This window comes from Anolis carolinensis, chromosome 5 (assembly GCF_035594765.1).
Source record: "Anolis carolinensis isolate JA03-04 chromosome 5, rAnoCar3.1.pri, whole genome shotgun sequence".
Classification (NCBI taxonomy): Eukaryota; Metazoa; Chordata; class Lepidosauria; order Squamata; family Dactyloidae; genus Anolis; species Anolis carolinensis.
The window spans coordinates 174,793,869-175,082,226 of record NC_085845.1 but is presented as its reverse complement, the minus strand read 5'-3'; the positions used below and the strand labels follow the sequence as shown (position 1 = coordinate 175,082,226).

General features: G+C 41.1%; 9 protein-coding genes across 16 annotated transcripts in view; 4 read left to right on the top strand and 5 right to left on the bottom strand.

Moving 5' to 3' along the window:
* Positions 1–17,408, bottom strand: part of cacng2 (calcium voltage-gated channel auxiliary subunit gamma 2) — a 177,615-nt gene extending 160,207 nt beyond the window's left edge. For both annotated transcript variants that reach the window (XM_003220936.3, XM_008110653.2), the window contains exon 1: positions 15,683–17,408. In XM_003220936.3, the coding sequence (XP_003220984.1) occupies positions 15,683–15,893 (211 nt within the window). In that variant the 5' untranslated portion in view covers positions 15,894–17,408. The remainder of the gene's footprint in view (positions 1–15,682) is intronic.
* Positions 17,409–57,384: 39,976 nt separating this feature from the next.
* On the bottom strand, positions 57,385–67,748 carry ift27 (intraflagellar transport 27). Of its 2 annotated transcripts, none has more exons than XM_003220937.4 (7): positions 67,450–67,748; positions 60,767–60,846; positions 60,034–60,093; positions 59,278–59,337; positions 58,211–58,328; positions 57,811–57,920; positions 57,385–57,649 (listed from the first exon to the last, which is right to left on the bottom strand). In XM_003220937.4, exons 1-7 carry the CDS (start codon positions 67,481–67,483, stop codon positions 57,551–57,553), a joined length of 561 nt encoding a protein of 186 aa, XP_003220985.1. In that variant the 5' UTR covers positions 67,484–67,748; the 3' UTR covers positions 57,385–57,550. The 2 variants fall into 2 exon arrangements, with proteins under 2 accessions (XP_003220985.1, XP_062839055.1); XM_062982985.1 differs by having other exon boundaries at positions 58,211–58,349; positions 67,450–67,728.
* A 99-nt stretch (positions 67,749–67,847) lies between these two features.
* ncf4 (neutrophil cytosolic factor 4) lies at positions 67,848–186,032 on the top strand. 3 transcript variants are annotated; one of them, XM_062982983.1, is made up of 11 exons: positions 67,848–68,103; positions 168,404–169,378; positions 170,574–170,658; positions 173,471–173,624; positions 174,689–174,759; positions 176,394–176,521; positions 176,645–176,702; positions 177,589–177,687; positions 178,313–178,443; positions 180,108–180,173; positions 183,739–186,032. In XM_062982983.1, the coding sequence occupies exons 2-11, from the start codon at positions 169,347–169,349 to the stop codon at positions 183,965–183,967; spliced, it is 1,053 nt and encodes a 350-aa protein (XP_062839053.1). In that variant the 5' UTR covers positions 67,848–68,103; positions 168,404–169,346; the 3' UTR covers positions 183,968–186,032. The 3 variants fall into 3 exon arrangements, with proteins under 3 accessions (XP_062839053.1, XP_062839052.1, XP_062839054.1); XM_062982982.1 differs by lacking the exons at positions 67,848–68,103; positions 168,404–169,378 and adding an exon at positions 151,618–153,187; XM_062982984.1 differs by lacking the exons at positions 67,848–68,103; positions 168,404–169,378 and adding an exon at positions 171,686–171,843.
* Positions 94,536–127,847, bottom strand: pvalb (parvalbumin). The gene is made up of 5 exons (XM_008110654.3): positions 127,740–127,847; positions 114,996–115,064; positions 105,651–105,783; positions 98,984–99,093; positions 94,536–94,753 (listed from the first exon to the last, which is right to left on the bottom strand). The coding sequence occupies exons 2-5, from the start codon at positions 115,054–115,056 to the stop codon at positions 94,725–94,727; spliced, it is 333 nt and encodes a 110-aa protein (XP_008108861.1). The 5' UTR covers positions 115,057–115,064; positions 127,740–127,847; the 3' UTR covers positions 94,536–94,724.
* Positions 186,033–187,582: 1,550 nt separating the features above from the next.
* Positions 187,583–226,912, top strand: csf2rb (colony stimulating factor 2 receptor subunit beta). Its single transcript, XM_016993673.2, has 15 exons — positions 187,583–187,849; positions 192,748–192,985; positions 203,575–203,760; positions 207,696–207,843; positions 210,524–210,687; positions 212,114–212,271; positions 213,735–213,900; positions 214,815–214,953; positions 215,051–215,226; positions 216,078–216,220; positions 216,403–216,568; positions 219,002–219,092; positions 219,789–219,858; positions 223,635–223,723; positions 224,350–226,912. Exons 3-15 carry the CDS (start codon positions 203,700–203,702, stop codon positions 225,425–225,427), a joined length of 2,649 nt encoding a protein of 882 aa, XP_016849162.2. The 5' UTR covers positions 187,583–187,849; positions 192,748–192,985; positions 203,575–203,699; the 3' UTR covers positions 225,428–226,912.
* Positions 226,913–230,769: 3,857 nt separating this feature from the next.
* On the bottom strand, positions 230,770–239,371 carry cimip4 (ciliary microtubule inner protein 4). Of its 2 annotated transcripts, none has more exons than XM_008110660.3 (6): positions 239,227–239,371; positions 237,064–237,136; positions 235,404–236,017; positions 234,913–235,063; positions 231,514–231,624; positions 230,770–230,943 (listed from the first exon to the last, which is right to left on the bottom strand). In XM_008110660.3, exons 1-6 carry the CDS (start codon positions 239,233–239,235, stop codon positions 230,852–230,854), a joined length of 1,050 nt encoding a protein of 349 aa, XP_008108867.1. In that variant the 5' UTR covers positions 239,236–239,371; the 3' UTR covers positions 230,770–230,851. The 2 variants fall into 2 exon arrangements, with proteins under 2 accessions (XP_008108867.1, XP_003220987.1); XM_003220939.4 differs by lacking the exon at positions 239,227–239,371 and adding an exon at positions 238,493–239,153.
* Positions 239,372–241,483: 2,112 nt separating this feature from the next.
* tst (thiosulfate sulfurtransferase) lies at positions 241,484–252,462 on the bottom strand. Its single transcript, XM_003220942.4, has 2 exons — positions 251,828–252,462; positions 241,484–241,981 (listed from the first exon to the last, which is right to left on the bottom strand). The coding sequence occupies exons 1-2, from the start codon at positions 252,420–252,422 to the stop codon at positions 241,683–241,685; spliced, it is 894 nt and encodes a 297-aa protein (XP_003220990.2). The 5' UTR covers positions 252,423–252,462; the 3' UTR covers positions 241,484–241,682.
* Positions 247,837–263,040, top strand: mpst (mercaptopyruvate sulfurtransferase). Of its 3 annotated transcripts, XM_003220941.4 has the most exons (4): positions 247,837–247,930; positions 252,726–252,834; positions 260,854–261,506; positions 262,176–263,040. In XM_003220941.4, the coding sequence occupies exons 2-4, from the start codon at positions 252,818–252,820 to the stop codon at positions 262,472–262,474; spliced, it is 969 nt and encodes a 322-aa protein (XP_003220989.1). In that variant the 5' UTR covers positions 247,837–247,930; positions 252,726–252,817; the 3' UTR covers positions 262,475–263,040. The 3 variants fall into 3 exon arrangements, with proteins under 3 accessions (XP_003220989.1, XP_003220988.1, XP_062839051.1); XM_003220940.4 differs by lacking the exons at positions 247,837–247,930; positions 252,726–252,834 and adding an exon at positions 256,392–256,547; XM_062982981.1 differs by lacking the exons at positions 247,837–247,930; positions 252,726–252,834 and adding an exon at positions 257,293–260,009.
* A 5,462-nt stretch (positions 263,041–268,502) lies between these two features.
* kctd17 (potassium channel tetramerization domain containing 17) lies at positions 268,503–287,585 on the top strand. Its single transcript, XM_008110663.3, has 6 exons — positions 268,503–268,890; positions 274,011–274,119; positions 280,895–280,986; positions 281,534–281,629; positions 283,395–283,520; positions 284,738–287,585. The coding sequence occupies exons 1-6, from the start codon at positions 268,645–268,647 to the stop codon at positions 284,861–284,863; spliced, it is 795 nt and encodes a 264-aa protein (XP_008108870.1). The 5' UTR covers positions 268,503–268,644; the 3' UTR covers positions 284,864–287,585.
* Positions 287,586–288,358: the final 773 nt, after the last annotated feature.

Below are 288,358 nucleotides of genomic sequence, written 5' to 3'. Positions count from 1 at the left end.
GCATCACTCTTGGCCGATCGTTCGCCCTGCCCTCCACTCCATAGATAGGCCTTCAAGACCGATCTTCCTCTGATAGTAATGGTGTGACAAAGCCAATAACCATGCAGCAAAAGAAAATCAAATTCATTCCCAATTTGTTTTACAAGGCCAGAGCAAGCCAATCTCTTTCAGTTCCTGGGTTTCGGTAAAAAGAAGGCCAAATGAGTCCCTAGTTAGAGAGACTACAACCAGAGCTTGAAAAATAACATTCATCAAAATTAATAGGTAGAAGCTAAGAAGGAAATGGCTATCCAAGAAAAAGCTTGTGCAGGCAGGACTAATATGAGTTTGCCATTTGACATACAAATGAGCAATTAACAAACCTTTCCCCCTTTAATTGTGCAACCCAGAAAACTAGTAATTCCTGCAGCAAGCAGATTACCAGTATGTACAGAACAAAACTTCACAATGTTTAGTGGTACTTCCTTTTCATTGTTAACGACCTAGACAGGGATGGGGATTGTTTGAGTCTAACTTGGGAAAGTTACTTTTTCAAATTACAGCTTTCAGCATCACCCAGTGAGTGGCGATTCTGACAGTTGTACTAAAAAAAAGCCCATTGGCAAGATCTAGCCCCCAAAAATGTGGCTGAAGAGGACTAAATGGGAAGTTCATGCTATGAGATGGAGTGCTACTATCAAGATGGATTCAAACCAGTGATGTCCAGGGACTCTGATATCAATGGGGTGTTGAATCCACTCAATTTTTTAGTCCAAACATTATAGATGCTGCTCAAATTGCTGAACCTATGGCAAGCATTCAACACCTTGGAGAGCTCCACTAAAGTCCAGACTAAAATTGAACTCCACCAATATGGAAGCCAATGTGGAACACTGAGTGTTTTCTTTGTTTAGATGGGAAAGATTATATATGCTTGAACATTAATGTAGAAATGAAGCTGAGATAATAAATCCCCACTCAGTTCAGACCAAAGGACAAGGTCTTTTGGAAGGTTCATGTTTTTAGTATTCCTGAAACATGTGCTGGACTTCAAACCATTATAGCCATTGGCCATGCTGAGTTGAGATGATGAGAGTTGGAATTCAACTCATATGAAGGGATGGGGAAGATGGAATGTGGTGCCAATGGAGAAAAGAGATTAAAACCTTATTTTGTCAGGATATGCTTCCAGATAATTAAATCAAGGGATGTACATACCTATTTCCCCACCCTACTTCCACTTTCCCCTTCAGCTGTTTTTTCCCTGTGATTAAACCTTCACATGTTATTTGAATTTCCTGTTAGGTAAAATTTTGCAGGTAATACTAATTGTGAGGAGATGGGACGCAAGCTAATATTGCTTTATTAGTTTCTTTTTAAATTATTTTTTCAATTTACACAGTACTGAAATCTCTAAAGGATATTGTCAAGGACAATCTAAGACACTGGTAAGACAATCTAAAACAATCTTAGATAGAATGGTGCTGAAGTACTGTGCTATTTTATCCTAGCTGAAGGTAGGAGGCTAGTTGCTTTATTTCTGGAAAAACGCACATCTATTGCAAAGATTCTTTGATCCTCCAGATCAGGGGTCCCCAAACTAAGACCCGTGGGCCAGATGTGGCCCTCCAAGGTCATTTACTTGGCCCCTGTCCTAAACTTTAGACTTAGGGTTGACCTAAGTCTGAAACGACTTGAAGGCACACAACAACAACAATCCTAATTTTGCATGATTTCATCCTAGTCCGGGACTCCAACAGTCTGAGGGACCGTGAACTGGCCCTCCACTTAAAAAGTTTGAGGACCCCTGCTCCAGATCTTTTGGACGACCATATTCTCTTTCCATAGACCCTTTTGAAAGACAAGCCTACAGGGAACTAAAACAGATTTGAAAGTTCAAATATTCCCCGATCCTTCTTCTAGGCATAAATCTCAGCAGCTCCTTCCTCAGCACACTCCAACTCTGTTTATTTGTAATAACATTATATATAGCAATTCTATTATACATGTTAACTGTTTGGAGCATTTCATATACATCAGCTCAGTAATCAGTAATCATAATTACCTCAGTAATTTTTAGGATATTTCCCTCCCGCATACACCTATTTTCATCAGGAGCCCTGATTAAACCAATCTCTTGAGGATCAAAGTAACTCTCCTTGAAATAATTCCTAGCAGAAACTCAACACATTATCAGCCATTTCCTCAACTGCCTTCTAAATCAGGGATGGCTAATTTCTCGAGCCGGGTGGGTGGATGGGGGAATAATTCTATTCCCCAGTGTGAGGCAAAGAGCACTTTGTCACACAATCATAACCACTACCTTTAAATGGTGAGACCCTACTGTCAGGTTATCCATATCTAGTGGAAGCCTTCACAGTTTTCCTGGGAAACACATGCACATTTTGCCCCCATGAACTATTTTTAATGTATGGGGATTTCGATACAGACAGGCAGGTTGCTATTAATTTTGTCTACCTGTAGGTTCTTGCAAGGAGAATAGCAGATTATTTTCCAATTCATTGTCATTCAAGCATCCATAAATATGAAGATTCTTACAAGCACAGTGTGTATTTAGAAGTGCCCTCCATGGGTTCAATGGAATGTATTCCCAAATAAGTGTGCCTCAGATAGATTGCAGAAGCCTTTGTTATTCCTGGGAGGACTCAAGAACAACAAGAATGTCTTAATATTACTTAGCACCTGATGATTTCGTTCAGGTTGAGCATTCCTCATTCAGAAGTCCAAAATAATCCAAAATTGTCCACATGGATGGATGAGATCATAACATCTTTTCTTTCTGATGGTTCAATGTACACAAACTTCATTTCATGCACAAATTATTTAAAAGTATTATGTATGAAATTACTTTCAGGCTGTGTATATAAGATGTATATGAAACATCAATATAATTCATTTTTAGATAGATCATATTGTATATCTATGCAAGTATGGGTATTCCAAAATCTGGAAAAATCAAAAGCATGTCTGGTCTCAAGCATTTTGGATAAGGCCTACTCAACTTGTATACTTGAGAATGTTAGGGGAATCTAACTACATAGGAGTCAGTTTTGCCAGGTCATTTCAGGGAGACCCACAGTCCCCACAGACTAGTTTTGGAGGGGGGCATGAACCCCTCTGATTCTGTTATGTTAAAGTGCAAAAACAAATAGGGAAGTGGTGGTTTAGAGAAGTCTTGAGCAGGAAAAGTATAAAATAAGCCTTTGCCAACTTGTCATCTTTCAGGTATTTTGAACTACAGCTTCCAACAATCCAGTTTATATGGCTCATGGTGAACAGGGAATGGGAAATGATGTTCAAAACATCTGGAGGCTATGGGCTGGAGAAGTCTGGGATAACTGCTTCCAACACCTGCAGATTCTTCACTCCAAATTGTCCCTTTCTGGTGAGTATTTTCCCTGCTAAGTAAGCAGTTGCTCAGTATTGTTTACACATCTACAAAGGATATGTGTAGCTCCATCTCTGTGGAACACATACACTTTAACTGCGTATTACATGAACACAGGTATGTACTTCAGACAAAGCCCCCAAGGGTGATGTAAACTGTATAGGGTAGAATACAATCCCATTTCCTCAAATGTGTATCCTGCTTCATGATAAAGATGAGCAAGGCTTTAAATATATATTGATTCAAATATTATAAAATTGCAGCAGGTGTTAGATCAAACCTGCATCAGAGCTGGGATGTGTGTGCCACCTCAGCTCTGACTGAAGCCACTATCCTGAAGAAATAAGCATTGAGTCCAGTGGCACTTTCTAAGAGAAAAAATAGAATGGGGCATAAGATTTCTTAGATGCCTCAAAGAATAGTGTAGTAGTCTGAGTGTTAAACTATTACTTTGGAGACCAGGTTTGAATTCGCACTTGGTCACAGAAACCCACAGGATGACCTTGGGCAAGTCACACACTCCCAGACTCAATGGAAGGCAACAACAAGCCTATTTTGTACAAATCTGGCCAAGAACTCCCTGTAATAGATTGGCCCTAGGGTTGCCATTAGCTGGAAAGAATTTGGTGCACACAACAATAATTCACGATACGCGTTGTTTATTTGGACAATGCTATAGGACTTAGCTATTCTTGCTGCTACGAATGGTTACAACAAAAAAGAATCTAATACATCTGTCCATATAGACCTGATTTGGAAGATGAATCAAATCTTGAACTAACACTTAGCTTCTGCTCAACTGCCCCCAACAGTCCCAGTTTCAAGGAAACTGCAGTGTGAGTGTCACATAAGGTGACACATAATGTGGGTAGGGACAGACATCCTGCTGCTCACTTTTTAAAGATTAGAAAAACACAGGAAATAGGGAAGTTGTGAACACATTGAAGAATCTTGTGGCACCTTCAAGACCTTTTATTTGACACAACGTTTTGTGGAGTGTAGCTTACTTCAACAGGTGCACCTACGGTATAATGAGGACTACCATCCACACCACCTTATGCCCAATGAAATGTTTTAGCTTTGATGACATCACAAGATTCTTGGTTGTTTTGCTGCAACACACAAATGCGGCTCCCTATTCCTGCCCAACTAAAAAAAAATCTTTACAAGGGAAGATGCAAATTAGTATAATGCTGTGGAGGAAACATGTATAACCTTTCCAGAAACAATGCAAGTGAGCAGGACATTTTTTAAAAATGAACAGAGGGAGGCTGATGACACATATTTACTGCTATGTAAAAACTAAAACTGTGCTAACTGATCCCAAATTGTAGAGGTATAACAGAGATTTTTCAGCCTCTAAAAAATACACGCCGAGAAGCCTACATTCAATTGTTACACTTAACTGAAGTACACCCACAGAATCAATAGAAACTTGGTAAATCACCACTTATGTAAGTCCCACTGACTCAATATGTTGACTTTAGTTGGAGAACTGACAATTGGATTTAGCCCACCATCTCACCCAGGTTTTCTTGAATCCTTGTGTTAAGTAGGGTTTAATTCCACAGGGCAGCAGTTGTAAAAGGTCACAAAAATGCTGGGACAGCAGGTATGGAATTGTATTACCCCCTTATCAGTCTATCCTCTTTTTCATTCCTTCTAGAAAAAACAACTGATGGGCTGGAGGTCACCTTGGCCTATAGAGCATGTTTCCTGGAACTTATGTAACTGGCTACCCTTTGACATCCAAACACCAAACACTCTTTACTTGGACCAGGCTAAAGACCCTTCCCACGGGCATCAGCTCCACAGGGATACAATAAGAACATGTGTGTTTTGCATAGTGCTCTTAGTGTCTCTAGCTATAAAGACCATGCTTTCAAGGTATGGGTCCCCTTTGGGGGAAATAAAGCAGGGTAATAATAATAATAATAATAATAATAATAATAATAATAATAATAATAATAGGTGAGTGGAATTTAATCACATTTTCCTGAGAGTAATCTGCTCCTATTACATGCTAAGGAGAGATGTCATTCCCAAAACACAAACATAAGGCAGGACATGAGTTATTATACTTAACAAATGAGCGACGCAAATACAATTTTTAGTGGATTGCATTCTTGTGAAAATAATAAAGAAAGACTAGATGTTTTCCATACACAGGTGGAACTTTCTATACAACTACAAAATATATCCTGTTTCATCACACAATTCAAGGAGCAAGGTCAGATTTAGAGGAGGGAGGGAGGTTTAGGATAGAGAGACTTCTGTATGAAATCCATATGCTCTGCTGACTCTATTCATCTACAACTCAGTCAAATCATGATGCTCACAGCATTTTAAAAAATATTAGCTAAGGGGACCAGCATAAAAGGCAGGAGGATACCCTCTTCCCACCATTAAGAAAGGTGTGATATAGGAACAAACCTATTCCTGGCAACATTTTGGCACATGAGCCCTAAACCCCCACATTTTAAAAGGGGATGAAGTGGGAATTTAATCCAGGGGGTGGCAAATTTCAATCTTGCATGAATTACTTTGTGTTTTCCAAGAACCTTTAGATCCATTAAGCACCATGGAGTCAAGGGCTCAGAAGAGTTACTGTTTTTGGACCACAGCTATGCTGGTAGGAAGGGAAGTCTGAGAGTTGTGGTTCAGAAAAGAATAAAAATTTTTTGCTCTATTAATGATATACTAATGCACTTCAAATGGAAGAATGTGGTGTTTCTGAGCTGCTGTATTTGTTTGTTTGCGGTAACAGGATGGATTTGGGCTCATAGTTCCTTCACATATACATTTCTTTCTGGTTCTGTCAAGCTTTCTTTGAACAGTTTCCCCCCAATGTGTGGTAGGAAGTTGCATTGCTGTTCTTGTTCAGCAGTTGGGATGGAGACCCTTTCACACTGCAGTTTATAGTTGTATGATTCTATTTTATCTGTCCTCGCTGCATCCTACAAATGAGACCGTGTGTGTAGAGTATTAGTTTGAGTGTTAAACTATGATTCCTGAGACCAAGGTTCAATCCCCCACTCAGCTATGGAGACCCACTGAGTGACCAGGTAAATAACACACACTCAGCCCCAGAAAGCCCTGTGATAAATCACAAATGACTTGAAGGCACCACCAACAACAGACCACAAACCCCAGAATTCCATAGGATGCAGCCATGGCAGTTAAAGATAAATAATTGTGCTCTAAGTGTGAGGTGAAAGGGCCCTTAGAAATTTTGCCAATTGACAGCAAATAACTCAGAAATCCACCTATATGGTATCCACACTATTAACTTATATGACAGTTTGGTACTATGGAATGGCTATGGAATTAGAGGACTCGTTTGTGATAGAGAACATATGAATAACAATCCTGATTCCATAGTCAGTAGAAGCAGTACCAAAGTGTTATATTTGTATGGTGTGAATGAGATCCAGAATGACCTATCTACCCTTGATTCTAACTGAATACCATCTTCCCCATGAGGATGAGCACCAGTAGAAGAAGAGACTTTATTTAGAAAGAAATAACCCATCGAAAATATTTCCAAAAGCAAAGCCTGTTATGTTTTTTTAAAATTCCCAACTTTTAAGGTTATGTCTGGAAAGAGTTGAAGTGGGAGAACACCAGTCTTTACTGCCTTTGTGGGCTTTCAGGTTGAGCCAGATGACCTTTTCAAGACTGCCTTTTCTCTTTAGAAGGGAAATAGTTTTAGAAGTGAGGAAAGCTGCTCTTTAAAACAAATCAAAAATATCTTGCCCAGGCACCCTAACCCACTTCACTGTAGCAAGTTTTATTTCTGTAGTTTACTAGAACTCACTTAGAACCACCAAATGGAACATGGGAGACTACAGCCCAGAACATTTCCTTTTTAAAAGACCACAACTCTCAGAATCTAGCCAACCAGCCATCCCAGCTGAGGAGGATTTTGGGATATACAATCTCCAAAAAGGAACTTTTCCAAACTCTGGAAATCCAAAACAAAACATCTCAAGAGGTCAACTTTCCCTTAAAAAGAGAGAGGAGAGAGAGGGGAGGGAAATGAGTAGATCAAAAACGCTACTACGACTTTTTTTCATTTGGAGCCATTAATAGCAGTTCGACCTGATTTCTCTGAAACCTGTGATGTGAGGTTTTATTCTTCTAGCGACTGGGTGGGGGTGAAGGAAAAAGAAGGCTTCTCTCCCTTTTCCTCTGGGAATTAAAGGGCTATCAGAGCCAGATTTTGTGGGGACAGTGTGCTTAGGACTGGGGCAAGTGATTTTGTTCATTGTCATGGTTTCCTCCTTTCTGTTGAAATTGTCCACATGCTTGTGGATTTCAATGGCTTCACTGAACCAACCTAGAAATAACATATTATTTGAGAACACAAAAATGCTGGACCACTCGAAAAACCACCATGTCAGATTGCACAGAATCAGCCAGGCTTTCAAGCCACAAGGCTTTTCAATGGCAATCAAAGTGATTACTTGTAACATTCACACTTGCCTCCAACAGACAAAAATTCTTTGTCCCACCCTGGACCTTCCACAGATATATAAACCTCACTTGCTTAGTTTCCAACAGACCCCACTACCTCCGAGTATGTCTGCCATAGATGTGGGCGAAACGTCAGGAGAGAATGCTTCTGGAACATGGCCATATAACCCAGAAAACTCATAGCAACCCACTCAAGTGGAGCTTTTTAAATTACTGCAAGGCTAGTAACTGACTGAAAGAGGGGTTTAAAAGAGCATTTTAGAAGGGCAGAAGTTTTATGGAGAGGGGGCAACTCTCTCATTTTGCCCCTCTGTGGTTGCCCCCTTTCCTTAGGTCCACACACTGAGGGATGAATGCAGCTTGATGCCACATGGACTGCCATAGATACCGTGTTTCCCCAAAAATAAGACAGTGTTTTATATTAATTTTTGCTCCGAAAGATGTGCTAGGTCTTATTTTCAGGGGATGTCTTATTTTTCCATGAAGAAGAATTCACTTTTATTGTTGAACAAAAAAAATTGGAAATTTATTATATACTGTACAGTAGATATCATCACAAACCAGCATAACCAGACAAACTGTAAATCCTATCAAGAATTTCTTGTTACTACCATTATTTTCATGTACAGCAATTTATGGTACGTACATTTACCAATCCTGCATGTTCTGGTGTTCTGTTTGGCGGAACTGTGCTAGGTCTTACTTTTGGGGGAGGCCTTATATTTAGCAATTCAGCAAAATCTCTACTAGGTCTTATTTTCTGGGGATGTCTTATTTTTGGGGAAACAGGGTAGATTATAGCTTTAGAAGGCCTTTGGTGTTCTTCCTGAAATAGTGCCGGTGACTCACTAAACTGCAACTCCCATGATTCCTTAGCCTGGAACTTTGGAAGTTCACTAGGTATCAAACCACATTAATTCTACAGTGTGGATGCGCATTCGTCTGGTTTGCAGGCCTAAGGAGGGGGGCTACTGGGCGTTTTTAATTACTGAGGCCTGGCCCTTTTAGTGGGCAAGAGCTTCCCTGGGAGGGAGAAAGGGAGGGCGAGAGAGACTCGTGCAAAAGGGGAGCGAAGAGGCCAGCTTCTCCTCCCCTCTCGCCTTTCCGCGCCAAATGCCTCGCAGCCGCCAGAGAGACGTGTCTGTACGGATCCACCGGAGCACAGCCGGCCTCAGACTGCCTCCCTGCTTCTCTCCCTCCGCCAGCAGCTCCCCCATCTGCCTAGCAGCTCCCAAGCACCCCACCCCCAGCAAGGAAGGAAATATAGGCCCATCCAGGCTGGCCATAGAACGCAGTTCGAAGCTGGCTTGCACTGCCTTTCATGTCCCTTGATTCGTGTCTGGGCAATGCTGCGTTTGGGGGTCCCTATGTAGCCTTGTCCACAGTTGCATGGTATAGGGTAGACTCCTGCAGAGGAGAGAGGATTCCTCATGTCCTTTGCTGAACGTAGCATTTGTCGGGTTTTCTTAATGGGTCTGTTGATAGTTTTTAGGCTGTGTTTTCAAACTCTGAGTCAAGGAACAGGAAAGGCACTGCAGACTAACACAACCAGAGAAGTCGCCCATAGCAGAGCACTTGATGGACCCATATGGACACAGCATATTATTTGAGAACACAGAAATGCTGGACCACTCTAACAACCACCATGTCAGGCTACACAGAGAAGCCATTCAAATCCACAAGCACGAGAAAAATATGAAAATGAACAAAATCTGGATACCAGTATTTTAAAAAAACCTCTTAAATCAGGACAGTAAATAAATAAACATCACTCTGAAAACAGGGGATTCCAGACATGAAACAATCAGGGCCAGCTAACACCTCCCAACAAAGGATCCCCCCAGGCAGGAAGCTGCAAGGCCATTAAAATCTAATGAAGGTGATAAATTGCATTATTCATACTTGCCTCCAACAGACAAGAGTTCTATCTCCCACTCTGGACCTTCCACAGATATATAAATTGCTTAGTTTCCAATATACCTCCCAACCTCAGAGGATGCCTGCCGTAGATATGGGCGAAATGTCCGGAGAGAATGCTTATGGAACATGGCCATACAGCCCAGAAAACTCACAGCAACCCAGGGCTCTTCCGCACAGTCCTATATTCCAGAATATCAAGGCAGAAAATCCCACATTATCGGAGTGTGGACTCAGATAACCCAGTTCAAAGCAGGTATTGTGGAATTTTCTGCCTTGATATTCTGGGACATAGGGCTGTGTGGAAGGGCCCCCAAGGAAGTAAATGTAGGCCCATCCAGGCTGGTCATTGAATGCAGTTCAAAGCTAGAGTCCAGACAGCAAACTGCCACAAAAGGGCAGGAAAGAAAGCCCTTCATAAGTGCTGGGAGGTTTGTGTCATCACCACCCAGGCGCCAACCTGGTTTCAGGATTTCCTATGTAATCAACCACTTTTTTCAACACCGGTTTGAAACTACATTAAATGGTCAGTGTAGATGGGGGCTGTAGTTTCTCCTTCTTTCTCTCCTCCAGCCTCTCACACACAAGCCTCCTTCTCTGTTTGCTTTTTGGAAGCCTCCCCCAATCCACTGGGGGTGGGGGTGCATTTATATTGTAGAATGAATGCAGCTGGACTCCACTTGAACCGCCTTGCTTCAGTGCTATGGAATCATAGTGAAGGGGACAAGGAACGAGGGCCTGATTTAGTTTGATTAATAAACAGCAATAGTGTGGAGGGTGAGTTTGATCAAATAAATAGCCTTAGTCTTTTGTATTAGAAGAAATCAATTGAAGAATCTGCCTTAGTCTTAGCGTTAGAAGAATTTAGCCATGAGAAGAACACACAAAACAAAGAAAACATGCAACAATTGGCAGTTGAAAGGAGAGAAGCAGGCAATAAACAGCCCATCACGTCCTTAGATATGCCAAAGGGAATCAATTGAATGTTTGGAATGTCAAGCCAAGACAGTGGACAAGGCAATAAACCCAAAAAAGCAAGTCTTAGATGTAGGCAGTTCAAACAAAATAGTGTTTGATGGACTGGACCAAAACTGATGCCTCAAAAGGGAGGGGAAAGGCCCAGGTGGTATATTGATATATTGAATGACTGTAATGGGGAAATTGTGCTTTCCTGAACTGTTTTGATAAGCATCTAATCAAAGGTACCATGGGAGGATTATAGGGGAATGGAAAGGAAAAAGAGCTTGGGAAAAAGGATTTTGGAAGGTGTGAAATGTCCTTGGAGATCCTATAAAGCCCCAACTGAGCTGCATCTCCTGGTGGCACTTCCTTTTCATGCTGCCCGTAGGTCTCTATTTTGCCAAAAAAGTCTGTTGTATCTTTCATCTCCTCACTTGCCTCTGAACCTCATTTGGGAAACGGCTTTGGAGGTTTAAAAGGGGCCAAGCCTCTTTAATAGGCGTTTGTAGTTAGCAGCACTCTTGGGCAAAGGAAGGCTTGTCAAAACTACAACACCCAGGATTCCCTAGCGCTGAGCCATGGCAGTTGAAAGTGGTGCCCAACTGCATTCGTTGAGTGCGTCCCGTGTGAATGAACAGCTCGGGGGAGAGACGGGGCTCTTGGGCGGGCTCGGGGCTTCTCTCTTCCCCTCGGGTTGGGAAAGAGATGCTTCCCTCTCTCTCCCACCCCCTCCCCTTCTTCTCTCTCCCTCTCTCGCTCCCCAATCCTCTTGCTGGCCTAGTGCCTCCCCATCCTGGAGCTGCTCTGCAGAATCCGAAAGGCAGCGGCTTGGAGCTCGAAAGGGCACCAGATGCAGTATGCGTCAAAAGAGACCATCGCTCAATGAAGTCACTTAGCGATTCCAAACATGTTCAGCCATCACTCAGCCGCTTGCACCAAGAAGAGGCACGGGTGCGGGGGGAGGAGAGAGGGAAGGAGGGAAGGAAGGAAGGAGGGAGGGAGGGAGGAGGAGAGCAACGCCGCTCTGCTTCCCCGCCACAGAGGCGCACTTGGACCTCTCTTCCTCCCCTCTCATTCTCGGGGAAGGAGCCCATTGAGGCAAAGGGGGAGCTTATTAGTCTCCCCTCCCTCCTCCCCGGATCCCCTTTTGCAGGTTCCGCTCCTCCTCGCCCGTCTCCCAGCCATCGCCTTTTGAGGCGGGGACCCGACAAGCCAAGCGTGGGACATGCGTGACGGAGGATCACCCATCATCCCACGGCCATTTCCTTGTTCTCCCTCCCCGTGCCGTGCGCCCAACTTCCAGCTTCTGAGCTTGGGAACAGGCGCTCCGCGGTGGAGCATCCGCCTTGTCGGCCTCTTCTTCCTCCTGCCTTCCTTTCCACGGTCGGAAGAGTCCCTCTCTTCTCTACACCTCCCTCCCCCCAGCCATCTCAAAAACGGGGAGGGGAGGTGTTTTGGAGGGAGGAGAGCTACAGCCTTGTCTCTGCCCCAAAAGTGGGCTGCACCAGGAATCCTCAGCCATCTTTTGGGTCTCTTTCTAGTCCACTTTCCCATCCAAGATGAGGGAGGAGAAGAAGAGGAGGCTCCTCCCTCTCTTCCTCCCTCCCTCATTTCTTCCTTCCTTCCTTCCCCTTCCCCCTCCCTTGCCCATCACTTGCAACTTGCGCCAGCTAACACCTCCCAACAAATAATTCCGCCAAGCAGGAATCAGCCAGGGCTTGAAGCTGCAAGGCTTTTCAATGCTAATCATGGTGATTAATTGCAACATTCACACTTCCAACTGATAAGAGTTATTTTTCCCACCCTGGACCTTTCACAGATATATAAACCTCACTTGCTTAGTTTCCAACACACCTCACAACCTCAGGTGATGCCTGCCATAGATGTGGGTGAAACATCAGGAGAGAATGCTTCTGGAATATGGCCATACAGCCTGGAAAACTCACAGCAACCCAGTGATTCCAACCGTGAAAGCCTTCAACAACACATTACTCTTTTTACTTGGCCACGGTTGTCCACACTCTTGTTACATCTTGAATAGACTACTGCAACGCGCTCTACCTTGGGTTGCCTATGAAGACTGTTTGGAAGCTTCAAGTGGTCCAAGGGGCAGCAGCCAGATTTCTCACCGAAGAGGCGTACAGGGAGCACACAACCTCACTCTTACGTCAGCTCCACTGGCTGCTAGTCTGCTACTGATCACAATTTAAAGTGCTGGCTGTAGCATATAAATCCCTAAAGAGTTCTGGCCCAGCTTACCTGTCTGAATGCATCTCCCCCTGTTAACCATCTCAGATGTTAAGATCTTTTGGGGAGGCCCTGCTCTCAGGCCCACCTATCTCGCTAATGCGGTTGGTGTTGAGAAGAGACAGGGCCTTATCAGTGGTGGCTCCTTGGCTCTGGAACTTCCTCCCGAGTGAGATTAGAACAGTGCCCTCCCTCTTGGCCTTCAGAAAGAAGTCCAAGACATGGCTGTGGGACCAAGCTTTTGGCTAATAAACTAATGCAGTGTAATAAAATAAACAGGGAATACAGGTATGTGTAATTGACAATTGGAACAGCCTGGCCCTGGTCTAGGATTTGGATCATGTGATTTTAATGTTTAGTTTAGGTGTTTTCATCTTGTCTTAATGTCTCAATGTTGTTTATATGCCATGTTTAATGGTCTTATTGATTTGAATCCATAGTTATATGTTTACTGTTTTTCATGTATGATTTGGTTTTATATGTATGTTAAGCATTGAATTTTGCCATTACTGTCTTGTAAACTACTTTGATTCCCCCCAGGGGTGAGAAAAGAGGTGTATAAATAAAGTAAATATTTACAGGCTTTCATGGCCAGAATCACTGGGTTGCTGTGAGTTTTCCATGCTATAAGGCCATGTTCCAGAAGCATTCTCTCCTGACATTTTGCCCACATCTATGGCAGGCATCCTCAGAGGTTGTGAGATATTGTGGAAATTAAGGAAGGGTGGTTTATATAACTGTGGAAGGTTCAGAGTGGGAGAAAGAACTCTTGTTTGTTGGAGGCAAGTGTAAATGTTGTAATTAATCTCCTTGGTTATCAGCTTCAAGGCCTGGCTGATGCCTCGAGGAATCCTCTGTTGGCAGGTGTTAGCTGGCCCTGATTGTTTCATGCCCCGAATTTGCCTGTTTTCAGAGTAGTGTTCTTTATTTACTGTCCTGATTTTGGAGTTTTAAAAAAATATTGAACAAAATATGGCTACCAGTATTAAAAAAAAATCAGGACAGTAAATAAAAAAACAGTAATCTGAAAACAGGGGCATTCCAGGCATGAAACAATCAGGGCCAGCTAACACCTTCCAACATTCTAACATTCCCCTAGGCGGGAATCAGCTGCAATTAATCACCTTGATTAGCACTGAAAAGCCTTGCAACTTTCAGGCCTGGCTGATTCCCGCCACTTGCCTCCACCAGACAAGAGTTCTTTCTCCCGCCCTGGACCTTTCACAGATAGATCAACCTACCTCACCTAGTTTCTAATATATCTCACAACCTCTGAGAATCCCTGCCATAGAAGTGGGCAAAACGTCAGGAGACAATGCTTCTGGAACCTGGCCATATAGGCCGGAAAACTCTCAGCAAATACATACATTTACCACCTCCCCTCCGATTCCACTTTGAAGCCAACCATCAACAAGACCACAGCTCGTCCCACGTTCGAACTGTTGGGGGAGACCCTGACCAAACTGTAATATATGTTTTTTTTTTGTGGGGCAAGAGAGAGTTGACACATTCAGGCAGCCTCCCGAGTGAAACACACAAGTGGCAGTGATGAGGGAAACCAAGCACAAGGGAAGAAGTTCCTCTTCCCGCCTCCCCCTCCCAGTCCCGCCGCCACCAAGCCGAGGAGAGCCACGACCTCCCCCCTCTGCCCACGACAGGCGCACCCCAGGCAGGAGAAGCCAACACGGCGCAGGCCAAGAACATTACATTTCGCGCGCGTTCCAAAGAGAAAAGGGGAGGTAGGGTGGGTGGGAGTAAAGCCGGAAAGAGGCGGATCGAAGGCGCTACTTTTGGGCGTTGCGGCCCCACGGAGATGAGTCGGGTTAGCGAGGTTTTCGGGGAGGGGGAGTAGACTGGAGAAAGAGGAGGCCTGGAGAAGAGGAGGAAGTTTCCTGCGCGCCCCCAGAAACTAAGCCAAGCTTTCCGGCTTGAGAAGGATGTGTTGTGGAACGCTTTCAGAGCCGGAATCACTGGGTTGCTGTGTTTTTCCCGGGATATATGGCCATGTTCCAGAAGCATTCTCTCCTGACGTTTCGCCCATATCGATAGCAGGCATCCTCTGAGGTTGTGAGGTCTGTTGAAAACTAAACAAGCGAGGTTTATATATCTATGGAAGGTCCAGGGTGCGAGAAAGAACTCTTGTCTGTTGGATGTTGCAATTAATCACCTTGATTAGAATCGAAAAGTCTTTCAGCTTCAAAGCTTGGCTGATTCCTACCTGGGGGAATCCTTTTTTTGGGAGATGTTAATTGGCCCTGATTATTTCGAAACAGGGGAATTCCAGACATGAAACAATCAGGGCCAGCTAACACCTCCCAACAAAGGATTCCGCCAGGGAGGAATCAGCCAGGGCTTGAAGCTGCAAGGCTTTTCAATGCGAATGAATGTGATTAATTGCAACATCCAACAGACTAGAGTTCTTTCTCCCACCCTGGACCTTCCACAGATATATAAACTAAACCCCAATTTGCCTAGTTTCCAACAGACCTCACAAACTCAGAGGATGCCTGCTATAGATGTGGGCGAAACGTCAGGAGAGAATGCTTCTTGAACATGGCCATAGGGCCCGGAAAACTCACAGCAACCCAGTAAGAAGGATAATTTTGGGGGAGAGGGTGCAGATGGGAGTGGATGTGGAGAGGGGAGGGCAGAAGGAGGAGGGAGGGGAAACGAGGAAGATCCAGAATGCAATACCTTCCAGGCAGCAGGTTCTCCATAATCCAGAATGGGTCATGACTTCTTCGTTCTTTTTGCTGGTCTCGTTCTCTCCGGTCCCTTTCATCTTGCAAACCCCTCTGGAGTAAAGCCAGTAATCGGTCCCCACAGCTATGGTCATGAGGCTGAAGGCAGCGAAAGCACCAACGGTGGTTAAAAGCATCTGAACACCTCGGTCAAACAGCCCCATAATTCTTCATTCTACAAAGACCCCCACCGCCTTCTGATTCTTGGGCCGTGTGTGTGGTGTGTAGGTTAAGAATAAGAATAATAATAAAATAAAATAATAATATTATTAATAATAATATTTTCCTCTAATAATATTAATAAGAGTAGTAATAAATAAATAAATAAATAATGGTATCTATTCGAGAGAAATCTAGATCTCTATATCTATATCTATAGATATAGATATATCTGTATGTATATATATATATATGTATATATATAAAAAAGGAGGTAAGAAAGCCCACGGAATCAGTGTAAATGGGAGGGGGAAAAATCACACGGGGAAAGAAAGAGGCTGGCCTTTGAAAAGAGAAACGTTCTGGCGGTTATCTTAGAAGATAAGATAAATATATATATATTTGTATATATATATGTATGTATATATATCTTATATATATATTATTCTTAAAAAATAAAACAAAGGGAAAAAATAGAGAACACCCCCCTCCCAAAATGAGATGCCTTAATCCCTTTTCCTAAAATTCTGGTCTCCAGTTTCCATATGTAATGGCTAATTTGGAGATGGCTTCCACAGTGAAGAGGGGAACAGCAGCAGCAGCAGCAGCGGCAATAGAAGCAGCATCCTCAACACACTCGCTCATTCTCTGGACCTAGACAGTTAGAGACCGTAAGAGCAGAGATGCCACCTTCAGCCTTCTTGCTTAGCTCTGCAGCCTGCGCCATGAAAAAATCCTTTCCTTCCCAGTTATCTTCTTCGGATTCTTATTCGTATTTTTGTTTTGTTTTTGGAAGGGGGGTTTGTTTTGTCGGCTCGCTTCCCTTCCGATCCCTTTCCCCCCTTCCTTCTTTTCTTCTGTCTCTCCTGGCTTTATCTCTTCGCCTTCTTCCTACCACCGAACCAGCTTGGCCAGTATATTGTAAGCCCTTGATTTCAGCTGAACAGGTGCGGAGGTTTTGCCTTCCATGGCTCTTCTTCTCGTGGGCTCCGGTCTTTCTCCCCCCTCCTCAAGGCAGAGAGGCAGAGCGGCAGAGCAGCAGTTGTTATTGGAGGCGCCAAGGTTGGGTGGTGAAACAGAGAAAGATATTTCTCTAGGTTAGGCAGAGGAGGGGGGGAGAAGGAAGACGGATTTCCTCCCCCTTCCCTGGGAGATCTTCGGGAGAGGAGGGAAAGCAGGAAGCAGGCAGGCGGGCTTGCTGCAGGAGAGGCTGCCGGCGCCTGGCGCTCCAGATCTCGTCTCGGGAGCTACTGCATTGGGGCCGGGTGGTGCTGAAATGGACAGCTCCCCCGCATCGCGGTGCTGAAGAACAGCTCCGTTACCTCTTGGCTGCTGGGAAAAATTGGCAGGACCGGGTCTTGGGGGTGGGGTGGAACGAAGGGGGTTTTCTCCCACTTCCGCGGTCCTCCTCCCCTTCCTCAGTGCCTGCAAGCGATAGTAAGTAAGCCTCCTCGGCTCTCTCCGAAGCAGCGAGGGCGGGGGCGCAGCGAGGAGCCTTCCTGCTCGTCCTTTTCCGTTCGTGCCCCTCTTCTTCCCGATCCCGAAAGGATGACTCCCATAGGCTTCAGAAGCTCAGAGAAAGACGTCGCTGGGCCCCTCCTCCCTTTCCCCTCCTCCTCTCCTCCTCCTCCCCGCTCCATCCCAGCTATACGTGCCCAGAGCTCCAACCACAATCCTCGGATCACAATTAGAACAGCACAAAACTTCAAGCAGGCGTTTCTCTCTTCCTAGGAGGCAGGGGGAAGGCAACGTGGAAGGGTAATTTGGAAGATCTGTCTATCGCTGCATCTGGGCTTTGACTGTAATGTGTGTTGGCAAAAAAGTCCTCATTATTCTTGCCTCTGCGCCGAAAAGAAAACCTTTGGGAGGGAGAGCTGCCGGTTTCTATCGAGGACTTTGCTCCTCTGTTAATCAGGGTGAGGATCTGTGTTGTGTCTGACTTTTTCTCCTGGGAGAGACCAGATTGTGCCCTATGGGTGGCCCCATCAAGTTGAGGGATCAAAGGTACAGGGAGGGCAAAATGATGTGGGAAAAGGAAGCTGGAGCATATTCAGAATCCGCTCTCTTAAATGACCTTAAAATGTGTCTCTGTGCGTATTGGTAGCTAGATATCAAAAAGCATTAAAGGGATAAGAAAGGCCTTACTGGAACAAAAGGAAGGCACATCTAATTGTATCCTGTTCCCTCCAGTGGGCAATCTGACGCTTATAGGAACCCTACAAGTAGGACAGGAAGGCAATAATACCTATCCTCAGTAGGTATTGGTATTATAAGCGAACCAAGGGTACAGTTGTAATGTATTTAAAAACACAAAGTTGAAGACTTGGCATTATACTAAATGTCCTTTGACCAGTAGCTGGCCACTTGGAGTGCCTCTGGTGTTGCTATAAGAAGGTCCTCCATTGTGCATGTGGCAGGGCTCAGGCTGCATTGTAGTAGGTGGCCTGTGGCTTGCTCTTCTCCACACTAGTAGACTCCACTTCTTGATATTGGTTCTGCATCTTGTGGTGCCAGAGTGCAGTCTGTTCAGCACCTTCCAAGTGACCCAGTCTTCTGTTTGCTCAGGAGGGAATCTCTCATTCAGGATCAGCCATGGCTTGATGTTATGGGTTTTAGCCTTCCACTTTTGGACTCTCACTTGCTGAAGTTTTCCTGCGAGTATCTCTGTAGATCTTAGAAAACTGTTTCTTGATTGAAGGCATTGTTGTGCTGACTGACATCCAAACAGAGGATGGGCCGGAGATGTTACTCTTGGTCCTTTCATTATTGGTTGCTACTTCCCAACAGATGTCAGGTGGTGCAATATTGGCTAAACAGTATAATTTCTCCAGTGGTGTGGTGTATAGACATCCTGTGATAGTGTAGCATGTCTCATTAAGAACCACATCCACTGTTTTAACGTGGTGAGATGTGTTCCACGCTGGGCATGTGTATTCAGCAGCAGAGTAGCAAGGCACAAGGGCAGATGTTTCACTGTGTCTGGTTGTGATCCCCACGTTGTTCCAGTCAGCTTTTGTATGATATTGTTCCTAGCACCCACTTTTTGCTTGCTAGTCAAGCAGTGTTTCTTGTAGATCAGAGCATGATAATGGTTGAGAACATGGTACTTCCGATCCTGGAAGCAATATATAGGCACGTTAAATAGTCTTATCCTGGGTGAGTATGTCTGTTCTTCTTTCGAATCCTTCACAATGGATGGCCATCACAGTATCAGATGGAAATTATTCCAAATTTTACTATGCATGGTATATAAATGTACACTTTTCTGGTCTTTTTATATGGAGTAAATTTTCTATGATTCAGTGTAACTGGCTGATCCTGGGTATTATGAAGTCTCTCTTCATTTTCTCCACCCAATACACTGTTTAACAAATGTCATATCATGGGCTAAGCACTACGGATAGTCCCTGCTAGAGTCAGCACACTGAACCTATGTGTAGACATACATTGCTTCATCATTTAAAAATAATTGGGTTTACTAAGGTTGAGAGTAACCATATGATTCAGGCCCAATTTGCATTTTTTGCTGCCTTTCCTTGCAAGCACAAAAAACATCACAACATTTTCTTGCTCCAAAACCCTCATCATTTGGTTTCCATTTCTTGCCTCTTACCAAGATCGATAATATCTGTTCTGAGATGTCGTGTTTTAATCTGCAAGGCAGGGGGAAGCTGATCAGGGCTACTACATTAAAACTATTTGAAAAATCTTATCTCGCTAGAGTCCTACCTGAATGTTAAACTTTTTTGAGAAGGGCTTTTTCTTAGTCCCACTGTCATTGCAGGCATGGTTAATGCAGACATGGAAGAGAGCATCTTCAGTGGCTGCTTCCAGGTGATGAAAATCCTTTTCACAGGATGGTCTGTTGGTCCTCTTTCTGCCCTTTTTCACTAGCAAGCAAAGATCAAGCAGGCCTTTGGCTTTAAACTGATGTGGTACATGTGTGTTGTAGTTTATTTTATTGTTCTTTTAATGTTTTTTTAAAACTGTTCAAATGAGTCTTTTAAATTGAATAATAACTCCAATAGCCATCCACCCCATTCCCCCTTGCACCATGCGAGAACTCATAAGTAAATCATACTTGTAAAATGGCCATCCAATCTCTGTTTTAAGGCTCCCAAAGAAGGAAAGTCCACCAACCTCGAAAACCATTTAGTCTACTCTTGAACAGTTCTAATGGTAAAGAAGTTCTTCCTAATGTTTGGGTGGAATCTCTTATCTTATAATTGTCTATTTCAATTAGCCCTGTATACTAGAGGCAAGCCAAAGGTATGGATAAAAATAGGGGGTTTTAGTGATACCCAAAATAGACAAAGGTAAAAACCTTTTTCAATAAGGAGCAACCATGGTTTTTCTAGGCTATGCTGAGAGACAGTGACAAGGTTCTCAAGTGCTCAAAGGAAAGTGTGTTATCCTCTCATCTTATTTATGTTGTTAGGAATGCTTCTCAGGCTCTCTGCCTGGCATTCTTAACTATACAGCATTACAAAGCTGGAGTGAGCTATGTCATTATGTTCTGTAAACCGTACAATTCTCTCTGGTGACAAGTATCATGTTCACCAGAAGAAATGATGAAAACGGTACACCATATCCCAAGTGTGATTATCCCATAGAATGGTATACAAGCAATCCCCAAGTTACAAACATAGAACTAACAAACAACTCACAGTTAAGAATGGGGGTGAGACAACAGAAAGCAAGAGAAATTTTCCCCTCAGAAGGGAAATTCAATCCTGAAAGATTTATCATGGGGAAAAGGTGTCTCCAGTGACGCTGCATCACCAATCCATGTTTCTACAACAAGCCAAATTTTTCAAAATCCATTGTTCACCGGGACAGAAAATGAGGTACCCATCTTCTGAAGATGGGTACAGAGAGCAAAACAAACATCATAGGGGTGTTAACCCTTCCGTGTGCTATCCAAAGCTATTCATCCATCCATCTATTTTTGGCTGGAGGTACACTTAAAATATATCTGTTCCAATTTACATATAAATTCAATTTAAAGACAAATTTACATAATCTGTCTTGTTTGTAACTTGGGGACTGCCTGTATAAGCATGATGACATTGGATTTTTAAAATTTTTAATCTCTCTCCCAATTGTCTCAACATTGCAGTTGTTTTTTTCATAGTTACCACACATGTAGAGTTGATGCTTTTGCCAAGCTTTTGTCAAGCTATCCACCACAACTCCAAGATGACTGTGTTGACTGGTTTTATTGACTGCTTCCTGATTTGATAGCAAGATCCTTTTGGATCTCTTCCTAATCCCTTTATGGCTTTTATACCCTGATTGATTTGTGTCTGTGAATTTAGTGATGCCACCTCTCATTCTAGATTATTAAATGACAAGGTAAAAAGCACTGGTGCAATACAAATCTTTGTTGAGTCATCACATACACAGAAACTGACATGTTGTTGTTGTTGTTGTTGTCGTCACTATTGTAATGGACCTTCAAGTTAACTCCAACGTATGGTAGCACTTTCTTGGGGTTTGTCAGCAAGGTTTATTCAGAGGGGTGTTGCTATGGACTGAAAGAGAATGACTTGCTCAAGGTCACCTTGTTGGATTGAAATGGTTGAATGGGGATTTGAATCCTTACAGACCTAGTCCCACTATACCATGCTGAATGTCTTATTTCATTTCCCAAAAGTATAGAGCCTTTAGTATAGTACTTACTAAAATGTCTTTCCAGTTGTAACCTGCTTGCAATGGCCTCAGTGATCTTGGGACAGTGGTATGTCATAATCCTCCCCCTCCCTTCATTCTCAGCAGTTTCATTTTATGAGGTTAATTACATCAGTCACCTCATCGTTCTTAACATGTAACTGCTCATTTATGTAAGAACAGTAAAGGATATAAAATGATTTTCATCTAATTCTTGATCCAACTGATTTCATTTATCTTTGAGCAGTTTCATAGATCAGAGAACAACAGGGGCATGAAGGGATATTTGAGGTTACCTGTGGTTTTGCTGAAAAGGTGTGTGAAGGAAGATGAATCTCTGGAAGGGTTTGAAATGAGTTTCAATTTCATCTTCTTTTCTTTTTGGCCAAGCTGGTTCTTTTCTTCTTCTTCTTCTTCTTTTTTTTTTGAAAGAAAAATAGCAGTCACTCAAAAGCTTGACAAACGTCAAAAAGTTTTCAGAAGACAAATGGTTTAACTGTCAAACTCACTCACAAATGAGAGAAAATAGTGATAGAGTTCTTGGGAGTGCATCTACATACAGTATAGAATAAGCAACAGTATAGATGGACAACACATTAACTTTAATGGCTCAATGTTATGGAATCCTGGGAGTTTTAGTTTTTGAAGGATTTTGTAAAGCTACAACTCCTATGCTTCCATAACATTGAAGCATGAAAGATAAAATAATGTCAAACAGCATTATTGCCATGGCATGTATGCACTATGATTGTTTTTAAGTTTCCTAAGTGTATTAGATTTAGAGGAAAACAGATGATCAGAAGGTTTATAATGATGACCAAATATCCAAGGTTATAAATGTTATTTTTTTTAACAACTCCCAAAATCCTATAGCTAACATGATCAGAAAGCGATATACATGAGTTAGTTGCCATCAGTCCTTCCAACAATTTCCCCATCTACTGCTGATGTAGCCCCAAATCTGCCACTAGCTACCTTTTTTTTTTTTTTTTGCTTTAACAACCTGGAAAAATGTCACCGCCTAGAAGAATACTCCATCATGTATGACTGTGGGGCAGAACAAACAACATCTGTATGCTTGCCCACAATGCTCTGCCTCATGTACAGAGGAAGAATTGTTGAAAGCTACAGACAATGCAGTTGCTGTTGCCTGTTTTTGGTCAAAAAATATTTAGCCACTTGTGTTCCCTCTATTTTTTATCAGTTTTACACTTATTTATGCAATACTTTTTATAAGAAATAAATAAATCAGGAACAATTAGTTTGGAAAAGAGTTGAGAGGAAGTGGAGCAGTTGTTCTTTTTTGAACAGTGTAACCTTAGGCCTCACCACATACTTTCCAAGAGTACATATATATCATCCGGGGAGGCCCTGTTATCACCATTGCCTATATCCCAGGCTCGCCTTGTAAGTACAAGGGAGAGGGCCTTCTCTGCTGTGGCCCCCCGACTGTGGGACTCACTACCTACTGAAATAAGGCAAGCTCCCACTCTGTTAGCTTTTAGGAGAGAATTGAAAACATGGTTCTTCCGTTGTGCTTTCGGTGAGTAATTTCTGTCATATATCTCCGTATTACTCCCCTCCGAACATCTATCCTCTAGATTACCCCTTCCAAATGTCCCTGCCCATAGTGGAGTACTCCTCTGTCCCTCTCACTCCGGGTTTTATCTCTGTGTTCAAGCGGCCTGCCCTTGCTTTATTGTTTTTTTGATTTCTTGATGTTTTGTTTATTATTATTTATTGTATTTTAAATGGTGTTATGATATGTTGTTTCTATATTTTATTATGTTGTATTGCTCTGGGCATGGCCCCATGTTAGCCACCCCGAGTCCCCATTGGGGAGATGGTGGCGGGGTATAAATAAAGTTTTATTATTATTATTAAGAGCAAACACAGGTTTGAAATTCTCAAGGAGGAAGAATACTGGGTTCAACATAGTTTAGAAGAGAGAAACAGCACACTGAAAAGGGGTTTAACTGGGAACTTAGCAGCCTGAGTTTGATTTATGTATGTGTATGTATGTATGTATGTATGTATGTATATCCTCATTTGGGGCCCCTTGTGGCACAGTGTGTTAAAGCGCTGAGCTGCTGAACTTGCAGACTGAAAGGTGCCAGGTTCAAATCCCGGGAGCGGAATGAGTGCCCGCTGTTAGCTCCAGCACCTGCCAACCTAGTAGTGCGAAAACATGCCAATGTGAGTAGATCAATAGGTACCGCTCCGGAGGGAAGGTAACAGTGCTCCATGCAGTCATGCCGGCCACATGACCTTGGAGGTGTCTGGACAATGCCGGCACTTCGTCTTAGAAATGGAGATGAGCACCAACCCTCAGAGTCGGTCACGACTGGACTTAACGTTAGGGGAAACCTTTGCCTTCTATATCCTCATTTATTGGATTCATACACCACCTTTCTCTCAGAATGGGATTCAAGGGAAATTACAATAATTTAAAAAGATACCAAGTGGTGAAACTCAAGATTCGAATTTCTCACTTAATGATTATGAGTTCCCATCTTCATAATCAACTGTTTTTCATCATGGTTACATGTGTTTGGAAGGGCTGCCACACGGCATCTATAAAAAGGCACCAGGTTTGTTTGTTTTAGAGAAGCTGTAATTTTCCAATTGTTGGACTACAACTTTCATTATCTCTCATCGTTGGCTGTGCTTGCCAGGACTGGTGAAAGTTGCAATGCAACACCTGGAGAACCACATCTACCATTTACCTTGATATTTGTTGATTGATACTAGCTAGTTGCGGTTACATCAAGGTCAATATCAACTTTTGCTTAGCATCTTTGAGGCCTACTTGAACTCTAGAGTGTCACACATCCATTGTAGAATTCTAAGTTCATTTTGTTGTGTAAATAAATTTGAAATTTGTGATGAACTAGGTACTGAAAGGCCACCATACCATCTATTACTCCACATCTTGCCTCTTTGCTTGCCAAAGAGAGCTACCAAGAAATGGAGCCCATCTGAATAAAATGGCAGCCATGGCAATCAGAAAGATTTGTTTGTCAACGAAGGCATGCTAGTGTCTGGCACCGTTGGCGACAAGAGCAATAGCAGCATCTGCTCTCTTCCATAGCAGACGTTCCTTTCCTTCTGTGTGGAGCGAGGCTTTGAGAAGAAAGAGGGTGCCTGGTCTTGTAACAGTTTAATCCATTTCAGTTCTATCCTTTCTTGTTCTAATGGGCCTTTTTCTTGCTCTTTCTCCTTGAGGTCAGGTCCATCTTGAGGGAAATTTCTTGTAAGTAAGCATCACAAAGAGAAAGCTGTTTCTGAAACTCTGTGTTAATGTTTCTCAAATTGGTGTTTTAGGTGTTTTGGACTTCTCAGAATCCCTCTTTATTGACCAAGACAACTCAGAATATGGAGTATTAGTTATGGGACACCTTTCCATTGGAGGCACAATAGGTGAGGATTATTAAAAAGACTTTCTTCAGGACTACATCTTAGCACTTGGATTCTTTTCCTTTCCATCTGGTATAGTTTTCTATTCTAATGAAAAGAAATTGAGGAATGGTAGATGCCTGGGGTGGCCAGAAAAAGCCAATGAACACATGTCTTTGGTGTTCTGGTTTGGGGTTCTCTCATTCCAGGTTTAAGAGCAGAATCTAAGTGTACATGTCCACTATACAATTATATCATTCTAATACCACTTTAGCCTCCACATCTCCCTCCTATAGGAACCTGGGATTTATAATATTCTGCCATAATCAGAATTCTCTGCTAGAGAACTCTGATGCTCTGATTAAGGGGGAGGAGACTGGGGTCTCCAGCAGATGATTCTAGGTACTCCACCAAACTACAAAGCCAGTGATTCTGTAGGATGGAGCATGGCAATTAAAAGTGGAATCAAACTGCTATAATTGAGTATTGTGAATAGGTACTGAGTCTTGCTTATCTCCCGGTGATACGGAATAAGATGGATCTGACCTTTTCTTTACTCTTTGTTCAAATTCTGGAAAAGTTACTTTTTGGATGACTTTTTTTTGGATGAATCTCTGATTTGTTATTTTAAAAAAATGTCTCTTTCAAAGTTTAGACCTGACAGCTTCCCAGGATTAAAGCCACATCTTCTGGTTAGATGTTTGCTATCAAGGCAAGATACTTGGAGAGAATCCCATATATTTTGACAGGTGAAAATGTGATGCCATAGTTGGTCATTCATCCTGAGAGACTCCTGTAAGGAGTAAGCAATGCCTCAGTCCTTCTGGTCTGTTGTTCCTGAAAAAAATCCATACGGCTGTTCAGTAAGTCAGCCTAATCTTTTTCCGAGTGTATGACTCCACAGGAACCATTCCAAAAGCACTCACTTGGAAGAAAGCTGTCCTTTGGAACTGGCCCTCTATTTGCACACAAAATTAATGCCAAATCCATGTTTGGGTTCCCCTGATTTCCCTTCTCACTTTGCTTCCTGCTTTTCATAGGGTTTGCATTAGAAGGCGGCAAGTTATTGACTAATTGGCTCTGCGGGGCGGCTCATTGTTGAACTCCGCACGTGGAGAAGGGAGCAGAGGGAACAAAGAGGGTGAAAGGGGGAATTAGCAATGTCCCATGCCCTTGCCTTGCTTTGTTCACACTTCTTCACTGCTCTTCAAGGATCTACACAGTCCCTTTCTCTTTGCTTCCAGCTTATTGCTCACCGCAACTTCCTTCTTTAACTGTTTGTTTTTAATTACTCTCTCTTTCTAAAATACACTGGCAGGGTGAAGGAAATGGTAAGAGGGATAGAGAAAAAGCCTTTGAACTCAGCCTATAACCCAATGCTACTATTTTGTGTGTGCATGTGCTTTCAAATGACTTGATATATGGCAATCCTATGAATTTCATATGGTTTTCTTAAACAAGGAATACTCAGAGATGGTTTTGCTAGTTATTCCTTTGAAATACAGCAGCCTACTATACCTGGCAGTTTCCTAGCCAAGTGTTAGCCAGGGCTGACCCTCTTTAGTTCTGATATGATCTGGTATCTTCAGAGTATTTAGGCTCCAAAACTTGTTGCATAATTATAAAAGCAAAGACATATGCGTAATTGCATATATATGAGTGGAAATGTCACTAATCTATCAGAGAGAAAGAATGAAAAAATAGTAGCATAGCTCCAAGGTCCTAAAACATAAGCACTTATTGTCTTGGATACTAATGAAAGCATTAGTGCATCATAATAATAATAATAATAATAATAATAATAATAATAATAATAATAATAATACTTTATTCTTATATCTCACCACTATATCCCAAATGGGACTCAGGGAAGCTTACATATGGGACAAAATACCCATAGACACAAATACAAATAATTCACCAAAGCAAAAGACATACATTTTAGGATTATTTGCTTTAGAATGGTTTACCCATTTTCCCACATTATAATCTGTCTGCAGCCTGCGGTACAATCACTAACTGACTATTTATTATTTATTTATTTACAATATTTATATTCCGCCCTTCTCACCCCGAAGGGGACTCAGGGCAGATCACATTACACATATAAGGCAAACATTCAATGCCTGTCAAGAGTCAGACGCCAGTTAACATACAAAACAGAGTTTATTCCGAAGATAAGCCAGAAAATAACATAAACACAGGAAATATCCTTGAAACACTTCACTTTTCAGTGTTTCGAGAGTAGATTGGACAATAATAACTCAAAAACGAGCCACGCTAATTTCCCATGCTGGCATTCAATAAAAAACTAAATAACGCTTCAATTCAGCTTTGGAAAACAAATAGAGTTAATTGCTGGAAAATAAACAAACTAGAAAAGCAATAAAGCTGCTTCCACGGTGCAGATAAGCCGAAAGCCTCAAAGGGATGATGAATAGCCGTCATCAGAGTAATCCAAGGTCAGGTCAGGAGGCAGCAGAAATTCCGAAAGACAAACCAATAGTCAGAAGCCGGGAGTAGCCGTCAGTCAGAGGGTGTAGACAGAAGCCAGGTCAAATTCAATCCAAAGTCCGAAGAGGGTGCAGTCATCCAAAACAGGTCCACGATAAGACACAGCGAGAGCCAAGCTAGGTGATATCAGCAGATTCAAATCATAGTCCAAGTCCAGTCTTCATGGAAACACAGAGATCCCAATGGCGCCTCAGCAACACCTTGCCACACGCAAAGTGCAGTGGCCAAACATTCCCATTTTATTCCCCTTCCTCCTGGGTGACCAAACACTCACACCCAAACACCAGGTGTCCCAAATCTACTCAGAGTCTGAACTCCACACAGCTAGAGCTCGTGGATCTGGAGTACCTAGCAATTCGTCGGAGTCCCAATCATCCTGCCCACACTTAGCCCCATGAACACTTAAAGAACCATCCTCCCTTCTCCAAGCATCCCAATTGGGATCAGCTCCTGCAGAAACCCCAGGTTCAGAAGTATCCATAGGCCCCAAATCCCCAGACATCTCCGGTGGCTGTGCCCATTCAGTGCCCGCTTCCCCAGCCACCACCTGTTCCTCAGCATCCATCTCCCCATCTGAATCTTCCTCAGAAGATCCCCCATATAGCTCTCTAAGTCGCTTCCTGTGCAACTCCTCCAGTGAACCCTCATCACGAGGGTTTTTTCTTCCTCTTCGAATTCCATCACCATCAACCATAATCCCCAAAGGCGCAGTCACAACAATGCCTTAACATAGAACAAAGACAAGACAAACGCGGGGCTCTGAGCTGGCCTCGAACTCATGACCTCTTGGTCAGAGTGATTTGTTGCAGCTGGCTGCAGCTGGTTGCTCAACAGCCTGCACCGCAGCCTGGCTCCGACTACCTTTATGTATTGTTTTTATGTGCCTTTAAGTCATTTCTCACTTAGGGCGACCCTAAGGTGACCTTATGTCAGGGTTTTCCTGGAAAGATTTGTCCAGAGGAGGAATGCCTTTGTTTTTCTTTGGGCTGAGAGATTATGACTTGCCCAAGGTCACCCAGTGGCCTTCAGTGGCCAAAGTGTGAATCTGAACCTTAGTCTCCAGAGTTGTAGTTCAACACACAAAACACTACACTATGTTGGCTCTCATGTAACCAACTGTCAAAAAGAAACAGTTAGAGGGCGTATAGGCAGTTTCATTGATTATTCTTTTGCAGGATTCTTAGATTTTTCAAATAATGTAAGTTCAGAGGTGGCACATAAGGTAGGAGTGTGCAGAAAAAGAAAGATAAGTGTCCCACCGGGTGGAGGCTACAGGGTTTCTAACACTTGCGGATATTTCAACTCGTGAATGATAAAGCAGTAGGAAGGATTATGAACAACTCTTAGAAAGACCTCAGAATATTAAGAGAGGACTTTGATGCCACATTTTCTGTTGCTTTACATTTCCCCCTTTATTAGTGTTTAAAAAGAAAGTTCCCAGTCAAAGAAACATAGGAAATAAAAGAGGGCTCCTAGCAGACAAAACTGTTTGAATAGCAGGAGCACAGTCCAGGCATTTGGCAATAGTTGGTGAGAAATATTAGCCTGCTTGGATGCTCCCATAGAGATGTTATCAAACACTAAAAGATAAGGAAAAAGTGGGTGCATATCTCCTTCCAAGAGCATATGGTACTGATATGGGATAGGAGGACACAAACTAGGGTATAGACTGGGAATGCTTCTTGCTAGTCTACAACTACTAGGATCCTACAACCATGTTGCCTGGGGGATCCTGGGAACTGTACCAAGAAGTGATTTCCCCAAGCTTTGGTTTGTAGGAATGCCAGAAAGAACACTAGCCAACAGTGATGTCGATCTTAAGTTCTGCTTGACCATAAAACAGATGGGTTTCTCATCAGCTTTCAAAGGGGAACAGTAATTCCCTAGATAATGTAGCCTCACAGCAAAAATGCTGTGCATAAATGCATCTATTTAAACAGCTTTCCTTGGTTTCAGCTTAATTCTGTTCACAATTTGCACACAACCTCAAGCTAGTAAGGCATGAGACTTCAATGTGCAAATCTCTCAAAACTAGATTTCCAGTTTTGTGTGTACTGTCCTTTTGCTAGTAGTGATTGCATGAAATCCTCACAAACCCAAGACAGATTTATCAGGATGTGTCCAATGTGAAGATAAAAGACAGAACCAGAGTGAAAGGAGTTGCTTCTACAATTTTTAAGGTCAAAGTAATAATGACTGGAGGGAATCAGATAGAACAAATGAAGGCTGAGCCGAAGAATCTGATAAAATCAAGGTTCTTTCTATCTTACATTTTCCATTACTTAATCACCATCCAGTACGTTTGATGCTCAGATTTTAGTAGGACATTTTAGACTCTGTTGCGCCCCACCTCCTGCAGCAACAGAACTGATGGGAGTAAAAAGTCTGCCCAGGACTTGATCTAACATCGCCTACGGTTTGCTTTGCAAATATCAGCCAATACACCAAACCCATGGTTGTAAAAATTAATTTGAAACTATTAACTGAGCCTCTTTGAAGAAAAGAGATAAGAGATGGCTTTTCTAGCGCTGTTGCTTTTTCAGTGACAATTTACATAGATGTAATCCCACTAATATCAGCATGAGTAGAGGAATGTAAGGGATTCATGATATTCTACTTAACACAGAGGTCAGCAAATTGCAGTCCATAAATTTCATGTACTCTGTGGATCCCATTTTTGACCCCTAAAGCTCCCCATCTTTCTTTGTTAAATTAAAATATCAATGTACTATTGAGGCCATTTGGTCCTCAAAGCAAACAAATACTTCTCAAACACATGATAACACTAAAATTCCATCTACACTGGCCATTTAACACAGTTTAGCTTTAAACTGCGTAGCTATACAACATACTCCCATAAAAGTGCAAGAAAGAAAGCCCTTAATGTATATCAGTGCCCTATGGTTTGTGTAATCATCATCCAGGCCTCAAACTGGCTCCAAGATTTCCTATGTAATAATTTGCACAGCAAAATGACTTTCTTCAATATCTATTTATTTATTTACAGTATTTATACCCTTCTCACCCTGAAGCGGATTCAGAGTTGCTTACAGAACACATTCAATGCAGTTTATACAATTAACAAGGACAGACAACACAAACAGAGGTAAAGGCAGTTTTTTCCATCTTATTTCCAGCATCTTGGGGGCTGTGCTCAACTCCAGCCATGGGGGCAGGGGTCCGTTTCCTCCATCTTCCATGCCGAGGAGCTTTTCCTCCTAATTGATGTCCTTAAGGGTGCCTTTATTACCTCCCAGCTAAAAGCGGTACCTATTTATCTACTTGCATTTCTGCTTTCGACCTGCTAGATGGGCAGGTGAGCTGGGGCTGATGGCTGGTACTCACCCCGACCCAGGCTTGAACTACCGACCTTTTGATTGGCAAGTTTTTTCTGTGCTAAGCCCGGCCCCTAAATACTGGTTTGAAACTGCATTAAATGGTCAGAGTAGATGGGACCTGAGATTTACTCCTACCCACAAGCACCCCAGATCCCATACTACTCTCAAATAACTAGGTTTTCCTCTGCAGTCTTCCTCAAAATTGTGGCAAGAAATGATGTGACATTAATATTTCCTTGCTCAGTTTCTTCTCATTAGATTCTAAGGCACTGAAATATTAGATCATCAGTTTCTTATTAGATTCTATGGCACTTGTAGTTTAGGGAATTCCCTTTAGAATTCTCTGCCTCTTTTGGGCCCCATTTGAACTACAAAGCCCTTAATTCCATAGGAGGCAGCCTTAGCAATTAAAGTGGAACAACAGCACTATAACAAGGCAGTATGATGTTGACCAATACCTAACACCACAGACTTCAATTTCCACTTTTTTTGTATACTTCTTTACAGATGTACCCTGTCTTTCTCCCAAGCACATAGTTCATGCCTCCTGATTGATTTTGGCTGCATTCCTGAAGACATTTGTTAACCTGTCGGTCACATTGACTACAATAGGATTTATGGGTCTACAAATTGTTTCATAGTAATAGCCCTTGTCTCTCTGCACTCCCTGGTTTCTTCCTGTCTTTTCCCTAATATTTCTCTTTCCTCCTTCTCATTACAAATTTATAACTTCATAAATTTATTATTTATTAACAGTTACTATTTTATGTGGGTTTCTTTCTTTCTTTTTTCTTCCTTGGGTCTTTCAGATGTCTCACACTGATCTTACACATTCTTCCATTCAATTGGAAGGCAATGTAAGAAAAAATCTTATCCGCTTCCTACTCCCTTCCTTTGCCTGTTATACTTCATTGCAATCCTATCCACCAGTAAGACATACTATGAAAATCCTCAGAAATTCATGGGCTCACCATAAGTCAGCAAGCCACAAGTCAACAGGCAACTTAAAGGCATACATACATGCATACGCATACACATACACACCCAAATGGGTAAAAACAGATTAACCATACCTTAATCTGACGCAGTGTGTTAAAGCGCTGAGCTGCTGAACTTGCAGACTGAAAGGTTGCAGGTTTGAATCCAGGGAGTGGAGTGAATGCCCTCTGTTAGCCCCAGCTTCTGCAGTTTGAAAACATGCAAATGTGAGTAGATTAATAGGTATCGCTCTGGCAGGAAAGTAACGGCACTCCATACAGTCATGGCAGCCACATGACCTTGGAGGTGTCTATGGACAATGCCGGCTCTTCGGCTTAGAAATTGAGATGAGCACCAACCCCCAGAGTCGGACACGACTGGACTTAATGTCAGGAGAAAACCTTTACCTTTACTAAAACATAAATAGAAATCCAAAAGATAAGAAAATCCAGCACCTTTCTGCCACATGATTTCAGAATCAAAGGCAGAATCTACACAGCCTCTAACGAAAAAAGAGAAACAGGAGCATACTAACTACTAGGCTGATTAAACCATTCCCCTGTTAAAGAAAGAGCTGAATCTCTTTTATTGTAGCCCTTGGGTGGCTTGGAAAAGAAGGTTTAACTGCAAAAGAATGTTCCAAGACTGGACTGAATACATTTTATTATCTGTGCTGCATTACTCTGTGAAAGCTGCAGCAACCATATTTGCACACTAAGAACGTAAATCCTTGGCTATTTCATTCTTGCATGCAACGACAAATAATTAAAATCATTCTCTACCTGCTGCAGGGGACAATGAATGTCCCTAAGCAGAATTCTTTCCATATTCCAAAACCCTGGTGTTGTGCAGAAATTATTCTGTGAGGATGAATATGGTATTTTGGGGCACAGTATTTTCTGTGCAGAAACCCATTTTCTGTGCAGAATATAGGATTCATACAAAAAAGAGACTGATTCCTGTACAACACTTTAAGATGGTATATCCAAGAAGAAAATAACATAAAATTTGGCCATCTTGAGAGCTGCAAAATCCCAGGACAAAGCAGAAAGTGTGGACAACAGAGGCAGAAATCCCGGGACCTACAGGTCTATATGTGGACTTCTTCTCAGGTCCCGGGATTTCTGCCTCTGTTGTCCACACTTTCTGCTTTGTCCTGGGATTTTGCAGCTCTCAAGATGGCCACCGCAGGACATCCACTGGAAATTTCAGCAGAAACTTAAGATGCGAATATGCAAATCATTGTATAAGGTCTGTTCCTGTAGGAACATACAGAGATTTGAATATCCACATTTTCCAGTGATATTCCAGCACTTGTGGATTTGAAAAAACACATCTTGTGTTTTTTGCTATTTGTAGCAATTCCTCTCATGTTTTCAGGGGATGGTGTTTGGCCTCCCTCCATTTTGATGTGGGAGTTCCTGGAATAAAGGTATTGGCTAGTCGAGCCTATAGCGTACGTGGTTTAAATTGTTTTGATATTTGTAACTTACCCTGAGATCTTTTCATATGGTAATGATATAAGAACATTAAGAAAGAAAGTGGTCATACCTTTCCTGACACAGTTTCTACATAGCACTGGGTTTCTAAGATGTGAGGGGTTTTTTTTTATACCTCTGTTCCCTTTGCATGTTTTGGTGAGGTTTGTACGTCCAGCGAGCTGGCTGATCGATAGGGATAGGAAAGAAATCAATGGATGCAAGCCATTAGCTCCAAACAGCAGGCAGCCTGTTAACAAGGCACGCCAGCTGGAATAAACATTTTGGGGTAAAATATTCTTGGGAAGATAGGTCGACTTTGCGTAGAGGGCCAGGTCAGAGGAAAGGAAGAGGTCTGTGTTGAGCCAGACACAGGACCCTCAGGATGTTATACAAGAAACAGCGTATTTTCTCCTCATCTGTAGTCCCACAGAGGAGACAGAGCTGTGGAGTAAAAATACATTTCCCCTGCTGCACATCAAAATAAGTACAAGAAGTACAACAAGTCCTTGTTCTGTAGTGGAGGCATTTGAACATCTTCCTCTTGCTCTCTCAAAACGGGGAGCTGAATATATGAGCATTTTTCTCTCCCATGCCAGCTGGAAAGCTGAAGTTAGATATACAAAGAGTATAAAGACTTTCATAGGGCCGAAACACCACAAAGACAACAGATTCCCTCTTATCTTGGAAGCTAAGCAGGCACAGCCTTGGTTAATGCTTGGGTGAGACATCACCAACAGATATCTGGTATTGTAAACTACATTTCAGATAAGAGAACTGGTAAAAACTACCTTTGAATAGAGAAAGCTCTGTGAAAATTATGAGGTAGTCTTTGAGAATAAGGATGCATCTACAGAATCATTGCATCTTGACTCCGCTTTAACTGCCAGGGCTCAATGCTACGAAGTCATGGGAGTTGCTGTTATACAAGGCTTGTAGCCTTTTCTGACAACATGTGCTGTAGCTTCACCAAACTGCAACTCTCGGAATTTCATAGTCTTGAGCCACGTCAGTTAAAGTGGTGTCAAACTGCATTAGTTCTACAGTATAGATGCCCCCTCAGCCTGACAAGCCTCACAGTGCTGTTGTGTGGGTAAAGTAAAGTGGAGGAGAGACATGTATGCTCTCTTGAGCTTGCTGGAGGAAAGACCAGTGACTAATAAACATAATGAATAAATAACTGGTGACGGCTACCTTTCTAACCGAAGAGGTTTAAAAAAGGCTTAGAGCAATCAACAAAAGACATTCTGCGGGGCTGTTGATTCTCCAGAGTGAAAGAGATAATCAAACAAAGGCTTTGAGATGTAGCTTTTCGGGATGATAAGGCATGCATTTTGAGCTACCCTGAAGCAGGGCTTAATAATAAAAGTTTTGTCCCTCCCAATTATCTTTATACCATATAACAGTGCTTCTCAGGCTATCTGATGTGGGGAGCTGGCAATTATTTTCTCCCATGTGTCAGGGGCATGCACTAAATTTGTGCCCATTGGATACAATTGTTTCTTCCTTTCCCAGAAAGTCTCCAGGGATTGGCACTGACCACCATTTTGAGCTGCTCTGCCTTAGAAATCCTTAAACCCATGTGTTGTTTCTTTTGCATCCTTTTTAACATTTACCATCAGCCCCTTTAAAGGGGAAATGAATGTTTTTCTACTACGTATGCCTTTTATTTGTTACTCCAACTTTTCCAGGTCTAAGTAATAATGTCTCATTGCACCTTTCTTCTTTCAGATTTTATTAATGAGATTACTCTTAAGATGGCAAAATGTTATGCTCACCTTGGAACTAGCTAGTTAAACCGCTTACTAATTTTATCAATAGTAGTAGACTCCAGTAGATAACTTATGGAAGGCATGTATATTCCTGCCATTTTATGTGCATGTGTTGAATTTTTCTGGTGTTGGCCCCAGCTTCTGCCAAATTAGCATCGAAAACATGCAGATGTGAGTAGATCAATAGGTGCTGCTCTGGCAGGAAGGTAACTCCATGCAGTCATGCCAGCCACATGACCTTGGAGGCGTCTATGGGCAACGCCGGCTCTTCAGCTTATAAATGGAGATGACCACCAACCCCCAGAGTCGGACACAACTAGACTTCATGTCAGGGGAAAACCTTTACCTTTACTAATCTGTGCCTGTCTGTTTTGTACTTGTTTATTTTCTAATGGTAAAGGCTGGTCTATGGCCACAATCAAATTGTGTACCTATATATAGGATCTTCTGAATTCAGACCTTTAATAGATATGGGTAAGTTGTGCCATTTGCCACTCCTATGAAGTTCAAGGCTTTTGTATACATATTGTTGGGTTTATATTGCAGAAAATAAAGTTAAGTACAGTAAAACTTCTGCGTATTATTTATTTATTTATTTATTACATGCATTTATACCCCGCCCTTCTCCCCAAGGGGACTCAGAGCGGCTTACATTCTGCCACGAGGGCATACTCCTGGCCGGACCCTAGTTACCTGAAACATAGATGTGACCATAAACCTGACTTCTAGTCCCAGCACATCATAGAGTTGCACAGGATAACCTAGAGGTATCCAATCTAGGAATATGCTAGGTCCTCCAGTGTAAACCCATGGTAACTTTTGGGGAAGTGTATCATAGAATTGCACTAGAGGGCTTAACAAAGTCCTAGAGAGACCATTTCCCCCCAGTTGCAGGTAATTGCAGATATAGGTTCTGCAGTTACGAGGGTATTATCATGTATGAGTATAATGTGAAATCAAGTAAGTGATCTATTAAGGGTGAAAGCATTGGCTGTTGGAAATGACTGGTGATTAATTGAGTATTTGGTGGGGTTTTTAAAAATAAAAGCCTGGTTTATATGGCAGTTAGAGATGAATTACTTATGGTCAGCTTGTCAGCAATTGTTTCAGTAAGTTTGAGCAGGGATCACAATCAGAGCAGTCAGGGGTCACTTGATTAAAACATGGAGTCTGTGTGGTGTATTTGAGGAAGGTTAATTAGAATATGTCTATAGGCATGTAAGTAAGAACTAGGCTAAAACACTGTCTTGGGTCCATGTGTGTTGCAAGAACAAGTAATTGTGGGTTCTTCATTTTGCTCTCTTGTTAACTAAATTATTTTGTTTCTACATACTGACTCTTTGGGGTCACTATGCTGAGATTAAGTGATCTCTAAGTCAGGCACAGCCGTGTCTGTAGTGGTAGCCATTTAGATAATCAGAAAAGGATAATTACAAGTGATGGCAGCAATGGGACCATTGAGGGTCATCACAGCTTCCTTTGAGCTTTGGGCTTCTCACTGGAGGTTTGCTGGTATTATTTTATCCAGGCTTTTGACTATCAGCCTATGCTGCATGCCTAGAAAAGACAATGATGCAGTAGGAAAAGAAGAAGACCAGATGGATTAATTCAATCAAGGAAAACACCGCCTTGGGTCTCCAAGGCCTGAGCTGGGCTTTTGATGGAAAGGCAACTTGGAGGTCTCTCATTCATTGGGTTCACCATAAGTTCAAGATGAATTAATGGCAGTTAACAACTATGCTGCAGATCAATGCTGAAATGATGCATTTCTTTTTGAAAGGACAAGGGAGTTACCCACAGCTACTAGCAAGGATGTTCATGGCAGCCACCCCAACTGTAAAGATTTCCCCTTATGAAGCTATCACTTAAGAGGTGGGAGAGGCTGCGGGAAGAATGTAGAGTCAGGGTGGAAAAGAGTGCAGGGAGGCCGGGAGAAAAGAAAACATTGTTTCTGCATTTACACATTTGAAATCTTCTTAGCAGCCTTAAGGAATACAAGAAAAATCCAAAAACCATTAAGCCCCGGAGTGGAGATTATTCACTTTGATGCTTATCGGTATGGAAGTGGTAATGGTCTGCTTTCTATGTGAAGGTGTAGAGACAGAAACAAGAATGCTTCAAATCTCTCCCCTCCCTGCTCAAGCCACACACTGCCATTGACTTAGGCTGCCTGGCTGGCCTGCAGCATCCAGAAATGCATGTGTTCATGTGCCATGCACTTTCTTGCATACACACAAAACCCCTTCTTGAAAACATCATTACCTGAAAGATGGAACAGTCTGGCTTGCCTAGGGCAGCTGTTAGGGAGTGATCATAAAAAAACATAAGAACTGCCAGAGTGGATCAGTCCATGGAGCTCTGCTTAGCATCCCCATCTCAGAGAGTGGCTACTGTTGGATAGCATAAGGAAAGCTGCAGGGCAAAGAGAGGACTAAGCTGAATTTATTCATTCCCAGGCTCTGGATTTTCAAGCTTTAGGGACACCTTGAATCTCCAGTGTGCTTTCCTGGAGCATCTAGGGACTGTGATGCTTTTGGAATTCTAAATGGCATAACTGAGATATAATTGGAATTCCATTCTGCCATGCAGGAATACACAGTCAAAGCATTCCTGCCAAATAGGTACTCAGCCTCTGTCTAAGAACCTCCAGGCAAGGAACCCTACCATACTCCAAGACACACTATTTCACTCTCAAACATCTCTTATCATCAGGAAGTTCTTTCTAATATTCACACTGAATCTACTTTCTTGTAGTTTGAATCAATTGTTCCATGTCCTAGTGGGCACTGACAATGTAGAATTAATGCAGTTTCAGCCTAGGTAGTTGGTTCTCAACCTGGGGTCCCCGGGTGTTTTGACCTACAACTTCCTGAAATCCCAGTCAGTTTACCAGCTTGTTAGGATTTTTGGGAGTTGAAGGCCAAAAACATCTGGGGACCTCAGGTTGAGAACCACTGGCCTAGGTTCAGCTGGGGTTGGATGGGAGAACACTAATGAATACAGGTGATGTGGTCTATTTCAGAGAAAGGGATTGGTAAAAACCACTTCTTGGATATTCCTTGCCTAAAAGGCTCTTTAAAATTCATGGGCTTGCCATAATGCTAAAGGCAATTTAAAAGCAAGGATATTGCAAGGAGGGTGGGAAGAAAGGGCAGGTTCCATTGAGTTGTGTGATTGCCACCACAGAAAAACAGTCAAATTGAAGTACTCGAGCACTTTATTGAGGACTGTGGTAATAGAAATTAACAACTTAGCACTTTAACCTGAGTACATCACCGCTCCCAATTGTAATTCTATCATAATCCCTCCACCCTAGGCCCCCTCCCAGGTGGTGGAACAATATCTATCTACCTCAGCACAAGTGCACTTTAGATCTATGTGATAAGGCTGAGAGCTACTGAGGTTCTGCTAGTTGTAATACTTGGAGAATCTCCCAGGCGGGGAGAGGGAAGGAGGGAAAGACTTAGGCTTATACCTAAGGAGGTGGGGCAGGAGGTAGTGGCAAGAAAACCCGCATGTGGAAAAGTGAACTTGCCATCATGGTAGACCATGTGGGGAGAGAGTGTGTATCTAACAGCCGGGGGGGCCCATCGAAGTAATTCAGGGGAGGGGGAGATACGGAAAAGGGAGGCATAATTTAATTCGGCCTAGGGCTAGGAAGAGTGTTCTTGTAGATTTAAAATGGCCTCCCGACATAGTAAATTTGGGTGCCCAGGTTGGTGGGCCCTCCGATCTGAAGGTGGTGCTGCTGAATGCCAGATCTGCCAACTGTAAAACTGCGATCATCCAGGACGAGGCTGGGGGTGACAATCTCACCCAGCTTTGTCTACCAGGCCATACCGTGCAGCACCAACCAAGATCTAGAGGACGGGGAGGAGGGGTCGCAGTGGTCTATAAGGACTCCATCCCCCTGATCAGGTGCTCCATCCCGCAGTCATCCCTGTTCGAATGTGTTCATCTGAGGGTAGGGGGTCGGGACACTTTAGGGATTCTGCTAGTGTACCGACCACCCCACTGCACTACAGTCTCCCTGCCTGAGCTAGCAGGGGTGGTCTCAGGCCTGGCAGTAGAGTCTCAATGGCTTATTGTGCTGGGGGACTTCAATGTCCATGCCGAGACCACTCTCTCCGGGGCGGCTCAGGACTTGTCCAGCTCTGTCATTCCTTCCCACCTGTCACTAAGGAGGCTGTTCAGGTCCTGAACCGGTGTCTGGCCACTGTGTCGGACTGGATGAGGGCGAACAGATTGAAACTGAATCCAGACAAGACAGAGGTCCTCCTGGTCAGTCATAAGGCTGAACAGGGTATAGGGTTACAGCCTGTGTTAGACAGGGTTGCACTCCCCCTGAAGACGCAGGTTTGCAGTCTGGGTGTTCTGGACTCATCGCTGAGCTTGGAACCCTAGGTCTCGGCGGTGGCCAGGGGAGCATTTGCACAACTAAGACTTGTGCTCCAGCTGCGCCCATACCTTGGGAAGTCTGACTTGGCCACAGTGGTCCACACTCTGGTTACATCCCGTTTGGACTACTGAAATGCCCTCTACGTGGGATTGCCTTTGAAGACGGCCCAGAAGCTCCAACTAGTACAACAGGCGGCAGCCAGATTAAGAACTGGGGCCACTTACAGGGAGCGTACCACTCCCCTGTTAAGCCAGCTCACTGGCTGCCGATATGTTACCGAGCCCAATTCAAAGTGCTGGTTTTGACCTATAAAGCCCTAAACAGTTCTGGCCCAATCTACTTGTCTGAACGTATCTCCTCCTATGAGCCAGCAAAATCCCTGAGATCATCTGGAGAGGCCCTGCTCTCAGTCCCATCTACCTCGGAGGCATGGCTGGTGGGAACGAGGGACAGGGACTTCTCGGTGGTGGCTCCCTGGCTGTGGAACACCCTCCCCAGAGATATGCGACAAATTCCAACCTTTTTGGGCTTCAGAAAAGCCCTAAAAACATGGCTGTGTGCCCAGGCTTTTAATCAATAAATGGCAAAGATGACACGGGCTGAACTACGGACAAAGCATAAGGTTTCTCTAGGATGAACGGATCTGATTTTATGTTTTAAATTTATATATTGTAATTCATATTGTATTTTTAATAGTTTTAATTGTCTTATGCATTGTTTTGATACTGATTTTGTACGGGCATCGAATTGCTGCCATTACTGTTAGCCGCTCTGAGTCCCTTCAGGTGAGAAGGGTGGGATATAAATGTTATAAATAAATAAATAAATAAATAAATAAATAAATAAATAATTTCAGGTTCCTGAAGAGGTGAGCAAATCTGTGCTGTTTATGGGTTGGCTTTGTCTTGTTTTGAGCTAATTATTTAGGACATTTTTTATGATGGGACTTTGGAGGGTTCTGGAAAACCCGAGAAGGGTTTTGGGGGAGTATCAAAGTTAGCTTCAGGGGCTACATGTGGCCACAAGCTAGGTTTTTCTCCCCTCTGCTATAGGATCACAAAATCTAGAGTTCTTTCCTCACTGAGGCTGGCTCTACACTGTAGAATTAATGCAGTTTGACACCATTTTTAACGGTTATATAAGATGGACAAGACACCCACTATTACAAGTGTTGCTGTTTTATGTATGTTTCCCCATGTCTCTCATCTCTCTCCTAAAAGCAAAAAAGGCTTTGCTGTTTTCAAGAGCCCCCATAGGGTCTTATTTGTCATTGACCTATATTCATCTCAAGATCTATTTGTTCAGGCCTACACTCCCCCTTCACACTCAAGTACAGACAACCCTTCCCCTCTCCTTGAACAAACACCTCTTCACATCCAGGGACAAAGTAAAAATGAAATGATCACAACTTGGCCCTTTGGGAATTGCAGTTTTGCAACTTGTCCCCTTTATGATGCTGATAGAGCTCATAGTTTAGTTTGAGAGAGAGAAGGAGGGAAGGAGCAGATGAGTAGAAAGAGGAAGAAAGAGTGTAAAGCAGAATAGAGATGAACTTAAAGGTGAGCTTAAGGAGGGGAAAATAACCTCACATCACTGAAAGGATGGCAAAGACGGTGGGTATAAATATAATTGGGAAGAAATTAAACTGAAACACTGGGGAGAGGAACAGATTGGGAAGATGTTCCGTATCAAAATCAAGAGAGCAGTGAAATGAACATGTTTCTTAAAAAGTTGCTTTGAACATTGCTAGAAAAGTCAGAACGAGTACAGGGGCATCTGGCATCCCAATTAATACGATACAAGTTTATAGAACTAAATAAAAGCTCTCATTTATTAGAGAGATAATAAGGTGAAACACCTTATTAGAGTAAAAGTTTTTCAAACTGACATGATTTCACCGGAATGCTGTGAATATTCCGGGCTGTATGGCCATGTTCTAGAAGCATTCTTTCCTGACTTTTCACCCACATCTATGGTAGGCATCCTCAGGGGCTTGTGAAGTCTGGATGAAACATCAGGAGAGAATGCTTCTGGAACATGGCCATACAACCTGGAAAACTGACAAATTCTTTAGCACATTATTTTGCGATTCTTATCCCAAATAGATGAGAGATCACACATACTGGGCTGAAGCTTTTGTGAAACCCTGTGTTTCTGTCCATGAAAGCTTTCGACAACACGTAGATGTGATTTCAGTTGGTGACGATTGAGCAAGAAAGGGATCTTGAGGTGGTTGTGGTGGATAGCATTTTCTAGGCCCTCCCTTACTTTTGAAAATCAAACTGTTGAACAATACAAATAAATAATGAGAAGTTGGGATTGTTTTCTTTTCTCTTCTCAATCCAGTTAATGGAGAGAGTGCAACTGCAACTCCAGTCATTTCTGTTGTTGATTCCATTTATGATATGTATGTAATTGAATTAAACTAGTATTGATAAATATAACATTTCTATTTATGTGCTGTCCTTCTGTAAAAGAGTGAAATTAATATATTTTAATGTAGCCCCCTGAAGAAGGTCAGACTATTTATGGACAGGACAAACCTATTGGGTTTTTTAAATTCAGACATCTATAAGCACACAGAGCTCGGTTTCCTTTTTCTTCACAGTATGTGCTTTTCCTTATCTATTCTAGTTCCTTCATTGAAATATTTTATTTGTTTATTTATTTACTATATTTATACCCCACTCTTCTCACCCCAAAGGGGACTCAGAGCAGTTTACAGATTATGACAAAATGTAATGCCGCGTTGTACATACAGATACACAAATATAACATTTCGAATTATAAAACAGATTGAAACATATAGATACAGTATTAGTGAGAATGTACACCCCAAACACCACAGGCATTTTTGAGCAGGTCTGAAATATTCCAAGGAACAGGACTACAATCCAAGATACGGCCAGTGATGGGGTGAACTCCCCAATATGGGAACATGGAGCATGAGGTAGATTAACTCAAGTCCAGGCACATGAATGGTACAACATGGTATTTCAATATCTTAAATATAATTGACTGAGGGTGGTGAGTAGGAGAGGAAATTCCACTCTATGGGTTCATATACCAATGTTTCCCAAACTTTGGTCTTCCAGGTGTTTTGGCCTTCAGTGCCCAGAATCCCTGACATTGGCCAAAGCAGGTGAGAATTCTGAAAGTCAACGTCTCAAATACTAGGAAGACTAGCATTTGGGAAACATTGATCCATACTATCAAATTAATACAGTTTGACACCACTTTAACTGCTATGGTACAAACTTGTGGAATCATGGAAGCTGTACTATGGTGGGGCACCATCACTCTTTGACTCAGAAAACTGAAGACCTTGTAAACTACAACTTTCATTATTCCATAGCATAGACCCATGGCAGTTAAAGGGGTGATAAACTGCATTCATTCTACAGTGTAGATGCACCCTCAGATGCAAACTGTCTTGGGTTGGCATTGAATAAAACCACCAAGATAGCATTTATGATACCAGAATAGCATCATTTGCCATGCCACCACTGTGAAACCACCTGCTATAGAGCCTACTGTGAGCACAGTGCCCACCTAGACTAAGTCTTGCCTAAATACATACACACAAATATACGAGAAAAAAAAGCAGACAGATAATCTTTAAAGCACTTCAGACAAATCTGCTCCAGATCCCTGAAGGATGCAGTTAATCACTTGAGTATATATTTATTACAATGTCTGACAAAAAAAGAGATATGAAAATATTGCAAGACATTTGGGTTTTTTAAAACTTTTTTCAATTGCTCTGAAAACAGCAGGTTTTTTTCCAGAGCATCTGAAGAAAATAGAAGCTGAAACATCTTGCCATAGCAGTCAAATATGTTGTTTGTCAGGCACTTTTATAAATATACATATATGTGTAAGATTTTATGAAATGCAGAAACATAGAACAGAGGACAGACAATCTAGATTTGATGGAAATACTGATTCATTAAATCATCACAACCAGTTGATTACTTTCTATATACAAATGTCTATTTCTGTATAAAACCATGAGTGTTCAAAATTGTGATAATTCATTTCTTGCTGTTAGAATAAGGTCCATATGCCTTACCTCAAGAGTTCTGAAACATCACTACAATTCCCAGAAAACATAACTACTGATCATATTGGCTGTGGGATTCTGGGAGTTGTTGTTCATAAAGTAATTTTTCCAAAGCTTTGCTTCTCACTACCCTTGACCATCCTAGTGTGATACACTAGCAATAAAAGCAACTTTCAGCAACCGGGGCCATAACATTTGGATTTCCAAAGGCAAACAGAATTGCTTTGTCAAAAGATATTTAATAGTTCACTACACATATATACTATGTTTGGAGAAAATAAACAAAATGCTCCATGTGTTTATATAATATAACCCTAGCTAGACGTTAGCCACTAAGGGAGTTAGCAAAAGCTCGCTTAGCTGCATTACAAACAGCATCAGTTAAAACATGCTCCCTGAGTCAGAGATCAATGTTTATTCCCAAGAAACAAAGATGAGAACTGCATACTGTATTTTCAAAGCCAACATGGGCTTGTTTTAGATAATTTCCTACCACTGGATGGATATGAAAAATAATTAATTATCATGAGATCTAAATGTTGTCAGCAAATACTTTTTACCTAAGCACATCTTACTTGCCACATGAATGTGTTTAACTTCTTAGACTATGAAGGTTGAATGAGATGTTATGGGGAATGCATAGTCCCTGCAGTTAGCATATTTTCACTTGCTGAATCTACTTTTGGGAATACGTTCAGCACTTTAGAAAGCTCCTTTAAAATTCTGGCTAAGATCTGGAATGGATTAACCACTCCATTGATATGGGAGATATCAACCACCATGGATACTTTCCCCAACATCAGCTGGGTTCCTAACGGCTTCATGTCTCTCTCCCTAGAGCTCAACTGTACTTGTATATTTGAAATTGCCACCTTGAACACTGCTTTTTCTCTGGTGGCCATTATATCTATCCGACAGATTTCAAGGCTGGATTCTGTTTCACCTGACCCTCGTCTGCATGCTTTCCATCAAGACAAAGTCAGAAGAAGAAGAAAGAGTACTATGTGAATTATCAGGAAGGAAGGGAAAGAGACAGGTAAAAAACATAAATCAGAGGGGAGAGAAACTGAAATACCAGTGGAGATAATAGATTGACAAGATATTGTTGATATCAAAATAAAGAAATGGAGGCTGTCAGAGGAGCATATCTCCTAAGAATGCTGCTTCAGGAGACATAGAGGCCACCTTAATGTATTGAAATCTCTCTATCAGCAACACAATGCCCAATTATTTTGTGACAAGCCACAAAATCTCTCCACTTCCACTGTAAGATATCTTACACTAAAGGATACAAGTGCTGAATGTCTTGAATAACCCAGACTGCAGGAACTCCAAGACTCTCCATCCATCCAAAATTTCAGCTCCACTAGCTGCCAATCTGCTACCAAGCACCATTCAAAGTGCTGGCTTTAGCCTATAAAGCCCTAAACAGCTCAGCTTACCTGTCCGAACATATCTCCCTCTATGAACTATTGTGGAGTTTAAGATCTTCTGGGGAGGCCCTGCTTTTGGTCCCACCTCCTTCGCAGGTGTGTTTCGGTGGGGACGAGAGACAGGGCCTTCTCAGTGGTGGCCTCTCGGCTGTGGAACTCCCTCCCCAGTGATATTCAACCAGCTCCTTCCCTTTTAGCCTTCAGAAAGAAATTAAAACATAGCTATGGGACCAAGCTTTTGGAGAATAACTTCAGTGCAATAAATGAACGTAGAATCTGTGCAATGACAAATGTAATGATTTTAATAATTGTTGTAATTGTTTTTAGATGTTTTAATTTTCTGGTTTTAATGTAGGTGTTTACCAACTGTATGCTATGCTAAGGAATTGAATTGTTGACAATATGTGAGGCTGCTCTAAGTCCCCTCGGGGTTGAGAAGGGTGGGGTACAAATATGGTAAATACATAAATAAATTTATTGCATGGTCTATTTTTTCATGCTTTGGTCCCCAAATTTGTAGGCTCTACAAACATTCTCACATGCTTTATTGAATTAATCATATTATTACATATCCCATTTGAGTAGTCTATTTGGCTTAGCTGCTACAACTTAGCTGCTTAACCAGACATTTCATTGAATGAGTACTACCTGGATATTACTGAAGATCCCATTTGAAAAGCCTGTTTGGTTTAGCCACTATAAAATAACAGAGGAGGCCAAGCCTTGAGTGAGATAGAGGTTCCAGCTGTTTCCTGGAGCTTTGACACGAGTTGGGAACCAAAGGTATCTCAATCACTGTGGAGCTTTCAAAATCATTTCCACTCCTAATTCCGGAATACTTTGGATGTTGTGACCATGGGGCACAACAGGAATGGGCCACATCATTGAGCTCTTAGTGTATCTCTGACTCAGTTTCCTTTAGATGGTCTCTTGCTATGAATCTGTCCATGACGTATTGACTAGCATAGGTCCACTGTTGGAAAGTCAGAGCAACATGGAAAGGATTATAAATGGACTCTTCATGCAGAACCTTGTACCTTTTCCATCATCCAATCCAGTGCAACATGATTATCAATAGCAAGTACTTCTTGGTCTAAGACAGAATCTCAAACGACTTTCCTTTTAGGGTTACCCAGGCTTTGACAAACAGGCATGGCAATTGATTATCTGGTTGTGAGATTATTCTAGGAAGTGTCTTAATCTCATTTTATGTTTTTTCTGGTTTCTGATTGACCAGTGTGCTTGCAACAAATGATTCCTGAAGTGGGCAACTCAACCCAGTAGATCAGTGACCATTAAGTTGGGAACTCTGAATGCCATTTTTGGAATTTCTTAGTAAAGCTGGACATTGCACCCAGAATAACCATAGTTCCTGTTGAATTAGTATCAGGAGTCTTGAAGGAGCGGTAAATGGGTAACGATTTTAGTCTGCTGAAACAAAAATATGAAGTTTGTGGCACCTTAAAATGACAAGTTTCATTCAGCACAATGTATTCAAGCTGCAGCTTACTTCAGTTCACCCCATGTAAAATTTGTGAGCCTTTAAGGCAGGGGTCCCCAAACTAAGGCCCGGGGGCCGAATGCGGCCCTCCGAAGTCATTTACCTGGCCCCCGCCCTCAGTTTTATAATATAATATATTGTATATACATATAATATTGATAATATTATAATGTAATACAATATAACACTAATAATAATACCACATAATAATATTAATTATATATTCTATATTACATATAATATTACTAATAATATTATAGTATAGTGGTATAGTTCAATATAGTAATATATAATGCTAATATTGTGCTGTGCTAATAATATAATATATTGTATGTACATATAATTTGTAAGCCACTCTGAGTCCCCTTTGGGGTGAGAAGGGTGTGATACAAATGTAGTAAATAAATGCAGTAAATAAATAAATAAATAGATTTTAGACTTAGGCTCGCCCAAAGTCTGAAATGACTTGAAGGCACACAACAACAACAACAACAACCCTAATTAACTTGACTATCTCATTGGCCAGAAGCAGGACCACACTTCCCATTGAAATCCTGATAAATGTTGGTTAAAATTGTTTTTATTTTTAAATATTGTATTGTTCTTTCATTGTTGTTGTTGCTGCTGCTGTTGTTTTTGCACTACAAATAAGACATATTCAGTGTGCATCGGAATTTGTTTGTATTTTTTTCCAAATGACAATCCGGCCCCTCAACAGTCTGAAGGATTGTGGACCGGCCCTTGGCTTAAAAAGTTTGAGAACCCCTGCTTTAAGGTGTCCAGAGAACCTTTCTTATTCTATCTGTAGGCTGACCTTACTGGCAGACTCAACCTAGAACATGAACTGCAACTTCTGAAGGTCCCTGCTGTGAGGTCATGACCTAGCCACCAAGATCTTGGTCAGGACACTCTTGAAGTGAAGCACACTGAATAGGCCCACCTACCTTAGATTTTACTTTTGCATGCTGTGCTTTCATCAAAAGCATTCTGAATTGATGTGTATCTGGAACAATTCACAGATCATCTGTGTTCCGCAATGCTCCTCACATCTTTCTCAAAATCATAAAATAAGATGTTTGGGAAGTGTCAGGGGAATAATGGTCTAAGTATCCTTGAGGATCAACTGTCCTGTTTTAAAGCTCAGGAAAAGAGGATTGCAATAGACATACTACATGGTTGGTCTTGGTCACTCTTGAAAACTAAGGCACCTTCCACACTGCCTCTATATCCCAGGATCTGATCCCAGATTATCTTCTTATCACAAATTATCTGGCAGTGGAGACTCATATAATCCATATAATTATGAAAGGAGGTCAGTCTGCATCAGTGCCATCCCTTTCTGAGGAGCTGCAACAGCCCTTAAGGGGTCATTGCATTATTATAAAGTCCCTATAGTATAGATCTTCTACCTCTGTGAAATCTAGCTGGGTAATAGTTCCTAGCCTGGAAGATCCTCAAGTATGGCAGGTGGTTGGACTGGATGGTCCTTGTGAGCAAGGAGGAAATACTATTATCAAAAAAAGGACTTGGTGTCATAGTGGATGAAGTGACAGTTCCCCCTGTGGCTGGAATAGAGCATAACCTCCAGAAGCCAAAGTTGGAAAATGTTGAATTACCTCTGTCTGTCTGTATGTGTTGTATGTCTAAACACAGCATTGAATGTTTGCTGTGTATATGTGCATTGTGATCCGCCCTGAGTCCCCTTCAGGGTGAGAAGGGTGGAATATAAATACTGTGAATAAATAAATAAATAGCCCCCTATGCTAATCCCACCTCCAATCACAATCTTTCGCAGACTCTGATGATATAACATAGAACACTAGTTGATAAATCCTAGCTTAGACGTTGTGGGGGATGACAGTGGAAACTTAGGTTCCTAGTTCTTTTCCTTCCATCATCTCCATCCTCTGCAACACTCATTTCCTGTCTGAGAGAGTGAAGTACTATGAGCCTCTGGGCAGGCATATGAAGGCTTTGGGAAAGAAGAGTCAGTCAATGAGCTATGAGAAGAGATAAAAGAAAGAAACCTATGTTCCCTTCCTGTAGGTCAATCTGTCTTTTGAGTGGGAGTGGAACCCTTTATGCCTTTTATGGGATTTCATGGTTGGATCCCCTAAATAAGGAATTCTGCTGCTGCTCTTACACTATTTGAGATGCAGATCTCTTGAGTAATAAATACTTTAGCTTCAAGAGAGGAACTTGGTCTAGCCTATGCATGAAGATCTGAGAGCAACAGTGAAGCTGCTGCAATTCTCAGACTGACTAATCCTCTTGTCACCATAAATGACCGAGCATGCTTATGACTGCTCTACGATTGCAACAAAGTTGATTGATGATGCGTTTGGGATTAATGAGCAGAAGCTTCTTCATTTGCTGGTTCTACCTCTGCTGATTTCTTTGGTCAGTTTGCAATCTGGTGCATCTAGAACATTTAGAATAGGAATCATGTGGCATTCTTGATGTTGTTGGACTGGAAATTCCAGCCGCTATAGGCAACATAGTGTCCAGTGCCTGGAGTTGCAGTTGTACAACATATGATGATCAAACCTTTCCCAACATCTATTGAAAAAGTCAGACTTGGTATTAGTTTTACTTAAACACTGGAACCTATGGAAGCCAGGACAGAACACCATGTCAGTGGGATTGCTTCTTGGCCTTTTGGCTAAGATCAAGTATAGAACACCATGTCTCTAGGGCATTTTTCATGCGTTGACTATAACTGTTGGACTGAACTGAAGGGGAAATGACTGGCCAAACAGTCCTCTCTGAGCACTGCCTGGTGTTTGTTCTATCAACTGGGTGACCATTTTGAGTACCATATACTGACCAACTTGGAGGAAGCAGTACTCTCTCTTATAACATAATAACATTAAAAATTAGTTATAATTCTCTATGAATCACAGTGCTGGCTTTCTCACTTGCTTTTCAGAACACTTTCCCTGTTACAAACATTTAGGAATGGTCACTCTCCAGGTGCAGGAATGAGCCTTTCTAGTGGAGGAGATGAATAGATCCCTGAACCTAATTCCACATTGTTGAGTGGTCTTCAGAAGATCTAGGAAAACCTTGATAGATCTATATTTCTAACAACTAAAAAACCATCTCTTTCATCTTTAGTGTATTTTGGGAATAAAAAATAGTTTCTGACCCCAAATGTGCTAGTACATCTTCCACATTCTAATAAATCCTATAAAACACCTTAGCCCACATTTAGTCCAAATCTTTTTACCATTCATCTCCCTTCATGTTCTTTGCCATACTGTTCTATATCCCACCCCTTTTCACAGTCACTTCTTTCTTCTCAAGAGCTTGAAAAGTTTATGTTTTGGACAATAGCTCCCATAACCTGCTCACCAGCATGGCCATGAATGAAGGATTCTGGGAACTGTTTTCTAAAAGGTAACATTTATATTCCTTTCTTTAATGGAAGCACATTCTAGCCACCGTAACAGATGCACACTATTTTTTGGCTATGGGTGCATATACACTGTAGAATTAATGCAGTTTGAGACCATTTAACTGCCATGGCTAAATCGTGGGGGTTGGCATCATGGGGGTTGGAATTTTCCAGGGTCTTTGGTCTTCTCTGTCAAACAGTGCTAACGTCTCACCAAATGACAACTCTCATAATTCCACATCATTGAGCCATGGCAGTTAAGGTATTGTTAAACTGCATTTATTCTACAGTGTAGAATCACCCAAAACCTATGCACCTGTTGTTGAAAGGATTAAAGGACATTGCCCCATCCTTCTTCCTTTCATGTTATCTACGTCTATCAGCTCTGGTTTTTCTTTTTTCCTGCCTTCCCGTTCCCGTTATTTCAGCTGTTCCGTAACTTTTATAACTGCTGGGTTGGTATGTTCCTTCTACCACATGTCCCGCCTGTCTTCTCCCCCACCCTCCCTGAATCTCAGATGATTTCATCTCCCTCTCACAGCCCATCCTTCTGCTTCTCCAACACTTCCAGGCCCTCACTCAGTGTCTCCCATACTGAGAGGAGGCAGCAGCAAAGAATTTGCTGCTGACCGCTGCATTGCTAGGAGGCAAACACATGCCCGGCCTTGTGCAGGCCAGTTTCCGCCTGAGTGCCCCAAGTCACATATCCCCAGCATCATCTCCAGCGCCGAGAAAACAGATGGTATAATAAATGAGTGCAGTCTGATAGGGGGATGAAGGGGATGCTTTCCTAGGATAACCCTCCCCCTCCCAAAAATAAACATATACATACAAGTTTGAGTAATACTCAGATGAGCTTGTTTCAGACCAGGTTTCTTCTTGTACTGTGGAGTGAAACAATGGCTTCATTCTGACTTAAGCATCAAGTGCAACATACCGGAGTGCATACCAGGAGAAAGGAGGGGAGGGGTAGATTCAGGATTGGACTTAAGGGCTGACATTAAAATGTGCTTGGTAAGCTAGAGACAGAAAGATGCTGAGAAGAGATCTGTAACTGGCTTTGCAGAAGAGAGAAGATGCATGTGAAGGGGCTCATATAAGTTCTCTTTCCCAATCTTCACTAATGAAAAGTCCTAGGCACAAAAAGAATTGGCAGGGCATAACACAACTCATTTTGGCTTAGGGAGAAGAGGTACATGCGCTTAGTTGCCTGCCGCCCAGCAGCCTCCTCTTTGGCTATGCACTCCCTCTACCCCATCTCTCCTGCAAGCCCCTGTCACTTCCGTTTAGTCGTGTCTCCCATCTGTGAGAACAAGTGAAAGCCACACCACTGGGCTGACTTCAGCGACAGGGCTATCGGCAGCAGAAGTAGCAGCAGCTGTGACTCAATCCTTGCCCAAGAGAAACGTCCCCAGGCTTTCCGACATGAGAACACAGAGGATGGAAAGAGCTTTGGTTTGGAGGCTCGGCTTTTGACACAGACAGACAACACTCTCTCCCACTAAACCCAAGTCTAATCTAGAATGTTGACCATGGACACAAACCATTTTTTTAAGAATTCCCTGCTCAGCTTCAACCTCCATCTTGTTTTTCAGATTTTTTCTCTCTGAAAGCTTAGAAATCATCAACACCAGATCCCCTGTATGGATGCTGGATTCAGGATCAAAGAAGATTAAGGATTGTTCAGTTTGTGTTCAGTTGACCTGCATTTCGCTATGAATCTTGGCTATGGAGGTCCTTCACTCTGCAAAACTATAATTTCGATTCCACTAACCACAGTGCTTCCATACTACAGAATCTTGAGATTGGCAGGTCAGAGAGGGGCATTTAGAATTTCCAACCAGAGAGCTATAGTGCAGTGGTTCTCAACCTGTGGGTCCCCAGGTGTTTTGGCCCACAACTCCCAGAAATCCCAGCCAGTTTACCAGCTGTTAAGATTTCTGGGACTTGAAGATCCAAAACATCTGGGGACCCACAGATTGAGATCCACTGCTAGTGCCTCACAAAATTGCAATTCCCAGGATTCCATAAAAGGCAACCATAACAATGTGAAATTGTAATCTTACAACTGGTCTGCTAATGAACAAATGATAAGTATTGGTGTGTGGTCTTACTAATTTCTCCTGCAGATATTTCTAAAGCCTAAAATCATTCCAGATTTGCCTTTGTCTTCTTCCTCCAAGGACACATATTGGGTTTCAATGGCTAAGTATGAATTCAAGCCCTGGTCTCCGGAGTTGAAGTTTCCCGTTCAAACCACTACACTACTTTTGGCTCTCTGTGTCATCCATATATCCACTTAATTGCCTTTGATTTATTCCTTTTTCCCTTTAAGTAGGCAGTTCTCATATACAAGCACATGTATGAAAGATACAGGATGTTTTGTAGACTACAGAAACACACATTACTGTGTTTTTGATGGATTTTAACTGATTTTTTTTTAGTGCTGTTTGTGTTTAATTCTGTTTCAGTGTTTGTATATTTTAAATTGTATACTAATGCTTTTATGTCGAGATGCTTTGAGTCCTCATTGGGGAGATAAAGCGGGGTATAAATAAATATAATAATAATAATAATAATAATAATAATAATAATAACAACAACAACAACAACAACAACAACAACTCACAACATGCCCAATAGAAGAACAGTATCGTCAAGAGATAGACACAGAACTGGCAGTCTGTGTCTATACTCTGACTCCATTGGGCATGTTGTGATTTTACTAGAAATACAAGTTGAAACTTTATACAAAAATGGGAAAGAAAAAGCAGAGGAGCTCCAGATGCTATTTGAAGGTTAACTATAACTTTAAAAAGCCCAATCCATTTCAGCCTACACTTAGAGCCTATGTCCTTTTTGTTTCCTTATATATACATGTTTTCTTTCAGTACTCTCTATATTAAAATAAATGTGGTCATACAATTGCAGATTCTTCTTAGAATCTTTTGTGCCTTTATTTCCAGGTTTGCCCAACAGCTTTCAGCTTTGATTTTATCAGCAATATCTCTGCCCAGTATTTGTTATAGAACTGAATGCTGGCAATTGTCTTGTGGGTATAAAATGGCTGACTTCTTTATAGAATTACCTGATTTCTTTGCCAGTGGTTTCTATTTACCACGCACATGGACAATACTATATTTCCTATAAATCTAAAGAAAATGCCCTGATGTGGTGTTTCCATTAATAGGTACAATGCTATATGTCTTTTGAAATGTCTTGAAAGCTCCTACTTGATTACATCTCTTTTTTGAAGATTTTTTTTTAAAAAAGGTGGGGTAGTATTCTTGCATTATTACAAACTGGTGTATGTATCTTCAAGTTGGTTATCAATGTGTGGCGACCCAAACATTTCATAGCGTTTTCTTAGGCAAGGAATACTCAGAGATCGTTTTGCCAGTTTCTTCCTCTGAAACACAGCTTAAAGCACCCAGTATTCATTGGCAGTCTCCAATTCAAGTAGTAATCCAGGGCTAAACATGCTGTTTCCAAGATCAGTGATAATCTGATGTCTTATTGTGTTTGTATTGTCTTATTGTATTATTATTATTATTATTATTATTATTATTATTATTATTATTATTTTGACATTTAAAAATATCCAACAACCTACATAAACATATGCATTTTAAACAAGATGTAAGTATAAGGATGAAACTTGGTTTAATTAAAATCTTAACTTCTATAGAAAAATAAACCCTAGCCAGAATTGTCTGTGGCTTGTTATATCTCAATCCAAACCAAGCATATTTGAATTAGGGCTGTGAAATTGCAGATTCTGCTCAGAGTTAATAAGTCAGATGACCTTTTGCCAAGAGCAAGGAGCAGCTTAACAAGCTGCAAGAACAAAAAAAAAAAAGCTGTCTCCAGAAGAGTATCCATTCTAGAAATCTACTTTACACCTTAGCAGAATTACAGACAAACTACTTGAGGGATCCACTCTGTGTATAACTGAAGGTAATCATCTTAACTAGAGGATTTGGGATTAAGCCCCATTTGCTACCATCAGTTTTGGTGAGACAAAAGGTATGTTAGATCCAAGTACCCAATTAGTTTGTAGTGTGTCCCAAAGAGTTGCCCTAAATTATCTCAGGGTATCTGAATTTAAATTCTGTTGGAAGCACACAATTTGAATGTCATTGTCAGCTTCTGCACCTCTTACAGGAGTAAGACTGACAAATAAGCTAGCTAGAAGCATGCAATAAAAATTACATAGCCCATTGTATATTCAGAATGCTACCTATCAGCACCAACATTCATTATCTTGTACCTGGGCAACTATTTGGGCCCAAAGCACTATACAGTCAGAATGCTACTATTTTGCATTTACTTTACACAGCAGAAAATAAATGCACAAAATGCTGGGTACAGAGGAATGGAACCTTTGATGTTTTGAGACCAAAGCAATTGAGGAACACTGGGGTTTTAAAAATTATATAGTATGCAAGCCATAAACAGGGAAGTCTGGAAATCATCACAAGTATCTGTCTTTCATATAATTCTATAAAGCCCAACAAGCACTCTGCTTTGTAGTTTTTGCAAGCCTTAGGTTGTGCTCTATCAATAATCTAGGTATCTATGCATTGTCTAGAAACAATCAACAATGCAGAAAGCCAGTGCAGTGTAGCAGTTTAAGTGTTGGACTCTGGGAGAAAGGATTCAAATCCTGCTCAGTTATGGAAGTCCATGGGCAAAACACATACTTTTACCCCTAAAAGAAGGCGGTGTAGTAACCATTAGTCGGAAATGAATTGAAAGCACATAGGGTTGAATTTGAAAAGAACAGAAACAAAATCTGGGAGCTTTCAATCAGCCTGGATGCAACCATCCTCTAAGATTGTGTCACCTACTTCATATTGCCCCATTCATATTTCAAGCATTGAAAGAGACTCATGGTATTGACCCCCTTCTCAACTCCTGGCAAACATACAAGGGACCTCATCACATTGAGGTCCTGAAACCGGGAAACAGTGGGGGCATTCATTGGGCAATGGGGCAAATCCAGCTAGCGTGGAAACTCGTCGCCCCGCATTGCCCCCTTTCCCATCCCACAGGGGGAGCGTTGCCACCCAGCTTCTCCCCGTGCTTTCCCCATTCTACCTTATGAGAACAAGGGAAGCCTCCTGTGTATCAGACATCATAGGAGCAAGGACGGAGCCCCAACAGAAGTAGCCCTGCATCATGTGATGGGCTCTATCTGGCACCACACTGAAAGGAGGGAAGCTGTTAGGAATTGTGTGAGTTAAAGTCCAAAACACCTGGAGGGCCAAAGTTTGCCTGTGCTTGATCTAGTATATTTGCCCCATCAACACTGGGAAATTCTGACTCATTCTTAGAGACCAAGCAAAAGGGCAATCCTAAATTTCATTTTGAAGAAAGGGAGAATACAGCTCCAAGGGAGGAGATACACAATGCTGTGACACAAGAATGAAGTTGGCATTATGGATGGAAAAAGATGAGCCTCTTAAATCAAAACAGAAACAGCTAGTGCTAAGCAACAGCCACTATAGCAAAGCCTGGAAATAGCCCCACAACACACAATCAGAGGCCATCATCTGAGGAAACCAATTTAGCCTCACATATATGTGGCAGCTTCTTCAAAGCATATTAAATAGGAGAAGAGGCAAGATTCCATAATTCTTCACAGTAAGTGCTGCTAGGCCTCAGAACCTGAAAACGTTTGGGGTCAGAAGAATTATAGCCAAGATGACAAGAGGAAAGTGACTTTGGTTTCTTCCGCACTGCTGTAGCACACTAGTGAGATTGTTCATTTTTGGTGTTTCTGTTTTAATTGTTATGTAATGAATTCTGTCCTGAAATTCTGTTACTGAAGGGCAATATATAAATATTTAAAATCAAATGAAGTGCTTACTTTATGATATAAGTGATTATATCTTCTATAGGCAAACAGATGCTACATCAAAGGCACTACCAGCTTCTGGAGGGGAAGGGAGCCATAAATGAGATGAAAGCAAGGAACGTCTGTCTCTATGTATGTAGGTGCAAGCAACAAAAGGTAGTAAGAGCTGCATAAAATAATAGAAATGAAGCGTTTCCCCTTCTGTCAGTATCAGCAACAGAAGTCAGCTCTTCCTAAGGTGGTTTATGACTGGGATTTATCACAATTTTCTAACAGAAGTCTTACAGATTCTTCCCTTAATTGATGCCTTTTAGACACAATTCAGATCTGGTCAAATACTGCACCATCTTCACACTTACCCATTCATTCAGAATGAGTTCATTTGATACATTTTCTTTTGCTTTAAAGGGCATGTTCTAAACAAGCTGATGAATCAATGAAAAAAATCCTTTTTAAAAGTAAATATATATCAATGTTAAGTAGAAGTTCAATCAATAAAACTGCCTTCATCAATAGCAAGTTGCACACCATTTGCCATGAATATGTGTTACTGAAACCAATGGTCCCTTGGAAGAACTTCATTAACATGTGCAGAAATTCCTGGAAGCCTGTGCCTCCTGTATCTGTAAATGGTGTACTGAAATTTCAACTGGCTTCTCGTAAGTGCATTAAACTTGCATATGTTGGGATGTGTTAATATTGTGTAGGTTTTATAACGGGATATTTTTAGACTTTTATTTTATGTGCTGCATGTTATGACCTGCCCTGAGCCCTTGGGATAAAGATTTAAAAAATCAGAACAGATAAATACGTTATGACAAGTCTTTCCAGTATACTCTCTCAATTTAGAAGGAGCAAGAGTATTTTCTAGCATTCCCACAAGAAATTCTTTATATATTACAGTTCAGAAATCAGAAGACCATAAGCATGTACAACATGACAATCACTAGTATCATGGGAATACATTATTTGACAAAAGCAACTTTTTAACTTACATATTTTGTAAACCAATATGGTATCCAAGTGGATGTTAGGCAAACCATTGAAGGCAGTTTTTACCCTCATCCCTTCCTTAAGTGATATCTGTACCAGCAGAGGGCAGTACATTCCCAAGTAATAAAAGGCAGAAAGCATACACCTTGATAGTTACATAGCTTCCAGAAGATGAGGAGAAAAAAAGAGCCAAATCCAAAGATCTGTGAATTCAGGAACAGAGATGAGTGTTGCAGTGACATTACAGAGTTCCAAACAGTGGTAACAACCTAATATACCAGAGGCAGGAGTCACTTGGTCCTCCAGCAACCCACAGCTATGTTGTTTAAAGCTGCTGGGAGCTGTAGTCCAACAATGTCTGAAGTGAAGCATGATTCCAACCTCTTCACAGACTTCAGTCCTAAAAGGCTTTATAACAGTTCCATTTTTACTTTGATCTCTGGTTTCTTCTAGAAGAGTATGTAATGTTATCTATTCCTAATAATTTATCTGAACCCGGATAGCCGGGCTGTTATTTGGTTTGTACATGCTGCCTGTCAATTTTCTAGAATAGATTTTATTTCTGGAAATTTCTCACAGTAACTAGTCTGTATTTGCTGTCACAATATTTAAACAGCAAAATCATTCAAAACCCACAAACAACAACATCCTGTTAAAATTGTATGCCACGAGGCAGGCAACAAACTAAGATTTGGAATGACAGCTGAAGAAAAACACCTTTAATGGGTTGTTTGCCTTAGAATTGCCAGAAAGAAACAGAACATAAGGTCTAATTTCCATTCTCTTAGGTCATTATCGATGATAATTAAACATATGATTATTTTCAGGCTCAAATAAAAAAAGTCAATATGCATAAACTTCAGATCCGCCTCAAACCAGTGAACGAAAGGTTTCCACCTTCTCTTTGTACAGTTGGTGGAAGGAATTTGCTAAAATGCGGAAAGGTGCTTCATAGTTTTCCATTTCTTTCTGTAAAGACAAAAAAAATAGATGGGGAAATGAGAAGGAAACGGTCTGGGTTATTTATTTCATCAAAAAACTATTGCTGGAGACAACCCAAGCCAACAAGATTTAAGAAATAGTGGGCTTCTTGGGTTGTGGATGCAACACAAGTGTATAAAGACACTTACAACTGAAATCTCACAGTACTCCAAGCCATTGGTTTCTGCCCATTCTTGTGCTTGATTTCGCTCTACAACTCGTCTATCAATCAAATCAGTCTTATTGCCCACTAATACACCTAGAAAGGCAAAAAAAAAAGAATAAGAATGAAATCAAAACATTATTACCAACAAATACCACAACACCTAGCAAGTTAGCATGTTACAAAAAAGACAGGAAAATAGATTGTTATATACCAGTTAATAAATGACAAAATTCACAAATGATATTTACTTTCCATATTTGTTAGAATATAACTGAATAAACTCAAGAAAGCCATATCTACCACTTGGAATTAAGATGCAGTGGTCTGTCATAACTCATTTGCAAGAGATACAGTTCAAAATATAAAGATCTTCAGTTTATTACCTGGTATGTGCATTCCAGAGGTCTGGGCCCTCAGCTTCTCTAGCCACTTAGTACAATTATTGAAAGATTCTTCACTGGTGACATCATATACAATGCATAGTGCATTTGGCTGTTCCCACTGTGTAGCAAAGGGAAAATACTGTAAATCATATGGAAATAGATGTGGTCAATAGAAAATAAAGGCCCAGGAACTTCACAAAGACAGTTATTTTGGCAGATATAAGGAACAGAATAAAGGAAACCAATAAAAAGGATTTTGTCATCCTATGGAAATAATCTTCATATTCAGAAGAAAAGATCTATTTCTGTTTCAATTACCCACTACTCTAAAACACATCAAAGACTAAATAATAATAATAATAATAATAATAATAATAATAATAATAATAATTTAATTACCGTCCTCTCCTTATGACATTGAAGAATTGTAAATAGGTTGAAAGGGAATTAATGGTGCAGAAGTAGCTTGTCCATACTGCAGTAAAATGCTATTTATAAAACCTTTATGGGATAGCAGTCTCACATACACTGACCTCAGTGAAATTACTCCTGCATAGATATATAGAAATCTACCCTGTAAAGTTAAATAAAAAGGAATCTAAAACTGTCCCAAAAAGGTATGTTTTTTCCACACTCTCTTTATTTGTTTTGCAGAGAGCTAGCAAATGTTTTAGATGAGGCCACGCTAACTGAAGGCTTTGAAATTTACAATGTGAAGACGTGCATGCAGGTTCTCCAAATAAATAGGGCACAACTAAACTGTATGAAATGACACAAAACACACATTATTGCTAGATCAGACCAAGGCCTGCAAAAGTCAATAGTTTTCACAAGGACCTCAGCAACTACAAACTGGCCGATGTAAGACAACTTTTGTTTACTTTCCCTAAGAAACATTTGTTGGGAATCCCACTATTCCTACCCCATTATTCGGATACTATCAAGGAGAAAAGAAGTTGAAAATGATTACTCTTTCTTCTCATGAGTGTTTCAGTTAAGATGGGAGGATCAGGGTCCCCCTCCCCACACATTGAATCTCTTGAAAGAAGACTTCATGTTATACTAACCAGTCTGTCAAGTATCTCAGCAAAGAGTTCCTTGCCTCCCGAATCAAAGAGGAAGAGTTCCTAAAAGCAGGAGCAAAAACAAGAATCTTCCACACAAAGCACAAATATTTAAATACCAAATTCCTTCATATCTGGGAGTAGTCACAAAAAAAGAAGTAACTGCCATCCCAGATCATTAAAAATGCTCTTCCCAAGAGACTACTCACCCTGCAAAATAGTGTCTGTGTAATTTTATATACACAACACAAGTTCACTGTTTTATTTTTCAACAAAGCACACCCTATTACCTGGAATACTCTTGGAGGCCATAGTTATATTACAATATTGTTCCTCATCTCCAAAACTAGCCTATGAATGAATGGTGGTAGAATAGAGCCATATCAGAGGGATGTTTTGTTATATTTACAGCGTGCATTGACTTTGAATGCTTTCTCATTGCCATTAAGTGTCCAGGTCCAGCTTATGCTCTCAATATAAGCTCACTGTGTACACAAAAGGGCACCTGGGATTTTAACACAGCTACATATTTGCTAACCAAATAGACAGGAGAACTCAATCACTACAAAATTATTTAAATAAATCCAGTAACTTTAAATAAATCTAGAGCATTGTCCATGTTCTGCATTAATACAAACAAAGATGATTAGTTGAACAGAAAAAAACTAATTCCAATGAAATAACTGGAAAAAACTATCTCTAGGTAGTACTTAAATGTACATACATAAACACTTTAATTTAAATGTTAACTGGGCTCACCACACTATCACTTGTCTCTGGAATAGGTACTGTCTTCATTAGCAGTTCTACTCCTGTTGTCTGTCAATCAGAATAAGGAAAACACATCAAAAAGATTCAGAGAAAGCCAAAAATTATCTTCATACCAAACCTGCCTGAGCCAACAGAATTCTTTGGAGCTTTCAGATCACCTCCAAAATACGTTTAAATAACAACTTCTCTTCAGTTGGAGAAACACTCAAAAATCTCAAAGGTGGATGTTTGGGTTCAGGTTGAAAATGAAACTATGCTGAGGAATTATCTGTTCACTGTAAAGTTTATTTTTCACACAAACTGAAGACTTGCTCATACATTTATTTCAGCAACGATTTTTGAAGCGAGGTAATGTAGCCTCCCTCTCTTACTTACAAAGCAGATAGATGTCAGTTGGGAAACTGTAAATCTATGTGCCTGACATGCACAATTCTCTTTCAAACTGAACTTCTACAAATAGAGACCTGCACAGAGAGTATGTTCCATATTTCTTTAAGTAAGCAGTGCAAAATGAAATAGGAGATGTTCCTGCATTTCAAGATGATTGGTTGCATAGGTCTATGAAGTAGCTTGACACTTTTCTGAAAGTTTGCTCTAAAACATCTTCAGGATAGTTGGAAAAGATCATAATAGCACATAACACAAGATTAACATCTAGATTTGCAAAGAGCACGTCACCTTCTGTTTTCTACAGTTTCCATCATTCAACTACATGGCTCACCAGTGTATAGTTTTTTTGGAAATGAGCCCCATCATTGCAGAACATCTGGATCATGGCACTCTTCCCCACGGCTGAATCACCTGTTCAACAAGGAGACAGGAAGAAGTCCATTTCACTAGATACAATGTCTTCTTGCCTTTAAAAACTCGCAGTATAAAAATGTACTGGTTTTCTTAAACTTGCATTTTTCGATAAAATAAAAAAATAGCTTAATTCCATGTTTTCCATCCTTGTTCATTTGAATGTGAATACAGCTAAGAGTATCTGCCATAAGCCTGTCAGCATCAAGTATTATGAAAAATGCGGTTCAAGCAAATTGAAGCAACATGCAATTCCTTTTCAAACTATATGTTTTTTGAAAATATATTGTCAAAGCAAGCAAATTTTAAATCTTGCTCTCTGGTTTTGATACAATCAGCATTGTAGGCATACTGTACGCTCTTTGGTTTTTGTGATCACTTCCACTCTCATCAGTTCTTAATCCACTGGCAAAGGTATGGACTTGGCAGTAGTTGTGCCATATAGAATACAACTGTGTCCATATATATTATGCATTCACTGAACTATTTCCTTAAAGCTGTCTGCTGTTCTGACTCTTGTACCGACAGTAGCATTCCATCAGCTAGATTCCCTTTAGAATAAACTGAAATATGAATTGGATAAGCTTTAGGTTTTGAATGCAAATTAGGGACTCCTCAGATTCAGCTAAATTCACTTGGGACACATTCCAGGGCCCTGGTACTATAATGTTGAATGGTTCCCTTCCGTTTGAAGCTGGAATGTAATATAACACTGGGACAATGGCCTATTGCAACATATTCTAGCATTCCAGTCCTATACCTCAACAGTACAGCTGGCCCTCCGAATCCAATCACTCACAGCTTGAAAAAAAAATACCCAAAGCAAACTTTGATTTTACCATTTTACTACCTCATTATATATAACAGAACTTGAGTATCCCTGGGTTTTGTTATCTGTGAGGGTTCTTGGAAGCAAACCCTAGTGGCTACCAAGGGCCCACTGTATGTCTTTTCTCCTTTTGCTGACTATATAATCACAGCTGCTATATTCTTTTTATTTTTGTTCTTTATCTTGAGCGTCTAAAGGGCCTCCTTGGTGTAGAATGGTTATTAACAGGATTTAGCTACATCTGATACCACATGTTGACAGAGCTGACATGTTCAAGAGCTTTGTTTTAGCTAAGTCCATACAAAGCTGTGGCATCTTGACAAAATCCTCCAGCTGGGTGGAAACTCATTCTTTCTACTATAGTTGCCACAGCCCCAACAAATGTCTCCTTTCCAAAGCTGCTATATACCCATGTTTCACTCTATGCCCACTGGAAATCAAAAATGAATAGTCCCTCTTCCCTTGCTTTTTTTCTTCCTAGTTTACAAATTTGAAGGCAGGAGTCTGTTTCAAAGGAACACAGTTTTGTTAGTCAGCGTAGTCATCAGTTTTATTTATATTGTCTTCTCATTCAGGGCAGTTTGCATAAGCAGCAAACGTAAAACCATCGTAAAAACAATCTGGGGAGTTTATATTTGGCAGTGGAAGATTACCTTTGCCTCTGACTGCACCTTCCTGACCTGTTTCTGTGTGTTGCTTTTATAGATCACGAAAATTAACCTGAAGTGTCTGCTTTATTCTAGCTGAATCCTAACCATTTTAACCCAGAAAGTCATTCCAACAGATTTCAGTGAAATTATTGCAAAGTAAGTGCTGCTTATAGTTCCAGTCTCAGATGGCAAGACTTTGGAGGCTAAGTTCTCTTCTTTACCATTTTCTCTCCCTATTCGGCAGTGGAACTCTCTGCCCCGGAGTGTGGTAGAGGCTCTTGCTTTGGAGGCTTTTAAGCTGAGGCTGGATGGCAAACTGTCAGGGGTGCTTTGAATGTGATTTTCCTGCTTCTTGGCAGGGGGTTGGACTGGATGGCCCGTGAAGTCTCTTCCAACTCTATGATTCTTTCAGAGCATGTTAATGCTGATATTTATCTGGAGAGGCCCTTTTCTCTGCTCCACCACCTTCTCAGATATCTTCAGAGAGAGGGCCTTTTGGTGGTTGCTCCCAGACTTTGGACGTCTCTTCCAAATGTAGGTAGAAGGGCTCCATCCTCCTCTCTCCCCCTCCTCAAATTAAGACATTTCTATGCCATCAGAGGGTGCATCTAGACACTGTATAATTAATGCAGTTTGATACCACTTTAATTGCCAAGACTCAATGCTAAGGCCTCTTGGGAGTCATTGTTTGGTCAGACTCCAGCACTCTTTGTCAGGGAAGGCTCAAGACCTGGTAAAACTACAAATCCAAAGCTTCCATACTCAGACTACATTAATTCTACAATGTAGAAGATGCACCCAGGCTTTTGGAAATGGACTGGATTGGGCTTCTAATGCTCTGCAATGCTGCTTTAAAGTTTGTATGTTATCTTGCAATGAATTTTAATGTTTTAACTTTATTAATTGTGTTTTAAAATATATATTTATATCTTTACTGAAGCTTTTATATAGTTATAATCTGTATTGTTTTGAAATATGTTATTTGCTACCTTGCATCTCATTATTGGGAGGAAGCTGGATATAAAGGAACAAAAATGATGGTAATACAGGTTGGATACCCCTTATATAGAATTCCAAAGTCCAAAAATACCCATGTGAGTAGCTGAGATAATAACACCTTTGCTTTCTGATACCTTGACGTACACGATATTTGTTTCTGGCACAAAATTATTCAAAATATTAGGTATAACATTACCTTCAGGCTCTGTATAGAAGGTTTATATGAAACATAAATGCATAACATCCAAGAGATGTTATTATGTACAATATGTAAATACAAATATTCCAAAATCAATTTAAAAAAAAATCCAAAATCCAAAACATTTCTGGTCCATACAATTTCAGACAAGAGATATGTAACCTGTAATAATAATGATAATGCTGCAGTGGGATATTATAATAATAATTAGCGTATATACTTAGCATTGCCTGGGTGTTGGAGGGGCTGCTGCTCACCTGCTTTCTCCCTTCTCCAGCTCTGAGAAAGTCTGCCTCACTATGTCTCCATGGCAATACTTAGGCAAAGGTGGGCAGGCTCTCTCTGTAGCTCTTTCTTCATTTCATTAATAACAATAGTAACTTTATTTATATCCCGCCCCATCTCCTAAAAGAGACTCGGGCGGCTTACAAGGCAACAAGAGTGCAACAAAAACACATCAAATACAACAAAAAATAACCAAAATCAATAAAACAACACCAATAACATAAAATAACAACATACAAGGATCAATATAAGACACCTCAGACACCTCATTCCCCTCATCTGCCTTCTTCCTATATCTTTTCTTCCTTTCTTTCCTTTGCTTTACTTCATACATCTTTCCCCTCTTCTTTCTTTCTCAGGGGAGTGTGCTTGCTCCATCAGTGTTTAACATTCATACAAATGATCAGCCACTGCCAGAAGGGACAGAGAGTTTTATCTATGCTGACGATCGTGCCATCACCACTCAAGCAGGGAGCTTTGAAATGGTTGAACAGAAGCTCTCTGAAGCTTTAGATAATTTTACAGTCTATTAAAGGGAAAAACAGCTGATTCCTAATCCATCTAAAATACAGACGTGCTTTTCATCTTAAGGACAAGAATCTCAAGCTCTGAGGATTACCGGAGAAGGAATCCCACTGGAGCACTGCTGCACACCAACATACATGGGAGTTACTCTGGACCGTGCTCTGACTTATAAGGAGTACTGCTTGAATATCAAGCAAAAAGTAGGTGCTAGAAATAATATCATACGGAAGTTGATTAGCACAACCTGAGGATCACAATCAGATCCCCTTGAACTTTGCTACTCTGCTACTGAATACACGTGACCAGTGTGAAATATATCTCACCATGTTAAAACAGTGGATGTGGCCTTTAATGAGACATACCACATTATCACAAGCTGTCTACGCCCTACACCATTGGAGAAATTATACTATTTAGTCAGTATTGCACCACCTGACATCCGTCGGGAAGTAGCAGCCAATAATGAAAGGACCAAGGCAGTGACATCTCTGCCCCATTCTCTGTTCGGATATCAGCCAGCAAGCCAACACCTTAAATCAAAAAATAGCTTTCTAAGATCTACAGAAATACTCGCAGGAACACCTCAGCAAGCGACCGTCCAAAAGTGGCAGGTCAAAACCTGGAACCTCAACCCATGGCTGATATCGAATGAGAGACTCCCTCCTGGGCACACAGAAGACAAGGGCGACTTGGAAGGCGTTGAATAGACTTCATTCTGGCACCACGAGATGCAGAGCCAATCTTAGAAAATGGGGCTACAAAACGGAGTCCACAACATGCGAGTGTGGAGAAGAGCAAACCACAGACCACTTCCTACAATGCAACCTGGGCCCTGCCACATGCACAATGGAGGGCCTTCTCACAGTGACACCAGAGGCACTCTAAATGGCAAGCTTCTGGTCAAAGGAAATCTAGTATAATGCCAAGTTTTTTAACTTTGTGTTTTTCAATACATTACGACTGAAACCTCAAATCGCTTCAAACATGATAAATAAAAAATTATCTCCCTTTGCTCTGGGCCTGAAAAGAGTGGAGGTTTTTTTTTTTAAGTTCATACCCTTCAATTCTTTTAATTTAGATAATGAAGGGTATGTGTTCCAGGGTATGTGGTCTAGATCCATCAAGCCATATAGGAGCCTTTGTGGTACAATTTATTTATTTACTTACAGTACTTCATTTATATCCCGCCCTTCTCACTCCAAAAAGAGGACTTAGAGCAGCCTTACAGAAAGGTAGCAATTTGATGCCATGAACATGGTAAAGGTAAAAGGTTTTCCCCTGACATTATGTCTAACTCTGGGGTTGGTGCTCATCTCCATTTCTAAGCCAAAGAGCCGGTGTTGTCTGTAGATGCCTCCAAGGTCATGTGGCCGTCATAACTGCATGGAGTGCCATTTCCTTCCTGCCAGAGCGGAACCTATTGATCTATTCACATTTGCATGCTTTTGAACTGCTAGATTGGCAGAAGATGGGGCTAACAGCGGAAGCTCACCCCGCTCCCTGGATTCGAACCACCAACCTTTCGGTCAGCAACTTCAGCAGCTCAGTGGTTTAATCCGCTGCGCCACGGGAGGCCCTAATGAACATACATACATACATACATACAGTAAAACTAACAAATACATTAAAACAAAAAAACCATTATTAAAACAATTATTAAAATCACATCATCCGGAATCAAAACCCAAGGCCGTTCCATCAGTCATTTCACTATTCCATGTACCCATATTGCACTTACTTGCTAGCCAAAACCTTGGTCCCATAACCAGGTTTTTACTTTCTTCGTGAAGGACAGAAAGCTGCTCTGATTTCACTGGGCAGGGAGTTCCATAGCTGAGGGGTCACCACTGAGAAGGCCCTGTCTCTCATTTCCACCAGTTGCGCCTGCGAGGATCCCTAGAAGATCTTAATCTCCAAGGTGGATCATAGAGGGAGATACGTTCAGACAGGTAAGCTGGGCTGGAACAGTTTAGGGCATGGGTCCCCAAACTAAGGCCTGGGGGCCACATGCGGCCCATTGAAGCCATTTATCCGGCCCCCATGGCACAAAAGGGGGTTGGGCTAAGTGACCCAAGGATTCTCTTCTTCTCTTCCTATTATTATTATTATTATTATTATTATTATTATTATTATTTTATTGTATGACACAGCAAACAAACATGCTGGATTTCGTATCACAAAATCACAAGTTGAACACTTCCCAAGTGTCTAGGACTTTGTGATGTATTTTCGGATGATGCGCGCAGATCCCAGTAGGGTGGCCTTTATTATTATTATTATTATTATTATTATTATTATTATTATTATTATTATAATCTTTGAGGCTGGGATGCCATCTGTCAGGGGTGCTTTGCTTGTGCTTTTGGTGCCCAAAGGCAGAAGGGGATTGGACTCAATGGCCCAAAGGGTCTCTTCCAACCCTCTTTATTATTATTATTATTGTTGTTGTTGTTATTATTGCTCAGTGGTCAACTATAGTCCGGCCCTCCAATGGTCCGAAGGATCGTGAACTGGCCCCCTGTTTAAAAAGTTTGGGGACCCCTGGTTTAGGGCTTTATAGGCTAAAGCCAGAACTTTGAATTGTGCTCGGTAGCAGACTGGCAGCCAGTGTAGCTGGCGCAACAGGGGGATCGTCTGCTCACTGTACACTGCTCCCGTGAGGAATCTGGCTGCTGCCTGATGGAACATTTATAGCTTCCGAACAGTCTTCAAAGGCAATCCCACCTAGAGTGCGTTGCAGTAGTCTTTTCGGCATGTAACAAACCAACCAACATACAGACATACTTTGACTTTTGTATATCTAGATCAGGTATGGGCAAACGTTGGCCCTCCAGGTATTTTGGACTACAACTCCCACAATTCCTAACAGTTGGCTGTTAGGAATTGTGGGAGTTGTAGTCCAAAACACCTGGAGGGCCGAAGTTTGCCCATGCCTGATCTAGATCACAACTATCAGAGATATCACTGGGTTATCACAACTACCTGAATCCCTCATCTATGGTGGTAGTCAAGCAGGCTGTGGGACCCTGGGAGTTAGTTCACAAAGTACCATTTCCAAAGCATTGCAGAGTTGACTACAGTCCACGTTGAGAAAGTGAGCCACTTTAAGAACTCACCTGCCACGATGCATTTGGCAGCCAGCTTCACCATGGCCTACAGGCCCCTTCACCAATGAAGCCCTTCTTGTAAGTTCTGGATTCTAGACTTCAACTCCTAGAAGCCTCAGACACCTTGGCCAATGGTGAAGGATTCTGGGAGATGAAGTCCAAAACTACACTTTGGTCACTACTGCATTATGGTATGGTGGAGGATAAAGCGGTCAGGCCTTTTTCAACGGGAGCCACGAACGAAGGAGGAAAGATCTCCCTCAGATCTCCTAGCAACGCTACACTACGCTCTCATGTGCCTCCCCCTGGCACTGGCATCGGAGTTAAATCTCCAGCTCCAATTGGGTACATTTCGTCCCCTCCTCTATTCCCATTGGCTTTTGCTCTCCCTTTTCCCGTCTCTATTTTCATTTTCATCGTCTCATTGGTTATCAACCTACGCCAGTCTTATGAACGGAAACATGTGATTGGTAAACTTTACTGTCAATCCTGCTCAAAAGCGTCCCGGCTCTCCACCCCCCGGGCAAGCGATGAAGTCATACGAAGCTAGCTACAGTTTAGGCGGCGAGAACCAGCGTCTTTTCTACCTAGTAACGTATGATACATCACGAGTTGTATTTTGTGATTGGTTATGGTGAAGAGGACCGTACCACTTGGGGCCGGGTGAGCTTTTGGAATATTCTCTCGGGGAAGAAAAGCTTGCTTTTTATGATGAAATGTTGGAATAATGTCCTAATTCAGTGGCGGTTTTCCCTGTATGAGTCTAAGAGTCTACAACAATTCAGCGGAGGGAATATATTTTGCCCCCTCTTACCCATTTAGCAATGGATTGCTCCATCTCTTTATGCATTTCCTATATGCTCGCTTGTCTCCCTCGTGGTTTAACGCAAGGTTATCTGAGTCTTTTGCGCATGCGCATTTTAACTTTCACACACTCCACTCCCACCCTCTTCTGGGGCTATAGCCACACTGCAGATTTGTAGCAGTTTCATGCCGCTATATCTGCCTTGGCTCATCGAATTGTAGGGCTTGTAATTTGTGTGAGTGTGTGTATGTGTTTTAAAGTTCTTATTAAATTGCTATGATGCTTGAACTCTTAAAGTATTGAGCCATGGCAGTTAAAGTGGTGTCAAACTGCTATAATTCTGCAATCTAGATACAGAGTTGTGCTCAGAGTATTATTTTCCAACAGGTCTTGGCTTCATGCACGCTTTGTTACATTTATTATTATTATTATTTGCTTTTTCTGTCTTTTAAAAAACGTTAAAGTGGCAAACTGCGAAAAACAATACAATATACAGTGGTTGCTGTGAGTTTTCCAGGCTGTATGGCCATGTCCTAGAAGCATTCTCTCCTGATGTTTCACCCACATCTATGGCAGGCATCCTCAGAGGTTGTGAGGTCTGTTGGAAACTAGGCAATCCTGGACTGTCCACAGATATATAAACCCAACTTGCCTAATTTCCAACAGACCTCACAACCTCTGATGATGCCTGTTATAGATGTGGGTGAAATGTCAGGGGAGAATGCTTCTGGAACATGGCCATACAGCCTGGAAAGCTCACAGCAATCCAGTGATTCCGGCCATGAAAGCCTTTGACAACACAATACAATATACAATTTAAATACTACCGTGTTTCCCCGAAAATAAGACAGTGTCTTATATTAATTTTTGCTCCCAAAGATGCTCTAGGTCTTATTTTCAGGGGATGTCTTATTTTTCCATGAAGAAGAATTCACATTTATTGTTGAACAAAAAAATGAACATTTATTATATACTGTACAGTAGTTGTCATCACAAACCAGCATAATCAGACAAACTGTGAATCCTATCAAGAATTTCTTGTTACTACCATTATTTCCATGTACATCAATCTATGGTACGTACATTTACCAATCCTGCATGCTCTGGTGTTCTGTTCAGTGGGCATGCTTCCAAACACAAACTATGCTAGGTCTTATTTTCGGGGGAGGCCTTATATTTAGCAATTCAGCAAAACCTCTACTAGGTCTTATTTTCTGAGGATGTCTTATTTTAGGGGAAACAGGGTATAAACACTAAAATAGAATTAAACCTACAGCTATCTGAAATGAATAAATAAAAATAAATACAAAACATTTAAACCTGGTTGTATACTGGATATTACCATTTAGCAGTTTGAAGCTACTGTGGACTCATAAAAAGATCAATCTATGAGTCCTAGAGAAAAATAAGCCTGATCTCTATTTAGAAGCCAAGATGACTAAAGTGAGACTATCATATTTGGAACATATTGTAATACATGACTCACTAGAAAATATGTTGCTTGATAAGATAGAAGGCAGTTGGGGTAAGGCTAAGAATTAGTGGAATATGAGATACAATAAATATTGGAGACCAACCTTATCCTTAATGGGATTATTGAATAAACAGACTATATCTAAATATATATCTATACCTATATCTATATATATATGAATGTTCAAATATTCAATGATTCAAACAGCATGAATATGCTCAAAATGTTCTCAGGTATTTGGATAGTGCAATATGAAATCGGAACAATACTAAGGATGGTGGCAGGACTATGCATATCTTATGTTTTAATTTTTTATTATATTTATATGTTCCATTTGTTTTATTGCTTGTATTTTGTTTTGATATATATTGTTGAACTGTGGCATCAAATTGTGCCAAATTATGTAAGCCACCCTGAGTCCCCCTCGAGGTGAGAAGGGCAGGGTATAAATAGAGTAAATAAATAAATAAATAAAATAAAATATCAGAAATAGACAAACTATCATGTTTGATAAAAGGGAATGACCGGGCGTACATCTACACTGTAGAATTGATGCAGTTTGACACAGCTCAATGCTATGGAATCCTGGGGGTTGTCCTTTGCTGAGGCACCCAGCATCTTTTGGCAAAGAAGATGACATGGTTTCATAGCACTGAGCCATTCAGGGCCAAACTGCATTAATTCCTACCAAATTAATGCAGTTTGGTAAGAATAGAAATAAGTGGGTACATTTTCCCACTTGTCTAGCCATTGAAAAATACTCTTTTGTTTTAACCTGAAACTGGGGGCAGCCAGATGTTGCTGTGTACCTTCATGTCATTTCTGATTTATGGTGTCATGTCATTTCTGATTTATGGCAAGATTTCAGAAGGGCTTTGGTTTTGCTGTCCCCAGAGGCTGAGAGGATGTGACTTGCTAAAGGCCACTCAATGGGTCTCCATGGCTGAGGCCCCTTCTATAAGGTAAAGGTAAAGGTTTCCCCTGGCTACTAACCTGGCTACTAACCACCCTGTGTAGCCAGCTGCAATAAATCACTATGACCAAGAGGTCATGATTCAAGGCCAGCCCGTGTTGGAATGAGCACCCGACAATTAAAATAAAAAATAGCCCTGCTCGTTCTTGACCTAAGCAACCCGAAAGACAGTTGCATCTGTCAATTAGGAAAATATAGGGACCGCTTATGCGGGGAGGCTAATTTTACTGATTTACAACACCGGATGAGGAAGTACTCAATCAAAAAAGGACTCGTCGTCACAGTGGATGATGAAGCAGGAGCTCCTCCTGTGGCCGGAATCAAGCATACCCTCACAAAGCCAGAAGCTGGGAAGTTAAATAGCCTCTGTGTCTGTCTGTCTCTGTGTTGTTGGTCTAATGGCATTGAATGTTTGCCATATATATGTACACTGTGATCGCCCTGAGTCTCCTTCGGGATGAGAAGGGCGGAATATAAATACTGTAAATAAACAAGTAAATAAATAAATAAAGCCTAGTCGTGTCTGACTCTGGGGGTTGGTGCTCATCTCAATTTCTAAGCCGAAGAGCCAGCGTTGTCTATAGATGCCTAACCATTGAAAAATGCTCTTTTGTTTTAAGGTGATACTGGGTTGCCAGATGTTGCTGTGTACCTTCATGACATTTTTGATTGATGGTGTCCCTATCATGTGGCTGGCATGACTGCATGGAGCGCCGTTACCTTCCCACTGGAGCGCTACCTATTGATCTACTCACATTTGCATGTTTTCAGACTGCTAGATTGGCAGAAGCTGGGGCTAACAGTGGGAGCTCCCTGGATTTGAATCGCCGACCTTTCAGTCAGTATGTTCAGCAGCTTAGCAGTTTAACCCACTGCGCCATTGGGGTCTTGGCCCCTTCTATACTAGTACCGGTATATAATCTGCTTTAACTGGATTATATGAATCTACACTGCCATATAACTCAGTTCAAAGCAGATAATCTGGGATCAGATACTAGATTATATAGTGGGCACTTCTATACTACTATATAATCCAGTATCTGATCCCAGATAATCTGCTTTGAACTGAGTTATATGACAGTTTAGACTCATATAATCCAGTTAAAAATGGATAATATGGGATCAGATTTTGGATTATATGGCAGTGTAGATCCAGCCTGAGGATCTAAACTGTGGTCTCCAAAGCTGTATTGAATGCTGAAACCATTACACCATGTTGCCTTCTCTGGGTTGCCATGCTACCTGGTTAGTCTGGTTCCTCCAAATTCTGGACACATTTATGTGGTATGACTTCCCACCCATTTTCACAGTCAACGGACCCGAAACAATTTCTGGACCAGCCAATGTGCCCCATTTCTGTGACACTGAAAGAACCGATTTCTTTGACTTCACATGGAGCTGTTCCCTAGTCATTACATGAAATCAAGATCTAGGGTTATCTGACATACTATAACATCAAGGTGGCAAATGAAAAACAAAACAACACACCACAAGTAAAAATAGCAGGGGAGGAAATCCAACTGATAAAATGAATGTTGATTCTCCAACAAATAAAATGAATAAACTGCAAAACTGGTGAAGACCACAAATTCTCACTCTTGCACCTGAGCATACGAAACTCTCATTTGTAGACAGTGCTGTAAACAGTGCTGCACAAGGGAAAACTTAAAAAAATACACCTATCCTTTATGACTACCTGAGGGACTCAGGATAACAATTTTTAAATAAGATAGCAGAGAAGGCAAGGGGTTTGCTCTTGACATAAGTGTGAAGAAGGTTGCTCAGGATATTCACTCGAGACTTACACGTTGTCGGTTCAGTTCCCTGTTGTATTCCTTTTCTTAAGATTCAATTCACACTATGCTTGAGCTTTCTATCTGCAAAGGTTATCCCTCTCATACACATACACTTACATGCACACACACACATATATACTAGCTTAGGTACCCAGCGATGCCCAGGTTAGGTCATTTGTAGTGCTATTTATTAGAAAAAAATAATCCTTTGTTTTTGAATTTATGAATGGTTCGATTAGAAAATATGTAAGGACATGGGTAAACTACCACTCCCATAATCCTCTTTCATTGCCCCTCAAACCCCACCAGTATTTAAAGTTGGCCATGTTGAGTATGTGTGCCAGGTTTGATCCAGATCTGTCCTTGGTGGCGTTCACAGTGCTTTCTGGATCCAGGATGAACTGCAGCACCCATGATCCCAGGTCCATTCCACCTATACTCCACCAGTATTTAACATTGGTCATGATGGGTTTGTGTGCCAAGTTTAATCCTGATCTATCATTGAGGGGGTTCACAGTGCTCTCTGGATGTGGAGTGAACTGCAATTCCCATCATCATGGGTCAATGGTGGTGGTAGCCTGTGTGCAAGTTTCATCCAGATCTGTTATTGGCAGGTGTCACAGGGCTTTCTGGAAGTGGGGGGCATCTTGAAAATCTCATACAAATATAAATGGTTCAATGCAGTGATTGGTCTGGACATACTGTAAATCAGGGTTCTCATAGAGTGAACTAATTCATCCTATATCAAATCATGGGCAGAGATGCAAAATAAAAGTAGGGACAAGAAGAAACTCAAAGAAATTCTGGAAACGTGAAATTAAAGGAAGAAAAACTGGATCTGATGAAGAAACTTTCCATGACTAATCGCACAACACCAAATACCAAAGACTTCTTTCTGACGCTATAGAATTTGCTAGTTAATTGGTTGTTAGAATCCTACCTACAACATTATGTATCTGAAACGTCTGCTCCTTGAGTTTGAAATGCATGACACACAAGAGAAACATAAACAAACTGGGTATGGTTGACTTACAGAATACAAAATCAGGGGAGACATTCTGACAGTTTCCAGGTAACTTACAGACTGCTGTATAACAATAGGAACAACAGCTGTATATGGCTAGAAAGCAAAAGATGAAAGTAAAGTTGTTGGAGAGCATGTAGAGCAGTGTTTCTCAACCTGGTAGGGGGGTCTCGAGGAGGTGTCAGAGAGGTCGCCTAAACCATCAGAAAGGCAGAGAAGGCTGAAGATCTCTTCTCGTGTCCTTCCTTTTTGGAAACAGATGGTGAATCCTCCCAAATTTGTGCCAAATTTGGTCCAGATCCATTGTTGTTTGGGTTCACAGTGCTCTCCAGATGTAGGTGAACTACATATCCCCTAAATCCCTTCAGTATTTTCTGTTGGTCATAGGGGTTCTGTGTGGGAAGCTTGCCCCAATTCTATCAATGGAGTTCAAGGAGCTCTTTGATTGTAGGTGAACTATAAATCCCAGCAACTACAAATCCCAGATATCAAGGTCTATTTCCCCCAAACTCCCCCAGTGTTCACATTTGGGCATATTGAGTATTCGTGTCAGGTTTGGACCAGATCCATCATTGTTTTGAGTCCACAGTGGTCTCTGGATGTAGCTGAACTACAATTCCAATACTCAAGGTCAATTCCTACCAAACCTTTCCAGTATTTTCTGTTGGACATGGGATTTCTGTGTGCCCAGAATGGTTCAATTCCATCATTGGTGGAGTTCAGAATGCTCTTTGATTGTAGGTGAACGATAAATCCCAGCAACTACAACTCCCAAATGACAAAACCAATCCCCCCTCAACCCAGCAGTATTCAACTTTGGGCGTATCAGGTATTTGTGCCAAATTTGATCCAACGAATGAAAATACATCCTGCATATCAGATATTTATAAATATTTAATATTGATAATAATATAATATTGATAATAATATTATAATGGAATATAATATTATACTAGTAATAATACAATATAATAATATTATTTATATATAATATATTAAATATAATATTACTAATAATATTACCATATAATGATATAGTACAATATAGTAATTTAATGCTTATATTGTGCTATGCTAATAATATATTGTATGTTCATTTGATTTGTAAGCAACTCTTGAGTCCCCTTCAGGGTGAGAAGAGCGGGATATAAATGTAGTAAATAAATAAATAAATATTTACATTTCGATTCATAACAGTAGCAAAATTACAGTTATGAAGTAGAAAGTAAAATAATTTTATGGTTGGGGGTCACCACAACATGAGGAACTGTAATAAGGGGTCGTGGCATTAGGAAGGTTGAGAATCACTGATATAAAGGGTATGTAGTTTGGGAAAACATTGCAAACCACTTCTAAATGTAAGAATACTAGGGCAAAGCAGGAGGATCTCCTTGGTGGCTCAACAGACTTTAAAGGGCATTCATTACAGAATGGTTTGGAGGCTTACACAACACATATTTACTCCGATTTAATTTATTATAATCTAAACATTTCTAGGTAGATGCAGATGATTGAAGGCCTACTGAATTCTGAGTACATTAAAATACCAAACTTTTAGAAAAAAAGGGGGGGAATATGCAATTTCTCCATTAACAGAGTATTTCTAGCCCTCCAAAGGGAGAAGTTTCAGGGGCAGTAGTACCCAGGGTTTGTTTCCTGAAAATGAGTGAGCCCTGGAGAATATGGCACTTGTGTAATATTAGCTGTAGACACAAGAAGTATACTCTCAGAACAATTATATAGCCAGAGGCAACAAATGCAAGCTTGTCCCTAATTCCCCAGAGAAAGTAGGTGGGTGCCTTCTCCTCTTTGGAAAATGCTACCTCCCAACTACTTTGTAACCATTAACTCTCATCAATTGAGCTGGACTCCTAACCAGACCTCTACTTAATAAAGGAATTGCCTTATCAGTGCCCATTACGGAAGACATGGGAAACAATTGAGCCAATTTGTGACTCAGGTGGACAGGTTATAATGGGCTCCACATATGAGGCAAATCAGTTTATTGAGCAAAAGAGCTGATGGAGAAGAAATTGGGAAGAGGGGAATGGAAAGTTAAGAGGAGCAATTAAAGGAGGAGAAAACCTTGCTTCGTAAATCTACTTTGTTTTCAGTCTGAGCTTTGATTTTGCATCATCATCATCTCCAGTGGTTGTCATCTTTGGGTCCCCAGATGTTTTTGGCTTTCAACTCCCAGAAATCCTAACAGCTGGTAAACTGGCTGGGATTTCTGGGAGTTGTAGGCCAAAAACATATGGGGAGCCCAGGTTGAGAACCATTGACCTACTACACACTTTTAAACTTGCTTCCACTGATTTGAGGACTAGAACTTTTTACCAATTTTTAAAAATAAAAGTTGAGATTCCCTATACTATTAATACTGTGCTCAGTTGTTCCTTTCCACATTCATTTCATGTTTATCTGTTGTGATTGCAGAAAAACCAGCTTAGCTTTGGTTGTGTTTGTTTAAAGCCTTCAAGCTAACAATAGCTTGGGATGTTTGAAATGGTGATCAGGGGAATTGTGTTGTTGAAGGTTTTCATGGCCAAAATCACAGGGTTGTTGTGTTTTTTACAGGCTGTATTGCCATGTTCCAGAAGTATTATCTCCTGACATTTCGCCCACATCTGTGGCAGGCATCCTTAGAGGTTGTGAGGTATATTGGAAAAAACTAAGCAAGGAAGGGTTATATATCTGTGGAAGGTCCAGGGTGGGAGAAAGAACTCTTGTCTGTTGGAGGCCAGTGTGAATGTTGCAATTAATCACCTGATTAGCATTAATGGCCTTGCAAGCTCCATGTCCTGGCTTCTTCTTGCCTGGGAGAAATCCTTTGTTCGCCGGTGTTAGCTGCCCCTGATTGATTCATGTTTGGAATCCCCCTGTTTTCAGAATGTTGTTCCTTATTTACTGTTCTGATTTAGAGTTTTTAAATACTGGTGGCTAGATTTTGTTCATTTTCATGGTTTCCTCCATTCTGTTGAAATTGAGAGGCCGGAAATGTCTATTCTTTGTAGTACTTTGTAATGTTTTTGTGTCTAAAACCATCCTTAGGTTGGGGAATTTTTAATAAAATGGAAACTGCATGGTGAAATGGTAGTTCAGATGGCCCTCCAAATATGTGGGTTTGTCTTTCGCAGACTTGATTATTTGTGGATTGGATTTAAATGTTTTCTCTAGCAATATCTAGGTCCTACTGTGTGATTCAATAACCATCTAGCATGGAGTCATGTAGGATGATATAGGAGAGATGCTCTTTTAGATAAAAAACAATAGCATTTTTTTATTTGTGGGTATTCACTTCTGCCAACCGAGCAATTCAAAAACATGCCAATGTGAGTAGATCAATAGGTACTGCTCCAGCGGGAAGGTAAGAGTGCTCCATGCAGTCATGCCGGCCACATGACTTTGGAGGTGTCTATGGACAACGCCAGCTCTTTGGCTTAGAAATTGAGGTGATCACCAACCCCCAGAGTCGAGCACGACTGGACTTAATGTCAGGGAAAATCTTAACCTTTACCCTATTCATTTTTGTGGGGGTTCTGTGTCCCTAATTCTAGTGAATGTGGAGGGCTGACTGCATTTTGCTAATTACCAGTATTGCTTTTTGATTATTTTGAGTAATTTGTGAGTAAGGTCAAAAGGACAATTCTGATACTGCAAAGAATTTGGAATATTTCCTCTAGACTGCTGCATGATCAGAATTTTTGATACCTGATGGCTTTGAGGGGCAAAGGAATGGAAACCCTGTGTAAATTCTGGTCACATTTCTACCCAGAAATGCTTTCCCTTAATAAGAAAGCTGTCCAACGTGAACTCTGAAGTTAGTGAGTGTTCAGGGCTTTAGTAAATGGTGAATGCTATGGAACGCAACCAAGTGTAAAAAGCAGCAAAGCAGAAAGAGGCTTGGATAACAATGACACAAAATCTTTCTTTCCCTTCATCTCTGATTCATGTTCTGCAACTTAGAACAGGGGCAAGGAGACAGGTCAGTTGAAACACACCTTGGCAGCTGTACAAGTAGTCATGCTATATCCTGCAGAATTCAGGGTTAATTTAAAGGTGAGAAGTCAACATATATTGCTTGGGATATGGATTGTTTTTCTCAACTGTCGGAGAAATTTCTCCACTGGAGCAGAAATCTAAATGGGCATCCAGATAAGTGTTATTATACTGCTACAGTCAGGGCCAGCTCTATCATTAGGCTGTTGCTCTACCCAGCAGACTTTGAAGATCACAAGGCGACAGCAAAGGATTTGTCATTTGATTTATCATATATATTACTGCTAGACATGAAGAGAGTCACTTTGAGAGATTTTCTGTTTCCTTTGCCAAAATAACTTGGCTGGCTTAGAGTTCGATGCATCTTAATTAGGGTGTGTGTAGACTGCAACATATCATTTGTTACCATGGGTGCATCTACACTGCAGAATTAGTGCAGGGTTGTTGTGTGTTTTCTGGTTTGTATGGCCATGTTCCAGAAGTATTCTTTCCTGACATTTTGCACACATCTATGGCAGGCATCCTCAGAGGTTGTGAGGTATTACTGCAGTTTAACTGCTATGCTTCAATGCTGTGGCATCCTGGAAATTGTAGTTTTACAAGGTCTTTAGCTTTCTCTATCAAAGAGTGCTAGTGCCTCACCAAACTGCAAATCTCAAGATTCTCTAGCATTGAGCCATATCATTTAAAGTGATGACAAACTTCATTAATTCTACATCTACCCCATGCTTCAGGAAATAAAATGCCTTGGATCTCTATATGTTTCAGTTATAGTTCTTCTTTTCTTTTCCATGTTATCTTCAAGGCAGCCTCATATGCTGTGCCTTACAGTAGTCTAATTAGGAGATTATCTCAAGAGCATGAACCATTGTATCCAGTTGTCCCACTGTTTACCGAATGCCACACTCCATTTATATAGTGTTTTTTTAAAGAAAAATACAGTACAGCCTCATTATTCAGAGTGAATATCTATACTTTCACATATCCATGCTCCAAAATATTTCCCCCTCACCCAGAAGTGCTTGTGAGCTTTTTGAGATTTTCAGGTGGGATGCTAGGGTAGTCTATGGTCAGGATGTAGGGTTTGCCATGGTTTTAGTATCCATGGGGACCTTGAAATGCTTCCTTGAAGTTAGGAAGGTTGTCCTGTATCTCAAGTTGACTGTCTAAACACCTTTTTTCATAGAGTGTGATTTTAGGACTGAGAGTGATGCATGCTGAGCTAACTCTGCTATTAGATGGTGTGAAGGGGCTGCTCTACCCATTGGATGTTGGGGCCCAGAAAACTATCAACAGAATGACATGTTTGTGCCGCAGGGTCTTCCCTGTTCTACTTAAACTAACCTGATGACACCAGACATGGTCCCTTTAATAGTACAAAAGTAGAATCCAATAGTTCATCTGGGTATTTTATTAGTAAAGTGAGCAGGCACAATTTTGTTCTTCATCTTAAAATATATCAGGTTGTCCCTGATACTGGTCAGAACTGTCCCAGGTGCTCTTGCCATCTGAGGGAGCATGTGTTGCTCCATATCTCTGCCCCTGTTTTTGCTGCTGTTTTTTCACTGTCTCACTCTGTGTTTTGGATGGCTAGCTTTGAAGAGTTGTGCCAGTCATTTCAGAGAACAGCCAGCAATGTTCTCTGGAGTAGGAAGAAATTCAGGTGTGTGTGTGTGTGTATTTGTGCAAATGGCTCACACTCCTCATGCTCTACCATGGGGACGACCTTTCACTCAACTTGATGATAGAAACACCCATGACTACAACAAGTTCCTGGACCACCTCAACAGCACCCACCCAAACATCCAATTCACCATGGAAAAAGAAAACAAAGGGAAACTGCTATTTCTAGATGTTCTAGTCATCCACAGACCCAATCGACAATTGGGCCACACAGTTAAAAAAAATCCTACACACATGGATAGATACCTACATAAAAAATCCAACCATCACCCAATTCAAAAACGAAGCACAATTAAAGCCCTGGCAGATTGTGCAAAAAGAATTTGTGAACCTCACTTCCTCCAAGGTGAACTGAACCACCTAAACTGGGCTCTACAGGCCAATGGAGACGCCACCAGAGACATCAGAAGAGCTGCAAGGCCAAGAACAAGCCATGAGAGTAAAAACAAAGATCCACCCAGAGGAAGAGTGTTCTTACCATACATCAAAGGAACCACTGGCCGCAAATGCTACATTCAGCAAAGGACAAGAGGGATCCTCTCACCTCTGCAGGAATCTACCATATACCATGCAGTTGTGGATAAGGGACCAACAAACACAGCATTGCCTAAACACGCATCAAAGAACATAAAAGGCACTGCAGACTAACTCAACCAGAGAAGTCAGCCATAGCAGAGCACTTGATGAACCAACTTGGACACAGCATATTATTTGAAAACACAAAAATGCTGGACCATTCTAACAACCACCATGTTAGGCTACAAAGAGATGCCATTGAAATCCACAAACATGTGGACAATTTCAACAAAAAGGAGGAAACCATGAAAATGAACAAAATCTGGCTACCAGTATTTTTTTTTAAAAAAAACTCTAAAATTAGAACACTAAATAAAGAACAACACTCTGAAAACAGCGGAATTCCAGACATGAAAAAATCAGGGCCAGCTAACACCTCCCAACAAAGGGTTCCCCTAGGCAGGCATCAGCCAGGCCTTGAAGCTGGCAAGGCCATTAAATGCTAATCAAGGTGATTAAATACAACATTCACACTTGCCTCCAACAGACAATTGTTCTTTCTCCCACCCTGTACCTTCCACAGATATATAAACCTCCCTTGCTTAGTTTCCAATATACCTCACAGCCTCCAGGGAGGCCTGCCATAGATGTGGGCAAAATGTCAAGAGAGAATGCTTCTGGAACATGGCCATACAGCAACCTTACAACATTGTTTTTTCCATTTTTAAATTCAATAAGCATACTGTGTAGAATTGGACAGTGAAGATGTGGGAACTAATAGAGATGGACACGTTAGCAATTTTGTTGAGGGATACGTCATTGGACACATTCTTAAAAGAATGGAAACCTTTTTAGAACTACAATATTGATTCCAAACTGGGGCTCCAGTGTGATGCGAAGGCACCTGGGATAGAAAGACTTAATTCCATTCACATATTATGTTGTGAAAATATGCTTTGAAGAAAAGGATCTTTTCAGCCTTGAAAATGAACCTACGTGCTTCCCTATACAAATTCTCCATGCTTAAAAGCTCTTGAAAAGTGTTTAGTGTACACATGGGGTTTTTCCAATGTTTAATTATTGGCATCAGGAAAACCAAGGGAGAAGCAAAACAAACTGCTATGTTTTGTAATGGGTGTGCATCTGTGTTACCAGAAGCAAATGTGGTTGTGGCAGCCAGCTCTTGGAGTGAGCTTATAAAAGTATTTGGTTGACTGGGCAGTATGTATTTTCTGAATCTTCTCCCTCTTTGGTTCTGCTGTATTAAATTCTGTTTGTCACAGCTGGAAGACTATTGAAAACAGTATTCAGGGAGAAGCTCCAGATTCTACACACCCAGCAATTTGCAATTTCACTAAGGTTCTCAAGCCAAGCTTAACTCGTGCTCTTTGCAGAAGCACACAGCGGTAGGTTCTTTCAATAAATAATCACACAACATCAAATCCTGTGCCTAATTTATGTGTATAACAGTCGCCACATAATTAAGGTCCCGAGTAAGTGACTGCAAGATTGACCTAAATTCTCCAGGAAACTTCCTGCATTCTCCAAGACAGATGATTAGGGATTCTGCTATCGCCTGAGATGCATTTTACAAATTGGGGATTGAAATGAATTAAACATACGGCCAAATGATGGAGGTATGACATCACCTTCTATTATTTAATCAGAAACAAGATTTTACAGTATCCTCAAATGCAATTTTTCCTATGCTGCTGATATTTTATGGAAAATTCAGGACATGGATACAATATCAAGAGCCAGCCAATTTCTTTGCCAGATGTAGAGAAAAATATATTAATATCTTGAAAAATATGGATAGAACTTGGATATGTGTTTACGATGCGGGCTATGTTGCAGTTGGCAGTGCGTACAAACAATCTGCTACTTATATTTCATATACAGTCCTGGAATCTGTCACTGTTTGTGCTTTGTTTTTATGCACATATGTTTATCCACATGAAGTCTTATTTGTTACTAAAGAAAAATGTTAGCTTCTATTAGTCATTTGGGTTGAAGCCTTTTTTCTTCCTGCTTTTGTTGAATTGATGCATTGTCTCATCTTTATCAGAATCTTTCATTCTTCCCGCCTGCCTGTTTCTTTCTTACTTTATTTCCCCCTTTAATATACAATAAACTTTGAGTGTTAAACCTTTCTTCTCCATCATAAAGACACCTTGTTAATATGCTCTTCTGTTTTCTTTTTAGCCAAAGATAAGTATGACTATTGCCTGACTTTTTCCCCATTGCTTGTACTTTTCATTATGCTGGATTAAATTTATCAGTGCTAAGCAGGTGCTTTGGTATATGGATATGACAGGTTGACCTTGGCCTCTGTTGACAGCAACGGAGTAGCATTTGTTTAAAATGATGCCATCCAAAGGCCACCTCAAAACTTGAAAAAGTATTTTTCTCATTTCTTGTTAAGTTCATGCAACACACTTAAACACTGAAGCCGTCACACTAATATGTCATGGCCCACAGTTTGGAAATATCTGACCTAAAAAGTGGAGGTCCAACATTTTTCATCATTGCTTCATAGTAACCTCATCACATAGACAGTATATGCTTGGATCAATGAGTTGTATGGATTAAATGGTGCTATATGCCCCATTCACTTCCCAGCCCACCTCTGAAGGTTATTTGAAACAAAGGGCAACATCTGGGCATGAGGTATAGATTGAAGGCCCCCTTTCCTCCCTCTCAAACAGCTGATGGGCAGAATTGCCCATTTACATTTATTGATTTATTTTTTTGCAATAGGAACTGATCCCAATAACAAAAGAGATAGAACATTCTCAGCATTGATTTGGGAAACCAGAAGGATGCAGCAGATTTTATGCCAGTCTCTATGTCCAGTTTAGGAGATTTTTTGGAACACCATTTCCTTCTGTGATGGAATCAGAGTCATGTCCTCTGTCGCACCAGAGGCAAAAGGTCCAGTTTCAGGGACTTAGGGCTGGTTGTCCAGCAAGCAGAACTCTGTTCTCCAAGAAAGAGGAATAATTGACATATCAACTAGAAGTCTGCTGCTATTATCCTCTAATTCAGTGGTGCTCAACCTGTGGGTCCCCAGACAGCTTGGCCTTCAACTCCCAGAAATCCTAAAAGCTGGTAAACTGGCTGGGATTTCTGGAAGTTGTTGGTCAAAACACCTGGGGACCCACAGGTTGAGAACCACTGCTCTAATTCCTTATAACAGGGATTCTCAAAGTTTTTGAGCAACGAAGCCCTTTTTGAAGCAAGAGTTTCTCGTGGAGCCCCAATAAATGTTTATATATTATATTATACTAGCTGTGCCCGGCCACGCGTTGCTGTGGCAAAGTATGGTGGTATGGGAAATAAAGTATTGAGGAATTGGTGGTAGTTAAGGTCAAGGGTAAAGGTTTTCCCCAGACATTAAGTCCAGTCGTGTCTGATTCTGGAGGTTGGTGCTCATCTCCATTTCTAAGCCGAAGAGCCGGCGTTGTCCGTAGACTCCTCCAAGGTCATGTGGGATGACTACATGGAGCGGCGTTACCTTCCCGCCGGAGCAGTACCTATTGATGCACTCACATTTGCATGTTTTCGAACTTCTGGGTTGGCAGAAGCTGGGGCTAACAGTGGGGGCTCTCTCCGCTCCCCCAATTCAAACCTGTGGCCTTTTGGTCCAGAAGTTCAGCAGCTCAGCGCTTTAACACGCTGCGCCATCAGGGGATATTATTTCCTAAAGGTTGTGAATATACAATATTTCTGATTGGTTTTTTTTGTTTGTTGGAGGCAAGTATGAATGCTGCAATTAGGAAAAATGATTCGGATGTAATGGCCTTGCAGCTTTAAAGCCTGGCTGTTTCCTCCCTGAGTGAATTTTTTGTTGGGAGGTGTTAGCTGGCCCTGATTGTTTCCTGTCTGGAATTCCCTTGTTTTCAGAGTGGTGTTGTTTGCGATATTTTATGTGCTTCTACTGTCTGTGGCCCTGAGAAAACAGAGGATTTTCCAGACTTTGATGATGGGAATACTTTGTTGGGAGGTGTTAGCTGGCCCTGATTGTTTCCTGTCTGGAATTCCCTTGTTTTCAGAGTGGTGTTGTTTGCGATATTTTATGTGCTTCTACTGTCTGTGGCCCTGAGAAAACAGGATTTGCCAGACTTTGATGATGGGAATACTTTGTTGGGAGGTGATAGCTGGCCCCGATTGTTTCCTGTGTGGAATTCCCCTGTTTATTTACTGTCCTGGTTTTAGAGATTATATTGATCTGCATTATTCTATCCCAGTAATTATTTCATATTAAAGAAGAATCTCACTTATCCAACATTCGCTTATACAATGTTCTGGATTATCCAACGCAGTCTGCCTTTTCATAATCAATGTTTTTGTAGTCAGTGTTTTAAATTCATTGTGATATTTTAGTGGTAAATTTGTAAATACAGTACAGTAGAGTCTCACTTATCCAACATAAACGGGTCGGCAGAACGTTGGATAAGCGCATATGTTGGATAATGAGGAATTAAGGATAACCCTATTAAACATCAAATTAAGTTATGATTTTACAAATTAAGCACCAAAACATCATGTTAGACAACAAATTTGTCAGAAAAGTAGTTCAGTACACAGTAATGCTATATAGTAATTACTGTATTTATGAATTTAGCACCAAAATATCACGATATATTGAAAGCATTGACTACAAAAATGCGTTGGATAATCCAGAACGTTGGATAAGCGAGTGTTGGATAAGTGAGACTCTACTGTAAATACTACATAGCATTACTGCGCATGGAACTACTTCTTCTGTCAAATTTGTTGTATAATATGATGTTTTGGTGCTTAATTTGTATAACGATTACCTAATTTGATGTTTAATTGGCTTTTCCTAAATCCCTTCTTATTATCCAACATATCCACTTATCCTGCCGGCCTGTTTACGTTGGATAAGTGAGACTCTACTGTATATTGATAATCTTAAATTATCTGCTTAGAACTGGATTATATGAGGCCCCTTCTTCACAGCTGTATAAAATGCACACTGAAGTGGATTAAATGGCAGTGTGGAGTCAAGATAATCCAGTGCAAAGCAGATAATATAAGATTATAAATGGGTTATATAGCTGTGTTGAAGGGCCTTGAGTCTACACTGCCATATAATCCAGTGCAAATTAGATAATCTGTGCAAGAAGTCTAAGTGAGGCCTAAATCTGCCTGTCCCCTAACTGAAACCTGGCTGTCCCTTGGTTGCTAGGCAACCAAGTGGGCAGAGATTAGCCTTCTAAACTGGCAGCAATTGGATAAAAAAAATTATTGCTCTCCCTCTAATTAGGACTTTATTTTTCTTTTCTTTTTGTTGTATCAACCTTGAGGCATGGATGATGGGTTGTGTTGTCAAATTTTGAGGTTGGGGGGCCTGTACTTTTGTTGTTTTGTGAATTGCCGTGATGCCATCACTCTTTTATATATATAGATATAATGTATAGATATCAGGAATAGGCAAACTTTTTGACTCATTGTGTTTTAAAATTTGCAGATGGGACGGCCAGTGGTAGATAAATTGAGAGTGTCCTTGGGAACTACAGTAGAGTCTCGCTTATCCAACGTAAACTGGCCGGCAGAACGTTGGATAAGCGAATATGTTGGATAATAAGGAGAGACTAAGGAAAAGCCTATTAAACATCAAATTAGGTTACGATTTTACAAATTAAGCACCAAATCATTATGTTATACAACAAATTTGACAGAAAAAGTAGTTCAATACACAGTAATGCTATGTAGTAATTACTGTATTTACGAATTTAGCACCAAAATATCATGATGTATTGAAAACATTGACTACAGAAATGCGTTGGATAAGCCAGAACGTTGGATAAGTGAGACTCTACTGTAATCGAAAAAACATGGACAAATTCCTATGCACACTGCACATATCTTGTTTGTAGTGCAAAAAAGAAAGCAAGAAAAATACAACATTTACAATGGAAAACAATTTTAACCAACATAAACTTAACAGAATTTCAGTGGAAAACCCCAGGGGCCATCCAGTCCAGCCTCCTTCTGTCAGACAGGAAATGCACAATCAAAGCACTCCCTGAGCAGTGGAAGGGAAATAGGGTTTTGGAAGGAAACAAGATGAGGGAGAAATGATCTGGATGGCAAGGAAAAAGGGCTTTCAGTGGCAAGGAAGGCAGGGGGAAGGGGAGGAACAGGAAAGAGGAAGAAAAGCTTGGAGGTGGAGGAGGAGGAAAATGAGTGGGTTAAAGCCTTGTGACTTGAAGGTTGGGCTGCTGATCTGCAAAGCTGCCAGGTTCGAATCCCACCTGGGGAGAGTGCGGATGAGCTCCCTCTATCAGCTCCAGCTCCATGCGGGGACATGAGAGAAGCCTCCCACAAGGATGGTAAAACATCAAACATCTGGGCGTCCCCTGGGCAACGTCCTTGCAGATGGCCAATTCTCTCACTCCAGAAGCAACTTGCAGTTTCTCATGTCGCTCCTGACACGAAAAACAAAACAGCCGCAAGGGAGGCAGGGGGAAGGGGAGGAACAGGAAAGAGGAAGAAAAGCTTGGAGGGGGAGGAGGAGGAAAATGTAGAGCCCCTCAGTATGCTCTCCGTGTAGCACACTTTGAGAACTACTGCCTTATAGCAACACTTTCGTTTCTTTGCCACATTTTCCCTGAGACGTAGGATCCAGGCAGCTTACAATAAGCTGAAAACAAAAAGAAGCTAAGAATCAGAGAATAAAAAGGTAAAAACAATCAAATTATTATATTAAGATGCCATTAATTTTAGAAAGTGTAAAATCATTGACAGAAAATAATAAAGATTAAAAGACAGCACGCAGAGACCCTGAAAAATATTCCCCGCAGCCAATGACTCTGGACCATCCTGCAGTTCTAATGAACCTGGAACCTGAAAATTAGGAAGAACTCCCTAACTGTAAGAGCTGTTCAACAGTGGAACTCACTGCCTTGGAGACTGGTGGAAGCTCCTTCTTTGGAGGCTTTTAAACAGAGGCGGGGTGGTGATCTGTCGGGATACTTTGGTTGTGCTGTTCCTGCATGGCAGGAGGTTGGACTGGATGGGCCATGAGGGACCTTCCAACTCTACGATTCCATGAGAGGTGTGAGAGTGTCAATCCAAATAATGAGGTACACCAAAAAGAAATATTTTTGGTGTTTTGTTTTCTTTTTTAAAAGTGGGGTGGTGGTGGTGAAAACTGTGCAGTGGTACAGATGGTGCTGGATGACAGATTCCAGCATCCTTCATGATTGGCTGTTCTGGGTAGGGCTGATGTGAGTTGTTGTCCAACATTATATGGAGGGGAGCACAATTTCCATCAGTGTCTCATTTGTTGCACATAGCTATCATGGTATAATGGCTTTATCATTAGACTACAACTCTGGAATCCTGCGTTCAAATTCTGACTATGGAAACCCATTGGGTGATCTTGGACTGGTCACACTCTCTCAGCCTCAGAGGAAGGCAAAGGCAAACACCTTCTGAACAAATCTTGCCAGGAAATTGCCATGATTGGTTTGCCTTAGGGTTGCCGTAGGGCACAAACAGCCTGAAGGCATACAATAACGACAACACAATTATGTTTTAGTCACAGGTAACAAAACAGGGAAAGCATCCTCCTCCTTTCCGCCCCTGCTCAAAACTCACTGCTTGTTCTGATTGATGATGCTGGACTTAGAACAACATTGATATGATGACTCAGTAGAAGTCAGCTCTTTTCAACACCTTCAGGGCAGAATAGGAAAGACAAAGGTAAGCACTAGTGTGCTGTTGTGGAGCTGAAAGCAGGCTGCTCAACTGGGCTTCACTCAGAAAGAAGCTCTTTATTTCTGTGAAGGAGAGAGAGAGGATGGCTGTGTACAGAACTGTCGGAAGCTGGTTAAATAAAAAAGAAACAGCAGCAACACCTTGTCTAAGAATAAAGCAGTTGCCTGTCTTCCCATAGGCCTGGTTATAAAAAGTGTAATTATGCCTTGTTGCCACAGGAGGTCAGTGGCTGCTGAGGAAAAAATGTGGCTAGGAAATAACTATTTGAGACTGCACTCCTATTCACAGTTATGTGACCTGAAGTTCATTAAGTTGCATTAGACTTGGTTCCATACATGGGATATAATACCACCATATTTCATCTTTGACAGTTACTAGTGCATGAACTATGGTTCAATACCTGCTCATCAATGGAAATCCTTTGGGTGATTTTAGGCAAGTCGCATTCAGAAGAAGGAAAAGACATGCTTACTCTGAACACATAATTCCAAGATAAATCTGTAACAGTGTACCTCTTTCATGGTTTCATAAAGCCAATTATAATTGGGTATTGCAAACACATTCACAACTTAAGTCAAAATATATTGTAGTGGAGGTGGCCCCGGTGGTGCAGCATGTTAATGCGCTGAGCTGCTGAATTTGCAGACTGAAAGGTTTCAGGTTTGAATCCGAGGAGCGCGGTCATTGTTAGCCCCAGCTTCTGACAACCTTGCAGTTCAAAAACATGCAAATGTGAGTAGATCAATAGGTACTGCTCCGGTGGGAAAGTAACAGCGCTCTATGCAGTCATGCCGGCCACATGACCTTTGAGGTGTCTACGGACAATGCCAGCTCTTTGGCTTAGAAATAGAGATGAGCACCAACCCCCAGAGTTGGACATGACTGGACTTAATGTCAGGGAAAAACCTTCACCTTATATTGTAGTGGTTTAAGTGTTGGACTACAACTCTGGAGACCAGGGTTTGAATCCTGGCTCAGCCATGCAAATTTATTGGGCAAGTCACACTCTCTCATCCTCTGATGATACTGTGGTAGATTTGCCAAAGGCTGGATGTGAGTTGAAGTGCCCAACAGTAACAACTATTTGTGTGTGTGTGTGTGTGTGCTGTACCCAAAACTGTGTGCATTCAATGAGGTGTCATTGCAAGTCTTGATTGCAAGACTTTTCTTCCTGTGCTGCTCAGCAGTATTGCAACATTTGGGTATAATCATAAAGCCCTCAATAAACCATGCAGCAAAGGTGCAGATGCAAAACAGAATTTCCACTATAAAAGACTTATTAACCTTTTGTCACCTCCTAAATACCCAGTTAAAACCTTATTCAAAGTGAAAAGGGCCTAACTGTTCACGTTGGCAAGTATAGTTCTTTCCAGCCCCTTCTCTTTCTGAACTCACCTAATAAGTACAGCCCTTTCATTTTGATTTTTTGATCAAATCAATAATTTTCAATGATCATAACAAGTTCACCTTAAGATTGCCATATGTTAGAAATGACAAACTAAAGCAATAACCAAATTTCAGTGGGTGGGATTGATGCACATTTATCTTTTGCTTGTACTGCTTGAGGACCTCATTTCGTTAGTAAATAATCAGTTTCTATTAGTATGCCTGAAGCCACAGACTTCATCCAGGAAATCAGAAGAGGTTTACTTCTTGGGGGGAGAGCAGTGACCAGATCAGATAGTGAAGAGTAGAGACATTTCACTGGCAATGAAAGTCCACATAGTTAAAGCGATGGTATTCCCCGTAGTAACCTATGGATGCGAGAGCTGGACCATAAGGAAGGCTGAGCGAAGGAAGATAGACGCTTTTGAACTGTGGTGTTGAAGGAAAATTCTGAGAGTGCCTTGGATCGCAAGAAGATCAAACCAATCCATACTCCAAGAAATAATGCCCGGCTGTTCACTGGAGGGAAGAATATTAGAGGCAAAGATCAAGTTTGGCCACATAATGAGAAGGCAGGAAAGCTTGGAGAAGATGATGCTGGGGAAAACTGAAGGAAAAAGGACCAAGGGCAAGATGGATGGATGTTATCCTTGAAGTGACTAGCTTAACCTTGAAGGAGCTGGAGGTGTCCACGGCCGACAGGGAGCTCTGTTGTGGACTGGTCCATGAGGTCACGAAGAGTTGGAAGCGACTGAATGAATAAACAACAAATCTGTATGCATCTTGTAAGCTTTTTTTTTATTGAATGCATACTGACCCCATCACACCCAATACTATCACTCTTACATTCAGAAAATACTGCTATTTGTCCCATCACACCATGGGAGGTTGGCTTGTCCCAATCAGTTCGGAAGATCCCCTACATTACTCCGTGACATTCACATTTTTTTCTAAATCTGCACAGTGATGTAGCCTTGTAATATTTGAAAATGTACTCGCACCTGCACTGTAAACGCATTTGCTGATTGCTACATTTTGGTGCGAAATAGGAAGATCTACAATACAGAGTTCTGAAGAATCTAATCTTATAAGTTTTCTAAATCGTAGATGACCAATTCATTCAATATGTCTTCTTTGCTGCATCTACTGATGCTTCTGTGGTTACTACTTCGTATCTATGAGGCTGAACTTGAGGTGATGCAGAGGCAACAACAGCATCTGACAGCGCTGCTTCTCCTTCTGAGGAGGTGTAATAGTTAAAGTAAAAATCTATTGTTTCAATACAGATCCAACAGAGGAAGAAATTGTGTTTAAAAATGAGGTAAAGTGGCAGTTCCTAATTTCCTTATTCCTGGAGATTCCCAGAGATTCTGGTTAGTGTGTGTGTGTGTGTGTGTGTGTGTGTATGAGGTAAAGTGACAATTCCCAATTTCCTTATAACCAGAGGTCATTCTCCTTTGACATCCCAAACAGAAATGGTAGCTGCTTCTGTCATGAACAGTCTGGGGTCACAAGACTCTGCTCACCGGACATGCTCCCTGGTGACAAATCATATTGTTGCTGCTGGGATGCATACTAATTTCCCGATCCCAGGCAAAAACAGTGCTTCAGTAATGGAAAACTCTGTAGCATTTTAAATACTATGATTAGAATATTGTCTAGAAATACTTAGTTTCTGCGATGTTTTGCAGATGGATTTCGATGGATTACTGACAGGATGGGGCAAAGGCCATGTGATGGGACCCATTGCAAATTGTCCTCAATCAGTCTCAGTATTTCCTAATGTGTTGAGGTCCCAAGTCTTTGCTGTATATCCAAGGCTATGGGGCTGGACCTAAATTTGTCTGAAGCAAAAACCAAGATGGAGCCTACAGAAACTGACTGGACTTGAATTTTGTTTTAATTCAGGCAATGATATCACATCCTTTACTACACTTGAAGGCAGTGGGCCAGTTTTGAAGGTTAGAACAGGCCATGAAAAGGCTGAAATGCAGATGACTGGGGGTCTTGGAGATAACAATGGTTGTTCCAGGGGATCTACTGCCTGAAGCAGTTACCTCACTTTCCCAATTTGACAATGCTTATAATAATCTGCCAAATTATTTCTTGCATGTGGGGGTGAAAAAACTAAAGGTTTTCTTATCCCTATGTCCTTGTGGATTGGCTGATAAAGTTTGCCAAGAGAAGTACCTGCGCTTCCAAATTCATCACAAGTTCACGGTGTATGTTGAGATTATTTTTAAAACAATTTGCCCATGAAGTAATAGTGAAGCACGCCATGCAGATACTTGCTGAGGATGAGTCTGCAGTAGCAGAAGTCTGAGAGTCATTTCCTCATGGAAATGCGCAATCAGTATTACAAAGGCATTCTGCTTGTGTTTGCATCAGAATCAGGAGTAATGTGCCTTGGGTTAGTCTCAAAATGACATATTTTCTCCAGAATAAGAATATGATGACATACAAGGGTTTCTGTTGAAACAGGATGATATCATCTTTGGAGGCCTTCCTTCTGAGATCCCCTTCTGTCCAATGGTATAGAAATAAAATTTAAGATATGGGCCCTTATAATGGCAATTTCTAAAGCAACACAGCAACCAAGGTAAGTCCAAAAATGTACCAGGAGCCGGTCTTTTATGAAACTAATAGGTCAAGGCCAAGCTATCCTCATATACTTCCAATCATGAGAGCAATAGCTCATAATACATTATTGATAGCAAAATCCATAGCTCATAACAATACATTGTTTCTGGCAAAATCCATTACTCCTTCAGTTAACGCAGTTAAACCCAGAGGCACAAGAGAGTTGAAATGGGGATGATAGATGATGTCACAGTAGGTGCCTATCAAGTGCTATAACTACATACCAAGTGCTATAATTACATAGTTACACTTGATCCACTTTAGCTGTGATGACTCCATTTTATGGAGTCTTGGGATTAGTAGTTTAGAGTAATTTTCAAAGAAACTGTATCAATCCCTTGCAGCATAAAAAGGGGAGAGGAAGGAAATAAAAAGAAATGTGGCAATACCTTTAAGAATAACTAGTTTTTACTTTCTCATGAGCTTCCATGGATATAAACCTACTGCATCCAAAGAAGTAAAAACCAGTTAATCTTAAAGGTGTTGCCACATTTATTTGGTTTTTTCATACCTTTCCCTTTCTCCTTTTTGTGCAGTTGTGGATAGTACTTAGAATTATCTGACATTGAGTTCTAATGGTCCAAAGTAGTACACAAAAGCTCTCTGACAGAGGATTTTAACTGTCTCACCCAAATTACAAATCCCATGATTCATAGGAAGAATCCTCAACATTTGGAGTGACATCACATTGCTATAACTGAGCAACATAGATATATTCATAGTCTCTTTTAATAATAATGGGGTATGTGTGTGTGTGTATATATTTTTTATTTTATTTTAGATTTGGCCTTCTTTTGTATAACATACAAAACGGTGTTTCATTTACACATGAACTCCATGTTCTATTTATTCAAGTCAAAATAGTTTATTGTACGGGCCCAAGGCCATGACAAAAAGCAACGCATGCGCACAATAGTACCCTCGGAGCAATAGACTCCAATGATACTGAGCAGAAGCCATAATCGTGCTCCCGCAAGGAGTTAAAACAATGCCATTTAACAGTAATTTTTAAAAAAATTGCGAAAGAGTTCACATATAGATGCATATTGTGAGTCCACTTAATCCTTTGAATCTCCTCGGCAGTTGATGGCAATTTTATCAAATTCTCTCTTTCTGATCTTTTTTGCAGATAGAGCAAACAGGGCTACTTTGTGAGTTACATAGTTGTTTGTGTCACTCAGCAGAAAATGCACAGTTTCTGCTAAGCAATATAGTATAGTATATAAATCTGGGACATGGGGTCCATCTACACTGACCATTTAATGCAGTTTCAAACTAGCATTGAGGAAAGTGGTTTTCGCTGTGCAGATGATTGCATGGGAAATCCTGGAACCAATCTGATGTTTGGACACCAACCACAGGACACTGATGTGTACTCAGGGCTTTTTTGTGCACGCTTTTATGGTGGGTTGTTGTCTGTCCACTGCAGTTTGAAACTAGCTTTGAACTGCATTTAGTGGTTAGTAGAGATGGGGTTATAGATTCAGTTTTTGTTACACAATATTGTTCTCCTGTTTATCTAAGAGAAACCAGATCTTCCTGGGACCCAGCTGAGGCTTCTCAAAAATGGATGGGAGGCTTTCTCCATGGAGGCTTATCTGGCATCTCATAGCAGTCTCCTGGTGTCACACAAGAGCGAATTGAGGGAGCCATTTGGGGTAGTTAACTCTTTAACATTAAGAGATTAATTTTTGCTATAACAAATGTTGATGCACCCAAATCCAAAAAGTGAGGTCGGAGGGAAATAAATTATTAGGAAAGAAAACCATGGTCCATGGGGGTAAAAAAAATCATATGATTGCAGGATTGCTGGACATGGGTTGCTATCCTTGGATGCAGTTGTGTGTATTCCAAGACGGATAGATACAAATGCAACCTTCTGCACAGGAGGCAACTCCATCCTGTTTTGTCCTTGAAACCTTCTGCAGAATATGCAATGATTTGCTTTTCGAACTGGCCAGACTGCCAGCAACACAAACTACCCTGAAGCTATGTGTAAGCCTTTTATTCCAGTGTCATCTTATGATAGAAGAGGGGCCACCATATTTTCAGTATGACCACAGATGCAAAATAGGTTCAAAGTGCAAAAAGTAGTTGGCACTCACATAACTCTGTGGGAAAGAGGTCAGCAGGGGCAAAATCCTGTTCTTTGCTATAAATTCAGGCAAAAGCAAATTGCTGCAGTCTTTCAGTTTTTGTGTCCTTTCTCATTAAAAATGCTTGCCATTTTGACAACACTCTGATCTAGCTTGGCTACACATGTCCCAGTTATCATCTGTGAAATGCTGATAAAATAACATTAGAAACTTAGTTTTTAGAATTTGAAGTTTGTCAAATATTAAAAGAACACTGCAATGTATTCCACAAGGCAGGGGCATGGAAAAATTGCATCAGAGTCTATGAAGCTATTTCCTTTTAAATCATTTCTTCAAGCTAATGCAAGTCAGTGCATTGCCTTTCCTTAACTACTGGCAAGCACTGGACATGAGATATTGTCCGCCTGAGATCTGACTGCATTACAGCTATTTCTAAACTGATCTTTGAGTCTGATTAACATGCGGTAATGTTGTTATACAAGCATTTGTTCAAATAACTCCCTGCGTTTGGAAAATGTAACTCAGTAATTTATAGGGAGAAAGATTTTTCCAAAAAGATTTCAGCAGAAAATAAATGTGGGGTTAGATGTTAAGATGCTATGCAGCTCCATATAACAGTTAAATCAAAGGACTGCTAAATGAAGTTGGGCAAAGGAGAGATGTATTGTATGTCTCAGTGTGTGTTTGCGCATATGTTTCCATTAATCCAGAAGACTTTTAGGACAACGAAATCAGTCTTGCCACAAAGCAGCAAGATGAGATTAAATTATTTACCATTCACATATTCCTGTTGAAGTCATTTTGTTAAATGCTTCTGTCCTTAAAATGACCTGTGCTGCAGCAGGAGAGGGAACCAAACAGGCCAAAGGAATAGACCCCCAAACCCCACCCTGGCTTTCCCTTCCTTTCCAAATCAAATGAGCCATACACGAAAGCCAGAAAGAGTGGAGCCCAGATTGATGTGACCTTTATTATTTTAACAGCATCTTTCAGCGCAATTACAGAGTTGCAGAGCTGCAGAGAGCAGAGTTGGAGTATAAAACAACATAAATAAATAGAAGAGGAACCAAGGAGGTCAGCAGAGAACAGTTGGAATCAGGCGGTGAAGGGTGAACGAAGGGTTTGGATTGGTCGACGCCTTTATGATTCAGCCACCAAGGTTGTGAATTCTGGAGAAGAGGTAGAAAGATGGGAATAAAAAGCAGGAATAGATAAGGGAGGAAAAATAGCAACAAGGCAACACCTTTAAGACTAACTTGTGTTTATTTTAGCATGAGCTTTGGTTCTTCAGAGCTTCTTCAGAGGCGGTACTGACCGATATCAGGTACAAATAATATTTCTACATTTGGAGAAGTGGGATAGTATGTAGTAGTATTTCCACATTTGTGCGGGTCAGGGCCACAAGGTCCCCATGAAAGTGGAAAAAGCTTGAATATACATAAAAATCACAAATCTTATATTTTAAACTTAGAGAACACTTATTTACGCATTTGTAGATTTTGCAGTGTGACTCTTTGATCCACTTCTACAGAAGCTCATGATAGAAACAAACTGAAGGACTTACAAATGCCTACAGGGAACATATTTTTTTCCAGTCATGTGTAGGGCAGCACTGGAGATTACAGTAAATACAGCAATCCGTTAATTATTAAATCCGCAAATGCTTCATCCTGAAATATGGAGGGACAACTGTAGTAGGATCCAAAAAGATGGAAATCATGTCCCTTGATCTCAATTTTCAAAGCGCTGACCACAGTGATAAGGTTTTTCAAATGGTCTGTTTCTGTTGATGTGGGAAAGCAATACATCTCTTTAACAAAAGTCAATTCCCTAAATTCAAAACTCTCTGAGGAGACTGCATATGACCTCAGGAGCAAGAACTCTTTTATTAATATATGTAATCCAAGGCAAAGTCATTGTCTTTGTTTGTTCCTTTGCCAATAGATTGGAATTTGTGAATATAATGAGGAATATAATGAGAGTAAAGATCAGTGAAGAAACGATGTGCACTGTGTGCAAAGCAGGCTGTGCTGTTAGGCAGCATGAGCCAACTGCCCCGGGTGACATATCAGACAAGAGAAATATTATTTATTGGACTATAATTTCCAGAATGGCCACTGGGAGTTGTAATCCAAAGCTGGGGAAACCTTTCCAAGCTCTGCAGCAGTTGCTCAGGGAGAAAGCGGGTGAGTCAAGGGCTGGAAGATAGAGACGTGAGTGTTGTGTAGCTTTTCCGGTATTATCTTCATTACTGCACTTATGTTTCATGAAATACAGTATCAGCTCATAGATTTACTGGAGTCAGCAGAATACTAGAAGTGGACAGCTGAGAACATGCAGATTTTTTTAAAAAATGGTTCCACAATATCTATAAACTTAAATCAACTGATATAGGATTTGCAATACAAAACATTAATGTGGTCAGTTTCCTACACTAGTTGATACAGTTGATATGGCTGTCATCACAGAGGCTGTTTTTAAAAATGAGTAAAGGCAGAGTTGGTATCCTGAGATCACCCAATTTACACATGAGTAGGACACCTCTCTCTCCTATCCCCCAATTTTGGGTCTACAAATCTCATATACTCCAGTCTACAGTCAAAGATTTGAAGGTCTTGCCTTGTTTTACTGGAAAATTGGTACTACTGGAAGCTTAAAGGAATAGAAAAACACTTTTTTTGCCATAGTTTTGGTGTAGGGAAGCATTGGAAGTAGGATGGGTGAACGGAGTTATGAAGGTCTGCAAAATATCCTTGGGGCCATGTGTGATCCACGGGTTGCACTTTGGCCACTTTGATATAACACTCAGTGACATATATATATGAAACTTCTGCCTGCATTGATATCTCTTGAGACCATCTTAACTGACAACTGAAGAAATGCCCGAGACAAAATGTAGGCCTGTGACTCTAATATCGTCACATTTCTTCTCCTGTATGATTTTCAATTTCTTTGCCTGATGAGGAAGACAGTGAAGCTTCAAAAGCTTACATGCTTGTTTTCTGCATTTTCATTGGTCAATAAAGGAAACACCCTGTTGTGGATTTTGGATTTTGTTATATATGAAACAAGATGATCTGACCACAAGACTTTTTAAAGGAACATGTAAAACACCAGAATGATTTTGAATACTCACACACCTGGGACTTTTAGAAAAGTCATATAATCCGCTTAGAAATAAACACTTGAAAGAATAAGCTTGCATTAGCCTCATATAATACTGTATGTGTTAATAGAAATCCAATAGAAACATGAGCATGTATTGTTAAAAGTGACATTTGTTTCTCGTTCAAGAAACATCTGTGTGGAGTTTATTGGATTTAGTTGCTGGAGCAATTTTAACAAGAAAGCAGTGCATGGGACCATAGCTTTTTTTTTTTTTTACTTACAGAGATCTTTGGCAACTCAGTGTCTAAGCAATCTGAGAAGGGTTACAAATGTTGATTTCCAACAGAGGTATTTAATAAGGACTCTTACTGTTCGTTTTAGATTAGATTGTACACCGTGATAAGGTTGTCTACATTATTGCTTTATTTATATACATATTTGATGGCACTATATAAGTTAAATAAATACAGTTTTATACTGTAAATCTACAAGCCATCTAGACTTCTATGGACTTGCTTAATATTTCTTTTGAAGAGCCACCTTGGTGGATGTTAGAGCTCTTCTTTGACTAGTTTCAGTCCTTATGTCTTCAAAAGTTCCCCAATCAATTCATGGCAAGCCTCTCCTGGTCCCCATGGGCAAAAGCACAACATATGCCAGCAAGTCCAATTTCTAGTATGGCATGGTGGCCTACATGCATGAATCATGAAAGGAGGACATCGTACCAGAGAAAGAATAAAACATCTGACCGAAATGCTGCCGGCTCAAAGACTGTTGCAGAAATACAGCTTCTTTTGAAGATGGGCCGTTCTTTGCAGGGAGAAGACCTGACTTTTAGATACATCCAGTGACAGCCAGAATGACCTTCCTCTTGTCAAAGGCCCCTGGAAGCTGATGCTGAGAAATACAACAAGCAGCCCACTCGGATGGAATGGCTTGGTCTAACTAAAGCCTGTGCATGTTTGTTTGTTTAATAACTTATTAAAATATTTATATTCTATCCTGTGTCTAAAGATGAAGGCACCGGATCCCATCTAATCATGGAAGCTAAGCAAGATCAGACCTTGTTCGTATTTGAAGGGGAACCAGCAAAGAATATCAGATACTACAGATTAAGGCAATGGCAAACCATATTGAGTACAACTTGCCTAAGAAAATGCTATGAAGTCCATGGGGCCACCATAAATCCCGAGGGATATAATTTCTTCACAATATTTAATTTTGAAAGAATCAACAAGTATTTTAGCCATTTTCCTCAAACTTCAAGAAAATTTGAAGATGAGACTGTTTTTGATGCTTATTCACAAATTGAGTCTTAATCCATGAAAAATTCACTCATGCTTGCTTTGCTTAGAAAACATCATTACAGTAGAGTCTCACTTATCCAACATAAACGGGCCGGCAGAATGTTGGATAAGTGAATATGTTGGATAATAAGGAGGAATTAAGGAAAAGCCTATTAAACATCAAATTAGGTTATGATTTTACAAATGAAGCACCAAAACATCATGTTAGACAACAAATTTGGCAGAAAAAGTAGTTCAATACGCAGTAATGTTATGTTGTAGTTACTGTATTTACGAATTTAGCACCAAAATATTACGATATATTGCAAACATTGACTACAAAAATGCGTTGGATAATCCAGAACGTTGGATAAGCGAGTGTTGGATAAGTGAGACTCTACTGTATCCGCAAAGTAGATGATACCCAGAATCCTACAACAGCTATGATAAATGTATTTAATAAAGTGTCTTATGCATGATTCTGACCAGTTAAGTCTACACAGAAATATTATTTTCTGTGCAGAAAAGGTTGTATCTGCAGAGAAAATGTGGTTTTCTGTGCTAATCAATTATGTGTATATTTTGTGCAAAAATGTCCCTATTACAATTTTGTCGCAGGATACAGCTTTTCCTGTGCATAAAATAAAAATTACGTGTAAAATTTATTATTTTTCTGTGCAGAAAATGTTGTTTCATGTGCAGAAAAGACTGCTTCCTCTGTCAAGCAGCCACATAAAAAGTTGTGCAGAATAAGTACTGAACTGTGGAGCTTCTGATCAATCGGAAATTCTTCTTATCAAAGATTTTTCAACTGCTTGAATATTTTAAAAATACTCCATCGATCCTTTAAATGCCCTCACATAAACACACACTCTTCTACTATAGTTCCTAATATGTGACATTTTGGGGGAACATCACATTTAATGCATAGTCATGCTTTCTATGGTATACTTTTAATCTTAGTACTTTGAACCCCATTTGAATTCTTCAAGATAGAGTACTTACCATCAACACCAATTTTGCCGTCTCCATCTTTATCTCCAGCAGCCAAGAATGCCTTAGTTTCTTTATCAGAGAGGTCCCTGCCTTCAGCGGTAAAACCCTTCAATACGAACCTGTGAAGAGAGAAAGAGGTAAACTGCACTTAAAACGCCATAAAACATAATGTTATTGAGCTTTAAAAATAAAGAATCACATCAAAAGCATTTGCTACAGTACTGGCATAGTGGTTAGAGCAGGTATCTCCAAACTAAGGCCCACAGGCCAGATACCACTCTCCAAGGTCATTTATCTGGCCCCTGGCCTAAATGTTAGACTTAGGATCACTCTAGGTCTGAAATGTCTTGAAGGCTCACAATAAGAACAATCCTAACTAACTCATCAGCCAAAAGCAGGCCCACACTTCCCATTATCCAATGGTGTGGAATATTGGGAGTTGTAGTTTGGTGAGGCACAAGCACTATATGGCAGGGAAGGCTACAGAGATTGTAAAACTCCAGCTGTCATGATCACATAGCATTGAGTCATGGCAGTTAAAATTGTATCAAACTGCATTCATTCCACAGTGTAGATGAACCCCTTAGTCTTTCTAACGCAGTCTAAGAAGTGCATATATAGTTTCTTGAGTTCATTTGGGGAGGAGGTATGTTATGTATACCTGTACCTAAAAATTAATTCAGAAAATCTGTTAAAAATAAAAAGCAAATTTGAAATTTAGTCTAGGAGATTGTCTATTGTTTGAGAGAGCAGAAGGACTATATATAAGACATTATCACATTTCTGATGGCAGATAGCTTCACTTTTGATGGTGCTGGCAAGGGGAGTGACATCTATACTAAAGTTCTCACTTTTTGTGAAGAGAAGGAAGCATAGCTTGGAAGCATCACTCCCAGAATCTTCCAAACAATATAGCCATTGACTGTACTGGCTGAGGGATTCTGGAGGTTATAACTATCAAAGCATTTCAAAACCTTGTAGTAGTTTACCTCTGGACAATGTGGTTCGTAAGGTATTCCAGATCCAATTTGCATATGACTCTAATAAACCTATCATCAAACTAATAAAACAGTGGAGGATTCAAAGGTCCAGTGATTTGATTATTGGTCTAGAACTGGAAGATCATGGCTTGAATCCCCATTGAGCCATGGAAGCCCAGTGAATGATCTTGGGCAAGCCATCCTTTTTCAGTCAAAAGGGAAGCTAGTGGCAAGCTCACCTCTGAATAAATCCTGTCAAGAAAACACCATGACAGTGTTTCCTTAGGATTACCATAAGCTGGAATGACTTGAAGGCACACAACAACAGCAACAGAAGATGGCCATAAATGAGGACACTTATCACTGACAGTTTCTCAGGGAGCTCAGGTCAACCACACAGAAATCTTGGTGGTTCAGATCCTTGGTGCCTGATTATTTCATTAGGAGCTTCATCTTGCCTCCACTGAAGTTCATTTGATTGACTCTCCTCTAGCACATTACTGAGCATAGGCACAGGAGGCTATCATGGAAAGAAACCTTTGCTTCCTGTTCTTTCTGGTAAGGTGACCTTCTTAATGTCACCGAAAGAGTGAAAATTGTCACATGAAGCTACTTCAGGTAGGAGCGAGTCTCACTAGGGAACGCTCAGTTTCAGATGCTTCAGCAGTTATTTCAAGACACGTTACGGATTCCTTCCATCCATGTCTCCCTTTTGAGAATTCTCCTTTTAAAATGTTTTTGTTCTGCGCCCAACTCATGGAAATAGGGAGGGGAGGCACAAAGGTACAGCTATGGATCATGTTCCTTAAGTTCGGACCCACTCCTTGAATTTTTTAAAAAATTAAAATGAATATGCAGGCAATATTCAACCCAGTGACTCAATAAGAGGAATTTGTGTTTCCCATTCTCTGAGGCTGAGAGTGTGATTCACCCAAGTTCACCCATATTTCCATGATTGAGTGAGGAGTCAACCCTGTTCTCTAGAGTCATGGGGTGCATCTACATTGTAGAATTACTACAGTTTTATACCACTACAACTGCCATGGTTAACTGCAATGGGAGTTGCAGTTTTGTGAAATATCAGCGCAATTTGGCAGAGAAGGTTGAAAAATTACCATGGCTGCATAGCACTGAGCTGCCCCACCCTGCCAGTATGCCATTCTGTTTTTAGCCTGATATAGCTTGAGATCTGGCATCTTTTCCACTCTGGTTTCTTCCCAATCCTACCTCTAGACTTTCTTTTTTACCCATCAATTAGTAATGCTTCTTTAGACACTAATCACTTCACAAAATCTCAATAATGACAGAAGGATTCAGTGGGAAAAATCCTTCTAGTTCTAAGGAATAGATTTTCTTCTTACATAAAGAAGCCACACTTTGTTCTAGGAGAGAATCATTACTCTGAAAGGCATTCTAGCACAACAATTCTTATTCTAAGCAAAAAGAAGAAGAAGGGGGGGGGGAGAAGATGGAACAGGTAGGATCTGCATAAATGACTCTTAAGGCTTTCTCCAGTCCATGAGCCACATTAATCCATAACTATTATAGAATTATTGGACTATAGTGCCCAAAAGCCACCAGAACTGTGTGATCCTAGTGACTGAATTCTAAAATGCAATATTACACAGAGAACTGGATAGGGGGAGTGTGTCCCTGTTGGTTCTCCTGGACCTCTCAGTGGTTTTTGATACCATTGACCATGGTATTCTTCTAAGCCAGCTCTCCGAAATGGAATTAGGAAGCACTGCACTGCTGTGGCTCCAGTCCTTCTTGGAGGGTCAATTTCAGATGGTGGTGCTGGGGGACACATGCTTAACTCCCTGGCTGGTGGCCTGTGGGGTCCATCAGGGTTCAGTTCTGTCCTCCATGTTGTTTAACACTTACATGAAACCTCTGGGAGAAATCACCTGGGGTTTTGAAGTATGGTGTCAAATTTATGCCATTGACACCCAACTCGATTATTCCTTTCTACCTAAAGCCAAGGATGCCGTCCTGTTCCTAAGCTGATGCCTTTCATCAGTAATGGACTGGATGAAGGCAATCAATTAAATCCAGACAAGACAGAGGTACAGTGTTCCCTCACTACTTCGCGGTTCACTTTTTGCGGATTCGCTGTTTTGTAGTTTTTCAATAAACTCTAAAAGAATATTATAAATCATAAAAAATTACAATTTACAGCCTAAGGAAGGGAGGAAGGAGAAACCAAAGGGAAAGAAAAGGAGCCCAAGTGGCAACAGGAGGAGAAGGAGGCTATTTATCAACACACGATTGGTTGATAAAGGCTTAAAATAGTGTATAAATGTTAAAATAAATATAGTTTCCCTACTTTGCGGATTTTCACTTATTGCGGGTGGTCCTGGAATGTAACCCCTGTGATAAGTGAGGGAACACTGTACTCGTGGTCAGTTGGAAGGCAGATCAGGGTATAGGGTTACAACCTGTGTTGGATGGGATTGCACTCCCCCTGAAGACAAAGGTTCACAGCTTGGGGGTGGTCCTGGACTCATTGCTGAACCTGGAACCCCAGATGTTGGTGGGCAGTAACACCTTCACACAGTTAAAACTTGTGCGCCAGCTGCACCTGTACCTTGAGACGCTAGATCTGTTCATGGTGGTCCACGCCTTAGTTACATCCCAGCTGGACTACTGCAATGCTCTTTATGTATGGCTGCCTTTGCAAGATAGTTCAGAAGCTTCAACTAGTCCAGAGATCACCAGCCAGGTTACTAACTGGAGGGCCGTATAGGGAGAGAACCACTCTCCTGTTATGGCAGCTTCACTGGCTGTCGGTCTGCTTCTGGGCTAAATATAAAGTGCTGGTTATTACCTATAAAGCCCCAAACAGTTTGGGCCATGGCTATTTAACTAACTGCATCTCTGCATATAGATCAACATGGGCACTGCGATTAGCAGAGGAAGCCCTCCTCTCGGTCTCATCCCTGTCTCAAGTGTGGCTTGTGGGAACAAGAGAGGGGCCTTTTTCTTGATAGGCTCCTGCCTCTGGAACTCCCTCCACAAAGAGGTAAAATGCCCCCCGCTCCTTTAAAATGCTTTTAAAGACCCACCTGTGCACTTTAGCCTATGGAGAGGAGGAAGATTAGAATATCTTAGAACATCTCTATATATAACCCCTGGACACTGGAAATGCACTTTGGCACTGTTTGGCTATCGTACATCATCATTACTGTACATTCTATACAACATTGCTCATTAGGCTTGTCCGATTGATGGAAAAAATGTTTCAATTCTCGTTTCTAAAGTAGGGGGTGCCGGCTCTTCGATATAGAAATTATTTCTTAATTTTTCACCCAAAATTTTCGGATATGTCCGAAAATTCGTAATGTTTCTAAAATGTTTCTAAAATGGTGCATGCGCAATCGCCAAAAAACAGGAAACCGGGGGGGGACTTTTCTGGGGGTCTCCCGCCCTCATTTCTTGAGCTATTCTCATCAAATTTGGTACAGTGGGAGAACACATTCCACACTCTTTGCTCAACAAATTGCAGAATGTTTCCTGTCTCCTATGATTTTTGGCGAATTTTCATAACTTTTTATAATACACTATTTTTCAATATTTGAAGAAACCTGTTCCTGGTTTGAAAGTCTTATTTCCTGTTCAATTGGGTTCTTATCACTGTAAAAGTCCCTCTTCTACTTGTGTAGACTTTGGATTAGAAATGCAGCACATGCCAAGCAATGCCTTGACAGGATTGGCAACGTCCTTTGGAAACTATAAATTGCTGTGGACCCTCTATTAAATCAAATCAATGTCTGACTTTGTGATTGCAGAAATAAAACTCAGCCCAAGGCTTGGGAATAGAAATGGAGCATGAGGGAAGCAATGCCTTGGCGGGTGCCCCACGTCCTTTGGAAACTATTTCTTCCAATGTACCCTTTAGGTTTGAAAACAATGTGTGTCTTTGTGATTGCTGCAATAACACTCAGCCCGGGGGCTTGGGATTACAAATGGAGCGGGAGGGAAGCAATGCACTTGCAGGAATGCAGACGTCCTTTGGAAACTATTTCTTCCAATGTACCCTTTAGGTTTGAAAACAATGTGTGTCTTTGTGATTGCTGCAATAACACTCAGCCCGGGAGCTTGGGATTACAAACGGAGCGGGAGGGAAGCAATGCACTTGCAGGAACGCAGACGTCCTCTGGAAACTATTATTTTCAAGTCCCCCCCCCTTTCAGGATTGCAAAGAAGGGCTGACGAGGTGATTGCTAAATTCCAAAAAAGAAAACAGAAAGGCAAAAGGTCTCCCTCAGGAGTAGATGGAAAGCACCCCAAGCTCAGCACTAGCAGGGACGCAGACGTCCTTTGGGAAAAAAAAGTTCCCTAAAGCCAGCCACAGCAAGGACTCTGCCCCAAGCCCCCAGCCAATTTCCCCCCAAAAAAACACAATATCGAACCAGCAACAACAGAAACACTCTACCCCCAGTTAGCCCTCTCTCCCCCAAACAAGCAAGCAGCAGCTTCCCAGCGCGCGCCAAACACCCTCTCTCCTCGGTATCCCAACCCAGAATGGCTTGGGTCGGCTGCGGTTGGGGATTTTTATAGAGATCCTCCACGTGGACACGGAGGACGCTAGCCCCCACCTTTGGCAGCCATCGTGGAAGACTCTGATTGGCCAGGGAGCGGCCATGTTAGGCTGCGCTAGGCTCCCATTCATGTTAGGTTGCAGAAACAAAAATAATAATAATAATTTTTAAAAAATATTTTAAAAAAATTTTTGGAAGGAAAAAAATTAACGAAAATTTTAAGAAACAATTAGAGAATGGGCCAACGATGGTTCGAATTACATTGCCAGTTGCGCCCAGGGAAAACGTTTCAATACTCGTTTCAAAAAACGAGAACAATCCGAAATAATTACAAAACGAGAAACATAACGAATATTTGGACAACCCTATTGCTCATCATTATTTTATACTCTAATTGCACTTTAATTATTCAAATTTTTAGTGTAAATGTGTATGTTTATGTGTTTTAACTATTTGTTGATTAATGATTTACATTTTTAATTGATATTGATGTTATTTATCTCTCCTTTTGATTTCTTCTGTTGTTCATTATGGCATTAAATGTTTGTCACTTTTGTTCTGGAAACTGTCCTGAGTCCCCTCGGGGGATAGGGCGGGTTAAAAATAAAGTTATTATTACGAGTTATTACCATGTTTTGTTTTCACATTACTACTGCACCAGGATGTAATTCTTCACTAGTAGAATTCCTGAAGGAAGCAGTAACTTTAGCAGTTTTCCTTCTATTTTGAAAACTACAGAGCTTTTGAAGATTACAGTACAATCTACAATCCCAGGCCCAACTCCTGAAACTACGGATAATAACAAACATTATATTTCAACTATACTTGGGGCATACTATAAAGTACATCACTTCTGGGGAAAATACTTTTTGGGTGTGGGTTGCTCATAATGTATTATAATTCAGGATTTATTTCAAGTAATGTTCACATGTAGGTTTCCCCCCCTGAAGAAAACAGGATTTTCTGTGCAAAGAAAGAGTGAATTTTGTGTAGAGTAAGTCCTGAACTGTGAAAATTGTCAGACTAAGAATTTTGTCATCAGAGATTTCTGACAACGTAGAGACATGATTTCTGATGATTTTTTAAAAATTATTATTATTTCTACCTCTACTAATGAAGTATTTATTTCATAAGATATTTTATCTTATTGCTTACTTCAGTTCATCCTCCTCAATGTAGCCACTTTGATCTTTGTCCAGAATGTGGAAAACTTTCTTCACATCGTCATGGCTCTTCTTTTTCAACCCCACCAATTCAAAGAACTTCTTGTGGTTAAAAGAGTCAGCAGCTGTAGGAAGATTAAGAGTTTATCAGGTTATTGATCTATTGGCTTTGACACACTGGTAACTCTCTGCTCCTGTGGATGGCACCGGACTCATTGGCCTTCATGACACAAGGAATGACATATATGCCTTGGATCACAAGATGGAACCAAGATATTTTACTGCACGAGATAAAGGGCATCATGCTTCCGCATCTCTCCCCAAAACTGATAATAGAATCATAGAATCATACGAGTTGGAAGAGACCTCATGGGCCATCCAGCCCAACCCCCTACGGAGAAGCAGGAAATCAGAGTGTAACATTTAATTCATGATGGCAAGAACAAATAATTTTTACTGTTCCTTTTCTTGTTGCAATAAAGCCATTGACAGCTGCAGTGTTTTGAAAATCAATGGTTTTCTGGGTGAAAAACAAAGTTCGTTTTTTGTAGGGCAGAAGTCCTGAACTGTGAAGATTCTCATCTAATATTCTCTCCCAATGCTGCAGAAGATCATTTTGACCATTCTTTCAAATTTTCTTTAAAAATGGACTGAGTAGATTCTTACTTGAGCATTGGCAATGGTACATATCTTCTACTACATGTGAGAAAAGAACTTGCAAGATTAAGTCAATGAAACACACAGCTTTGTCATCCCAGTTTTTGCTGCTATTTCCTCGCAACCCAGTTTCTACTTTTCAAAGCTGCTACCTCACTCTATTTTTTGGCATTGCTAAGGCTGGCCCTGCCTGTCCAATGGATATCACAGCAACATTACAGGATGGGTTGCTTGTGTGTAATTGAGCCATCAATGCTTGGAAAAAAATATCTCTGGGCAACTGCTCCAGAAAACCCATCTTAGCACTGGCTAGGAATTGTAGTCCAAAAACTAAATTTCCCCAAGCTCTGCAGTGGATGTAGCATGACAAATCCTCTCTGATTCTATGCCTTTCAATGGAGCTATTTCACCAGTTCAGGTTTCAGCCACGAATCGTGCTGTATGCAGAGTCTGGGAGCTGTTAGTAATCAAAACCAGAGAAATGTATCAATTTACTTGTATTTTTGGAACAAACAATATATTCCTTTCTTTTTGTGTTGGTAGTGGTAAAACTATATTTTTGCAAAGTCTATATAACCGAAACATTCAATGTGTCAGATGTAACAAGGAGAGACTGAGGATCACAGGAATGAAAGGGAATATGAATGTTTTGTTTAATTCACAAAGAGACAAAACCAAAGACATAGTATGGAAGAACTAGTAAATTTGGATACTGAGATGCAAATTATGAGCATTTGCCTGCTTCTATGTGATCAGAACTGACCAAGAACTTATTTATTAACATTCAAATTTATGTGTTCAATGACTGAGAATGGCATTTTACAAAATAAAGGTCCTGTCCAAAATGATTTACAACCAATCCCTGACCTGTTCTCATTTATAGACTTCAAGCCAGTGGATTTAGAAATCTCAGTTGGTTCCTCATACAAGTACTGCCCAGAGATAGATAGAGCTGCTTATTTTAGGTCAGGGTGGGCAAGATACTGACTGCAAATCCTAAAAGCCCTGGTTTGTAATAGTTAATGCTAAAGGATGCTGAAGATCTTGAAGTTGCGATAGTGTGTGCTGCTGGTTGTATTATAAATCAGCTTTGGGAAACATGTGACCCTTTACTAGATAGTGAACTACAGATTCCATCAAACCTGGCCGGCATAGGAAATGGTGAGGTATCATGGGAGCTATGGTTCAGCTACCAGTGGAGAAGGAATGCAAATCCTTGATTATTTTATCCCCACATGCAAAGACAAATCATTAGAATTGATTTGTCTTGGCTTCTGGAAAAAGTGAACAAAAATGAATTTTGTTCCACTGTAGCCCAGTGTTCCAAAATGTTGCAGAGGAAGTATTCTGCAGAGAAAAAGCAAGCAATAGGAAGGGCTGTTGTGCTTTCTGCACACACAACAACAAAGTTTACTGTGGCTGGCATCCAATTATTTATGATCCATTACATTTAAAACTTCAGAACTGTTTCATATTGGCATTTGTGATCGTAGCAGTATTACCACAACCACAAATGACCCTGAAACACACCTTAAAAGCCAGTCATTCATCTGACGTGACAGAGGTTTGTGCTGCTGGCAAGCAGAACGCTGCAGGATGATGCAACCAGTCCCCTCCCACCAGGGAACAAAACTGCAAGAAGCAAAAGCAGGGGCCCCAGTGAGGTCCTCTCACAGCTCTTCATTGCAGTGTCACTTACTGGCAGAAGTAGATCTGGTCTCATCATTTGCAGTGCCCTGTTCACCAACAGATATATCCCCATTGCTTTGAGCAGCTAACTGGCTTTTAAGGTGGGTTTCAGTTGTCCAGTGGGAAGATACAGCATAAATACAACATTGTGGCTATGGATTTGATGCAGGAACATGGCCATCATTACATGCCCAGAGCAAGAAATTCCATTTTATGTGCAATAATTCTATTTTCTGCTCAGTAAATCACACCTCTCCAAGTACCCATATATTTTTCTCCACAAAATAATTCCTCCACTGCACTTAGGGACATTAGAATACCAGGAGAAAATTGTACAGAATTCTTGCTGATCTGTTTTACCAACTGTTAGCAAATCTTTTTTTCAACCAGGGAATGAAAAATTACAAAAAATCCTTCCATCTTTAACCTGGAGGTCTACATGTTTCACAATCCTGATATAGTGCTGGAATGTAATGATGTCTTTTTCCCCTTTCCTTTCAGATTGTTTCTCTGCTTCAGGTGCCTAGTGCTAGTTTCTGTAAACTAGAGTTGGGAAAGAAGTAGTTGTGAGCTATTTCATTTTGGTTGACTGATGGCCAAACTCGATGTGACACAATGAAATTAAATGATTTATGTTAGAAGTTTTCTGTGCTGCCTTTCCCAAAGGCTCAGACCAGCTAAAATTGGGAGTCTGCATGAGGGGAAGATAATTTAGACACAAAGCAAAATAATGACATGGTGGAAAGAAATAGAGGTACAGCTCTCATTACTCTCATTGTCTTAATATTCCTGCTTCAAAATGGTGTGTATTGTATTCCTATAGCCTTCCACAAGGTATGCCAGACAAGCTCACCAAGGTGTGACTGTTCGGGATGATGGGAGTTGCAGTGCAACACATCTGGAGATGACCAAAAGGTCAATGGTTCGAATCCAGGGAGCGGGGTGAGTGCCCACTGTTAGCCCCAGGTTCTGCCAACCTAGCAGTTTGAAAACATGCAAATGTGAGTAGATCAATAGGTACCGCTCTGGCGAGAAGGTAAGAACGCTCCATGCAGTCATGCTGGCCACATGACTTTGGAGGTGTCTACGTTTCTTCAGCTTAGAAATGGAGATGAGCACCAACCCCCAAAGTCGGACACGACTTGACATAATGTCGGGGAAAACCTTGACCTTCACCCAGAGCCAGCCCTAGGTATTTTTCAAGTGTAGGCAAACAGAATTTTGCCCCCCCCCCCAAACCAATCACTGAAAAATAAAAGCGTTGGATAAGCGAAAATGTTTGATAATAAGGAGGGATTAAGGAAAAGCCTATTAAACATCAAATTACATTAAGATTTTACAAATTAAGCACTAAAACATCATGTTTTACAAAAAATCAACAGAAAAAAGCAGTTCAATACCTTGGGGAGGCAGGCTGCAGGGGACAGGAGTTGTCTTGATGGCGCCCCCAACAAGATGGCGCCACAGGCAACTGCCTAGTTGGCCTGGTGGTTGAACCACCTCTGCCTTCACCTTACTAGATTGTGGACATTTCCTCTATGCCGGGATGGGCAACTGTGGACCTACAGATGTATTTGCATGCAACTTCCAGCTGATTTAGAGATTCACATGGCTGATGCTAAGGGTCATGGGATTTGCAGTCTAAAAACATCTGGAGAGCCAAAATTGCTCACTACTTGGAGGGCTAGTAGAAACAGAACATAATAGGATAAAATAAGGATACTATACTGCCCCAGGATATAATGGCAAAAACATTGATTGTCATCAGTAGCAATAAGGGGTGGCCAGTCAGAAAGTAACTATTAACAAGTTTGCATTATACTGTATATACCAATTGAAAGTTTTGATTTCATTTCACTGAGTCATTTCTCAGTAAAATGAGCCTATTATTCCCATCTATAAATTCCACAATGCAGGCATTTCTGTCTTCATGAAGGACACACACCAAAAAATACAGGATTTGTTGGCATCTTTTCCTATCTTCCCTCAGATTGATGACATCTCATATAATAAGGCTCTTTTATCAGTTCTGTCAATCTTTCCAATTCTCAAAGAAAGATAATTCCTTACAGAGAGGGACACGTGGTAAACTTACCTAGCAGTTGGAGGGTGTTTTTTCTCTCTTATGTGTATGATGGGGAGCTTGCATCACTATTTGGGACAATTGCCCAGAGATTGCTATACTGCAGACTCCAGACTCCCCTTTCAAAAACCCAGGCTTCCCCATTCCCTTTATTTCCAATAAATGACTTTAGAAATAATGTTTGCCAATTACTATTTTTCCTTGTTAATAATCTGGGTGGGGGGGGGGGAGAGGCATAAGGGAAATCGAAGGCAGTGACCTCTAAGAAGTGTCCTGATTCAGCTGCGCCGCCCCAGTTGGCACCGCAGGCAGAGCGAGAAGGAATCAATGAACGGAGGAGGGAGGAAAGGAGAAGAGGAGGAGGAGGAGATGGGGAAGCAGCCCATTCCTAGAAGATCTGCTCTCCTTTACTTACTTACTTTCCTTCACTCTTCCCCCCCCTTCTTTGTTGCTAGAGTAGTAGTAGGACAAACGAGCACAGCCAGTGAGAAATGGACTGAGAAAAAGAGAGAGGATGCTTCCAAAAATAAAGTTATTTCAGCTGGGTTGGTCTTGCCTCTAGTTTTTTGGGCTGTGGCTTTGGAGAAAAGTTTCCTTCCAAGCTCCATGGCAAAGTCACCACAGGAAAGATAGGAGGAAGTGAGGTGGCTTTTAGGGGTGGAGGGGTGACCCTCATTTAGCGTATCCACTGGAGCATCCACAGTGGTTCCCAACCTTTGGGCCTTCAGGTGGTTTGGACTTCAACTCCCAGAAATCCCAGCCAGCTTACCAGCTGTTAGGAACTGTGTGAGCTGAAGTCCAAAACACCTGGATGCTCAAAGGGTGAGAACCACTGATCCAAAGGAAGGAGCGGGGCATCACTAGGGGTCACTTTGACCAGGAATTATGGTGGTTTCTCTATACCTTCAAGTCGTTTCCGACTTATGGCAACCCTAGGCAACCCTGTCACGCGGTTTCCTTGCCAAGATTTATTCAGAAGGAATTTGCTTGTGTCTTCCTCTGAAGCTGAGAGAGCATGTCTTGGCCAAGGTCAACTCAGCTGCTTTTCACTGTTAAGCCCAGGTCTATAACTGTAGTCAAAAGCTCTGTCCACTACACCAGGTGGGCTCCAGAGATACTGGACTACATAATATACATATGTATATGTTTCAGAAATATTGATAAATCAAGGAACCATCTTCTGTTGTTCCTCGAAGTTTTCAAGGTAAAGATATTTGGCTGGTTTGGGAGTTAAGGTGAGAAGTCGAATTGGCGTTCTCAAGGGAGCTCACCCCATCTCATGGATTTGAACTGCCGATCTTTAGGTCTTCAGGTCAGCAGTTCAGCTGGCACAAGGGTTTAACCCATTACCTAATTCTTAATGGGTTAAACCCTTGTACCAGCTGAACTGCAGACCTGAAGATCTGAAGATCAGCGGTTCGAATCCGTGAGATGGGGTGGGCTCCCGTCTATCAGCCCCAGCTTCCCATGCGGGGACATGAGAGAAGCCTCCAACAGGATGGTAACACATCCAGGCATCCCCTGGGCAATACAGTATCTTTGTAGACAGCCAATTCCCTCACACCGAAAGTGACTTGCAGTATATTCTCAATTCACTTCTGACATAATAAACAAAAATTAAAACACTTCAGTCCTCTTTTGCCTTGCTTTTAAATAGTGAGTCAACTCCCAGATAACAAATAACAAGCTACAGTTCTGAACAGATGCAATTTTGGGCTGCCTCAAGAGTATAGTGTTCAGACTGACGAGAATAGCAGTGTGACTCTGTTCCGCTTTGGCCTCAAGTCATTTTAGATCTATAGGCCCCTAAGGTGAAGATTTGTTCAGAAGAGGATTGTACTTCATTTCCTCCCTCTAAGGCCGAGTGAGTATGACTTGCCCAAGGTCACCCAGTGGCTTTCCTGGCTGAGTGGGGATTCGAACTCCACTCTCCAGAGTCACACAGTCCAGCTCTCAAACTATTACACTACGCTGGCTCACTGTCCAGTTCTGGGCACCCAAATTCAAGAGGCATATGGACAAGTGACAAGCCGAAACATGTCTAGAGAAGGGCAACCAAGATGACCAAAGGTCTGGAAATCAAATCTTATGTGCAGCTATTTTTAACTACCTGAAGGGGTGCCATATAAGAAGATGAGATGGGCTTGGTTTCTCCTGTTCCAAAGACCAGAACATGAAGCAATGGGTGCAAGACACGACAAAAGTTTACTGTAAAATGAGTTTGACAGTGGAATTGACTGTCTCGGAGTGTTGCAGACCTATTTGAAGGCCTTTAAGCAGCATTTAAACTACCATTTCTTGGAGCGCTTCAGTTTTCTGCTCTTGCATGGCAGTGGGGTTGGATTAAATGACCTTTGTGGTTCCTTCTAACTCTAAGATTTTATTATTCTAGAAAGCAATTGATGAAGGGCTCTTTGGAGGCTAGCCATTTTGAGCTATCAGTTCAGTCCAAACAGTTCCCCCCCAACCTTGACATGCTAAAGAAATAAAATATTATGCCCCCAGAAAATAGGTGCAGGAAGAGCAGGTTCTTCAAAGAGAGGAAGAAAAAAAGTTGTCTCTGCAATCTTCCTTAAGTCTTCCTTAAGCTATGTTAGGTTACAGGCTCTTATCCTTTTATCCTTTGTAAGGTGATGAGTGTTGTAGTCCATCACAGCATTGCATTAGACAGGGCAGCAGAGACAACACATGCCATTTCCCTATTGAAAACTTACTGTAAGGGAAGTTGTTTTCTTACTGCTTTTCTTACTGCTGTTTTCTTACTGCTTTTGCAGAAGATTTAAAATTTCAAGCTACACCAAAGAGCATAGGAAGCTACCTTGTAATGAACCAGGCAATTATAATACTGAACTGGCCCAATATTGTCACCTCTGACTGGCAGCATTTCTCCAAGGTTTTAGTTAACACAGTCTTTCCTAGTCATGTCATTGAGATCCTGTCTTTTGCTGCTGGTCGCTCCTCCAAGTACTAACCAGGCCTGACATGGCTTAGCTTCCGAAATCAGATAGAACCAGATCTTTTCACGGGGTGTGCCTCTACAGGAAGCAAACTGACATATTCCTACAATCCCCAAATTTCTAGCATTGCAGTAACTCAAGCTGAAATACGTTTGCACTTGAAATACGTTTGACAGGCACTCAAAGAAAAAGGGCAGGCAAAGTTTCCCAAGAGGATGCCAACACTGCAAATAGAAGAGGTCTAGGGGTGAAGGTTTTCGGAGGTCTCACTCTCTGCAATGCTAGACATTTGGGGACTGCAGGAGAATGTCATTGTGGGGCAGAATTCTCATGGGCCCCTTCCCAGGTACACTCCTGGCTTCTTCAAGGTGACATAGTTGCTTTGTGCCTCAAACACAGAGGCAAAAGTGGGATAATAATAATAATAATAATAATAATAATAATAATAATAATAATAATAATAATAAAATATTGTCAAAGGCTTTCATGGCCTGAATCACTGGATTGCTGTGAGTTTTCCGGGCTCTATGGCCATGTTCCAGAAGCATTCATTTCATGGCCAGAATCACTGGGATGCTGTGAGTTTTCCAGGCTGTATGGCCATTTTCCAGAAGCATTCTTTCCTGACGTTTCACCCACATTTATGGCAGGCATCCTCAGAGGTTGTGAGGTCTGTTGGAAACCTGGCAATTGGGGTTTATATATCTGTGGAATGTTCAGATGGGAGAAAGAATTTTTGTCTGTTTGAGGCAGGTGTGAGTATTTCAATTGGCCACCTTGATTAGCATTGAACAGCCTTTCAGCTTCAAGGTCTGGCTGCTTACTGCCTGGGGGAATCCTTAGTTGGGAGGTGTTAGCTGGCCCTGATTGATTCATGTCTGGAATTCTTCTGTCAACACCACTCAGAAAACAGAGGAATTCCAGACATGAATCAATCAGGGGCAGCTAACACCTCCCAACTAAGGATTCCCCCAGGCAGTAAGCAATCAGACCTTGAAGCTGAAAGGCTGTTCAATGCTAATCAAGGTGGCCAATTGAAACAATCACACCTGCCTCAAACAGACAACAGTTCTTTTTCCCACCCTGGACCTTCCACAGATATATAAATCCCAATTGCCTAGTTTCCAATCGATTTCGCAAACTCTGATGATGCCTGCCATAGATGTGGGTGGAACGTCAAGAGAGTATGCTTTTGGAACGTGGCCATACAGCCCGGAAAAGTCACAGCAACCTAATAATAATAATAATAACAATAATAACAATAATAATAACAACAACAATAATGATGATGATGTAGTCACATTCCTCACAGCTATGAAAGGAGGCAGGAGCCGGACTCTTGATTCCCAACCATGCTACCTGGCGTGCCTGTCCTGAAGTATGTGGGTGCATGCACCACCCAGATAGTCGTGAACCCCTCCTCCCAGTGTCCCAAATCCGTTGCAAAAATCCTCACCGTGGTGTGTTTGCAAAGGAAAAAAAATGCCCATATAAAGGCAATTTGGACCCCACACCTACTTTTGCTTCTGCAATGGGAGGAAAGGGAGGGATGGGCTCAGGAAGAGAGAACCAAGGAGAGCAGAGTTCTTGGAAAGCGGGAGAAAAGTGGGGCTATTGCTGGAATGGGGAAGATGGGAGGGAAGGTCCTTGTAGGGGGGTGGAAGTGTTGCTCAAGACTTGAGGGATGATGCCAGGGTTGCCTAAAGGGAGAACTTCTTCTCGGGGCAGGAAGCTTTTGGGAACCCTTCTAGCGCTATGCTTTTGCCTGGAGCGCGGAATCCGCCTGCAGTGGTCCGGGGTCGGGAAACTCAGCGGCTCCAAAAGATGTGGTGGACACACCCTGGGACTTTCCCACGCACACACACACACACTTTGCCCGCTTCATCCAGACCTGGGCAAGAAGGACGCTCTCTTTCCCCCCGCAACCCACCTCTGTGTCAGAGAGGCTCACCTGCAAAGGCTCCCACCGCCTTCTTGATGTCGTCCGCGCTGAGCACATCGGTCATGGACATCCTGGCAACTGTGGGGAGGGAAGGAGAGGAAAGAAATGGAACGGGAGGAAAAGTGGCCCAAAGAGGGAAGGTGGCGGAGGAGGAGGAGGAGGAGGCGCCGCGGAGGAGGGAGGGAGGGAGGGGGACAAGTGTGCCCTTCTCCTCATTTCTGCTCATATGACCCAAACTGCAGTGCCGGGCGGGGACGGGATGGCACTCCAGGGGAGGGCGGCTGGAGCCCGGCCAGCCCAGCAGCCGCACAAGGGCCCCGCAGGAGGAGGGAGAGAGCTGGAGAGAGGGGCAGGCACAGATAGGAGTCCTATATACAACGCTGGGACTTGGGAGAGCCAAGTTCCAGTCCTCATGGAGGCGCGAAACTCACTGGGTGACCTTGAGCCAATTCCCCTCTCCCCCTTTCTCTCCCCCACTTTCCCCACTCTCTGGCTGTTGGGAATAACTGCTCCCACTCTCTTGGAAATAATTGGCAATCATAACCTCATTGAAAAGTAAAAAAAACCTGATGTCACATCCATTTGGCAAATGTGAATCTCCATGAACATGTGGAGACCACTTTTGGAAAACCATTAGTCAATATGACCTTGTTAGAAGTCAACTCTTTGAACAATTGATATTTACAAGAATTCATGTAATGGCACACAGGTAACTCAGCTGTTAGATTGAAGAACCATGTCTTTAAACTGCCAAGGACAAAGACATGCCACTACAAAAATATATTTGGTTAGCAGAGGATGGTTGTTTTTTTTCAAGCTGAAGTTGCAGGTGCAGTTGTAGTTGCAGTTGCCCAGAACATATACACTCCCTTAAAACCTTTAACGTTTAAAATATGCACTCAGAGATTAAAAAAAAGTTTTCTTTGAAAAATAACATATCTTTTTTACTCATAAATATATTGTATTAATTCACCATAGAGGCACATTTCTTATTAAAGTTCAGTTATAGATAGGATGTAGCTTCTCTCTGTGTTGAGTACATAGGGTATCATGCTTAATCAATAATCCATAGTCTATTATTATAGTTGTTCTCACTGAAGTCCATAAACATATTTCTCTATTGAAGACCTAACAGCAACATGCTTCCATTTGAAGACCAAACACATACATGCATCTATCTCCACCAAGGTGTAAAGCAAATTCAATAACAAAATGGAGTCCTGAGCCTGGACATGTTCAGTACAATAACATGTCTATAGCTCCTCCTATACCAAAGAGGTACAGTCAAACTGGCAAATCAACATACACATAGAATACAGGTTAGCAAATATATATATATTAATAAATCAAAGGTGAGGGGCTTGGGGGGTTGCTATTTCCAACACTGGCTTATCTACCTCACAAGATTGTTGTGAGAATAATTTGGGGGGGGGGGGGAGGGATGTACACTGCCATGAATGCATTGGAGGAAAGGTGGGATCTATAGCACTGGAGTGCATATGTAAATAGGTGTGTGATTTGCCTGATGCACAAGTTCCCAAAACGGACCCTGCATAGTGGGGAGGGGGGAGATAGAGGAGAGAATGGGGTCATGCCAAGGACAAGCTAGCAGGGCAGTGGGAATAAAATCCAGAGGGATGAGTCCCAAAGGACAAACTACAATAGGTAGGATAGAGTGGGTTCTTCTGCAACACTGAATGACTGAGCATGTTTCCAATAAAACACATAGATCTGTCCTTTGTCCCAAGAGTTCTGGGGAACTAAAGCCAAAGTTTGACCCGCATAGCCATGCTGTGAGGAAGGTTTCTCCTGGAGATAGTGACTGCCTAGAAATCACTCAGAGAGGGAATCCAACCTCCTACTGGACTGAACTGGATGAGACTTATTTATGGTGAGAATTTCTGCAGGTAGAGCTTTTCTGTCTCTGCTAATGTCCACCTCCCACACTTTATTTCTGTGCAATTATTTGAACCATTTCTGTGCAATCATTTGATTGGCCCATATTTATATGTCTCTATCCCCCCCCCCCCCCCCGATTAATGTTCAGCCTGCTGTCAAACCAACCATGGTTTCAAAAACAAAGGAAGAGAAAGAGAAGGAAAGCATGGCAATCCCTACAAACATTATGATCAAAGTGATAGTCCTTTTATATTAATGAATGTTTATTTAGGTGAGATCTAAACCTAAGACCCTTTTGGCTATGGAAATGGCCTTTGTCATCAGTGTAATTGCTGCTTTGTGGACTTTATTGCAAGGGAGGATAACCTAGAGTCTTCTTCCAGCTGTTGCTTACCTCCCAGGTGTGACCAGTTTACCCAGCATGGCCAATCATCAGGTATGGTGGGTACTGTAGTACAGCAGCATCTAAAGAACCAGAACTTCTCTACTCCTACTCAAATGAATACATCCCAGGGTGCATTTATACCACATAGTTATACCAATCTGATACCATTTTAACTGTCATGGCTCCATCCTATGGAGTCTGAGACCCAGACTGATATACTCAAAATGCTCCCGTCTACTCCCCTGAATCGGAGCCCTGTATTGAAAAATTACAAATTCCTCCCTATTCTACAGTTCCTAGTATTCCCCAAGATGCAGCAATGGCAGTTGAAATCATATCAAATTTCAATAGTTGTATAAGGTATGCCCAGTGCTGACTGTATTGACAATATAATCAGATACCGTGTTTCCCTGAAAATAAGACCTCCCCAAAGAATAAGACCTAGCAGGGGTTTGGGGGGGATTGCCAAATATAAGGCCTCCCCTGAAAGTAAGACCTAGCAACTAAGGCTGCAGCAGAGTTCCATTGGGAAGCATGGCTGCAGGGCAGAAGCAGTACTCATTCATACACCGGAGGGAGGGAGGGAAAGTGCTTGCTTTCTGTGCCTCCCTGCCTTTCCTTGCTTGTCCCCCAGCCGAGACTTGAAAAACCTTCCGTGGCTGCTGCCGTTTCTTCCTTCCTTCCGTCTCCCTCCTGGCTGCCTTGCTTCCCAGAGGCTTCTGATTGGCTCCTGGAGCCAGGGCAAGGGAGGGTGGGAGGGAGGGAAGGAAGAGGGCTTTCGTCCTGCTGCTTTCGCTCCTTAAAGGTACAGGACGCATTGGGATTCTCCTCTCATCTTCCTATCCTATGCCATGAAACTGATTATTTTATACTATTATTCTATTGCCATATTATTATCATCATATTCTGTTACTATTATTATATCCCATTATTATATTATCCTATTAATATATTTTAAATCATTATATTATATTTTTCTATTATTATTATTATATCATTATATTATTATTCTATTATTATTCTATTATATTTTCATATTATTATATTATTATTCTGTTATTATTAAATTCCATTTTATATTACCCTATTAATATATTTTATATCATTATATTCTATACTATTATTCTATTATATTATCATATTATTATTTTATTATTATTAGCATATTCTGTTATTATTATTATATTCCATTTTATATTATCCTATTAATATATTTTATATCATTCTATTCCATTCTATTATTCTATTATATTATCCTATTATTATTATTATATTATTATGCTATTCTGTTATTATATCCCATTATTATATTATCCTATTAATACCACATTATTATCATTTTCTGTTATTATTATATCCTATATTATATTATCTCATTAATATATTGTATATAATTATATTATTATTATATTATCATATCATTATTATAGTATATTATATTATTCATCATTCATGACTACATTGAAACTAGAATAGAGAGAAATCAGCGTGGAAACCTTGTGAAACCTAAATTGCAAGAGGTACCATAGATTGTTGTACATGTAAATAATGGTAGTAACAAGAAATTCTTGATAGGATTCATAGTTTGTCTGGTTATGCTGGTTTGTGATGACAACTACTTTACAGTATATAATAAATGTTCATTTTGTTGTTCAACAATAAATGTGAGCTCTTCTTCATGGAAAAATAAGACATCCCCTGAAAATAAGACCTAGTGCATCTTTGGGAGCAAAAATTAATATAAGACCCTGTCTTATTTTCGGGGAAACAGGGTACCTCACATCAATGCATATCATCACCATGCAATTTCACTGAGTTCACTGAAGAAAACTGTCCCTCTGTCTGCCTTCTTCCCTCACTTTTAAATGCATAGTTTGAACATCCCCCACCCCTTATATGCTTTTCCCCCTAAATGAGAAATGTTGACTTTTCTTAATGGTGATTGATTTGGAATATGGTCTTCTTTTTTCATGGTTTCAAGACAAGTTGGAAGGCCAACTTGGAGGACTCTAAATATTTAACACAATAAATCCCCATAAGCCCTGGCCACTTCTGATTCAAACTGATGGAAGTCATAGTGGAAAACAGTTGAAGTGCATCAGGTTTTCTCCCATTGCTCTGAACTTATTTTGATATTTCTTACCCAGCATCCCATAAAACACCCTGTCTGCAAAATGTATTTTTAGAAAGATGCTCTATGATACTATTTATTTGATTTTTCAATCCCTTTCTAATCTTTTATTTATAGCTGTTCTACACTGGGCTGACATTTCCACCCACGTGGAAGTGTCCATTGCAACCCCAAGATCACTTATCTGATCAATGACAGTCAGTTCAGAGTCCACCAGTGTTTAAGGTTTAGAAGGGATGTGAGGGAGTTGTCCAGTTGGCATGTGTTCATATTTACTTGTTTCCCATTCATCCTCTTTGGAGATCTTTGTTCAGTTTTTTTCTATAATCCTGGATTTCCAGCATCCCATAACTTGCACTTTTACTGATCATCCATGCTATAGATGGAGCCTTTGGCGGTGCAGTAGGTTAAAGCGCTGAGTTGCTGAACTTGCTGACCAAAAGGTCAGCAGTTCGAATCTGAGGAGTGGGCTGAGCTCCTGCTGTTAGGCCCACCTTCTGCCAACCTAGCAGTTCGAAAACATGCTAATGTGAGTAGATCAATAGGTACCACTCTAGCGGGAAGGTAACAGCATTCCATGCAATCATGCTGGCCACATGACCTTGGAGGTGTCTATGGACAACACTAACTCTTTGACTTAGAAATGGAGATGACCACCAACCCCCAGAGTCGGACATGACTAGACATAATGTCAGGGGAAAACCTTTACCTTACCTATATTATAGATTCTAAGTATAGATTGAAAAGAACTGGTCTCTTTTAAAACAGATTATTTCTCTCCCTGTTAAGAACATCCTATGGGCATCCATTCTTCATTTTCTGTCATTTAATTGGCTAGTAATCTATAATAGGATATGTCCCCTTACTCCATTATTTGTAAGAATGTGTGTTCCTCTCCTACCCCCTAGAAATGCCCCCAAATCAGAAAAAAACCCCATCTGTGATAGGCAACACAATCTAGTAAATAAAAAACACTGTGGGTCTGGAAAACACTTTTAAATGTTAAAATATGCAAGACAGGCTCTTGAAATAGCAAAAAGGGCAACAGGAGTGGATGCAGTTTATCTCTAGTCACGCAAATGGTTCTTGTGATTATTTTATTCCAGTCCTTCAGAGAAGGCAAAAACTAGCCTAAAGCCAGGCTTACCAGAGCTAAATATTCCATGTCTTTTACAAACATGTCTTTTACAAACAGTTAATGTGAGAGTAGTTGGTCAGTTCATTATAATAAAGCTTTCTCTTTTGATGCTTATCAGCAGCAGGGCTGCTAAGCATGATGAAACTGGAGAGAAAATACAAAGGGCTATTCAAAGGCATGCTTATGCCAATGTACATGGAAAAAGATGCGATAGAGAGTTAGAAAGCTTAAAACAGAATAGTCTCCAAATAGACACAAATCTGACATTTGAAACAGCAATACCCCAAAACCCAAGAACATTTCAATCTTCCTAGACACACAGTAAGGGATTTATAGGTCATAGTCCTTGAACAAGGAAACTGCAAAAGACTAAAAAGAGAAATGGCTAGATTGAATTATATTGAAAAATGCCAATCCACTTGCAGAGGTATGAACAAAGAACAAATGTGCTTCATGGTACATTACATTTATTGATACAGAAGTCCTCACTACAGTACATATACGGTAATAAAAATAATATTCTCAGATCTGATCTCAGGGTTCAAATTTTTAGGAAGCAGATTGCTTTCACACATCAGCACTGATGACTATGTTAGTCTTTTGCAGCACTGCATCTGAAGAAGTGGGTTTATATCCACAAACACTCATGCTAAAATATTTTTTTTAAAAAAACAGTTAATGCTACATATTCCTTCCCCCACTCCACCTTTCCTAGTTTTGACCTCTGTAAAAATCTGAAAGATCTATATCATCTCACTCAGTCCTTTGAAAATTTAGGCCAAGAGACATATTTGCATCTTTCTGGATTCTATTACATTCTATGTATAAATATGGTTTAGAACCCAAGGCTTTAACATCATGCTGTACTGCATCTAAATAAATGGCTTTGAATCATTGTAAGCTGCCTTGAGTCCCTATGGCGAGAAAAGTGAGATAAAAATAAAATAAGTAAGTCAATAAATAAATATAAATGTATGGAAGTTCCTGCTAAAATAAAACCATGTTTTATGTTTCAATATACTGGTTTCCCCTTGACATTAAGTCTAGTCTAATCAAGTCTGACTCTGGGTGGTGGTGCTCATTTCCATTTCTAAGCCAAAGAGCCGGCGTTGTTTGTAGGTGCCTCCTAGGTCACGTGGCCAGCATGACTGCAAGGAGCGCCGTTATCTTCCCGCCAAAGTGGTACCTATTGATCTATTCACATTTGCTTGTTTTCGAACTGCTAGGTTGGCAGAAGCTGAGGCTAACAACGGGAGCTTACCCTAACCCACAGGCTCAAACTGTGGACCTTCCAGTACACACGTTCTGCATTTTAGCAGTTTAACCCACTGCACCGCCGCTAAGTAATAATAAGAGGGCTGATTATTATGAAGACCTCTCAGGCCCCTTCTACACTGCCCGATATCCCAGGATCTGATCCCAGGTTATCTGCTTGGAACCGGATTATATGAGTCTCCACTGCCATATAATCTGGGATAAACAGATAATCTAGGATCAGATCCTGGGATATAAGGACAGCGTAGAAGGGGCTTCAGAAAAAGCTTGAGTGAGGTAGGATGGCAGTGAGTCTTAAGAAACAGTCTGCACATGGATTTGTCACTGTTTTGAATTATTATATGTTGTTTCTTACCAATTATCAGCTGGACAAGCATTCCAAAAGTAATACATAGGGAAAGGAGGAGTACAAGAAGAAGAATATGTGCCAAAAGAAGGAGACATATTATAGACAGTGGCAGAAAGTGGCTCCCATTTCAGCAGAGTGGCTAATCTTCTCTGTGGTTTAGTCTGAACTTCAAAGGAGTTATCCAAGGGGGCAAAATTATTTCGGGAATTGTTTTCAGCTCCTTTGAGAGTTCCTTTACAATTTGTATGAAAACATGGGTCTGCTACTATACTGACATATTAACCACCAGCTACTCATTTCTGAAGAAAAGGTGAAATTCCCACTACTGAACTTAATACTACTTAACAGTTCCTCCTTAAATAATCTTACTCAGCTGCAGTTTGCAGTGACAGCCCTGTTTGCATCTCAAATGGAAGCAGAACTCCTTGTACTGATTTGTGCTAATTTCGCCTTACACCAAGGGAGTCAGGTCACTCAAGGCCAAATGCTCCAGTTTAATTTTTGCCTTCAATCAGTTATCTGAAGATGGATGCATCTCCACAATTAGTGCTTGACCTGGTTGGATCAAGCTGTTTCTACACTGTGTGTCTTTATATGTGTGATTTCAAGTCGCCTGTTGACTTATGGTAACCCCATGAATTTCATAGATAAGGAGGTGGTTTTGTCAGTTCCATCTTCAGAAATTATTATTATTCATAATAATTTTATTACTCGCCTCTCCCTATGGCTCGAGACCACAGCACCTGGTATTTATTGACAGTTCCCATCCCAGTACTATCCAGGGCTGTCCCTACTTAGTTTCCAAATTCAGAGCAGATCCTGAGGGTAGCTCTTTTAAACAGACATAGTACATATGCACATGTAACATGGAATTAATACATGTGGAGGTCCTAAAAGACGTAAAGTTTGAGAGGATCAATAACAATATTTTGAAATTGTGTGCTCTAATACAGGTTTGGGAAAACCAATGCCTGTGGGGCACAAACAGCCATCAGGGCATTTCTATAACTCCCTGGTGTGTTTCCTTAATACGCAGAGTCCCCGCACCTTTGAGTTATGGGGTAAATATTTCCTAAATGTAATCAAAAAGCCACTGGCAAATAATTTCAACACATTCCCAGTTCTAAAAATTAGCTTAAAATACATTGCAGAAGTATCATCCAGTTATGTTTTGGCTGATCATTAGCTAATTTGTTTGTTTATTTAATGCTTTGTATTAGGAAGGTTTTTAGAGTACTTTGGTCTTAATTTGATGTGAGTCCCCTTAGACACTATCCTAGAAGTAAGGCAGTATGGTCAGTTAGTAAATAAATGTGGGTAAGTGGGGCCTCTCAGCAGAAGGGTGTAGGGGAGATTGGCACCTTTATTCCTTATACTTGTCTAATTCTATTCTAACAGATACATACACACAGACAGACACACACACGTAGTTCTCCTAAAAATCTGAGGGATTTGAGCATTGGATTATGTCACACAGTGGTTTACAAATGTTTTACCCCCTTTACATCTTCATGCAGATGTTGCACATCACCTTGGTCTACTTGGAAAAGAGTAGTGATGATGTAATGAGTCTTATTGGTGGTTGGGGAACATCAAGTGATCATCACAACAGGGAACATGGTAAGACTGCTGTGGTCTCAATAAATGCATTCATAAGAAGCTGTTTTCATGAAAGGATAAATGCATCTTGTGCCCCTGCACCTTGAGCAACTATCAGGCTGACACTAGATTTAAGCTTATATGGACAGGGAAGTATAAGCCAGGAAAAGGAGTAGCAGACTTTTCAATCAAAACTTACTCCAAAAAAAGTCTCTTGTGCCCAAAATGCAGTCCAGATTTGAGGTTTGGTGTTGACAAGAAAACCTTTTTGCATCAATACTGCCTAACTCTGTAGATTCTGCACTTGAGTCTTAGGGAATCTACACTCATGAGTCTTGGAGCCAGATGTGGCCCATGGGCCACAATCCTGTCAGAATCCATACATCCTTTTCACTGCTGAAATCAACTACAGTAGAGTCTCACTTATCCAACACTCGCTTATCCAACATTCTGGATTATCCAACGCACTTTTGTAGTCAATGTTTTCAATACATCATCATATTTTGGTGCTAAATTCATAAATATAGTAATTACTACATAGCATTACTGTGTACTGAACTACCTTTTCTGTCAAATTTGTTGTATAACATGATGTTTTGGTGCTTAATTTGTAAAATCATAACCTAATTTGATGTTTAATAGGCTTTTCCTTAATGCCTCCTTATTATCCAACATATTTGCTTATCCAACGTTCTGCCGGCCCGTTTATGTTGGATAAGTGAGACTCTACTGTACTGTGTATTTTGGTGGTTGTATTTATTCTCTACTGATGAGATCACAGCTCAAACACATGGATTTGGGATTGCAGCGTCTCCTTCAGAAATAGAGGTTGGGCAAGTGATTTCCTTTGGTTACATGGTGACTTGGAGATCCTGGGAGATATTGCCCAGAAGAGTAACTTTCCCAAGATCTTCTCAAAAGCACCTCAAGTGTGGAGATCTGCCTATGTTCGGAATCTAAAACTGTGCACCTCTACTTATAAAATGTGTGTGTGTGAGAGACAACCAGGAGGGAAATCAGCCTGTCTCTGCAGTAGCACCTGTTCTCCTCTTCCACACACCCGATACTTGCTACCCCTCCTTGCTCAGGCCTTACTCAGCAACCCCCTGGACTTGAGACATCTCAGGTCACAGTGCATCAAATCTTTCCTTGACTGGTCGCCAGAAGCAAAGATGCTCTGGTTCCTGCTGCTGCTGACATCCCAACCCTTGTTGGCTCCCCACTTTGCTGAAGATGCAACTTAGATTATGCTTCCTTTGCCCATCCTGGAGTGAAAAGGCCAATGTCTTCCCTGCCAAACCCATCATAGCTTCCACAAGGAAAGACTCTGGGGCAAAAGGTCGGTAGAAAGATGGGGAGATGTCCCCACTGAAGCAAAGATGCCCTGTTTTGAAATTAGCATACAAAGCAATGTGTATGTGCATTTTAAAGAGAAGGAATCCATATTGGTATTTTAAAGTAGGCTTCCCATAAAAAGCATTAAGTTTGGAAGAATCCCATGAGATCAATTTGTCCAAATTGCGAAATGGCTTTAGCGTGCCATTTCTATGAACTACCCAGACAACCTGTTCCTCATTCACAAGTGCTACCTAAAGAAAAAAATGCGGAGGACAGATGATCAAGAGGGATAGATGCCTGGTTCGCCCACACAATCCCATTCCCATCCTTGAATTATCAAGGAGCCAGAATAAAAGCTGAGGTTGAAAGAGAAACAGGAATTGGGAGGGAGAAATAGCTATAAGAATGCTGAGAATTGTTTTTAAAAAACTCCAATATTGTAGTTAATTGAGTGAACCACCATTTTTAGTCAGATTAAAACAGTAAAATTTAGAACCTTTTATAATGACAAAAGGCAGGAACTATTTCGATTTGTCATGACATCATTGTCCTCCTTTCACCCCCAAATTATTAGTTGAAAAATAACTAGTAGAAACATCTTTCTACTAATAAAATGTTAAGTAATGATAAAGCTAACTGGACTTCATCTTCCCTTTTTTTCTTGCTTAATATTAAGGTTCATTGACACTGTCAAATTAATGCAGTTTGACACCACTTTAACTGCCATAGGTCAATGCTATGGAAAACTGGGATGCGTAGTTTGATGAGGCATCTTTCCTCTTGGCAGAAAAGGCTGAAGACTTTGTAAAACTACAGCTCCCAGGATTCCATAGCATTGAGTCATGGCAGCTAAGGTGGTGTTGAATTGCATGACTTCTAAGTGTACATGTACAATTAGTTTTATGGCATGCTATGTAAGCGGAACAGGGTTAGAGGACTCCAAGGGAAGATGACACTGTGCATTGAGCATCACCAACTGGCTGTTCTCTCTTTTGATATCTGAGAACTAATAATATTCGCTACCCCTGCTTTGTGAAATAAACTGCAAATTTCAGACTGCACTGGATGTCCCTTCTCTTCCCATTTCATCACCAGATTAAACAAGATTTGCACCTCCCTATGATTGATACCAGAAAAGTATGACAAAGGAAAATGGGTTCCCTGGAAATACAAAGACAAGTAGCCACTGTTCCAGTAATACAAAATTTTGAAAGTCTTGAATTTTTAAACATATATTTAGTTCAATACATCAATATGTATTCAAAGTTCGGTAGTTACACAAACACAGATAAAGCCATTGCTAAACATTTTTCTGTGATATAACCCAAACTAACCCACTATATATGTTCCCTTCAGGATCCATATTTTCAGAAAAACAGCACAGATAATAGACTACATTCCACCTGACGAAGACTCTCTTGAGTCAAAACCGGATGCAAATTTGGAGTCTACTCTTTCTTAGTAAAGAAATAAGAACAATTATTGAAGAGGAGTCAATTAATCTTCAAGAGAATAATAATAATTTTGTTTAGTGAATATAATAGTCTTATGTTTTACTGTTTAGCAAAAACAGTAAAATATACAGAGCTTTGAATTCATATTGATGCATTGAACTAAATATATGTTTAATAACATCCAAAACTTCTGTATTACTGTAACAGTGGATACTTGCCTTAGGTCTTAGAAGCAGAAGAAGTTCAGGGACTAGCAAAGCCAATCACTTAAGGAACAAATAGTGCTGGAGGAGGTTTAGACGACACCTCTCCGAATCCTCCAGTTGGCATGCTGACTGGGGAACACTGAGGAGCACAGTCCAAAAAGCAGCTCCTATATGGACCCCACAGAGGATGGTGACTGGAGCAAGAGGGGAGGAAGCTCCACCTCGAAAGGAATCGCTTTCCATTGATTTTTGAGCACCGGCCCACCCTTGAGCTCTGAGCTTCACCTGGCACTGCCTTGCCTTCCTGCCCAATCGCCATCCCTTTCCCCTTTGGGTTTAGGAGAGTACACTTTGAATGCGCCTCTTCCATTCGTGCCACTTTTCTTTCTCACTTCCCAACTTTCCACCAGTCCCGTTTCCCGGTTTCCTTTCCCCTTCGTTTGGGACGGTCCCTCCCTCCCTCTACCAACGTCCTTCTTTGGAAAGTAGATGGAAGAATATATTAAAGCTCCTGGTTAGGGAGGATAAATGTAACTCACAGCCCCTGGCGATGCTAATTGGGGAATTATGGGCCTTGTAGTCTCATTACCATAAATAGCTTTCCCCATCTCGATTAGAGTTGCACTGTCTAGGCGAAAGGATGCTCAGTCAGTCCTAGAGTCCTGGGATTGGAAGATTCTGGAGCAATGATTCCCAAACTCTGCTCTTTCAGGTGTTTTGGATTTCAGCTCCCAGAAGCCTCAGCTGCCTTGACCAATGATCAGAGATTCTGGGAGGTAAAGTCCAAAAGTTCTGGAAAAGCTGAAATTGGGAAGCCCTTCTCTTGAGGGGCTCTATCTATCTCCCTTTCCCAGCGTGGTGGGCATCCAACTTCTGCAAGGGAGAGGGGTCCCGGCTGGAGTGTCAGCCCCAAATCCAAAGGCGCCTTGGATTCCGCCTGAGAGGAGAGTGGGCTTCTCCTCCCGCCTCCGGAGCTTACCTGTCGAAGGCTTCCAAAGGCGGGCCGGGAAAAGGCGGGCGGTGCTGGCGACAGAAAGTGCACCGTCGGGTGGGCACCCGACTTATATAGGTTCCTCGCCTTTTCTATTTCGGGAAGGCGATGCTGGCCGCCTCCCCCCTCCTCGCCGGTGTCAGATACGCGGGGAGGGCGGCGGTATCACATTTACCTTTCCCGAACGAATCCAGCGGCACTATTAATAATCCTGGCACCCACCTTCCCGCTCGCTCCCGAAACCTGTGAGCTCGGCAATCTGGCGGGACGCGGAGGAGGGGGGGGGGCACCTTCGTCGAAATGACACCCCGCCAGGCGGAGGAGGGTCTATTTAAACCCTGGGCCGGGCGGAAGGAGGGCGAGGTGAGGGGGACGGAGCAGCCAGGCTCACCTGTACCCTGGACACACCTGGAGGATGAGTGGGGAGCAGGATGGCCCACGCAGGCCCCTTTGCTGCACTCCGGGAAGACCGGCACCAGCTGAACTCCAAAGGCTGCAGCCATGTGCCAGGAAAAGGAAAGATGTGTTATGCCCATTGAAGTTGGTTTACTTCTGCTAGTTATCAAGACGGATCAAGGAGACTTAAAAACCTCTTCCAGACATGCGCAGCCCTCTTGGTCTTGGAAATAATAATAATAATAATAATAATAATAATAATAATAATAATAATAATAATAATGGCAGCCCAGGAGCAAGCCATCAGGACAAATGCAATTAAGGCCAAGATCGAAAAATCAGCTGATGACCCAAAATGCAGACTCTGCAAGGAAACCGACGAAACCATTGATCATATCTTCAGCTGCTGTAAGAAAATGGCACAGGCAGACTACAAACAGAGGCACAACTATGATTCATTGGAACTTATGCCTCAAGTACCACCTCCCAGCAGCAAAGAACTGGTGGGATCACAAACCTGCAAAAGTATTGGAGAATGAGCATGCAAAGATACTGTGGGACTTCTGAATCCAGACTGACAAAGTTCTGGAACACAACACACCAGGCATCACAGTTGTGGAAAAGAATAAGATTTGGATCATTGATGTTGCCATCCCAGGTGACAGTCGCATTGACAAAAAACAACAGGAAAAACTCAGCCGCTATCAGGACCTCAAGATTGAACTTCAAAGACTCTGGCAGAAACCAGTGCAGGTAGTCCCAGTGGTGATGGGCACACTGGGTACCGTGCCAAAAGATCTCAGCTGGCATTTGGAAACAATAGACATTGACAAAATTATGATCTGCCAACTGCAAAAGGCCACCCTACTGGGATCTGCACGCATCATCCGAAAATACATCACACAGTCCTAGACACTTGAGAAGTGTTCGACTTGTGATTTTGTGAAACAAAATCCAGCATATCGATCTTGTTTGCTGTGTCATACAATAAAATAATAATTAATATTACATAATATTATTACATTATTCTGAATAATTGTTAATAATAATAATAAAAAACCATAAAGTGCAATCAGCCTGAAGCCTATAAGTATCTCAGCATACTACAGCTGGACAATATCAAGCAGGGACTTGCGAAAAATGTTGTCAGCAAAGAACTTTTGTCTGTGTGAGGCAAAGGAACAAATCTGGCTACCAGTATTTTAAAAAACCCTCTAAAATCAGGACAGTAAATAAAGAACACTCAGAAGACAAGGGAATTCCAGAAAAAAAACAATCAGGGCCAGTTAACACCTCCCAACAAAGGATCCCCCAGGCAGGAAGCAGCTAGGCTTTGAAGCTGAAAGGCTATTTGATGCTAACAAGCTGGTCAATTGCAACATTCACACTTGCCTCAGGCAGACAAGAGTTCTTTCTCCCACCCTGGATCTTTCACAGATATATAAACTCCACTTGCCTAGTTTCCAACAGACCTCATGGCCTCTGAGGATGCCTGCTACAAATGTGGGTGAAAGATCAGGAGATAATGCTTCTGAAACATGGCCATACAGCCTGGAAAACTCACAGCAACCCTTTATATGTATAGTTTGACTACTTTTGGCCTTCAGATGGACAAGAAACATATTTTGAAGGGAAGACAAAAAGCAGAAGTTGTTATGATGCTGAAAGTTCTATGTCAGTCTATGGGAATGTGGGAAACTCGTTTACATCAGGCTGGAGACTAGTTGTTCCTTTAGAGCAGGGCTCAGGAAAAGGCCTTGGCCCTTATCCCCTCCTTCTCATTGAAGATGCCAAGAATGGGAACTGGGTCCCTCTGCAGGAGGAGCACCTGGTCTGCCTCTCACCTGCCTTTCCTTATAGCTGCAGCAGTGCTGGAAAAGGTTATTTTTGGGAGGGGTGTGTGTGTGTATAAATACCCCAGTTTCCTCAGCCAGCATAACCATTGTCTATACTGTTTGGGTGGTCCAAAAAAGTTATGTTTTCCAAGCCAGATGGACAGAGCTTTTCTTTTGTCCAATTGAGGAGCTTATTATGTTATTATTTGCTGTATTATTTATTAATTTCACAGAATCTTACAGTTGGAAGAGACCATAGGAACCATCCAGTCTATTCACCTGCCATGTAGGAATACACAATAAAATCACTCCCAACAGATGGTCATCCAGCCTCTATTTATAAACCTCAAAAGGAGACTCCACCAAACTCCAAGGCAGCATATTCCACTATCAAACTATGGAAGACTTCTTTATGGACTTCATCAGATTACACTGGGAAGTGTTCAGAAGAAGAGAGTTCAGTCTAATTCCATTCTGTAATAAAAAGGAGTTTTTCCTTACCTTGGGATCACACTGTTTAGTGCACTCAATTGTCTTGCAGATTTTTCAACAAAGAGATTTCCATACTGCAGACATTTGGCCCTGCCCACCATCTCTCTCTGTGCTTCTTGGTACCTCAACTCCCACAATTCCCAAAAGCAGAGAGGGAGAGAGAATGGGTGGAAGGGAATCCCATTTAGAACATCAGCATCAGAGGCTCAGCTGGTGTTTTGGACTACAGCTCCCACAATTCCCAAAAGCAGAGAGAGAGAGAAGGAAAAGGGATGGGAAGGAATCCCATTTGGAATGGCAACAGCACTGGTCTTCCCAACAGGATACAGACAAATCATGGAAGGAAGGGTACTAAAAGGCTTTTTTATTTCTTTGCAAAGTAGAAATGTTATAAGGAGCTTACAACCAAACCTTCCTGTTTGGGGAGCAAAAGGAAATGCCAGAAATTGCCCCAAAAAGTTTATTTTGACTCCTCCCCCAATTTCTACTCTCACAAATTGGGTGATCTTAACCTGAGAGCAACAAGTGCTACTTCATTAGAAATTTGGCAAAACATCTGGAGTTTTGAGAAAAATCCATTTTCTCACCTCTTCCTGATACGTTGGGGGGAAAAATGCTGCCCTCCATGTTTAAGACTCAAAAACTGCACTTTCATAGAATCATAGAATCATAGAATAGTAGAGTTGGAAGAGACTTCATGGGCCATCCAGTCCAACCCCCTGCTAAGAAGCAGGAAATCGCATTCCAAAACAAATATAGTGGACCCACAGAATACCAGATTTTAAGTGTAGAACTCAGTGGAATTTAAGTTATGTGATGAAGTGGCATGTTTAGATGGATTCTCTTTACTTATTTCTTACTTTATTTTTAAATTAAACACATTAAACTATTTCTCAATTAAGAATAGATAAACTAAAATTGGTTAAAATGATCCTGAAGAATATAACCATAAAATATGTAGAGTCTGGATAAAATCAGCATGATCTGAAGGCTTTAATAAGATGCCAAGTTTTCACAAACTTCTGGCTCCACATCTCTGACAAGGGTCACATCACTTTGGATTCTAGGCTGCCTTGAATCCACTTCAGAGAAGTTATCCTTAAAGTATGGTTAGGAGGTAAGGGGGTTTCAAGCATTTTCCCTATGAAAAAATGAAAATATATATTTTCCCTGTACATGTTCCCAATGCTTTCTTGGGGTGTGGGGGGATTTGCGCTATGTTTTTGGTGTCTGTTGGACTGCAGTTTCCATCACTCCCAGTTATGGTAGCTAGGGATAGTGGGAATTGCCATCCAGCAGCATCCAAAGGGCCACAACTTGCCAACGCCTTCAATAGACTCTACAGACTTGGGTAAAGGCTGAAGGCTTGCAGTTCATTGGCATTTGCTGAGTGGCATTATAAGTGCAATAACGTGTTAACCTGTCATGCAGAAAATGTACTTCTGTTCAGCATTGTGTGATCAGGAAACTACTGCTCATGTCCATACTGTGTCTTTAGACATCATTGATCCCAGATTGTAAGCTACAGCTGGCAGTAAACTGTGTATGCAAAACATGAAAAATACTTACACATACCTTCAAATAACTGGCACTGTCTGATTATATAAACCCCTAAAAATTGGTGTAGTAAAGCTTTTTTTATCCAGTTTTCATTCTTTCAATTTTGACTCTACCATTAAAATGTAGTGTTTGAAGAGACATTGGAAGGTCATCTAATTCAATGCAGGAGCTCTTTGCACGACAGTAACTAGAGCATCTCTCAGAAGTGGTTGTCCGTCCTCTGCTAAAATATAACCAACCAATCAGAGCTAATCACAATTTGGATGAAGGTTCTCATTAAAATAAGGCAGTCTGTTCTACCCAAGTGGACAATTTTGGATTATTGTGTATTTTGTATTTCAGAATTCTGAATAAGGGACACTCTGTCTTTATAAACGGATGCAGGAGACACCTATTTTAAAGGACAGCTTTCGAGTACAGTTTCCTGTTGCTTCAAGTTATTGCTGTTCCAAAAGACCAAGTCCTAGCACATCTGGAAGAGTCAAAGCTGAAAATGTTGCATTCTGATTGGCAGAATTCCCAACTGACAATCTGATTGGAGGATTCTGGGAGTTGTAGTTAAAAAAATAGATGCATTCCAAGCCCTGAACACAATGTAGTGTTACTCACTGGTAGTCTGAGGAAGCATTCCATACAAGCTGAAAAAGAAGGAAAACAGAGCAAAAATTACTGGATGTTGGAGAGAAATACTGAAATAGTTTCTTACCATTGACACTTTTAGAACTTTCAGAGCAGTCATCCAAGAGTGTTCAATGGGAAAGCAGCCATATGTGAAAGAAAGAAAATCTATAAATCTCTCATCAGCAGAGAAGAAAAAGGGAGAGGGTTCAATCAAATGCTAATTTACATGGCAATATTTCATGAGCCAGCAAGCACTTTTTTCACCTGGTTGTATTGAGAATGAGATTCAGAGTTTGACATCTCTAGGTCAACTTAATGAATCCAGTTGTAGTTAGGAGCCATTGGAAACTGCCATTGACAACTGTGGATTATGAAATTAGTGGATGACATGAGGAAGACAGGAAACAATTCATTGTATGGTGATTGATAACCCGGTGGTCCCAAAACAATTCCACTCCAATGAGCCCCATGAATATCTTGGGATTCCTAAACTCAGGAAATCCTTTAATTTGATCCTGGAAATGAGTGTTTTTTAAAAGATGGATTACTCCTATAATTCCATAGCCAAATGTGGCCATTGCCTATGCTAGCTGCAGAATTCCAGCTGGTTGTCCTCTAAAAAACCATTATCTTTTCTGAAGTCTGCCTGAAGTGAATAGGGGCCCCCAGAGCAATCAGGCAGAGGGTATCATGAACATGCAAGGAGATCAGTACCCATCAAATGTATCACTGTCATTATGTATTGAATGTATGGCCATTTTTAATTGAAAAAGAAGGGGAGAAATGCTTACCATTTAAGGACCCAAAGAAGTAGCTAGTCAAGGGCAGAGATGGGCAATGTGCAGGCACAGAAATGGACCTCAGAGCATTCTAGGGCCAATGTTTGGCCCAAGTGCCCTGTAGAGAGCATGGGGGATTTCATAATTATTATCACCATATTTGTCTGAATGTATCTGATCTCATCTGATTTAAGCAGCAAATCATGTTCAGGCCTAGCTTGTGTTTGGCCGGAAGACCACCGGAGAACACCAGATATCCATCTAGAGGAGCAAACGTTCCCCATGCCAACTGCAACTAGAGCTCTAACCAAGAAATTAAATGTGTTTAAGGTATTCAAGGTATGTTTTAATTGATAGAGTTCCCAGGTCATGAGAAGTTCAGCTTCAGACAATATCTAGAAATGGTTTTAAAAAAATTCACTTGTGCAAATGTGATCTGCCTTCTTTGTAGCCTCATCCAACATATATGGCTGAATAAATGAGAGGATCATGCCTGCTAGCACTGTCCAAAAATGCTGATGCATCCACCAACAATGATCCATGTTATTGTGTGTCTTTGAGTCATTTGTGACATAGTAACCCTAAGGTGATGCTATCATGGGGGTTTCTTGGCAAGATTTGTTCAGAGTGGGATTGCCTTTACTTTACTCTCCAGAAGTATAACCCAATGCCCAAACCACTGCACCATGTTGGCCAGTCTCTGTTAGATGCTCATCTAGCAATAAGGTCAACTTACAAGAGTACTGGAATGGCGTGGCTAGTTGGATCAATCTCAATATATCCCTCTTACCTGATCATCCCCATTGTGCAAAGGGATTCCAAATACTTGTTGTTCAAATGGAAATGGTAATGTCTTTTTAAAAACCATCTGATATGCATTCCTGGGTGCTGGAAGATCTCTGGCTTTCAGCACTCAAATATAGAAAAACTTTGCCCTCCTCTGAATATCTTAAATCATGGAAATATTGCATATCAAATGGGTAGCAGCTGTGATGCTGAGAAAGGCTAGGATTGAACTACATCCAGTATACTTTAATATTCTACAGCCATGCTGAGTGATTGTAGTAATACTATCAACAACCATTGATTTTACATCAGTGACCTTGCATGCAATACTACTGTATATAAACCATGGTTTGATATAGATCTAACCTTCATTTGTCATAAATTATCAATCACATCCGGCCTTCACATGCTGTCAGATATCAAATATTACAATCAAACAGCAAAGTCAAATATTAAAATCAAGCATCGTCAGCTATCCAAATGCTGACACAAGATATTTGGTGCATACAAAGGGAACACTAGAAAATATCTTGTGAATATTCAACATCTGACTTAGGAGAAGAGGATCAAGGACATTGTGTTTGCAAAAAAATAATTAAAATATTTGAAGTTTTGATGTGGAGTCATGTTCAGTTTTATTCAGTTCTGCCCTCTCCTACTTTTGCTCTCTCAATTGTTCTGAAAGCCAGTGTGAATTCCTTTTACTGTCAGCAAGTAGCCTCTGCAGTTGTTGTTTGCCTTGATGTGTTACATATAGATCTAAATCTAATTCTTAATCTTTATTAGGCTAGAACCATTGAATCAATGGAACTTGCATTAGAATTTACATTCCATCAGTGGTCTGTGTTAGTTGAGACTAACAATTGAGTTTACTCAGGCTACTAAAGACACATCACAAAATTGCCCAAGAACTAGTGGATCATCTCTGACCTTCCAGATGTTTTGGATATCAACTCCCAGAATTCCCTGTCTTTGGCCAAAGCATCTGAGACTTTTGGGAATTAAAGTTAAAGCACCAGGAAGACTAGAATTTGATAATTATTTTCCTAGTGATCCATCAAGGCATGCATAGGTCTTAGAAAAGCAACTTTTTGGACTGTGATTTCCAAAATCCTCCAGTAGCCATAGTGGCTGGAATATTCTGAGGGCTGTAGTCCTCAAAAGGTATTTTCCAAGTCCTGAGGCTGAGAAGTGTTTGGTCCTTTCTATGTTTTTGAACAGCATTTCCTGATAGTCTTTATTGTTGTCTATGCTGGCTAGGGCTGACAAGAGTTACACATCAGGATACATTAATAATAATAATAATAATAATAATAATAATAATAATAATAATTAATAGACTCTCCTTTTGGCTTGAGGTGGGGAACAACAAAGTCAAAGATATCTCTAAAAATACATATTAAAACATACATATGTTAAACTGCATGACATAATAAATATAGAATGTGATTTTAAATTTTATATTTAAAACCAAATGGGTAGGCCTGTAGGAAGAGATAGATCTTCAGATGAGTTTTAAATTTCGACAGCTCATTTAGCTGTCAGAACTTTTCTGGCGCATGATTCCACAGTCTTGCGGGAGCTGATGAAAAGGTCCTCTGGGTGACGGTTGCCAGTCTGGTTCTGGCAGGCTGGAGTAAAAGGTCAAAACTAACGTTTTGTAATGTGCCCAGAAACTAATTGGCAATCAATGGAGAGACTTTAATATGGGGCTAATATGCCCACTCCTTCATGTTCCAGTAAGTAATTTGGCTGCCATGTTTTGAACTAACTGGAGTTTCTGAACTTGGTACAGAGGTAAACCAATGTACAGTGTATTGTAAGCCCAATTTCGAGATTACCAGCACATGCACTTCAGGTGTTTTGGACTTCAGCACTCAGACTTCCTGACCAAGCTAGTTAGGACTTCTCGTAGTCTGTCTTAAATACCTGGAGGACCTCAGGTTGTACAGGCCTGTACTAAATGGTTTCCCTACTATCTACCATTTTGGTTGCCTTCTTCTGAATCTCAAACTTGGTGGCAAATTGTGCCATAGATGGTACACAGGAGCAAAGCCCTCCAGCCTCTTCACTGATGGAGTACAGCATCCCCACACAATGATAGAACTGTTCACCTAAAATGGATTCTACTCAGACTATTCTTGGATGATTCAATTTCCCATCATTGGCTAAATAAAAAGCACTTGGCCTGGGGCACTCCTGCCCTCAAGCAAGGCCAATGGAGGATGGACTCCCAAGGGTGCTGATGCAAGCAAAGACAAAGTGTGCAAGCATGACTATATTTCCCCTTGTCCCATATAAGCAGCTTAGTAACTGAATAAAATTCCCAGTTTCTTTATCCTTTCCAGCCTCAAATGGCCAGGATAACATAGATAACATACAAAGCCATTAAGTATAAATTTACTCTGCCAGTACTACAAGACAGATGTCAATGTTTAGTCACAACATTATCAAAGCTTCTAAAACCCATCTGCTTGGTGGCAGAGGTCCAATTCACTGCAATCTTCAATGTCACATCTTTAAGAAATGTCTGAGAACTCCCTTTACTTTGAAGCTTTCTGTCCATGGGATCCCATCCAGTATTTCTCAACGCTTTCTGAAATCAGTTTTCTAGAAGTCCATAGTATGTATTCCATTACATTTGGTTTCCTTCAAGGATACTACTGTTTCCATCTCCAAGGATGTCATTGCTTCCATTCCACTGACTAGTTCATCCCTGTTGGTTATTATCTTATCTAAAACATTTAATCTCATTGTTGCCTTTTGTGTTATGAAATTATCTGGAAGGCAAGTGAGGAATTAGTTGGCTTTACGTTCTCAAAAGAGGTTGACATCCAATAAAAAGCCCTTAGGAAACTAAGGTGGTTCCCATGCCATACGGAGAGGGAATCAGTGCTGAATCTTAGTTCAAATGATAAAGGATCTGTTCAAGGCATTGAATCTATGTTGAGCACAGGATTGAGCACCTTGGGTAGTTCCATTAAACTCTGGATTGAAACCATAATGCACCATTCCCATGTTATAGTCACATCCAGTCTCTACTGGCCCTGAGGTGACTGATCCAAATCTGCATCACAATGCAAACATAGGTATTTTTTTTTATTATCTTAGCATTTGGTTCACACAAGTGAATGAATATATGTTTTTGTGAGAAGCAAACATTTCTGTTAACAAGACAGGGGTCAAATTATGAGAGAAAAGCTAAAGAAAGTCTTTCTTCCCTACTCCTTCACCATTCTACATTTTAGCCAACACATGGCTCAACCATTCCATCTAATAACCCAAAGCCAACAGAACCTGTCAAAAACCAAGCAAGGTCAACCCTGAGTATTCCTTGTCTAAGAAAACCCTATGAAGTTCATGGCATTGCCATATGTCAAGAGGTGACTTGAAGGCAAATACGCATAAATAGGCATGCACCACTCATAGCTCTTTTTAAAAAACAGCAGCAAAGAGATATCACAAAAAGCGTCAGTTGTCCTGGCTTTAAAATCGGAACAGAAATTTGCTGGGATTTCAAACTTCCACAGGGGTGGGAGACTGATTAAGATGGTCTGTCCTAGGTGGTTTATGGATACAGATAGATTCCTGATGGCTCTTGGGGATTTTCCTGACACCTCGGCAGGCAATTCTGTCAAAGCTCTGGCTGACCTCTGTAATGGGGAAATGGACACAATTGCTGCTGAATAGAGCAGAGACAAACCATCCCCTTGGTTTTCCAAGGAGTTGGAGATGATAAAGCAAGTGAGACAGAGACTAGATTATGTTGGTGGAGAACTCGAAGTGAATCTGAACAAGCACAAGTGAGAACGTATTTGAAAGCCTGCTTGGCAGCAGAGGAATTTTTATTGCTGCCACTACGGCATCTGCAAGGAACTGTCCAGCTGAGCTGTTTCGAGTGGTCACAGGGCTATTACATAGTGGTCCCCAAGGAGCAATCCCTGAACATTCAGAAGCCTGGTGTGAAGTATTTGCATGGTACATTGCAGATAAAGTCGCTCAGATCCATTCCGACTTGGATGCTGTTATTGATACAATTTCAGTGGATGCAACTCTGGCTCCTGCTTCTCCAGTGTTGCTCGATACCTTTCAATTTGTGCAGCTTGAAGATGTGGACAGGATCCCTGGAGAGGTGAAAGTTATCACATATGTTATAGATCCTTGTCCTTCCTAGATGATTAAATAGGCCGGAGGGGGACTAGCAGCGTAGGTGAAGGTGGTGGTCAATGCCTCCCTGGAACAAGGCAGAATTCCAGCTTGCCTAAAGGAGCCAGTTGTGAGACCCATATTTAAAAAGACATCCCTGAATGGCTCCATAATAGCAAACTACTGACCAGTGTCCAACCACTCCTTTTTGAGCAAGGTTTTGGAGTGTGTGGTGGCTTTCCAACTCTAGGGATTTGGATTATCTAGATCCATTTCAATCTGGTTTCAGGCCTGGCTATGGAACAAAGATAGCTTCGGAGACCTTGGTGAATGACCTATGGGATTGAGGGGCACTGTTTTACAGTGGCTCCATTCCTTCCTGGAGGGTTGTACCCAGAAAGTGGTGCTTGGGGACTCCTGTTCGAAACCCTGGGCAATGACCTGTGGGGTTCTTCGGCGTTCCATTTTATCAACCATGCTGTTTAACATATACACGAAACTGCTGAGAGAGGTCATCCAGAGTTTTAGAGTACGGTGCTGCCTATATGCAGAGAACACCCAACTCTACTATTCCTTCCCACCTAAAGCTAAGGACACTCTCCTGACCCTAAACCAGTGCCTGTCCATCAGTAATGGACTGGATGAGGGCAACAAACAAACAAACAAACCCTGAAACTTAATCCAGACAAGACAGAAGTGTTTCTGGTCAGTCGGAAGGCAGATCAGGGAATAGGGATCCAACCTGTGCTGGATGGGGTTACACTTCCGCTGAAGAAGCAGGTCCACAGTTTGGAGGTCCTTTTGGACTTAGCACTGAACCTGGAGGCCCAGGTAGCTGCAGTGGCCATGAGAGCCTTTGCACAATCAAAACTTGCGTGCCAAGTGCATCCATTCTTTGAAAAGCCAGATTTGACCACGGTAGCCCATGCGTTAGTTATATCCTGTCTGGATTACTGTAATGTGTTTTCTACATGGGGCTGCCTATGAAGAGTGCTTAGAAACTTCAACTGATCCTACACTGTACAGGGAAAGAGAAAAAAAAGAGAAAAGGCAAAGTGCAAAGAAATGTTAATGGCCCTGAAGATTATGGGCAGCAGATAAGGAAAAGATGGCTAGAATTACAGCTGCTATATATGCCTTTGAATAAGGCTATCTGAATAATTTATCTGCATGGCCAAGGTTTCCTCCTTTACAATCTTCCTCTTTACATTTTTTTTATGGAAAACAGCTGACTGACACACATCCACAGTTTTGACCAGAGTTTAAGGAAGCTACTGATGAAGTAGTTATTTTCCCCAACAAGGAACTATAACAATGTTATTACCATTATAAATGAGGGCTTTTAGAGACTTATTTTTAAAACTATAGTGTTCCCTAAATATAGTGTCCTTACTTTGTGGATTTTCACTTATTGCGAGTGGTCCTGGAACCTAACCCCAGCAATAAGTGAGGGAACACTGTATAACATAAACTCACTGGTACTTCAATGCTATGACAGCAACTAATTATTTTACAAAATTAATTTCCAAAGTATTGTCTTTATTATATTCTATAGCAAAATCCAACTGGAGGCTAACTACACTGATCACTGCCATTTTCAACTAGTGTCTTCTTCTCGATTAAGAATCAGGAAAATAGCATTCAAAGCACCCTGACAGATGGCCAGATGGAAAATATAACAAATTCAAAACCAGTTTAAATAAACATGCTATGATACATTTAACATATTTAACACATTAAATCAATTAAAACTGTTAAAATCCGACTCTAGATGGTATACAGCAGATTAACAAAGATAGATGTTCAACAACAAGGCAGGTTGTATATAAGTTCTGCTCATTACTGAATGTTGTCTAACAGTCATAACTCTTTCAAAACACCGAGAATTATATTTAATCCTTTGGGAAGAGAAGAGGGATGTGATGTGAATCCTTCTACCATATCAGTATATTATGTTTGTTGCTGCTGCTTTCAAGTTGACTTTGTCTAATGGCAGCTCTATAAATAGGAGACGTCTAAGTCAAAATATCCTTTAGAGCCCAGCTCAGGTCTTGCAGGCTCAGGACCATGGCTTTCTTGATTGAGTCTATCCATCTGGAATGAAGTCTTCCTTTTTTTTCCCTCTTGCTTTCAACTTTACCAAGCATTATTGCTTTTTTCTAGTGAGTCTTTTTATCATATGGCCAAAGCACAGCAGCCCCAGTTTAGTCATCTTTGGTTTTAGGGTGAACCTATGCCTGATTTGTTCTAGGAATCATTTATTTTTCTTTTAGCAGTATCTGCAAAAATCATTTCAAGTCATGCATATGCATTTAAAAGTCTGTATATATATTAAACAAAGAAACAAATCAAAATTTGTTATCCAGTAACAAAATGCATTTTATTACCCAAGGAAAAGCTGGACACAATTTATGAGCCAAAAACATTTCACAAATAATAGTAATACAATTTATTAGCTGCAAATGTTTCACATGAATGGGCAATAATTTACAGTAGCATGGGCTAAGAGAACATCCTAATGGTGATTCTCAAATTTTGATTGGATGGCCGGGGGGGGGGGGTGTTCCTGCCAACATCCCAAGGAAAAAGTGCTGCCTAAGATAGTCTATAACTAGCATCAGGCAATGAGTGAGGATTCCGTCAGCTGGCAATTTACCGAGCAATATTTCATTTGTCAACAGTTTTTTAAAGTAGCAGGATCAAGAGTGGAATAACTAGCAGGTCTGCTGCAGAGTTTGCAGCATGGAGAAGCCACTTGGGCTGAGTACTGCAACCATTAATCCTTGTGGTTCAAGTAATCCTCCAAATGGCAGTAGAGCAGCAGAAGGGAGCAAATGGAGATAGTGATTGAGTAGAAGGGATGTAAATGGTTAGAGCTTAGAAAAAAGCCCCTACAGCTCTCAGATTTATCCAGCCAACATTACCAGTTGGCCCATATCTATTTCCGATGGCTTTGATCATTCATCAAGCAGGATTGCTCTGCCTGGCACACTGGAAGCTGGCCTACCTCTGCCATCTTGATATTCTTCAGACATTTTTTAACTGAAGCCTTGTCTGTGACAATGGTTGCTATAAATATAAGATTATATATATATAAGTATGTGTGTGTGTGTGTATATATATATATATATATATATATATATATATATAGAGAGAGAGAGAGAGAGAGAGAGAGAGAGCGCTTTAGGATGTTCAAAGCTATTCACTTCAGTTACTTCATTTGAGCGCCACAGAATAAGCATTTCAAAAGGGTTTGTTTTCTTTGGTGAGATTAAAAATGGTTTCAGGCATTATTTTGGTTTTTTTTTGCATTTGGGGAATTTCATAAAGTTCTTTATTTTGTGTGAAATCTTTTTTACACAAAAGACACTTTTTACTCTTGTATAGGATTGAAAATAAAACTTCTCTCAGAAGTGCATCCCCGCTGCCCTCAAAGTGTTGTCTTGAGAATGATTTTTGGGGTAAACGCTGGTATTCTTTACACCTCTAATTGACACGCATGTGTAAGTCACACTATGCATGCAGTGCCAAAAAGTAATTCTTGGACAACAGATTATACTGGTGGTAGCAGCAGAAACAGCATGTTCCTTTGTGCCTTGTCCTTGCATATTGCATTGTGTGTTGTGACTGCGCATTGCATTTCACTTTATGCAATGGCACCTAGTCATTTACATGTGTTACACAGTGCCGCTATTCTTCATGCAGGGTTGCATAGTGCCATAGTGACATATCTTCACATGCAGATATTTACATTATGCTGAGGGGATGTTGAATTGCAGCCAGTATCTGTCAGTAATCCTTACAAAAATGCCTGTAACATTCCAAACTGAAGAAGAATTTGTGGGCTTGCAAAGCTTCCTTCGCCTTTGAGACAGGCTTCCTAAACTCATTACAAAGCCCACGTTGAGGGAACTTTGTTGGCATAAGAACTTGATTCCATGAATGCTTTTCACATAGTAATCACCAAGCTGGGTGTCATAGCAATATCTCTGCCAAATACCTGGCCTTACTGGAGATAGTTGTTTGGGAAGTGATGGGTTTCATGTTATCAGGGTGGCAAATCCATTCCAGGGTTTAATTCATAGTTTCTGGAGCTCTCCAGCATGGGGAATCCCCTCACCAAAATCCAATCAGCATGTTAGGTAACTGAGCAACTTGAATAAAAACCTAGGATGGATTCATCATTCCAAGTATCTGGACACAACCAGTCCCTAGTGGTCACCAGCCTGTATCTGCAACAGAAAAGATGTCCCTTTCCTTTTCTTAGAAAGAGTAACCTTCAGCAAATGAAGTGCATAATTTAAGTAGTTAGGCAGTCATGGCTTCTTCACAGCAGACAGGGGGACAGTCAGCATTGAAGGCTAATCCAGACTGCCAGGAACTCTAACATGGCACAAGATGCTTCTAAAGTGGCCCCTCCACAAAGGCCCAACTCATCAGAAAGGCAAAGAGCTAGATGAAAACAATGGAGCTGTATTCAAGATGCCATGGATAGGTAACCTTTCCTTCTACAAATGGCTTGTTGGTCTGGAAGAGGTGACAACTCACTCTGCCCTTTCAGAGTGTAGCATCCTAAATTTCCCCTCTTCAAACCATGGATCACCTCCATAATGCAAAGGAGGTGAGGGTGAAGGAATGCCAGCTGCACTCAACTGGCTCTTAAAGTAAGCTTTGGGAGTAATCCAGCTTCTAAAGTACCATTAGAGTGTGTTTGGATTCACTCCCTGCTCACCTTCCCCATGAAGGGAAATTAAGAGGGGAGCAATGCTGAGCCTCAGTTTGGAGTTTTTGCCGAAATTCTGTTCTAAACTCCAAAGTTGAGACTGCCATTGGGTCAGTGAAAGTCTTATAGAGAAGAGAATGAATAATGAAAAACAATGATTGTCCTCCAGATAATGGACAGACAATACTGCTATTATGTGTTGTTAATTCAGAAAAGCCCTGCCACTTTGACTCTCCCTGCTTTTAAAATGAAAATAATGATTCTTTGATGTGCCTTCAGCTCCTTGAACATTTCTTTGTGAGGAATTCCTGATGATTCCTCTGCCACAAAACATTAGCAGGCAATTTCTGTAATGTTACATCTCAGTATTCTTTGAACTTCCCAGGGAAAAAAAATCTGGCAAGTGATTCTTTTGTCCTTATTTTTCTTCTGTGTGCCTTCTGATAGAGAAAGAACACAATGTCTATTATTAAAATAAAGTTTTGCCTTCTTAACAAAGAGTTCTGGCTCCATTAATATCAGTTCCTTTGACTGCAGTTACACATGCATATTCTAAGTTTTCTAAAATAGCTTTTTAAAATTCTATTATTAATGTTATCATCACTGTTGTTTCCCAGTGAGAATATCTATCTATATGCTTATCCATCTATCTTCCTCTTATCTCCAATGTTGCAGTTGCAGTGGTTATAAATTGGAAAGCATGACAACTGTGGTCCAGAGACATTTAAATCAGCTGAAATGCTGCTACTTCATTTGACCCCCATGTACTGAAAGAAGACATAGAGAGGGTGATATAGGGTCACAGGGCCTGATTTCACCTGCTAATGCACACCACAGCTATTCCTTCTTCTACTGAGCTTGGCAGAAATGCTTCCCTTGCCCAGACTCATTAGGATCCGAGCTTCAAGACAAAGTGGAGATTTGTGTGGATCTCTGGATGGTGTGGGACTGTAACTTGGAGCAATCTTTGCCAGTGGGTCTGCTGGCTAGGACTGTTGCGGGAGGCAGTCCAAGAATATCTGGAGGACTATACCGCTCCAACCACTCCTTTAAAATAATCAAGGGAGTTCTTTGCAAGTACACAGGGTACTGTTCATAAACTAGAAACACAACTTTAGTGTGCTACATTGTCACAAAACTCTCCCTGTTGAGGGGTTTCATGTTAGAGGTGGAAAAATCCACTCTAGGGTTTAGTCTGAAGCCCCATCTACATTGGCCGTTTAATGCAGTTTCAAACCAATATTGAAGAAAGTGGTTCCATTGTACAGATGATTACAGAGGAAATTCTGGAACCAGTTTGGAGCCAGGATAGTAATCATATAAACCACCGAATACTGATGCACATTAAGGGCTTTCTTTTTGTATGCTTTTGTGGGCTACCACAATTTGAAGCAAGTTTCAAACTGCATTAAATGGGCAGTGCAGATGGGACCTGAGGTTTGAGGAGCTCTCCATGGTGGGAAATCCCACCAAAAAACCCTTGACCAGTAGCTATACTGATTAGAGGATTGTGGAAAATATAACCCAAATTTAACATTTTAGACTCTGCCCACATTGCATTCTGACCGTGGAACACCGTCTTCATGGAGGGCAACTGATATCAGCATTTTATAACAGAAAAAAACTGATTTGTTTTCTCAGGCATATAAAGTTTATTTTTCCCTGAGACTTTTCAGCGTGAGTTCTCTATTAAATATATTGTTTTTCTTTTATTGTTGCAATTGTTTTGACTATATAATAATTCTGTTGATGTGTTTTATTGATTTATGTAGTTATAATGTTTTTAATTGATTGTTCTGTGTTTTAACTTGTGTTTTTGGGGTTGTTCCCATGTGAGCTGCCTTGAGTCCCTTTGGGGAGATGGAGGCGGAATACAAAAATAAAGTTATTATAATTATATTATAATATATTGAATTTTTGAAACTACATACTGTTTATATTATAAAATAAAGGATGACATAAAGTCATTTTTAATAGATGATAACTTATAAAGAATAAAGAATAAATAAAGGGTTCTCTGCATAACTCTGTATAAGTTTTAAGTTGTTCTGTAACTAAATCAGTGGAATCCCAGGGTTTACAGCTCAGGGAGGAGTACTGTGTGCTCATTGGGCAGTTCTCAGGAGTAGATGGGCAATGTCAAGATCACTGATCTCGCTCTGTATGATTATTTATTTGGAAAATAAGCTCAGGCACTCTTCCAAAGAACGGAACATTTTCTGGCAGCCTTTCAGACAGAAATCTATTCTCTAAAACATGACTGCCCTTTCTGAAAGGGATTTTCACCTGCATTCACAATGACTGTAGGTAGAACCCTCTAGCCACTAGGTTAATCCACAACATAGTCAATGATGGTGCATGGATACATCACATGAGCACACACCAACTCACATTTTTGCTGCATGGTGTGTGTACATGCATGTGTGAGTGTCTCCGTACTGATTTAACTGGAATGTAGACAGCACTATGTGCATTTCCTAGCGATACTTTAGGTTGTGCTCACTATAATGCCACAGTCAAGTGAAAACAACACCTACAATGTGAGTAGAGAATGTGATTTTAGTATCCAAATGGCAAAAATCAATACATTAGTTGGGGTCTTTTAAAAATCCAACTATTTTTCTGTGTGTAGACATCAAAACAAAACAAGGCAAGTGGCTGAATTTTGGGGAGTTCTTATAAAACTCTTAAGGGAAAAACTTCATATACAGGCAGTCTTCAGGTTACAGATGAGATAGGCTCTGTAGGTTTGTTCTTTAGTTGAATTTGTATGTAAGTCCTAAAAATACATTTTAAGTGTAGCTCCACACACACACACACACACACACACACACACACACACACACGGAGCTATACTTAAATGTGTGTGTGTGTGTGTGTGTGTGTGTAGTGGTGTTTGTTTTGCAGTCTGTGCTCCTGTTCAGAAGATTTCACCTCACTCTCTTTCCCTGTGATAAATGGATTTTGAAAAATTTGGCTTGTTGTGGAAACAAAGATTGGTGAGAAAGCTTCAATTGAGAAACTTTTTCCCCATGATAACTTTTACAGGAGTGAATTTCCCTTCTGAGGGGTAGATTTCTCTCAGTTCCTGTTGTCTCACTCCTATTATTTACTGTGAGTCATATGTAATTTGGATGTCTGTAACTCGGAGACTGTCTTTAATGCTTATAATGTACCGTAAGTCTAGTTCTGGTTTGATTCTATAATAAATCATGGCTTTGAGTAACTGCAGTTGTCTAAATCATTAAAAACAATCCAGTTGCAGTTGAGTATTTGATCCAAGAGTTCCTTTCCTTAGTGCCAAACATTCACATAATTTGCCATATTTATTATATATTAATGGCTGTGCACACACCTCCCCTCCCTAAGTAAGATCATGAGTGCTTCCTTTCTCTCCTCCTTAAGGCCACCACCTGCTCCCCAGCCGAGGCCAACCCTCAACAGAAATGGTAAACTAATGTCTTCCTCCTCAAGGCTGTTCAAGCGCCACCAATGTCTTTCCTGCTATGTACACTGGCAGAGCCCCATTTGCAAAGTCACTTGATCTAAAGACAGAACAAGGTTCCCGGCCATGTGCCAAGTGAGGGGATGGCCTAATATATACATTTATTTAAAAAAATTGTGATACTTCTCCTTCCCAAATCAATATGGACACAGTAAAAATATTTTTCTGGAAACTATGCAGCAATAAATGAATTTTTAAAGAAATACATTAAATCCGAAGGCTACATTTTTCCATTAAAAATGATGCATTAAACATTATATGCAGTTGAGTTCCTAGACTGTAGATCTGCAGACAGATCAAAACATTATGTTACAAATGCAGAGCCAAATCAAGCTTTCCACTCAAACCTGACCCAGCATGCACATATTCCAATTTAGTGCTTATGTACACACATCTGCTGAACAGAAAGGGTTTGAGTGGCAGGTGGCATCCCTGGATCGGCTTTCTGTCACACCAAAGGCACCAAAGCTGCAACAGGCTTGAAGAGGTGAAAAAGAACCCTCCGATGAGAAGGATGGGTGTCTTGGCAGCTTGTAATTAGGCCACTTGGGAGCTTTCAGCTCCACCTCCCCTCCACTTGAGTGCATCTGATACACTCTGCGTGGGATTCCAAAGTTTAATTTAGCTTAACTCTTGGCTGCAATCAACAGCTGATAAATTTAGTTGGGGGGATTAAGGAACCTATAAGACTTAATAGCTCCATAAAAGGAGCCCAATGACCATGGGAGACAGAAAAATATCAAGACATTTTTTTTAAAAAACCTGTCTCACAAAGAAGATGGACTTTAATATCCTGTGAGAAAATTGCAAACAAAATTTCCGGAGAGGGGAAGAATCATGTGGCGATTAGAGCATGAAGACATGAATTGAAGCCAGATATTTTAAAATAAATAAATAAATATACATAAGGGACCATTTTGAATTAAACAAGTGAGACAGAGTAAACCTTCCTTCTCGTAACATGGGGTCCCCCAGATGTGTTGGACAATCCCAGACCTTTCAAATATCCTGATACAGCAGGAACAATCATATGTCATTCTACTTTTTAAGCTTCTTTCTAAAATGTCCCAATTTTTCTCTCCTTCTCCCACTTTTCTTCTTTGCCCTTAGTTTACTCCATTATTGCAAGTTGGGTTCAATGTGCAAAAGTCGTTTACACTTAACTAACTCAATAAAGGGAAAGGGAGAAGGGGGCAGAATCTTGCCCTTCCCAGTAGGCTCAGCTACAAACAAAGTGCATTCTTCCTCATTTACAACTTTTGCTATCTTGACCATGTTTTGATGTTTTTTGGCCAAGTGCTTCCAGGTTGTCATCTGTGAAGTGCTTGAAGGTATGCCACTCTAATCATGATGAAACCTATAGTTGGACACATTTGGAAGACCAACAGCTCCAATACATTTTCTTACACTTGCTTTCTAAAACCTAGAAGTGATTTGTGTAATGGTGAGTCAAGAAACGCAGCAGGGTTGGCATCAGAATGTGGCATTTCTGGGCAACTGCCAATGCCCTAGGGCCTTTGCAGGACCTGCTGCTAATGTCTGCTTTGTCCCTCCCACTTAATTATTTTTCTTATCTTGAAAAGCTAATTCCAACCACATTTTTCATTTCCCACAGATTGTGTTTCTGACCTCATTTTACTTTGGAACGTTGTGGGAAATTAAAAAGAAGGCTAGAAACAGCTGCGTAGTGCTGTTTGACGTGATGCCACCATAGACAGTAGTTTATGTACTTTTTTGGATTACAGTTTCCAGAATCTCTCAGCCTGCTGGGCTCGTGTACTTTGGGGTCACTCTCTCAGGAACTCATCACATTGAGGCTGAGAAGCCAGGGGACAGCAAGGAAAACTTTGCAGCAGCATTATTCTTTGTTCCGTTACCATTGTGGGTCATGGGATCCCTTCCCACAGCTTTTCCCCATTGTCCCCCGCTTCCTCTTGCTTCCTCTCCATCTTCTTTGGGCTCTATTTCTCCATGCTTCTGGCATGCTGCCAGCTTGGTGACTGACAGAGGCCCGCCAGAAGTAGCCCTGCATCATATGATGGGCTCCAGGGGATTCTGTGCTGGCAGCATGCCACCAGTGCAGAGGAGCGCAGAGAAGATGCTTCTGGATCTCAATGTGATGAAGTCCTTAGACTTAACAACTGGCAATGAAAGGGAGTAATCTAATTTACATTTGTTGAACAAGGCAGCACTTAAAAGTTTCATTGCAGTGCTGTTGAATCCACCAAAGCTATCACTGCTTTTCCTGGGTTTTTAGTGTATGTTAACACATCCTTGCCATGCACCAGCAGCTTCAGAATGGAAGACCTGGAGGCTGAATGGAGGAATTTTCTGTGATGAGCTGTGATGCTTTTATGGTATTGAACTGAGAAGTTGCCCACATTTTCTTCATTAGTAACTTTGCTGCATAGTAGTAATTTAGCATTAAAGAAATCTCCAAGATTTCTTTGTGAGTGAATTTAATTGCTAATAAGGTTTTGCAATCAGCACATCAGGAACGAGGGACCTTTGTGGGGAGGGATGTACTCCTACTGCATCCTTCCTTCACAAATCCCCAAATCTTTGCTCACAAATGCCCTCTAGTGGGTACGGGGGCAATTTTTTTTTGCCTTGGCTTCCAGAACTATTTTAGGCCTAGGACATGTCCTTCCTTCCTTCCTTCCTTCCTTCCTTCCTTCCTTCCTTCCTTCCTTCCTTCCTTCCTTCCTTCTTTCCTTCCTTCCTTCCTTCCTTTTACAAAAGGAAGTAGCTGGGAAGTCATTTTCTGTTCACTTCCAATATGAAGAAGGACCTGTTCTGGAGTTGGATTTTGATGTGCTTCATAGATAGGTTGATAATAATTTCATGGAGAAGGGAAACTGCCAGGGCTGTTTTAGGGGGGCATCTGCCCATGGACACTGCCAGCATTTTTCCCACCTAGACATGCAAAAAGACTTTTTGCCACTCTGCTCAGACAAGAAGTTTGTTCTCTTAATAAAGTTATAAAAAGTTGAAAATGTAGTCTGCCCTTGGAAAAATTTAAAAAGTACTGACCCTCTCTATTATCTCAACACACTTTTGAGGGAAAGCGCAACTGCTGTTTTCCTGCCAGGCTTTCAAAAGGACCAGAAATGTCACTGCGATGGGAGGGTAGATGAAGTTTTTTTTTACAGGTTCTTCCAGGACAGACAAAGGTCTCAGCTTTTGCCACTCTACTCAAAGAATGGAGTGGCTTCCTTTTTTTTGATAAGATCATAGGTATAGTATTTGCATTGACCCATGGATAAATCAACCCAGGTTTTTTTGGAATGATTTCTTAAACTAAAATTACAAGACTTACCCACAAATATATACAATAAATACTGCAAATGCACACTTCTTTATACCAATTTGGAAAAGCCCAAAGAACACTGGAATTAAAGGGAAAGTAGTGCTTTAGTTATGCAAACAGTGATTCAACAGTAGGTCATTTTTTAAAAAATGCTGAGTAACCTTGATTTCCAGGGGTTTTTCCTCACGTGGAGTCAATTGCAGTGGATGCTTCTGGAAACTGTGGCACTATAATTAGTTGAACTTATAAAAAGCTTCTGGGTATTTATGCAGGGACATTTCAGCTGCTTTGAAGGATAATATGATTACTCTGATGTACCTGGATAATGAAAGAATCAAAATGGAAAAAGCAATTCCACTTTGTGGACCAGTTTTCTTTCTGTTACAATATGTGTGCATTCTCTTTGGCAGAATAGATCCCTCACATCCCTTGCCCAATAATATTTTGATTAAATTAAGGAAAACATTTTCATTGTCTTGATGCTATGATACCCAATCAACTTTTATACAAGACAAAATGGGGAATATGCAACAAAGATACCCAGAAACCCAGTTTCAGGGAAAGTGTACTTTCACCAACGTTTGAAGGCTCAAATACAGGATACACTGAATATGGATGGTGTTAACGGTGCCATAAAGAGAACTTGAAAAACTGGACTCTGAGTAAAATTACACCTGTTTTATTCCAATCCAATCACCACTGCTTTCTCTGGCTGCATTCAGATTTGCACAGCCCCTTTTGTGACTTGTCTTCTCCCTGATTGCATATGCACCTCTGCTGACATGTGTATGGGACACCCATGACAACCAGGAGGTCTCCAGAATCTCTGTGGCTGTCTGGTAGTGATGATGGTGATAGGGAAGGTAAGGTGGCTTTTCAGCTATGTCAAATTCGTTTTGTCCCACTGAACTGTGTAGACTCAGCCTCCCATGGGTTATGGATTGAATCTGTGGAGCAGTTTGGAGCAGTCCTGCTTCAGACTTGCTGTTGATTAAATGGCAAGTGTGGATAATAGGCTTGAGCGATCCATGAAAAAATTGATTCTAAACTCGTTTCAAAAGTAGGGGGCGCCAGCGTTTCGTTTCTGATGTCATTTCCTAATTTTGCCCCCCCAAAAAAATTCGAAATTAACGAAAATTCGTTATTTTCTAAATTAATTCGTTAATGGCAGACGCGCATGCGCAGTGGCCAAAAAAAACAGCACGAGGGGAGATTTTACAGGACTCTCCCGCCCTCATCTTTTGAGTGATCTTCTTCAAACTTGGTACAGTGGTAGAACACATTTAACACTGATAGCTCACCAAAATTTGGAACGTTTCCCTTATCCTCTGATTTTTGGCGAATTTTCATAGCTTTTATAATAAACCATTTTTTAATAATTGCAGAAATCTGTTCCTGGTTTGAAAGTCTTATTTCCTGTTTCATTGGGTTGTCTTTACTTTGAAAGTCATTGTTCTACTTCAGAAACTTTGTTTTTGTGGCTGAAACTTTGTTAAATTGGTGGACCAAACCATAATATGTTCCATCCATGTCGCTTGCACAAAGTTCAGGCAGTGTCATAGATTTTGCCATGTTTCTATGACAGAACCAATTAGGAAATGACATTTATCACCCAGGAACAGAAATCATAGTACACCATCAAATCCTTCCTGACAGATGGCCATCAGCCTCTGAATAAGGAAATTAGTTCCTGGTTTGAAAGTGCTATTTCCTGTTCCATTGGCTTTTCTGGGCTGAGAGTGTGTGACTTGCCCAAGTGGGTGGCAGAGTGGGGAATCATGCCACAATTGGAGTCCAAAATTCAAACCTCTTCCTCCCTCCTTCTCTCTAAACTTCTCATACCTTCCAAGAATTCACATACTGTATGAAAGTTTGGTCAAGATGGTCAGAGGAGGGCAACTAAAATGATCTAGGGTCTGGAGAACAAGCCCTATAAGGAGTGGCTTGAAGAACTGGGCATGTTTAGCCTGCAGAAAAGAAGACTGAGAGGAGACATGATGTATAATATGTGAGGGGAAGTCATAGAGAGGAGGGAGCAAGCTTGTTTTCTGCTGCCCTGCAGACTAGGACACTGAACAATGGCTTTAAACTACAGAAAAGGAGATTTCACCTGAACATTAGGAAGAACTTCCTCACTGTGAGCTGTTCAGCTGTGGAACTCTCTCCCCGGGCTGTGGTGGAGGTTTCTTCTTTGGAGGCTTTTAAGCAGAGGCTGGATGGCCATCTGTTGGGAGGGATTGGATGGTGTCTTCCTGCCTGGCAGAAGGGGTTGGGCTGGATGGCCCACGAGGTCTCTTCCAACTCTACTGTTCAATGACGCTATGATTCTAAGTGAGGACAAAAGGGGGTGGGGAACACCTGGGAATTGTAGTTTGCAAGTGGGCATAGTACTATTGGAGAAACGTTTGCTTCAGCCCAATGCTTTTATAAATGGTCAATATTCAGAGGCTTCCTTCTCCTGCATTTTGAAAGCTATTATGATGAAATTTGCCAGAATGGAAGCAAAAATTAAGTACTCTTAGCCTATCTAGTTTCATAATGTTTGACCCATCCACTGATTTTTGGGGATTTCTGAAGCAACATTTTTTTAAAATGTTAGCAGATCGATAGCCACGCCTCCCTGTCCTTCTTCCTTCCACTTTGATTGGCTTGCTAAGGCTTCTGGGAAATGGAGTTTTTTCTCTCGTTATGGCGAATTGCTTCATTAATGGTCAATATTCAGAGGCTTCGTTCTCCTGCATTATGAAAGCTATTATGATGAAATTTGCCAGAATGGAAGCAAAAATTAAGTACTCTTTGCCTATCAAGTTTCATAATGTTTGACCCATCCACTGATTTTTGGGGATTTCTGAAGCAACATTTTTTTTAAATGTTAGCAGATCGATAGCCACGCCTCCCTGTCCTTCTTCCTTCCACTTTGATTGGCTTGCTAAGGCTTCTGGGAAATGGAGTTTTTTCTCTCGTTATGGCGAATTGCTTCATTAATGGTCAATATTCAGAGGCTTCGTTCTCCTGCATTATGAAAGCTATTATGATGAAATTTGCCAGAATGGAAGCAAAAATTAAGTACTCTTTGCCTATCAAGTTTCATAATGTTTGACCCATCCACTGATTTTTGGGGATTTTTGAAGCAACATTTTTTTTAAAATGCTAGCAGATCGATGTCCATGCCTCTCCCTCCCTCCCTCTTCCGCTCTGATTGACTGAGAGGCATGCCAACATGGCTTCTCCTCTCAGAGGGGCTACAGCTTCATCCGAAGACATCAGAAACAAACGAAAAAAGGTACTTTTATTATTCAAATTCGTAATATTTGTAAGGGCAGTGAGCAGATGGTTCAATATTAATTCAAAATTGCTTACGAAACGAATTTTTAACGAATTTAACGAAATAACGAAAAATTTGCTCTAGCCTAGTGGATAACCCCATGATTGCTTGAGGATACTGAATGTTGACACTGTCATTGTTTTCTCTCTAACAAATTGGGAACTATATTCTGATGAGCATGCTTGGAGATTTCTATTCCTGATACCCCTCATTAAATTACAGTTTCCATTTTCAAGGTACTCTGCCAAGAGAGAGTTATGGCACATGCTTAAATCTGTGTTAGAGCAAAGATATGTCCAACAAGTTGGCTCTTCTTTTCCAACGTCCACTTCCCTGCAACACAGAAAACATTGTAGCAAGAGCAGGGGTCCTAAGGGGTTTCTGGTGTTAAACCCTGCTGCTTAATTGATAAGAAGCACTGATGCAACACTGTCTTTCTATGGGATTACCAGATCAGTCTGTGGATTTCCTGGCCAGCATTTCAGAGCGTCCTGCCATGCCCTACATGCCAATTGATTAAATGAGAGCTGCAATGGGAAGGCTAGGTCCCAAGCCAAGTAATTAGCTGCTGAGAGGAATTCCATTCTCCCTCTTTCAAGAGGCGATACGGATAGGATAGTCTCTTACATATTTCCCTATAAGAAGCAATGTTACATCAAAATAAAGTCAAATAATTACATAACATTTGCTTGTTTTTCTAATACATTCAGATAGAATTGCTGGAATTTAAACAACAACATTATATATCTCACTTTTCTGAGGACAACTCTTGATCTGTGTTTATTGTTGATTTTCTTGCCATGAATTCAAATCAAGGAGGAAGTCTTCAAACAAGGGACTGTCATTGACCTAGGACCAAAAACTCAACTAAACTCAAGGGAGGGACCAATAAATACAAATAAAGAAGTGAAAATACTACCATATATACTCAAGTATAACCTGAGCTTTTCAGCTTTTTTTAGTGCTGAAAAAGCACCCCTCGGCTTATACTTGAGTGAGGGTCCTGGCCGGCTTATTCGGGTCAGCTTATGCTTGAGTATACACGGTAATCAGAGTTGGACAATCTTATCTTAAATTACAGTTTAATGTAAATATTCAAACACATTTAAAATACTGATGCCTCAATTAATGTAATTTTATTGGTATCTATTTTTTATTTTTATTTTTGAAATGTACCAGTAGCTGCTGCATTTCCGACCCTCATCTTATACTCGAGTCAATAAGTTTCCCCAGTTTTTTGTAGTAAAATTAGGTGCCTTGGTTTATATTCAAGTCACCTTATACTCAAGTATATGCAGGTATATATACAATGAAAAAATCACAAAAAAGAGAATACTTAACATAAATTAAACAATGTTGCTAAAAACATAGAGTGTAGAACAGAAAACAGTACAATAAAACTAAATACAGGCAGTCCCTGAGTTACAAACATTCGACTTACAAACAAGTCATAGTTAAAAACGGGGATGAGACAACAGGAAGTGAGAGAAGTCTAACCCTCAGAAGGAAAATTCACTCATAGCCATGACAGCTAATGATTAACATAAAGTGAATTTAGAAATTAGGGTCCATTAATACAAATGGAGGTCATCAGAAAATTATTGTCTGTAAGTATGCAAACCACATAACAAGTGTGCTGGGAAGTTGGACAAGCTTTACTAAAAAGCTGTACTTGTTATATGTGATGAGGAGTTGAACAAGATTTATTGAAGAGCTCTGATTGTGATAAGCTTGCAGATTGCAAAATCAACCCTTATCAAGTTTTCAAAATACATGTCCTTGAATAATTGCAATGAGAAGTTGAACAAGCTATGATGAAGAGCTATATAAATGTAAAATTCAATGGGAAGTTGAACAAACTTCACTGACGAGCTGTAATTATGATAACAAATTTAACTCAAAAGCTGCACTACTACTACCTGGTAATTCATGGCTACCTTTAGAATGATGAAATCTTCATCACTAACAAGGAACAGTTGTTTTCCAACAGTTATTCATAACATTTTTAGGTTCCAGGAAGCTACTTCATACAGGAATCAAACATAATGAACAAATTGTAACACCAACCAAGTTTAATAAACAACAATAACTAAGTTGAAAAAGGTGGAATATATTTCAGCAAGTCACACACTCTTAGCAGAACCTGTGCTTCTGACTGCCTGTGGTCTGAGTGGGTGTATGCATTCTATTGCTACTATAGGTTGAGTTTCCCACCATGCAGACATTCCTGATTTATGCAGAATGAACAGAGCAATAATAGTCCAATTTGTGATGACATGAACCTACTGTCGACTTGAACTATATTGTGTGATAAAAGACAAAACTGATCAGGGAGCCAACAAATCAAATAAGGACCAGGTTTTATAGTTTGGAGAAGTGATATGGACAGAAGGGATGAATAATCACAACCGGCGGGCACTAGCTGGGAGGAAATGATCACAGTGCTGACCGAGGAAAACCATGCATGGACAAGATGGCAAACGTTCTTAACGAGGAAGAAAACACAATCAAGAGTCCATGCTTTGTCCGCACAAGAAGAGTAGTGGGCTGTACTCTTGCTTTACTCACTCATCCTAGCCCTACCTTCCCCATTGCTTAGCCAAGAAGCATGATTTATGAACCAGCTCCTGACTGGTCCAATTTAGTGCCTCCCAAAAATTAAAAAGCAATACACATAGGAGTCAAGTTTTGGAGCTTTGCTTTATACCTTCAGAGAATGGGTTGTAGTCTCTCTCTCTCTCTCTCTCTCTCTCTCTCTCTCCTCTCTTGTGCCCTCTTTTCATTCATGTATATCAGTGATTCCCAAAGTGGGTGCTACCGCCCCCCTGGTGGGTGCTGCAGTGATCCAGGGGGGTTGTGATGGCACCTATTAGGACACGGGGGCGGGGCTAGGGGAGGGGTGGGGCCTCTTCCCAAGTGCAGGAGACAGGACTGAGCACCTGAGGCGCCTGTTAGGACACAGGGGGCGGAGCTATAGGAGTGGGCGTGGCTTCTTCCCAAGAGCCCGAGACAGGGCTGAGAATCTATATCTCTCCTGAGGCACTTGTTGGGACACAGAGGGCGGAGCTAGGGAAGGGGCAGGGCCTCCTTCCAAGAGCACGAGACAGGGCTGAGCCTCTATACCTCTCCTGAGAGGCCTTTTAGGGCGGGGCTAGGGGTGGGGGTGGGGCCTCTTCCCAAGATTGCGAGACAAGGCTGAGCCCCTGTATACCTCCCCTGAGGCGCTTGTTAGAACACGGGCGGGGTATAGAGGTTCAGCCCTGTCAGGCACTTGGGAAGAGGCCACACCCCCTCCTCTAGCCCCACCCCCTGTGTCCTGACAGGCACCACAGGACCAGAATAGAAGCTCAGCCCTACCTCAGAGCTCGTAACTCTGCCCATCCCAGTCCTGGCCGCCCATTTGTGGCCCTACCCACCTCCCCCTCCCCCTCCCAGCCCTACATCTTGGACTAGGGGAGAGGCTCAGCTCCACCTTCTTGAGCAGGAGCCATGGCCACCCCTCTAAGCCATGCCCCCTATCCAGTAATATTTTTCCTAGAAAGGGGGTGGCAGGCTAAATAAGTTTGGGAACCATTGATGTATACCTTTCTTTGTTTAGCCACTCTCTTCTTTTTTGGAAATACTATATTTTAGAGTGTGACTTCCAGAATCCCATAGCCAGCATAGTTCATGGCCACTCTATCTGAGAGATTTGGGGAGAAATGGTAATATTTTTCTAGTTCTGTCATGTTGTTACAGATATACAGAACCTTCATACATTTTCCAAAACTTGGTTTCTATAAAACAGCTCTCAACCTTTGGGGCAAGTATTTTTTTTCTGCACAGTCTCATATGCAGGCATTTTTGAAGGGAACAAATATTTCTTTTTGCTGATTGTTTGTTCCCTCCTTCAGTGTCATATCCTTAATATTTAGCAGATATACATCGTTTCTTGAGAGTAATTGAAGATGGCCCGGAAACTCCAGCTGGTTCAGAGACAGGCTCCTAACTGTAGCTAATTACAGGGAGCATACAACACCTCTGCTAAAGCAGCTCCACTGGCTGCCAATTAGCTGCCGGTCCCAATTCAAGGTGCAGGTGATGACCTATAAAGCTTTATATGGCTCGGGCCCAACCTATCTCTATGATCGCATCTCCCCCTATGAACTGGTGGGTGGTGCGTGCTCTAAGATCTTCCGGGGAGGCCCTCTTCTTGTTCCTGCTGCCGTCACAAGCACGGTTGGTGGGGATGAGGGAGAGGGTCTTCTCAGTGGTGGCTCCTTGGCTCTGGAATGCCCTTCCCAGAGAGATCACTCTATTCTCATTTCGTAAGGATCTGAAAACCTGGTGGTTTCAGAAGATCTTTGAGTAGATCTCCCTTAGCCCTCCTGGCTATGCTTTTGCTTAGCACTTTACCCACTTCCTTGCCTACATTGTGCTGTAGCACCTGACACGCCTATCACCTTATAGCTGGCTACTCCAACGATGAATCCTGGTCACTGTATCTGGGTTTATTGATGGAGTTTTTGTCATTAGGTTTTAAATCTTCATTAATGATTATATGTTTTATGCATTTATGTTCATGTGTCCTAATTGCTGTATGTTTTTAACTTGTATGTTTTCTATTGTATTGGAAACCACCCTGAGTCCTCTGAGGAGATAGGGCAGTATATAAATAAAGTTATTATTATTAGTATTATTATCATTATTCCCATTGAACTCAGTGACACCAGTCTAGAACACCTAGGACTGGAAAGCCAGTTTTCTTCTCTGCTCTTCTACTTTGAAAAATAAGAAATGGGTGGCCTGGGAAAAATAAGCACAATAGCTAGTATGAAGTGGCACCTTGCTTTGTCATATCTAAATACAACTCCAAACCTTTAGCCTCACTTTCCCTCCTTATTTCCCATCCCTTCCCTCAATATACCTGCAAACTTTCCTAGTCTTTGAAAATATCAGTTCAGCTTTCGTTGTGACACTATAAATCTTCCTCCACCAAATGCATAGAGTCAACCACTTTGAGTCAGTTAAACAATCTAGAGTCCATCTGTTTTGATTCAAGTCTTGAACATGAATCAAGATTTGCAAATGTGAAGGTCTGCACCTTGCATTAACTACAACTGGAAATGTAAAAATGGCTGTACCTTTTCCCCTTTCAGAAATCGGTGAAAATCTCAGTTCAGTATTCCTTAAAAAGAGGTTGGATTTGCCAAATAAGAACTAAATGAACCTAAGAAGTATTGTGTCATGTATCTTAAAAATACCATTAACTTGCTTTATTTCTTTGCACAACTGGAAGAAATTTCAGGTTTAGACCTAAAACTGTTAGTGTTAATTACATTAAATCCATTAATTTAATGGGAACCTCACAATGAATATAAGATGCCTCCAATACCAGAGGTAGCTTAAATACCCTAAAGACAGCAGATCCTGTCTGATTTTATAAGCTAAACATGGTTAGCCTTGGTTAATGCTTAGATACCAGATGCTGAATGCAGTATTTCTATGGAAGGAACTGACAATACCACCTCTGAGCATTCCTTGTCTAAGAAGATCTTATTAAATTAATAGGATCACCAAAAGATGATGGGTGATTTGAAGGTGCATACTTACACCAATATCTAGTAAAAGAGTGAAGCTGCTATTACATTCATATTCATGCTGTGCGAGTGCAATACTGAACTAAAATTCTAGAATGGATAAGTCTTTGGTCAGATCTAGACTGCATCTTCTTGTGTTCTTCTTGGGTGTATTGGCAAAGGCTGGGAGGATAGAGCTCCCTTGGCCTTACCCCAAACTAACTTACTGCTTTCAGATTTGGCAGAAGATGCTATCCCATACCTAGCACTGAAGTAAATGCTGGGTAAGTCCAGTCAGCTTCACAACATTGAAGAAGTGGAGAGATGCACAATTTTGTCTCTCATCCCAGGCAGCAAAATGTCTGGGGTTAGTCCTGAGCATCCTGGGGAAGAGGGTAAATAGAAGGAAGGGAGAAAGAAAAAGGAAACTTGGGCAGAGGTTGATGGGGCTGGATATGGGCAGGAGACATCCAGACATTTACCTCATGTCTGCCTTTCCTCCTGTTGCTTCTCAGCAGTGCAGGGCAATGGGTGTATGTGCCCTGGCAGGCTGCTCTGAAGGGCTTCAAATTACACAGCATCAGAGTATGCTGGGCATAAAATTAGCAGCAGAGCTTTTTGGAGTGAGGCGCCAGGGGAGAATGTCACATTCAGCAGAAGGAGAAAAAGAGGGAGACCTGGAACCTGAAGAATCATTTCTCACCAGCTACCTTTCTGCCCCATTCCTCCTTCCCTCCCCTTTAATATCACCACACTCCTTTCCCTCCCGTTTCCTATATGGCCACATCCTTCTAGTTCCTGGGAGAGCCAAAAACTGATTAACTCCTTGACACAAGGCCTTTGGAGAAAGAATAATTAGATGCCGTGGCCTCAAAAGCAGCATCACACAAAGGACTTCAGCTGAAAGTTTTGTTCTGCTGCTGTCTTCACAAGGCCTTTGTAAAAATTCAATGAATCATCTCCCTTTTGCTCACAAAGGAAATCCTGAGGGTTGACTTGAGAGCAGCCAGTGGGACCTCCTTTCTCCATTGCTGTGCAGGGCACTCATGTGTCCCACTTTGCACAGGACAGGGCAGTCTCTCTTTGAAAAGCTGTCAGAGGACAGGGCTTTCTGATCTAAGTCCAATTTGCAGGGCTGTCTGATCTAAGTCCAATTTAAAGGCAACAATCCAGAAAATACAAAGCAAGGAACTTGGTTTTTCTCATCACTAGTAAACATCTGGACAACAGACTGGGGACCAAACAAATCATGTGTTAAATATATACCACTCAGCACATACTCCTTTCCTCATTTTGAAAAAAACGAACCAATGCATTGTTTCTAGAACAGAAACAATGAGTGATCATGTATTCCTTTGATTATCTAACAGGCATACCTGTGTAGTTAATATTAAACTTCACAGATGAAAACTGGGACATGTGTGGCTGACTAACATCTGAAAGTTTTAAGTCTCCATCAACTAAGGCAAGGTAAGAATGAGAGAGGGAGGAGGGAAGAGGACAGGAAAAGAGATAAGCAAAGACATTTTAAAAGTAGCTGAGAAAATGGGACAGCAAAGAATTACCCAGGAATGTCCAGGCAAAATTGCAGCAGATGGAGTATATCGTTCAAAGCTATATACTACAGCAATGTATTTTTTAGACAGGCTCATCACATGTACAACAGACCTAGGACTGATCTGGAGCATTTCACCAAAACTCTGAAGCATTCGCCTAATTCCTAATAAATAATAATAATAATAATAATAATAATAATAATAATAATAATAATGTTCGACTTGTGATTTTGTGATATGAAATCCAGCATATCTATCTTGTTTGCTGTGTCATAATAAAATAATAATAATAAACACAATAGGCGCTGACAAAATTAGCACCTGCCAGCTGCAGAAGGCCACCTTACTGGGATCTGCAGGCATTATTCGCCGATACATCACACAGTCCTAGACACTTGGGACGTGTGATCCAATACAACGGCCAGCAGAGTGTCTGCTGTGGACTCATCTTGTTGTGTTTCAAATAATAATAATTTTCCTAATACAGAGTAAACATTTTTCTCTTTATGTACTGGAAGTCCCTCAGTGTTGTCTGGATGTTCAACTTCGACTTCTGGTTGAAATTACTGAAATAATTCAGTTTGACACCACTTCACCTGTGGTTATCCGATGCTATGGAATCATGGGAATTGTAGTTTTACAGGTTCTGAAGCTTTCTTTGCAATAGAGTGCTGGTGGCTCAATGCCACAACTTCCATGGTTGCATAGCATTGAGTCATGGCAGTTACAACCTTGTCACATGTGATGCCAAAGATGTCCCGGATTGCCACATCCCACCGGCGGTAGCGCATAGGGCATGAGGACCTGTTGCCCCAAAGCTTCTCCACTTCCTCATCACATGGGGGAAGCCCTTTTTTGGCAGCTTGACCCATCTTTCCTTATCCGCTGTCTATTGTCACCATTTTTTCAGCAGCAGCAACAGCACTTCGGCCACGGAGCTGCCCCAGAAGTAGCTATCCTGTGTGATGGGAACAACTGGGCTTCTTGGCTAAAGTCCAAAAATACCGTCAAAAAGCCCAATATATGGTATACACAAAGAGATCCTAAAAGTGGTGTCTGACTGCTAATTCTATAGTGTAGATGCACCTTTATATTGCCTAGGGTTTCCTTGAAAAGGGAAATTGTCACTTTAGGTTTATTGTTTATTGCTTCACTGTCATTAGAAGCAGAATGTGTTGATAGCGTTCCTCAGTGGAATCCTATACTTCCACAGTGCTTCTGAAAAAGCAGTCAAGCAGCTAAAATGCAGCGTTCATGAATCTGTTCCATGGTGGCAGCTCAATCTGGTGCTCAGAGAGGCAAACCTTGAAGGAAAATCTGTGAACTGTGTGAGAACAAATTAAATCAGGGACCTATATCTCACAATTGTCGTTAACCACTTTACTGTACCATTCTCAGGATAGACACATCTCTTGGTATTGCTTGCATCCGTATTCAGTTTTCAGAAACTTTTACATCCCCTTTATAAAAAAAATTGTATAGGTTAGTTCTTAAACAAGCAAAATTCTAACAGTTCATTTTTAATGGATAGGTATTCATTTGCAGGCAGAAAGAGCACCTTATTGCGCCTGCCAGTCCTGTAGGTATTAAAGATAAAGAATACATCAGAAAAAAAATGAGCCCAACAGATATGCTAGATTACCCAGAGATTCCAACCCAAACCTTAAAAGGCCGAGCACTTCATACTCTGTCTGGATGGGAAATCTGACAGTTTTGCTTTTTGCCATAACCATTTAAAAACACTCTTTCTTTCCTTTGTAGGAAAAGAAACTTTGCATTTTGGAAAGTTCTTATTTTAAAGGAAAATGAAATTCTTATATATCCTTGTTACCATACTACACTGATATATAAAGAGAGAGGGAGGGAGAGATTTAGGATTTGTCTACACCGGGGGGGGGGGGGGAGTTCACAATCCCTCAGACTGTTGCGGGGAATGGGGACGGGGACTATAGTTTAAAAAAAAATGAATTAATTCCTACACACACTGCATATATCTTAATTGTAGTGCAAACATGAAAGAACAATATAATATTTGAAATGTTTTTTAAACCAAACATAACCTTACCAGTATTTCAGTGAGACGTGTGGGCCTGCTTTTGGCTGATGAGATGGTCAAGTTAATTAGGATTGTTGTTCTTGTATGCCTTCAAGTCATTTCAGACTTAGGGTGATCCTAAGTCTAAAGTTTAGGGTGGGGGACAGTTAAACAACTAAGGCCTGTGGGCCTTAGTCTGGGGACCTCTGGTATACACTAACAAGAAAAACTAGGCTCTCCAAAATAGTTGTTGCCACGATGCACGGGGCCTTCCGGTTAGTATCTAACTTTTCTACATGAGAAAAAGCTGAGGGATACCCAGGAGTGTACACAAAATTCCAGAACATCCAAGTGCCTCATGGAAATCTGGACAGCTGGATTAGGTTTATTTTGTCCCAGTCCTCGGTCCAGATTGACACCATCACCATTATTCTTTCCCTGTGCTAATAAAGACAGAGGAAGAAGATGGCTCATATCCATGTTGCCGACACTACTCCCCACCAGCCACAAGGTTCTGTCCAAGAGTCTGTCCATCCCACAGTTGTATCTTCTAATGCCAGAATAGGGCACCCATGTGTCCAGCTGGAAGAAGGCAGTTGATTTACCCCCTCCATCTTGCTGATCATGTGAGCACCCTTTTCGGACAGTAGCAGATGTGACAGGCAATGGGCAGGCGTTAAACATGAACTCGTGACTAGTGGGGAGCAGCAGTGATGACAGTTCAATGGAGCCAGTGCAGTCTTGTCTGTCTGAACACTGTGCCAGATATACACTGGAATAACTTTCCTGGTATAGATTCGACCTTAAGGTGGAATGAATGCACTTTGACACCACTTTAACCTCAATGGGTCAATGGAATCATGGGAGTTGTATTTTGACAAGGTCTTTAGCCTTCTCTGTCAAAGAGCTCTGATGCCTCACCAAACTACAAATCCCAGAAAGGTAATAACTGGGGGAACAAGTGCAGGGTGAGTGACAGCATTTTTATAAAGGTTGGATTTTTGGGGCCAGTCTGAATAAAAGGATCTGTCACACCTTAGAATCAAATTTTCAGTAGGAATCACTAGGATACCAGTGTTTGGGTCCCGTACTGGGAGAAAGATGACATATAAATAAATCATTTATATCCCACCCAACCCAACCGAATCCTACATGACAAGATTGTCAAGCTTAAGGGCTTTTGGGATCCCAAACTGGGTTGGATCATGTTGTGACAGATAAATAAAATAAGCTAGCAGAGATGTGAATGACTGAGAAAATACAATGTTAAGAGTCTGGGGGACAAAAGATTTATGGACTGTAAAATAAAACCAGAGAAAGATGTTCCTAAGGCTCAAGACAATTAATATCTGTATGTACCCTTGTTAACCTCCATGGAGGCTAACCCACAGAGTTGGTTCCTTAAATAGGCTTAAACTCAGAGCTTAAGAAGGCAAGCAATTAACCTGTAAGAAAGAGCACAGCAAATACTGATTTAGCGTCTCTTTTATAGCATTCCTGGGACAAAAAGAAGAGACTGGAATGGTGTGTGTCCAAAGGGAGAAAGTGATCTTTAGGGAACCTTGCTGTGTGTCGCAAAAAAAGAAAAAAAAAAGAAGAAAGATTTTTTTTGCAATGAATTTTCCCCTTACTAAATTTGGGGGGAAATTCAAACTGGCTCTTGCAGGTTTTATACAACTTTGAGCTGAAACTAAAATATGTGGCAATACCAAGGAACATTAAGGAATGAAGATCTGATTCAGAATTAAATATTTAAAATGAAATGGTGTGTAAAACCCTGACAATGGTATGTGAGATATTATTTGTACTTTATGTTCATGCTGTACCTGGAACAATACTCTTTTTCTCCCTGAGATTCACTTCTGCGAGGAATGTCTGGTGGGTGGGGAGAAGGAGATTCCAGAAAAGTAAAACAGAGGGGTGGAGGGATGATATTATTAAGCACTGCCATGTGTGCATTCAAGCTTGAAGATGTAGTGCAACATTGCCTCCACTAGAGACACAAAGTTCCTGGACACTCGGAAGTCATGAGTGGTGACTCTCAGAATTTGGTTTGTGAGGCCATTTTTCTACAACTCATCTTACCTCCACTTGTTATTTTAGGACCAAGATCTGAGGACACATATGGTAGCAGTGCTGTGGATCCTGAGCATATCCCAGGATGTGGCCAATGCGTAGATGACAGACTGTACAGGAATTCTATATGAGGCTTATGTGCTCATCAGAATAAGGAAAGTAGGGTATAAAAGTGAATAACAATGGTGTGCTATACAAAGTTGTAAACATTAGTGAAATTATGCATGTGATCAGAACATTTTGCAAAGCAAATATAACAATTGAAGTTTAAATCCATCAAAGTCTGACTGAACAAGTAGCTACCGTGTTTCCCCGAAAATAAGACAGTGTCTTATATTATTTTTTGCTCCCAAAGATGTGCTAGGTCTTATTTTCAGGGGATGTCTTATTTTTCCATGAAGAAGAATTCACATTTATCATTGAACAAAAAAATGAACATTTATTATATACTGTACAGTGGTTTTCATCACAAACCAACATAACCAAACCAGACAAACTGTGACTCCTGTCAAGAATTTCTTATTACAGTAGAGTCTCACTTATCCAAGCTTCGCTTATCCAAGCTTCTGGATTATCCAAGCTATTTTTGTAGTCAATGTTTTCAATATATCATGATATTTTGGTGCTAAATTCGTAAAATCATAACCTAATTTGATGTTTAATAGGCTTTTCCTTAATCCTTCCTTATTATCCAAGATATTCACATCCAAGCTTCTGCCGGCCCGTTTAGCTTGGATAAGTGAGACTCTACTGTATTACCATTATTTCCATGTACAACTTGTATGTACATTTGCTGATCCTGCATGCTCTGGTGTTCTGTTCAGCAGGCATGCTTCCAAACAAAAACTTTGCTAGGTCTTACTTTCGGAGGAGGCCTTATATTTAGCAATTCAGCAAAACCTTTGCTAGGTCTTATTTTTTGGGGATGTCTTATTTTCAGGGAAACAGGGTAGATATCTTAGGTAAAGAAACAGACTCTTTCAATCCTAGGACTTTATGGCATTAAGCCACTATTTGATTGGTAATCATGCTATCATAGTGGATACATAGAGGAGCTGCGGTGGTGCAATGGGTTAAACTCTTGCGCTGGCTGAACTGCTGATCTGAAGGTTGAGTTGCTGACCTGAAGGTTGCCAGAATGAATCCACAAGATGGCGTGAGCTCCCATCTGTCAGCTCTAGCTTGCGGGGACATGAGAGAAGCCTTCCAGCCACACATTCAGGCATCCCCTGCACACTGTCTCTGTAGACGGTCAATTCTCTCACACCAGAAGCGACTTGCAGAATGTTTTCAAGTTGCTTCTGACATGATAAAAAAAAAAACAGTGGAGCATCTTCGATATCACACCTTTCTTCATTTGTACAATTGAGCCAATTCAGAAGTTTGTGATGATCCCAGAAGCATACTTCTGCATACCCTCATAACCTGCATTTCTGCTACTCCATATTTTTTGCTCTATATTTTAAAATTTGTATTAAGTAAATTTTAGCAATGAATAACAAAAGGCAAACATTATGGCAAAATATTAAATAAACACAAAACAGGCAGATTGGGAATAGCGAAAGAGAGGAGAGAGAGAAAGAGAATCCGATTTCCAGGTAGCACTGATAGCATGCTGACACAGAAATGGAATGAACTCATCATACAAAACAGGTAATGGGATCATTGTGGGATTATGAGCTATTGGTGGATTTTGTGTGTGGGACAAGTTCACCGTAGAGAGGAGGCAAACCAGCAGCAGGACCAAAGGTGACAGTCCAACTTCAGTGTTGGTTTGTCTGCCTCATGCAGTAAAGTCAGAAGTGTGGCACCAAACTATACAAGTGTGTGTCCTAGATAAATGTATTTCTAGAGGAGGTAGACATGCTAGTCAATCAGAGTAAAAATAGCAGGTCCTTGTACCACCTGAAAGGCTAACAGCTTTCATTATAGCATCAGCTAGATAAAGCACACACACTTCCCTTGGGATTCCTTGCATTATAGCAGCTGAATTTTTCATTGTAGATTTTACAGAGCCTCAAACCTAGACTAATCCCACACCATGCTGGCCTTGTATAAACCTTCCTTTTAAACACCATGCTGTTCCTTTGTTTCATCTGCTTTTCCCATGGAATTTGTGCTAAGTATATCTATTCTGTTCAGATCCTCTGCAATGAAATCTCTAGCAGAAAATTCAAAATATCTTCCAAACTATAAATTGTTAGACTTCATAGCATAAATTCATGCTTTGAAACTATGACAGTCAAAGTGAAATCACACTGCCATGACAGTATAAAATCTGTAATTTTCTGCAGCACACCTTTGCATAGAATGGAATACGTTCACATAAAGAATTCTTCCCTACATACCATGTTCTCAAAATAATCTCTGAAATTATGGCAGCAGAAGCTGCCGTGGCACAATCTTCCCCTGCCCTTTGTGTGTGCGTGTGTGTAACACAAACATGGTTTTGTGTCACATGTGTTGACTAATGCTGCACCAAGAACATTCATGCATGTTATCCATCTGTTTCAGCTGGCTTTGTTTAATTGTTTGGCCTCTCATCTTTTGATGGTCCTACTATAATCTTGTTTTTTATGCACCGTCCTCATCAGATGGAAGCAGCCTTTTTTTTAACAGGTGATTAGGACTTTTATACATTTCATTTACACATCATTCTCTGTGCATCCATGGAATTTGCTAAAGAACTTAAAAAAGAGAAAGTGGAGACCTGGGGTAGATCTTGTGTAGAAATTTTGAAATAACCTATAATTTTCGTATGAAACATGAATCAAGAAAAAGAAAGAAAGTCTGTTGAATGTGTAATGAATGTGCACGTGAATACAACTGGTATAAAAGAAGTGACATTTCAGCCATAATTATGAAGAAACAGAAGGATGTTTGAGATGGCAGTTAGGATTGTAGCAGGAAATGCCAACCTATGCTGTAATGTAACCACAACGTTGACAAAGGCTCCTTGCTGATCACTTCCTTTGCCTTTTCTCCGAACACTTTTGTTCCCCAGAAGCAGTGTTCTTTTTCAAGAGCTCAAGTTAGGATATCTGAATATTAAATTCTCATTTCTGTAGGTGCCAGGCATAGCAATCATTCCTTAATTGATAGAGAAGTAAGTATTTCCTAATTTTTTTCTCAAAGAAAGCAATGAGGAATTTCAACTTCTTTTTGTCCCACTAAAAATATGCAGTTTGCAAAGCCTTTTTGCAATTCAGGAGTTCACATTTAGGGGTTTTTTGTGCATAACTGTTTACAGAGCAGAAGTTTTAAATATAAAATAACCACATACAAATTTTACACAGAAAAAGTCCCAAGATTCTCATCAGGCCACTACTCAAATATTTTTGAATATTCTTTCCCTCCCTAACAATTTCTGCTTCTAGCTGGATAGACTTATGGTATTGTGAGTGAACCTTGTTGTCAGTAATGCTGCACAGGCTTATTAACAAGAATACCATTCTCTTTTACAGCCCCACTACCTAAATGGGTGGTGGATAGAGTTGCCTGGCCAGTACTATACCAGGCCTGGAGATTTCAGGGCCCAAACCTGAGAGTTGTGTCCATGGTTCATCAGCCAGGGCTGTAGTGTAATGTGCGAGCGGGAAGAGGAGAAATAGCTTCCTTCATTCTGTGATTTCCTCGGTGCCGATATCATTCCAGGTGGCAAGCCAGAGGTGCCCACCATGTCGTATCCTCTGGCCACCATTACAATGAGAATAAGAGGGGAACAGTATGAGTTATTCATTTCCCTGGGCCGTCTAAGCCTGGAGATTACAGGATGGCTGAAGAGACAGTTGTAGCCAGTTATGTCTTGGAACCCGTCCAACTGCTTACATGGGACCAAAGTTGTGATTTGCTATGGATTTTTGGGGAGAATTCAGAGCAGCCCATGGCTTTTGTTAATGTGGTTCAAGATCATATTAATCCGAATAAGGTTTTTTTTTTATCATGCCAGACTGCGTTCAGGCACAACGAGATGCAGAGCTAATCTTAAGAAATGGGGCTACAACTTGGAGTCCACAACATGCGAGTGTGGAGAAGAGCAAACCACAGACCGCCTACTACTATCCAGTCTGAGCCCTGCCACATGCACAATGGAGGACCTTTTTACAGAGACATTCCAAGTGGCCAGCTTCTGGTCAAAGGAGATCTAGTATAATGCCAAGGTTTTAACTTTGTTTGTTTTAAATACATTATAACTATATTTATATCAATTCACTTCTGAAATGACAAATAAATAAATAAATCATGCCTTCCAGAGCAACTCTGGTAACTTCTGGTGCAAGCATATCATACAATGATTTGGAGGACATAGAATAATTTAAACATGTTGATAGGTGAAACCATGAGTATTGATCTCATAGGTGCCAGGGTTGTTATGTGTTTCAAATAGTAAGAAACAATTGGATGAACTGAAAAGACTCATTACCCTCTTTATTTAAATCACTGTAGGACAGGGAAAGGCAGAATAAATTAACACTGGCTTTTCATTCAGGAATGTTAAATATGCAATAATGGGGCTGGACTGGGCTGGGCTTGTGAAGTAGTTGGAACATTTGGGGTATAATAGTGTTTCTAGTTTTAGCCACAAAATGTTGGCAGGTGTGATGCTATGGAAGCATGACCTCTGTTTCAAAAGGCCTCTGTTTCACTTGCACTTCCTCAATCAGACAGGGGTGGGGTAAACCAAGAAAACAGACATTGTCAGAAAACAGAGAAGTATTCAGTACAGCAGAGATCTTTGAAGTCTTGCCGTAAATGTGGAGCACATTGATCAAGGCAGAGAGGTGACCTTGGAAACTGTCACCATTACTTCTGGTAAGGGGTACAGAGGAGGGAACTGATTATTCATCTCTTTGGTCTACCTTTGAACTCTTGCATTGTAAAGAACCAGAGGAATGTCTCTTCCCAGGCAGCTGCGGGGTGAGAGGTGAGTCTTCCCAATATTTTCTCCTGGACACTTCTATGCTTTGCCTCTAACCCCCTTAAGGAGCGTGGTGCATATTTCACACCAAAATAGACATTTGTGTATTTGGTTGATTCTTCAAAATATTTGTTTACTTTCCCTGGTCCTATCATTTGGGCATATGGGAAACCACAGTGTTGCTACCATAATTTGGGATCAATTAAGGTAGCTTTACCAAGGAAGTAGGTGACAAAACTACCTCCCATATGACAGATGCCTGTGAGAGCATGCAAACTGTCCTTCTGTGTCAAAGAGCTCTTTGAGGGCATATTGCCAAGCATCTCATGGGGTTCTGTGGAAGTTAAGAAAAATGTGGTGGAAAGGACAGACAACAGGAAGGAGACAGCTTTTATTGATTGTTGGACTGTGGGCAGTTAAGAGCAGACAAATCTACTAACCACAGGAAAGGCCTTATTTTGGTGCTTTTGCTTGAGTGGAGGGAAGATAAAAATAGTCTGCAGTGGAAATTTTGGGAGTGGGAACAATTTCAGCAACATGAAGGGGACCACGTAGGGGCTTCAGAAAAAAATATAAATGCCCAGAGGTGGCCTGTATGCCATGCAGTATTCTTGAATTGCTTTTTAAAAATTGTTTGCAGTTTTGTGTAAAGCACAGCCCTTCTATCTGCAGGGGATATATTTCATGATTTAACATGGATATGCAAAAATATTGGTAATCGTGAATCTTAATAAATGAATAACTTCTAGCAAAATTGTACCATAGATTCCTTCTGTAAGACTAAAGAATACATCTCTAGGCATCTCTAAAGGTGTATCTATACTGCCCTATATCCCGGGATCTGATCCCAGTTTATCTGCTTTGAACTGGATTATATGACTGTACACTGCCAGGTAATCTGGGATCAGATCCTGGGATATAGGGCAGTGTAGATCCAGCCTAGCTTTTTCAGTGCCATTCTATAGTCAGTTTATGGTGGAAGCAAATCACAGAATTGCCTGGAGGACCAAGAAAATGGATAGGGATTATATATTTTGTCAAACATGGGTAAATGAAACCTGCAGATATGGGGGTCATATTGTGATATCTTTCTTATAGTATTTCATAAGTCATGTTACAAATCTAATAATTTCCCTTACAATTGTGTATCACCACCATGGTATCATTGTTTTCAATAGTAATCTCTTCCCTTGCCTTTCAGCGATTTTGACCAGCTTCCAGATGATGTAGCTGTTTCGGCAAATATTGCAGATATTGAAGAGAAAAGGGGCTTCTCTAGTTACTATGTAAGAGAAGATGTGTTCACATTGATATCTATTTTACAGAAGGGCAGGTAGTAGAATTAATGTACAGGGTGTTTTTTTTGTTTTATGAACAAACAGCATTTATCTATTATTGCACAAGAGAGGCATTTCCCATGAGTTTCACAGCAGTAGGTGTCACAACCCACTCTAAATGTGTGATCACTGATTCTTGAAATTGAACAGCTTACTACATTCAAGACATAGCAGCAGCCTAAGAATATTATCGTTTCACTCCAAAGTAAAAACATATCCCTGGATCAGAAACACTATGTACAAGTCAGGGATGTGTAAGCCTTACTCAGCTGGTTTTGTTTTAAAAAATATTCTTTTCCTGATCTGTACTAGAGCCATATATGTTTACAGTGAAAAAAAAAAGCATGGGGTGGGATTTTATCAATCAGCTGATGACACCCAAATATATTTCTCCATGCCTTCAAAACTAGCTTCAGCTAAGGATAGTGTGACTCCTCTGAATGAATGCCTGGAAGAAGTAATGGGTTGGATGAGGAAAAACAAATTGAAACTGAATCCAGACAAGAGAGAGGTGCTTGTCATCAAGCACCTCTCTTGATGATGGAGGTGTGTCAACCAGTTCTGGATGGGGTTACACTCCTCCTGGAAGGCTGTGTTCGCAGCTTGGGTATGATCCTGGATCTTCCTCTCCAAATGTCAGTTTAGGTACATGCGGCAGTCAGGAGTTCTCACTATCAGATTTGGCTGATTTGCCAGCTGCACCCCTTCCTAGATTTGGAGGACCTTAAGATGGTAGTGCTTGTGCCGGTAACCTCAAGGTTAGATTTCTGCAATGTGGTTTACATTGAACTACCATTGTACCAAGTTTGGAAACTCCAGTTGGTTCAAAATACAGCAGCCAGATTTGTTACAGGAACATCCAGGAGTGAACATATCACATCTATGCTAAAGTTACTCCACTGGCTGCCAATTAGTTTCCTGGCAAAGTACAAAGTGTTGGTTTTGACCTTTAAAGCCCTACATGGTTTGGGTCCAGGTTATCTACAGGATTGCCTTCTTCTGTACAATCCTCCCCGAACACTGCAGTCCTTTGGGGGGCATCTGCTCCAGCCTGTCAGAACCTGACTGACCACCATCACCCAGAAGACCTTTTCATCGGCCGCCCCATGATTGTGGAACAACCTGATGGAAGAGGTCTGTCAGCTAGATCAGCTGTTGCAATTTAAGACACAAGTGAAGACTTATCTCTTCTGGCAGGGCTATCCAAACAGTTTTAATGACAATTTTTAGACTTGCATCTTATGTTTAATCTCTTTGTGTATTGCAATATGTATCTTAAAGAAATATGTTTAATATGTTTCTTTTAAAGAATGTTTTTAGGTGAAAATGTGTTGTACAAGGAGAGACAGGCAAGAAATAAAATTATTACTATTATCTTAATCTGCATACTATGGTTTAAAGCTTATTGTTCATGTCAACTAGAATAGAATCATTGAATCAGTTGCATCTACTTATGTGTTGCCTCATCCCGCTAATTGATTGGATGGATCTACTCCAATTGGTCCTCACCAACAGAATGTCAGTGTATGTGTTGAATGCAATATACAACTTGATATTTAGGCATTTTAAGATAAATCAGTCTGCCACCTTCATATAATTTTATGAGTTGGCAGAGAGTCTACACACTTCTATCCAGAGACCTTTTATTTTCCTTGACTACTTTTTTCATCATCTACAAAAAAAAACTCAGACAAGCAGGAGAAACAGAAGACTTGAAGAGTGTATTTCATTTGTAGTGGTGGGCTTTCCAATGTATGGGCTCTAGAACAAATCAGGCATGAAGTCTCCTTAGAAGTCAAGATAACAAAACTGGGGCTATTGTACTTTGGATATACAGTAGTGTCTCGCTTATCCAACATTCTGGATTATTCAATGCAGTTTGCCTTTTAGTAGTCAGTGTTTTTCTAGTCAATGTTTTCAATACATTGCGATGTTTGGGTGCTAAATTTGTAAATACAGTAATTACTACATAACATTACCATGTATTGAACTGTCATTTGTTGTAAAACATGATGATTTGGTGCTTAATTTATAAAATCATAGTGTAATTTGACGTTTAAAAGGCTTTTCCTTAATCCCTTATTATCTAACATTTTTGCTTATCCAATGTTCTGCCGGCCCATTTATGTTGGATAAATAAGATTCTACTGTATCATGAAATAATATCACTCACTAGAAACATTGATAATACTGAGGGAAATGAAAGATAGTAGGAAAAGGGGAGCAATGCATTACAAATTGATTAATTCAATATAAGAAACCATAATACTGAGTTTGCAAGTCCTGAGCAAAGCTGTTGAAGACTGGGGCCCTTGCAGGGTTCATTCATAGGAATGCCCTATGTGAAAGCTGATTTCAATGGCAAATAACGCCAAGAAAAAACAGCTTTTATATGGGTGTGGAAAACAGAGGGACATATGATGGGAAGTATTTGAATTTTAAAAATTTGTTTCCCTGTGTTAAAATCACAAGCTTTCCTAAATTTAGTTTCTGTTACTTCTAACCTCCTGTTACCTACTCAGATAATAACTCTTCCGGTAGGAAACACAATGTGTTCTCCAGATTGTGGACTACAATGCTCATAATCCCTCATAATTGGCCATGCTGGTTGAGGTTTAGGGAATTATTGTGCAGAACATCCAGAGGGTATCCGCTTGAATGTCCCTTCCCTAAGATTTCAGATAGACATTCCCTAGTATATTGCCAGAAATTCTTTTAAAAATGAAATCAGCGGCTCATATCATATCTTTTTTTTTACCAGGTATTTGTGATTGAGGTGAAAACAAAAGGTGGAGGCAGGTACATGATCTTCCGCCGCTACCGTCAGTTTTATAACTTGCATACCAAGCTAGAGGAAAGATATGGTGCTGAAAGTAAAAACAGCCGCTTTACCTGCATGCTTCCTGTTTTGCCAGGTAATCCCCAAATACCTTTTGTTCTCATGCTTTGCTTTCCCACCAAGATAATACATTTGCTGTTTTAACAGGTTTGAAATTGGAATTGATGGTTATTTTGAGGCTGTTTTTAGATGTTTTAAAAGAATATTTGAATGTGTTTGTAAAACATTCTTATATTTGCATTATGTTAATAACTTTTTATTTGTTTGTCTACTCTGGACCACTACAAGTTGGGGTGATACAGAAAAACTATATTTATATATTTATTTATTTGATCAGGCAATAAATAATCCTCAGTGGCTAAATAATTATTACATTTAGCCCCCTCCCTGCCTTTGCTGGAATTATCAGTACAGAACCCCCATGAAAGGGGGTGTGAACCCCTCCACACACATTTCTCTCTCTCTGAGAAGATACCTGTTTAGGAATCTCTAGTTCCTCTAGCTGGTATCTTTGGTCAATTTCTACTAGAATTGAGATGGAAGACCCAGAGATTCATAGAAATAATGTTTTAATCAGATCTGTGAATAATTAAATCTGAAAAAGTCAAAACCTCAGATGTGGAGGGCTGACTGCACATTTTCAAAAGAGAACAGGACTGAAGCAATTGAGTAAGTCAAAACTGTATGTTTGTCCCTTAAGAATGGAAAGTGATTTTCATTATTATTATTATTATTATTATTATTATTATTATTATTATTCAGGAACTGAGAAACAAAAGTGGGTCACAACCTCAAAAAATATACGATTAAATACATAGAAATTGTAAATATTAAAATAGAATTAAATTTCGACAATTACTGTAGCAATGGGAATCTTTATGTGCTTCATATAAAATTGTTTTGGAGCTCCCATGATCCCTCACTGCTTACAAAGCAGACTAAGGCTGATTTGGATTGCAGTCCACCAATATCTGTAAGGCTGAATGTTGCCCTCTGCTGAGATGCTTCTAACTATAAAGTAATTGCATTGTTGAAAACAAACTGGCTTTTAGGCATAGAAACCTGATATATCTTTTTTATCTCTTTCTTTTCCATGACAATGCCTCTTCAATTCCTTTGGTTTACTTTGGTGCTTTCCAGGAAAGGTTTATGTCGGTGCAAAGAGAGAGATCGCAGACAGCCGAATCCCTGCACTAAACATATACATGAAGGTAAAGGTTAATTCTGAAAATAAATGGTTGCATCAAGCTATTGGGATGATGGATTATGACCTGTTAGGATTATAACCGAATGTAGAGTTTTAGAGGTGTTCCTTTAGTTTATTGGATAATGGATGATCCCTGGGCACGTAAATAATATATCTTGTTTCTATTAGATGCTTTCAGCAGACAAAGATTCAAGTAGATTTCTTTAAAAATAACATGTTTGTTTTACTCATAACTTCATATATTTAAATAAACAGGTACATTTTTGCCATATTAAACTTTAAAATGTTTCAGTTTGTATCTTTAATTTATAATCTTTAACAGTCTTTATAAAACTATATTGCTTTGCACAGCTCTCTTTAACAACGGTCTATTTTCAAAGAAACTCAAGCCTCAACTGACTTCTAACTTCTAACACTAGCTTCTGCACTCTAACAGACTCAAGCCTCAACTGACATTTCTAACTGTCATTCTTTTAAAACTGAACATTCTAAACAGTCACTGAACCAGTCACATGGTCTGCAGCCCCTCCCACTGCCTTAAGTACATAGAGATAAGAAACTGCAAATCACATAAGACATACACTTCAGGATATAAACCGACACATTACAAATAGACAAAACATTAAATACAGGAGGCTTGAGAAGGTTGCTCTCTCCAACACAAGCTGGTAGCCACTGCTACCTGCTAATATTAGGAAATCATTATGTGCTGATCCATCATTTAGTGCAAACTAAGGATCTTTTAAAATCTCTTTGTTCTAACATTAGCCCGTATTCAACAGAATGCAAATTAAAAATCTACATGAAATATAATGGACATTTTTTTAGAAATTGTTTTATATTCTTTGCTAACATTTTCCTCTGGCACAAGAAGATCAGAGAGATTCAAAGGTAAATTACAGCTTGAAATGATGGCACTGTTTTATTGGTACATCACTTTAATTGTTTCATACTCACCAATCTTATTGCCTATTTTATACCATTTTATACCTCCTGTACCTGTCTAATTCCTAATGCTGTAGTAAGGTTATAAAAATATATTTGAAGAAGATCACCCCCCTCCCCCATATCTGAGTGATGAGAAACCTTGTGGAGAATAATCCTAGACTGACATGAATCTTCCTTTTGGGATGCACTCTGCACAAAATTTGCATGTGAGTAATATTTGTAGAGAACATCATTTTCTGTACATTAAATATTTTCTGTGCAGAAAATATTTCTACACAGGAATATTATTTTCTGCTTAGAAAATATTATTTCCTTCTCAAAACAACCATGTGCGAATTTTGTGCAGAATAAGTCCTGAATTGTAAAAAGATTTTGATAACAGTGCAATTTTCAAAGACCTTCTTACACCTGAAAAAAATTCCTAAAATTCTTCATTACTTCCTTCAATTTTTTTTGAAGAATTGCATCCCTAAAGTTGTAGGCCATCAACATCTTTCTAGCTGCCCTTAAAATGTATGGGGTTTTTGGCCTTAATGTTGGCGCAACTAGTTGGAGAACTTAGCCAATGTGTAAAGTCCCACTTCCTTCCCAAGCATGTGGAGTAGATGTCTCTAAAGCTCTGGAGTAGAAGAACATAAAAGGAAAGCTCTTCTGTTTATACCTTGCTCTCTCTCTTTTGGTTTGATGCAGAAATTGCTTAGTCTGCCTTCTTGGGTGCTGCTAGATGAAACTGTCCGATTGTTCTTCTATCAGTCGGACTTTGACAGTGAGCAGACTCCTCAGGGGCTGCGAAGGCTTCGCCCGCGCACTCGCCGAGTGTAAGTATTTTTTTCCACTGACACTTCATTACAGACACAAAACTTCCAATCATTCCTGGGAATGATTGGTCTGTTTTCAGTAGAGCCAATGAAGTATTTTTCTCTCTCTCAACTTTATGACAGCAAAAGCATGTGCCCTCAAGAACAAAGCTTTGACCGAATGGCAGCCCCACGTGCTGAAGTGAGTACTTTGCTGACCATGGAGCATGCTGTATAACATGTAAATCAGAATTTTTGTTCTCATGGAGAATGAATAATTTCAATTTTTCCTCTTACTGTGACAGTAATAATAATAATAAACCTCTACAGTTTTCAGAAGCTATTAGCAGTGTGGAGGCTATCATATGCAAAAACAAAAAACAAACCCAGAAACAGCTTTCTCCACAAAAAATAATACACAGTCCTAGAAAACAAATGTATAGCATGATAACAACATCTGTGCACAAGTACCCTCTGTTTTTCAAGTTAGTATTCTAGCTAGCAAAGCTGGCTACACCTGTCTTGGTTGTATCCTTTAACATCATGTCAAGAGAATTCAGCATATTTGAATCGGGCATACTATCTGTGCAAAAGGAGCTTCAGTTTGGGGTGTGCATTGGGGAATTTTAAAAATGAGATCTGATGAATACATATGAAAGGTCAAAGCAAATTAGGAAACAAAACTCCGCATTCTGATATATGGTCATTTGCTTTATTTTATTTTATTTAAAAAAAATCAGTGACCATCTATCTGCACATGAAGATTTTTCTCCTGAATTGCTATTCAGGCATCCTGGTTTTGTGTCAATTTACATGATGATCTGCCAGCATTGTTGTCAATGTAGGGAAATTTGCCACCCTTTTATTTGGAATGATACAGATGTCAGCCACAAAATAAGCATTATAGATGTTAAATGTGGAGTGTAATTCATTTTATGGGATTTAAGATTCAAGTTAATAGCTATTTCCATAATAATTTTCAAGGGGTGGAATCTGGTGTATATAATTTTTTTCTTCTGGAAGCTGACACTGGATCAAATTTTTTTGTGCTGTTATTTCATCTTTCACTGTTGGGATATATTTGATAGGCACTATTTGATTTTATGGGGTCCACTAAACTGGAATTGAGCTTCAAGAAGGGAGACCTGATCTATTTACTCAGCAAGATCAACAAGGACTGGTTTGAGGTAAATATTATAAATTTGAGTTCCAATGTTTACTAAGCTTGTATGCTTCCCACTTTTGAGTGGTGCATTTCCATTGTCAATATAAATAGCAACACAAAATCTTGAATATCAGTCTGTCATGCTTTGATAACATGTAAGGGCTAGATGTACCCCTGAAGAGCACCTCCTGTATAAACCTTTCATTTGTGCCACATTTATTGTAGATGCACCAAACTTATGATGTATTTCTCTGTGTTTCATCTAACCAACAGCAATGAAAAGATTTTTTTCTGCTAGCTTTTGAGATGATATTGTTTCCAAATACTTTGTCCCAGGGCCAACTGTGCTTTCTTAGTTATGTCCTGATGACTTTGTTTGCAATGAAAATCAGCTGCAACACTAGCTTGTCTGATAAGATAGAACAAAATATAAAGGAAAGTTTTAAGAACACATGTGCCTTGGATTAAAAGCTTCCTGCACTTTGGTTCTACCAGGTAATTGTTTCTTGTTCAGTGTCACTATAGGATTATTGAGTAATTGTTCGGGACTGTCAGAGAATGACATTTTCCACCTTCATCTCCTACAAGAAACGAAATACAATCCTCCATCCTTCCTGAAGAGGTGTGTTCTGTTTCTCTTCTTCCAGGGAACTGTCAATGATGCCACTGGCATTTTTCCATGTGCTTTTGTGACTGTCATTAAAGACCTCCCACAAGAAGAAGACTCTATCAACTGGCTGCGCTGCTATTACCATGAAGACAATGTCAGCACCATCAGGTAATGCAAAGCATTTGCTTTATGTATCATTTCCTCTTTTTCTTGCCTTCCTCCTATCTTTTTTCCTCCTCCTAAACCAGTGGTTTTCAATCTGTGGGTCCCCAGGTGTTTTGGCCTACAACTCCCAGAAATCCCAGTCAGTTTACCAGCTGTTAGGATTTCTGGGAGTTGACGGCCAAAACATCCGGGGACCCACAGTTTGAGAACCACTGTCCTAAACTCACTGAAGGACTGAAACAGGTATGGATTATTAGTTTACAGCAGTTACTCCCAACCTTTAGTGCTCCAGGTGTTTTGGATTTCAGCTCGTGGAATTCCACATTTTTAGCTAAACTGGTTAGGGCTTCTGGAGTTGCAGTTTAAAACACCTAGAGGATCAAAGGTAAAAAACCAGTGGTTTAGGTGACTCTAAATCACTGGTTTTTTTTTACCTTTGATCCTCTAGGTGTTTTAAACTGCAACTCCAGAAGCCCTGGACTCAGTGGTGACTCAGTGTGCAAAGTGATTTGCAGAGTATAAGGAGACCAATTTCCTCCTTGAGACTATAATGTAAAATTTTCTACAAGGAGAACGGTAGAAGAAGAACAAGGAAATGAAAGTAAGTGTGTCTGAAAAAAGACTATGAACAGCTCAGATCCTGGAAGTTCCAGCATCCTCCAAATATTATGACCAGCAACTATGCTGTCTGGGGGATTCTGATAATATAATCTCAAAAACTAAAATTCCCAGGTTTTCAGACAGCCTATATGTGTGAGGTATTCCAGTCAATATGTGATTATTAAAAAACCGAAAATGCTCCCAGAGAAATCATTTTAAAACAAGCAGAAGTACAATGAAATGCTGAATCCTTTCCCAATGAGCACCGTGTCCCTGCTCCAAACAGTCCTTTCTGTTGACTTCTTCTCTACAGGTATTCAGTATGTTTTAAATCTTTTAGAAGGAAAACATGCTTGGAAGGAAATCAGGGGCATCTATCACTGCAGCTGCCTCCCACCACATTGCAACTGTCTCCTCTTCACCACAGGGCTCTGCAGATTAGCAGACCAGAGTGACTTCTTCCCTTCCAGAAAAGGGAAGAATGGTTGGGGTTTTAAGGGAGGCAGGGTGATTTGCTTTTTCATCATTAACATATATTGGTGGCATATTGCAAGGCTGATAGAACCAGTGAGTTTTGTGTTACTTAGCCCAGTGTTTTAACCTCTGGATTCTGTCTGATCCTGGGAGCTAAACAGGATCAGAACCAGTTACTATTTGGATGAAAGACTATAGATGAAAGTGCTGTAGACTATATTTGAGAACAGTGTTTATCAAACTTTGCTCCTCCAGGTGTTTTGGACTTCAGCTCCCACAATTTCTAACAGCTGGTAACCTGGCTGGGATTTCTAGGAGTTGAAGTCCAAAACACCTGGAGGAACACAGTTTGAGAAACACTGTTTTAGTGGAGAAAACTGGCAAAACCACCTCTTGATTATTCCTTGTGTAAGAAAAACCTATGAAATGTATGGGGTCACCATAAATTGATAGGCTATTTAAAGGCATGCACACACACTGAGTAAAATGTTCAGTACCCAAGATGAAAAAGCAAAATCAAAGTTCTTTCTCTCAGTGTTCAAATGTCCTTCATAGTGCTCTTAAAAAGCTGACCTTGTCCCCCCTTTTTTCAGAGATATATCAGTAGAAGAAGACCTAAGCAGCACTCCATTTTTCAAAGATCTAATGGAATTAGTAAGGTAAGTGCCTAAACAGATGATCTCACAGTTGAATGTACAGAAATTATTAGCATTCATGTGCCCGTTGTAAGATCCGAATTATCTCTGGAATTGTTTCTTAATTATTTAGTCCTGCTAGCAAGAAAATAGCTTGCATGGGATTGGATCCAATTTTAAGCACCTCATGCTACCTAGTAGGATGAATGTTCCTAAAATTCAGGTATAGGTATCTTCTTCAGAGTTGTTCTGCCCTCACGCTATCTTAACTACTTGGAAGGTGAACTGGCTGTGCAGGGAACAGATTGTAGACTATATAGTTAAATCAAAACAAAAATTTATTAACTGACAAGAATTTTAGACTTTTTTCCCTCCTGGGTCTCACTACAAAGTCTTTATGAGAAGAGGTAAAGTCCTTGAGAGATAGACACAGTTCTGGCCGAACTGAGGCTCTTGAATCTTTATTTCTCCTTACTGTCTCTTTTTTGCATGGTGTCAATTCCAACTGTCTCTAAGATGGTCTCAATATTTAACTCTGACTGGACTTGAATATAGATCCAACTGGACTTGAATACAGCTCATACAGCTCTGACTGGACATGCTATTTGTAGATCTTCTGGCCTTCCTTTCTCTTCACCTTCCAGTCACAAAAAGGCTGACTCTTTCAAGAACTAGAAGCACCTTGCCTTAGGCTCTGCCCCGAGCGGATTTTTAAAGGGGCAGGGTGATGGAGGCTTCAGATTCAGAAACTGTACATAAAATATTAATCCCTCTAACTAAAAAGGACTGAACTAGGGGTAAACAATGAACATCTTCATGGGGCACAACAAGAGTGCTTCAGCTAATAATTGCATACATTGTCCTTTAAAAGGAAATTATCAAAAGATGTATCAGATTTTTTCATCAAAGAAGTGGAATGTTCTGTTCTCTAAATTGTGTTATCTTATGGAATTTATAACAAATCTTTAATGTACCATTGCAGCAGAGCCTCTGGTGCTTATACTGTTATTAGCTTGTATAGTCCTTCTTACCTAATACTTACATCTTGTTCTCATTTGCACTCTGCTTCCTTTCTTTTTGTTCCAAATTTAGCACCTCATTAAACTGATAAATTGGTAAATTTGTCTATGCGTGCTAGCTTTAATGTACGATTTTTCCTTCTGTTCATTGTCTTGCCCTTTTTCCTTTACCCTTATCAGGCTGTTTAAAACTGCTTTACGTGTAAGCCTGTATGTGAATGTATGTTGTGAATACAATTGTGAGATCTGTGGTCCTGTGTCTATCATGTTCAAAGTCTCAAAGATCCTTTGGGTCATAAGGAGTTCAGGATTCCACTAAGAAGTCTACCTTCCTTTGCTTTCTCTCATCCTCTGAGGTGACTTTATGTTTCAGATCTGAGCAAGCCTAAACTCCTAAGACCTCTCTCCAGGCCACAGTATTTTCTTTTTCTTTTTTTGTTCTTACTTTGCCTTTGTGGGAGGTGTCCAAGATAGAACCCAGATCTTCTAGTTCTGACTGTGTCCACCATGAATGGTGAGCTGTTCAAACTGAGAATACTAGAAAGACATTTGCTTCATCCTATTAATTGAAGCTGAGCATTGGTGGGGTTTTGAATGACTTCTCATGTTTCAATTGGGTCCTTGCCTGAATATTAAGGATTTCCAGTATGATCTTCATCTTTGGTTATAGCTTCAATGCTTTGGCTTTGATTCCCTGGCCTATTTCTTGAGTCCTAGAGCACTGCTGACAGTTTGTCAGTCAGCTCCCTTATGCTTTCATGCCAGAACTTGGAAAAGTTACATTTTGGACTTGGGCACCCTGACTCAGCTTGCTCGTGAATGCTGGGAGTTGTGGTCCAAAAAGTTACTTTACCAAGCTCTGGTCACATACCTGCAGCCTTACAGCAGGGGAGAAAACAGCTTGATCCAGCTATTCCAGATCCTAAGTTTGTTATCTGTTTCATTCACTTTTTTGGTGCTATATCTATTTAATGATGTTTTAGATATCATTTAAAAACTGTGTTTAGCTTGTTATTAAACTGCATTGTTTAATCATTTAAAATTTTTGTATTAATGCATTTTTTGCAGTCCTTGAATTCTGTGTTGGGAAAAGGTACAAAACAATAACATGCAGTGGGCCCTTGGGATCCACTGGGGTTAGGTTCCTGGGCATGCTATGGATAGCAAAATGTGTTGTCGAAGGCTTTCATGGCTGGAATTACTGGATTGTTGTGCATTTCCTAGGCTGTATGACCATGTTCCAGAAGCATTATTTCCTGAAGTTTCACCCACATCTATGGCACGCATCCTCACAAACTCTGAGCAAAATGCATGGATGCTTAAATCCCATTATATCCAATCGTGTAATAAAATGCATAAATACTGTGGGCCCTGTTTTCAAAAATCAAACCTGCAGGAACATTTCCGGGTCTGGAAGGTGTCTAACCAATCTCAGATGTTTAATGAAACTTGATGCGTGATTACATTCTCTGGATAGACTTTGTTTTGTATTAGCAGGACTAGTCATACTACCTCATCACATGGGCTGATTTGCTCATTGTATACCATTTGCTCTCCACTTTCAGCATGGAGCACGTTAGACAGGGACTTCTGGCTGGGCTCCATGCCGAAAGAAGAGAGGAAGTGGCACAGGCCCGCACCACGGCAACACAGGAGCCTTCCCATGTTGTCTTACCAGTAATGGAGGGAAGCCAGGTGACTACGCTGCCCCCATAGGATGAGGGGTTAGGCAAGCTGCATGATGAGGAGCATGGAGCAATGGCTTCTCCATGCCCCCCCCCCCACTTGCCAGGAGCCCATGGGTTCACCATGATGCATGGTGAATCCATGGGCCTTTGTGCTGAGGTCCCTATGTATACTCTCCATCCTATGTGAGCTGGTAGAGTCAGTTGGTTAGAATGTTGGACTGAGAATTGAATCACAGAAGTCTGAATCACCACATTCAGCCATGAAATTCTCTGAGTGGTCACTCTTTCTTGGCCATCTACACACAATTGTTATGAGGGCTAAATGGAGAAGAGGAAAGCCATTTGTATCACTTTGTAGGAAAGGTAGAATATCAGTGTAATCAATAACCATAAGTACATTTGGCCCTCATACATAGATTTACGTTTTGTGGATTTGGTTATTCACAGATATGTTTAATATGGCATCACTAGGAATCCCTTGGTCCTCCAGTACAAGTCTATGGTCAGCCTCCAGTGGAGTTGTGTTTGAAGACCTTGGAATTTCTAGAGAGAACACCTCTTTAGAATCTTTAAGTCATCCAACACAATTCTATAGTCAACTTACACCATAAGCTGACCATAATAGCATGCTGGAGGACTAGACTCATAGAGAAGCATCATTTTATTTAAAACAAATAACATTCCATACCTCACAACCTCTGAGGATGCCTGCCATAGAAGTGGGCGAAATGTCAGGAGAGAATACTTCTGGAACATGGCCACACAGCCCGAAAGACATACAACAACCCAAATAACATTTTATTTGTATTTCCCATTTTCACAGGTAACAACAGTTGTAGAGGGGTGACAGTGGTAAATAAATTGTCTCCCTTTTTTTTTCAGGCGAGAATTCGGGCGCAATGATATTGCTTTGAATTACCGGGACGCTGAGGGTGATCTGATCCGCCTGCTCTCCGATGAGGATGTTGTACTTATGGTGATGCAGGGCAGAAGCTGGCCTCTTGAGAAGTACATCTTCCCATGGAAGCTGCATGTGACCCAGCAAGATGATTACAGTGTTTACAACCTCACAGGATCTGCCGCCTCAACACCAAGAGCAGTAGAACCATGATTATTTCTCCCTACCATGATGCTTCAACAGAAAGTAACAGTCATAAAACGATTAGGGATGATACAGAACAGATGTATTATACAGGAACAATCTTTGTTCTTCTCCACACTATGGAATTACCTGTAGTCAATATGTAGATGGTGTACTTCATATGCTTTTGAGTTCAGCAGATAAAATATGACTACTAATATGAGCAAGTATGGGAAGTATTTTATATACAAATGTAAAAGATGACACAGGAAAATATTAAGAGCTATTATGTGCAAATATATGCATTGTTTATATTTTTCTTGTATACTCTCTAATGTGATTATACATGAAAAAAACGATCATATCAATGAAAAGGGATGGTTAGGGTTCCTTGAAAACAGACACCGTTCCAGGACAAATTGTACCATTTCATCTAGTTTTTGCTAGAGTATTTGTATACTAAATTGTACATATTTGTATCCATTGTCTTATTTTAATCATTCACTATTATTATTTTAATATATCATATTATCACATTATAGTATATAATGATTAAATAATGACAATTGACCCTCCATATTCATGGATTCTACATTCACAGATTCAACCATCTACAGCTTGATAATATTAAAACATAATGTTAGAAAGTAAATTGACTTTGCCATTTTCTATAAAAGACTCTATTTTAGTATACTATTGCATATAATGGGACTTTGATATATATGGGGGATCCTGGAATCAAAGTCCAGTGGATATGAAGAGCCCATTGTGTTAGAAGAACACCCCAAATTTGTCAAGCCCCTTGAGCTTCTAACAAACTAATTTTTGTATTAGCAGTAAACAAGTGTACTTTTGATTTTTTAACCCTGGCTGCTTAATAATTTCATCAGAGGTCATTTTTATCAGAAAGATGAATCATACAGTAAAAGGGGATTTTATCTGCATCCATTTGTAATATTGTGTCAAAGACTCAGGGCCGTTCCAGACAGGCCAAAAATATGGGACCTGTCTCGCTTTTACCAGAGGTGTCCAAATGATGCCTCCGGTAAAAGCAAATTAATGTGGAGTAAACCGGGTGTTACCAGTTTAAAGATTAAAAGGTAAAGGTTTTCCCTTGACATTAAGTCTAGTCGTGTCCAACTCTGAGGGTTGATGCTCATCTCCATTTCTAAGCTGAAGAGCCGGCATTGTCCGTAGACACTTCCAAGGTCATGTGGCCAGTATGTGCCATTACCTTGCCACTGGAGCGGTACCTATTGATCTACTCACATTAGCATGTTTACGAACTGCTAGATTGGCAGAAGCTGGGTCTGTGGGGACTGACTACCAGGACTGCTTCTGCTTCTTCAGGCTTCAAAAAGCTCAGAGGAGCAAGATGGCACCCACCTCCTCCCCTCCAGCCCCTCATTTAGGTCCCAAAACTTGCCAGAGAGGCTTTCCGGCTCTCTCTACAGTCCCCTGACCCTCTTCTCCCCCCCCCCCCATGCGTCATTTTCTCATGCCAGGAGAACTGTAGGGAGAGGCAAGCCTCTCTGGTAAGTTTTGGGGGCCCCATGGGGGGCTTCATGCCATCCAGATGTGACTTGGGATGGCATGTAGCCACTCGCTCAGGGAAAGCCTATAGTTTGGGTTGGTGATGAGGACTAGAACCTGAGTGGAAGCGGGTTATTTTAACCCATTTCTATGTGGGTTTTAGCTATGTCTGGAAGACCCCTCAGGAAGACCTGGTGTACTTCTTTCTATGTTCAACGGGGCCATTATAACTGAAGATGACAAACACCATTGCAATTTAAGTCTCAATATATGTATTAATCATAACAAATTATTAAATTTGAAGCATACGCACTGTTCCAAAAGTTCCATGCAGCTAATGAGGTGACAGTACAGGAATTTTTGATCTGTGCTAATCATTAGTTGAAATATGTGGATGCAATTTTAAAGCCCTAAATTTAAAAACAAAACAAAATACAGTAGAGTCTCGCTTATCCAGCCTTCACTTATCCAACATTCTGGATTATCTGACGCAGTCTGCCTTTTAGTAGTCAGTGTTTTTGTAGTCAATGTTTTCAATAAATTGCAATGTTATGGTGCTAAATTCGTAAATACAGTAATTACTACATAACATTACCGTGTAAAATCGTAACGTAATTTGATGTTTGATAGGCTTTTCTTTAATCGCTCCTTATTATCCAACATTTTCGCTTATCCAACATTCTGCTGGCCCGTTTATGTTGGATGAGCAAGACAATACTGTAGATGCAAATACAATATAGAAATTACACTATAAAGAATGTGCCCCTTTGAACTTTTTGTATACATAGCTGAAAATACCACAACCTTATTCAAAGTGAAAAGAACATATCCCTTAGCCTTGATAACTGCAGCTCGTCTCCAAATATCCCTTTCTTTCAGAAGTTAACCATCAAGAACAGCCCCTTTCTTAGGATTTTGCCATCTGCTGGGCCAAACCAATAATTCATAAGAGTTGTATTGGCATTGATCCAGGCAAGATCAGGGACCGTGCTCCCTAAATTTAGCACCAAGAATTATAACCACTCTCTGAGCTGATGAGATACTAAAATGTATTTGTAATGTATTGTTTGTTCACTCTCCAGGCAGATGCCTCAGAGTGGCATCCAGAGACTTTCCCCCCTATTTGCCCCTTTTCTTCAGCCTTTGGTAGTATAAATGAATGGGGCTTCTGCCCAATCTATGTAGCTTGTGGGATAAATAAGTGATTAGTTTTTTTAGACAGACGTTCAAAAAAAACTCTGTTTAGAATAGGGGACTGCAATGGCACTGCAGTTACTGAATACCCATCGTCTCAGTGTTTCATCCTGCCCTTCATTCTTGGAGATACAACCTGACCTACAAGTGAGAGCAGCTGCTGCAATGCATGGTTAACCACTTTAATTTATTCCATAAATCTGCATTAAATTAAGACAGCCATTCACCTCTTATTTTTGCCAACATCACCCCTCCCCACACTCCATTACTGAACTTCAGAGTAAAAGGAGAGGACAGAGAAACCAACTTCAAAAAGGTTATTTAGAAATACAAATAATATATTTGGATTGGTATTGTGTTTGAAAGATTAAAAAAAATATTCAGCGCATCATTCTGTTACCAAGTCTGACAAGTTAAAAGTTAAAATACAGGGCAGCCTCCTCATCCACAGACTCAATATCCACAGTTTCACTTACAAATGCTTCAAAAAGCATTCCCTTCTCAAAGTGTTTATGGGCTTGTCTAGGTCTTCAAGTATGATATAATTCCAGCCCAAGTATAGCCAAAATATAGGATTCATGGTTATACACTGGTATCCACGAGGGTATATTAGAAAGTATCCTCCATGGATATGGGGCCCCTATTGTACACACATGGTTGCAATGTCCCTCTTCTAATTTTTAATATTTGACAGATCATTGAGGTTTTTTTTTGTATCAGGAGCGACTTGAGAAACCGCAAGTTGCTTCTGGTGTGAGAGAATTGGCTGTCTGCAAGGACGCTGCCCAGGGGACACCTAGATATCTTCTTCTTCTTCTTCTTCTTCTTCTTCTTCTTCTTCTTCTTCTTCTTCTTCTTCTTCTTCTTGTTATTATTATTATTATTATTATTAAACTTTATTTGTACCCCGTTAGCATCTCCCGAAGGACTCGATGCGGCTTACAAAGGCCATCCTTTACCATCCTTGTGGGAGTCTTTTCTCATGTCCCGGAATGGAGCTGGAGCTGATAGAGGGAGGTCATCCATGATCTCCCCAGGTTGGATTCAAACTGGCAACCTTTGGATCAGCAACCCAGCCTTCAAGTCAGCAGTCTGCCGGCACCAGGGTTTAACCCATTGCACGACCGGGGGCTGAGATCATGGAGTAGGACATGGTAATGTAAAGCTCCATCAAGAGAAATAAAGGTACCTGTCCTCCCTCAGTTTCCAGACTAGACTTTCAGCCACAGCTTTCCACTCCTAGCTGGATCTACATTGCCATATAATTTTAAAAAGCTGGATCTGCACTGACATATAATTCACATTATCAAAGGAGATAATCCAGATTATCTGCTTTGAACTTGATTATATGAGTCTACTCTGCCATATAATCCAGTTCAAAACAGATAACCTAGATTGTACATAGTAATGTAAATGTAAAATGACAGCTATTGCCTCCAGGGTGGAAAGCAAGAGACACAGCTAGAGAGGAGAGCTTCCTTCCAACCTGGCGTGGGAGTCTTGTTCTGTACCCAGTTTTGCAATCATGCTTCCACACCACCGTTAGAATCTGCTGAAGGCTATACTCTGCATTCTGGATGCTATTTTTATTTACTCAACAGTAGGCTGTTGTCCACCAATTTCAAACTGAGCGAGCATTTGTTTTTTTTGTTTTTTTTTTGTTAAGAAATCCTTCAACCAACCAGGCACAGATGAATGCACAGATGAATTCAATAGTTCACCAGGGAAAACAATCTGAAAATGAAAATCATCCCTAGATTTGGATCCGGAGAATCCATGTGATTTATATTTCAATGTAAACTTGCTTCATGTTTTACTTTCGCAGCCATGAACAAACTGAAACTCAATTATTATCAATGTGTCACTTAAGAATGAGGGGAAAGTCACACGCACAAAAGTCTTAAATTTTTGCATTTTACATAAATTGAAAGTTGAAAAATCTCTTCCGTTAGGGGTATTAATTGTCAACCCTCTTTTAATTAGAAAAAATTGCATAGAGAAATATGCATGTAGATGCATACACATTTTCTGGCATTATTTCTTTAAAAAAATTCAAGTTTAGGAGGACTCATATTAAAACTGGAAAAATGAGAAACTAAGAAAAAAACAACAACTAAAACTGACCACTTAATCCATCCCTACTGACATCACGACTGGCCCGAGGAAATTCAAAGGGGTACACAAATATTTTTTTGCGCCCCCTCCCCTGCACCGCAGGAGGCGTGGCCAGGACTGGCCCCGCCTCCCGCGCCCTAACCCTGCCTCCCACGCCGGGCAGCCATGCCTCCCGCGGCGCGGGCGCTGTGGGAGGCGGGGCCAGGGTGCGCGGCATGGGAGGCGGGGCGTGCCCTGGCGCAGCCAAGCTGCGGCAGGAGTTCTTCCAGGCCACAGCCTGAAAGGACTCCCGCTGCAGCGAGCGCGCGCCATGGGAGGCGTGGCTGGTCCCGCCTCTCGCAGGGATGCGCCCTGGCCTGGCTGCGCCATGGCGTGCCCCAAGGGAGGCGGGGCCAGACTTGGCCACGCCTCCGCGTCGCACGGCCCCACCTCCGCCAGGTGTGACCCTGCCTCCCAGGGGCTCAATAGCGCCCCTGGGAAGGTGGCGCCCAACGCGGGGGCGTGGCCAGCGTGCCGTGTTGGGCCGGGCCTGACTGACATAGTGCAGTTTTCCCAATCAAGACACCACTCCGATACATTGAACTAAAACTCCCTCTGTTTCCCATCTTGTGTAGTCATAGGAGTTAATAATTCCAAAGTAAAGTTTATCAATTTCAACAGAAATTCATCTTGACTCTACTATGAGCTTTCTTCATAGTTATATGCCAACATAACAAAAGTCAGCATTCATAGAAAGGGGAAGTTGCTCAGAGGGGAAGAAGTAAAATTCCGCCATTGAGAATTCAGCTGAAAGAAACTGCTTTGTGAAGAACCCGTGGTTTCTGTGTGTGGGTGGGAATGGAGGAATGAAAAGTTGGCCATAGTTCAGAGAATGTACTATTCAGAATGTACCTTTGGGCACATGTACAGTGATTTCACTGTGTGGATAATTGGGTATATGCACTGCAGAGGATGGCCTCAAACCACTTCCAGGATCTGCAGTATCCATGAATTCAGGACTATGAAAGAATCGCCGGTCCCGCACACACAGTATGAATGTTTGGGTTGCACCTGTCCCTTATTCATTTTCACCATGCACTGTGGTTTACACTTAGGCATGGTATTGCACATTGTGGGCTCTATATCAGAGTACATGTTTACAGTGTGCATCATCTAAACACTGTGTTGTTGAGCTGCCTTCAAACTGCATTGTCAGTATAAATGTGTCCTTTGCCAATGAGGCAATATGTACATTTAGCAAGCTCAAAAGCAGCAGAGATACAATGGGTTGGGTAATGCCCTTCCTTCCTCCCTTGTTTCCTTCCGTCCTTCTTTCCATGGGATATTTCACTAACACAACCAAATTTCATTGGGAGATACAGAGTTATATTCTGGAAGGAAAATGTCCTTTAAAAAGTCTTTTAGACAGTGTAGTGGACTGTCATGCCCGCAGCAAAAGTGTACCAAGTATTTGCTGCTAGATCAGGAATCATGGGCACTTTTCCCATGTGGATTTTGTTTGTTAATTCCACAGCGCCATCAAGTGTGCGAGGCAATCTGGAGAGAGCTGAAGTTCAGCATGATCCTTTTCTCCAGTAGTTCCTATGATAGAGAAGAAGAGAGATGGTTTTTTGTTTGTTTGTTTTGCTTGCTTGGTTTTCACCATTTTTTCCTGCTTGAATAACCTTTGGCCATCACCATTGCCAACTATGTCTGTTGAAAGCTTCCCTCTGCTAATTGCGAAAGCGTTAGCACTTATAATGCATGCAAATTTAATTCTACAATCAATTAGCATTTATTTCTGGCTTGGAAAGGAACGATGCTTCCTCTTTTCAGTTTGCAGAACCCCAAGAGAATGAATGCATTCTTTTAAAGCTAAATGTGTAACCAAACTCACATAAGATGCTAGAAAAAGTTGAAGCTGATGAGGATAAACAACCGAGGTCGTCAAGTTTTAAATCCACTCTTGTATAAAACATATCCCCAAAAGCAGACTTTAGAATTGCAGATGTGTGCATGAGTGTGTGAAACTGAAGGCAATGCCTTTTCAAATAAAAATTCTGCCCTGCCAAAAGCAAATTTCTAACAGATTGAAATTTTGAAAATGGTTTGCACCTAGACCGTTTCTACTTGTTGCGATCTTACTCCCTTGATAACGTTGCCTGTCCCTTTTCTTTGGATGCCTAAATTGTATCGTAGGCCCTCCACTATCATGGGGTCAAGGGTTTAGAAGTAGAAAAACTGCATTTTAAAAGCCCTTTTAACCTGAAATAACAACAACAACAACAACAACAACAACAACAACAACAACAACAACAACAACACTTTATTTATATTCTCTAGGAATGTCTAGGTCTTCTGGTGTTCTGTTAGAGCAGTGGTTCTCAACCTACAAATCCCCAGATGTTTAGGCCTTCAACTCCCAGAAATCCTTACAGCTAGTAAACTGGCTGGGATTTCTATGAGTTGTAGGCCAAAACACATGCATTAGGTAGATAATGCATGGTTAGATAGGACTGCATTGATTGTAACTCCATTGTGTAATACTGTTGGAAAATACAATTCTAATGCACATGTGGTCACACGCCTACTGAAGGGTTAAGTAGGTAGTGACATGTAACTGGAGGAACAGGCAAAAGAAGCTGAGTCATGACCATGTGACAGGCATGACAAGGGTTACATCTTTCACTTTTGTCCCTGGTTGATTATGAGAAAGAATGGTTACAAAAGAGGGCAACAAGCATGTTATGATTCTCTTGCTACTTGCCATCTGTTGTTGATATCTGTCATAAGTATATCTCTGTATACCATTGATTGATGGGACATCAGGGGATCCTGATGTGTTCTATAGCTGTATATAAAACCATGTGTCAGGATTAAAAGCATCCACTGTGCGTTTGAATGAAAGCGGAGTCATAGAGTTTTCTTAAACAGTGAGTACAGTGTATTTAGGGAGGGTGTGATTGTGAAGGAGAAAACTATAAATCACACACCTATCCCGCAACAAGAACACATTAATTAAATCTATGAATAATCAAATCTTTGAAAGTTAAACCTTCAAATTTGGAGGTCCAACAGTACATCAAACATAACAATAAATTAATTTGTTTTAAAATAGCATATCAGATGATGCTTTGCTTTGGTTTCCTTTTGTAATTCAAACCCAGCTTGTTTAGAAATTCATTTCTTTTTCCTGAGGATGTGTTGTTTGTGAATAAGCGTTCAATTCTACCATTTTGGGCATGCTCAGATGTAAACTGCGGCAACTCTTCATTTTCTGAAGAGTATGAAGATGTCTTATTTGCAATGCTTGTACAGGTGGAATAGTATTTTAAACTCCTTATTATTCTTTGCAATGAGAATGAATCAGTCTGAAGTCTTGGGAAAGAAGGGAATGATAGCATTCTACACCTGCTGTAGTCCCATGATGCATTTTGTTGATACTCTCATGCAGAAATTTGAACATCATTCAAAAAATGTGAGTGACAGAGCATTTATAATCTTAGCTCTACAACCAGGGAAACAAATTACTAATTATTATGAGCCAGCTCATTTGACATTAGCTAGAGTCCAGAGCTTGGAAACACTGTATTTTTTGTTATTAAAGGCTTTCATGGCCGGAATCACTGGGTTGCTGTGAGGTTTCCAGGCTGTATCACCATGTTCCAGAAGCATTCTCTCTTGACATTTCATCCACATCTATGGCTGTCATAGATGTGAGTGAAACATCAGGAGATGATGCTTCTGGAACATGGCCATACATCCCAGAAAACTCACAGCAACCCACTGCATTTTTGGGTTATAACACTTAGAATTCCCCAATAGTGTGGCCATTGTCCATGCTAGCTGAAAGATCTTCAGCAAGGTAATTCCCAATAGTAACTTTTCTAACCTCTTGGCTGCAGCGTCACACAGTTTACATATTAATTTCCAGAAAAGGCAATTTGTGTTTACAGATACTTCTCTTTTTCTGTTTTTTCCCCTTCAAGCAGGAGACATTTTGCAATTTTCCACACCTCCTAAGAAAGCTGTTCAGATGGTGCAACATGAAAACAGAGCTAGTTTCCCTTCCCTGAACTGGAGAGGTCGACAAAAACATAATGTGAGAAACGGAAACTGAGAGATTGGGAGAAACATTCTCGGCTGAGAGAGAAGATGTCAAACACGTCTACGTTATACAAATCTGACACATGTGTGAGAAGGAGTAGAGGAAAATTAAATAGTAAGGTAAGTTTGTTGTTTTTTGTTTGCTTGATTCAGATATTCTACAGATATTTAGGGACATAGCTTTAGGAGGTCATTGTGTTTAAGAAAATAAAAGGAAACTTGGTATCCCTCTAAAAAAAGTAGTACTTGTTTTAAGAAGTATCTCTTAGAAATTATAAGGCCAGCCATGAACATTTGACACTAATAATATGATAACCTCTTCCTAACTTTTCAGTTTGAAATTTGAGTACAGACACATTAAAAGAGAGTTAGAGTTGTATTGTAAATGTAGACAACAGCGAGAAAACTGGCAATCTGGTGTCCAGTGGATCAAGGTCTTCCCTTGAGAGGGGGAGTAAAACTGCCACCCAATGTTGTGCTTCTTCTGTTCACTATTTTGTACCCCCAAGGTCTCAATTTTACCACCTCCTTCTGTTGTTGCCACTTGTCTTCTGTCTTGGTGTCAGAGCAAGATTCCAGAATGGATGGACTTCCTAGACCAGTGATGATGAATCTTTTAGAGATGGAGTGCCCAAAATGGGCTGTGGGGGTGAGCGGGTGGGCAAGCAAGCAAGTGGGGAAGGCAAACAGGTGATTGAGCAGGGGCAGGGGGAGAAGAGCAGAGGCAGGATGGCGAGTGAGCTGTGAATGAGTGAGGGGAACAACAAACAGGTGAGCGAGTGAGGGCACAGTGGTGAGCAGGGGTCAGGCAAGTGGTCGAGAAAGCAGGTGGGTGAGCAGGGGGCAGGCAAATAGATGGGTGGGCAAGTGAGAGCAGGATGGCAAGTGAGTGACAGGTGATGGCGCACATGCCAGGACAGAGGGTGCTGCATGCCCCTTCTATCATGTATGCTATAGGGTTGCCACCACTGCCCCAGACAGATCTCAGGCTACAGAAAGTTGTTGGTATGGGTTATAGGGAGCACATAACTCCCTTACACAACAGCTTCACTGGATGCCAGTCTGTTTCCAGATGCAATCCCAGGTAATGCTTGTGATCTTCAAAGCTGAGTTCCAAGTTATCTGAAGCTCATATTTTTTCATATCAGCCTTCTTGAGTTCTATGATCTTTGATGAAAGTTTTCAAAACTCCTGAATTCCAAATTCTGAACTGTGAATAGTACTTGAACATTGGAGATTTTGAGGACATTCGTGCAGTGGGAAGAAAAAAACCAAAGATGTATTTGTTCTTGCCTATCAGAGTGTAACTTATGAAGATTTATATCCTTCGTTTTCTCTTAGCCCACCTTCTTCCCCATCTTGATTTCACAAGATGAGCAGCAGAAAGACACAGTTGTTAGCTGGTCCCAAAAAGAAAGACTCTCTATTGTTTTTATGTTTGGAAGGGCTGCTTTTTTGCTGCTCTTCGGTGCTTTGTCCCACCTTGTCCCACCAACCCTGTAAAGTTATAAAGAGATGAGATATAAAGACCATGGCAGATGGAAGTAATCTGGAAAAAGTGTGCCATTGTTCCAGATGGCTACCTGGCTTTTAAGGTAGTTTCAGGGTTGAATGTTACTTTAATTACCTCATCTTGTGTAGATGAGGAAGTCTTGTTAATCCATTGATGCAAACGAGTAAAATGGGCAAGATTTATTTCTGCATTGATATATATGTCTAGGTCTTCACTCGCATGGCATCAAATTCAGGAGGTGAGCATGTACCCTGTGCATTTTAATATGTACATTCCAGATAGTGTTCTGGAGATAGGAAATAAGAGATATATTATTGGAGAACCAATTAAAGTGTGTATCCATTGGTGACTGGTTCCAGCACCCCCTTTGGACATAAATGTCCATGGATGCTTAAGTAATATAGTGTGCCTTATATAAAATGGCAAAATCAAGGTTGGCTTTTGGGATTAAAAATATTTTCAAGCTCTTGTATCTGTGGTTATACAATTTATTCATACAGAGGACTGACAGTATTTTTTAAAACGTAACTTAAAGCACCTTTGATTCAGCTTGGGACCATGGGGTTGTTGAAGTGTTTTGATTTGACTCTTAGGATGTATCTCCATATTGATACAGCATCATTAGTTAATTCTTATTCATCTCAGTTTATAGACACATAGAGATTGAAAGTGTTCCTTTTTCTAGATGAAAACCCCCAGAATTCTGCTATCTGGTTTAGCCTTTGCATTTGAAGAACTATTGCACACGTAATGAGTGAAGTTTTCTTGTACTGCCAAAATTTATGTGGGAGGCAGAAAATGACACTGGAAGAGCTGGTCATGAAACCTCATGTGATGTCTGGTTCAGTCCTGAGTGTCTGTGGAATTCTCTCCTGTGGGCACTGCAGAGGGAAATTTCTCGGCCAGAAGAGATGTGGTGAGACCCAGAGCCGGCCCTAGGTATTTTTCAAGTGTAGGCGAACAGAATTTTGGCGCCCCCCCAAACCAATCACTGAAAAATAAAAGCGTTGGATAAGCGAAAATGTTGGATAATAAGGAAGTATAAAGGAAAAGCCTATAAAACATCAAATTACATTATGATTTTAAAAATTGTAAAACATCATGTTTTACAACAAATCAATAGAAAAAGCAGTTCAATACATGGTAATGTTATGTAGGAATTACTATATTTGCAAATTTAGCACTAAACATTGAACAGGGATATAGGGCAGTGTGGACTTAGATAACCCAGATAGCCCTCAGTATTAAAAAAAACCCTCTAAAATCAGGACAATAAATAAAGAACAACTGTCACGACCCAGGCTGCAGAGCACCAATAACCATACACAGAGGCCAGAATCTATCTAATATCTTTATTGTAGGAATATATAAAGTTAATAAAAACAAGTGTAGAAAATAGTCCAGAATTAGACCTTCCAGGAAAGGTCAGAATTAGTCCAAAAAAGCAATGTCCAATAAGAAATATTAAGGTCCAAAGTTGTAATCCAATAACCGAAACACTCACTTTGCCAAGCAAAGTGAGGGGAGATGACAAGGTCCTTTAGTCCATGAAACTTGAGCGAGGCTAGGAAATAACTTGATACTTGAAACAAGGCTTGAACGTGGAACAAGGTAACTAAGAACAAGAACAAGGTCCGTGGAATAACTTGATAAATCCGTGGAACAAGGCAAGGATTGATCCTGGGAAACAAGGCAAAGTCCGTAGATAAACAAAGGCTGGGAAGCAAGGCGAAGGCTGGATAGCAAGGCAAGGCTTGAGCAGGAGCGAGGCTTGAACCGGAGCGCGCTGTCCAGACACAACTCGCTCCGTAGGCTGACGAATTGACTCCGCGAAGTTACTACGCGGGTAAAACACCTAAATAGAGTCTAGCTTCCCGCCGAAGCAGTTCTCTGGGAATCAGAACCGAAAGCTAACTCTGAGACCAGATGTGAGACTCCCCAAAGATTCTCACGAGAAGCAGTCTTAATTGGCCACATTCTTAGCTGCAATCCTCGCACTCCTGCGCGAAGCTGAATCCAAACTTCTCTGTTGTTTACAAAACTCCCGGCGCAAGAATACGGGAGAAGTAGGCTCTGGGCTTGTTTGACATACTTCTGGGAGACAACTTTCTTGCAGGTGCAAGGTTCCCAGATCTGCCTGGGAAAGATCTGGCAGAGAGGAATCCAGTTCAGACTGGGAAGGTAAAAAACCCAAGTTTTCATCTTCATCAGGAATTACAATGTCCTGAGCAGGACTACAAGGCCCATGGGTCATCACACTATCCCCCTCCTCAAGGCCCCTCCCAAACTGGGGCCCTCTCCCCGAGGCGCGAGGTCGCGGTTTGGTGGGATAGGTCTGATGAAAGCGACGGGTTAGATCAGGAGCATGGACTGTGGAGGCGTCTTCCCAGGAGCGTTCCTCAGGGCCAAAACCCACCCAGTCAATGAGATATTGTAGGCGGCGGCGGTGAAAGCGAGAATCCAAAATGTCCTCAACCTCGAACTCCTCCTCCCCATTCATCAAAACAGGAGGGGGGGCCGGTTGGTCTGTATCAGGACGCACACCATCCGCCGGAAGGAGCAGGGAACGGTGAAACACTGGGTGAATGCGCATTGAACGCGGAAGTTGGAGTTTGAAAGTCACGGGGTTTAATTGCGCCACCACTGGATAGGGGCCAATGAAACGGGCATCTAACTTCCGGCAAGGGCGGTGGGAGGGCAGAAAGCGAGTGGACAGGAAAACCCGATCTCCTACCTTGATTTCGGGGCCCGGCTGGCGATGTTTGTCAGCGTGGCGTTTATAGTCCTCCTTGGCTTGGTCCAGTTGCTGGAGCAAAAGTTGTTGCACCGCTGTGAGTTCCTGCAGCCAATCCTCTGCTGCGGGAACCTCTGAAGTTTCAATGACAGGGGGAAAGAAACGTGGATGGAAGCCGTAGTTTGCAAAGAACGGCGTTTCTTTTGTAGAAGCTTGAACTCCATTGTTGTAGGCAAACTCAGACAGTGGTAACAGAGAAGCCCAATTGTCCTGTTGATAGTTTACATAACAGCGAAGATACTGCTCCAAAGTGGCATTGGTGCGCTCCGTTTGCCCATCTGTTTGGGGATGATGAGCTGAAGATAAGCGAGAGTCTATGCCCAATAGTTTTTGTAGTGCCTTCCAAAAACGAGAGGTGAATTGAGATCCACGGTCTGTGACTAAACTCTTGGGCAATCCATGTAGTCTGAAGACATGTTGAAGAAATAGATCCGCAGTTTCCTTGGCCGTGGGGAGGCCTTCGCAGGGAATGAAATGGGCTAACTTGGTGAATAGGTCCACCACCACTAAGATCGTGGTGAATCCACAGGAAGGTGGTAGGTCAGTGATGAAATCCGCGGAAATTATTTCCCATGGGCGAGATGGGGTAGGAAGGGGGTGTAGAAGCCCTGAGGGCTTCTCCCTTCGTATCTTGGAGCGCTGGCATACTGGGCAGGTGTTGACATATTTTTCCACATCCTTGCGGATCTTGGGCCACCAAAAATCCCTTAGGATCAAATGCATAGTTTTAAATAGTCCGAAGTGTCCTGCTGGTTTGCAGTCATGACACAGACGAAGCGCTTTTTCCCTACCCGGTCCGGGTGGGATATAGACATGATTTCTATAGCAGAGCAGCCCATCTTTAAGCGAAAAGGGGAAATGCAGACCTTGGCGAAGTTGGTCCTGCGCCCAGGCATCTGCTTGCTGACTAGCCCTGATTTCTTGAGCACAGATGGGTCCTGGAGTAGGGGAAGTTGAACCAATGGGAATGGATTTGGTGTTCCCCACCGTGAGCGTGGCAAAGTTCTCAGGTTGTAGCAGTTGGGATTCAAAGGTCTCCTTGCGTCCTGCAGCGTATTCCGGTTTACGTGACAGGGCGTCTGCTTGCTTGGTTTGGGCTGGGGTCACATAATGGATCTGGAAGTTGAAACGTTCAAAGAATAAAGCCCAACGTTGCTGCCTCTGATTTAGTTTGCGGGCAGTTCTTAGATGTTCTAGATTACGATGATCAGTGTGGACTTCAATGGGAAATTTGGCCCCTTCTAGCCAATGTCTCCAAGTTTCAAAGGCTGCCTTTATGGCCAGTAGTTCTTTTTCCCAAATGGTGTAATTCCTCTCTGGTGTGGTTAGTTGACGAGAATAAAAGGCACAGGGGTGGAGGTGATCTCCCACCGGTTGTAAAAGTACAGCCCCAATTGCCACATCAGAGGCGTCCGCTTGCACCACAAAAGGGGTTCCAGGATTTGGGTGCTGTAGAATTGGCTGGGAGGTGAATAGTTTCTTTAGTTGCTGGAACCCTTTCTCTGCTTGATCAGTCCAGCGGAAAGGCTGCTTTCCACGGATGCAGCTAGTGATGGGGTCGGACCAGCGGGCAAAATCTGGAATGAACTTGCGGTAGTAGTTCGCGAACCCCAAGAAACGCTGCACCTCTTTCTTGTTAGTTGGCGCCCGCCATTCCAATACTGCTGAAACTTTGGCTGGATCCATGGAAAGCCCTAGAGGCGAGATGCGGTAACCAAGGAAATCTACCTCTTGTAGATCAAAAGCGCATTTTTCCAGCTTGGCATAAAGTCCATGATCCCGCAATCGTTGTAGCACCATTTTGACGTGGTTCTCATGTTCTGATTGTGATCTGGAAAACACCAAAAAATCGTCCAGGTAGATTATCAAGAACCTGTCTAGATAGTCCTGAAAAATGTCATTGACAAAATGCTGGAACGTTGCGGGGGCTCCGCATAAACCGAAATTCATAACTCGGGACTCAAATAATCCGAATTTGGTCTGGAAGGCGGTCTTCCACTCGTCCCCTTCCCTGATGCGAACTAAGTTGTAAGCCCCCCGAAGATCCAGCTTGGTGTAAACCTTGGCTCCTCGAAGCCGATCCAGTAGATCCGAGATTAAAGGCAGGGGATAGCTGTTCCGCTTGGTGATATTGTTCAATGCTCTGTAGTCCACCACCAAGCGTAGTTCCCCTGACTTCTTCTTCACAAACATCACTGGGGAGGCGGCTGGGGATTGAGAGGGTCTGATGAATCCCTTGCGAAGGTTTGTCTCTAGGAATTCCCTGAGAGCTTCTTGCTCTGGTTCAGTCAGGGAGTAGAGATGCCCTCGCGGGATCGGGGCCCCCTCCACCAAGTCAATGGCACAGTCATAAGGTCTATGTGGGGGTAATTTTTCGGCTTCTTTCTCATTGAATACATCCCAATACTCGGAGTACTTCTTTGGCAAGGTGATGATGGGCTCGGTGTCTGTGGCATGGCATACCTTGGCTACGAGGCAATGGTTTTGGCAGTACGGTGAAGCAAACTGCAGTTCTCTGTTGGACCAGGAGATGTTAGGGTCGTGGAGAGTCAGCCATGGAATTCCCAAAATCACAGGGAAATGGGGGACCTCGGTAACAAAGAAGGAAATCTCTTCCATATGTTCCCTTATCCACATCCTGGTGGGTTCCGACCACTGACTTACGGGGCCCGTCTTGAGGGGACAGCCGTCTATGGCTTGCACCACACGGGCATTCTTGAAATCATGATATTGTAATCCCAGAGAGTCGGCATACTCTCTATCGATGAAATTGTTGGTAGCTCCAGAGTCTATCATGGCGTGGATCATGACGGGTCCCCTTTTTGCTGACCATAATGTGACCACGAGAAGGAACAGGACCCCGGTTGGCGGCTCTTGGATGGATTTTTTGACCGGGTTGGCGAGCCCCTCTACACCCGGTCGTTGGCTTCCCCCGCCGGCTGTGTGCCAGTCGGCTCAGACGCCTTCGTCTCCGTGGAGGACGCCGCCGCAAGACGGGCGGCAGGCTTTCCTTTGGCTGGGCACTCTCTGGCGAAGTGGCCCCCGTTCCCGCAGTACCAGCAGAGGTTTAGGCGTTGACGACGGGCCTTCTCGGCGGCATCTAGTCTGGGACGCACATTGCCCAACTGCATCGGCACCTCCTCGCCTCCTCTGGGGTATGGGGTTGGCGGTGGGGGTCTCCACACCGGACGTGGCTGAACGCTGGCGGGAGCGGGGGGTTTTGCCCCGGCTCTACTGCCCTGGCCTCGAACCCACTGTTTCCTGTTGGCAATCATGACTTCAGCCCGTAAACATTGATCAATGAGTGCCTCGAGGGTCTGGGGAGGATCCACCTTGGAGATTTCTTCCAGCATTTCAATGTTGAGACCCTCCCGGAATTGTCCCCTGAGGGCTACATCGTTCCAGCCGGTGTTGTGGGCCAGCACTCGGAACTCGGCTATATACTGAGACATAGGTCTGTCTCCTTGGAAAAGGCGACGGAGTTTGTGACCGGCTGCCTCCAAATTGTCCTCGATTCCCCAAGTCTCCTTGAGGTGGTCCAAGAAGTGTTGCGCTGATCTTAGGTGTGGAGAGGCTTGGTCGAACAGTGCCGTCGCCCAGCTGGCCGCTGGCCCGTCTAGAAGACTGTAAACCCATGCCACTTTGATGTCTTCTTGGGGAAACTCGGCAGCACGGGCCTCCAGATAAGCTTGACATTGGCGACGGAAGACATGAACCTTAGAAGCTTCTCCAGTAAACTTGGTTGGCAACGCCATGGCCGGAAGACGAACTCCGCGTTCCTTCAAACCCCTTATTTCTCCATCCTGTGCATTGAGCTTATCACGGATTCGGTCCACCTCTTCCTTGTCGATGGTGTAGGTAATCGGCTGGCCGCTCGGCCCAGGTACGGTTCCGGTAGACATTCTGCCCGAGGTTAATTGGTGCTTAGGGTGGCGCGGAGTCAAACTGTCACGACCCAGGCTGCAGAGCACCAATAACCATACACAGAGGCCAGAATCTATCTAATATCTTTATTGTAGGAATATATAAAGTTAATAAAAACAAGTGTAGAAAATAGTCCAGAATTAGACCTTCCAGGAAAGGTCAGAATTAGTCCAAAAAAGCAATGTCCAATAAGAAATATTAAGGTCCAAAGTTGTAATCCAATAACCGAAACACTCACTTTGCCAAGCAAAGTGAGGGGAGATGACAAGGTCCTTTAGTCCATGAAACTTGAGCGAGGCTAGGAAATAACTTGATACTTGAAACAAGGCTTGAACGTGGAACAAGGTAACTAAGAACAAGAACAAGGTCCGTGGAATAACTTGATAAATCCGTGGAACAAGGCAAGGATTGATCCTGGGAAACAAGGCAAAGTCCGTAGATAAACAAAGGCTGGGAAGCAAGGCGAAGGCTGGATAGCAAGGCAAGGCTTGAGCAGGAGCGAGGCTTGAACCGGAGCGCGCTGTCCAGACACAACTCGCTCCGTAGGCTGACGAATTGACTCCGCGAAGTTACTACGCGGGTAAAACACCTAAATAGAGTCTAGCTTCCCGCCGAAGCAGTTCTCTGGGAATCAGAACCGAAAGCTAACTCTGAGACCAGATGTGAGACTCCCCAAAGATTCTCACGAGAAGCAGTCTTAATTGGCCACATTCTTAGCTGCAATCCTCGCACTCCTGCGCGAAGCTGAATCCAAACTTCTCTGTTGTTTACAAAACTCCCGGCGCAAGAATACGGGAGAAGTAGGCTCTGGGCTTGTTTGACATACTTCTGGGAGACAACTTTCTTGCAGGTGCAAGGTTCCCAGATCTGCCTGGGAAAGATCTGGCAGAGAGGAATCCAGTTCAGACTGGGAAGGTAAAAAACCCAAGTTTTCATCTTCATCAGGAATTACAATGTCCTGAGCAGGACTACAAGGCCCATGGGTCATCACAACAACACTCTGAAAACAGAAGAAATCCAGACAGTAAACAATCAGGGACAGCTAACTCCTCCCAAAAAAAGATTCTCCCAGGCAAGAAGAAGCCAGGCCTTGAAGCCACAGGGCCATTAAATGCTAATCAAGGTGATTAATTACAACATTCACACCTGCTTCAAAGAAAAGTTCTTTCTCCCACCCTGGACCTTCTACAGATATATAAACCCCACATACCTAGTTTCCAAGTTCCTACAGACCTCACAATCTCTGAAGGCCCCAAAGGTGGGCTTGCGTGGTGCAAAGGTGGGTCTGCGCTGGCCGGAAGGCCCAGCGCGGCCGCTGGAAGGCCCGAAAGAGAAGGAGGTGGAGAGTGGTGCCCTCCTCCCAGGACGATGGTGCCCCCAGGACGATGGCGCCACAGGCAAATGCCTATTTCGCCTTATGGTTGGACCGCCTCTGGTGAGACCACACACTCCTGATTATCAATTCTAGCACAATAGAAGAGTTTCTGACTCTTTTCACTCTTTTTCATAAATGATGAAAGGCTTCCTCAGAGCTGTTCTATTGACAGTCATATGACTGATAAGTTCAGATCTGGTCTTTGCTATAACTGACCTTGTTGGAAGACATAATTTTAAAACGATAACAGTTTAAAGCCATTGTTTCTAAACAGTTTCCTAGAAATTTGAGGCCAGAATAGAAAAAAAAATCAGTCAGTTTTATTATTTCCTTCATCCAAATGTAAGGTATAAACATATTCAAAATATGAAGCAATTAACAAAATGTTGCTGAATTCTTCTTCAAACTATGCTGAATTGAAACTCTCATCCAACCTTACAGGGACACCACATGAGGCTCATGGAATATTTTTCTAAAAATTGAGAAGTGTAGTAAAAACAGGTATCCCTTATCCAAAATGCTTGAGATCAGAACTATTTTGGATTTTGAAATACCAGCATTTATATATAAGTGCATCATGAGATACAGTATCTTGGAGAGTGGATCCAAGTCTAAACATGAAATGTGTTTATCTGCGCTATATAGCTCAAAGGCAATTTTATACACAATAGTTATAATAATGTGAATGAAACAAAGTTTGTGTACATTGACTTATTAGAAAGCAAAGGTATCACTATCTCAGCCATCCAAGTGAACAATTTTGGATTTTAGAGTACAGTATTTTAGATTTCAGAATTTTACTCAAAGGAAGTTCCTCCATGAGCAACTTGTCTCTCTCTCCCAACCATTTTAGTCAATGGGGACAAAATGGTCCCTGACTTCACTAGCTTCTTGGATACTTAGGAGTCTCAGGATCCTCTGAAATGAAAAGTGATTTAGCAGCTGTTACAAAGCTTTTCGGTGTTAGACACATGGCCAGAAGGACAGAGCTTTCCCAAAGGAAAAAAATAATAATATAAAAATGGAAATCATGGTGTTAGGCAATAATAGGAAGTATGAAAGTTACCTCTATTTTAAAACATGTTTACTCATACATTCCACAGAAAGCATTTAAAAAACTGTTGTATTGGAACAGACACCAGAAAGGCAACCATCAACAAGCAGCATTCAATGTAAAGAATTCTATCATAGGATAATTCTTCAAGGGGAAAATAAGGAAGAGAAGATTATGAGGTCCTATTTTATTGTTCTGACTTTGAGCCTTATCTCTTCTATCATTGAAGCTCGGGGTAAGTTTTTATTAGCCTCCTCATATTTTTGTCCCTCCCTGCTCTTTTTCTTTTTCTTTTCCTGCACTCATGTTTTTCATTGTTTTGTATACCTTCTTTCATCTGTCTTCTTGAATTCAACAAAGACCTTACAATTTTGCCCAATAGATAAAAGCCCATTGTGCCACACTCTAGTAATCTTGGGCCTCGGCTTGGAGTCCCAATAGCTCATAGTGCTGGGAGACTTCAATGTCCATGCAGAGACCACCCTGTCAGGAGTGGCTTAGGACTTCATGGCTTCCATGACAACCATGGGACTGTCCCAACTAGTATCTGGCCCTACTGATAGAGCTGGACACACACTAAACTTAGTTTTCTGCCAGGGATGTGAGGAAGGTGGCAGTGTACAGGAGCTGACAATTGCTCTGTTGCCATGGACCGACCATTACCTGATCAGGTGTAGGCTTACTACACCCCCTAACCTCTGCAAAGGTGGAGGACCAATTAAAATGGTCTGCCCCAGGAAGCTTATGGATCCAGATGGATTCTTGACAGCTCTTGGGGAATTTCCCGCCACCTTGGCAGGTGATCCTGTTAATGCCCTGGTCACTTATCTCCCTATTCCAGAGAGTGACCAGGGCATTAACAGGATCACCTGCCAAGGTGGCGGGAAATTCCCCAAGAGCTGTCAATTGACATAATTGCTCCAGAAAATCCCCTCTCGAACGTCAGTGCTAAACTAGCTCCTTGGTTCAATGAGGAGCTGGCAGCAATGAAGTGTGTGAAGAGGGGAAAGGAGAATGTGTGCCATTTAAAGTGTAGCGAGTCAGACTGAATACAGCTGTGTGCCTATCTAAGGGCATACGCTGTGGCAATATTGCGTCCACAAGGAACCATCCACCTGAGCTGTTTCAGCTACTTAGAGGGTTGTTAAGTCCTGTCTCACAAGATGAGATTCCTGACTACTCGGCAGCCTGCTGTGAAGTATTTGCTCAGTTCTTTGCGGACATAGGCACTCTGATTTGTTCCGACTTGGACACCATGTTAACAGTAGTCTCTGAGGATGTTACATGAGCACCTACTTGTCCAGTTTTGATAGATTCATTTCAATTGGTGCAGCTCAAGGATGTGGACAAAATACTTGGAGAAGCGACGGCAACCACATGCATCCTAGACCCCCTACCCATCTGACTAGTAAAGCAGGCTAGAAGGGGTTTGGCAGAGTGGGTGAAGGTGGTGGTTAATGCCTCCTTACAGAAAGGCAAGATTCCAGCCAGCTTAAAAGAAGCTGTAATAAAATGGATGTTGAAAAAACGATCACTGGACCCCACTCAATTGAACAACTTTCAGCCAGTTTCAAATCTCCCCTTTTTGGACAAAGTCATGGAACGTGTGGTAGCCTTGCAACTCCAGGCATTCTTGGTAGACACCAATTATCTGGATCCGGCACAGTCTGGCTTTAGGCTGGGACATGGAACTGAAACAGCTATGGATGCCTTAGTGGATGATCTATGCTGGGAATTGAATAGGGAGATTGTGTCCTTGTTGGTTCTCCTGGACCTCTCAGCAGCCTTCAGTACCATAGACCATGGTATTCTTCTGGGACACCTCGTGGGAATGGGGCTTGGAGGTACTGTTTTACAGTGGCTCTGGTGTTTCCTGGAGGACCGCTCCCAGAAGGTGTTGCTGGGGGACACCTGCTTGAACCTACATCCTTTGTCCTGTGGGGTCCCACAGGGTTCAATATCCCTCCCGCATGCTGTTAAACATGTACATGAAGCCGCTGAGTTTGGAGTTCAATGCCATTTTTATGCAGATGATGTTCAACTCTGTTGCTGCTATCCACCTGCTACTAAGGAGGCTGTTCAGGTCCTGAACAGGTGCTTGGCAGCTGTGACGGTCTGGATGAGGGCGAATAAATTGAAACTGAAACCCGACAAGATAGAGACCCCCATGTCAGTTGTAAGGCTGAACAGGTTATAGGGTTAAAGCCTGTGCTGGATGGGGCTCAGGCTCACAGCTTGGGAGTGATTCTGAATTCATCATTGAGCGTAGAACCCTAGGTCTTGGTGGCCAGTGGAGCTTTTGCACAATTAAAACTTGTGCGCTGTTGTGCCCGTAGCTTGGGAAATCAGATTTGGCCACAGTGGTCCACGCTCTTGTTACATTCTGAATAGATTACAGCAACATGCTCTATGAGGGGTTGCCTTTGAAGACTGTTTGGAAGTTTAATTGGTCCAATGGGCTGCAGCCAGATAACTCACTGGAGCAGCGTACAGGGAGCATACAACCCCCCCTGTTACGCCAGCTCCACTGGCTGCCAATCTGCTACTTAGCACAATTCAAAGTGCTGGCTTTAGCCTATAAATCCTTAAACGGTTCAGGCGCAGCTTACCTGCTCGAACGCCAAACGTATCTCCTACTATAACCAACTTTGGAAATTAAGATCATCAGGGGAGGCCCTGCTCTTGGTCCTACCACCTTTGCAAGTGTCATTGGTGGGGACAAGACACAGTGGTGGCCTTTCATCTATGGAACTCCCTCCCCAATGAAATCAGATCAGCCCCCTCCCTCCTGTCTTTTAGGAAAAAACTTAAGATGTGGCTGTGGGACTAAGCATTCAACCAGCAAACAGTGCAATAATGATAATGGATTAATGAAATTGACAATTGGACAGGCCTCTGAGTGTGATCTGGATTACGTGATTTTAATTGATGTTTAATTGTATGGTTTTAATTGTATCTGCTTATTTTATATTATATGTATTGGCATCAAATTGCTGCCTGCTGTAGGGCTGTTCTGAGTCCCCTTTTTAGGGTGAGAAGGGTGGGATACAAATATGGGAAATAAATAAATAAATACTGTCACATCAAGAAATTAAGGACAAGGTGGGGCTACACAGGTGATGATTGAGTGGCTATTTTTGCACCCCATGGGACACGCATTAGCAAAGACTTGAATCAACCCATGGTAGGGCCAATGTTCTGCAACTATAACCAATAAAAGGTATGGCATTTTAGGTTCCAATAATTGATTGTCAAGTTTTGAGAGATAGAGACGCACAGATTTGCAATTGATCCCATAGTAATTAAATAAGAGACAGGTCAGTTATTTTGGCCACTTTTCTGATATAAATAGGAACTTCTCAGATCTTGTAAGAAAATAGATTACACGCAACTTGAGTCTTCAAAGATGTTGGGTTGATGGATGCTCAGTTTTCTTGTAATAATAATAGTAATTTTATTTCTTACCCACCTCTCCTCATGGCTTGAGGCGGGTTACAACATAGTTAAAACACATAATCATTGTAAAGATTTTATAAATACATATATTAAAATCATGGGAGAAAAGCAGAATGCAAATTCCATAAATAAATAAATAAATAAATACATTATTTTGCAAAAGAAAGGAGAGGGGAATTGATATATAGTTACAAGAATTAACGGTAAAATTCTTCTGCGTTAGAGATTGAAATAAAATTCTAAATGTCTTTGTCCAATGCTAGAAAAACATATTTCATTACAACCTCCATAATCCAGTGGCCATAATAGCTGGTGGATTCTGGGAGTTGTGGTGCAATCTTTATTCAAGCATTGCTTAGGGCTACTCATAGTTTGTGGGCAGGGAAATTGTGTGGATATGATAGAATGTATATACACACATGCCATGTTGATCATTAGGCAAATTTCAGAAATTTCTTTGACTAACCAAGAAAGCAGAAAAATCTCTGCAATCTTAAAAACCACAGGTTTCAGGTTTCACATATCAGTGAAGAAAATACCCCAAAACAATCTTCAGAATTTTGAACTTGAGGAGGAAATATATATTCCATAACTCTGAACAGAAAGGAAGGGATTAATTGCTTGTTCAGTTTTAATTCTTTATCTCTTGTTGCTTTCCCTCCTGCTGAAGAAATGCCAATTAAAATCCTTAGGAATATTTTGTTTCTTTTTCAGAAAGCTCACTGATGCAAACTCTTAACTGCTCCACGGATTATGACTCATATACAGCCTGTACCTGGTTTGAGCACCAGGAGGCAAGAAGCCTTATCAACATGAGTCTTCTTATCCTGAATCCTTCTCCTTTGGGGAATAACGTGCAAAGGTGATGGAGAGGAAGGACTGGTCTTATCTTATGGCAGGATGTAGCAACCAGCTGATGTTGAGTGGCAGGAAGAGGTCTTGAGCTACTGCTGATGCTCTGCATCTTATAAACCAGGCCACTAACTCCAAGTGTAGTAGAGGACACTGCTACTAAAAAAGTAAAAAGTCATGCTTGGTCCAACCAGGTTTTGTCAAAGACATTGGGAAAGGCAACATCTTATCCCTTGCCTCAAGAGACAATATATTAGGCAGGTGTGCAGAGACTGATGGGCCTAAGGGAAAGGATACTTGCACAATTGTGCACGAGAGGGTCATAAGAGTTTCATAAAGATTATGACTGAAACAAAAATAAACTTTTGGATGTAATTTTTAACATAGTAATTCCATGAGACCTGAAATTATTTTGAGAAGGGCTGATCTTGATGAATGCATAATTTTATGAGATCTAAAGCAGCTTCCTGGGAAAGGAAAATAAACCAGTTGACAGTATAGAGGTGCTGTCAAGAGTCAACCAGTTTTACTGGGACTGTAGAAAGCAAAAGGGAGCGGATGTTAGAAAATACATTCCTCAGAAGAGAAATAAAGATAGAATTCATCCATAGCACATTTGTGACATGGGCCTGATGAATATAAAAATGTGTCATGCAACAGTTGCATGCCAAAGGAGAGGCAGTAGAGCATGGACTTATGTGCATGCATAAATCCTTCTTATGTTTGCAAACTTTGAAAAAGCACAGTTTGCAATCATGTAAAGGATACATTGTACATGTACAGTATCAAAGACAGCTAATGGCCTTCATATTAGTGAGATGGCACATTCACTCTCATTTAAGTCCGAGCTTTAAGGAGCTGCCTAAAGTGTTATTCCCAATATAGATTTGTCATCAATAGATAGTTCCTTTAAACTTCAGAGAAAAAGCTGGAGTGCATTAATTGTTCTTCTGAAACACCACTATGGTACATCTATATGAGATCATAATGAGATCATGACAGTACATGCTCCATTTCCATACATTTCATTGTCATGAGTAGGAAACGACTAGATTTTCTTTTTTGAATGGGGGAACATGAAGGCACAAGTTTCTTAGGAAGGAGGAAATTGACAGTGGCCACCTATTCTCCTTGGTTTTCTCCAGAAGATGACACTCTTTATTTTGTCTGTTTTTGACTTCTGTTCCCCCCCCCCCCCGAAAGAGGAACTGCACATTAGTCTGAAGGAAAAAGGAAGGAGTCTCACAGGAAAAACAAGAAATGAAAGAAGTTGAATCAACAAGAATAGAGACCCTTAGATTATTCCAATACATTTTAGTTCAAAATAATCACCATCCGTTTCCCACATCAGTGATAATTTCTCCTGTTCCATTGTACAATAGTGTTTTTTCATAAGTGAAAGAAAAGGAGTGATTTCTACCCCCTGACCTTAATTTCAGTGTCAGCAAGACCACCAGCTAAACTCTCTGTCTTATTCACAACTGGTGGAGATGTGCATTGAAGGGAAACTAGAATGAAGACAATGTATGGCACAATCCAAATCCCATTTTTCATCTTCTGATAATGATAATGATAATGATAATACTTTATTTTTCTATCCTGCCTCCATCTCCCCACAGGGACTCGAGGTGGCTAACATGGGGCCAGGCTCAAAGAACAAATAATAAACAAGTAAATTTCATGTAAAAACAACATTTTCAAGCAAATAAAATGAACACATTAAAACCATAGTAATACAATATAATACAATAATAAAACAGTAAAATAATGGAATGATAAAATGCAAAGACTACCATTTAGTGACAAAGTGAATAAGATGAGAGGCGGTTTAGACAAAGGTGCAAAAATATTGTAATGCACAAGGGAGCAGTTATGAAAGGGTGTACTTTAACACTGTGTTAAATATTATTTTGCCCTGTTCTTAAAAAGAACAGGGTAATTTTGTTTTGTAGAAGAATTCAGCTAGTAACCCCCAAGGCAACAACTATTCCTAAATGCTTCTGTCAGTCAGGAAGTGCTTATCACTGTTCTCAACCAGGCTTTTATTTGCTCTTTTTGTGACTACTGGTAGATGGAAAGTGCCTTCTGTCTTCTTTCTCAGGCAGAGCATAGCCACTCTCAGGTCTTTTTCATGCACAAACTGACATGACTCTATCCTTGGGAATCCTGGGACTTTAAATCAAGAGACATTTGATTTCTCTGCCACCGAATTCTGGTGTCTTTGTCTACTAGATTAAAAATCTCACAGCAGTGCATTATTATTACATAGTGTGAGAAGTAGCTGTTTTCACTTTTTCAGGAAGAGCTTCACATGATAAATTTCTGTTTGATGGGCTGGCAGGTAAAAGGGTGTCAGAACAGATGTTTCTGTAGAAATTGTACCTTTAGTGGATTATGGGATCCCATAATCAAACATATAAACAATGCAGTGTATGAGATACCACAAAGATGTTTATGACGTATGAGCAACGTATGTTTAATCCCCAGATGGTTTCCAGTTTAGATGGCATATTCAGCCAGCCTTACTTAGTTTTGGACATAGAACTCATTTAGATATCATGCACAGATAGGCTGTCCACTATGGCTTTGGTGCCAAAACACCATGGATATCCCATTCTTTAGTGTGGGTTCTTTAGGACAGTATTACTTGTTAATTAATAAATAAAACCAAGTTCTTATGATTCTTACAGGGAGCCTGAAAACATGGCATGCAGTTCTCAAAAGGTGGGCTCTCAGATACGGTGGAAATGCCACAAAAACCAGGACACTATATTCTTAGGGATGGAAAATATCTTCATTTTCAAACCAGAGCGGTCACTGGATGTTCAACTGAATATCAGCTTCTTCAATAATGGTTTGTATTTCCAAGAATGTGAAAAAAAATTCCTCTACTCAGATCAGATCTTCCTTCCTTAGTCCAGTACAGAGAAATAGGTCAAAACCATTAAGCCTAGAGCTTGGAAAAAGTTCATTTTGGGGCCGCAGAACCAGCCAACAACCATAGCCAGTGGCCATGCTGTATAAGGAATTCTAGGAGTTGTAGTAAAAAGTTAACTTTCTTCAGTTCTGGGCCAGATATAATTTTAAACATATTAAAATTATTGCTATGGAAATAACATTTAAACAGGTCAACATTATTGCCATGACAAGAAAAATACTGAAAGTTTCTGGGACTATAAGACCTTATGGTCCTCACATTCACAGCATAATTAAAACCAGCTCCATCCTCTCACTCAGGGCATCTAGGAGAAGAAATTTGAAATTTGTTTGCCCTCTTTTCCTTCTTCATCCAACCAGTTTCCTGTCATTCCTATGGCAATTAGTGTGATCAGATTGGAGATAGAAAATCTATCCCTTTTCTTTAAACTAACCCATGAAATTGGCTTTTATTACAAATAACTGTAGACTGAATAGGGAGCACTAGATGGATACCAGACAGGACATTTGCTCCCTTTTTATGTTCAGTTAACCAAACAAATATAAAATGAATATTCATGAAAAACATGGCAGTCAAAGATTGGAAGTATAGTTATTCATCTCTTTATTAATTTGTTTTGTGCCATAGTCTCTAAATGCACTCAAAAAGAACCAGATTGGGTACTAAGTATAGCATCTTAAAACCAGGACCAAGCTAATGGGTGGCTTAGAATCAGGAAGAGAAGGCATGAACCAAAGACACCCAATTCAGCAATCTTGTTGAAGCAAGCAATCTTCTGGAAATTCAACAGAGCATGAGCTGATCAGTGAGGCAGCCAGATGTGAGATGTTGAATGGGAAACTCACTTAATCTGGAGTTCAGGAATGGAGGCATAGTGAATTGAAGACCATCGTTTGTTTAAAAAGGCAATGCTGGTCCAGATGTCAGCATTCAATATGAATAAAGTGACACCAAAGCAAACACATATCTTACTATTTTAGCAATTTTGGAAAGTTCCACCAAACAACCACATACAATACAATAGCATATAGCCAACTGTAGGAGGATCCTAGAGAGGTATAAGCCAATCTGAAATAGCAGTCGTTTCCAAAGAAGTACCAAGTCAAAACTTTGTTGAACCTTTTCCTTACATTTCGCATTGTTCTTATCTTAGTAGAATAGAAAACATTAGTTAGTCAGAACTTGTATTATTTGTTTTCCTTGAGATTTAAAGAGCTTAATAACTCTGTAGGGTATTTCCTTGATTTAGAATACTGTGAGAGTAGAGTGCTGCCTTCGGAGGAGTTGGGCTTTCTCACACAACTAATGGTTAATATGTGTTTTTTTTTGTTCACTCTCGCAGTCCAGCCTTTGCCACCTCAAAATCTGGTGGTGAACATCACAGAAGATGGTGACTCCTTTTTGATATGGGAAGCAGGTAATGGAATCATCAGAAACAACTGGCTGGAGAATAGCCTGGACTTTGAAGTCACCTACAAACGATTTTGGGAGTCTTGGGAGGTATCTGTTTGCATCTTTAAAGCTGTTTGGAAGCATTTCTGTTTATGTTGAGCTATTAATAATGATGATTAGTATCAGGTTGGCAGGTAAACTACATGCCAAGACTTCAGTAACTTTAATGGTTGTGTAGAACAGGGAACTCTAGAAGTTTTTGCTGACATGATAAACATTACCTTAAGAAATTCCAAAATGGTAAAGGACTTCGAAACCATGATGAAGTTCAGGGAGTTGGGTATGCTTAATCTGGAGAAGGGAACATGATGACCATTTCTCAATCTTTGAAAGGATGGCATATTGAAGATGGAGCAAGCCTGTTTACTGCTCCTCCAGGGACCAGCATACACAGCAATGGATTCAAATAACAGGAAAAGAGATTCAATCTAAGCATTAGGGGGAACTTCCAGATGATAAAAGCTGTTCAGCAATAAAAGAGGCTGCCTTGAAGTGCAGTGGAGTCTTCTTCTCTGGAGATTTTAAAACAGAGAATGGATGACAATCTGTTGGAAGAACATTGATTATGTATTCCTGGTAAAACAGAGTTGGGCTGGATAGACCTTGTGGTCTCCCCCACTCGATTATTCATAGAATCATAAGAATCGTAAAGTTGGAAGAGACCTCACGGGTCATCCAGTCTAACCCCCTGCAAGAAGCAGGAAAATCTCATTCAAAGCACCCCCGACAGGTGGCCATCCAGCCTCTGCTCAAAAGTCTCCAAAGGAGGAGCCTCCACCACTGTCCGGGGGAGAGAGTTCCACTACTGAACAACTCTCACAGTGAGGAAGTTCTTCCTGATGTTCAGGTGGAATCTCCTTTCCTGTAGTTTGAAGCCATTGTTGCACATCCTAGTCTGCAGGGCAGCAGAAAACAAGCTTGCTCCCCCCTCCCTATGACTTCCCCTCACATATTTGTACATGGCTATCATGTCTCCTCTCAGCCTTCTCTTCTGCAGGCTAAACATGCCCAGTTCTTTAAGCCTCTCCTCTTAGGGCTTGTTCTCCAGACCCTTGATCATTTTAGTTGCCCTCCTCTGGACGCTTTCCAGCTTGTCAACATCTCCCTTCAACTGCGGTGCCCAGAATTGGACACATTATTGCAGGTGTGGCCTGACTAAGGCAGAATAGAGGGGTAGCATGAATTCCCTGGATCTAGACGCTATATCCCTATGCAAGCCAAAATCCCATTGTTTTTTTTTTTGCTGCTGCATCACATCGTAATTCTATCAAAGATATAGGATCCCTATCACATAAATCACCCTATGACAACCTTCTTCTCAAGCAAAACATTATTCCAAAGTTCTTTATTAGTCAGCTTTTTAACAAGAAGCCATGCCTACACTTTACAAGAAGGAAAGCACTGTGTGACTGGTGGGCATATTTAATATGATGTTACTCTATGCTATTTCCGCTTTATAACTTTTTAAAAAGCCAAATGTCAACCTGTCCCTTTCTTCATTAATTTTCCAGGAATCTTCCTCTCTTTTGGTCTCAAATGCCTCCCAATGCCTTCTCCAACACCTTGTGCCTGGGAACACCTATGTTGCTCGTGTTCGAAGCAAGCCGGGTCGAACAAGCCAGTTTGTTGGTCATTATAGTGACTGGAGTTCTGTGGTAATTTGGGATACCCCAGAAGGTAATCCTACAAAGAGCTGGCTATTTGATTGGAAGAAGACAAAGGCAAGATGAAATCTAAGAACCTATGGACACTGTCGTGTAATCCCAACTGCTAAAACTGCTAGATAGCGAAGTGATTCAACTATAGGTGGAATATGTGCTCTCTGCTTGCTCCACCTGTTGATGAAATGCTCCTGCACACACATTCTTCATTTCAATATTCTGCAATGTTCTATGAATAAGGCAGTATGACTTGTTCATGAAAAGCACATCCTTCAATATTTCAAGGACGAAAATCAGGACCTGTGTGATTAAGTAACATGAGTGTGGTCAATATCTCAAAGTTATTAATGTGGGAGAACACAAGCTAGGAGAGGTTGCAGCAGTTGATGCATGAGTTTGTGCCTCCTCCTTTCCCCCCTGCTGATCTAATGGAGTGCATGTTACTTTTGCACTTCAAACTCAGTTTGCAGCAACCGAAGTAGGTTGAGAACAAAGTAGGGATGGGGAAAGAAAGAGACAATAGGACATTTTAAAAGCATTTGTAGACATAGAATGATAGGGGATTAATCAGCACTATTCCTGCTAAATCAGGACAGTTTGAGGTTACAGAACAGTGCTTGCATGAGGGTGTCTAGGACTATAAAGCCTGGTGTCTGTACATTTCAGCAGCAGTAATGTGTATGTGTGGCTTGTGATGGATGTTCAGGGGCCAAAAATGATCCTGGATTTGTTAAGGTTGTCCATCCATATGTGAAATACATTGGAATTCTCTTCTTCAGCAAGTCTGATGTTAGCTATATATTCTTCATTTTTTCTCGATTCCTAATGGCACATATTACCAATTCCTCTTTCATTTTCCACCACTGTGTTTATTTTTGTCAAGCACTGTGTGGTCTTCAAAACATGTTGATTTCTGCTTTTCTCCATTAGGCAAAGTTGAAGCTCAACCCAAGAACGTCCATTGTCAATTTAAAGGCATCGATCAGCTTAAATGCAGCTGGGAGGTGAGGCAAGAGATCAGCAGTTCTATTTTGTTTGCCCTCTTCTACAAAGATAACACAACATCACAGTGAGTTTCTTTTTGACAAACGTACCTCCAAATCTTCTGGACTTTTCCCTCATGCTTAAATGTCCATCCTCCTGATGTTAGATCCTTTGTTCTTCAGAGAGAAGGAATGCTTTCCAGTCCATGAAACGGAGCTGCCTCCCAGCCCTCTCAAAGGCCCTAAGCATGTCTTGCAAAGCTGTGAAATCAGTGTCACCAGCCCAAATGGACCAAGTCAATACTTTGTTACTGTCCGGCCAAAAGAAGAAAAGAGAACAATGGAGATGGCAAAGCGAAGTAAGATAAACAAGGTCAAACTGTGGGTTTCTATACTTCTATTTTTGGTTTTTTTTATACACTTGCCAGTGCAATTTCATGAAAAGCAAACATGGGGATGAGGCAGATCACAGACCTACACTCAACACACTCATCTGAATGCCAGATTTAGGCAAGGGGCATTAGATTTCCTATCTTTCAATCCCATAAAGTCCAACATTTCAGAGACAACGGATTTAGTGTAGCAACAAAAATAAGAAAACAACCACATGTGCCCTTGTCATGGTGGAGCAAGCAACAGAGTGGTCTAGGAAACCAAAATCTGAAATTACAAAGTACCTATTTTATTTTGTACAAACTACATCTTTTCCAGAGGCTATATGGCCAAATAAAAATGTATATAATGATAAAAAGTTCATTTCACTAATGCAGCTAGCTCCCATATGGAGGAGAGTTCCTCTAAAATGTTAGACGTGCTGAAAAACAATCCTTCCTGATTCTAGTCACTTGTGAGGGTTGGGCTGTGCTGATGTTTGCATAATAGAATAAGCATTTGAATCCAGATTGAAAGGATGCTTTGGCATGGCGTAAAGTCACATGAATTATTTGTGCTTCCTAAACAACAGGGGCTTCTGGAACACACAAATAGTTTGTGCAGATTTGTGTCTTAATCTTACCTCCAATGTGCTTGAGAAGTGCCACTTCTGGTAATTTACTCTGTTTGTCCTCCAGGATATAAAAACTGTACTAAATAGGAAATAGGTAAAGCAGGAATGGTTCTAGAGAGAGTGTTGAACTTCTGAAACATTATCTGAAAAGTATGGCTTTCCAAAGTCTGGTTCTTAAGTTAACTTCATACCTTTGTTTTCCAGTCAAGGCAGCCCCACCTTATAACTTGTCAGTGACAGATTTGAACTATCAAGCTTACAAACTGCAATGGAAGGCCACAGCCATTCTAGATAATATCCCACAGATATATCGGATTTTATACTGGGAGACTGGAAACCCATTAGAGGTAAGAAGGAATGGATTTCTTCCATCTCAGAAACATATCCAGTGCAAAAAGTCACTTTTTGTGACTGCAGCTCCCAGAATGCCCCAGCCAGCCTGGCCTGTGGGAGATTAGCTTTTAAGAAGCAGTTTTTCCAAGGTTTCTCTTCTCCCACATATCCATTTCCTTTTCCTTTCTTTTCCCAGGTCAAATATGTCGATGCTAGCTTTGATAAAGTGTTTACATTCACTTCAAAATTCCTGAAACTGGGTTCAAGTTACACAGCAAAAGTGCAGGCAAAAGTGAATGGACGAAGCTATGATGGCCCTTGGAGTGAGTGGAGCAAGGAGATTCAGTGGACCACGAAGGACAGTAAGCCACAAAGGAACATTTTTGAATAGCTTTCTTTCAATCTCAAGAGAGGAAAAAAAAACTGGAAAAGCACTTTTTGGGAACTAAAATTCTGAGCAGCACCAAGCCCCCATGATCAGTGTTTTTTGCAGGAAAGGCACCTTTATATCAAGAAGCTACTTCCCTAAGTTTTGCAGGTTTATAAGGTTTCCTTGTGCTGCTCAATTTACTCATGCTGAGCAGTGCACTATCAGGTGGCAAATGATACTCTCACAGATTATGCCCTTGTGCCTGCTACTGAAAAACGGAGAGAAGCTAGAGTTCTGCTCCATGTCACTTACTGCATGTTAGATGTTAAAGTTTATGAGTTGTTTCTATATAGATAAGATATGGTATATTCTCTATTCCAGGGTTCTGGTTACATTTATGCAATGCAGAATTCTGGTTTAGCTTCTACTACGATGATTACTATCACCTCCTCCCCCTTATAGCCACACAGCAGAATCCTAGCAGGGTTGTTGTGTGTTTTCCAGGCTGTATGGCGATGTTCCAGAAGTATTCTCTCCTGACGTTTTGCCTACATCTATGGCAGACATCCTCAGAGGTTATGAAGTATATTGGAAAAACTAAGCAAGGAAGGCTTATATATCTGTGGAAGGTCCAGGGTGGGAGAAAGAGCTCTTGTCTGTTGGAGGCCAGTGTGAATGTTGTAAATAATCACTTCAATTAGCATTAATGGCCTTGCAAACTTCATGTCCTGGCTTTTTCCTGCATGGGGGGATCTTTTGTTTGGAGGTGTGAGCTGCCCCTGATTGACTCATGTCTGGAATTCCTCTGTTTTCAGATTGTTGTTCCTTATTTACTGTTTTGATTTTAGACTTTATTTTAATACTGGTAGCCAGATTTTGTTCATTTTCATGGTTTCCTCCTTTCTGTTAAAATTGTCCCCATGCTTGTGGATTTCAATGGCTTCCTAACAATTTGACAGAACATTAACTGCTATGTGTCAATTTATTTCCAATATTTATTTATTTCCAAAAATTATATCCCGCCCTTCTCACCCGAGGGGACTCAGGGTGGCTTACAACACTGGCACAATTAAATGCCTATACAAAATTAATCAACAGTACATAAAATCAGTTAAAAAACAATTAAATACAATATAAAATTACAGTATATAAATTTTAAAAATATATATGCTCTGATCTGTTCATCCAAAAACCTAGTGCCTTATCCATAGGTCAGTCTGTGTCATCTTTATCGTTTATTCGTTAAAAGCCTGGGCACATAGCCATGTTTTTAGGGCTCTTTTAAAGCCCAAAAGAGTTGGAACTTGCCTGATCTCTCTGGGGAGGGTGTTCCACAGCTGGGGAGCCACCACCGAGAAGGCCCTGTCCTTCGTTCCCATCAGCCGCGTTTGCGAAGCAGGCGGGACCGAGAGGAGGGCCTCTCCGGATGATCTTAAGGATCTTGCTGGTTCATAGGAAGAGATACGTTCAGACAAGTAGATTGGGCCAGAACCGTTTAGGGCTTTATAGGTCAAAACCAGCACTTTGAATTGGGCAATTGTCAATGCCATGACATTTTGGGATTTGTAGCTTTTTGGGGTATTTATTACCTTTTTCTGTTAAAGAGCTCTGAGGACACAACACACTAAATGGAGCCATAGGAGTTAAAGTGGTGTCAAACCACTGTCATTCTGCAGCATGGATGGTTTTCTTCTCTCCATCCTCGCCTCCTTTTTCTGTGTGCATTCAAGTTATTTCTGATTTAAGACAACCTCAAAGTGAATCTATTATGGAATTTTCTTTGCATTATTTTTTCAGAAAGGTTTTCCCTTTTCCTTCTCCTCAGGTTGAGAGTCTGTGACTTGCCCAAGTTCACCCACTGGGTTTCATGACTGAGTGGGCATTTGTACCTTTTTTCTAGAGTCTGCTCAGATCACTACAGCACACAGAAACACACTAGCTGCACTAGTATTTTGGGATGGTTTTTCAAGTTGTTCTCAAAGACAGCCCCACTTATAGTACGTTGCACCAAACCGATCAGTCAAAAAGTCTTTTTGCCCAATATACCACATTTTCTTCTTTATATTTCACCAGTAGTTCAATGTTCAGCCACAGCTCTCAGGATTGAGGTGCTGGTAGTTAGAATAATAGAATCATAGTTTTCAATCGACATGTGATCATGTCATCCTCCTGCCTCTGATCCCTCTTCAATCCACATTGGGTTTCATAGTAGCTGGAATCAGAATATGGATGGGATTGGATTCTTCCAGAAATAATATATTATCGTTGTTGTTATGTAAAGCATTTTGTGATAGTTTAGTTTGAATGGGAAATCAAGACGTATTAGCTCTACAAAAATATGTCTCATTTGAAAATAAAGTAATTGTTAACTATTCACCTGGTCAATCTTTCTGAATTTCTATTTGTGTTTGTTGTTCTCTTCCAGTTTTTCCACCTTGGGGTATTCTACTGATTGGTGTGATCTCTATTATTTTAATCATGGTTGTCCTCTACTGTTGTTATAAATACCTTCTTTGGTAAGACTGTGCTGCAAATATGGTACATGGGTCCCTTGGTAGAAGGAGTGGGATGGCAATGGAGTGGACAATTTTGTTTGTCTGTTTTTGAAGAAGCTGTTCAGTTTGCAAACCTCTTTAAAATTAACGTTGAAAATGCTGGAAAGTAATCAATCCAAAAGTGATTAAAATATTCAGGGATTTAAAAAGCCTCTTCTTGATATTATCAACAACACTCTACAAAACTTAGGGAACATTATTGTGCATTTCATTGCATTTTGGGTATTTTTGATCCACCATCAATGTCATTTTGGATGCAGTTAGACTTTATCCAAGAGCTAACATGGTATAGTGGTTTGAGGTTGGACTACAACTCTGGATACTAAAATCCGTGGATGCTCAAATTTATTATATAAAATGACATAATAAAATAGAGTCCCTTATTCAAATGGTGTCCATTGTTCGTAAAAAGCTATTCAAGGTTAGCTTTTAGAAATACATTCGAATATTTTCAGAATATCGATGGTGGAATCTGTGGATGTAGAATCCATTGATGCCACAAAAAAGTGGTTTCCTTTCAGGTGTTGTTTCATGAGGCTTTCATGTGGCATTTGTAAACATTTGCTTCAGTATGCTTAAGAAAGGGGTGGGAGTCGGGGGACCAGATGGGTTTTTACTTTGTCTAATGTATTAATGTTTATTTCACTTTTTCTTCAGCAAGAAAAGAAAATGGGATGCAGCCATTCCAAGTCCTCCCAGGACACTTCTGCTCCCAGACTTTTTTCAGGTAGGAGAGATTCTCTTTCAATAGGGGTTATTAACATCTTTTAATGTGCCTTGCACATTCCCTTGGGGTTCCTTGATTGATGTTTTTGCTTCTGATAGGTTTCCCATGTAGCTAATATGCAACTGAGCAATTTCTTCTGTGATACTTCTGCGCTACCTATTTGACTTTTGTAGAAGAGTATAGCAGAGTCAGCCCTGCAGTTAACCACAGTGACCTAGTATAGTAGAGTCTCACTTATCCAACACTCACTGATCCAACGTTCTGGATTATCCAACACATTTTTGTAGTCAATGTTTTCAATACATCATTATATTTTGGTGCTAAATTCGTAAATACAGTAATTACTACATAGCATTACTGCATATTGAACTACTTTTTCTGTCAAATTTGTTGTATAACATGATGTTTTGGTGCTTAATTTGTAAAATCATAACCTAATTTGATGTGTAATAGGCTTCTCCTTAATCCCTTCTTATTATCCAACATATTCGCTTATCCAACGTTCTGCCGGCCCGTTTATGTTGGATATGTGAGACTCTATGTAGATGTAAGCATCAATAAAGCAAATACTGGGAACCAAAAGAAAGGAAGATGTAGATGAAGAGAATGAATATTAAATATTTTGCTATTTATAAATAGAAACATTCAATATTTCATGGATTTTGACATAAAAGGTTCTCTGTGAATTTCTATGACGAACATATTGCCAAGAAATTAAAGTGATCACTTGGAGAGGTCTCAGTGAAACCATCTCTCTTAGCTTATTTACATTACTATGACTAAAGTCATGCTATCTTAGCCTTAGGGGAAGGCAAAGACAAATCACTCCTCAACAAATCTTCCCAAGAAGTGTTACATTGGCATAACTGCTTTTTCTAGTGTTCCATAAGGAGGTAATATCCAGGGTATTGTAGTGTTTTGAGTGTTAGACTAGGATTCTGAGTGATCAGTGCAAATCCACTGAGTGACCTTGGGCAAGTCACACATTCTCAACCTCAGAGGATGAGCCCCCGGTCATGCAATGGGTTAAAACCCTTGTGCTGGCAAGACTGCACACCGACAGGTTGGCGGTTCAAATCCGGGGAGAGCGGGTGAGCTCCCTCTGTCAGCTTCAGCTCCCCATGCAGGGACATGAGAGAAGCTTTCCACAGGGTGGTAAAACATCAAACATCTGGGCATCCTCTGGGCAACATCCTTGCAGATGGCCAATTCTCTCACGCCAAAAGCGACTTGTAGTTTCTTAAGTTGCTCCTGACACAAAAACAAAACAAAACAAAACAAAAACCTCAGAGGAAGGCAAAAGTCATTCTAAATAAATATTTTTGATAAAACCCCATGTTATGTTTGACTTAAAGTTATCATAAATGAAAAGCAATTCACAGCAGCAATAGGAAAACATCCTGAACCTTCTTTTGTAACAACTTTACCAAGTTGTGCAGTGGATCCCTAGAGAATACCTCCTAAACTCGCCATCAGTATGGTGACTGCACTTTTATGTTATACCCGCTTCAAACAGGATTTTAGTCATGGGTGTCTGAAGATTTGGAGATGGCCTTTTTGTTGTCATGTCACTTCAAATTGACATGATCACATCAGTCAACAGTTCTGAGGTATCATGAAAGTGCAGCAAATTGTTCACTAGAGAAAGAAAGCACTTACAAGATTTTCTCCACGGGGCCCAAAATATTACAAACTATATAGCTTACCTTGGCTGGAGATAGGTCCATTATCCTTTTGACTCCATTCCATGCAACAAATTGTTTTTGACTGACTCTTGATTTTAAAGCTAAGCGGTTGTGAGCTCCATTATCTTCTCTATCAATTGTAGCAATAAATGAAGCTTCCAGTTCATGGCATTTATGCTGGTTTATTTTGGAAATTAATTTGCATGCCACTTTTTAGGGCAATTATTTCTGAAGTAAACCTTTCCCAACATGGAGTCCCTAGAAGTTGTTGCACAAAACTTCTCACAATAGTCAATGGTCAAAGCTAATGGGAATTGCCTTCCAATATTTGGGGACCTAAAGTTGTAAATGTTGTAAAAAGTATTTATATTGATGTACAAGCATGAATGGGCAAAGCATGGCCCTCCAGATGTTGTTAAGACTGCAACTCCCAGGATTTCTTACATTGGGTGGGTGAATGAAAACTCAGATTGGGTGAATGAAAACTGGAATCCAATAGCATTTTGCTAATCCCTACAAAATGGCAGGAGAAAGTCTCTGATAGACTAGTGACAATGCAAGTACCGAAATGTCACCTGGCTGTCTGCAGAAGAGTGATGCAAAAGCTCTCGAGAGACATAGTGATCTCATATAAGTACTAAAGAAGAGGCACTGGCATTATTGTATTATAGCTTTTGGCCAGGGCTGGGATGGAGGACATGGAAAAACATTATTCATGCTACACGCAGTTGTGATCGGTCCCGTAAAAGTACTTAACACACAATGGTTGGCATCCTATTACAACTTTGTAAAAATAAAGCTCTCTCCAAAGTCCTTCTGTATCTGGAAGGTTGGGTGAAGCTGGAAAGGCAGAGAAGGAAATTCAAACCACGAATATCTGACAGGTCTGAGCTTCTGGATGAAGGGAAAAGCTCACTCTCATTTCTTCCCTTCTGACCAAACTGAAACCAGCTGCATCTTCAGTGTCTGAATCAGCTTCCCGTACTTCCTCCCCTACTGATACGTGAAGGTAGAAATGATCTCTCTTGGGTTCCCATAGCTATTGAAGGGTGGACGTATGTGGAACTCTACAGGGAAACTATGCAGATGTATAGGATTTCAGTCAACAGTTACTAATCCCACAGATAGCATTCTCTTCCTGGTAGCCTTTGGCAAGATTTTGATAGATAGTTAAGCCAAGAGACTGATGAGAAAAAAATGAACAGCACCCTAAATCAACATAGTTAACAACCTGGGTCAATAAAGAAAGGAAAGGTTTTATTGACATATCCAAGGTGGCATTGTTTTTCTTTACCATGCCTCCCATATCCTATGATATTTTCCATCTGCTAAGTTTCTAGCACCCTGCAAGAACAAACATCAGCAGAACAGTAGGCTAGATCATGTAGTTTCTATCATGTATCCATAGCACTACTTTCTGAACCCGCTTCTGCATGTGGTTTGAGCCTCACCTCAGATTCTCAAGAATCCATTTGGTCTGGGGAAGGGAGGCTTCTGATCCTATAAATCAGGGATGATGGAAGTTGCACTCTGGAAGGCTGCACATTCCCCATAAATGCTTTTCAGGTTTTGTGCGTCACAGATACACCTCATTTCTCCATCTGTTTATGCCCAGCCCAGTTCTTTAAATGCTTCTATAACATTCAAGAACAAACTTGTAAAAATGATAAACCCTGAGGGAAAATGAGATAACAGCAGCTGAGGAAATACGTTAACTCATGCCCAGATCTGCTTAGCTGGAAATGGAACCAGAGTTAATTTTTGGTGGCTTTATTTCCTCCTGCCCAATGCAGCAAACTCTAAATAGACGTGTTTATGCATGAGTCCCAGACAAGTTAATGTTGATGCAAAAGAGAGGATCTGAATATTTGTGAGGTCAGTTGCATGTAGGTGTCAAGCTAGCACATGGGTACTCAAGAACCATCCTGAATTACTGTAGCTATATATGAACATTGCTTTTTGATGGCTGGATGGACACATTGATAGATGAGCATATATGTAGGAGAATTTAATTTGTATTCAATGAATTGACTCTTCTGTTCTGGCTCTTTACTCCACCTCCCTTTGACATCTCACCTTATCTCTTTTCAGAAAGTAGAATTATCAGATGGCTTGGAAGACAGTAGTAGACAGAGCTCTTCAAAGTTGCAAGGGTTTGACTATACCAAGATATTGGAAAGGTGAGCATACAAAGCTGAGATATCTACTCTTGTTTAAAGCATTACTTCTTAAACTGTGAGTCTCAACCCCAAAGGTGGCCCCTTTAGCTCAAAGTTGGGGTTCCAAAAACATCACTGTAATGCTCCTTAAGATTTCTTCCCACAAAGGGCGAGGGGAGTGTATGGAATCATATTCTTTGCATGGCATTATGTGGTGTTTCGTTTTTTAAGAAGATGGCGAATTTATTCACCTCCATCATACAAGATCCCGTCCACCCTTTTCTAGCTAAATTGTGATTCTTTCCTCATTACATGAGTGGCTGTTGTCTCCTCCCATTCAATTCCTCTTATATTTTTTTTTGAAAATTGCACAATTGCAGAAGTGCAAAACAAGAAACTATCAATAAATCAACATTTCAGGTGTTCAAAATTTGCAGTGACATCACTAAAACTATTTTAAAAATCCATTCTTTGCCCACATGGGTCTCTTGAAAAACTCTTTTATCTTGGCATTCTCTCAAGGAAACCACACCCACTCTTCCAGAAATTGTCCTTTTTGGTTTCATCTTTCACCTCAGTCTTCGAGTGTTCTGTTCGACAATCTCTATGTATTGACTGACATTGTGTCATTTATTTCTCTGCCGCAGGGAAATGCCAGTGACCCATCCAGAGTCTCTTCCAGCTGAGTCAAGGAAAACAGAACAGCATTCACTTGTCTCTCAGGATATGGAAGAAATCAAACTTCCAAATGTAAGCAAAGCTGGCCAATTTTTGACTCAAAGTGTTGAAAAGGCAATACACAGTAGTCACCAGGTTCAGATCTTTGATTATGATGGCCCATACTTACACCTTCCACCAGAATCTTCTGTACGTGATGTTTCACAGGATGTGCAAATTGTACCATCAAAAAAAACAGAAATATATATGTCTTTGAAGCATATGAAATTGCCCCATTGCTTGTACCCCCAGCAGCTACCAGTAGAGAAAGAGAAAGAGGCAGTTCCATCTTTTCTTACAATAAGTGATGGGCAGGGGGAAAAGAAGCAGCAACTTCTGAAAAGACAAGAAGGATCTCAAAGGGATACATATGTGAAAGAAGACAACAAAACAAGGGGAACACAACATCTTCCTGGTACAAACAACTCTGGTCAAAATGGACCATTGGATTACATTGCGACTGAAAATTTACCAGTGAGCCAAGTAGAGGGCTCTTTACATTTGATACCTGTAGTGGCCTCAGAGAAAGAGATGCCTGCCTGCAGTAGGATGGCCACAGATGTGCCAGAAACAAGTGCAGATCTCTCAAGCTCAATGATGGATCAGAAGAAACCAGACACTGTGCTACCAACAAAGGGACAAATGCTAGCTATTCCTTCAGTAACACCCCCCAAAGCATTTGACGACTATGTGATGAGCCTTCCTGCAACCCCAGGATCTACACTGAAGGAAGGACTTGGTCTCTCCACCGAGGAACCCAAGCACAACAAGGGATTTTTTATATTCAACCCTGACAACAAGAGCCCCATTTTCTTAAGCCAAGTGGGAGATTACTGCTTCTTTCCTAGCTTCAAGTTAAACAACGAACCCCTCAAGAATCCCAAGGGAACTCTGGGACATGGCTTTTCAGAAACAGGCTCCAAAGTCACAAACCCTCTTGATGATGCCAACTCTGTTGGAAGCAAGCTGCAGACAACTATTTCACCTCTGCCAAGACTTGAGTTTTAAACTTTCCCATCTTGTGTACTATGAAGAGAATAAAAATGTTATCTCTTCCTCAGCTGATCTGGATCAATCCATTAAGAAGATGGATAGCAGGGTAGTAGAACTGATGTCACAGGGCTAAAGCCTTAAGTCTTTTTGATGAACAAGGACTCTGATATCATCTGACGCTCCACTTGGATTGGATTGTTCTAAGATTTGTTGGAATTCCCACATTAGTACAATGGGAAACTGATTTTCCTAGGACCAAGATATCATTATAGGCTCTCTCTATTGCAATCAAAAGTATTTGGTACAGGTATGGGTGGGTGTCTTGGTTAGGCAAGAGCTGTTAGCTTTACAAAAGTCCAGCTTCTGCTGAAGATAATTGCTAGAAATAACTTTAACTCAACAGAGCTGGCTGCTTATATGGAGTGTTTCTGTAGAGATTGCCTTGAAGAGGGCTTGTGCTTCAAAATTACCCTTATTCTAGTGGGGAGGAGCCAAGGAATCCCTTCTTTTGGCTTATCAACATGTATCAGCAGATTTGGGATACTGTGTGTTTGTATGTTATGGAAAGAGACAAGAGAGGGGTGGGAGAAAGAGATTGTGAATGGTATAGATGCATGAGTTATACGTAAGATGATCAAGCAGCTATGACCCTCTTTGCTGTAATTCCAAAATCCCCCCAAAGTGGTTGGATACCATTTATTGTATTTTTTTGAAAAACTAACTCTCGGCATTTCCTTTTCTAACTCACTTCTTTCTTAGCAAGTTTTCAGAATAGAGAATTATAGCACTATCATTTGGTTTAAATACCATAACAATACTCTGGAATCCTTGGATTTGCAATTTAGAGAGAAATCTCCATGAGAAAAGTCTATTTTTTCAACAAACTACAGACTGCAGGATTCCACAGGGTACAGCCATAGCATTCAAAGTGGAATCATGCTAGTATAATTGTATAAAGGAAGCCTCCGGGTTACAAACATCTGACTTACAAATAGTTAAGAATGGGGACGAGACAAATCTACCCCTTGGAAGGGAAATTCACTCCTGAAAGAGTTATCATGGAGAAAAGGTGTCTCCACTGAAGCTTTCTCACCAATCCTTATTTCCACAACAAGGCAAATTTTTCAAAACCCTATTATCATAGAGACAGAAAGTGAAGTGAAATCTTCTGAACAAGGGCACAAACAACAGAACAAACACAACAGGGGTGTTCACCCTTCCCTATGCTATCCAATGCTAAAAGATATATATTTCTGGCTGGAGTTACACTTAAAAATGTACCTATTCTGACTTACAAATAAATTCAACTTAAGGACAAGCCTACAGAACCTATCTTGTTCATAACTTGGGGATTGCCTGTAGTGTAAAATGCAGCACAGTTGCATGTCTGTTTTTTTTTTAAAGATACTTCACTGTCCTACAATACAAAATACAGCCACGTGTCAGTTTAAAAAAGACTCTCTGACATGAATCTCCTTTTAATAAAGTTTTTTAAATGCTTGTCTGGCCCTCTTTGTCTTCTTTGTAGCTGGACATTTTTAAAGCAGCATCGGTATTCAGAGAATGGTGTAGGTGTACTGGTCAGGTAGTAGTAGCATGTTTGCAGCAAACAATAGAATAATGTTTACTCTGGGAAAGAATGGATTTTTATTTTAGCTAATCTCACTGTAGATTTGCATTATTTGCCTACAAAAGGCAAGCGGTAATGGCCTTCAAAATCCCTAAATAAGGAGGCATGAAGAACAAAACAGAGAGAAACAGGGAACAGATATATCTTAGCATCTGCCCTCAGAATAATAAACAAGGACAGATGTATACATTTGACCACTGAAATGGGAATCATAACAAAAGTGGTGATTGGTGAAAGAAGACTTGCATTTTGAAAGATGATCTGAAGTGGTCTCTAAAAGATTCAAAATGTTTTTGCTTATTTGACTTACCTGGTCTCCTCCTTTTCATGTGTTGTTTGCTATGAATAAAAAGTTTGCAGAAATATGTTGAATTCCATGTTTTGTGATGTAGGAACCTTATAGATCTGTGCTCTTCTTCTTTTTAACATTCTGGAGGGATGTTTCTATATTAAAGAAGTAATATCCAAGAACACACCTGCTTCATTAGCTATGGTAGGCTTTTCCTTAATGCCTCCTTATTATCCAACATATTCACTTATCCAACCTTCTGCTGGCCCGCTTATGTTGGATAAGTGAGATTCTACTGTATAAGGATCCTCCAGCACAGGAGTTATAGAAACTGTAATCTAAACATTTTGGCTTGACCTGGAAAACCAATATTGTCAGTGGCTTAATGAAATGTTTTTATACTGTATGCTGTACAATCCAAGTGCATCTGAACTTAAAAGTGCTGACACAATTTCTTAGTTGTGATCCTAGCTGTTCATAAGATTCTCTTCATTCTGAGGGCACATCAATCAATCAATCAATCAATCAATCAATCAAATAAACCTGGTAGGCAGTGCTTAGAATGTGATTTTTGGATTACAAGTCCCAGAATCCAGGGGATCCCAGGCATTGTGGGTTTTTTTTAAACCTTTCCAAGCCATCATGGTAGGAATACCCTAGCTTGCATTCCTGATACATTCAAGATGATATATAGCAGTGCTCCAAAGACCTCAGTAACACCCTGCACTGATAATCTATTGAAAAACATGTTGGCTGATGGATTCCACTCTAGGTTTGATTCCAAAGCATTTATCCAAGGCCCTGAATGGCACTCAGCACCTTGGAAAGCACTTGTCTCTTAAAACCTAAAACACAGAGACTGCCCTGATGACATGGAAGCTACCAGCTGCTGCCACCAAGGAACATACACACAAATTATTTGCAATAAGTAAGAGATTGTATGGGAGATACACAGATGTTTGACAGCAGATAAGATAGAGAAACGGTTCAATGGATACGGGATGATTATAATGAGTTTAGGAATGCTACTTGCCGAGGATATTTTCTCTGAAAAAAGGAAGCAATTTCCTCTTCTTATTCTGTTTCCTTTAACCTTGGCTTTTTTGGTATTCTTTCCCCACCACATAAACTAGCAATTTTGTATAGTTCAATTTAGTTTTCCAGTTGCTACCTTTTGAATTCCTACCAACTATTGATATGAACAGGTGATAAGAATCAACCTTCTGCCTTGAAAAAACTAAATTTGCTGATTTCTAAAGATCAAATGGTGTGAATGCTGAAGATCAGAGATGAATGAAAGTTTCGTGTTACTGTGGTGTTGATAAGAATTTATCCAAATGCACACATCTCTTCATATTTATGATGGAAAGAACATGAAGGTTTAACTGAATGTGGGAGAAGCTAATAACTGTTAGATTCATTCATCTAAAACCAGCAATACTAGAGCTTAATTTTTTAAATCTGGGTTTTAATCTATGTTTAGCTATGTGACTTCTGAATCAGGGCTGCTACTGTTTTCCTCTTTATCTTTAACAGGCATCTTTATTCAACCACCTGAGGGCTGAATTAGGGCTGCCATTTCCTTTTTTCTGAGATCTTAAGGATCTGTAGAGTAGGCAAACACATTGCCATCTCCATACTAGGAACCACTGTACCCATTGAATTTAACTGGTGCAAATGGGTGAGCATTTTGTTTTAAAATCACTTTTTGAAAGTGCATTTTTGAAAAATTGACCAGGACTTTAAAACATCTTCATATCTGGCACACAAAGAAGCTGAAAAAAGTGAAACGTGAGCAAGTGGAGCTGACAAATGTTCTGTTCATTGCTCAAAAGCAAGTGTGAAAAGCATTTGAATTTGCCTTACCTTTTTATTCATTTAGAAATGTGCTTTTGTTCATTATGTCATGGCAGGGCCGGTTGTTACTAGGCGGCCGCGTCAGCGGCCGCCTCGGGCGCAGGGCCCGGGGGGCGCCGTCAGGCTTCCCCCCTCCCAGCGGGGACCATGAGCTCACTCGCCGGCGAACAGGAAGGCCTGTTCGGTGACGAGCGAGCTCATGGCCGGCTGGGATGGCCCTGGATGGCCGGCCTGTGCGCCCTGGCCCCGCCTCTCACGTTGTGTGAGAGGCGGGGTCGGGGTGAGCTGCGTGGGAGGCGGGGCCAGGGTTGGCCCCGCCTCCCGCGCAGCTCAGCCTTGCCCGTCTGGCCTTTTCCAGGCGGGCAGACTGCACCGAAGGTCCCTGCAGGCCGCGATCGCGGCCTGCAGGGACCTCCAGTGCAGTCGGCCTGCCTGGAAAAGCCCAGGCCGCGCGGGGCGGGAGGCAAGGCCCCGTCTGGGCGGAGCCCTGCCTCCCGGCCTGTGCGCCCCGGCCCCGCCTCTCACGTTGCGTGAGAGGCGGGGTCGGGGTGAGCTGCGTGGGAGGCGGGGCCAGGGTTGGCCCTGCCTCCCACGCAGCTCAGCCTCGCCCGTCTGGCCTTTACCAGGCGGGCCGACTGCACCGAAGGTCCCTGCAGGCCGCGATCGCGGCCTGCAGGGACCTCCGGTGCAGTCGGCCTGCCTGGAAAAGCCCAGGCCGCGCAGGGCGGGAGGCAAGGCCCCGTCTGGGCGGAGCCCTGCCTCCCGGCCTGTGCGCCCCGGCCCCGCCTCTCACGTTGCGTGAGAGGCGGGGTCGGGGTGAGCTGCGTGGGAGGCGGGGCCAGGGTTGGCCCTGCCTCCCACGCAGCTCAGCCTCGCCCGTCTGGCCTTTACCAGGCGGGCCGACTGCACCGAAGGTCCCTGCAGGCCGCGATCGCGGCCTGCAGGGACCTCCAGTGCAGTCGGCCTGCCTGGAAAAGCCCAGGCCGCGCGGGGCGGGAGGCAAGGCCCCGTCTGGGCGGAGCCCTGCCTCCCGGCCTGTGCGCCCCGGCCCCGCCTCTCACGCTGGGTGAGAGGCAGGGTCGGGGTGAGCTGCGCGGGAGGCGGGGCCAGCCCTGGCCCCGCCTCCCGCGCTGCTCGCCGTGACCCCGCCTCCCACGCTACGTGAGAGGCGGGGCCAGGGAGCAGGAGGCGGGGCCCGCCGGCGCCGCGGTAGGCGTGGCCATGTGCCTCCCGCGGCACATGGCCACGCCTCCCGCGGCGCCGGTGGGGGGGGGGGCGCAATTTCCCCCCTCGCTTTACATATAAATTTATCTCCGGCCGGCCCTGTGTCATGGCCCCTTTTAGAAAACTTGAACAAAACTCTGGGAAAAGGGAGGGGAAAAAACTGAAACCAGGACAATTGTCTTGGGTTTCTCTGAAACTATGGCAGCTCTCTTAGGCCTATGCAGAGTAGTTGATGAGCATGTTGTCCTCAATAAAGCTGAATTCCTTAAGTACTTCTAGACTGAAAATTTTCTTCCCTGTCCTGGAGAACCAACTTCACTTGCTGCTTTATCAACATGCATAGCGAACACACATAACCAGAGTCTGCAAGACGTTTATTCCACTGGTAGGGAGAACACATATCTTTCACAGAGGACTTGCAGACCTCTTTTATGCCCTCTTAGGATTTGCCGCCTTTGTTCTTCTCCCCAATTTTTTGCTCCAAAGCTTTTTGCAGATTAAGGTTTAGGGCATTTTTCTGGAACCATCTTCCTGTTAAGAAGCATTAAAAACAGTTTGGATTTTTTAAATTATGGATCTATTTGCAAGATCTAGAATTGAAAGGTTGCTTTTAGAAAAGTTTGGGTCCTGGCCAATAAAGACAAAGGGTCAAGGCATCAAGAGGCAGAGATTTGTGTTTAGTGGTTTGAAGGTAGAGGAAAACCAACTACACATGTAATCATTTGGATAAAAACAATGCTGCAATTCTAACCAGTCATGGAGAATTAACACATGTGGTAGGATTATTATTCCCATCGATAATGGGAACAAGAATGCACAAGATTCTTTAAATATGTGTACAAGCGTGTGATGTGAGCTTTGTAAGCACTGAACTGGGTTAAATCCAAATGTTTAGATTATAATAATACTAAGTATTTATATATAGCTCTCTTTTCTGAGTGATCCATAGCATTATCTTTGTAATCCTTATAATAACCCTGTAAATCATTGGGGTATTATTATTATCCCCATATTACAGATTTGAGGGAAGGTACCTGACTGATACAGCATTTGCTTTTGACCTCCTTTTCTTTGATCTCCTCAAAATCTAGGGGTCCTTACCTAGATCATCAGTTTTCCTTCCATGCCAATGTTTAGGGTCCCGAATTGATCTTTTTAGCACATCTGGAGTATAGGAGTCCTTCATCAGACTTTTGCTTTCTAATGGTCCTCCTACAAGAAAAAATAAAGTATTTAGAAAAACAGTAAGCCTCTTGCGCTGTAATCATCTCTGAACTGCATCCCAGGGCATGGCTGGAGGAGAGAGAAAAAAGAACTGGTCCTTCAAAATATGAAAGAAGTGTCATGCATAGTGATATATCTTAGGAATGGTCTGAACTCACTATTTTTTTTTCTTGTGGCCGTGTTTATATCAGGGGATTTTTTTTTTTACAGAAAGTGATCATTTCTGATGTTTTGAAGTGGTAGCTCACTACAACTTATTTGACTATGGGAGGAGGAACCACTTTGCCCTGCTAACTATCAGGATCCACTTTAGATCTAATGCTTCTGCCTCAAGGTGATCACAGTAGTGTATTGATTACTAAGGTTCAGTCTGATAAAGTGTGACTAGTTTTCCTTATCAGTTATTAGAGTAAAACATTCAAACAAGTGTAGGAAATAAAACATGCAAAGATTTTTTTTCGTGTCACGAGTGACTTGGCACCATGGGTTAAACCCTTGTGCTGGCAGGACTGCTGACCAACAGGTTGGCGGTTTGAATCCAGGGAGAGCGGGTGAGCTCCCTCTGTCAGCTCCAGCTCCCCATGTGGGGACGTGAGAGAAGCCTCCCACAAAGGTGGTAAAACATCAAACATCCTGTCATCCTCTGGGCAACGTCCTTGCAGACGGCCAATTCTCTCACACCAGAAGCGATATGCAAAGATGTATTGTATAACAATTAGACAAAAAAGTAACCCCTGGAACCTTTCTATGACTCCAGCTCCCAAAGCTCTATTCAGATGCCCATCTTCACCCTGCCTCTGACTGGCCTAACTCCATTTCATTCTGCTCCTATCTGCCTCTTTAATAGACCTTCCTCCGTAGGGCCCTCTTCACACCATGCTATGAACAGAGATTGACTAGTTCTTCCAAGGCTTGCCCAGTTTCTCACCTTGCAGTGCTCATTGAAAGGCTTTTAAAACATTAACTTTTAAACAACCCATTTTATTACTGTGAATGCTATTTTATCTTCCATCACTGATAGGAGATAACAGCAAGGAGAAGCTGGCTGAAAGTTGGGAATTCACACAGGCTAGAAGTTCCCATCCTTGGACTTGTAGAAGTGATTTTGCAAGTAAATCAACTGATTTTTTTAGCTGTCTTTAGAGGGATGAAAGTGAGGACACTGGGAGAAAATTTCCATTGAAAAACTAGCCATGTCAATTGTCACCTGGCAATAGCTATCCCATCAAGCTGCAGAAGAGATGAAAGCATGACTACTTTATAGCGTATGCTGAAAGACCAGCTCTCATTTGGTTCCTCTCCTCTCTGAAATGCTTTCAGGTTAAGCTCAAAGAAATGCTATCGAGCATAAGAACTGGTGCCTGCTTATAATGATCACCTTTCCACCCCAGTCCTTTATCTTTTTGTGTTTTCTTTCAGATTTTAAATCCTGTAGGCAAGAAGCTGTCTTCTTTCTTATTCTTCTTGTGCAACCTGTTGGCAGGTGGTGTAGAGTTAGGATTAGGGGTTAGTTGGGTAAAAATAATTTAAATAAATAGGCAGTTGAACATTCAGTGTTTTCCAATAAGAAGAATATCTCAAGGGATTTTTGTTTTGTTTTGTTTTGTTTTATTACTAATATACCCTTGTCCATATGGGAAGGTTTAGGTTGAACTGGAGGATGGAGTAGAACAACCTAGCTTGTTCTTCTGTGAACTCTTTGCTACTGAGCCCTGCGTAACTATGTAAGTATGGTAATTGCTTTCTGTGTACACTATCACATATGAATTACTGAGTATCACATGGCAGCTAAAAACTCCACTGAAATATCCAGTTCAAATCTGCCAATTCTGCTAGTAGGCAAAGAATGGAGATCATGTAGCTACCCACAATTTGGACTACACCTTCCTACACCACCAGTTATTTTGACTAAGATTGCTAGGATCTCCAGTTTAATGGCATCTGATTTCTACCTTGCGACATGAGAGAAGCCTCCCATAAGGATGGGAAAACATCAAACATCTGGGTGTCCCCTGGGCAACGTCCTTTCAGACGGCCAATTCTCTCTCACCAGAAGCAACTTGCAGTTTCTCAAAGTCACTCTTGATACAAAAAGATTTCTACCTTGAAGTAGGCCGAAGAAACTATTGCTGCTGCTGTTACTACTAGTACTACTACTAGTACTAGTACTGCCATCTGCAAGAAATAATAGCCTACAAGAAAGCCTCAAGATGGTGGAAGTGACTGCTTGGGTTTGCTAAAAGAATGTGAGTAACAGTTTGGAGTTTTCTAAGCTAAAGGTTTGCTGGTTCAGGAGGAACAAAACTACTGTTTTTATGAAAAGAATGTTCATTGGCAAGTTCTAAACAGTAGGCTTGAGTAAACTTTTATCTGTTTCGCTGCCCCGGATTTCGGTGGGAGGACCTGATCCGTTTTTCAGGAGCCTCCTGAATTCGAGAGGACTGAAGTCCGTTTTTGATCCGGGAAGCTAAAAGATTCATTTTTAGTCCAGCCCATTGGTGGCAATGGGGGGCTTCCCAGGTTTAAGGCAAGGCCTTAAGATTCTGCCCTTTCTGCTATCCTTTCCCTTCTCCCTTTAGAGGAGACCAAGTTTAAGGCACAGGCTTAAGAAACCCTCTTTCCTGTGATCCCTTTTGGGATCCTTTCCTTTCTAGCAGCTGCCTCCTCCCTGCACTCCAATGAAACCAAAAGCAGCCGGGTTTTGGGTTTCGACAGCTGCTGTTATGTTGCGGCTGAAAAAAATTGACAGCGGAGCCTATGCTATTTGTCTTTAAGAGCTGTTTGACTGGATAAAGCTAAGAATAGGGCTCTTTTATTTGAACTACATTTCCCAGAATTTTCCAGCCATCATAGTCAGAAAAAACATGCTGCCTGAAGTATTCTGGGAACAGAAATCCAAAAAAGTAACATTTCCAAGCACTGGATTTGCAGCAGTTAGTAGGAAATCATTTATCTAAGTGTCATGAAAAATATTGCCAGCTGTTTCCACACATGAAAGCTGTGTTAAAGGCTGCCCCACTCTAGCCATTTGCCCATTTCACAAATATTAATGTTTCTTGCTCTACATCTTTCCAATACCCTGTTCCAAAGGCATACAATTTCAGTTCTCTCTTGTCTGGCGTAAACTGATCCTGGTTTTTTATTTTTTTAAGGTAGTATTTCTGACCATTCACAGACTCTAGAATAGGAAAAGTTGGTAGTTGATTGTTGTAATGTCAAAACTGCAAGGCCAATTCAAATGGTATTAGGGGCCAAACCATAACAGATTATTATTACCTTGGAAAATGTTGGACCTCAGGTTGTAACCTAGTTCATAATAATCAGCATAAGGTGAAGATGCCATGGGATTCTCTAGTGGCTTGAATGCCCAGTCGCTGAGTCGTTTTTGCCCTTGAATCAGTCCAGCCTCACAGAGAGCACGGCGTGCCTGGAAGACATAAGCATGGAGGAGTCAAACTGAATATTTGGTGAGCTTGGGACAATCAGACCGTGGTTTCAGTATCAAAGGAACATTTATTCTGTTCTGGGCTTTTGCCAGACCTTTGAGATGTCCCAGGTGTTTCTTTTCTACAAAACAGACCCAATATCTCTTGTAACTCATTTGAAGCTGAAATGTCCACAACTAAGGACCACCTGATAATGTCAATGCAAAGTGTGGCATCAAAAATGTGGTTCTCAATTTGGCATTTGATATTTCCAAATGAAAAAGAGCTGCATTTGCGGTGACCAAAGCATTCTAACAAATGTAGGATATTTTTTTTTCTTACCTGCTCCTCAGAAACCAGTTTCTCCACACCAGTTGTGCCATACTTGGCTTTGATATTGGCAGGTATTAGATTGTTCTTCTGCTCCAAAAGGGGCTTTCCTTCTGCTTTCACATCTTGTCTACTTGAGGTCAGGGATTCTTTGGCACTCAACATGTTTCCAGATTCTTTCATTTCTTCACAGCTGCCTTTTAGGACTTTTCGGGAGGATCCAAGTAATGGGGTCCCAAGAGATCGATGCTGCCTGCCAGTTTCACAAAAGGACTCTTCCATGTCCTCTTGGGTACAATTGGCAGCCTGTCTGGCATTTGTGAGTCTCCCACTATGATGATTTCCTCCTCCCCTGGGAGTTGTGCTGTCTGGGCTATCCTTCATCCCAGGGGATCCACTGTGAATGCATAAGGAGGAAGGGGATCTGGGCCTCAGATTCTGTTTGAGGTTTCCTGTCTGGAAATTCTGTGCAGAAGGGGATGCCTGTGGCATTGCTGGGGGTCTACCCATAACAGTTATGTCTTCTGCTAGGTTGCTGGAGATCTTCTGGGAGGTCCTACTGGAGCTCCTGGTAAGGGGTCTTTTGTTGTTGGATGTGACCTGCTCGTTTCCATATCCAGGCATTTCTGGAAAACAGAAAGTAATGTATGGAAATTGGGGCTGACAACATAATTACTGAAGTGTTCTTATATCTTAAGAGGAATACTTCTGCCCAGAGTCCCAGATAGGTTTCCTCTCAACTGCTGTTCCATTCTGTTTCCCTCATCTCAGCTTTCTGCTTTCTTTTCCAACTAATACTTGGTGGCTGAGATCCTGCATTTGAAGATACATCATAAAGTTATTCCTGAGCAGAACATCTTCCCTTTCCCCTCCTACAGGGCCATGGATTTGGGGTGTTTGGCAAGTTTGGGGTGTCGTCTTTCCTAAGGAAGATCTGGGAAAAACTGGCAAAACACTGAACCACCAAGTTGTTGAGCCACTTCCAGCATATTAACCAGCAGTGTATTTGATGATCAAATATTAACTAATATTAAAGCAGCTGTTAATTTACAGTGGGCATTTTAGCTGTCTCTTCGAGACTGTACTCTTGGATCTATAAACAAATAAATATATCTTTTTAACTATCTTCCAGTGCAGGATCTCAGCCACAAAGTATCAGTCCATCTATTAATTGGCATATATATATATATATATATATATATATATATATATATATAGAGAGAGAGAGAGAGAGAGAGAGAGAGAGAATATATTTTGTCTGGATATTTATTTGTTTTCATGACAAGAATATTTATTTCTTTTCATACAAACCTGCAACCAGTCACACACATATCATGGGGCCTTGAACTGGGAAATATGAGGCAAGGTAAGTAGGACATTCATTTATATTTCACATACTCTTTATATATATAATTGAAGGCAATTTCATGCACAATATTTTAATAAGTTTGTGCATGAGACAAAGTTTATGTACATTGAACCACTGGAAAGCAAAGAGATCAGTATTTCAACCACCATATGGGCAATTTTTGATTTTGGAGTATTTTTGAATTTGGAATTCTGGATGTTGGGGGTGGTGGTCAGCATGTACAGGGTAAATTTACTGAATATGAGGATGTGTGATCCCTCACAATGAAGACTGTCACAGATTTTCTCTTGTCACATCACCTACCTGCTGGACCATCGGCCATTGTGATTTCATGATATGTGGCGGCAGGAGTTGGGAAGGCCGTGTCCATGGGCACCTATTGTAAAGAAAAAGAAAGTATGGGCTATTTCGATTTATAATGGTCTGTAATAAGAAACAGAACATGCAGCTCACAGGCCGTTCTCTTCCTTACTATAGTATATCATCAACCTAATTACATATCAGAAGGTCTTGAACTGGGAAATATGAAGCAGGGTAATAAACATTAAATTCATTTATTTTTTATATACACCTTACACACAGTCTGAAGGTAATTTTATATACCTGATTTGATTCATCCACAGATCAATGTAATCTACTCTATCTTGACTCTTATCAAAAAGGAACCACTACCTTCTCTGAACAGAATGGCAAAAGGCAAGAGTTTAATCAGTCCTGAGAGAGACTATTCTCTCTGCTGCAGCACCTCTTCTGGCCTTTTTGAATGTCTGGGCAAGAAAATGCCACTAGCAGCAGATTTTAAATGGAACTATGAAAGAGTGGATTGATACTTCTTTTAAATTATCTCAGGATGAACCAAGCTCATTCCTTTGGTCGCTCTATTTAAAAACAACATTTGGGACCCTTTTAAAATAAGAGTTAATACTGTAGCTTGAATTTTATAAAAAAAAAAGTAACTATCCCGTTTTTTAAATAAAGGGGCAAAAGGGATTTTTGAATGCCCAGATTGTAAAAGGATGATGGCAGTGGCCAGGGGAAGTTGTTCAACAAGGCAATTCTGGCCTTTCCCCTTCTCCATGGTACAGTCCTCGGCTTATCTATGGGTCAGATCAAAACCCTTAATCTTGGTCCTCAAACTCTCCTTTGGCTTATACATGAGGTGACTTATATTTGAATATATACAATAGGTTCAGATTAATTGTCTTTGGTATAAACACAGGTATTTGCATTTATAAATGGAAAAGATAACTTTTATTTTACTATTTTATGAAACAATTATCCAGTACATGGTTTTTAAGACCATTGATGAAAGCTTGACCCACTTCTTTCAGGGTCCTAGTGTTGGGAAGTAACCACTGAGTACAGATATTTTACCCACTCAAATCTGGGTTATATGCCAATAAATGAGCACAACTCAAGTTGGATATGTTTGGGAAAAAAGGCATGAGCATGTTTCTATGCAAGAGGAAAAGTGTGCACAAAAAACATGACTTCCCAAACAGTGTCTACCAAATTGTAGACAGATTTCCCTGGGAGAAGGAAAAGTCTCACAACCCAATACAATTCAGAGGCATGCAATGAAATTGAAACACTGAGAGGTTTTTGTGTTGATGCTTCCCCCTCTCCAAATCGTTACCTAAAAGAAGAATAGTATCATTCTTTCCTATAAGAATCGTGTAAAGCTGCACACATGAGCTTTGATAATTGCTACCACGATCTCATGTATTTTCACCTGAGTCACATTCTTCATTTGGCTGGAACTTCTTGGGCAGGAAGACTTGAGACAGCTCTCCCATTGGAGTAGGTTACTACCAATTTCCTCAAGCTCTTGTAGGTACTGGAGCACAGGACTAAGTTTCTTTGATGGGTACTTTAAGGTATCAGTTGTTGCCTCAAACTGTGGTAGTTCTTGGTAAAAGTCAGTAAACTCTTCTGGGTGCTGTAAGAATCGTAGCACAGGGCTAATCTCCTCAGGTTGGTCTCTGCGTTGGTATAAGGGAGTATTCATTTTTGACCCCTGTAGGCACTGATATGGGAGATCAAACCCCTCAAGTTCTTTTGGGTCTTGTACGAAGTCACTAGTCCCTTTAGGCTGGTATAGATATTGGCTGGCCAGTTTCAAAAAACCCTTGGCTGGGATGAGCACCAGTATGACCAGAAATGAGCTATAGACATGCCAGACATTTCCCAAGGGTGCCAATAAGGTGTGACTCCAAATTAGTTGCCAGAGGTGGCCAAGGAGGACCTCACATGCCTGCCACATGTGGCCTGGACTGGCAGCAAGGGAGCAGCAAGGCTCACTGCATTGACTTGTGGCTGAAAACCAAGACCCATTGTTTAGGTCACATAGGGAGGGCCTCAAGGCCTTTGTCTGTGTATGACTGCCTGTCCAGGGTGGGGGTATATATATAGATTTATCTCTGAGGTGATCAGAAATTATGTTTTCCTCCCAAAAATATGTCTCACCTCTTCCATGGTCTCAACTGAGGTGCCAAACCCTTCTTGTGAATCAAGCAGGTCCTTGCCAAGCCTGGAAATATGGACAATGAGGTGGAACTATCATTGGACAGTTACCAAGGACTGTTGCTAAGGAATGTCCATTCCCATTTGTGAGCTGTTGTTGTCATGGGACCCCAAGTAAACATAGACTGAAAACCTTTTTCTCTAGCTTAATAGAAGTTCTTACTCCATGCTCTTTTCATAAAAGATGGGTTGATTATGCAATGATATTTTGTATGCCACCTTTCACACACAAATGTACCATAAAACAGTTCAGTGAGAAATGCTGAAATATAGTTGTACGGCTGTAAATCCAGTGCTCTATATTCATGGGTTCTGAATCCGCATATTTGACCATCTTTAGCTCAAATTCAGAAAAAAAATTCCAAAAAGTGAACCATGATTCTGCCACATACAGAGTACTATACTGATAATTTCAAGATAACCTTGTTGTACTCTCCTTTGCTTTCACAGCTTCTCAAGATCTTTCCAGAACCCATTTGAGTTGTTTGTCATTTTATATAAGGGATTCTGTTTTACTATGCAATTGTATACAGTGAGACATAAGCATCTGCAGATTTTGGTTCAGTAGAGTCTCACTTATCCAACACTCGCTTATCCAACGTTCTGGATTATCCAACGCATTTTTGTAGTCAATGTTTTCAATATATCGTGATATTTTGGTGCTAAATTCATAAATACAATAATTACTACATAGCATTACTGCGTATTGAACTACTTTTTCTGCCAAATTTGTTGTCTAACATGATGTTTTGGTGCTTCATTTGTAAAATCATAACCTAATTTGATGTTTAATAGGCTTTTCCTTAATGCCTCCTTATTATCCAACATATTTGCTTATCCAACATTCTTCCGGCCCGTTTATGTTGGATAAGTGAGACTCTACTGTACCTTGAAACCAGACACCAAGGATCCAGCTATATGTACCTAAAAGTCACATGTTAACTTATAGCAACATTGTGATTTCCTAAAGGATTTTTACACAAACATAATTAAAATATTACCAAGGAAAGAACTTACAACTAAACCAAATTCTTTCTAAATTCACTACAGCTTCAAACCTATTTTGGCTCCTTCTTGTACACTTTGACTAACTTCTCAACACAGATAATCTATGGCTGGATCTACATTGCCATATATTGTAGTCTGAGAATGCAGGCTAACTGTATTAAACTGGATTATATGGCAGTGCAGACTCATATAATCCAGTTCAATGCATTTAATTTGCATTCTCAAACTACGTTGTATGGCAGGATTGATCCAGTTTATGTGACTGAATCTCATACTGGATCAGATTATTACCATGCTGATGGGGAAGGGGGGGATTCTTTTATTTGCAATATATTTCTTCAGTCAAGATCCGCAAAGCAACCATTAAGCCTACAGGGTGGGTGGAGTCTCCCTTCTCCATTTTCTCCTCATTAATAAAGTGGCTTTAAGAGAAATCATGATTTTTGAAACTGAAACCAACATGAAGAGAAAAGGAATACATCTACTCACAGCACTACTGCCTGGACTCAGTCATCCTTGCTCTCCCCTGGACTATATTAAAAACACAAAGAAGCACAAGTAGAGGATCAGTTTAGGGGTCTCCTAGGTCAGTGCTACTCAAATTGCTGGTGTGTGGATCAGTGCTGGTCCACATGCTGTTGGCTGCTGCTCTTCACTAATCTTCCACAAGAGAAACCATTGTAGCAAGCGGGCACAAATGTGATAATGGCACACTGGGGAAAAATCCATATTATTGAGCTGTGGCAGTATCAAACTACTGTATTTATTCTACAGTTTGCACCTGTGATCTTCTGCTTCATGATATTTTGACATCATGTGAAATTGTTTTCCAAGAGGCCTGGCTTATTTGGGATGTGATTTCCCTAACTGATTTTCTTCTGTTGCTCTGTATATATGAAAATTCACATTGTAAAAATTTGCTTTTCATTATGTGGATTATAAAACATATTGGACGTTATGCTCTGCCTGATGTAAATTACTTGTGGTATTCCAGAAAACTTTCAGCTATAATTTATCTGTCTATGCTGGCTAGGGCTAATGGAAGCTGTAGTCCAAAAACAGGTGGAGAACCACAAGTACCCCATCCTTGATTTAAGCAATGGAACGGCAAGATACATGCCATCAATGAGAATAGAGACAATAATGGGGACTTCACCAATATCCAATAATAAAAAATAGAGAAAGAAAAGTCTTCTCGATTTGATATTCTGTTTATTCATTTACCTCATTATGATAATTTAAAGTAACAATAATGGATTAGAAAATAGAAAATTATAAACAACTAAGAGTTTCACATATTCTTGCACTTTTAGTCAGATCTTATTAGAAATGATTAAGAAATTTCACAGCTTGAAGGATGGAAGGCCACATAGTAGATGAACAATCCTTGCTTAACCCTTCTTACGATTCCATTCTGAAATTCTTAGTTCCGGTGGGGCCCGGCGGAACCATTCTGACCACGATCCATCATAGACAGCCACATCTGGTTTGCCACAGAGGTACGCCGCAAGGGCAATATGGCATGCTGTGACCCCCTTACGGCATGTAGCGATCAATGGCTTTGAGAGATCCACTTTCTTTTCCTCAAATATGCTTTGGATTTCTTCTGGGCTCTTCTCAAATCCTTCCTTAGTCATGAAATTGAAAAAAGGCATATTCAGACAGCCTGGGATATGGCCTGGTTCAAGTCCTAGAAGAAGGAAAATACACAGAGGAATTTTTTCAGTGATATTCCATGTTGCTATAGCAGTTATACAAATCAGTCAGCATGTCCTTGATCAGAAATGGATTTTTCTATTTGAAAAAAAAGAAAGATGTGAAGAATTTTGCTTAGTTTTTCAGTTATTCTCTTCTGGTAGCCTAGATCAGCAGTAACATCACCAGGAAAGAGTAGATCATCTCAGTAAGATTTCTTAAGGCTGTGTTAGCTAATATTACAATCCTATTTTGGAGTGAGCAAATCTGTTGAGCAAGGAGCCCTTTTTCATCCCACCATTCTGGTGGGCTGGATCAGCATGTTTTTGTGTGACTAAAAGTAATGTGACATTTCTTCTGGTTCAGCCTTTGCCTATTTTTGAGGGATTGGGGGTGGTAGTAAGATAGGGGAAACTTAATTGCTTCATTTTAGAATAGTTTTGAAAAATCTGGGGTGGTTTGAAGGATAAAAATATTTTTAAACACTTTCAGGGAGTTTAGGGTATTTCCGGACCCCTGTAAATATGGGGTCAGGTGACATATGCCCGATAGCTCACACCTTCCTCACCCTGGCCTATCTAATCCAACATCCTATTCCAAAAATCGATGTAAAATTATTATGAAAATCCCACAATCTGGAATAGATGGCAACAATGTTCTTCTTACTATGTTTCCTAATACGTGTTAGTGAAATGTATCTTTTTCTAACATATCTATACATAAGGTGTACCTGTTGGACTCAAATCCTATCAGCTTCTGCTAGTGGTTAGAGTGATGAGAGTTGAAGTCCAAGTACATATTAAGGGTCACAGATCAAACGTATTAATCAATCAATCATTCAATTTATATCTTGCTTTCCCCTGCAAAGTGGGATAGTTAACATTAGGGACAGCAATCATGATGGCCTCCAAATATTGGACTGCGAATACTAGCTATTCTAGATAGCATAGCACATTTGCTAGGAGTTGCATTCCACAATATCTGGAAGGCTATATGATTATCATCTCTGTTTTATGTAGACACTATAAAATATTTACATAAAAAGATAGGTAAATGGGAACTCCCACACATTAGATGGCAGCCAACATATCTATTGGCCGTTGCTTCAGAGGGAGTCGCAACAATGCCCTTTTCAGTCTTAGGCCGAAATCTAATTGTCACTCTCAGATTTGTAGGATAGACTCATGACTAAATGATGTCAAGGTTTTTTGTTTTTTTTTTGCCAATTCCATTGATTCAGTGGGTTTATTGTTCTTGTCACAATTGACTAGATTTAGGTCTCAAGAGTTGGGAAATATGATTGAGGCAAGTCAACCCCTGAGGATTTGTTTACTAGTCAACGTAAAATGTTTCAGTCAGATGGGCAGAACAAAGTAAACAATTATTTTCAGTTCAGTATTTTTAGACCTGTAATGTTATCCAGGGGAAGTCAAGAGCTCTTCAGCCAATTCCTGAGGAGCACAGAGGAAGCTAATCAAGAAACAAATGAGTCGAAAAATGTCCATCTGGAATAGTGGGAGACAACTGTGGCACATTTCCCAAACAATTTTCCAAAGAGATTGCTGCTTTTCTTACTCATACATGGGTACTGGAGGGGGAGCCAACTATGCCACTGTTGTTTTCAGCCTCACATAGTGATGCTATTTTTGTGAAGGCATGCCACAATGCCATGCCATAATGCATCTCTGAATCACAATGTGGAGCACTAACTAGCAAGTTTTAAAGGATTTATTTTGAACAAAAGAAGAAATGATTCATATGAGGAGATGAATCTGTCATAGGGATAATATTTTAATAAAGTGGTTGCCAGTGACATTGTGAGGGCAAGATTTGGGGGCCAATATCCAATGCCTGACTGATCAGAAAGCACCCAGACTGAGCAAGACTGGTGGCCATCAATTCTCCTGGGCAATGGATGCGCTCAGTAAGATTATAAAAGGAGGCGCGGCATCTGGAAGGTTGAGCAAAAGGAGAGAATCAGACATTATTGACTTGATTTATAACAGCATTTATTCCACACTCTTTTAGTGGTTCAACTGAAACAAAAAAAAGAGATTTTGATCAGGGCCTACATAAATGATACAATACAGGAGAATTTAGAACTAGAAGTAGTTTCAAAAGAGTTTTAATTCTTGTATGGCACCTTAGATGGGACTTCCTTTGTAGACTGTTCAAAATTTCATCTGGGACAGAGCTACAGCCAGAATGTTGCCTGGGGCTGGTTACAGGTAATATTGCCATTTTCCACTTCTCAAAATCCAGTTACCTTATTTGTACATTTTGCAGAATTATTCTAATTATGCAAATTGCAATTACAGTACTTGCATTCCATGTATGCAAATTATTCATGCTATTTATTGCATTTTTCTTCCACTATATTCCACTTTCCATACCTTTTTTCATCATTACAACTGATTTAAGAGGATCAATATAGACTCTAGAGCTGTGTTCATGGTGCTGGGCTTGGGACCAGGAGAGCCAAGTTCATATCTCTGCTTTCTTATGTAATTTACTATGTGACTTTGGATCCAATTGTGAGTTTTAATAAGAGTACTAGTTTATCAATATCTGATAAAATGAAGTCATCTTGCCCTTGGTCTGTGTGAGTCCAAGGCTGCATTAGGCTTATTTATTAAACGTATATTGGCAGTAATAGACATACAATTCCTATTTCTGGAGCTGGCTTGAGGGCAAAATACATCTGGGATCAACTATCCTCATCAAGTAAAAAATTCCCAAGAGTACATTTACACCCACAAAGTGTGGAAAATAATGTTATAGGAAAAGTCAGCAACTTTATACATTGTAGTCAAGATCAAAGGCTAACAAATCAATAGTGTGAAAGGTCTAAACGTCTGTAACAGGTATTTTAATTTTATATGTGTGCACTGAAGGTTAATATGACCATATTCCACCTACCTTAAAAGTCCAGGCTATAAAGAGATTAACTAAAATGAAGTCCTATAGATAAACGTAATATATAAAGTCACCCAAAGAAGCTGATGGTAATCAGCTAATCTAGTTCTGTAGATCAAGTGTATATTGTGTTTGTTCAGTTTTGTTCTTTTTCCAGGTATTTCAGGGTGTGGAGTATGACTGCATGGAAGGTTAGAAGAACTCACTCTACTTACTCAGAACTACAGCCATAAACCAACTATTACACACTATTTCTCAGAAAAGTACTTATCTAAGCATTTGTCAAAGCTGTTTTTCTAGTTTTTGCAGATACATTGATTGTTTCAACAGCTTTGGTGAAGGGACAGCACACTGCATGAGTAAAACATGTAAACTGGACAATGACTAGTTCCAGGGAATATAACATCTGTGCAAATATGAGTATTTTGATATTTTGTAAAGGTGTGTATGCAGTTGCCCCATATATGACCAAAATTACAGGAGAATTATACATCTGTATGTTGCATGTGATAAATATATATGTGTATGTATGCAGTACTGCCCTTATATCCGAAGGGGATATGTTTTTGGACTACATGTGAAAACACAAACCAAGACATAATAGTGAACAGCATTGAAATGAAGGGCCTCCAGTCCAAGAATACCCTCAAGTCATGCTGGAGGACATAGATAATACCTAGAGTGCATAAATGAAACTGCAGGTCCTGGTCCCGTAGATATGGGGGTCATACTGTATTATTATACATTTGTTATTCCTGGGCAGAAAATGTTTCCAATGTAAAACAACCTTGCGTGAATATTGCACATAATAGATCCCAAACTGCAAAGATTCTGTCTGTCCCTGATTCTTCTTGTGATGGTTTCTTAGTGCCCTCCTTCCCTAAAAATGTACTTTTCAACTATTTTGAAACTATTTTTGAATACTCTTTACAACCTTAATACCGTGGGATCCAGTAGAGGCTTTGTAAAGAGCTATGAACGACTGGGGTTCTTTTTCTAGGCAGGGGGGAATCTTTTTTAATACCAGTTAATTTTGTGTTGGAACCAAGACACCAATTCCAAAATATGTTTATTTAGAAATGATTGACCTAAGCAAACATATAGGAACTTGTAATAGGTGTGCCTAGAACTGAGCTCTTACAACAAAGATGATAAATCTTTGGCACCCCAGTTCTTGAAGAACTATGATGTCCACTAGGCCTTCTATAGAGTTGTAGCCAGTCTGAACAGTTGTAATTTGGGTATAGTTACACGGCTAGTGTGTGATCATTATGAAGTCTCTTCCTTAATAAGATTCTTTCCTGAACTATAAAGACAACATATCAAAGATTTCTTAACCCACATAACATTTTCACCTCCACCAAAAAGAATGAGAAAAACCCTCTTTTACTTGAATGAAGCAATGCTTGTCTACCTACAGAGAGCAAGAACAGGACACAAACAACTACTTATTATTTTTGCTTCCCATTTTTCAAAGTCCATGCCATAAGGCATAAACTATTGTAGTTTCACTATGCAATTTATGTGAAAACTATTCTCATAAATGCAGAGATTCAATATCTATAGGCAGAAAAAAATGAGGGGGTTGAAACAATTTTTTATTTTTTTAGCGAATCATCATCATCATCATCATCATCATCATTTAATTACTTATTAATCGCCCTCCATCCACGATGCTCTAGGCGATTTACAAGATAAAAGTCCAGTCAGTCTTTCTTGCCCCATTATGCTTCTTATGTATGTTTTCAAACATTTAATAGTTGAAAACGACCTTTAATTTTAGCTGTTGACATTGGCAATGTTGCAGAAATCTGAAGTTTCTTCACATTAGGAAAAAACTATCCATCACAGACAAAATATGTTTCCAGTAGATTTGATGGTTTTCTGCAGGTTTAATCTTCTTCCATTTTCTACATTACAGGTCAAACTCTTCTATCTTGAAGGCATTCATTGTAAAGTTCTGTGCACTTATTCAAGTTGGATTTTAAATGACCATTATTAATAGGGAGGAGCACTTGCAATTCCTAAACTACTTCCCTATGTCTTGTAAACCTTTCTTGAAACTGACTGCAGAAAAAGTCCAGAAATGGGATGTACACATTTATCCTATAATATTCCATTGGTGTTGGTGAAGTTGCCTGCATGTTGCTTTTACAAGTCCGCCTTGAACAGATGTGAGGATTACAGAAGCTTTCTTAGGATGTATATGGTTACTATATTCAGAACAACAAAAAGAAGGTATCCAGCTTGGGAAGAAGTCTCACTATTTTACAGAGGACTCCCTTTTAGTTCTTCAAGGGTTCTCACCACCACGCTGTAGTTTGACAATGTAAAACTGCATCATGTTGCTCAACCCTATAGGTTTCACAAAGTGGCAAGAGGCTGTATATTTTTCTGCAACACTTCCAGTCTGATGGATGATACTCTGAAGAAATTGCACAGAGATGATATTGTTCCTTGGCAGTTTCAGACAGGTGGAATGCTGCAAGTTTTTACTAAAGTTAGCTTTAGTGAGTGAGCACTGCAATGGATGTAGACAGCCATTGCATATGTTTGTGATATAGTTGCCTGTGCTCCACTAATATGACCACTCATATTAGCTGCTTCATCATAACCCTATCCATACAAGTATAGCAAGTTCTGCCCAATATTTCTAGTGTTTTCAAAATAATGCTTGCAAGTTCTTCACCTATCACCTGTCTTCACAAAGCCTATAAAGTCTTCTCTTATTCCTTCAACATCACTGTACCTTACCAAGAAAGATAACTGGTCTGAAGTATTTCAGTATTCACATCCAGAGTTTAATCTGCCAAAACAGAGAAACATTGTGATGCATTGCATCCTTCAACAATTTTTGACTGTCTTGTCACCACAAATGTTTATTAGTTCATTTTGTATTTGAAGACTAGTATATTGGACATTTATAGCTGCAGTTTTGAGATGACTTTTTAGGTCAGTGTCTCCTGATCCAGCATGAGATCTCAACTCGACCCTAAAATTACCATCATTGTGCAAAGGTTCTTCACAGGTAATAGGTCCTGAATCATTTCTCCCTCTCAAAGCCAGTGCTTGTTGCCACAAAAGACAATAGTTTCCAGAATTGGCAGAAGTTTCTTTCTGTTTTCCTGTTTTCTTCTGCTTTCCTTTATCATGATGATGGGTTACATCAAGGCATTTTCCACTGGGAATTAGCAAGACGTTTTCAGCCAGGCACAAGTTGTTCTGATAGTACTCTGTTTTTTGGTATCCATTGAAGACTTTTATTGCATCTTTCCTACACAAAAATGGTTTAGCAACCAATGAACCAAGCTTCTGATGATCACCTTAACTCCCCAACTTCTCCAAACACTACACAGTACTTACAGAGTGCACCTTGTACATGAAATGAGTAGGCACAGGAAACACTTATTCTGGCAATAGATTTCATGAATTTTGCACTAATTGAGCTTTCACTTGGTCATCAAAAATAGTCTTGTTCATATAAAGTCCAAGGTTTCACAATGAACCAGCTTCTTGACTTTGCTCTTGTTTGGCAGAGTTTGGATTAGATGAGACTCAATTTCCAGTTTCCTCAGTTTAAACCTGCAATCCAGATGTGCATGTTCTGGGGTCTTCATCAGTACCAGCTGCTGCAGTGGTTCTCAACCTGCTGCCTTCTTGGTTATCAATATTTGGCTTTTTTGCCATTAACTCAAAAACATTCAGTTGCTTTGATAGATGTTTAAGCATCTTCTGGAGTCAGGTGGATGAAAGAAAACACTAACAGCAATTAACAGAGTTTTAAGTCTCAGAACAGCAACTTAAGGTAGCAAACAATTGCACAGTAAGACAGCTGTGTTTGGAATGACCCACAGCTGCTTTCATGCCTTCCTTTTATACCCCAGTGGGAGGAGCAATAAGACGGACACAAGAAAGAGCTCTGAAAAGGGTTAGAGCAAGGGTTCTCAAGCTGGGGGTCCTAGATATTTTTGGCCTTCAACTCCCAGAAATCGTAACATCTGGTAAACTGGCTGGGATTTCTGGGAGTTGTAGGCCAAAAACATCTGGGGACCCCAGGTTGAGCACCACTGGGTTAGAGCAAGGGAGCATTATTTGTAGAAACCTCCTTGGTCATGTGGCCAGCAGGATTGCATGGAGTGCTGTTAACTTCCCGCCTAAGCAGTACCTATTGATCTACTCACTTTTGCATGTATTTGAATTGCTAAGTTGGCAGAAGATGGGACTAACAACAGGAGCCCTCCCCGTCTTGCGGATTCGAACTGCTGACCTTTTGCTCAGCAAATTCTGTAGCTTAGCAGTTTAACCTGCTCTGCCACGGTGGCCCACTATGGCAGTGTAGAAGGGGCCATTATTGTACTTGCATTGATTTTTTAGAAATCAGTTTTCTATCCACTGGAGCCCTCCGGATAATGTAACATCTGAAATAATGCATTGATCTCTCTATATAAAAGTCTAAGCTTCTCTGTCATGTTACTGGGAAATAAAGCAGATTGTCTGTAGCAAGGTGACATATGTATGAGGGGAAGGGAGAAAGGAAAGAAATAATGAGAAAACGTAGAAAGAAAGGACAGGAGAAGGGAAGTGGGAGAAAAGAAAAAGGGAAGGAAGGAAGAATGAGAAAGGAAAGGGGGAAAGGTGTATAAAGAAAAGCAAGAGAAGAAGGAAAGAAAGGAAAGAGAGAGAGAGCAGGAGAAGGTGTATGAGGGAAATGGAGAAAGGAAGAAGAAATTCATAAAGGCCCCTTCAACACAGCCATATAAAATCCAGATTACCTGCTTTGAACTGATTTATATGGCAGTGTAGAAGGGCCCAAAGAGAGTCTGTTCATTGCCATGGAGACACTGAGAAGCAGGCCTTCTCAGAGCTGGAGAAGTGAGAAAGCAGAAGGGACAGCAGCCTCTCCAACACCCAGACAATGTCAGGTATATATGCCAGTACACTAATATTTACAAGACATATTTCAGAACCTTGAAGTTGTTGTTATTGTGTTTGGTTGCCTTCAAATCATTTCTGACTTATGGGAACCCTAAGGTAATTCCATCAGCGTTGTTTAGAGAGGTTTTCCCCTTGCCTTCCTCTGAGACTGAGAAAGTGTGATATACGCAAGACCACCCATGGGTTTCCATGGTTGAATGAGGATTTGAACCTTCATTCCAGAGTCATAGCCAAATGCTCAAACCTCTACACCATTCTGGCTCCTGTTTTTCAGTATATTCAATAACTATATTTACATTTTGTCATACTTGCTGATTTGATTATTCATGGAATTGATTAAAATGTTCTCTTTAGGTAAAGTACGTGACTTTATGGTCAATTTCTTGCAGTCATGCTGGAGGACCTGGAGATTTGTAGAGAGAACTGTCTAGGTCAGTGGTTCTCAGTCTGTGGGTCCCCAGATGTTTTGGCCTTCAACTCCCAGAAATCCTAACAGCTGGTAAAGTGGCTGGGATTTCTGAGAGTTGTAGACCAAAACACCTGGGGACCCACAAATTGAGAACCACTGGTCTAGGAACTTCTAGGTCATCTAGTATGATTCTATGGACAGCTTCCAGAGGATATCAAACATAGAATCTTCCTGGATGGTCTAGAAATTCCTAGAGAGAGGTAAAAAATAGGTATTTCTTTATGGATGATTTTTCATTTTCACAGGGGTACTGCGTCCTTAATTCCAGCAAACATAGAGCTAGGGCTGGCTGTTCTTTGCATTCTTATCCAGGAAAGTGATTTCATGGCTGGAATAAGGCATAACAGAGGAATCTTGATTCTTGCACTGAACAGAATATTGGAAAGGCTGGGTGTGGTGACATTAAGAAATAGTTAACTTGACTTTTTTAAAAGCACGCAGCAATCTTTCATTGTTAGTGGAGAAGTTCAATAGGTATGCACTCTTTTCCCCCTTTCTACTCTGCCCTTTGTCCAGGAAAACAAAACAAAAAACAACTCAACAATCTCCCAGATAATATTGCAGAGGAGAAAGAGATGAGATAGTGTGCTTTGGACTTCTTGTGTAACTCTTGGAGAGTTGGTTATTCAATAATAAAAAGGGAAAAACCAGTTAAACAGCTCTTTAAGCCATGGGAAGGAAAAAGAGGGACATGAGAGACAAGAAAAGAGAGTTTGAAACAGCAGCCCAATTATCAAGTTACTGGTGAACGTACTGTAACAGTATGCTGAAATGTTACTAGCAAACATGAATGCCAACAAGTGATCTAGCAGATACAGAGTCTTAAGGGAAGAATATAATTGTATATTTTGCTTCACTGGTAAAAATAACATTCTTCTGAGGTGGCAGACATCTTGTCTTCAAATGTGACCATTTTTCCAAAGGGAACTGGCACATCTTGTAGGAATCTATACTGTAGAATTAATGCAGTTAGACACCATTTTAACTGCCATGGAGCAATGCTATGGAATCCTGGGAGTGTAGTTTTACAAACCTTTTAGCTTTCTCTGGCCAGGAGTGCTCACCAATCAATACTACAGTATCCTGTAGTATTGATCCATGGCAGTCAAAATGGTGTCAAACTGCATTAAGTCTATAGTGCAGATGCCCCCCATTAGACATCACAATCACTAAATCGTATGCATGTTTATTTGAAAAGCTTCCTACTTTATTCAGTTGGTGTTTACTCCCAGGTAAGAATGCAGAGGATTGCAGCCTAAAGCATTGAAACAGAAGCGGCCAACCTGTGCTTTTCCAGAGGGTGTTGGACTACAACTGTCATGACTTCTAACCAATGACTAAATACTGCCTATAGCTGCTGGGAGTTACAGTCCAACAACATCTGGGAGGCCACAAGTTATGTTCTCCTGGTCTGATGGAGTGAATCAATATTAGCAAATGAGTATGGTCCAAGGCACACTTCAGAATTGATGTGTTAAACATTTCTTGGTAGCTGAAGGTAATTCCAGCCGTCTCTCCTACCTTCCTTCCCTGGCTCAGGTTCTGTTCCTTTGAATCTCCCTTCAGCTCTGGAGTCTACCATCTGGAAGCGTTTGGATTCAGTGTTCTCCAAGATCTCCTCATAGGTCTTCAAGAGAGACCTGTTCAGGGAGGCTTTGAAAACAGCTGGCTCTGGTCTGGTGAACTCAGATGTCACTGGGTGGCCCTCTTTCACCCAGTTCTTGAACCCTCCGTTCAATACAGAGACGGTTCGGTGCCCGAACACTCGGAACATCCACCAAGCCCGTGGAGCATAGAAGCTGCCCAAGTGGTCCCCGTCATATACCACAATGTGCGTTTGGTTGCTGATACCTAGGTGGCCCACATATTCTGCAAAGTGTTTCTCGCTGGGCAGCATCAGCTCATAGGGTGACGATTTGTCTTTGCACTCCTCGATATCGAAAAAGGAGGCACCTGGGATGTGCCGTTCTTGGAATTCTTTTTGGGCATTTCTTCCACCCGGTTCATACCAGGAGGCATCCAGGACCCGTAGTTCAGGCCCAATCTTATTGGCCCGCACAGCTTCGGCTAGCCATTTGGTGGAGACCAGGGCTCTATATAATGCTTGCTGCACCATGTTAGCCAAGTCTCTTCTGAACAGCTAGCAGAAGGCAGTGTGGAAAAGGGGGTGGAGCAGAGATTCCCAAACTCTGGTGTCTGGTTGTGGCCTGTGGGCCAATCAGAGGACAAGGGGCGGAGAACAAGCCCTGAACCACCTTCATTCCTATTCCGTCCTGCACTTTGGACTGGCTCAAACCCTCCCACAATCAGCTGACAATCCCAGCAATACCCTTCCCCCCCTTGAAAACAGTCAAGTTTTGAGAACTTAAAAGAAGCATTAGGAGGAAACAAAAACAAATCATCTTCCCCACTCTCCCAGTCCCTTCTAGGTGCTTTGTTACTTTATCTCCCCCACTGTGATGTGACAACATCTCAAAGTCAGCTGTTTGAGGACGTGCTGAGAACGGCGAAATGTCTCGAGTGCCAAAGTAAGTGACAGTGCAACGGTGAGGTGATTGACTAAAACTGCTGTGGGACAAAGTGCAACTCTGAAAGAGGAACCGGCACATAAAAGTGCCAAGGCTATGGAGTCACAAAGGGTAAAGAGTTCCCTTACAAATTGAAAGCTGCAAGGGTAGCCAGCATATTGATTCTAAAACACTGGCAACTATCTAAGAATTCTGATAGAGCTTTCCCTGTGATAAAGTTTGGGAAACGTCGCTTCTTCAAACTACAACTTCAGAAATTGGTGGGAGAATTGGGCTCTAAAAGTAATCTTTTCAAGTTCAGTTTCAAATAGTCATGAGACAACAGCCAGTTTCTGGGAGTTCTAGTTCAAAAGTATTTTTTCCAAAGGTTCACACTGATTTGAAGCAAAGAGCCCCACTGGGAATTATCATTGCTCACACATAGTCATTTGTGGTGTATGTGTGTGTGCATATGAATTATGTATGCATATCTACCTACCTATTTATCTATCTATCTCCAAATCATGACAGTGGCATGGGCTGTTCAGCCATAAATTGTGTTCTAGGGAACTTTTCAAAGCACTGAAATCAGATTAACATCAGGCGATAACATACTTACTAATAAACTTTACTGAACACAGTATTGCTAAGTAAACATTGCATCACAACCCCCTATTTCCAGTGAGGTTGTGGGAATGCAGGCTTCCTTTTGAATGTCTTAAAATCAGTTGGAAGAGGCCACAAGAACCATCTTACTCAACCCACTGCCAAGAAGAATACACATTCAAAGCACTCCCAGCAGATGGCTATCTACCCTGTTAACCCCCCCCCCCCCCCAGAAAAGGAGCCTCTGCCACACTCTGAGGTGGTGTATTCCACTATTAAACAGCTCTTATCATCAGGATGTTTCTCCTAATGTTTAGGATAAATGGCTTTTCCTATAGTTTGCATTCATTTATCTGTGTAGTCTCTGAAGCAACTATAAAGTTGGCTCTATCTTCATGCATTTTATTACACACGCACACAGCTTAAAAGACTCATCTAAGCTCACCAAAGAAGCCTGTGGTAAAATAAAGAACCGAATCCATGAGAAGCCAAAGAGCTCTAAGGAATAAGGAAAAGCAATGGATAAACACCTGTCATTCACCCCATTCTCCCCTTCTTCTCTATGTTTCTTCTTTGTCTCATTCTTAGCCCTGTGACTAGGAAGGAGAGGGGGAAAAACCAGATAAGTTGTTGCTTTTTTTTTTTAGTCAGCTGGTGAACTGACTGCAATACAATTTGCACAAAACTCAAGATTGATCTTGTTTCGTTTTGAAAATTGAGCTGTGAGTTCAAGGCATTGTAGCCTTTGTGCTGCACTAAGAGGCCTGGGAAGACTCTACCAAACTTTCCATCAGCTCTATGGAATGCAATAGTAATTGATAAAGTTGCTGTCCCATTTGAAGCTCCATAAGTCTTGCACTGAAGGAAAAGTATATTTTGCCAGTCCTGACAAAAGTCATAGGGGAGAGTGGAAGAGACAGAAAAGACATAAGGCAGGAAAGAATCAGCCTGTCAAGATTAATCCTCATACTGTTGGCCCTTTGTATCCATGGGTTTTGTGACCACAGATTCAACCAAACATAGCTCAATAATATACAAAAAAATCCAAAATGTAAACTTCGCACTAGACCAGTGGTTCTCAACCTGGGGTCCCCAGATATTTTTGGCCTACAACTTCCAGAAATCCCAGCCAGTTTACTAACTGTTAGGATTTCTGGGAGTTGAAGGCCAAAAACATCTGGGGATGCCAGGTTGAGAACCAATGCACTAGACTGATGCATCATCATACCCAAAGTCTCCCATTTGGCAGAGCCTCAAGGTCTCACTAGTACTCATTTCAGCTGTTCGCTATTTTATATAAGAGTTGCCATTTTACTATGACATTATATATTATAGGACTTGAGCATCCAAGGATTTTGGAGATCCTGGAACCAAACTGCAGCAAATGCAGTATTTGTCAAGATGTGAAAGATGGAACCGTAATGATGTAACAAATCTGTGTATGAGGAGTGTATGTATGTAAGCATTCATGTATATATGTGTGTATTTATGTGTGTGTGTGTGTGCGTGTCTGTGTATCTATGTATATGTGCATCCATATAGGCAAACACACACTACAGCTGAGCTAGCTCCAGATCATGCCCTGTTGCTATAGAGCTTGGCTCTGATGTAACCCTAAATCAACAGACTATCATTTGTTGATTTAAATGGTTTTATTGCTTGCCCATTTCACATCTTTGATGTGTAATTTCCTTGGACAGGCTGAGCATTCCTCATCTGGAATTCCAAAATCTACTAAAATCCAAAATTGTCCATATGGGTGGCTGAGATAGGGGACACCTTTGCTTTCTGGTGGCTCAAGGTACAAAACCTTGTTTCTTGCACAAAATTATTGAAAACCTTCGATATAAAAATACCTTTGGCTATGTGTGTAAAGTATACAAAACCTAAATGAATTCTGTGTTTAAAACTGGGTCCTGTCTCCAAGTAATCTTATTATGTATATGCAAGTATTCAAAAATGGGGGGGGGGGGGGAACCTGACACACTGAATACTTTTGGTCTCAAGCGTTTCTGATAAGGAAGATACATCTGGTGTAAGACCTCCCATCATGGAAGATGCCTGCCAGGGCCTGTAAAACTCTGCTCATTTGTTCCAGTGATGCAAGTACACTGTAGAATTAATGCAGATTGGCACCACTTGAACTGTCCTGGCTCAATGCCATGGAATTCAGGGATTAGTAGTTCTAAGGTAAAGATAAAGGTAAAGGTTTTCCCCTGACATTAAGTCCAGTCATGTCTGACTCTGGGGGTTGGTGCTCATCTCCATTTCTAAGCCGAATAGCCGGCGTTGTCCGTAGACACCTCCAAGGTCATGTGACCGGCATGACTGCATGGAGTGCCGTTACCTTCCTGCCGGAGCGGTACCTATTGATCTACTCACATTTGCATGTTTTCAAACTGCTAGGTTGGCAGAAGCTGGAGCTAACAGCGGGCATTCACTCTGCTCCCGGGATTTGAACCTGCGACTTTTTGGTCTGCAAGTTCAGCAGCTCAGTGCTTTAACACACTTCACCACCTTGTAGTAGTTCTACAAGGTCTATATCCTTTGCTGCCAAAAATGCTGGTGCCTCACAAGACTACAAATCCCAAGATTGAACCATCGCAGTTGAAGTGGTATCAAATTGCAATAATTCTACAGTGCAGATGCACTATTTGTTCCAGGTCCAGTCCTAGGATGCATCTACATTCTGAAGCCTTATTGCAGTTTGACACTATTTTAACAGCCACGGCTCAATGCTATGGAATCATGGAAGTTGTAGTTTAGCGAGGCATGAGTACACTTTAGTGGAGAGAGCTATAGCATCGAGCCATGGTAGTTATAGTGGTGTCAAAGTACATTAATTCTACGGTGTAGATGCAGCTTCGAAAGAGGAGGAAGGCGCGATTTTCCCACCCCGTTCGGATCAACTCTTTGTGTATCGGCTCCCCCCGTTCTCTGCCGCGAGTTGGTTTGTCCCATTCTTCCTCTCCTTCCACTGGATGGGAAAATGGGCCGTGGTCTTTTGGCTCCGCCCAAAGCAGGGGAGGCGCCGATTAATGGACGAGGAAGGAGACGTGTGAAGCCCTTGCAGGAAGCCGGCCGCAGTTTTCCTCCTTGACCATCATCCCGTGCAAAGTGGCGCAGAGGTCTGTCGGGACTGCAGCTGGGGGAGGATTTCCGCGCCAAAACTGGATCCCTTAAGGGTGCATCTGCACTGCAGAATTGATGCAGTTGGATCCGATGGGTGTACAGAAGCTGGGGATGTATGAAAACTGGGCATTAGGTCAGCTATTTGGGGGCTGTGACCCACATCAACACCGCCATGCACAATGGAGGAACATTTTTAAAAAACACTTTAAGGAATACATACTGGTTTAGTAGGAATTTGGCCTGCTACAAACAAAACCTGGCCTCCTACAGGCTCCAGTACGTTTCACACCTTGCTTTGACCAAGTTCCTGTGTTGTCCAAGGCAGCATCTACACATAGAATTAATGCAGTTTGACCCCACTTGAACTGCCATGGCTCCATGCTATGGGATCCTGGGATTTGTACTTTGTGGGGCAGCAGTACTCTTTGGCAGAGAAGGCGCAAGACCTTGCAAAACTACAACTCCCAGGAGACTGGGCAAGGGAGTATTTTCTTCTGGCACTTGCTATAGAGGTCATATTAGCTGTAAATGGGAGTGCTTCTGAGCATTTAGGGCAAGCATGGTCAAACTTGGGCCCTCTCTCCAGGTGTTTTGGACTTCAACTCCCACCATTCCTAACAGCCTCAGGCCCCTTCCTTTCCCCCCTCAGCCGCTTAAGCGGCTGAGGGGGAAAAGGAAAGGGCCTGAGGCTGTTAGGAATGGTGGGAGTTGAAGTCCAAAACACCTGGAGGGAGGGCCCAAATTTGACCATGCCTGATTTAAGGCATGAAATATAAGAGACAGAGGCAACATAATATTCTGGCCTTTAAATTGAGGGAGGCACACTTTTCCCATATCCCTGCCTGGTGCTCTGATCACTATACACATTGTGGCCCCTTCTACACTGCCATATAATCCAGTTCAAAGCAGATAATCTAGATTTTATATGGCAGTGTAGAAGGTGCCAGACTCTCTCCATTTAGCTATTATAAGTAACACCTTCCGTAGCTGCATCTGACTGCTGGTCTGTTGAAGCAAGTTCCCGTTACAACATCTTGTGGTAGTAAATTCCACCAATCGATCAGTTATAAAACTTGGTATAATTATCGAATGACCTGCAATGTAAGAGTCCAGGAAACTCCATCGAATTCAATAAGGAAAATTTATATAGCAAGAGTGGATGCAGTGTTGCCCTCTCTTTGCTGTTGGATTGCAACTCATAGCAATCCTTATCACTGGATATATTGGACGAGCTGATGAGGATTACAGTCTATCAACCATTGGAGGCTGATACTTGCTTAGCCCTGAAGTACAGGCAGTCCCCAAGTTGCAAACATCAGATTTACAAAATGACTCACAGTTAAGAAGGGAGGTGAGATAACAGAAAGTGAGAGAAATCTAATTTACCCCTCAGAAGGGAAATTCACTCCAGGAAGAGTTCTTGTAGGGAAAAGGTGTCTCCACTGAAGCTTTATTGCCAATCCTTGTTTCCACAACAAGCCACATTTTTCAAAATCCAATTCTCACAGGGACAGAGAGTGAGGTGAAATCTTCTGTACAGAGGAATGCCATCAGGGTTGTTAACCGTTCCCTGTGTTCTCCAAAACTTATATATTATATATGTGTGTGTGTATATATATATTATTGACATTAAATCTAGCTGAGTCCGGCTCTAGGAGGTAGTCCTCATCTCAATTTCTTAGCTGAAGAGCCCTTGTCCATAGACGCCTCCTAGGTCATGTGGCCTGCGTAACTGCATGGAGCGCCATAACCTTCCTGCCGAAACAGTATCTATTGGTCTACATATGCTTGAATTGCTAGGTTGGCAAAAGTTGGGGCTAGCAACGGGAGCTCAACCGTCCCGTGGATTTGAACCGCCAACCTTTCATTCAGCAAGTTCTGCAGCTTAGCGGCTTAACCTCCTGTGCCACCACAGCCCCATTATATATAATTTTTTGACTGGAGTTACACTTTCGAAATGTACCTGTTCTGACTTATATACAAATTCAACCTAAGAACAAACCTACAGAACCTATCTTGTTCGTAACATGGGGATCGCCTGTATAGAGTTGTAATCTGGTATCTTTAATCATAGACAGCTCTACATCAATGGTTTCTAACCTTAGATATCTAGATGTCATTGGATTACAACTTCCAGGATCCTCTAGTCACGGTTTATGCAAGCTGGGGATTCTAGGAGTTGAGATCCAGTAACATTTTAGGACTCCGGATTGGTAACAATCCCTATGTGAACTTTGTTGTTTTTGACTTGTTGTGACCTGACCTAATGTGACTTTATAGGGTTTTCTTGGCAAGATTCATTCAGAGGGAGTTTGTCTTTGCCTTTTTCTGAGGCTGAGAGAGTGTGACTTGCTCAAGGTCACCCGGTTGATTTCCATGGCCAAGCAGGGATTTGAACTTTGGTCTCCAGAGTTGCAGTCCAGTGCTCAAATAACTATATCATGCTGGCTTTCAGTGTGAACCCTACTGCTTCTCTTTTTAGAAAATAACAATGATATGGGACCAAATGTGGTTGGTGATACAGGAGAGGTTTTTGTGTGTGAATGTACAGTTTGCTTTTGAAAAGTCTTGCCATGGGAAATCGGTTCCCCCGATAAACCCCACCACATAGTTTTCAATTCAGACAGCAGTCCAGTTGTCGGCAAAATGTGCCACAGAAATCTGCCAAGTGACAACATTAGCTTTTAGTGGAGGAGAATGGAGGGATGAAGTACACCCTCCATTAAGTCAGGCTCAGCTGACCATGTTTCCAGACTGAAGGCAAAAAAATGTATTTATACAGAGCTATGTTCCCACTTAAGCATCTGTTGAAAGCCGAACAGCCTGCAGATTTGTGAATAGCCATAGCTTTGCATTAGCTGTTTCGATGGAGACATGAGTGTGAGATCATGCATTGCTTTTCCAAAAAGTATATTAAATTGAAAGAAACAAAAGCAGGTTAGTGAGAGCGCCACAGCAAGAGAGTGCTTTGTAGAACCACCATGAATTGTGTCTGGAGATAGCAGAAGAGTGAATACTCGTGCATTCTTCATGATGAGATGTCATGCTGAAGTCTGATAACAAAAGTGAAAGGAAGAGGCCTCCATGCTTTTCTTGAGCCACATGCTGTTTTATAATCAGGAAAGTGGTTGGTTTTTCCCTTAGCAATTCTAAAGCCAGAATGCTATCTGAAATCCTGGAGAGAACCATTTTCAGGCATAGTTAACAGTATACACCAGTGGCCTAATTCAGCATTCAGTAGCTTCCTGTGTTCCTCTTGCCTTTTGTCCAGCAGCCTTTATAAAAGGTTGATCACAAAGCAAAGCAACTCTGGCCGAGAAAGTTAGGATTTCATGGCAGAGCTGCCAGTTTTGCTGTGGTTGGGGTTGGGCAATTCTTTCCCTTCACATTATTCTGCAGTTTCAGGACTTGAAAGAAGCTTGAGAAAGATCTGCCCTTTTCTACCCTTTCTGCTGGTGGTAAGCTATCACAAGACAGTGGCAGTGTGGCTGTGAACACCGTCTTTTATTGTTGTCTGTCTTCAAGTCCAGAGAGGATTCGCCATTGTGGAGCCCAGTAGGTTTTCTTGGATAAGCAAGAATGTATCCTAGTCCAGGACTCAAACCACTATATCATACTAGCTCTCAAGGTGGGATACATATATTATAATAATAATTACAACAACAAAAACAGCAAGAAGCTGCCTTATATTTTTGACTGGAGTTACGCTTAAAATGTGTCTGTTCTGACTTACATACAGAACCTGTCTTGTTCATAACTTGAGGACTGGCTGTACAAGGAAATACATACTGTAAAATGCTTTAAGAGGCTTACTATGGAAAACAGTACTAAAATGACTCAGTAAATAAATAAGAGAAGGAAATGCTTGAGCTCCTTGTTAGTTTATCCTAGTTTTTTTAGCATATCCTAGTTACTTGGGCCAAGAACCAAAGCTTGGGAAAGATTTGGATGATTTTTTTTGGATGGGCGGGGGAAGCAGGGAGAAGAACTGGAAAATATTAAAACCCAATTTGGCCCCCACAGAAGGCCTCAGGTCACAATGCATCTGGCCTCTATCTAAATGAGAACTTGGGACTTTGGCCATCTACTTTCCCTTAAATATTGATTTATGCCTTGTGGACCTTCACCTGTATTGCAATTTGTAAGATTGGGCTGGTATTTTTTTAAGTTTTAAACTATTTTTCATTGCATAAATGGTATCTTTTAATGTTTGTTATCTGTAATGCATTATATTTATATCCCAGGTGTTTATTTTAATTGATTTTGTGAGTTATATCCTATATACATTTTTTTAAATCACAGTGTGGAAAGTCCAGTGAAGTCCCAGCTTTCATCTGAAGTCAAACAGGACTCAGGCGCAATGTCTCAGCAGCTTCTCTATCGAGCTCTGGTATCTGCTAAATGGGTGTCTGAAGCAATTAAGTCATCTCAGTCTGGGTTGGCTGTCCGACTCTTAGATGCCTCCTGGTATCTCCCCAAAATGAAGCGTGACCCCCAGAAAGAGTTTGAAGAACGGCACATCCCTGGTGCTGCTTTCTTCGACATAGACCAGTGCAGCGATCGTGCATCACCTTATGACCACATGCTCCCCAGAGCAGGGGAGTTTGCAGAGTATGTGGGGAAACTGGGTGTGAGCAATGACTCCCATGTCGTGGTGTATGATGCGAGTGATCAGGGCTTGTTTTCAGCTCCTCGTGTCTGGTGGATGTTCCGGGTTTTTGGGCACGATGCCGTTTCCCTCCTAGACGGGGGACTGAAAAACTGGCTGCGGGAAGGGTACCCAGTCAGCTCCGGAAAGAGCCGTTCCGCTTCAGCTGAATTTCATGCCTCCCTGGAAAACTCAATGGTGAAGACCCACAAGGACATTAAGGAGAACATTGAGTCGCAGCACTTCCAGGTTGTTGATGCACGCGCTGCTGGACGATTTAGGGGAGTGGAGCCTGAGCCCCGGGAAGGTAAGACATTATGTCTAAGGATAGAAGTATTGGGCTAATTTTGTTCAAAAAAGGATAGCACTCACCAGGAACAAGAAGAGAAGAAGCTTTAGGAATATTTGTTCCCATCATAAGTCTGTAAACATTTGTTGACTACAACTGCCATCATCTCCAGACAATCTGTGTTTGGAAATGATGGGAATTGTAGTCCAGCTACATCCCGGAGTCCAAAGTGTTGGAAAGCTATTGTTCTAAGTGCATTTAAATTTAACTTACCAGATCTTCAAATGCAAATACTGTGATAATCATAAAGATTTTTGCTTTTTTTTTGCTGATTTATGCTAGGTCTAAAGCCAGTACATGGGAAAAATTACTTGGGGAAGGGAAAACCAGTCAAGGAACCTTTCCAAGTCCTGATTTACTTTTCTCATGCATCGAGTGTGAGTTTGCAGATAGGCATTGCTGAAATACAGTAAGGCTTGATTTCACAAGTAACATGTTCCTGTTCTTGTTTCCTATCATGAATTGGCTGAAATTAAGATGGTTTAAGACACAACCCTATATATGTGTATTCGTAAGTAAGTCCCAGAGAGTTCACATACCGGTAGGATCAGTGTGCAATTCTTCACAAGAATAGTGGTCAGTTCCAGTCAGGTTCTTTGTTTAGAAATGCTTTCATTTTTCTTCCAGGTATTGAGCCTGGCCACATCCCTGGGTCAGTAAACATCCCATTCACCGATTTCCTAACTGAGGAGGGCTTGGAAAAGAGCCCTGAGAAGATTCAGAGCTTGTTTCAGGAGAAGAAAGTGGATCTCTCCAAACCTCTCGTGGCCACTTGTGGTTCAGGTGTCACAGCATGCCATGTGGCACTGGGGGCATACCTGTGTGGAAAGCCTGATGTGGCCATTTATGATGGCGCTTGGGTAGAGTGGTTCATGAGGGCACGGCCTGAGCATATCATCTCAGAAAGCAGGGGGAAGATCCAGTGAGATACAGCCATCAGCCTCAGTTGAGGCAGAAACGTTGCCTTGACACTAGGAAGAGGACAGCCTTAACAATGATTAAGATGTTCTGCTGTAATTAATGTGGGTGTTTTGTGGTCCCATTGTATTGCCTACTTTTATGGGAAGGGATGGTGTCCCATCCCACAGCACTTGTTTAGGGTGGAGCAAAGCACTGGTTATGGGATGGCAAGACAAAAATATTTTGCTGTTGAATATGAGAATTTGGGGGGTGGGGGGTCTGCTTTACTGGACACAACACAGGAAAAGGGCACATTTTGGGAATTAATTTTGCACTCTAACCGTGGCAAATTATTTAATTTTTCCAGAGCTTGGAACAGTAACTTTTGGAGAGTGTGATTTCCAGAATCCCCTATCCATCATTAATGAGGGATTCTATGATTTATATTTCACAAAGTGACATTTTCAAACACTACATTTTCCTACCTGCAATCATTTTTTCATACAATCTGAAATGACATTTTTACTCATTTTTAAAAAACAATGTCAGATTATGAAGATCCTGTTTAAAATTAAACGCAACTTTTAAAGTATTCACCAGTTTATTGTTTTCATTACTCTGTGTGCATTTTGATATATTTCTTTTTTTAAAAGTTTGTCTACAACAGCTGTTATGATTAGTAGAGATGAGCAGGCTTCTGGTTTGCCAGCTCTGGTTATTTTATATCTAACCAAGTGGCACTTGGTGCAAATGACATTTACCTAGGAATTTGTTTTCATTATTGGAACAGAAAGGAACTCAATATGCCTTCCACATAAAGGCGGACATTCTACATTAGAATACTGTATAGCTCTTTGTTACCTCTTGTTCCTTCAAGTTGTTTGTGATCTATAGTGACCCTAAGATGAACTTATTACAGGGTTTTCTTGGCAAGATTTCTGCATAAAAAGTTTGTCATTGCTTTCCTCAGAGTCCAAGAGGTTGTGATTTGCCCAGGGTTACTCAATAGCCAAGCAGGGATTTAAGCCCTGGTTTCCAGAGCTGTAGCCTAACGCTCAAACCACTGCACCACATTGGCTTACACACAATGTCATGCTTGCACAATTCCATGTTTCTCATTGTAGTCTGGCAGCTATCAAGCCAAGCTTGCTGGTGAGAGGTGGAAGTGATTTAGAGCCTGACATAGCAATTGGACCCAGTTGGGTAATAGATAGAAATGGAAGTGCACCCATGGGTCAAAATGCACTTTCATTTTCCTTTCTCCAGGAACTAAATTGCTCTCCTAGCACTAGTAAGAACCAGCAGCTTCTTCAGTTGCATGTATTAGGATGGACCACAATGGCAGAAGAACAGTCCCTGGCACCATGTCTGAAAAGGAGCATACACAAGTAAGCCGGACGTAGGCACACCTCCATGTTACTAATAGTACTCACCAACTTCTGATTACCTACATTTCCAAATAGCCATGTTTCTGCCTTACAGGAAAAATGACAGTCCTGTGGCACTTTAAAGACTACTAAATGTAGTACAATATAAGCATTTGTGGTCGACAAATGTATGTACTTAGGCGATCCCCCGTAGCTTGAGGATGATGGTCCTGGCGGTGGATGCGTAGGTGGCTGTGGAGCCCTATTCTTGACCCACATGTTCTTCCACTGTGAAGACATCGGTTTCCAGACAGAAAGCGGTCCCGGTCAGGGTTGGTTTGAGGCTCCTTCCTCTTGGCATGTTTCTCTCTTAAGCCCTCCATTCGTGCCTCTTCGAATTCTGCAGTACTGTTGGTAACAGCTGACCTCCAATTAGAGCACTCAAGGGCTAGGACTTCCCAGTTCTTGGTGTCTATGCCCCAGTTTTTAAGGTTGGCTTTGAGCTTATCTTTAAATCACTTTTTCTGTCTACCAACATTATGTTTCCCACTCTTGAGTTGGGAGTATAGTAACTGCTTTGGGAGATGGCGATCAGGCATTTGGACAACGTGGCCAGCGGAGTTGATGGCGTAGGATCATCTCTTCAATGCTAGTGGTCTTTGCTTCTTCAATGTGTTAGTCTTTAAATTGTCATATGATTTTTTAAAAATATTTTTGGTTACACTAACTTTTCTTTATTTCCATGTAATTTAGGTAGGGGAGGGCATTTTTATTGGTGCTGTTATGAAACAGATGAGTGCCTGAAATGTCCTCCTTCTGCAAATGACACAGTTCTGTAAGTCAGTTTTGATCTACTTTTTCTCCTTGTGCTTTGTAGGTCACAACTTGAATTCACATAGTATCTGTGTCCTCCCATGGTGCAGTAAATACTAAAAAGACATCAGCCTCCTCCAGTCAAGCTGTGTGTATTTATTTACCCACATTTTATTCTCTCTTCTCCAAAAAAGAGAAAAGAAACAAAAGGGACCAACCAAGAGCATTTTACCAATTCCAGAAATGAAATGATTACTTTTCTTAGGATTATAGTCCAGTAGATGCAATGAAAAAGTGATTGGGAGAGCAAAAGCAATTTCGGGAACTAGATTGGGTGGGGAATTACAGCACCTTCGGATTATGTTAGACTCCAGTTGCTAGCATCTCTTCTGATTAGGACTGCTGGGATTTGTTGGATTAAATTCATGGATATAAAGTTCTACAAATAGTAAATTCCATTCACCAGAGCGCTTTCTCAAAAAAGAGTGATAGCACTTTGATTCTATTGTAACTGTTGTGAATTTATCCTGTGGAAACTTGGGATCTTGTATTTTAGGGAGAGGTATTTAAAATTCTTAGACTGAGAGCACTAGAACAACCCCCCCCCCCCCCCGAACTACAAATCCCTTTGTTCTAACTAAGGTAGGTAAAGTAGAATCAAAGCATTATAATTTTGATTTACTAGACTGAAGCTCAGGCATGATGGAGAGGTTCTCACCCACCTTATTTCTCATCAATGACTTCCTTTGCTCTGGGAAGTGTGCAGCCTTTTTGCTCAATTTACCTGGCAGGTGGTAGACAGAAAATACCCTCTATTTTTTACTGCAGCTTCTAAAATGCTCCAGCCAGCATGAGTTGTGGCCACCAGAGCTGTAATTTTAAAATGTACATTTCCCAACTCTGGCTGTGGTTTTCTTTCAAGATTCAATCAGTGAATGCATTTCTTCATCCTTCCTGTGGCATTTATAGGGGACAGGAGGACAGTTGCCCCATGATGTTTCAGATCTGTTATAATTATTTATCTGGAGCAGATCTCTTGTTACTTCCAGTGACATAGTTACAAGAATATGCTTACCAAAGCTGCAAGTCTTTTCTTTTAAAAGAGTGACCGTTTGGCCTTTGATGATATTGCAATTTAAAAGTTGCCAGTGCTCTTAAAATGCCAATATAGCTTAGATATATTTAAGTATAGCCCAGTTAATGGAGTAGATCCCAAAAAAAGAAAAGAAAATGGTATTAGGTATGAATTATACATCAATGATGGGTACGTATATGAGATAATGCATGCTAAATTGGTTGAATATGCTGTTACAGCTAAAAGGAATGATTTGGGCACGTACTCAATAGTCTTATCAGGATGTTAAGGTTCCTTTCTCTGTTTGGTTCATCTGCAGCAGAGTATGTTTAAAAGGTTTCCTGCAGGGCCAAAAGTAATAATTAGTATAAGTAAAGGGTGAATTAATCTTGAATTGGCTAGCTCACCACAGGGATGTAATTCTTCACTAATTTTTTCTCAAATGAAAGAATGAATAATTTTAGGAATACTTTTCTTCCGTCTGCTAGAAAGTCTTAAAAAACAATTTAGTTTTTGAAGGTCATTTGCAATTCTGGTCTCATTCTGTACAAAATATACATGTGGTTGTTTTGTACTGAAAACAGCATTTTCTACATAGAAAATAATATTTCTGCAGCAGAAATACTACTTTCTGGGCAGAAAACACTCTTTTCAGTGCAAAATAACTTTCTTCAAATTTTATACAAAATTAGTAGCATGCAAAGATTCTTATCAGTTCCGATTGCTTCTCACCAGAATTACTTAATTTAAGAGACATACTATTTTAAGAACATTTTCAAATATTCTTTCCATCCCTAATGACACAATCTGTTTAGACTGCCCCTTGGCGGAAAACAATGATATGGAATAATATTTCACATTTAAAATTACACTATCTTTTTCATTATGAAGTTTTCTGATGTGGCCAAATTGTGTTATATAACATGGACAGACAACAGTCGTTCTAGATGTTGGAGTGCAACTCCCATAATCTCTCACCACTACCTTTGCTCACCAGCATCCCCAGTATAGGGCAAACTTGGTGATATTTAGATGTTTTGGCTTGTACCTCTTGTCATCCCAATTTCAGTTGCTTGATGTTTTCCTAAACTGTAGTTCTCGAGGTGTTTGGATCTTGAACTCTCAGAAGCTTCAACCGGCTTGCCTGATGATCTTGCAGGATTCTGGGAGCTAAAGTCCAATATCTCTGGAAGACCAGAGGATGGGAACACACTGCTGCAATCTACTGAATTAGGAGAGCACCAGGTTCGGGAAAGTTGACGAAGGGAAGGGATAACTCCTGGTGAAAATGCAGTGGGAAGGGTTCCAGGAGAGTTTTCAGGTATGCCACAAATAATCTACACTTCATATAAAGCCTGTTTTATAATCTGGAAAACAGTAAGGTGCCTTTTTTGTTTTTGAAAGACCCCCCAATTTGTTAAAAGCATTTAGCAATACCAGTTTAGGGAAGCCGCTGCTCTGCATTTCTACACTTCTGCAAGTGAGGAAACACATCTGCAAAAAAAAGTACTGCCTCTGAATCATGTCACAGCATGATTGCAAAATATGTGAGTGATATAACACCATTTGGAAGGGAGGTTTAATTATGAATGCATCGATTCTGCAGACGGATGCTTCTGTCATAGATACATCTATCTTAAGTAACTAGCCAGGTCCTGCTTTTAGTTGGCTGCCCTACATATTATTTTTTTATAGATATCATGGGGCATTCTAGGTATATTCTATACTAAGGCAAAACTAGGCAGGTTGTGGCCCTCCAAATACTGATTTAGGACTTCTGAAACCCTTTACTATTGGTTTAGCTGGCAGGGGCATTATAATTCCACATCTAAAAGACTGCATTTATCCAGGCTGTTTCAAAGGCTGCATGACAAGTTATGGACTTGCAGTTGTGTTTGCCACGTAATTCTGTGCTATGCAAGACTGGTATCTGAGCTAACAGCTGCCAGTTTACTGGAAACTATGCAAACATGGTAATAAATGGCACAGATAAGATAGTGCTCCTTACTACATTGCTGGTCCACCACAACAAACAGCTTGGGAAATGGTGACCTAATGTGCATAAAGTCAGGACTTGCAATTAGCTGTGAACTTGTAGCACATGTGTCTGTATTTAAAAACAAGACTGATTACATGCATAGATTTTACTTCAGAGCTTGGAATAGAAAAAAATGAGGGATTCTGGGAGCTATAGTCCAGGTCCAGTCTACACTACTAGAATTAATGCATTTTAACACCACGCTAACTGTCATGGCTCAATGCTATGTGATAATGGGAGTTGTAGTTTGGTGAGGCACCAGTACTCAAGGCCAAGACTGGGTGACTTGGAAAGCACTGAACAGACTGTGCTCTGGCAACACAGAATGCAGAGGCAAGCTTAAGAAATGGGGCCACAACGTGGAGTCCACGACATGCAAGTATGGAGAAGAGCAAACCACAGACCACCTATTACGATGCAGCCTGAGCCCTGCCACATGCACAATAGAGGACCTTCTTTTAGCAACACCAGAGGCACTCCAATTGGCCAGCTACTGGTCAAAGGACATGTAGTATCATGCCAAGTTTTAACTTTGTTTGTGTTTTTAAATACATTACAACTGTACTCTCGGTTCATATATTAAAGAAATACAGGCCGATTTAACAACAGATGCAGTTCACCCGGGTGGCGCTGCTTGGGTTTTTGCTCAATTACAGCAGAGGCATCTGAAGCTCTTGGAAAGCTCCTTCTGAAAAAAGAAAGGGGGGGGGGCGAAGCAAGCAGGACCCTCCCATTGCCATCTCTCAGCCCCTCCTTTTCGTCGTGGAAGAAAGAAAAAAAACTACAAGTCCCAGAATCCTCCAGCGCCTGCCTCCCTACACCTGCCGGAGGGGAGTCCCGCCTGTTCGTGGCGGAGAGCGAGGAGGAAGAGGGGGAGGAGGAGGAGGAGGAGGAGGGACGGAGATGAGGATGGAGCGAGGCGAGGCGGCGCCGGCGGCCCCGAAGGCTGCTGCTCCTGCTCCTGCTCCTCCTGCTGCGGCTCCTTCTTATGGCTGGGAAGGCAGCCCGCCGGGGCCCGGCCCCCGAGGCAAGTGGGTCCGGCTCAACGTCGGCGGCACGGTCTTCTTGACCACCCGGCAGACCCTGTGCCGCGAGCAGAAGTCCTTCCTTTGTCGCCTCTGCCAAGGCGAGGAGCTGCAGTCGGATCGGGTGAGCGAACAAAGGGAAGGAGAGAAGGAAGGAAGGAAGGAAGGAAGGAGGGAAGGAAGGAGGAGCGCCTTGGTTTACAGGGGAAGCATGTTCTCAGCGCCCCGTGTTGTGATCCCCAGGCATGCGCTCTTTTGGGACCGCTGAAATGCTTGCCAGTATATGTGCCCTGTTGGTTGCGAAGCAAGAAGATTCCAAAGGAATCCGAAAGCCTCTGTAGGGATTCCAAAGCGCTCCTGGCTCAGTTAGAATCCACACATATATCCAGGCAGAGCTTTGTAGTTCCTTGTGTTTTCCATTCTTCATAGAATCCTAGAGTTGGAAGGGATCCCCAGGGTCTTCCAGCCCAACTCGGTTCTTCCTAATGTTTAGGTGGGATCTCTTTTTCTTGCAATTTGAATCCATAGTCTCAGGGATCCAAAAGATTCCAAAGAAGGAAAGGTTCAGTTTGAATCCACACACTGTGCATCTGGGTAGATCTTTGTAGTGCGTTTTGTTTTTCATGTACATAGAACCCCAGAGTTGGAAGTAGAACCAAGGGCCATCCAGTCCAACCCCCTGCCATGTAGGAACGCACAATCAAAGCACTCCTAATGGATGGCCTTCTAGCCTCTGCCTAAAAACTCCCAGAGAAGGAGACCCCGCCACGCTGCAGGGTAGTATATATTGCTGCCTAACAACTCTTACCATCAGGAAGTTCTTCCTAGTGTTTAGGTGGAATAGCTTTTCCCGGTGATTTGAACACATTGCTTCATTGTATCCTAGTCTTTTGAAGTCCAAAAGTCTCCAAAGGGATTCCAAAGCACAAATGGTTTAATAGAATCCATACACTGTATACCTGGCAGATCTTTGTGGTGTACTTTGTTTTTCAGATCAAACTAGCAGATCTGAAATTTTGGATTTTGGCAGTTTCATGTTCAGAGTTGTTCCTTGTGGGCTCCTGGGGTGGGAGGGCATGGGACTGCACTTCTAGGGTTCCTCATTGTTGCTTCTACTGCCGAAGGATGATGCGAGTTGGAGGCATGTAGAGGACATTAGTCAGCCCTCCGTAGATGGCTCCTGTTGGCAAAGAAGTAAGAACTTCAGAGCTGTGCCCTTCCTTCCAAGCTGCTAAACTCTCAAGTTATTGGACTATTGGATTATGGCTTGTTAGAATCACAACCTAATGGGGATTATGATCTGTTAGGATCATACCCTATTGGGTATCAGTGTTTCAGAGGTGTTTCTTTAGTTTATTGGGTAATGGAAGATCACTAGGTACAAAAATATCTTGTTTCTATTAAATGCTGTCAGCAGACCAAGATTCAAGTAGACTTATTTAAAATAATGTGTTTATCTTACTCATAACTTCATGTATTTAAATATACAGATACATTTATTGCCAGGTTAAACTTTAAAACATTTCAGTTTGTATCTTTAAATTATAGTCTTTAATAGTCTCTTCAAAGCTATATTGCTCTGTACAGCTCTCTTTCATAACAGTCTACTTCCAAGGGATTCAAGCCTCAACTGTCTTCTAACTCCTAACACTGGCTTCTGTACTCAGACAGACTCAAGCCTCAACTGTTATTCCTCAGTTGTCATCCTTTTAAACTGCATTCCAAGCAGTCACATGGTCTGCAGCCCCTCCCACTGCTTTAAGTACATAGAGCTAAGAAAACTGCAAACCAAATAAGACATATACTTCAGGAAATAAACCGAGACATTATAAAACAGACAAAACATTAAAGAGAGGAGGTTTGAAAAGGTTGCCATCTCCAACAAAAGTAATCAGAAAGCTTCTGTGTTGTACTGCCAAATAATCCTTATCATCAGAAAGTTCTTCCTAATATTTAGGTGGACTATCTTTTCCTGCAATTTGAACTCATTGCTTCATTGTGTCCTAGTCTCTAGTTTAGACTAAAAAGCCTCCAAAGGGATTCCAAAGCACAAATAGTTCTATAGAATCCATGCACAGTATGTCTGGCAGATCCTTGTGGTGCACTTTGTTTTTCATATTGCACTAGTAGATCTTAAATCTTTGATTCTGACAATGTAGCTGTTTTTTGTAACCACAGTTTCACTGCCGCGTGGGCTCATGGGGTAGGAGGAGATGGGGCTGCAGTTCTAGGATTCCTCATTGTTGGCTCTAGTGCCAAAAGACTATGAGAATTGCAGGCAAGCAGAGGATCTGCTCCAAAGTACTGCTGGTCCTCCGCATCCACAGATTTAGCAGCCACATATTCCAATATCCATGGCTTGAAAATATTTAAAAACAATCCATAAAGCAAACTTTGATTTTATATATGGGACACCATTTTACTATTCCATTGTATGTCATGGGACTTGAGCATCCACAGATTTTCGTACCCACAGGACCCATTGATGTTTTGCTACCACCACCATGAGTGCATCTAAATTGTAGAATTAATTCAGTCTGACACCACTTGAACTGCCCTGGCTCAGGGCTAAGCATCCCCAACAGTTAGCTGGACTTTTTGAAGATGTCTTGGGAAAGACATCAAAAAGTCTGCTTTCCTGTAACTTCAAACCAATAGACAAAGGGCGCATGAATGCAGTTTGATACCACTTTAATTGCCATGGCTCAATGCTTTGAATTCCTGAGATTTTTCATTTGGCGAGGCAGAGAAGGCTAAAGACCTTGTTAAGCCACAACTCCAATATTCCATAGCATTAAGCCATGGCAGTGGAACTAGTGTCAAACTCTGTTCATTCTACAGTGTAGATATACCCCAGGCCTCTCAGACCCCCAGTTTATTTCCCTGTGATGGCAGTTTTCAGAACTCCCACATGAAAAGGAAACACTTCTCTTTCCTTTGTTTCTGCAAAGTCACACCCGCTCAGCAATTTTGCTTCCAACCCGTGACCCTGGGGTTGCTCAATTTAGATTCAGGATATGCCAGATTTTTCTCCACTGCACATACCCCCACCCATTTGGTTTTGGATTTGGGGAGATTTAGGAAAGGGGACAGCCGGCCCAGCAGCATGCATAAGCTGCTTAAAGAGGCAAAGTTCTCTGGGCTGGGATCGGGTCGGAACGCAGAGAGTTGGAATAGAATAAAACTTTGGGTAAGAGCCCAGCTGCATTTACTAAAGTTAGCAATGAAATCAAGTTAGCTTTGAAAGCAAGGGATTAGAACCCTTTCCCATCCCACAGGTTTCTAAAGATCTCTCTTCTGAGGGATCTGACCCATGACATGTATTTTGTTGAAAATATTTATCCCTGAGGCAATAGTGGCATCACCTTCATTGTGTACGCCAGAGTTGGACTGTGGTGAAATGTGGCCCCAGGGAAATACTTTCATTATTTGGCTTCTGTGCCTTTCAGAGGCATGCCATTTCCTGCTTAAAAACCAGTAAAGAGTCTCACGAAAGCTGTACAGTCACTGCTTTTGTCTCATCTTGCTTGTAACAACATCTGATTGCAAAGCCTTTTTATTTGTTTATCTCCAAGACATCTAGGAGACTAAGCTGGAACATACTAGGCTGTGAGTGCAAGAGTTTCTCTTGGTACTTGATGCCTTTGTAGTCCCATGTTGGGTGGTTAAAGTGCATGACTGACATAAGTCTAATACCAGTGTGGCGTAATGTTTTGACTATGGCTCTGGAGACCCCATCAAATCCCTGCTCAGCCATGGAAACTCACTGTGTGGCCTTGGGCAAGTTATACTCTTTCAGCCTCAGAGGAAGGCAAGGGAAACCCCTCTCTGAACAACTATTGTCAAGAGACCCCATGATATGTTTGACTTAGGATCCCCATAAGTAGGAAATAATTCAAAGGAATGCAATAATAATAATAATAATAATAATAATAATAATAATAATAATAATAATAATAATAATAGGTTATTCATCCCTACTTCCTTTGAGTTCAGTAGGGCTTCTCAATGATGTGATATGAAACAGTAGGAAACAGGGAGGAAAACAAGTCTTTTCTTGAAACTATACAGCTTTCAATCTTTATAATGACCAATAAAATGCCTAAGGGCAGCTCACAAACAGGACCTGAATACAATGAAATTTTCCCCAAATAGTAGCTGCTTGCTCCCATTTCATCCTGGTTTTAATCCAGGTGTTGAGGGAGCTCTCCAAGGTGCTGAGCCCTAAGTAGATACTGAACTTTGAATGGCACTGATATTGCTAGCAAAACCTGGAATAAATTAATTCCCCTGTCTGATAAGGGAACAACTAGGTATTGCTGGTTCTTGCTCATATTTCACAAGAAACTGAAATTGAGGACAGTCCTATTTCTGATACTGGAAATAATGCACATCAGTTATGGCAAGTAGCCATTGATAATCTTAAGCCTCCATTAGTTTATCTAATCCCTCTTTAAAGCTGTCTGCCATAGTGGCTGTAAATACACTTCGTGACAGGCTAGTGAATTCCGGAGTTTAGCTCTGGACTCTGGGAAAAAGTAATGTCTTCCTCACATCTGTTTTCTGTACACCATGCATAATTGTCTAAACATAACTCATTTCCTTGCCATACATTTTTACACCTTTTACCAGCCTTGCAAAATGGCTTTTGGAATAAAGCAACCATCTGTACACACTATCCCCAATATGGGTAGAGTAGATTTATATAAAGGCATTATCTTGTTATTAGTAGATTTATTATGATATGTTTCATGATATTATTAGTGGATTTATACAGAAGCATTATGACATTTTACTTTCAGTCCTTTCCCTAGCAATTGTTATCATGGCATACACTTCTTTCAGAGTTGTCACACACCGTATTAATGTTTTCATTGAGTTTTCTACCACGATCTCCAAATCTCTTTTGCAAGCACTGCAGATTTTTTAAAAAGATGCATGGAAAGTGTGTGCCTTGTTTCCAGTTTATAGAAAACACCAGTTATCTCTGGGTTTGCTTTTAAGTTTTTAATGAGTTGTTGATCCTTCAGAGAATCTGTCTCCTTAATCCCATGACTGCCATGGAAGTTTTGCATGGGAAACGTGGCCAAACAGGTTTTTGTTTAAAGAAAGACCAAGTTGACAATAGGTCTGGATTTCTCCATCCATATCCAAACACTGTATCTATTGGGTCCCCACATCCAGACTTTGAAATGTTTGCTGAAATACGAGGGCTGAATTTGTTCTTTCTTTGTATTTTGTTAGGATGAAACGGGTGCATATCTCATTGATAGGGATCCCACTTATTTTGGACCCATTTTGAATTTCCTCCGACACGGGAAATTAGTGTTGGATAAAGATATGGCTGAGGAAGGTAAGACTTTTGATTTGTAAAATTCTGAAATTCAGGTCTGATGTTGCTTGAGGTGGGTAGTGGCATAAATTGAGTGGCTGGGTGTGGGGATGGAATAACTAGAAGAATAAGATACACTGAACTCAGTGCTCTCCAGGTGTCTTGGCTGTGGCAGCAGGAGATACTGGAAGTTGAAGTCAAGCACCATGCTTTGTAGTTTCCCATCCAAGTAGTAAACAAGGCTGCTTAGCTTCCACAATCAGAGGGAATCTGGTGCCTTAAGGGCATTTGGACCCCAAGGAATGAAAAGATTAGCACTTAAAATGCCAGCAAATAGTTACTCTTACTAACAATAACCAAGCCTTTGTTGTTGTTATTTGCCTCCAGGTTGACTCTAATTTACAATAACCAGGTCATGGGGCTTTCCTGACAAGAATTATTCAGAGAAGGAATGCCATTGCTACCTTCTATGACTTGCCTGATGTCACCAGTGGGTTTCCATGACTGGGTGGAGATTTTGAACTCTGTTCCCCCACAGTCTTAGTCCAACATTCAGACCATTACACTGACTCTCAACTAAACCTTAGCACAAAACAACACATTTCAGTCTTTCCAAAACTCACATGCAAAAGCTGGGCAGAGACCCAATAATGGTATCATGGGGAAGATGGTGTAGCCATTTAGGGAACGGTAGAAGGCTATATTCAGCTCTATAAAGGCCAGATTCAGCCCTGGAGCCTAACATTCCTTATCCTTTCTGTAAACTCAGAAAGATTTACTTACAATGTGTTGTCGAAGGCTTTCATGGCCAGAATCACAGGGTTGTTGTATGTCTTTCGGGCTGTGTGGCCATGTTCCAGAAGCATTACTTACAATGTTGCTAGCATTCACTGTTTATACAGTGCAAATAGTAATCCTTACTTTATTGTGATGGGTCCGTTTACAAAAAAAAGAGGAATCCTTCACCTATGTTGTGTATTTGTGAAGAAAAAGTCAACATTTATGGTAATTTTTTATGCAGTACATAGGAATGGACCAAATATATCATCTTGGGACTGTATGTTTTGAATAAGTGTAAGCACTTATTCTTGGATAACTTAAATGTTTATAAATATGTGTCCCATTCGTTAAGAAGTAAGAATTTAAGAGCTATGCCGTTCCTTCTGAGCTGCTAAACCCCAAGGAGTCAAAAAGCTCCCACAGGGATTCCAAAGCACTAATGGTTCAGTGGAATCTACACTGCACATTTGTTAGATCTTTGTGGCACGCCTTGTTTTTAATGCTGAACCAGATTTTATTCTGGCAATTCAGTGTCCACAGTTGTTTTCTGTCCCAGAAATTTCTCTGTCTTATGGGGGCGGGATGGAGCTGCAGTTCTAGGGTTCTTCGCTATTGAAGATGGGAGTTGCAGTTGCAGTTTAGTGATATCCAGTAGGCTGCATCCCAGTGTACAATAAATAAATAAATAAATAAATATATACATAATTTATTACTTACCTCTCTTGAAGTGGGATACAAAATCATTAAAACGAGATAAAACACCATTAAAAGCCATACAATAAGATACACAGATAATATACAAGTTAAAATCTACTGATTTAAAATCTACAATTTAAAATTGACTGGGTAGGCCTGCCGGAAGAGATAGGTCTTAAGAAGGGTTTTAAATTTCAACAGTTTATTTAGCTGTTGTTCTACAGTCTTGGGGTGGCCAATGAAATGGTCCTCTGGTGATGGTCGCCAGTCTGCTTCTGGCATGCTGGAGTAGGTGTCCCACAGAGAACCTAAGAGTTCAGGGTGGATTGTACTGGAGGAGGCAATCCTGTAGGTAACCTGGATCCAGACCAAGTAGGGTTTAAAGGTCAAAACCAACACTTTGTACTTTATCTGGAAACTAACTGGCAGCCAGTTGAGTGACTTTAGTATAGGAGTAATATGCTCACTCCTGGATGTCCCTGTGACCAATCTGGTTGCTGTGTTTTGAACTAATTGGAGTTCCTGAACTTGGTACAGAGGTAGCCCAATGTAAAGCACCTTGCAGAAGTCCAGTCTTGAGGTTACCAGTGGGGTGCAGCTGGCATATCAGCTGAATCCGATAGTAAGCACTCCTGACCGTCAACTTGGGTTGACATTAGGAGATATGGATCCAGTAGCACTCCCAAGCTGTGGACACAGTCTTTCAAGGGGAGTGTAACCCCTTCTAGAACTGGTTGACACACTTCCACCCCTAGGTTAGGACCTTTCATGGCAAGCACCTCTGTTTTGTCTGGATTCAGTATCAATTCGTTTTTCTTCATCCAGCCCATTACCTCCTTCAGGTATTCATTCAGAGGAGGCACACTATTCTTAGCTAGAACTGTTTAGGAAGGCATAGAGAAATATGTTTGGGTGTCACCCCACCCCACCACATGCCTCCAGATGATCTCTCCCAGTGGTTTCATGTAAAATTTAAAAAGCATTGGGGACAGAATGACACTTTGAAGGATGCCATATAACAGCTCCTTTTTTGAAAGGCAGCTATCCCCAAGCACCACCATCTGGAATCTGCCTGAAAGGTATGACCGGAACCACTGCAACACAGTTCCTCTGATTCTCAGCCTCTCCAGGTGTTCCATGGTAGATGGTATCGGAAGCTGCTGAGAAGTCTAGAAGCACCAACAGGGACACATATCTCTTGTCAGTGTTAAGACAGAAAACATCCTCTAAGGTGACCATAGCAGTCTCAACTCCGTGTCCTGGTCTGAAACAAGTTTAAGATCAGTCAAGGAAGTGTGTGTCATCCAAGACTACTTGAAGTTGGAGGGTAACTGCCTTCTCAATCACCTTGCCTAAAAAAGAAAGGCTAGAGACTGGTCTGTAACTGTTGATTACTAACTACCTCTTCTTTTAAACAGGATGGAAAAGTCCCCTCTCTGAGAGATGCATTAATAATTTGTTTAATGGCTTACTAAGATTGAGTGACTTCATATCACAGTATCTCTTGCTATTCCTATTCCATACATGGAACCTGGAATATTGTGCATGTGAGAGGAAGCAAGGCCATTATAACAACAAGGACATTATCATCTTAATGAAGGAATAGAAGGCTGGCTTTCTTGTTTTCTTCTCTGTGAGCTTCAAGCTCTTAATGGTCAGATCTGCTTTTTCCTCTACTTTTAGAGAGGAAGGAAAGGGAGAGGCTGCAAGGGCACTGTTCCAAATACAGACAGCTTGTCCAAATTGATTCCGGGCAGTAAGCACTGCTGCCTGAAGTTGCTAGATCCTGTTTGATCTTGGAAACTAAGCAGGGCAGGACCTGTTTAGTACTTGGAAGGGAGACCACCTGAAAATATCAGGTGCCTTGAGACTCTGTTTGGAAAGAAAGAGGCAATGTCAAGTTCTCTTGAATATTTGTTGACAAGGAAAACCCTTTGAAATTCATGAAGTTGCCATAAGTTAACAAACAATTTGAAAGCACACACTTTTCTTTTCTTAGATGTAGTTCTGATTTCTCCATAGGTTCATTAAGAGATTACTAGACTCATTTCATGCTAGTGGAGAAGTTCATATGTGAGGGTAGATGAGACAGAGATGCAAATAAGTACTGACAAAAAAACCCCAAAGGCAAATATTTTATTTGCCTAGGCTGCAAACCAGTAGCTTCCCCTATGAGCATTCTACAGAACTGTAATCAAAGAAGAAACCATGTCAGTCTTTCCATTATAGTCATTTTTTTGGGGGGGGGGGGGAGGAAATGCCAAAGTGGGTGAAGCTCCTTTGGAGCGGGAGTGAGAACTATATTTTTATTAGCCACTATGGTTACGAAAGAGTGCCCCAAGCCAATGCTTCTTAAGGTATTTGATATGGGTGGCGAGCATGTTTTTTTTATATTTCTGCCCCTTGACTGCAACTCTTACTTTCCCCTTGGAAGCTTTCTGTGAACCAGACTTCTGACAATATCTGGAGTTCCAAGCTTATCTGAAGGTCATCTCAATTCATCTGCTTGTGCAGAAGCTTCTAATCCCCCATAGAATTCCTCAGAAAAAGCCCATATGATAATACATTACTAACATTGGAGAAATTTGTTATTCATGTAGTAGGTTTAAAAACATTCATTGATTGGTTTTGATATTGTCATGCTTATTACTTAATAGTAAGTTCTTATGATATTAATTTTGCAATAATTATTTTTGAAAAGAAACAGGTTTCCACTAAATAATCCAGAGATTTAATAAGAAGATGCATACATTCAATTTTCCTATTTTGAATGTAAATGGATTTTTTGTTATGGGTCCCTTATTCTCCCCCCTCCAACCCCAATTTATTCAGATTGCATAATCTTCAGCCTTTGCGCTGTTTTTGGTGTGTGGCACTTCTCATATTCATCTAAAAAGAATTCTCCATGTCCAGTTATTTATTCATGGAGTTGTTTTCTGCACGCAAGAGCATAGAGTGGATACATGTTCCAAGACTGCCTTGTGCAATCCTGTTATTATTTCCCCATCTGTGCATTTCTCCTTTCAAATTAGGATAATATCCTAAAATTGTATTTACCTTCTCCTTTGCTGATATCACATCATTCTGTTCTAATAGAACAGAGTCATAATTTGCTCATAATTGTACAATGCTGCTTGAACAGAACTCCTTTCTTTTCTAGAAGATGAGTCGCCTGCTATATAGAAAAGATGATTATTTTTAAACCCAAATGACTCCTCCATAGTTTTCTAATTTAAGCCCCATACAGACATTTGCCTGCAAATGGGGAGGAGACATGTGTATGCACGATACTTATTTCATGCCTGGCTTTTAGTGGTCCTTGAGTATTTTGTGCAAAGAGCTGCAAAGCATATGTCTGTGGAAAACTCTTCAACTGGAACTGCCAGTAAGGCAGGGCTCTTGAAAGCTCAGAGCTTTTCAGATGCTTCTGGGATGCTATGCCCCTGCACATTAGATTCTGCAGGCTGATAATGGAGAGAAGGTTGTGCTTTTATGCCAGGAATGGGAAACCTATGGCTCTAGGTCAGAAAATAGCTCTCTCGGGGTCTCAGTCTGGTTCACAAGGGTATCCCAGATGTCCACTGTTATACCATCATTGGAATTTTTCTTGGTTTCTCTGCACTCTCTCCCCACCCCATTTCTAAAAGTTTGCAGTGTTTCCTAAAATTTAGTTGGTGGCAAAAACAGCTTTACATGGTACACTTTGGGACCACTAGGAATGTAGTCTATGAGAATTTATCCAAAATTGAATCATGCCCTCAGGCAGAACAAAGTTTTTCATTCTTGTTTTATACCTCGTGCCTCCCAAATGCATCCAGTGCTAGGCTAGGTTAACCACTGATGTGATCCAGCTGAGCTATTTTTCATTCGTAAGGAATGCTTGGTTGCTAACTCTTATTTTACACAAGACAGCGTGCCCCAGAATTTCAGGAATAAAGGCAGTGCCTAAGTTATAAACATCTGATTTACAAATGACCCATAGTTAAGAAAGGGGGTGAGACAACAGGAAGTGAGAGAAATCTACCCTCTGGGAGGGAAATTCACCCCTGAAAGAGTTATTATGGGGAAAAGGGGTTTCCACTGAAGCTGTAGCACCAATCATTGTTTCCAGAGTAAGACAAATTTTCCAAAATCTAATGATCACAGGGACAGAAAGTGAAGTGAAATCTTCTGAACAGGGGCACAGACTGCAAAACAAACACCACAGGGGTCTTAATCCTTCCCTATGCTATCCAAAGCTATGATTTATATATATGCCTGGAGTTACGCTTAAAAAATTACCTATTCTGACTTACATATGATTTCAACTTAAGAACAAACTTACAGAACTTATCTTGTTCGTAACTTGGGGACAGCCTGTACAGGGAAAAAATGAAAGAGAGTTGGTGCTTTATTTATATTTCAAAGTTTACTGTTTTGCATAATGCGACTCTGTTGCCCCTGTGAGTTCTATGGAAAATCCGGGAGTTCTACCTTTCTTCCTAGAAATCTTTTTAGCCACTTTTTAGCATTTGAGATTTTAGTAGCTATTGCAAGCGGCTTCGTTGTGTAGGTGAAGTTCTATGTCATTAAAAATATTTATAAACTGGAGTGGAAGGATTAAAAAATACCTGATACAAATAAATAAAAGCTATGATTCTCAAGAAGATGAATTTTGAGTCTGGATCACATTCTATATGTGTGTTTTCAAATTCTTCCATGGCATTGTGGCATGGCCCCAGCACTGAATAAATCCTATGAGTTTAGTTGGAATCCTTCTCAATATGTAGGCTTAGCTTGCACTATACTCTTTTCCTAATGAAGTCTTGTGCCATTTGATCAAGGTAATCTTCAGAACTTTTACAGCATGTATTTCTGATATAAATTTCTTAAAGTTCCTCCCCTGGCACAGTGGGTTAAACCACTGAGCTGCTGAACTTGCTGACTGAAAGGTTGGCAGTTCAAATCCAGGGAGCGGAGTGAGTTCCCACTGTTAGCCCCAGCGTCTGCCAACCTAGCAGTTCAAAAACATGCAAATGTGAGTAGATCAATAGATACTGGCAGGAAGGTAAAGGCACTCCATGCAGACATACTGGCCACATGATTTTGGGGGTGTCTACGGACAATGCTGGCTCTTCGGCTTAGAAATGGAGATGAGCACAAACCCTCAGAGTTGGACATGACTAGACTTAGTGTTCCAGAATTTATAATCCCATGAGTTGTAGAATGACTAGAGTAAAAAAAAGTGCAAGTATGTGATTTTTTTAAAATGACCAGTTAACCATGTGGCAGCCCAGGACTCATTTTTTAAATCTCTTATATTCTTTACTTTTTCCCATAGGGGTTCTGGAGGAAGCTGAATTCTACAACATTGGATCGCTAATCAGGCTGATAAAGGATAGACTAGAGGAGAAGGACTATACAATAACACAGGTATCGTGGCAATATGGTTGCAGAAATGTGAACGAACTTTGTGCGTGAGATTGAAATCCAGATCCATTCCACTCCCCTAAATTTGCAAGAATAATGTATATGGTATTTAAACAGTAATTCTGGAAAACCTTAAGGAAATAGGGCAGGTTTTCATCCATAGAGAGTGAAGTGTTTAAATCCTGAGTGCTTGTTATTGCAATATTTTAACAGTGAAGCAGAAGAGCACGAAATCCTTACTGTTTAGAATTGAAATTGGGTAGCGGTAATAGTCATCATTCACCAACTCTCCAACCTTCTTCAGAGAAACTTTTGCAGTTAAAAATCTATATTAAAACACATTTGAGAGAACAGGACTGCATTGCATTTGCCTCAGGTAGGTGTGCAGAGGAGTTGCAAGGTAGCAGAGATCAAAGCTCTGTGTACTATGCAGCCTTTCCAAGATTCCTTAAATCAGTTTCCTGCCAGGTTGTCCACTGCTGATGGACACTTCAAGCAAAAGTGCCCACTCTTAACTTGTCCGTTTTTAATTTTTTCCCTGCTGCTTCAGGTGCCTCCAAAGCATGTATACAGAGTGCTACAGTGTCAGGAAGAGGAGCTCACTCAAATGGTATCCACAATGTCTGATGGATGGCGATTTGAACAGGTAGGCATGAAGAAGCCAGTTATTGGGATGTGAATACAATTTTTTCAGTGGCTTCCATGACATGACACATACTGTAATCTCTTAATATATCCTTCAGTGTTCAGAAAAATATCCAGAGCAGATTACCCACCATGTCTCACTGTGGAAGTGACCAACTTAAAACACTTTTAAGAACTGCATTTGGATGTAACCGTACTAACAGAATTATAGAACTGGACTAGAAGACAAAGGTTTCAGTTAAAAGCAAAACTTGGAAAAGTGTGGGGAGTAACAATTTCCAATGGCCATGCTGGCTTGTGAATTCTGTGACTTGTAATCTACAAATTATCTTTCTAAATTCTGATTACAAGGTAGCTGTCAGAGGCTATAATCTTGGTGACTGTCTTCAGAAAGTTGGTGGGGAAAGGAAGGTGGAGCATGATTTAGCTAAAAAATTGTTTGGTATGTTGTGGCCTGCAATTCTCTTCATTCAAAGCCCAAAAGAACACTGGCTTTGAATGATGGATGTTTCATATTTGGATGCTAAGTTGAGAAAAGTTGAGAAAGGGACTCAAGTGAATTGACAGAACTGTAACCGTTATTTTTAGGCCACAAGAGTAATCTAATAACAGATATGTGAGCCAACTACATCCAGTAGCCAGTGGATTGTAAATCCACTGGACTAGCTATAGATCCAGGATCTATAGCCAGTCCAAAGACACATATAAAAATATATTTTCAGGCACACACATATGTCTTTCTGAAATATGCAGTGAGCCACATGCATAGGGGGAAAACAATATAAATCACCATCATTTCCAGATTGGAGTGATGAGCCTTGGCTCTCCAAATGTTTGGATTTTAGTTTCCAAGATCACTTGGCCTGGCTGATGGGAATTAAAATCCAAAACACATGGAGGATCAAACATTATGAAACCCCTTTCTACACATATCTAACAGAACTAACTTAGAAATTCCTGGTAATTTATGGCTAAGACTATCCATCCTTTGTTTGGGGTAAATCCCATCAATCTTAGTTGGGATTACTTCTGAGTAGATGTGTATGGGATTGCATTGTAAAATATTTAAAATGAAATCTTGTGCATGTTTACTGAAATATAAATCCTGCTGCTTTCAGCAGGACTTCCTCTCTAATAGGTGCAGATAGGATTGTAGCCATTAAAAGTTAATGAAGCATTCTCTGTATTTGAAGGAGGTGTGCATCTTATGCTGGCATCATTCCCAATGTGTAACCAACTAAATATGCAGCAGAACTGTTTTTGATGCTCAGTTTTTAATGATAGTTCACACCTCATCAAATCAATAGGCACAAGATCCTTTGCAGTGTATTATAGCCTTCCTTTTTTATGGTTAATTGTTTATCTATTGAAGAGCTATTCTTGATGAGGCCAGAAATAACTGCCTTACAGATGTTACTTTGAAGAATCTAAATGACAGAAAACATGTGCTCCTCTGGATGTTATTGCACCTCACCTCCCGTACCCCCTGCCTTATTGGTTATACTAAGTAAGCCTAATGGGAGTTGTGTTTACGTAATTTCTGCAGATAACATATTTCTCCATCCTGAATTAGATCTAGAAGGAGCATGTGCTCAGAGAAAGACAAGGGCAGATGTCTTCTAAACAAGTCTTGCCAAGAAACCCCTGTGATGGGTTTGCCTTAGGGTTGCCAGAGTTCAGAAAGGACTTAAAGGCATACAACAACAATAACAACAAACTAACATAAGATGTATAGTAATGGATATTTTTTCTTCTTCGCTTCCTAGCTAGTGAATATTGGATCATCCTATAATTACGGGAATGAGGATCAGTCAGAGTTTCTGTGTGTAGTCTCTAAGGAACTCTGTAGTTCACCCAGTGGCCTGTGCTCAGAACCAAGCCGGAAAGTCAAGGTAAGGGCAATCATCACCTTCTCAAATGTTAAGCAACCTATTTTCTCTGGTGCCTTGTTTACAGATGTCAAGTGGCATACTTGTTAAGAAATACTTTTTTCTTTGGAGACCTGAGATCCACAGATCTTAGCAAAGTTATAGTTCTGACTAAAATTCCCATACCCACCCCTTCCTCCAATCATGCAGTAACCCAGATCTACAGGTTTCCTTCCATGTGAAATGAGAGGCATAGCATTTAGCTTCAAAATCTGTGCTAGGAACTGAAAAGGCTTAATGCTGACTGTTTAACTGGTTGTTGTAGGCAGAATTCCATCGTGAAAATATCTAAGAACCCTTAGTTGCCAAAATGTAGGGTTCAATTGTAAAGCATGAAAAAATGCCTATACTTTTCTTGTGCTTATGAACAGACTAGGATCAGTCCTTCAAAAGCTATTGACTACTATAAGATAAACTCATATATTTCCCAGATTAAAAACCTGGTTTAGAACTACTCTGGATGCATATGTGTGTTTGAACTATGGAATTGGTGTGGTGCTTAAGGTGAGCTTTCTAGGAATCTCTAAGGCACATAACCACATAGTTGAATAAAATCCCACATTTTCTGTTTTGAACTGGAATATATGGCAGTGTGGACAAAGATAACCCAATTCAAAGCAGATATTGTGGGATTTTCTGCCTTGATATTATGGGTTATATGGCTTGTATAACTCTCTGATCAATTTCCTGCAGAAGTTGACTAAGGAGTTGTACTGATGGACCTATAAATTTCTAGAAATAATGTATTAATCAAATCCATGAACAATCAAATCTGCAAAAGTTGAAATTATAAGTGTGGAGCGCTGAACGTATTTATTTCAGCCTTTTAGGGTCCTTCCACACAGTCATATAACAGCATATTAAGGCAGAAAATCCCATAATATCTCCTTTGAACTGGATTATCTGAGTCCACACTACCATATATTCCAGTTAAAAGCACTGGAATATATGTGGGATTTTATTCAGCTGTGTGGAAGGGGCCTTAGCCATCAAGCCACATGCACTCCCGAAACAGAATTAGGAAGATTGCAAAGCCCAAATTGAAACCTTCAGATAGATAGGGTGAAATACTATCTATATATATTCCTTTGATATGCTTTTATGGATGAGACAAAACAGTCAAAGTGGATCTCATAAGTTATACCTCCTTTTCCTTCCTTTTGCATGGCACTGGGATGCAGAGCACAGAGGATGATCTGGAGCAAGAAGAGCAGAACGACCAGGAGCAGCAGCTGCAGGGAGCAGAGCAGGAGGAGGCAGAGGAGTCAGCTGAAGCAGAGGAGGGAAAAGGTGCAGCAAACCTCTAAGGGGAACACTTGACAAAAATACACCCACGTCTAAAGCCATCTAGGGCATCTCCCTTCTGGAGGAAAGCTGCTAGTGATGGAGAACGGATGGCAGATAGAACACCAGTGGAAGAGGAAAGCAACACTTGGTGGCTAAAGGATGATAGGAAGCTGGGGAAGGAAGAGGGAGGGTGGCTTTTTTTTTGGACAATTGCAGAATGTAGATGTAAATCAGTTTTTAAAATGTTGAATATTACAACAAGTTCATCTACCCAGGGTTTAGCCATTGCCTCCCTATCCCCTCCTTCCCTTTCGATCCATTCACATCACTTCTGTTATTTCCGTTCTGCATATTTCCCTATCTTGGTGATATTTATTTCCTTGCATGTCACTTTTCTGTGACTTTCATCTTCTCTTGACCTCCTACAGCTTGTCTTCTATCCCTGTCCCTGACCTGTTTAAGTGACTCTCAACACCTGGTTCTTCTGGGGCTCTTTTGGTGGATCCTAGCAGAATTTGAAGGGGGTACATTTTTTAGACTACAGCTCTCAGAGCTCTTCAACCAGCACAGCCCCTGGCCATTATTGCTGGGGAAGTTTGGGAGATATAGCCAAAAGGTCCTTATCCCAAGCCCTGGATTATAGAATCTGTTTGAGCTCAATGCATGTTCTGAATTTTTCTTCCATAGTGGTTCCTATATTTCTGAGATAGAAAACTCTAGAGCAGTGCATTTTGAAAGTAGGTGTATAGAGGTCAGTAAAAGTACATAGAGAGAAGATATATACCTGCCTTTTCCTACCATATGGTAGGGATTCTGCATCCCTTCAGTTGACACTGGACTACAATTCCCCAGCATTTGTCTTCATTGACTAAGCTGGCAAGGGCTGATGGGAGTTTCAGTTGAAGAGATGCACAGTTTCTATCCCTTTTCTTGTGAGTCGGGTCATTGACCTCCTTGGCTTTGCACCAGCTTGATAGGCAGCAGCAGCTCTCTGGGATCTAAAAATTCATGTTTCTCCCCATTTCTGTTTCTTGTTCTTAACTATTGGGAGAAGTTGGCAATTGAGCCTGGCATGTTCTGCATGCAAAGCATGTGCTCTCTGGTTCAGCTGTTATAGCCCTGCCTTAAACCCAGCAGATAGTTTCTGATATGATCTAAAAAATGAATGTTCTGTAATGTAAACTTCTGTAGATCTCAGCTTGCAATGAGGTATACAAGTTTGCATTTAGCTTAACAAGTCTGCCGTTTAGAATGGTTGCTCAAGGTACACAAGGTGGTCTGGGGAAATGGCACAGTAAGAGGATGGATATCCGGAGATAAGAGATGGAACAGAGCATAGTACAGTGAACCCGCTATATCCACGGATTCTGCATCCATGGATGAACCTATTCACAACTTGAAAATATTTTTTTAAAAATCCAAAAAGCAAAATCTGATTTTGTCATTTGATGTAAGGGGCACCATTTTACTACACCCTTGTATTGCATGGGATTTGAGCATCCATGTATTTGGTATCCACAAGGATCCTGGGACAAACCCCAAAATATCTGAACCGAGTCCCTCCTCCCACGTTACTTTGGTTTTTCATCTTCAGCAGGCATTGCTTATCACCATCAATCCTTCTCCCTCCCCTGCCTTGAGGATTAGAAACTTAAAGCTGGAGTATTCAAAATGCCTGTTTTTGTGCCAGAGTCCAGTGCTTGGCTGAAATCCAATCTAGAGTTAGGTGTTCTTAAAACCATTGATCAAAACAGAAAGTGTAGCGGTTGCTGTCAGTTTCTCCTAATGAAATCTCTCCCTGGAAGGGACTGGGGAAAATGAGGCACAGTTCCTGTATCTTTTAAGAAAATGCCAATATCTGCCTTGATTTCTATGTATAACAACATTATTTCATGGGAACAGACACTGTCATTCTACATCAGACTTTGGAAATATTACTTTTTTAATCTGTGGCTCCCAGAAACGATGGGCTGTGCAATGTGGGGATTCTGGGAGTGGTGGTCCATAAAGTAGCTTTTCCAAGAGTTTCTCATCCTTAGAAGCAGATTGGCCTCTAGAGCTAGAACTCAGGAAATAAAAGGGCTTTGTTTTCTGTTATGACATTTTTGAGACACTGTTGAGGCTGTGTTTAAATCACTGTGTTGGTTTCTGCAGAAAATGATTTGAGAATTAGGTCCAGGACAAGGCAGTGGGGATTTTGGTTCTCCTTATACATTGAAGTCCAAGTCCAAGAATGCCTTGCAGTTGGGAATTCTGTTTGCTGACATGCCAAACAAGGAGAATCAGAGTTTCCCCACTTCTTTTCTAGGATGAGCTGAGCAACTTGTTTCCATCCAGAGGATATTGGATTCCAAGTCCTATTAACTCTAGTTAGCTGATGGGAACTGTGGCTCTCTTGATTTTGATGGATTACATATTTTCCAGCTGTCTCTTATTCAGACTAGTTTTGGGCTAAATATTACATAGCTCTGTAGACTACCAGTGCATTGTACCTGCATGATTTTTCCTTTCATTCTGGCTGTTTTTCCATCTACCACATTTTGCATTCTCCTAATTTGTATATTCCTTATTTGGTCTCCATCCTTTTCATTCAGTCCTGCCAGTTTTTAAGCTGTCACAAACCAGATGTCTCAGGATATTATGCTGATAATGATCAATGTCTTTTTTTTAATGTTAACTTTTAAATCTTTATTTTTGTACTGTACTTTGTAAGAATAAAACACAACCTGGGTGGACAGTTGAGATTTGGGTTGTAGTATGTTTTGCTTTTAATTTTTTACACGGTACCCTCTGCTTCAGGAATCATGTAGCCCACATAGATGACTCCCGGTATTCACCATTTGCTGTGTTCTCTCAGCATATTAGAATTTGTAATTCAACAATATCTGTAGGCCTGTACCATTCTCAGCCCTGTTCTATGTATTGGATTTATATCTTTGATGGTATTTTGGATTAGGGTTTGAAATATCTTACCATCACTCTTGTATAGAACTTTGGGCCTTAGTGATCAACAGCTGGATGAGAGAGGCTCCATCTATACCAGTGGTTCCCAATCTGTGGTCTGCAAGAACTAAAATATGGTCCGTGAAACACAACCCAAGCAAAAAAATTTTTCTTGCTGATTCAGAAAATTGCATTGGATAGATCACATCAGCTCTAGATGATTAAATATGGTTTTCTGTGGGTGAGCAGATGGCGACTACTAGATAGTTTCTATATCAGAAACTAGAGCTGATGTGGTCTATCCAATGCAATTTTCTAAATCAGCACCCCAAATAACCAAATCAAATCTAAAGTTGACCAAAAACTGATTTGTAACCCTTTTGGTACTAATGTTGGAGAGTGGTCCCTGGTCAAAAAATGTTTGGGAACCACTGATAACAGAGATATACAGATAATTAAGGATGTGAGATCCATAAAATTGGTTCAAAAGTCATTACAAAACTGTGGGGTGCTGGCATCTTGTTGTGTTTCTAAAAGTATAGTCAGTGAAAAATTTGTTACTATAATAAGAG

Bases quoted from the DNA above. Each gene is read 5' to 3' on its own strand.
- ift27 (XM_062982985.1), bottom strand. From the start codon at position 67,483: ATGGTGAAGCTGGCTGCCAAATGCATCGTGGCAG. The intron at 60,847-67,449 runs GTGAGTTCTTAA...CTTGTTGAACAG, and splicing joins TGCCAAATGCATCGTGGCAG to GTGATTCAGCCGTGGGGAAG. The intron at 57,650-57,810 runs GTAAGTGTCTTT...TTGTCTTTACAG, and splicing joins AGTACTGTGAGATTTCAGTT to AAAGAAATGGAAAACTATGA.
- pvalb (XM_008110654.3), bottom strand. From the start codon at position 115,056: ATGTCCATGACCGATGTGCTCAGCGCGGACGACATCAAGAAGGCGGTG. The intron at 99,094-105,650 runs GTAAGCAATAAG...CTCTCTTCACAG, and splicing joins ATTGAGGAGGATGAACTGAA to GTTCGTATTGAAGGGTTTTA. The intron at 94,754-98,983 runs GTAAGTACTCTA...CCTCTTCTCCAG, and splicing joins CGGCAAAATTGGTGTTGATG to AATTCACAACCTTGGTGGCT.
- ncf4 (XM_062982982.1), top strand. From the start codon at position 153,117: ATGCCAACATGGCTTCTCCTCTCAGAGGGGCTACAGCTTCATCCGAAG. The intron at 153,188-170,573 runs GTACTTTTATTA...CTTGCCTTTCAG, and splicing joins TCAGAAACAAACGAAAAAAG to CGATTTTGACCAGCTTCCAG. The intron at 174,760-176,393 runs GTAAAGGTTAAT...GGTTTGATGCAG, and splicing joins CACTAAACATATACATGAAG to AAATTGCTTAGTCTGCCTTC.
- csf2rb (XM_016993673.2), top strand. From the start codon at position 203,700: ATGAGGTCCTATTTTATTGTTCTGACTTTGAGCCTTATCTCTTCTATC. The intron at 214,954-215,050 runs GTGAGTTTCTTT...TTTGTTCTTCAG, and splicing joins AAAGATAACACAACATCACA to AGAGAAGGAATGCTTTCCAG. The intron at 216,221-216,402 runs GTAAGAAGGAAT...TTCTTTTCCCAG, and splicing joins AGACTGGAAACCCATTAGAG to GTCAAATATGTCGATGCTAG.
- cimip4 (XM_003220939.4), bottom strand. From the start codon at position 239,023: ATGTGGCAGGCATGTGAGGTCCTCCTTGGCCACCTCTGGCAACTAATT. The intron at 235,064-235,403 runs GTAAGAAAAAAA...TATGTCTTCCAG, and splicing joins AACTGGTTTCTGAGGAGCAG to GCACGCCGTGCTCTCTGTGA. The intron at 230,944-231,513 runs GTAAGGACCCCT...GCTTCTTAACAG, and splicing joins AAGGAAAACTGATGATCTAG to GAAGATGGTTCCAGAAAAAT.
- tst (XM_003220942.4), bottom strand. From the start codon at position 252,422: ATGGTGCAGCAAGCATTATATAGAGCCCTGGTCTCCACCAAATGGCTA. The intron at 241,982-251,827 runs GTAGGAGAGACG...TCCTTCTTCTAG, and splicing joins ACCTGAGCCAGGGAAGGAAG to GACTTGAACCAGGCCATATC.
- mpst (XM_003220941.4), top strand. The intron at 261,507-262,175 runs GTAAGACATTAT...TTTTTCTTCCAG, and splicing joins GGAGCCTGAGCCCCGGGAAG to GTATTGAGCCTGGCCACATC.
- kctd17 (XM_008110663.3), top strand. From the start codon at position 268,645: ATGAGGATGGAGCGAGGCGAGGCGGCGCCGGCGGCCCCGAAGGCTGCT. The intron at 274,120-280,894 runs GTAAGACTTTTG...TTTTTCCCATAG, and splicing joins TAAAGATATGGCTGAGGAAG to GGGTTCTGGAGGAAGCTGAA. The intron at 283,521-284,737 runs GTAAGGGCAATC...ACTGGGATGCAG, and splicing joins AACCAAGCCGGAAAGTCAAG to AGCACAGAGGATGATCTGGA.